Here is a 288,358-nt window from a genome sequence, read left to right as displayed (position 1 = left end):
CAGGTCCAAGTAAGGGTTTTTTCAGACTGTTCTCAGTTCAATTCTTGCCTATCCCCAGCCACTTTTTGTCCTGTTTTGTAGTGATATAATAAGTCAAAAATGGATACAAAAAGGGAGGTCACAATGAGGAAATGGAGGGGAGAAAGGGAATTTGATAGTTTCAGCTGCCTAGTGGTAATAAAAGAAAAGTAGTTTTTTGCTTGCTTCAGTCCCTACCTCTGAGCTAGAGGAGATATGGGCTGGGATCAGAGGAAAGGGGATGGACAGAACACTTTTGTCTTTCTCCAAGCTGTTCAGACTGCTTTGTTTTAGACACCAAATTTGAACAACCACCACCCCCACTCAGCAAGGCAGGAGGCATCATTTGAAGGATTCCCTACTGTCTGGAAGATCAACATTTATAATCATTCTCTAGGGATTCTTTAATCATCCATTTTTGTCCATGTCTTCGGGGCTAGAAATTTGTATCAATGCCAAAAAGAGTTCCTTCATGACCCCTTGACTTTCAACTCCAGGTTCAATCCTATTCCAAGATTGGAAGATTCATCTTAACTAGAGGTGCCTCATTCTCATAGCAATTTGAAGGTCACTGCATTTCTTTTCCAGTTGGTCTATAACAAGATTTGCTAGGCAGTCTCCTGCATCTGCTTTGAGTTGAGGTAAAATGTGAATCACGCATGAAGAAGAGATATAAAAAATACTCCGAGTTTCAAATCCTGTCCTTTATAGACACATAATTTTTCACAATTCTCTTACTTGAATAGTTTCTGTCCCCTTGGAACAATGTTTTTACACACAGTAAAAATGGCAAGTTCTTCTTTACAGGCCCAAGATGACCATGTGCATAAAAATAGCTGTAAGATTATGGGCAAACTGTGGTTTCTCAAAGGCTTTTTGGCCCATTCTTTGGAAAATCTTTGCTATGTCTTTCAACCCCCAATCCCAATAAGAATTCACTTATAATGAGTCTGGGTGAATTATCAAAAAGTGGTCATACCCACTTCAACCATATAGTTAAATTATTATTATACCTAGCATTTGTTTGCTTACTACGTGACAAACACTGTTGTACTTACATGCGTTTTCAAATTTAAAACTGACATTCTATGAGACAGGTACTGTCATCATCTCAATATTATTAATGAGGAAACAAAAGCAGAGATTTAATGACATAGTACAATGCAAAAGCAAAATGTCAACTCAGGCAATGATTCCCAAGAATGCTGTACAATTACTTAATCCAGCCTTTGGGTAAGACTTTCTCCATGAACATGACATGAAGTACTCTGCTGAAGGTTAGTTATAATTAGGGAGAGCTATTCCCAACTATAAGCTATTCATAATCCAAACTCTTCTCATAAAAATGTTTCCTTTCTCATAAGAGAGGCTATATGGAATATATAGTGAGAAAAGGACTAATTTAGACATCAAGCGATCTTAGATCTGGGTTCACCTCAGCTATGTTTATATTGTGACATTGAGCAACTCATGTTCTCTGGACTTCAGGTGCTTCATTTTTATTATGTGCATTTATATATACAATTCTAATTACTCTGAGAATTACATGGCTAACACCCTCCTGCACAAAATCCAGTGGAATCTAATTGGAGTGAGGGAATAAAACCACACTATGAAGATGAGTCTATCTGCAGTCAAAAAAGAGCAGTTTCTTAACCTCCAGCATTATCGCCAAATGTCCCATGGGAATGCGAGGGCACAGTAGCTCACCATCATAAATGGATTCCACATCTCTTCCTCTATTCTCAAAACATAGATGGCATTCCAGGGATATTTTCAGAATCATTGACTGTTAAAAAAAAATTCTGAAAGGGAAAAGGTATGGGATTTATTCTAGGTCTGGGGAGATCTGGCCATTGCACTCTCTTTAGCAATGTAGAGAAAGGACAAGAAATAGAAGGGAAGAAATAAAGGTACTTCCGATTTCAGATTAGATATGGAAGGGAAGTCATGGTTAGGGCTTTGTTTTGACTTTTTCTTAGTCTTTCCCGAGTAGCTAATGTTATGACTATTGTACCTTTGGGTACTGGTAATCAACTTAGTGCCTAATATATATTTTATATATTAAAAAGTGAGGCCTTCAAAACCCATCCTACCTTTAACATTCCTCTTCCATTTATTTTTCTTCCAGAGAAATAAGGTTTTTTCATTCTATCTGCAAATTCTGCTTCCTCACCACTGAGTTCCCCGCAGAAATGATGGTTGTAATTTAGTTAGCTATCTGCAAGTCTGCTCAAATCCAACTTCTTTCATACTCTACGCTATATTCCCCTATTCCTTTGATCTTTCCTTATACATTCAAGTGATGAGAACCTTCATCACTCTAGCACTCTATAGAAGTTATGATTTTGATCCAGAGTACACATGGAAAAGAAATCAGAGTGGGTAAATGGAACATCACCATTAGGAATGCTGGTACTGGGAGAAAGACTGTGGCAAACCCAAGAACTGGTGGCAATAAAAAACCTTTAAAAATTACCTTTATTACTAAAAGACTACCTACAGAATGGGAGAAGATATTCGCAAATGTCTTGTCAGATAAAGGACTAGTATCCAAAATCTATAAAGAACTTACCAAACTCAACACCCAAAAAATAAAACAAACAAAAAACAGTCAAGAGACAGGGAGAAAACTTTGTCTCCAAAGAAAACATACAGATGGCCAACAGACATGTGAAAAAATGCTCAACATCACTCATCATCAGCGAAATACAAATCAAAACCACAAGATACCCCCTCCCACCAGTCAGGATGACTAAAATTAAAAACTCAAGAAACAACAGATGTTGGCGAGGGTGCAGAGAAAGGGGAACCCTCTTACACTATTGGTGGGAATGCAAACTGGTGCAGCCACTCTGGAGAACAGTATGGAGGTTCCTCAAAAAGTTAAAAATAGAACTACCCTATGACCCAGCAGTTGTACTGCTAGGTATTTATCCAAAGGACACAGTGATTCGAAGGGGCACATTCACCCCAATGTTTATAGCAGGAATGTCCACAATAGCCAAAATACGGAAAGAGCCCAGATGTCCATTGACAGATGAATGGATAACATATATATGTATATATGTGTGTGTATATATACACAATGGACTATTACTCAGCCATCAAAAAATTAATTTTGCCATTTGCAACAATGTGGATGGAACTGGAGGGTAGGTATTATGCTGAATGAAATAAGTCAATCAGAGAAAGACAATTATATGGTTTCACTCGTGTAATTTAAGAAACAAAACAGATGAACATAGGGGAAGAAAAGGAAAAATAAGATGAAAACAGAGGGGGAAGCATATCATAAGAGACTACAGGAAACAAACTGAGGGTTTTTGAAGGGGAGGTGGTGGTGGGGGGATGGGGTAATTGGGTGATGGGCATTAAGGAGGGCACATGAAGTAATGAGAACTGGGTGTTGTATGCAACTGATGAATCACTAAATTCTACCTCAGAAACTAATAATACAATGTATGTTAATTAAATTGAATTTAAATATTTTTTAATTACCTTTATCCAAGATATGGAAGCAACCTAAGTACCCATCAATAGACAAATGGTTAAGGAAGATATGGCATTATGTATACAATGGAATATTGTGCAGCAATAAAAAGGGTGAGATCTTGCTCTTTGTGACAACATGGATGGACCTAGAGGATATTATGCAAGTGAAATAAGTCAAACTAAGACAAATACCGTATGAATTCAGTCATGTGGAATCTAAAAAAAAATGAATAAACAAGCAGAACCAGACCTATAGAGAATAAACTGATGGTGGCCATAGGGTGGGGGTAAGGAGGATGGGCAAAATAGGTTAAAGGAAATGGGAGATACAGGCTTCATTATGCAATGAGTATATCAGAGGAGTAGAGAAGTTAATAATATTGTTATAGCATTGTATGGTGACAGATGGTAGCTACACTTGTGAGCATAACATAATGTATAGAGGTTGAATCACTGTTGTACACCTGAAACTAATGTTAACATTGTGGGTCGACTATATTCATATTATTTTTTTTAAGATCACCTTTATTAAGTCAAGGGAAGCAATATAGTTAAGAGATTAAAGGTATGGGACCTGTTCATAGGTTTCCCCATTTACCATTTAACTGTCATGATGCTCCATCATTTGGCTTAATTCCTAAGAATGGTCTCAAGTTCCTTCAATTGGTATTCCTGGCCCCCTTCATATTTTTTTTTAAAGTATGGTGACTAACATAATAAAATTAAATTAAAAAAATAAAAGTTGCACCTATAACTATCAATTTTTATGCCTAATCATTGTGAACAGAATGGCTGACTCAATTCTAGACCCAACTTAAATTATAAAATTTTCAATTTGAAAGGGTAGAAGGTTGGCAATGTCTACTAGTCCCATTAACATTACCTGAGGAAATAATCCCAGAAATAACTGAGAAAAACGTCTCATAACCAAGGGTAATAAAAGAGTAACTGGACAGGAGGCACAAGTTAATCTGTGGGTGTGGCTGTGGCCTAGAACAAAACATGACTAGGAGCACAGTGATCACCTCATCCTTATCCCATAGAAAATACAAAAACTGGAAAATACTACCATATACTTTGACATTTTCTTAATATTCCTGCTGCTCCTTTAAAACTGCCGTATCCGACCTTTCCTCATTAAGCAGAAGACATGGTGCTTTTCACTTCCTCTCCATAAGAGGACTGTAACTGAGAATTTTGAGCACTGATGGTATCACAAACCCAGGAGTAAGCAGAGCAAAATGACAAGGAGACTGGTTAAGTCAGCCCATGAGGGAATTAGAGCTGCCAATGGAGTCAGTCTCATTAGACAGCCAAAAATAACCTCAGCAAGAACTCTTTCCTAACCTCTCCACTTTTCCCCCACCAACTTATCCCTGTCCCACACCCCTAGCCTTGCAGGAAAATGAAAACAAACAGCAAGGACTACCTAGGTCCGTTCCCTTTCAGAAGCAACACACCATGATATGGGTCAATTTTATCACCTGACACCCTACTCATTTATAACATGATTATAATGAGTTCTCCAGGCATCAGTATTATAAGCACATGTACTTAAGTCACTTAGCTCATAATGACTTAAGACTTTCTTCAAAGACAATATGTCAGTTTGTCAAAAAGGAGTATAAACTCTCGCCTATAAGCACTACAAGGAGTCATATGCCTATGAAGTCACCCATCTAATATTTGGGTATTTAGCCATTCAGAATTCTAGGAACACCAAAGATCCATTCCCCTAGTCAGAATTCTTTAATTATAGTGATTTCCTGCCTGAAAACATCTTACTTCCCACATCCTTCAAAAAGTTTCGTTATGCCTTACTCCTCTACCACCCCCATACCTTAATAGTTTTTTGCTTCTTTTTTCTATTGGGTTTGTACTTCTCAGTATCCCTGGCCAAAACAACTGAAGGAATAAAGAAATGAGATCTCAAACCATTTATCCATGGTGGGTGATTAAGGTAGTTAAAAAAAAGAGAGAGAGAGAGGGAGAGAGAGATTACTAGTGTACCTAGTAACACTGAGGTAGAATTCATCACATCAAAATACAAAACTTTCAAAACAGTACATTTTATTTGACATTAGACAACATTCCCCAATCTCTCTCAGTTGTGACATGTAGATGGCTTTAGATTGTTTTTGTGGTCACCCATGCTGAGCAAGATTTTTCAATCTTCAAAACAGTCAAAGCTCAAAGATTCTGCATTTCACATCAGTTCACAAGTCCAAGTGTATCTTCCCATTTACCGGAGCATTTGACATAGATTCCTTTTTAGGTAGAAAGGTAGAGACGAAACCATTTTCTTTAAAAACTGATTTGTCCACAATTTCATTTATGCCATAAAAATCAGATGACACCATGTTCTTATTCTTATCAGTAGCAGTAGTCTTAAGATGCCAGAAACTGTGAAAGGAAGGCTTTTAGTTACTTTCTCCTTTCCAATTTCCAATAATGTAATCCCCAACCCCAACCTGAAAATAAGAGTGTTACAGAATCCAGCTGATACCACATATTAAAAGCCAAACGTTAGTATTTAGTTGATAAACACTTAGTCCAAAATTGTTTCTCAAAAACTACTGTGTCTTCACCTCAACAATGGCCAGTTATTGGAATTGCATTAAACTAAAAAAAGCAATCCCCTAGTTTGATTTGGAGGTAGTAGTGCTCTTAAAACCAATCCAAAACACAAGCAGGCTGCCCTTAAAACTGGTTTGACCTTCTCTTTCACTCTTCCTCCTAATCCCACCCTCTGTGAGTGATTTAAAAATAGAAAAGGTCAAAGCCCAGTTGGGCGCTAGATTGAGGATTTTTTTATTGTTTACCTCCAGTTTTTGCCAATTACTTCCAATTTCTATTATTTAAAAATTTTAAAGATGGTAAAACTAAGCTATTTTTATTCACTGACATAATTCCACTATAAGAGATCCTTTCTTGAACATGTTCTGATGGTGAGATTTCTAAAGATTAAGTTGCAAAGCTGTTGCAAAAGAGAAATCATGTATCTCCCATTATGTTATGTGCCATCTGAAGATTGTTCTTCAAAGAGATCTATTTAGGCAGTATATATTTGTCAGAATGTAAAATGTAAAGAATTAAAAGCAGATAGAACTGATAAATGTGTTTCAAAACCAACTGTGGCTTGAGTATGAGTGTTTCCCCAAGGCTGGTACCAATGAGACTGGGGTTTGGGAATTAGTTGTTTCTCATCCCTCCTTCTGCCTAGCAGTGGTCACAGCCATTTTTTCTGAGGGATGGACCAAGAAAAATAAAGTAATTCTACTATAAGGCAAGTTCTTCACACTTAAAGAACTAGCTCAATAGAAAACCCTGCTTATTGTAGTGGCCAGAGTGGTAGAAGAAACACAGAACAGGAATTAAAACCCACAACATTATTAAGGGACTATGCCATGCCCCTAATCAGAAAACAGGCCAGAAGAAAAGTTTTAAAAGTTCTATAGGAAAGCACTCATTTTTTCGTGTCTCTGAGGTGAACTGGGAACATAGCAAAGAACCTTATACATAATAGGCACTCAAATATACTTGTAGAATGCATAAATGAAGAAATGAACAGTAACCTCTTATATTCTAGTCTCCAAGCTAATAAAAAATCAGTTTCTTTCAGTCATGATGTTTTTTGTTTTCTGTCTAGCAACAAAATACCTTTAAATAGACACTTCCATTTAAGGAAGAATTTCATTCCATTTTTTGTGTTGTTTTGTTTTATTGCATCTCCAAGATAAACTAAGCGCATTTTATACCAGATCTGTTCCAATTTAACATCACCTTCAATATTAGTATGAATGAATAGAAAGCCCTCTCTTATTCCCACTCTACAAAACATGCCAAAGAGAAGGTCGTCACTTGTTCTTAGTGTCTTAATATCCCAGCTGCTCAATAACGTTTTTTCAAGTAATAAAAGAAATGCAGTCTCTTATTAAATTTGTTCTTGTGTTTCCACCATAGACTATTGAGATTAAATTACATTTTGGTCTAGGACTTTTAAATTTCTAATTCTCAGCATTTGAGAACAGTCCTTTATTCAGGGTAAATAAATTTTTACAAAATATGGAAAATATACAAAAATGTAGGGAAAAAATCTGCTCAAGTGGCTTCCTGACTCTAAGCCAGGTCAATGAGCAAATATTTTTAAAACCAGTTATTTTATCTTAATTCTCATCTTAAATCATTCATCTATAATAAAAACAGAATATTAAAGTAACGAATAAAAGGACAAATCTTAAGCGCCCTTGTATCTGTCTTTGGGCTTCAAACTAGGTCAATGAGCAAGTGACATTGGGACCTTCTAGAACTAGGAATAATGTCTTCATTTAATATTAAAAGAACCATGCCTTATTTTTCTATTTTTTTTAATCTCCAAGGCATGTCAATGTGCATTTTCTGGACCAAACCCACTTAGCTACTTTTTCAGCATAATATGTTCCAGAGAACAGGCACTCAAATATTTGCTCAAAACTCAATATTTTCTTATCTTCATCTATAATCTGTATTCTAATGCCCTTTAGACTTGGCCCATTTCACTTCTCTTAGGACCTAGAATGATGTCTTTCATATCAAATGAGTCTAAAAGCAAAGCCATTTGCTTTTTACTCCTGAGTCATTTATTTTTACTCCTTTAATGACTCAAGCCAGACCAGGGTGGATTGAATTCACCTCCACCTTCAGCATTCAGCATTTTAAAGACTGAGAGAACAGTAACACCTTGCTTTTTAAAAATATTTCCCATCTCTTCAGCCAGGCCAGGGAGCAAGTACACCTCTGATTCAGATTTTATCTTTCTACAGAGGCCAGCATTTAGCATACTGCCTGGCACAATTCCATTTTCCCCATGTTTTTATTAAATAAGCTTTGCAGTGCTTAAGTAACTTTTAGTCTGGATCTCCCACCTATTTGCTTATTTCCTCCAATGAACACCCCATAAGGATAAAATCATTTTCGTATCGTAGGGCATGGACAGTTCTGAGCCTCATAGAAAGTAACCAGTAATCATTCATTAAGCCAAGTTATTTCCTTATATCTGTATAGAACAGTAGGCTCTGTAAATTTGCAATCTCTGATAATGAATTTTCGCATCCCCACTTGCTATCTCTGGGGATAAAAGAGCGTAAATAATGTTCACTCAGCAGATATTGTTTTGGCAGTATAAAACTTATAAATTGATTTTATACATTATCTGCTGCTACCCAGGACACAATAAAGATGGTCTAACTTCACATCGCCAATGACTTATGAGATTGGCACATAATAGACAATTATTATCTAGTTTTATATTTACCAGATATTTAATCCTTTATACATTATATTCAGAGTGTTCAATAGTTAATTTTTCCTCAAAAATGTTTCAACTTTTTTCATAGTATAATAATGACTGCGATACAATTTTATAAGCCTAGTACTCAGCACCAAATTAGAAAACAAGTAGTTACACTTACAAGGTGCTTTAGAGTTTCCAAAATACTACATATGTATTGCCTTATTCTCAGCTGTAAGCACAATGAAATGGTAAGTCTGTGTATCTCTTTAGTGCCTATAATAGTGAGTTTACCTAGTGAGCAACTGATGATATTCATTCATTCAACAAGTATTTAAACCCTCAGTTTGTATAACTATTTATACTACCTTCATCACAGTCAAGCACACACTGAGAATTTTGTAGAGAAAATGCCTATCTCACAGAAAGTTTTATTCACACAGAAAATAGATAATGTCCTATATTTATAGAGCACTTTAGAAAGTGCAAGGGCAATCTCAATCATTACATTTTCCTGTCACCTGGGAAAATATACCGGTGATCATTTAATTTGACATGACCAGTAAAGTCTTGATTAAAACAAGCAATATCTGATTCCTTACATCTAAATAGTCTAGGACATAAATCTCCCTCTTATTACATGGGAGCATTATCTTAGATTTCACAGTACCCGAACAGTACCGGGCCCATAAAAGGCAATCAATATTCATCCATTCATAAACATGTAACCCACTGGCTTTTATATAGTGCTTTAGTATATAAAGCACTTTAACATGCACCTCATACTCCGAAATTTTTAATTCCATAATGAGAACACTTCTTTTCCCTTTGACATCTGTAGCACCTACCATGATATCCGGCACATTTTAAGGGCTCATAATAGTTTAATACCCTGTGCTTGCAGTATATTTTATGGTTTCAAAGCAGTTTCCATGTGTTTGCTTCTCTGCTACCTGGAATACTGTATTTTTACCTAAAAATTACCAGAGCAGCAGAAACACGATAGCCACAAATATAGGAGTTAGTCATTTTTCAAACAATTCCTAATATCTGCATAGTATTATATACTTTTGACAAAGTACTTTATTCAGGCTTCTTTTAGAATGTAGATACTATGCAATCAATATTCATTCATCAACTCTGAAACTCATAAATCTTCAAGTGCTTTATACTTTACAAAGCACATTCACATATTTTTCTTCAAGTCACCTGGATGTGATCATAAATAAATATTGCATCCTTAGTACACAGGGACAGGCACACAGAAATATTATTATTCAGCACATAGTCCCTGGTATTTACATCAGGGGTGATAGAAACTATGGCCCCCAGACTAAATCTACTTGGTTCACCAGCTAAGAAAAGTTTTTCCTTTTTAAAGGGTTGTAAAGGAAAAAAATGTGTCAGAGACCATATGGCCCACAAAACCTAAAATATTTACCATCTGACCCTTTATGGAAAGTGTGTGATGACTCCTGATTTACATAATGCTTCACAACTGACAGTGCACTTTAAATGTTAGCTGTGCATGGCTGCCAATATACTATTAATGCGAATGCCTTGTTTTTTCTGTGCTTTACAGTGCTTTCACATATATTCTCAGTTATTTAAATTATCTGCCCTCATGGTAAGGGGGAAAAAATCAAGGAAAGGATTAAACCTGCTAATATTCCCAAGTTCTCTCACCTTTAAGCCTAGAGGTGGGTGTTAAACCCAGGAGCAGTGCTAGCACAATCTACCATATTAGGCCACTACTATAAGCAGGGAGTTCAAACTGTCTTTTTGGAGCCTCACTCTATCCCAGACCCAATCATTCATTTTGTAACCATTACTAGGAATCCCAAACCCCAAGAATCCTGCTCACCCAAGCTCAAAGAAGAAAGGTGTTGCAGGCTGGTGCTTCTCAACAGGATGGCACATCTGGGTATTTCTTGTCTAATTCTTCTCACTGGCCTGGAACATCTCTTCACATTTCCTCTAGATAGCCTGGCACTTTTTTTCCCCCAACAGCCTGATGCTTGCCTTTGCTCATCAGGCTAGAGCTTCTAAGGAAAAGGGAGGACTGAAATACAGTGTTACCTATATGTGTCTCTCAAGGAGCAGAGGTGAAGAGAAATGGAAATTTAAAAAATAAACAATAAATGGCTCAAAACTGTGATAAAATTTGGCTTAAGACTGGCCCAAGCATAATATTGCCAATCTAAAGATAATGTTTCCTAAGGTAATAGCAACATCAAAAAGGGCTCCTCAAAAGAAGTGGGCTTAAATGAAAACATAAGAACTGGAAAGGGAGAACTGAAAACGTCAAGGGTAGGTAGGGTAGCAATAGAAAGAAGCTGGGATTTAGTGTTCTCATCTTGGGATTTCCCTTGGTCTTGGGGCTTCTATTCTTCCTGGATTCTCTGTCATGGGCTTCCAGCTTTCCACCTAATTTAGTCTTGAGACATCTTTCTCTCTTCGGCCTTCTGTCCATTTAGACAGGCAGGAGTCCTGGGTCTTTATGTGTGTCTGGGGCCTTCCATCCTGGATCTTAGGTTTTTATCTCAAGTCTCAGACCTTGTGTCTTAGGTCTCAAGCCTTCCATGGGTCCCCACACTTAGGCCTACAGTCTCCCACTCTGGGTCTTTGGACTTCTATCTAACTCAAGATGTGAACTTTCCATCCAACTCAGTCAGGTCTTCTCTCCAACAAGAGCCACCTTTCTACATCATAGCTGTCAGGGCTTTGTTGGTCTCAAGCCTGAGGATTCCATCTATCTTGAAACACAGGTTTTCCATGTTTGTCTTCAGGTCTCAAGTCTGAAACCACCTGTCTTTTACTTTGGGCCTTCCATCCATTATGGGTCTTCCACCTTCTGTCCATCATAGGCCTCAGATCATCTCACAGGGTGTCCTGGCATAACGAAGAGCTCTGCATGATTTTGATAGCTGGCACTCTGTATCTATTGGGAAGGGGTTAGGAAACCCCTTTGTTACAAACACACACACATGACCACACAGATGCACAAAAATATGCAAGGAGAGAGGACTGCATAAAGTCAAAGGGGGGAACACAGACACATATAGAGCCTGAAATACTCAAAGGTAAGCAGAAGGGGAAAAGCAGAGAAGAAACAAGAGAACGGAGATGAATGCTGAAATGGTAAATCACAAAGAACAGAGATGAATGCTGAAATAGTAAATCACAAAAAACAGAGATGAATGCTGAAATGGAGAATCACAAAGAACAGAGATGAATGCTGAAATGGAAAATCACAAAGAACAAAGAGACACTTAGCAGGGAAAAAAAAGAGAGAAAATGGCCAATAGAGGCAGAACAAATATATAGAAAAGAGAAATGTGAGATAATAAGTAGAAAAAGCAGAAGGGAAGCCAGAATGAGAAAAAGGTGAAACGTCAAACCAACAACAAGGGGAAGGGAAGACGAACAATCAAGAGTTTACAACAGTAAAAGAAGAGGGGTATAGGCAGAACAAGAAATGAACAAAAAGCACACAGCATGTGACACAGAGACAAAAAGGGAAGAACAGTGAAAGAAGAGCCAGTTCTAGGAGAGCAAAGAGAATCAGTAACAACAACAACAACAAAAAACTAAAGACAGACATCTAAGACAAGGCACAGACCACTCTTAGGAACAAAAAACAAAATGAGACAAAGATACAGAGAAGACAGAGAAAAAACTAACAAGAGAATCATGGGATGGCTAAGACACACTTTAGACAGAGAAAGACAACCAAAGAGATTCAAGAAAGAAATAGACAAGCAAAGAAATACACACTTATGAGTGAAAAAGATAAGCAAAGGCAGACATTCAGATGAAGAGGGTAAGAAGTAAAGACAAGATACAGTACGGGGCACAAAAGGCATATGAGAAGCATCACAAAAAGAAGACAACAAAAGAAAAACAAAAAGTACATTAATAATTACAATTAGCTATTATTAGTACCAATACTACTTATATTACTAACAATAATAATTATAATAACCACCACCAACTTAGATGTTTCCTATTTATAAATTTTTACCTTACAAATTTCTTACATAGAACCAAAACATGCCAACTCTGCCTGCCACTAGATGGTATTTGTGGTCACCTGTATTGTGCCAAATGAACTTATAAAACTTCTTGGGTTACCTTTTACTTACCATGGGCCAAACACTGTACTGAACACTTTACATACATCATTTCACTTAACCATCACCTACAAGTCTAACCAAAAACTCTAAATTGACAAAGGCCATACACCTAATGAGTGGCAGAAGATTTAAACACAGAATGTGTACTTTTAATATTCTGCTTCAACCGTTTACAAGGATTTCCAAAAGAGCCAAACAAGATGCCACACATGTATGAATATTATAATAAAGGGCCCTTAGAGAACACCTAGTCAATCACCTCACTTTATATCTTCACTTTTCTCCATCCTTTAAAAAACTAACTTCATTTTCACATGCTTCACAACTATAATGGCAGCTTCATGGACTGGGCTTCCTTTAACACTAAATCTTAACTGCAGATAGTTTCTTTCACAAGAGGAGGTGAGAAAGAGCCACTCTTTCAGGAAAAAAAAAACTTTTTGTTTTAGGCTTCCACAGTTTAGGCCTCTAAGAGTGGCAAAGCATTTATGCAGTGAAGACAAAGAAGAGACAAGGTGAGACTCAATTACTCGGACACAACTGGTACACAGACTGTAACATCTTTGAATTGCTTCAGTGAACCCAGTTAGTAATACAGGTTACTGGTTATCCTCGGATCTCACCTTGGGCACCCCCTCCATGTTAGACCATCATGCCTCATCCCATACAAACCTACAACAAACAGCTATGAGCTCTAAAGTGAACCTCACAGGATTACAACACCAACAACTTACTTCATTCTGCTGTTCTAAAATGGTAGCATGCCAGGCATATTGATCTTCCTTTGGTATGTTCCACTTTCTTGCATTCTGCACTGCTTTTGGGAGACAATGATTTGGCAGATAAGGGAACAATCAGGAGCTATAAAAAATGAGAGGGAAACCATGTAAATGCCATATAAAAGTATTGACTGAATACTGTACAAGAGTTATGGGAAGATTCAAATTAATGAGCTATAGAAACTATCTCTACAAAGCTTAGAAACATAAAGTTGAAGGCTTTAAGTCCTTAGATAAAACTAATACAAGTTCTTTGTTCAAAAAAACAGGAAACTATGGCAATCATAGGAAAATGTCTTGCCTAATAACACTTAGTGAGTCACTGGAAACACCATCAATCACAGTCTTAGTCTTTTGGTTGAATAGTCTGTACAAAATCTGTATAATTAGGGTTTACTACTTACTGAATGGTTACCTCCATCTCCCAACCTGCACCCCCCCAATCAGCTTCTCTTATCACCAACACAGAGTATGCAAGGTCCTGGTTCTTACCTGACAACGGAAACTTTGTGCCATTTCTGGTCAGGTTCCATTAATCAGTAAGTATACAACTCCTATTTATCTTCTCAAACAGCTTGTTTTGTGTTTTATCCCAAAGACATCCTAAGCCATCTTGAAGTATGTAAATGATTGTCAAAATTCCCCCAACAGGGCCTCAAGAAAGACTCTGGAGACCAGAGGGTCCAAAATGGTGATCTGCCCATGATCAAGGTCACAGATGTGGCAGTTGTTGCCCATGTTCTCCTAAAAGAAAGAATAATTTAGCTGTAAGTTTCTACCACACACTAGTCCCACCCTAAACATCCTAACTCACACAGCCTGCTACTCTCTTCACATCATTTTCACCCATATCACACACAGTTAGTTAGGAAGCTATTTTTACCAAACCAGACACAGTCGATAATGATGGAAACAATCTCATGGAAAGCTATGTGCAGCATAAAACAAGGTCAAAATTAATAGCTATTAGTTATGCTTTTAGAGACGACTTACACATCTTTGATGGGTGGTGGTTGTTTTGAGACTTCATCTTCCTCCCTGGGCCCAGGGAAGAATCTTGGTAGAACCTCCTGGCCTAGGGTTGTTGCCCAGTGGTAGTGAGCTTTTCCCCTGGAGGATCCTCATGCCCCATCTCCACCTAGGGATCGTCAAAGGGAACGGGTCACTAACACTATAGAGCAACAAGCCTATTCTTCTGAGGAAGATCTGGAGAAGAGATCAAAGAAAAGTAAGTTACTGAAATGCAGAACACTGGGAAAGTCTGTCCCAATTAGCAACTAGTAGTTAAATTAAACAATGTCTACCCTTTGCTTCAGATGGATTGAGGGGTGAAGATTTAGTGCTCTATATCCTAGCTATGAGCCTAGGAACACGCAAATTCTTCTGTTCATTCCAGCTCCATTCCCTGCACCTCCCCTCATCTCCAAGAGCAATTTAGAGCTGATTACCAAAATTCCCATACTGTGCTTTATTCTTCAGTCTCCACTGCTGAGCATTTCTCTAGAGTGTATTATTAATACCCTGGTATTCTCATCATAAAATAGTGGAGTTCAAGAAATCAAGGAGTTGAAAATAGAAGTAAAGTTTTCTCAACCAAGTGAGCCAATCAAGTCACTTAGAAAAGCTCCCATGTGATCTGACCCTATGGGTCAAGAATTCTTCTTCACGGGGCGCCTGGGTGGCTCAGTCGTTAAGCGTCTGCCTTCGGCTCAGGTCATGATCCCAGGGTCCTGGAATCGAGCCCCACATCAGGCTCCCTGCTTGGAGGGAAGCCTGCTTCTCCCTCTCCCACTCCCCCTGCTTGTGTTCCCTCTCTCACTGTGTCTCTCTCTGTCAAACAAATAAAATCTTTAAAAAAAATAAAAATAAAAGAATTCTTCACATTGCCTCAGGCTTCTTTTGAAAAGCAGTATTTTAAGAACTGAGCGATCTACCTCAATCAGAGGGCCTTTCATTCTATTTTTATAGCATTCCCCTCTTTTAAAACTTGTATGTCAAGCAGTAAGTTGCTGGAGCATTGCCAAGGTAAACAAAACTGTTTTCTACTCATTCCACATGGTACATTTCTTGAACGGCTTATATAAATGGGGCACCACCAGAGTCCCAGGATATTCAGAGAAGTCAAGAATGGTTACAGGCATATAAAATACCAGTTATTATAACAGTTAAGTAAATCTATGCAAAAGGAAAAACAAGATACAGAAAGCTAGGAAACCAGTAAATAGCTTACACAGATCCTTGGGTCTTTGTTTTTCTACTTTTCAACAATTTTATGATTCTTCAAATTAAAAAAAACCCTCAAGGTGTTTTTGTTTTTTTGAGAGAGAGCACAAACAGAGGGAGGTGGGGGGTGGGGTGGGAATGGACAGAGGGAGAGGAGAGAGATAATCTTAAGCAAGCTCCACGCCCAGTGTGGAGCCCAACACAGGGCTCCATCATTCTCATGACCCTGAGATCATGATATGAGCCAAAACCAAGAGTCTGAGGCTTAACCGACTGAGCCACCCAGGTACCCCAACCCTCAACTTTTTAAAACAAGGAAATGACAGTGACAATAGAATTGGGCCTGCCAAATCAAGGCTTTGACACATATTGAGTTGGTACTTTGCATCAGCGAATCCGCAACACTTAACTACCAGTCTGCTAAAGGTGGAAATAATTTCAAAGGCTGCTAATCAGATATAGGTTTGTTCGATCTTTCCTGCTAAGTAGCTTTGAGATGTGAATGGAAGTAATTTATTGTTTTGCGTCTCTCATTCTTTGTTTATGAAATGGGGATCAAGTATGCTTGTCCTTACAGACCTCACTGGAGCCTAACTCAGAGGGATAAATGAAATGATAGGCCAAACTGATCTGTAATGTTAAAATATATATGTATATGCAAAAAAAAACCCACTGTAGGAATTGATATAAACTGGCTCATATTCTGTTTTAAAAAGTAGAGCTGCAGGAAGTTAAAGTCCATAAAGCCAAAGACAGAATTCCCACAATGATGAGCTCCCAAACTACCTTTTTTTTTTCCAGGTGGCTTGATAGCCATCATTTTAAAGATTATTTGGAGCTTATCCAGATTCTCAAAAAGAAAGATCTGCTGAATGTGAAGCTGCTTATACCTACTTGCAGTCCTCAGGCTTCACATGCCCTGAATGTCCTTGAGAAGAAAGACAGGGCTCAGGAGGATACCAGAACTGCTGAGAAACCCTCAAAAACAAACAAACAAACAAAAAACCAGGAAGCATTAACCTGAAGCATTAGATATAGGCATGTCCTGTCTCTCCTCTTTAGCCTATTTGGTGTCCCTAAGGTCTTATAAGAGCAAACACTGGCAGTATCACAGAAGGATTAGGCAAGTGCAGAAAAATAAAAGAAAAACATGGGTCAAACCCATATTTTTATATGGGTTTATATACCCACCTTAAGGGCTAACCAAATTTGTGGCCTAAAGGTCATCTTTTTGCTGAAAATACAAGATACAAGGTAGCAGACCAACTGCTACTACTACCTTAAAGTACAACTGCCTTGATCTTTTTTACTAATTCACTAGTCACCTTTACAATAGGGTAGGAGCTCGCTGAAGCAGGTCTAAGCCAGGTTTGCAATCCTGAAAGCAACTTTGTATGGTGTGGAAAGCAGCAGGTATGGTTTCCAGATTCCTCATCAGGAATTCCCTTATTATAAGGACCTTTATATCAACATCAAACAAGTTCTCACAGTAGTGTATGAAAGGTCAGTTATTCAACTCTACTCTCTAGATAAGATGTCCAGTGAAACCAGTGTTCTATGATGTTCTCAATATGAGCAGAACAGGCTTCAAAATCTCTTGGCAACATCTTTCCCCATCTTTATCTAATTTAAGATTAGATACTTTATCTCCAAATATGGGCTTCCAAGTTAAACATAGCAGTTCATATATATTTATACATATTTATTCTGCTCCTTCCTGAAACCCCATTAATGACAGTAAATGGACATTCCATGTACAAGCAAATTTACCCAAAGAATTTTTAAATTAATGGATTGAAGTACAAATTCATTTATATACACCTTAGCTAAGATACCTAAAAGGAAATGACTATTCCAGTCTCCCCAGATCTTCTGAGCCACTCTGAACCCCATTTACTGAGTATGGCTGCTTTAGATCAAAGCCTTCTAGTTTTGTTTGTTGTTATAGTGATGAAATATTCAAGAAGATTCCCTCTCCCTTAAAGGGAAATTAAAGCCAGAGAAAGTGGTCACATTTTGGAACTGGTACAGAACCATATATTAGGGCTCCATATTCACTGACAAGAATTTTGAGATTCCTGATCTGTCATCTCATAGCTCAACAAAATGTCGAAATACTTTAGACATAAAAACCAAGTGGCATACCTGGCCATCTGGTTCAAGTACTCCAACACTAGCCAAGTCACACTAGCTAAAAAAGGGTATTAATGATCATGTAATCAGACATTTTCATTCTCTACATAAAGAAACTGGAAGCCCTGAAGATGAGACTCCATCAATGTTATACAACTAGTAAGTAGGTGGCCAAGTGGTACTTAAATCCATGTCGTCTCTCAATTCAGGTCTTTTGCCTCTGGGATATGGGCAAGGACACTCAGGGGTATAGGAGGTTTCTATAAATTTTTTTAACATTTTTATATTTCACCATGAAAACAGTCTAGATCATCTAGATGACTACCTTATAATGGAGAATTCCAGTGCCAGATTGGTGGCAAGTGGTACTACTTTTGTTGCCTAGATCTTAAAGAACAGAGGAAAACAATATATAAATGAGGTTTGCGCCAAATGAAAAAAAAATAGCATTGGTATGTGCTATAACAAGATCTTGCAGCAGCTTGAAAAGGATAATTTGGTTAAGAGCATTAACAAAGCACATGAAAGAGGAGACATGCCATGCTGCAAAGAAGCAATGTGATAATAGTACCATTTACCCATTTTAGTAGCCATTTATTTACTATTATTTTGCACGTTTGCTGTGTTTTACAGTTGTACTGTAGACCTAAGCAGAAAGACTTTATTCTTATTTTGTTCATACCCTTAGCTTAAAAATTATTTCCATGAACTCAAAGGGACGTAAGAATTTTTTTAAGGGATTAATCAAAATTACAAAAAAATGTTTACTCAAATTACAGCAAAATGGTAATTGTAGAATCTAAGAGGGGATCATGTTGGTGTTCACTGAACAAATTTATCAACTTTTCTGAAAATATTCATAATAAATTTTGGAGGGAAAAAAAGGAAAACTTTGAGACAACTCCCTACTGTCAAACTTGTTATACAGATTTCAGAAAGTATCTCAAATATTTGACATAAAATACTAAAATTATGCCCAATACAAATTTGATTATTTTGTTACTCTATGCAATACCTGTAACATTAATCAGAACACTTTAAAATTAGCATACATTAGCTTGAATAAAATCAAATAAAATTAAACTGTTGAAAATCACATTTGGATTACATATTGCCAAGAAATAAATCTACTCTTTTGAGTCTTATTATAGGTACTTTGGACGACTAGCTGGGGATCACTAAATGGATTTCCCCTACCTCACATAGGAACACGTCTTTCTCCTCCCTCCCACCTCCAGTGTTCTCAAGATACGGTAATTATCAGTAAAAAAAAAAAAAAACTGAGAAAATAAATGCAAACCAAGGAACAGATTACCTAACTGTATTAGAGTAATTTAATCTGAAAATGAGGTGCAAATTTAGAAACTGGGTCGATCTTAGTTCTTAAGAAAGGTTTGTTTCTGTAACCTATTATAAGTTTCAAAACTAAAAGAAACATCAGGAACTTTTAGTCATTTTTAGTTTCAGGAACTTTTAATCAACCTATAGCTAAACTTTCCCCAAACTCAACCACAGAGACAACTGTCAATGTTCTCACCTACCCTAACATGAACGTAAAAAAAAATGTCTCCCAACCAAGCCAGGTTGTTGGGAGTGGGAAGTAACAGATAAGCAACAGATACTATTAATGATTTCTGGGGTAACAGATCAGAATTGGAAACATTTGTATAAACCCATGTTTAGCTTAAAATAGATACAGATTATTACATATACAAATATTAATAAATACATGCATATGAGTTAATATGCATGTGTATATCTCCTCATTCTTATCAACTCAGAAGGTGTTGAAGCAATGACACCCCAGTAGCAATGAGCACACATAACAGCCACATCTTGATTTCTTTTTTTTTCCAGAAATGTTTCTCTTTTTTTATTATGTTCAGTTAGCCACATAATTAGTTTTTGATGTCGTGTTCAATGATTCATTAGTTAAGTATAACACCCAGTGCTCATCACATCTTGATTTCTAATACTGTTCTCCAGTAAGAAGAATCAGGATTCCTTGAAGACACGGTAGATCCTAGGACTGGGATAAGAAATATACAAATGAGCCCAGAGCATCTTGGTAATGCCAGAAAAAAAGAAAGTGCTCAAACAAAAAACAGAAACCCACAAGGATGGGGTTATGGCCAACGAGCCAACTGAAAGAACTCCCAAAGGCCAAAACTAAAATCTGAACAAAAATAAGTAGTAATGAATTATCATCAGAATATAAATATTCATGAAACCCTATTGATATAAATTAATTCTCAAATAAATTCATAATTTAGGAAGACCAGACACATTTCCTGTGCAGAAGAAATCTAACTTATGTAGACACTCAACCATCAAAGAGGTGGAGGATAACTCCCCATTCTTTAAGCACATCTGGCCTCCCTTCAAATACAGTATGGGAATGGGAAAAAAATAACTTTAAATGTTAAGTGGAAAAACTTGGCAAACAGTACCTTAGCCAAGTAATAACAGTCAACATCAGTAGTGGTATGTCACATTGATAGTATGTACTCGAGAAAGAAGAGTGGCAGTGTACTGCTATGATCTTCTTCCCAAAAACTCAAGCCCAGTCTAGTCATGAGAAGAACATCAGACAAATCCCAATAGAGGGACATGCTACAGAATACTTGATCATTAGTCCTCAAAATTGTTAAGGCCATCAAAAACAAGGAAAGTCTGAGAAACTGTCATAACTAAGAGCCTAAGGAAGACATGACTACTAGCTGCAAGGTGGTATCCTGGATGGGATCCTGGAACATAAAAAGAGCATTAGAGAAAAACTGAGGAAATTATTTACTAAATAAAGTATGGACTTTAGTTATTAATAATGTATCAATATTGGTTCACTAATTGTGACAAATGTATCATAGTACTATCAAATGTTAATAATAAGGTAAAATGGATATGGGGTATATAGGAACTCTCTCTGTACTATCTTCAAAACCATTCTGTAATATTCTAAAATAAGTTTTTTTTTCTTTTAAATCTGCCAACTAGATGCTGAAGGCTTACAAGTTGCAGTTTTTTGTTTTTTGTTTTTTTTTAAAGCAAGCATATGGCCTTTCTCTTCACTACATCTGTGTCTCTGGGGTAAATAGCAAGTACTGCAATTGCTGGGTCATAGGGTAGCTCTATTTTTAATTTTTTGAGGAACCTCCACACTGTTTTCCAAAGTGGCTATACCATCTTGCATTCCCACCAACAGTGTAAGAGGGTTCCCCTTTCTCCACAACTTCTACAACATTTGTTTCTTGCCTAGCAATGTCCACAATAGCCAAACTGTGGAAAGAGCCAAGATGCCCTTCAACAGACAAATGGATAAAGAAGATGTGGTTCATATATACAGTGGAATATTACTCAGCCATCAGAAAGGATGAATACCCAACTTTCACATCAACATGGATGGGACTGGAGGAGATTATGCTAAGTGAAATAAGTCAAGCAGAGAAAGTCAATTATCACATGGTTTCACTTATTTGTGGAACATAAGGAATATCATGGAGGACATTAGGAGAAGGAAGGGAAAAATGAAGGGGGGGAATCGGAGGGGGAGCCAAACCATGAGAGCCGATGGACTCTGAGAAACAGAGGGTTTTAGAGGGGTGGGGGTGAGGGGATGGGTTAGCATGGTGATGGGTATTAAGAAGGACATGTATTGCATGGAGCACTGGATGTTATATGCAAACAATGAATCATGGAACACTACATCAAAATGAATGATGTACTGTATGGTGACTAACACAACACAATAAAATAAAATTTAAGAAAAAGCAAGCAAAATGGAACCTGAGAACTGGTAATTCTGTTTTCCAGATTTTGCTACAGTACGTAACATCATTGTTGGCAAATCTGGCCTAAAGACTTGCTTTTTCTTTTCTGTTTATAGGGATTTAATTGTAGTCAGTTTTTAGGTTGAGACATATGAGGCCCAAATATCAAGAATCTATAATATCAAAAAGTTATTAAAATTAGCAACTTAAACTCTTGTTCTTGTTCATCACAGACCATATGGAAGGACCTACTCAATCCATTATATAAAATGAAGGCAGCAGTTATAGCAGTTTTCAGTCAAGGGAGACATGTAAGGCTAGAAAACTCTAATGATCATAAGAGTAACTGCATACCAATTACATTATACAACGGCAAGCATACTAACAAACATAAAATACAGTATGCCAAAGTTTTCAAAGCTATTGATTAAAGTAACCTAGATATTTTATAATTAGATCCAGTAATGTAAAAATACAGTATGCCAAAAGTTTTCAGAGCTATGGATAAGGTAACTTAGACATCTTATAATGAAACCCCATAATGTACACTGATGTCCCAGCCATATCCCTATTTTGAAACTGTTAGAAGCATTCAATTACATATTTTATGCAACAAGAAGGTACAGGGTCTATTGCATAGCTTCTAATATTTCTAGGGAAACTAGAAGAATAGCATTCCAGATGGTGAAACAAAGTAATTCTTTAAGTCTACCCATCATGTAAGAAATCTAGCACGAGTCAAATTTAAATTTTGCTTCAACCTCTCACCCTAACATGAAGAAATCAAAAGCTCATTTCCAACATAGTCATCAAAATAGTAAAGGAAAGAGTTCTTTATCAAACTCATTTGTACAGGGTGCACAAGGAACCTAACATTCAATGTCTCAGTGCTCTAATTTGGAAAGGTCAAGGAAAATTAAGTAAAGTCTAAATCACCAATAAAAATAGCCAACTCAATGCCATCAATACAATGATATGTAACTGTGCACAGCCACTGAAGTTTAACTTGATAAATTCAGTGGATCAGCTAAGTCTCAAATACTTGACATCCAACTTGAGTTGGATTTTGAGGGACACCAGTGTTAAGTGCTATTTGTCTATAGCCAAAACTATAGTGAGAAAATAGAGTTTTCATCCAATCCAATCTGTAAGACTCGAGGCAGAAGACATTAGCTCTGTTTAATCATACACATCAGTAGTCTTCACCATCCAAATTTATAAGGTTAGGGGGAACAGTTAGCTCAGTTCAGCTATCAGTTTTCTTTCTTTAACCTGGTAAAAAATTCTCCCAGGATGCTTTCACAAATAAGAATATCTTAGCAGCCACATTTCAACTTTTAAAATTCTTTACTTAAGTCAAAAACTCCCATGCAGGTATACATTGTAGCAGCCACCACAGATCAACTTTTAAAATTCTTAAGTCAAAAACTCCCATGCAGGTATACATTTGCTAACCAGGGCCCAGATATCCTGGAAAATTATCAATGCTTAATCATAGCAGCCCTAGGTCTTACGATTTTCTACAATTTAGGGAGGTTGTTAGAGAAACGTGTAGATAAGTTACAGAAAGATAGGTAGAAAAAGTAAAGGGGGATATGGGAAAAGATGCACAAAACCAGGGTCAGAAAACTTCCTCCAATCCTGTATATTAAGGTTCTATAAGGAAGAAAGTCGGAAAAGAAAATATAATAACCACTTAGGGAAATGCAAAAAGAAAAAAAAGAAAAAAGAAGAAGAAAAGAAAAAGAAACTTAAATGCCTTCAATTTTCCAAATGACAAAATGTCATTTTCAGGAATTGAGATACTCAATTCAAGTCTCTGTCTTAATTCATCAGCCATCCCTAGACACTGAAGTTGAGATGGATGGTGATTTGATCCAAGGTTAGAGTCAGAACCAAAGGTTAGGTGTTCTTATTCCCAGTTCAGAACTTTTTCATAATTTTGCCAGCATCTCATTCCTTCTGCCCCCAAACCCATGAAAAAAATAGTGACTCATTCTAGGGGAACCTGCGTGACACAGTCAGTTAAGCGTCCAACTCAGTTTCAGCTCAGGTGGTGATCTCATGGTGGTGGGATTGAGCCCCACATCAGGCTCTATGCTCAGAGTGGAGTCTGTCTGAGTTTCTCCTTCTCCCTCTGCCCCTCCCCACCCTCACATTCTCTCTCTCTCTCTCTGGAATAAATAAATCTTTTTAAAAAAGTGATTCACTCTATTCAAGAAATTATGTGCTTCATGAAAATGCATTTGCAAAAAGCAAGAAATACTGGTGTAGGGTCTGTAGACCCTCAGCTTACATATCCCCTGAGTAAACTGACCAGGGTGCTCCCTAGTCACACTTTTCATTTTCCCCTTGCCACTTTGCTCAGTAAGTATGTTTCTTCCACTCTTCTTCCTCTGTGCCCCACAGAACTTCCCAACATTTTTTATGGTACACATCAAATTGCCCAATACCATAATGATTTGTTCATTTTGGGATCCTCCGTATCAAGAATCACGTCTTTGGTTTTATAACAGTGTGACCCAATAAAGTTTGTGGAGTTAACACAAGGATTATCTCAATTTTGAAGATGCCCACATTTGCAGAGAATCCCATTTTACAAATGCTAAAGACTTTATTTCAAGCAATGAATTGAAATACAACTCCAAGATTCACCTTTGGATGCTGTCTAGTGCAGGCTTCAATCCACTTAAAGTTGATCCATTCTTCCTCTTGACTGGGGGTACAGAACCAGCTCAGAATTCATCCCTTTAAAACAAATTCCAATAAAGTTATACTTGTATATTAATATAGAATAATTTGATTAGTAACAATAGAAGATCTCATAATCATAGACCAGTGTTTCTCAAATTGGGGTGATAAGAACCCTGGGGGTTTGTGGATATATCTTCATGGATCCCTAAATCCTACATAAATTATATAAAACATTGTATATCTTTAATAAAGGTATCTTAAAACTGGAAAACGTTTACATTTCAAATAACTTTAAGTCAGTGTTCCTCAAAACATTTTGTTCCTTTAAAAGGCATTTTATCCTGACAAATTACTTCAGCTTGAGAGACAATGGCATAGACCACATTTCCAAGAAGGCTCAGGACCATTTGTATATTATACTACCCCCAATCAGTCAGACTGGGGGATGTCTTCAGGCACTGGTGGGAAACAAGCCATGAGGAAATATGAATTAAAATGGGCAGTAAGCAATGCCACTCAAAATGGTTCTTCTTGCTCCTGCCAGGATACACGGATGTGCACCAAAAAGTCTCAAATATGATGTTAATATTTTTTTCAGCTGGACCTCTGTGTTTGTTTTACATCAGGGAGACTAAGCTTTTTAGCTTACCAATGTATCTGTAGAAAAAGATGAAGGGGAAAGGATATAATTAACTTCCTAAGGTGGGCAATGTCATAGTTTTCTTATAAAACTTACACTTCTCCATTGCCTTCTTGCCAAACAGGTTCCACAAATATCTCAAACAAAAAAGGCATCACTACTCTCATGTTTTGTGGCAGAGATAGAATAAAAAGGCACAAAAAGCCAATATATCATATTTCTACCCCCAATCCCTGAACCTTGAAAAGCTCAAGCTTATAATGAGATTTAACAATGAACAATTTCCCAGCCTTGGCATATAGCCAAACACAATAGCTAGGCCTTATCTCTTTAATCACTTTTCATACTTCCAAAAGAGGTAAAAACCAAATTACATTAAAATAAACCAACTGGACTACACATATGGCTGCAATATTAAATTACGTCCTGGACCAAAGAGAAAAAGTAAACCCACTTCCCTCTTTAAGTTTATCCGACTAACTTCAAACCCTAGTGGGCTCCCTTTTTAAAATTCTGTAACTTATAATTCACACAACGCAGCACTTGATTACCATTTCCTAAAGGTATTTCAAGTGTGCTTATATTAGCTCCTCGGCAATATATCACAGGAATGAGGTTATAGAGGACCACATCATTTCTACCCCTCACTTCGGTGTAACCCAGCATAGGGCAGGGTATACAGTATTTCTGTCGGTTAACTCATATGGTGATATGTATATATAATTGCAGATGAGGTAGGAACAGGGAAGGAGACCTACAGGACCCTCTGACTTTTCTACAGGTAGCATTTAAGAGAATGAAAATAGAACAGGGAAAAGATTACTTAATAACTACAAAGTAGTACTTACAGTATTCTAAAGAGCCAGAGACTCTTCTTACAGCTGTCCAAGGAGCTAGTGGTACATACTGCACCCTGAGCTGGGCCGATCTTTTGGCATCCTTGTTAGAGGAATAGTATCCTTTTTCAGTGAATACAAAGAACTGCTGTTGTGATGACTAGTTATTTGCTTCAGCAGTTCCATATTAGATACTTCTCTGCCACACCCTGCACACTAGAGGCTAGGATATTATTCATTTTACCAAGAAGCTATCTCACTGTTGAAATTTATGTCCAGAAGAATGACTAGATCTTGGCTTATTTTTCCTTTAATATAAAACAGGGAAATTGGTCCCATCATTTCTAAGTCCTCACTTCAGTGTAGTGCTTCAGGCTACTTTAAATTAGCAGAATTAAACAGGGTGCATTTTATTTATGTAATAGATTAATCAGGTAAAGTGAACTATGGTTTTCAAAAGTGCCTCAGCATATGTTCTCTCAGTTCATTCCTTTACAGCAATCTTCTTGAAATAAGTGTGGTTGATGATCCAGATGAAGAAATTTAAGTAAGATCAGAAAGTTTAGGTAGTTTTTCTAAAAGTGAATGGCGGTAAAGCCCGAATAAAGAATGGTTTTAAAATGGTGGTAGAGCCCAAAGATTTGTGTCTGAAGAGTTCTGCTCTAGAACTCTTGGGAATACTAAAATAGCAAGATTCACAGTGGTCTATCCACAGACCCACCACCCAGAGTAAAATGAGAGACACTGGTCATCAGGTACATAGTATAAATGGGTTTTTGGACTTCAAAAATTAAATGACCAGGTTTACAATTCCATCTTGCAAACAGCATTTTTTTATTGTATCCTGGCAACCGGCACTATACACTAGCAATATACAAGAGAGGAAGAGAGATTCTTGGCCAGGCAATCTGCTCTGGAAGGAAGAATGCACAGATGGTGCTAACCTTTCTTCCTGGGGAGACAATTTTCAACTGATAATTATATTGAAAATCCGTAACAAAGGGCAGCAAGCCAGCTTTCTAGGCCTGACCTGCCTTGAGCATTTTGTTCATAAAGCTGTTAACAAAGGTGGGTAGGGACGGTTCCTGTCCCAGAATGTGACAACTGGAATTGGATCATTAACAAATGCAGAAAAAGGAGTGAAGGCCCATCCACTTAATTCAGGTCTGCTTTTGGTAGTCAATACTGCACACTTGACATCAAAGTGGTAGGAAAATCTTGGGCTGATGAGCTGAAAAATGGGACAATCATTACTGTGTCAATAACACAGAAGGGACTTTGGGTAGTCAGCAATGCAATGCAAAGTTGGAGGGGTCCATGTCTGATGGGTGGGACTAAGGAAAGTACAACTGAGGCATTACAGCAATATAAAGTGGGTAAGGCAATGACATCAGGGATTGTTAATGTTTTAAGTCCAAGAGAAAGGGTCTTGCCCAGTCAACATTCCCCAGCAATAATGCAAAAGGGGGGGAGGGCCAATCTTATTTAATGGCTGAATACATGAACACCTGAAACTGTGACAAAGGTCCATAGGAAGGGTCCAAGGGTGAGCATGGGGTGGGAAGAGGGAGGATAAGGGGAAGACCATGACTACTTGGAATTTTATAGATAGGAGCAATACAAAAGGAGAGGGAGTATGGGTCGCTATTTGATAGACAAGTTCACAGCGTACCACAATGTTTATACTTAAATTATGTCACGCAAAATCGGGGCTGGGAATGTTTGCCTAACAAGGCCAGGGAGGAAAAACTCATTGCTAATTGCCATTGTGCCCATTAACAGTCCCAGGAGAAGTTTTGTGTGGTCAGCACAAAGTATAGTAGTATAGTAATATCGTAATAGTAATTACTATAGTAATGCAAAGGGGGTTTAAGGGAATGTTATCCTAAATCTAACAGAAGGGAACATAGATAATTGCCCATTGACAAGAAAGGGACCTTAGTCAGTACCCCTGATGTATACAAAGGGAGTACATAGGTCCCATCATTGCTAGTGGGCATATTAATTGTCCAAGAGCTGAGGTCATGATAGCAGTCCTCAGCAGCAATCCAAAGGCAATGGGAGGGGCATAAAGCACCCTTTCACACTGCACAAATCCACAAACAAATACAAGTTATGTATATTAATAATCTCAGGAAGAGCTCATTTATGGTTAACATGCCCCTGATGCAAAGGGAGTTTGAGGGGATGCAATCCTAGTCCAATAGAAAAGATGGACAATTGCAATTATACACATTAAAGTCCAAAAGAAAGGGCATTAGGTAAATAGCATCTCCTTACTCCAAAGCAAAGAGGGTACAGGGGTTCTAGCATAAGGCATGCTTAGCAAACTGCATTTATACACATGAGCTTTCCAAGTGAAAGAGTTTTAAATAGTGGATACTACCTGCTAAACATGCTAAGAAGTAGGTAGGGTCCTTATTGAGTACATAAAACAGGAAAAAATGCAATTGCACGTACTAACAGTCCAAAAGAGGGCCTTAGTTCATCAGCACACTCTGCTGTATTGCAAAGGGAAGGTGAGGGTATAGGACCTTAGTCTACTGAAGACAACAATTTCAATTATGAATGTTAGCACTTTGCTACAAGGACCTTTGGGAGAAAACAGTATCCCCTGCAGCAATGCAAAGGAGATATGATAGTTTTGGAAGTGACAGCGTTGTGGAAAACTACAATTCTGCACATCAACTATCCAAATGTAAATGTCTTAGCAGTGGGCACCACCTACTGGAAGGCTTAGAAGTAGGGGTGGGTGGTGTCTCCTTATCTAGCGCCTAAGAACCCAGACAAATGCAATTATGCACATTAACAGGACAAGTTAGAGGTCAGCAACCTTGGTATACTGCAATGACATACAACAGGGTAGGATGAACTAAGCTGTAATTATGTACACTAATGCCTAAGGGATATGGTATGGTTAATTAAAACCATGTACCTTGTACAAATATAAGGATCTTGAAGTGACAGGCACTCCCGGCTAAAAGGTAAAGGGAGTGGGGAGAGGGGTGTCCTTAATTCAGTGTACAGAAACATGTACAAATGCAATTATGCATAACCACAAGCCATGAATAAAGGCCTTAGTGATCAGTACCCCTGCTATACTACAAAAGGGGTCTGAGAGGGTAGTACCTTATTCAAATGGGATGAGCCATGTGCAATTATGCACATTAATATCCATGGTGCATGGCTGTGGTCAATTACAATTGTGTTCCTTGACTGCTCAAGTGTAACAGCCTTGTAGAGGGGGCACTCCCTGCATAACAGATAATAGACAGAGGGAGTGGGGAGAGGTGTTCTTCTCTAGTACACAGGAACCCAGACAAATACAATCATGCATCTTAACAGGGCAAGAAATGGGACCTTATGGGTCAGAATTCCCTGCAGTACTTCAAAGGCAGTGTGAAGGGTAAGAATCCTAATTTAATTGTCATTATACACATTAACAGTTTAAGAGGCCTTAAATTGACAGTATCCCATGCAGTAAAGTTTAGAGATTCTGAAAAGAGTCAGGGACCCAAGTTAACTCAAAGGACAGTGGACAACTGAAACTACACACATCCATGGTCCCAAGAGAAAGGCTTTAATGTGGTCAATCACCTCTGTTTCAGTAAGTGCAAAGTCCTGAACTTTAGCACAGTTGTGGAAAACTGAGTGTGTACAAAACAACAAGGTTGTGCACATTAAACTGCAATAGTGTGTAAAATCTTGAGTAGTAGGCACCTCCTGCTGGAATATAAATAATATGGGGAGGATGCTTACCTGGTATACAGGTATAAGAGCAAACGTTAAATATGCACAAACAGTCCAAGAGAGTGAATCTTGGCTAGTCAGAAGCCCCTGCAATAATGTAAATTGGGCAAGGAAATGAGATCTTACTCTAACATAAGGGAGCATGGATTGCTCTAATTATGCACATTTAAACTGCACAGGAGAAGCAATCATAGTTGGTCAGCACCCCTGACACAGAGAAGGTGTTACAGGGATGGGATCCCAGTGCAATTTGGCACATTAACTGTCCAACAGAAAGGCTGGAGGTCAGTACCCCAATATAATACTAAGAAGTAAGAATATTAGCTTATCAAGAGGGCACATGCACATTAAGAGTCCCAACAAAAGAACTCTGAGATACTAGCATCCCCTGATGTAATATAAAAAATGCGGGAAATTAGTTTAAAGAGAAGGACCATAATCATTGGAATTTTGCACACAAATAGTCCAGGAAAAAAGTAACTGAGGTAATTAATTCCAAGAGAGTACAGAGGACTTAAATGAAAGACACAGTGTGGTCAATTACCATGGTTCACTTTATCCTAGTACAAAGGTCTTAAATAAAGTACATCCACTGCTGAATACATGGGAAATTAGTGAAATCTTATCTACTGCAGAGAAAAAGGAACAAATACAATTATGCACATTAACAATGCAATAAAAGGGGGGGGCCTTGGTTTCCAGCAAACCCCTACTGTAACGTTAACAGGGTGTGAGTGAATGGGATACACCTTAATAGTCCCAAGTACCTTCTGAGGTAATGTAAAAGGAGTGAGAGGGCATGGGACCCTAGACTAACAAGAGGGACCACAATTGCATTTAAGCACATTCACAGTCCCAAGTACCCTCTCTATAATGCAAAGACAGTAGGAGGGCATGGGAAATACACTGACAAAGGGGACCACGGCTAAAATTAAGCACTTTATCCTCCCCAAATACACTCCCAGATAATGTAAAGGAAGTTGGTGGGCATGGGATCCTACAAGACAGAAGGTACCATAGCTGTGAGCATTTGACAGGCCCAAATACTCTCTGCTGTAATGCAGAGAGTTGGAGGTGTAGAATCCTAAACTAACAGAAAGGAACACGGCTGCAATTAAGCACCTTTCAGTACGAAATCTGCTCCCAGGTAATATAAAGGGAGGCGGTGGTCATGACTAGCAAAATGGACCACAACTGTACTTAAGCACATTAACAGTCCCAAGTACCATCTGCTGTAATACAGCAAAGGGAGTTAGAGGGCATCGGATCCTAGACGTACAGAGGGCACCGCAGGTGCAAATGAGCACTTTAACGGTCCCCAAAGTCCTCCCAGGTAAAGGGAATAGAAGCGGATGGGATCCTAAACCAACAAAAGTGACTACACTTTAAGTGTTAAGTACTTTAACAGCCCCAAGTACCCACTGCTATAATGCAAAAGAGTAGGGAGGCATGGGAAACTAGACACACAAAAGGGACCACAGCTCCAACTGAGCATTTAAACAATCCCAAATACATCCTCAGGTAATGCAAAGTGAGTTGGAGGACATAGGAACCTAGGTTAACAAAAGGGATGAGGACTGCAATTAAACCCATTAAAAGTCCCAAATATCCTCTGCTGTAATGGACAGAAAGTTAGAGGGCATGGGATGCTAGACTAACAGAAGGGACCACAGCTGCAAATAAGCACATTACAGTCCCAAATCTGTTCCTAGGTAATGCAAAGGGAGTTGGAAGGACTGGAAACTAGACTAATAGAAGGGACAACAACTGTAATTAAGCTCATTAACATTCCCATATCTGTTCCCAGTACTGTAAAGGGAGAAGGGAAGGAGATCCTAGACTAATGGATGGGACCACACCTGCAATTAAGTACTTTAACAGTCCCAAATACCATCTGTTGTAATGCAAAGAGAATAGGAGGGCATGGGAAATTATACTAACAAAAAATGCTTGATTTAGTTGTGTGGTGCCTTCTAACAGTCCCAAAAATCCCCCCAGGTAATGTAAACAGAGTAGGAGATGAGATCCCAGGAATTACAGAAGGGTACAATAGCAGCAATTAACAAGCGCAAGGACCCTCTGTTGTAATGTAAATTGAAGAGGAGGCCATGGGAAACTATACTAATAGAAGAGACAACAGCTGCAATTAAGAAATTTAACAGTTCCAAATACACTCCCAGGTAACACAAAGGCAGTTGGAGGGCTTGGGATACTAGACTAACAGAAGGGACCACAGCCACAGTTAAGACTATTAACAATCCAATGCCCTCTGCTGTAATACAAAGGGAGTTGGCGAACACTGGGATCCTGTAACAACAGAAGGGACCACAGGTGCGATTAAGAACTTTTTAGTCCCAAATACTACCAGGTAATACAAAGGTGTAGGAGGAGATGGGATCCTAGACTACAAGGGACCACAGCTAAAATTAAACATATTAATAGTCCCAAGAAGTCCTTGCTGTGTGCAGAAGGAGTTGGAACACATAGGACCCCAGACTAACAAACGGGACCACAGCTGCAAACAAGCACATTAATAGTCCCAAATCCACTTCCAGGTAATACAAAGTGAATAGGAAGGGATGGGACCCTAGATTAAGGAAAGGGACCATAGCTGCAACTAAGCACTTCAACAGTGCCAAAGACAATCCCAGGGAATACAAAGGGAGTTAAAGGATGTGAGATCCTAGACTAATAGAAGGGACCATAGCTGCAATTAAACACCTTAAAGGTCTCAAGTACCCTCTGCTGTAATGCAAAGGAAGTAGGAGGGCATGGGAAACTAGACTAACAGAAGGGACTGTAACTGCAGTTATGCACAAGAACAGTCCCAAATGCCCTGCCATGTAATGTAAAGGGTGTAGAAGGGGAATGGGAACCTAGACTTGACAGAAGGCACCACAGCTACATTCAAACACCTTAAAGGTGCCAAGTACCTTCTGCTATAATGCATAGGGAGTTGGAGAGGATAGAATCCGACATTAACATAAGGGACAAGGCTTCATTTAAGCATATAAGAGACTTCATATACATTATGTATAATGCAAAAGGAGTTAGGTGGGGACAGGATTTAAGCACAATAACAGTCTCATGTAAACTCTGTAATGCAAACTGAGTAGGAGGGAATGGGATCCTAGACAAACTAAAGGGACTCTGGTGGCAGTTAAGCACATTTACAGTCCCAAGTATCCTCTGCAGAAAGGCAAAGGAAGTAGGAGCGGATGGGATCCGAGACTAACAGAAGGCACCATAGCGGCCTTTGAGGACCTTAAAGATCCCAACTACCCTCTGCTGTAATGCACAGGGAGTTGAAGAGGATGGAATCCTACACTAACATAAGGGACAGAGCTGCATTTAAGCACATTAACAGTCCCATGTACACTCCATGATAATGCAAAGAGAGTAAGTAGGGATGGGATCCTGGTCTGTAAGAAGGGACCATAGCTACATTAGAGCACATTAACAGTCCCTCACACCCTCGGTGGTAATGCAAACCCTGTAGGAGGGCACGGGATCCCAGACAAACAGAAGGGACTATAGCAGCAATTAGGCACATCAACAGTCCCAAGTACTCTCTGTAGTAATGCAAAATAGGAGAGGATGGAAACAAACAGAAAGGGACACAAATGCATTTAAGCACCTTAAAGGTCTCAAGTACCCTCTATGTAATGCAAAGGAAGTGAGGTGGAGATGGGATCCTAGATTAAGAGAAGGCACCATAGCTGCCTTTGAGGACCTTGAAGATCACAACTACCCCCTCTGCTGTTCATGCATAGGGAGTTAGAGAGGATGGAATCCCTACAATAACATATGGGCTGTAGCTGCATTTAAGCAACATTAACAGTCCCATGTAGCCTCCATGATGCAAAGGGAATAGGTGGGGATGGAATCCTCGTCTAACAGAAGGGACCATAAGTACATTTAAGCACATTAACAGTTCCTCGCACCATCGGTAGTAATGCAAATGCGGCAGGAGGAGATGGGATCCTAGACAAACAGAAAGGGCTATAGCAGCAAGTAGGCACATTAACAGTCCCAAGTATCCTCTGCAGTAATGCAAGGTAAGAGAGGATAGAAACAAACAGAAGGGGACACAACTGCATTTAAGCACCTTAAAGGTCTCAAGTACCCTCTGCTGTAATGCAAAGGGAGTTAGGTGGGGATGGGATCCTAGACCATCAGAAGGCACCACAGCTGTGTTTAAGAACATTAAAGGTCCCAACTACCCTCTGCTGTAATGCACAGGGAGTTAGAGAGAATGGAATCCTACATTAACATAAGGGATCATAGTTGCACTTAAGCACATTAACAGTCCCAAGTACCCTCTGCAATTATGCAAATGCAATTAGGTGGGGATGGCATCCTAGGTTAACAGAAGAGACTTTAGCTGCCTTTAAGCACATTAACAGTCCCTTGTACTTTTTGTGGTATTGCAAACCCTGTAGGAGGGGACAGGATCCTAGACAAACAGAAGGGACTGTAGTGGCAATTCGACACATTAACAGTCCCTTGTACTTACTGTGGTAATGGAAACCCAGTAAGAGGATAGGATCCTAGATTAACAGAAGAGACAGTAGCTGCATTTAAAACACTTAACTGTCCCTTGTACCTTCTGGAGCAATGCAAACGGTTTGGGAGGGGATGGGATCATAGACAACAGAAGGGACTTTAGTGGCAATTAGGCACATTAACAGTCCCAACTATCCTCTGCAGAAATGCAAAGGAAGTAGGAGGGGATGGGATCCTAGACTAACAGAAGGCACCATAGCTGCCTCTGAGGACCTTAAAGATCCTTAAAGATCTGCTGTAACGCATCGGGAGTTGAAGAGGATGGAATCCTACACTAACATAAGGGACCATGGCTTCATTTAAGCACATTAACAGTCCCACGTATGCTCCATGATAATGCAAAGGAAGTAGGTAGGGATGGGATCCTGGTCTAAAAGAAGGGACCATAGCTGCATTACAGCACATTAACAGTCCCAAGCACCCTCTGCAATAATGCAGACAGAGTTAGGTGGGGACCAGGTCCTAGGTTAACAGAAGAGATCTTAGCTGCGTTTAAGCACATTAACAATCCCTTGTACCCTCTGTGGTAATGCAAATGGTGTGGAATGGGATGCGATCTTAGACTAACAGAAGGGATTGTAGCAGCGATTAGGCATGCTAACAGTCCCAAGTATCCTCTACAGTAATGCAAAGTAGGAGAGGATAGGAACATAAACTAACAGAAGGGGCCACAGTTGCATTTAACCACCTTGAAGGTCAAAACTACCCTCTGCTGTAATACACAAGGAGTTGGCCAGGATGGAATCCTACACCAACTTAAGGGTCTGTGGATGCATTTAAGCACATTAACAGTCCCATGTACCCTCCATGATAATGTAAAGGGAGTATGTGGGAACGGGTTCCTACTCTAACAGAAGGGACCACTGCTACGATAAGTTCATTAGCAGTCTCAAGTACCCTCTGCAATAATGCAAAGAGAATTAGGTGGGAATGGGAACCTAAGTTAACAGAAAAGACAGTAGCTGCATTTAAGCACCTTAACAGTCCCTTATACCCTCTTTGGTGATGTAAACCATGCAGGAGAGGATAAGAATCTAGACAAACAGAAGGAACTATAGTGGCAATTAGGCACATTAACAGTCCCAAGTAGCCTCTGCAGTAATGCGAAGGAAGTAGGAGGAGCTGGAAACAGAAACAGAATGGGCCATACCTGCACTTAAGGACCTTAAAGGTCTCAAGTACCCTCTGCAGAAATGAAAGAAAGTAGGAGTGCATGGGAAACTAGATTAACAGAAGGGACTATAGCTGGAACTATAGTTAAGGAACTATAATTAAGTTCATTAACAGTCCCAAACACCATCTGCTGTAATGCAAAGGAAGTGGGAAGGCATAGGATCCTAGACTAACAGAAGGGACTATAACTGCAGTTACGCACAAGAACAGTCCCAAATGCCCTGCCATGTAATGTAAAGGGGAATGGGATCCTAGACTTGACAGAAGGCACCACAGCTACATTCAAGTACCTTAAAGGTGCCAAGTATCCTCTGCTATAATGCACAGGGAGTTGGAGAGGATGGAATCCTACATTAACATAAGAGACAGAGCTGCATTTAAGCACATTAACAGTCCCGTGTACACTGTGTGCTAATGCAAAGCTAATAGAAGGTGGAGGGGATCTAGACTACTGGAAGGGACCACAGCTAAAATTAAACATATTAATAGTCCCAAGAAGTCCTTGCTGTGTGCAGAAGGAATTGGAACACATGGGACCCCAGACTAACAAAAGGGACCACAGCTGCAAACAAGCACATTAATAGTCCCAAATCCACTTCCAGGTAATACAAAGTGAGTAAGAAGGGATGGGACCCCAGACTAAGGAAAGGGACCATAGCTGCAACTAAGCACTTTAACAGTGCCAAAGACAATCCCAGGGAATACAAAGGGAATTAAAGGATGAGATCCTAGACTAACAGAAGGGACCATAGCTGCAATTAAACACCTTAAAGGTCTCAAGTACCCTCTGCTGTAATGCAAAGGAAGTAGGAGGGCATGGGAAACTAGACTAACAGAAGGGATTGTAACTGCAGTTATGCACAAGAACAGTCCCAAATGCCCTGCCATGAAAAGGGTGTAGAAGGGGAATGGGATCCTAGACTGACAGAAGGCACCACAGCTACATTCAAGCACCTTAAAGGTGCCAAGTACCCTCTGCTATAATGCATAGGGAGTTGGAGAGGATGGAATCCTACATTAATATAAGGGACAGAACTGCATTTAGCACATTAACAGTCCCATGCATTGTTGTGCTAATGCAAAGCGAATAGAAAGGGATGGAATCCTAGACTAACATAAGGGATTGTAACTGCAATTAAGCACATTTACAGTCCCAAGTAGCCTCTGCAGTAATGCAAAGGAAATAGGAGGGGATAGGAACATAAACTAACAGAAAGGGCCATGGCTGCATATAAGCACCCTAAAGGGCCCAAGTACCCTGTGCAGTAATGCATAGGGAGTTAGAAAGAATGGAATCTTACAGTGACGTAAGGAACCATAGCTGCCTTAGAGAACATTAACAGTCCCAAGTACCCTTTGCAATAATGCAAAGGAAGTTAGACAAGGACTGGATCCTAGGTTAAGAGAAGAAACCATAGCTGCCTTTAAGCACATTAGTAGTCCCTTGTAACTTCTGTGGTAATGCAAACCCTGTAGGAGGGGATCGGATCCCAGAAAAACAGAAGGGACTATAGTGGCAAGGAGGCACATTAATAGTCCCAAGTATCCTCCGCAGTAATGCAAAGTAAGAGGGGATGGGAACAGAAAGGGCCATAACTGCATTTAAGCACCTTAAAGGTCTCAAGTACCCTCTGCTGTAATGCAAAGGAAGTGGGAGTGCAAGGGAAACTAGATTAACTGAAGGAACTATAACCACAATTAAACTCATTAATAGTCCCATTGTACCCTTCATGATAATGCAAAGGGAGTAGGTAGGGATAGGATCCAGCCGAAGGGACCATAACTGCAATTATGCACATCAACAGTCCCAAGTACCCTCTGCATTTAAATGGGGAAAAAGGGATTCTAGGTTAACAGAGATCATAGCTGCCATTTAAGCACCTTAGCAGTCCCTTGTACTCTGTGTAATGCAAATTCAGTAAGAGAGAGGGGACTGGGATCCTAGGCAAACTGAAAGGACTCTGGCAGCAATTACCCACATTACAGTCCCAAGTATCCTCTGCAGAAATGCAAAAGAAGTAGGAGGGGATGGGATCCTAGACTAAAATAAGGCACCATAGCTGCCTTTGAGGACCTTAAAGATCCCAACTACCCTCTGCTGTAATGCACAGGGAGTTGAAGAGGTTGGAATCCTACACTAACATAAGGGACAGAGCTGCATTTAAGCACATTAACAGTCCCATGTACACTTTATGCTAATGCAAAATGAGTAGAAAGGGATAGGATCCTAGACTAACAGAAGGGATTATAGCTGCAATTATGAACATTAACATTTCCAAGTAGTCAGTGCAGTGATGAAATAGGAGGGGATGAGAACATAGACTAACAGAAGGGACCATAACTGCCTTAGGCCCCTTAAAGGGCCCAAGCAGCCTCTGCAGTAATGCAAAGGGAGTTAGGTGGAAATGGGATTCTAGGTTAACCACAGGAAACATCAGAGATCGCCATTTTGCACATGAACAATTTTAGGATAAGAGCCTTAGGTAATTAGCACCTTTTAGATGTAAAGATGGTGCACAGTTCCTAATACAAAAGGCTCAGTCTAATCAATTAATATTGTACACACAAAGTATCCTAAGTGTATAGTTCTTTAGTAAAGGTCCCCTGCTACAATACAAAGGGAGTGCATGTGGCTAGTTCACAGAACACGTGCCAATGCAATTATGAAAATTATCAATTCAAGAGGATCCTTGAGTGATCAGCCCACATTATAGCATGCAAATGGGATACAGTGGCCCTTTCAAATGGACAGGACTCTGCACAACTGCAACTGTGCAAATTAACTGTCCAAGAACTGAGTTCTTGAGTAACCTGCACTCCCTAGCAATATCCCAAAGAGGTTAGGATGGGGTGGGATTTCATTTTTCATTGCACAGCACCATGGATATATGCAATTATGCACACCAACTGTTTAAAAGAAGTGACCTCAGGTAATCAGAACTCCTCATAAGTAATGGCATAAAGATAAGGTTATATCCTAAACTAACTGGTAGGGCCATGGGCAATGAGGATTTTATATATTAATGCAAGGTAGTAAGCAGTCTGCACTACCTAGGAGTAATGAAAAGAGCATGGGTGGGTCTTGTCTTTTAGACAGGACCATGAACAATAATGATTGTACTCATTAATATCCTAAAGTTAAAGGACTTTGAGGATGAGCACCTCTGCTATAATGCAAAGAAGTTGCAAAGGATTTGTGTAATGAACAGGGGTGTGGACAATTGGGATTATACTCATTACTCATTCAAGGAATATGATCCCAGGTAGTCAGCACTTCCTAGTAGCAATGCAAAGGGGATGGAGGGTCATTGATTACTGGGCAAGACAATGTACAATTACAATTTGGTACTTTAATCCCAGAAGCAGGACAAAAATGGTAGGGTGCCTTTGTTTAATGAACAAGGCTGATACAATTGGGACTGAGCATGTTAACTGTTTAAAGACTCATGTTTTCTGCACCCACTCCTGAATTCAGCACAAGGGCTTTGGACTGGGATCTAATCCAATGGGCAGGTTTACGGACAATTAAAATTTCACTCAGTGTAGAGTTTAGGTGATCATCAGCACAATTTATGAACACTGCCCAGAAAACTGGGACTGTGACTACTGCAGCAATGACAGGAGGAATGGTTTCTCCTTCCTGAAGGGCAGGGGAGAGATGATGAATAACCAAAATTATGAACAATAGGTGTCTGATATGAAGCTCTCAAATAACATGTTCTAACATTAACACAAAGGTACGTGGACTGTTTGTTCTAACATGGGACAATGGACAAATGGGATTGTGAACATTAATTGAAAATGACTCAGGTAGTCAACTCAGAAAATTAGCTATGCTAGAGAGGCAGATAGGGTATTCCAGTCTTATGGACCAGCAATGGACAACTTATTTTTAGCACCAAATCAATGCAAATTGGGAATGACTTTAAGGGTGATGGCTGGGGCTGGGCCTGGGGCTGGGCCTGGGGCTGGGCCTGGGGCTGGGGCTGGGGCTGGGGCTGGGCCTGGGGCTGGGGCTGGGGCTGGGCCTGGGCCTGGGCCTGGGCCTGGGGCTGGGACTGGGGCTGGGGATGGACCTGGGGCTGGGGCTGGGGCCGGGGCTGGGGCTGGGGCTGGGGCTGGGCGGCTGGGGCCGGGGCTGGGGCTGGGGCTGGGGCTGGGGCTGGGGCAGGGCTGGACACAGGGCAGGGGAAGGGCTGGTGCCAGATGGTCAGGGGGGCGGTTGCTGGGAGGAGGGCTGGGGAGGAACTGGGGGCTGTGGAGACAAGGAACCACAGAAAATTGAAACTGTGGGCATTAACTTTCAACAATGTTTCACTAGAGGAACAAGTCCACAGCAAGTCAAGTTTCCTGATAGGTGTTATTGATTAGTGCAGCATTCAGGATGGAGACAAAGCAAGGCCTGGACCAGAGTGGACCTTCAAGTATTCCTTATTACATTTAATCATAAAGTTAAAATTTTAATTATTTCTGTGTTATGACTTCAAAAATCCAAAAGGAAGTAGTTTATTAAGTCAATTTCAAAGTAAAAAAGTAGCAAAAAGTTTTTAAATGCCGATTTGACTTTGAATATCTAAAGCCAAAAAAAATAGTTTAAGCAATTTGTAAAAAAGAAACTGAAAATTTTAAGGAATTTTAAGGAACCCAAAAATGAAAACTCATTTAATGTAATTGAATTCTACAAATAAGCTCCTACATTCCCAGAATAGTCACTTAAAGCTTAAAACTAAAACTAGCAAACCACATAATCAAACTATGTAAGACTGACATCCAAGAAATAAATATAAATCAAAATCCGACCCCAGCATTAGCCACGGGGTAGGTGTTCCTCTTGAGGAAGGCAGGGATTCCTCTTCTGCCACCTGTTGGCCAACGATCATCTGTGATCCATTCTGGTTCTTGCCAGGACTCACCACCATGTTCACACCTGGCAGGCATGGAGCACTGCCCCTGGCCACACTGCAGAAGAGCAAAGGCCCGGGGTGGGGAGGTAGACTAGCCATAGGCCATGGCACCAATGCAGGGAAATGGGGGTTAGGTTCAGCCCAGAGCCAAATATCCAACACTGCAAGAGGCAGTGCTGGAGGAGAGGGAGCAAATCAGAGGGGAGGGAGCAAGTGAGAGGGGAGGGAAGTGGTAAAGGCAAGTGTCCTTGGAAAGACCTTGGGTACCACCCACTGGGAGGAGAAGACGTACAAACATGGCTCCTCTGCTTCCTCCTGACTGGCTGAATAAAGACGGCAGTGAGGTGCTATGCTAACTCACACAGTCTAATTCCATCCTCCAGTAATTGGCTATGCCCAATTCTACCACCCTTTCTGATTGGGTGGGTCATGCGGCAATCCAACATTGTCCATCCCACCTTTCTCTCATTTTTCGCTGCAAACACGACAACGCCCGCCATCTTTAACAATGCGGCAGGCCCACCTGGTGCAAAGCCCGCCAAGAATGTACCGGGCAAAAATCCCCGCCACGACGTCCACGTGACAAACTGCCATGATATCCAAATGACAAGGTCTGCCATATTGTCCCTGCGGCAAAACCTGTCAGGAAATGCATACGGCAAAGAAAAACGCCCGCCATGTTTTACACTGCGGCAAGTACACCAGCCGCCATCTTTTACTATGTAACAGAATATTTGCACCGCCATGCTGTGCACTAGAACAAAGACACCACCATGATGTGGCCTTCCCGCCACATGAACACTGCGGCAAAATTGGGTCCGCCATTTTGGACACTCTAACAAAGCAGAGAGCCATGCTGAGCAATGCCGCAAACCCAAAATCGCCATTTTGAACCCTGTGCCTAAGTCTTCTCCCTATCATTTTCGACCAGCCTCTTGTAACATGACACAAGACCATCCTGTTTTTCTACCTCATGATACCACAGTTCATGCAAAGCTCCTAACAAGCTCCAAATCAGCTCATTCAAAACACTTAGCTAATGCAACGCATATAACTGCCTTTGCCTGTCCTGCTATCCATCTTAGCTCCCTAATTTATAGTTGGCACAAACAACCAGCCCCCAGCCGACCGGCTAAAGTGGCCGCCATCTTTCCTCCCCAACCTAACTAACCCCTTAGCCTAACTGCAAAGTCATCTCCCAGCCAAAGCCGTAGGTCCACTCACACAACACCAAACGATTAGCAGCATAAATTTGTAGACATTCCAGATAGCACAACCAACACTTCCATCCATAAAAGGCCCCGATGGGCAATGAGAAAAAAAAAAATCTAAACAGGTATCCACAGCCCCGATGGGCAAGGAAAAAAAAAATTAAAGCAGGTATCCGAGGCCCCGATGGGCAAGGGAAAAAAAAAAAAATAAAAGCAGGTATCCGAGGCCCCGATGGGCCAAAAAGTAAATTTTTTTTAAAGCAGGTATCCATTGCCCCGATGGGCCAGGGGGTTGGGGAGAGAGAGGGGGACACAGCAGGTATCCGAGGCCCCGATGGGCTAAGGGGAAAAAAAAAATAAAAGCAGGTATCCGCGGCCCCGATGGGCAAATTAAAAAAAAAAAAAAGGCAGGTATCCACAGCCCCGTTGGGCAAAAATAATAATAATGATGATGATGATAATAATAATGAAACCCGGTATCCGCAGCCCCGATGGGCAAAATATAGAATAGAGAAGGAAAAAGAAAACTAAACCACGAAAAAAGATACATCAACCAAAAATCATTCCAATGAAAAATTCCTTTAAAATTGAAAATTGCCTAAAAATATCCCAAATACCTGAAAAATAGGGAGGAGGTGTCAAGAAAACACTCGAAGAAAGTTCAGGATTATCAAAATATTTTATGGAATTTTGGTGAATTTTCTTAAAGAAATACGCCATAAGACGTGGTTGGGGCTGGAAAACGTTCCAGAAAGAACCACACGGGCAAAGATATCCACTCTTAACGAGCTTCCAACCCGGGAAGGGAAGAAATATGGCGGCAGCAGCAAATTGCAGTGCTTTAAGAAGTGAGGGGGAGGGGACCTGAGGGCGGAGGGAGTAGAAGAGGAGTGGCCTAGAAGATTGAAAGCCAGACATCTTTGTGGTTTAACTGGTTCAAAATTTAACCAGTAACAAGAAAAAGGGAGATTTCAAGAAAACAGCAACATGTTAGAAAGAACACTAGACTGGAAGTAGGCTTCATTTCTTGACCACAAGTTCAATGGGTTTTCAATGGGTTCTTATCTATAAAATAGGGACGTTGAGTAAATCAAATTAGATAACTGAGGCTAAAATTCTCCACAAACAGCATAGCAAGTGAAAGGGTTTTAATTTAATTTGGTTTTGAAATGGGAAGAAGGGGGAGGTAAAGCTTTGATATGTTGATAAAGAATCCCAATACCTCTTTCAGCCAGAATGTATAACTCCCCTACCAAACGTTTGAACCAAGGAAGCTAGGAAGGGCACTACATTAAGGTTAGAACCCTCTCCAAGGGACTTTCCCTTCCATTATCTAATGAGATAGTGCCCGTTTATTCCTATGTTTTATAGATAATGAAGCAGTTACATGATATGCATGAGGTCACACGGCATGATTTTGAGTCAGTGTATTTTCTAATCCAGCACTCTAACCTTTGTATGGCCCCTGGTCATAGAGACTAGAAGTGCTTTTTTTTTTTAATTAATTAATTTATTTATTTTTATTTTATTATGTTATGTTAATCACCATACATTACATCATTAGTTTTTGATGTAGTGTGATTCATTGTTTGCATATAACATCCAGTGCTCCATTCAGTACGTGCCCTCCTTAATACCCATCACCGGGCTAACCCATCCTCCCACCCCACTCCCCTCTAAAACCCTCAGTTTGTTTCTCAGAGTCCATAGTCTCTCATGGTTCGTCTCCCCCTCTTCATTTTTCCCTTCCTGCTATCTTCTTCTTTTTTTTCTTTAACATATAATGTATTATTTGTTTCAGAGGTACAGGTCTGTGATTCAACAGTCTTACACAATTCACACTGCTCACCGTAACACATACCCTCCCCAATGTCTATCACCCAGCCACCCCATCCCTCCCACCAAGTCAAATGGTGAGCAAGAGAAAGGAAGGAACAGAAGGTAATTCACAGAATGTCATTTTGGCTCCTAAATAATCAAGAAGCTGTACTGTTTGTGACCTGTTTGCAATTTTAAACCGTGAATCCTTAATCTTTAGTATTTTCCTGTTTTCCTCCATGAATCTGATGACCCCCAACATTGAACCAATCATAAGGGCACAGCAGTGAAGTTCACTCAATGGCAGTAGCTGATAGGCAAAATCTCATATAAAAGCCAAAGTTGCCCCCAGGAACCTGGCTCTTTCAGTGAGAAGCATTTAATCTCATAAACTGTCCTGTGTTGTTAATCAAAGAAACAATGGAGAACCAGAGGGAGACAATGAAAACTAAGTATCAAAATGACTCCTAGAAAGTCAGAGGATACATTGCCCTCCCACTGGCTGAACTAGAAAGTGTAACTATTAACCCAAATACTATCAGGTAAGCTTGCCCTCCAGTCTCCAGAAAATAATAAAGTATGTAAAATTTTTTTCCTTAAAGGATACACTCCATCTTCTAAGTGCTCTTGGTTCAGACACAAAAAAATTATCTGACTTGTCATTCCAAATGAGGGAAATTGTGTTGTACAAGTGGTACCCTTGGGAAGACAATGCTTAACACAAAGAGAATCTAGTAACAGGATTTCAGTCTGAAAGATAATTTTCCATGGGAACCTTCCTGAACACCCCAAAATTAATTATAGAGCAAAAGCCTACAAACAAGACCTACTATGCTTCCCAGATTTGGGGCAGGAAATGGGATTATAATTCTGAATGTCTTTAAGATCTCACCCTAATTTAAGTTTTCACAAGTTTCTAGTGAAAGAAATAGGGGGAAAGGAGTCTTATTGTATAGGTTGGTAAATTGAGATTGAGGGATATTGATTTTTTTTTTTTTTTGGCATTTGGTTTAAAAGCTAGTGACAGCATGAGGATCCCAGAGTAGAGGTCAATGGATTTATAGCTTTGGTTGCACTTTAGTGAAATAATTCTGTTGATAACATTGCCTTGTATATTAGATCTCTCTAGAGAGAATTGTGGAATTTGTGTGGAGTTCTAAATCACCGTAATGATCATGGTGTATTTCAAAAATAACGACCATACCTGTAAAAGTCAGTCTCTACAACCACTTTGATATCACTCAGTTATCAGAGAAAAACAATGATTATATGAGTACTAGTCCCTTAACACCTGGGCTGTCAGCCTGGACTCACCGGTAGGACTTAAAAAGCAAGCCAACTACCATCAGCAGCAACACTATCAGGTCACCTGAACCAATCTTAAACTCCTTTTCTATAGGACATGAACTAATAGTATCACCAAGAATCCGAACCCCCCCCCCATAGAATTTAATGTGTTTCAGCTTATTGTGTCTTTAGCATAGGTTACCAATCATTAGGGTAACTAGGCCTGCCTAATACGGCTCTGTCCAATAGAATTTTCTACAATTGTGGTAATGTTCTATACTTTTTAGACCTTGGGTTAAAGAAATTTTTGTTAAACAAGACTCAGATCATCAACTACAAAAGATTGATAAATCTGATTTTTTGAAATTAAAACGTTTTGTTTCACAAAAACACCTTAAAAGGTAAAAGACAAGCTATAAACTGGTTGTCCTGGAGTTCTGCAGCCAGGCTCTGGTTCCTGGAGAGAAGCCAAGCTAGCAGATTACTCCCATTGGCTCTCACAGTAATTTCTTTCATGGGATTGGGTGAGATTAGACCACCAAAATTGTGACGACATGCTGATTCTGGATGACTCTCACTCCCGTCAGACACAGGACATTTTCAGGCTCTAGACTACTAAGATCCACAGCCCACACAGGCTAAAAGAACTGCAGAAACAAGAAATAGATATTCTTCTGATACAAAAGTTTCCAAAGAATCATTGCACTGGAAGTTATAACAGTGTTGCTACCTTTTCTTATAATGGGAAGTATAAAGTTAGCCAGGTATGGTGCATTTGACAGTAAAGAACTTGAAGAAATGGTTTCTGGACCTGAAAAGGAAGAGGTGGTACATGGTCATTATGAAGAATCTTCACATAAACTGTTGAATAAAAAAAAATCTGTAACTACCTCTTTCTACCCATTATTCTAAATCTTCATTGCTAAATTACTACACCTCACATGGGCCCATGAATTTTATAATATATGTTGACTTACTTGCATAGAAAGGTCTCCTCCAAATTTTTGCCTAAGATCGTGCATGCTTTGGAGAAATCCTGTTCTCTCCTGTCATTTATCACCTTTGGGCTTTAATTATTCCTCCCCCACCCCCACCTTCAGACCTCAGTCCTTTACTTCACATTCTTCCCTTTGCCTTTACTACTACTTGGCTTTTTTCTGTGCCCATACCCTAGCTGTGTCCACATCTTCTACTTTGGGCCCCCAAATGCATGGAATACAACAGGAATTATATGGGGGGAAGGAATCAAGACCTCTTTCTAACCAGTTACTCTACTTCTAGGCTTGTCATTTTGTTAACCCCTATTTCCTCTCCCCTGCTCAACCAGTTCAAAAAAAGGCAAGAACTACCTGACATAGCCAGCAGATGGCAGCATGAAATTATCAAAGAAACACTGAGCCAGACGGCAGAAAAGGAGCCAAGGTCTTTTAGTAACCCCAACTAAGGTCTGAGTTGAAGGGGGAAACATCTTATTCATATAAGTTCAGTAGCAGAAGAAAGAGTGAAAGAAAAATACTCACATCCCTCTAATTTGAACAGTCCCCCTGAGTGAGAGTTTGTGCTTGGCTTCAATGCAGTGCCACTTAAAGAGGACTTTCATAAAGCATTCAGAGTCAGATTAGCAGACTGGTGGGGGCCCTGAAAGCCATCATTAGTGAAAAACAGAAAGAAACTAGGACATATTATGGACATGAGTATACTTGGAGAAGAGCTCTTTACAATTCGCAAGGAATGTCTACAGTGGGGGAAAAATGATGAGCTTTGTTGTGTGTAGCGTTATATAAGTAAGAATATCTGAATACTCTGAGCTGTCCAAAGATGGAACAAACTACCCCCAAAACTGGTGAGATGCCAATCTCTGAAGGTAGGAAAGCCAATTATGGATTTCGTGGGTATGCTATGAGGAGAATCATCAGACAGAAAAGTTGGGTCCCGTGCCCTGTAAGGATCTTCGAACTAGCTCAAGATCCTATATATAGGATCTTACATTTTCTATTTTTGTAAGGTTGTAATAAGTGGTTACTATTATCACATGATAAGTGATCACTATGTTCACATAGTAATAAGTGATTCTTATGATCAACTGAAGGCCAAAAATTTAGATAACCTAGATGAAATGGACAAATTCCAAGAAACACACAAACTACCAAATTTGCCTCAAGAAGAAATAATAAATCTAAACAAATCTATAACCAAGTAAGGAGATTGAATCAGTAACAAGAAACCTCCCAACAAAGAAAAATCCCCCAGGACCAGAGGGCTTCCCTGGGAAATCTACCAGAAGTTTGAGGAAAAGTTAATACCAATCATTCTCAAACTTTTCCAAAAAAACGAGAGTAGGAAGACCCTCCCAACTCATTCTATGACACCAAAGCCAGATGAAGACACCACAAAAAAAAGAAAGCTACAGACCAATATTCTTTATGTAGAAATTCTCAGCAAAATATTAACAAATCAAATCCAGCACCATTTAAAACGTTTATACACCATGACCACCTGGAATTTAACCCAGGAATGAAAGAGTATTTCAACATCTGAATATCATGATCATCTTTCTTATTTTTTTTTAGATTTTATTTATTTATTTGTCAGAGAGAGAGCATGCACAAGCAGGGGGAGCAGCAGGCAGAGGGAGAAGCAGTCTCCTCGCTGAGCAAGAAGCCCAATGCAGGACTTAATCCCAGGACCCTGAGCCAAAGGCAGATGCTTAACCAAGCCACCTAGATGTCCCTGAATATCATGATCATCTTAATTGATATAGAAAAAGCATTTGATAAAATCCAACATTTTATCATCATAAAAACAGTCACAAGCTATAAATAGAAGGGAACTTCCTAAACATGGTATAAGGCATTTGTTTTTGTTTTTTTAACTTAAAAAATAAACCCACAGCTAATATCACACTCAATGGTAGAATTCTGAATTTTTTTTCTCTAAAACCAAGAACAAGACAAGAATGCCCACTTTCACCACTGCTTTCAACATTGTCCTAGAAGATCTATCCCAAGCAATTAGGCAAGAAAAAGATATAAAAGACATCCAAATTGGAAAAGTAGAAGTAAAACTATTTCTATTCATAGATGACATGATGATATATATATGTACAATCTTAAAGCAATCAAAAATATTATTAGTGCTAATAAATCAGCAACATGAGCAATGATACAGGATACCAAATCAGTTGTATTTCTATACATTAGCAATGAACAATTTGAAAAGGAAATTAAGAATATTATGCACAGTAGCCAAAAGATGGAAACAACCTAAATGTCCATCAACAAAATGTGGTATAGCCATACAATGGGATATTATTGAACAATAAAAAGAACAAAGTACTGAGATATGCTACAAGGTAGATGAACCTCAAAAACATTATGCTAATTCAAAGAAGGCACACACAAAATGGCCACATATCACAAGATTCTATTTATACAAAATATTCAGATAATGCAAATCCATAGAGTCAGAAAGGAGATTCATGGTTGCCAGGAGCTGGAGGGAGTGAGGGGAATGGGGAGCTGCTTAATGGAAGAGGTTTCCTTTAAGGTCACGAAAATGTTCTGGAACTAAATATTGGACATGGTTGCACAATATTCATATGTACTAAATGTCACTGAATTGTACATTTTAAAATGGTTCAAATGGTAAATTTTATGATATGTGTATTTTATAACAATTTAAAAAAGAAAATGTTGGCAAAAATGGGGGAGGTCATCGACATTTGAATAGTTTGATTATGCTGATAGAAGTCCAGCAGCTTCCAGCCATTCCAGCTACCCCAGCTAAGGTGCAAAACCAGTGACCAAAACTATCTTGGGTTTTGGTCAAGCTCCTGGTTGAAAGAAGCTGCATGAGTGACTCCAGACAATGCCACATTAATCAGAACTGCCCAGATGAACCTAGTCAATCCACAGAATCATGAGAAATAATGAATTGTTGATGTTTTAAGCCAAAAAAAAAAAAATAGAAACATAATGTAGCCACAGGTGATTTGAGGGCACATCAAAGTTTACTCCTTCAGAAAGGATGAAATAGGAAGAAACTGTAGCTCACCCCTTTTTTTTTTAAAGATTTTATTTGTTTGACAGAGAGAGACACAGCGAGAGCAGGAGGAGTGGGAGAGGGAGAAGCAGGCTTCCCGCTGAGCAGGAAGCCCAATGTGGGACTTGATCCCAGGACCCTGGGATCATGACCTGAGACGAAAGCAGATGTTTAATGACTGAGCCACCCAGGTGCCCCTGTAGCTCACCTCTTAAAAAGGGATTCAACAGATAAGCATAACCCTGAATAAAATAATCCACCAGAAATTGACCCGGTCCCAATTCTGAGTAGCATAGCAATCAGTAGTAAAAGAGGAATGGCCATACTTGCCACTCAGAGTCATATAGTTTCTTCCTTATCACCTCTCAGATTAATTCTATTCAAATTGTGATATCTGACAGTTTCACATAGCTATTTTTTTTTATATATCTACCAATCTAATAGGCTAATAGACTAGGTCAGCGGTTCTCAAAGAGTGGTAGGTCCGGCAAACCAGCAGCATCAGAACTATTTCAAGTTGTGTTGGGTTCCTTTCTCTGCAATGATAATAACTACCACCATTGATTGCACACGTATTCCATGCAAAAGTTTTAAATATATTATTCCACTTGATGCTTACAAAAGGCATTATAAGTAGTCTTCATCATACAGATGCAGAAATCAATCTCAGAGATGTGAGGTGATCTGCCCAGGATCACACAAACTAGAAATGGAAAGTACTGACATTTAAACCTGATCTGTCTTAATGCCAGAGTCCATGATAGAAGCACTACTTCACATCGTCTCTAAAAACCTATCCTATCCCATGGGTGCCAACCACACCAAACTGCCACATGAGGCCCTACTGTGGATTCTTAAAGTCAGGAAAGAAAAAAAGACAAAGTAAGATCTTAAATTCAGAGCTCCCAACTCCACCTTTTTAAAACATAATTCTTTTTTTTTCTTTTCCATTTCTTTTTTTGTTATTATTATGTTATGTTAATCGTCATACATTACATCATTAGTTTTTGATGTAGTGTTCCATGATTCATTGTTTGTTTATAACACCCAGTGCTCCATTCAGTACGTGCCCTCTTTAATACCCATCACCAGGCTAACCCATGCCCCCATCCCCCTCCCCTCTAGAACCCTCAGTTTGTTTCTCAGAGTCCATAGTCTCTCATAGTTCGTCTCCCCCTCCATTTCCCCCCTTCATTCTTCCCCTCCTGCTATCTTCTTCTTCTTCTTCTTCTTCTTCTTCTTCTTCTTCTTCTTCTTCTTCTTCTTCTTCTTCTTCTTCTTCTTCTTTTCTTAACATATAATGTATTATTTGTTTCAGAGGTACAGGTCTGTGATTCAACAGTCTTACACAATTCACAGTGCTCACCATAGCACATACCCTCCCCATAAAACATAATTCTATCTTACCTTGTCTAAGAATGCTTCCTTGGAGGCCCAAACCAAAATTAATTTCTGATTTTCCCACACTTTTACAAAGTTTGTAACATGTGACACAATCATCCTAGCTTAACCCCCTGGTCTTTTGAGATTTAGTGTTGTATGCTCTGTATGCCAACTCAGTGTAACAGAAAACAAGTGTTACATAAAGTTGTTTCAAAAATAGCTTTCATTGGGGTGCCTGGGTGGCTCGGTTGGTTAATCGGCTGACTTGATTTCAGCTCAGGTCATGATCTCAAGGTCCTGGGATCGAACCTGGCTTCAGGGTCCAGGTTCAGTGGGGAGTCTGCTTGAGGATTCTCTCTCTCCTTCTCCTTCTTATCCTCCCTCAGCTCGTGCACTCACTTACTCTCTCACTCTCTCTCTCTCAAAAAATAAATAAATCTTTAAAAAATGGCTTTCATTTTCAACAAATGGTATTAGAAAAACTGGACAGTTACATGCAAAGGAATGAAACTGGACCACTTTCTTACACCATGCACAAAAATAAACTCACAATGGGTTAAGACCTAAATGTGTGACCTGAAACCATAAAAATCCTAGACCAAGGGTGCCTGGGTGACTCAGTTAAGTGTTTGACTCTTGATTTTGGCTCAGGTCATGATCTCAGGGTAGTGAGATATAGCCCTGCATCAGGCTTTGTGCTGGGTGTGGAGCCTGCTTAAGATTCTGTCTCTCTCCTTCTCCCTCTGCCCTACCCCACCCCCCACTCGTGCACCTGCTCTTTCTCTTAAAAAAATAAATAATAATTTTTTAAATTAAAAAATTAGAAAATAATTAATTTTTTAATTTTATTATGTTATGTTAGTCACCATACAATACATCATTAGTTCTTGATGTAGTGATCCACGATCTATTGTTTTCGTATAACACCCAGTGCTCCATGCAGTACGTGCCCTCCTTAATACCCATCACCGGGCTATCCAATCTCCCCCCTCTTCTCTAAAACCCTGTTTGTTTCTCAGATTCCATAGTCTCTCATGGTTCATCTCTCCCTCCGATTCCCCCTTCATTTTTCCCTCCCTTCTCCTAATGTCCTCCATGCTGTTCCTTATGTTCCACAAATAAGTGAAACCATCTGATAATTGACTTTCTCTGCTTGACTTATTTCACTTAGCATAATCTCCTCCAGTCCCATCCATGTTGATGTAAAAGTTGGGTATTCATCCTTTCTGATGGCTGAGTCATATTCCATTGTATATATGGACCACATCTTCTTTATCCATTCATCTGTTGTAGGGCATCTTGGCTCTTTCCACAGTTTGGCTATTGCGGACATTGCTGCTATGAACATTAGGGTGCATATGGCCCTTTTTTTCACTACATCTGTGTCTTTGGGGTAAATACCCAGGAGTGCAATTGCTGGGTCATAGGGTAGCTCTATTTTTAAATTTTTGAGGAACATCCACAAAAAATCCTAGAGGACAGCACAGGCAGTAACCTCTTTGACATTGGCCATAGCAACATTTTTCTATATATGTCTCCTGGGGCAAGGGAAATAAAAGCAAAAATAAACTTTTGGGACTACACCAAAACAAAAAATTTCTGCACAATAAAGGAATCAATCAATAAAGCTAAAAGGAAATTTATTGAGTGGGAGAAAATATTTGCAAATAACATATCTGATAAGGGGTTAGTATCCAAAATATATAAAAAACTGATACAACTCCAACACCCAGAAAAAAAGGGAACTCTTGCACACTGTTGGTGGGAATGTAAATTGGTACAGCCATATGGAAAACAGTATGGAGGGTCCTTTAAAAATTAAAAATAGAGGGGCACCTGGGTGGCTCAGTCGGTTAAGCATCTGCCCTCGGCTCGGGTCATAATCCCAGGGTCCTGGGATTGAGCTCCGCACTGGGCTCCCTGCTCAGTGGAGAGCCTGCTTCTCCCTCCCGTCTGCCCCTACCCCCCCACTCATGCTCTCTGTCTCTCTCTCTGTTAAATAAATAAATAAAATACTTTTAAAAATTAAAAATAGAATTACCATACAATCCTGCAATCACATTTCTGGGTATATATATTTCTGCTTCTCCCTCCCGTCTGCCCCTACCCCCCCACTCATGCTCTCTGTCTCTCTCTCTGTTAAATAAATAAATAAAATACTTTTAAAAATTAAAAATAGAATTACCATACAATCCTGCAATCACATTTCTGGGTATATATACAATAAAATTACCATACAATCCTGCAATCACATTTCTGGGTATATATACACACTATTTCTCAAAGAGATTATCTGCACTCCCATGTTCACTGTAGCATTATTACACAATAGCCAAGATATAGAAACAACCTAAGTGTCCATCAACAGATGAATGGATAAAGAAAATGTGATTGTATATATCAGTAAACACACACAACACATACATGTACACATACATTACTCAGCCATAAAAAAGAAGGAAATCCTACCATTTGCAACAACATGGATGAACCTGTAGGGCATTATGCTATGTGGAATAAGTCAGAGAAAGACAAATACTGTATGATATCACTTACATGTAGAATCAAAAAAAGTCAAACTCTTTGAAACAGAGAATAGAATGGCAGTTGCCAGGGGCTGGGGTGGGGGAAATGGGGAGATGCTGGTCTTAGGGTAGAAACTTTCAGTTATAAGATGAATATGTTCTGAGGATCTAAGGTACAGCATGGTGATTATGTCACTATAATGGACTGGGGCTCCTCTCTCCTACCTCCTAGGACTTCAGATTTTGGAGTTCCCCATCCATTTCAAATCCTGTCTTTAAATAAACACATTTCTAGGATTGACCCCTAGTCACAGAATACCCTAAGTCCCTGAATGCTAGCTCAGATCTAGACCTAGTAGGCAAACCCAAAGAACACTTCCAATGCAGTTTCACTTAAATCTTTTGTACTCCAAAATGTTTTTTTCTAATTAGTCAAGTGGCTTTAAGCATAAATTCCCCAGAAACATGACAAACTTATACTCTCCCATGCAGAAATTCTTTTCCATTTTCTTTTTTTTTTTTTAGATTTGTTTATTTATTTATTTGAGAGAGGAGGTGAGGGGCAGAGGGAGAGAATCTTCAAGCAGACTCCCCACTGAACACAGAGCCTGATGTGGGACTCCATCTCAGGATTCATGAGATCATGACTTGAGCCAAAACCAAGAGTTGGAAGCTTAACCAACTGAGCCACCCAGGCGCCCCTCCATTTTCAAAATAAGCAAAACCAAAACCATTTGCAAGCCTTAAAAGCACCTTCCTTGACAAGTTACTTCCTGCTTCACCTTTTTTGCTGCTCTTTAGCATCATTCATTAAACATACCATTAGTTGCAAGAATAGCCCTTCTGCTTAGAATTGAGTGGAAATAAGAGTTAAATGAGTTTGGGGCGCCTGGGTGGCTCAGTCAGTTGAACGTCCTGCTCTTGGTTTTGGCTCAGGTTGTGATCTCAGGGTCGTGAGATCAAGCTCCAGTTCAGACTCTGCACTCAGGGTGGAGTCGGCTGGGGATTAACTTTCTCCCTCTCCCTGACCCCTCCTCCTGCTCCCGTTTTCTCTCTCCCTCCCTCTCTCTCTCTCAAATAAGTAAGTAAGTAAGTAAATAAATAAATAAATAAATGAAATCTTTTAAAAAAGAGTTAAATGAGTTTCTCATGTCGAATTTTTTATTTTGAGATTATTATAGATTGATTGGCATGCAGTTGTGAGACATAATACAAAGACCATGTGCCATTTACTCAGTTCACCCAGTGGTAACATCTTGCAAAACTTGGTAAAATATTACAACCAGAAAATGATGCTGACATAGTCAAAATACAAAACATTTCCATCCCCTGAAGAATGGCTGCTGTTGTCCTTTTCTGTTCATAGCCACCTTCTTGTCCTACCCCCTCCACACACATCCTGAGCCCTGGCAACCACTAATCTGTTTTCCATTTCTATAATTTTGTCATTTCGATAATGTTATATAAATGGAATCATACGGTATATAACTTTTGGGGGTTGGTTCTTTTGCTCAGCATAATTCAGTGGAAATTCATCCAAGTTGTCATATGTATCAATAGTTCATTCTTATTATTGCTTAATAGCATTCCATGCTATGGATGTATCACAGTTTGTTTAGCCATTCACCTGCAGAAATACATCTGAATTGTTTACAATTTTTGGCTATTAAGAATAAGGATGTTATAAACATTCATTTACAGGGTTTTACGTAACCACGAGTTTTCATTTCTCTGGGATAAATGCCCAAGAATGGATTTGTTAGGTCATATGGTAGTGCATGTTTAGTTTATAAGCTGCCAAAGTGTTTTCCAGAGTAATTTACCGTTTTACATTCCAACTGCAATAAATAAGTGATCCAATTTCCCTGGCCTTTCACAAGCATCTGCTATAGTCACTAGTTTTTATTTTAAGCATGTTGGTAGGTGTATAGTGATATTTCGTTGTAATTGTATTTCACAACTGGCTAATAATGTTGAACATCTTTACATAGACTTTTATTTGCCATCTGTACAGGCACCACAGTGAAATGTCTTTTCATATTTTTGCTCACTATCTAATTAAATATTTGGGAGTTTTGTTTATTTATACTGTTGAGTTGTGAGGGTTCTTTATATATTCTAGATACTAGTTCTTTGTGAGATATGTGGTTTGCAAATATTTTCTCCTGATCTGTAGCTTGTCTTCTTTATAGGGCCTTTTGCTGAGCAAAAGTTTTAAAATTTGATGCAGCATAATTTATCAGTATTTCCTTTTATGGATCATACTTTTGATGTCAAATACATGAACTCTTTGGCTCATCCTAAAGTCCAAAGATTTTCCCCTATGTTTTTCTAAAAGTGATATAGTTTTGCATTTTACAAGTAATTTTGTGATCCATTTTGAGTTAATTTTTATAAAAGATATGAGACTCAGGCAAGGGTTCGTTTTGCTTATTTATATTCAATTGTTCCACCATCATGTGTTTAAAAGTTTATCCTTGGGATGCCTGGGTGTCACAGTTGGATGACTCTTGGTTTCAGCTCAGATCATGATCTCAGGGTCGTGAGATCAAGCCCCACATCAGGCTCCATGCTCAGTGTGGAGTCAGCTTGAAAATCACCCTCTCTCTCCCTCTGCCCCCTCCCACTTGTGCTCTCTCCCTCTCAAATAAATAAATAAATCTTAAAAAAAATTTTTTTAAAAAGGTTATCCTCACTCCATTGAATTGCTTTTGCAACTTCAACAAAAACCGGTTGTACGTATTTGTGTGTGTCTATTTCTGGGTTCTGTATTCTCTTCCACTGATCTATGTAGCTGTCTCTCTTGCTAATACCATGTTGTTCTGATTACTCTAGATAGATAGTAGGTATGTATCAGGTAGAATAATTACTTGTAGACTATTTTTTCTCAAGATTGTTTTAGATATTCTAGTCCTCTGTGAAACATGTGGTTTGCTTCTGTCCTCCCATATGAATTTTAGAATAATCTTTCTATGTCTACAAAATGTGCTATGACGTTGATAGGAATGTTATTAAACCCATAGATAAGTTAGAGAAACTTGACATATTTACTATGTTGAATTTTCCAATTCATGGTCATGGTAAGTCTTTCCAATTATTTAGGTCTTCTTTGCTTTTTTTCATCAATACTTTGTAATATTCAGCATACAGATCCTGCAAATGTTTAAGTTTATACCTAAATATTATTTATTTTCTTCTAGTGCTTATAAATGCTATAGTGTTTTAAATTTAGTTGCTACATATTTATTGTCAGTATATGGAAATTCAGTTGATATTTGTATGTTGATTCTGTAGACTGATGCATTGTTGAACGCTTTAATTCTATGAGATTTTTTTAAAGATTTTATTTATTTATTCATGAGAGACAGAGGAGGAGGGGGGGGAGAGAGAGAGAGAGAAGCAGAGGGAGAAGCAGGCTCCCAAGGAGAAGGGAGCCCGATGCGGGACTCGATCCCAGGACCCTGGGATCATGACCTGAGCCGAAGGCAGATGCTTAACCATCTGAGCCACCCAGGTGCCCATCTATGAGGTTTTTTTGTAGATTCCTCGGGATTTTCACATAGATAATTATGTCCTCTGGAAAAAGAGACAGTTTTATTTCTTTCTTTCCAATTAGAAAGCCTTTTATTTCTTTTTCTGGTCCTACTGCAGTGGCTTGAATTTCCAGTAATATATCAAATAAGAATGATAAGAGTAAACATCGTTTCCTTTCTCCCATTCTTAGGAACCATTACCATTATACCATTAAGTATAATATCATCTATAAGTGTTTTTGTAGATGATTTTATCAAGTTGAGAAAGTTCCCCTCTATTCCTCATTTCCTGAAAACTTTTATTGGAAATTGGTGATGAACTTTATTCTGAAGACATTGGAAAAGTATAGAAGAGGTTTTTTTTAATCAACAGATTTCAGTGCTTGGGGTGAATAATCTGGCATTTCGGGCAAGATAGGCTGATTATATCCAATAATGGGTCAATACCCAAAATATATAAAGAACTTACACAACTCAAAACCAAAAAAACAAATAATCCAACTAAAAATGGGAAGAAGACATGAACAGACATTTCTGCAAAGAAGACATACAGATGGGGCCAACAGACACATGAAAAGATGCTCAGCATCACTCACCATCAGGGACATGTAAATCAAAACCACAATGCAATATGACCTCACACCTGTCAGAACAGCTAAAATCAAAAATACAAGAAACAACAACTGTTGGAAGGATGTGGAGAAAAAGGAACCCTCATGCACTGTTGGTGGGAATGCAAACTGGTGCCACCACTGTGGAAAACAGCATAGAGGTTTCTCAAAAAATTAAAAATAGAATTACTATATGACCCAGTAATTCCACTACTGGGTGTTTACCCAAAGAAAACAAAAACACTAATTTGAAAAGATATATGCACCCCTGTGTTTATTGTAGCATTATTTACAATAGCCAATTTATGGAAGCAACTCAAGGGTCCATTGATAGATGAATGGGAAAAGAAGATGTGATAAACACACACACACACACACACACACACACACACACACACACACACCCTCACAGGAATATTACTTAGCCATGAAAAAATGAAATCTTGCCTTTTGCAACAACATGGATGGATCTAGAGGTTATAATGCTAAGTGAAATAAGTCAGAGAAAGACAAATGCCATATGATTTCACTCATATGTGGAATTTAAGAAACAAAACAAATGGACAAAGAAAAAAAAGACTCTCTTAAATATAGAGATCAAACTAGTCGTTGCCAGGGGAGAAGTGGGCGGGGGTGAAATAGGTGAAGGGGATTAACAGTATAGTTTTCATGATGAGCACTGAATAATGTATGGAACTGTTAAATCACTATATTGTTCACTTGAAACTATTATAACACTATATATTAATTATCTGGAATTTTTTATTTAAATGCAATTAGCTAGCATAGAGTACATCATTAGTTTCAGATGTAATGTTCAATAATTCAACAGTTGCATATAACACCCTATAGTGGAATTTTAAAAAAATAAGTAAATAAATATATGCTATATATTTTTAAAAGATGGACTGATTGGAAGTAGACAAGGTAGGAAGCTGCTAACTGTTCTTGTGGTCATCCTCTCCTTTCTAGTCTTACTCTTAATATCTTTATTCAGATCATAGATTAATGAAGAGGTCTCAGGAAGTTAAAATCTGGCAGAGAGGAGACAGTAATAAGCACCCCTAGAAAGGGAAGTAGCCATTTCTAAACCTGCTTACAAGATAAAGTACAAGCTCCTTTGTCCATGAAAGGCATTCATGACTGAATCTTAGAAGCTTATCTCCTAATTCAGTAGCAGCAATTTGAGATAACAGATTAGACACTTGGTGGAAATGACCATGAGCATATTAGAACCTCAAGTTACTCACAGCTCAGCTGGAAAGACAGTCTACAAAATTAACTATAATGTTATGCAAAAAAGAAATAAATGCTTCCCTTTTTTAGGGGGGGGGAATCCCTCCCCTCCCTCATGCCATTTTGTGCTCTGGCATACTGTCCAACCCAGCCAATGTCCCACGTTCCAGAGCCTTTCAGGCATTTCTTCAGCCCAACTCCTCTATTAAATTGTACCCACCCTTTCTGCACCATTTCCTCAAGCCAAATCAGAGAATTTGAATAGAGCTAAGATTTTGATGACTAATCATGAGTTAATAAGTTTGCCTACCACTCTTAGATAAAATATTTGCGTTTTGTAACTTTTTTTTAAATTAAGCTCTAACCCAACATGGGGCTTGAACTCATGATCCTGAGATCAAGAGTCGCATACTCTACTGACTGAGCCAGGCAGGCGCCCCCAAAATATTTGCATTTTGGCAAAACCTGATTGAGGTGGAATTCCAGATATAGGTGTTGTATATGTGGCTTCCTATTCTTCCTATATTTGGGCTGACCCTGTGATACAGGATGTTGTATGCCACAACCACCTGGCTCTGGGAATCATGTTGAAGTCAGATAACTCTTCATTGACTTGCTATAACCAGTAGAGGGATTGATTGGATCACAGAAGGGACCAAACCTAGACTGTTAACTTGATGTTTGATTTACGTACGCAGACACTTTCATTTCTGGGCTTCCCTGTGGTGCTCCCTGCCCATTGAGCCACACAAGCAGCAATGTTCTGGACTTATCCCTCTCTTCAGAGTTTCAGGAAAGATTTTTCTGACATTATCTTTATACGATAATGGAATGGAAGGCTTTGTCCTCTACAAAATGGATTTAAGGCAGGCACCAGGGCTTTCTGCGCTGCTCTGTCCCACTCCTATACTCCCATTGTAGACAGGCTCAACCTCCATCACAACTCTGGTCTCCAAGTACCCAGTATACAATGTCAAAACTGGAAGGTATTTTAATGATTACTGAATAAACTTTTTCATTTCACAGATGGGGAAACCGAAGCCAAGACGGAAGCAATGGCCTTCCCAGGGTCATGCAGCAAATTCTAGCAAAGCCAGAACAGCGGTTTTCCTATTTCCCCTTATACTATCTTCTTTGCTGCTTGCATTTCTGTGTGGTACTGAGAAAGTTCATGTTTCTTTTGCTTCTAACCCCCAGCCTTCATTCTAGTTTTCAGGACCCTAGGCTCCAATGCATTTATTAACTAGCCCCAGATCAGATGCCCTCTTCTATGCAAATACTCTTCTTCCTTACCCTCTACTTACCCTTATATATTCCACTCACTGAGCTCATGCCGAAGACTACAGTTTCTGTCACCTACCTGAGCTGGACAAAGTTTTATGGTAATGACCCTAGGAGCTTTAGAGCCTGTCCAAGCAAGGACCAACACCATGAATAAGACAGGCCTTGGGGCTCTGAGTTGCCAGCTTATGCTCTTGACGCCTTTTTCACTTATCTCCCACTTTTCACATATATGTGCTTTCTACTTCAGCCAAACTTCACATCTTTCTATTTCAATGCTTTTACATGAAATGTGCTCATTTGAATATAAAGTCCAATTCAAGTCTTACTTCTCCTTGTAGTATTCTCTGACGATCACATCATGAGTAATTGTTTCCTTCTCTTGACTCTTCTAGCATTTTAAAAATTATTTCTAGTTGGGACACTTGCGTGGTTCAGTCAGTTGAGCAGCCAACTCTTGATTTTGGTTCAGTTCATGATCTCAGGGTCCTGGTATCAAGCCCTGCCTTGGGCTCTGTGCTCAGCAGGGAGTCTGCTTCAGGATTCTCTCTCCCTCTGCCCCTCCACTCCTCAAATGAATAAATAAAATTTAAAAAAATTTTTAAATAGCATTATTTCTAGGATGCTTACAGTGATGTGTCTTTGAAAGCAGGAGCCATGGCTTGTTCATATTTGAATATATCATTGGCTCCAGTTCCAGTGACTGGCACAAAGCAGGAAGTCTTTACCAAAGAAATGGTTCCCAATCTTGGGCTCCTGTGGCCACTGTCTGCAGTTATTCTGTGTGGTCATGTCTGTACTGAAACCGCTGCTGCTGAGGGGCCTGACAGGCCTAGCCTGGAGGCTCCTGGTACTGTGTGCCTAGATCCATTCCTAGCCACCATGGGAGCAGCTCAGGACCATGGATGTTGTCATTGGGCTCACTTCTTGATTCCTGTGTTTCCTCCTGCCATCGGGCTGGGTCCTGTCACATCTGGAAAGCTACAAGAAGTGGGAGTGAAGGGTGTTGTCCTGTCCCTCACCCTGTAATCTGATCACTTCTGGCCTGTCCTGATCATGTCTGCTGCATTCTTGGCTGGCCTTCCCTGGATCATGGCCTTCAATTATAGTGACCTTTTCTGCAATCATGACCTCTTGATTTCTCCATGGTGACATCCTGGGACTACATATATTGGTTTATAAGGCCCTGCTTGGTAGGATCCTCCTTGTGACAATAAAGTCAATTCAAACCTTGAAAAAAATAAACAAATGGACCCTATTCAGCATCTTTCCCTTCTTATTTATTATCAGTAATGAAAATTGTATGAGTTTCCATAAAAATAGCATTTCAGTCAAACTGACAGACTCACTAAGATAGTGGTAAAGCTATAATGTATTTTATTGAAAAACAAGATATATTTGCCATTTAATGGTTCCTCTTCTTGAATCCACTTATTTGGGAAAATATCAAAATTCAAGAGCCAAATACTACCCTTCATAAATGCACACATATACACACGTTTACAGAAATTTAGCTGTTATCAGGCTAAAGAATGATTGCAATATTCTGCCTTGTGTCTAGCTTTCCTCTTCATTTTATCATGCCTATCCCAGAGAACTTAAACTGGGAGGAGTGATAGGCAGGAGAAAAACAGCTAAGAAACAGAAGCAAGAAAACACAACAGGGCTTTGGGGGGAATGGGGAAAATATGACTTCAGAACCACCCGACCATGATGCTGAGTTGTTTACCAGTTTTGGAAAGGAGACCCTTGGGATCATCTTGAGGAAAGGAAGAGATGAAATCAAATGAAATCTAAGAAGTAAGGTCATACCTTTGACTTAAGAAATAAATGAATAATTTGGAAAAGAGAAAAGAAGACCTAAAGAGCAGCCACAAGTGGGGTGTTCCCTAAAGTACTGAGCAATAGTGACAATTTCAGGGGACCCAATTCTACCCTTTCCCAGCTAAAGGAAGATGTAGTCTGATGGAAAGGCATCAGGAGATAATGAAGGGATGGATCCTCTCAGAGGGTTTCTGCTTCCATAAGAAATAACCAATAAGAGCAGAAAACCATAAACTTAGAAAGTTCAGTAACAGAGGAAGAGAAAGGAAAATGCTCTAATTCTCAGCTCACCATCTCTGACTTTTCAGGTATGGATAATAAATGCCCTGCTCTTAGAGGTCAGGGCCTGTGTGTATGTTGGTGGACTTGGTGTGAGAAAGGAGCCTCCTCCTGTGTTTTTCCCCATTGCCTCCATTGCTGCTCTTCACACTGTTAGTGCTGCCACCTCCCACTGACCCAAGTGTTGTTGTTGGCCCTGTCAGCCAGGCTAAATATGCCTGTGGTGAACCTCCTGACATAGCTTCTGGAAAGCATCAAACATACTCTCTGCCAGAGAGCTTGGAGTAAATACTATCCAGGTCACTGGGAAGCTACAAATCCCTTCTGGGATTCCACAGCATGTCACCCCTGTTGGCTGCCAGCCAATGTTGGGATGTTGGGGCTCAGGTTGATCAAGTGACTATTCTGAAACAGGGGGCACATGAGGTCATAGCTCTCATAGTCAGTGACAGAGTAGACACAGACAAACCCATCAGCCCAGGAGAGGGAACAATTGATTTGCTCAGGGAAAATGACAACATTACTGTTCTCCTGCATATATAAAATAACATGAAGGAAAGAAGTAAAATGAAATATGGTTGGGCTCCAGAGAGATGCCCCTGGAGCAGCATGATTCTGGCCTGAAGTTCTTATAGGCAATGTTGTCCAGATGTCTGAGTTGGAATTGTAGAGCTGAAGGTAGGGGTATCCTGGGTAGGAATGTAGGGAGAAGAAAATCTAAGACAAAGCCAAGTTATCCTTACTGCGTTAAGGAAGAAAAATACCTGACAGGTCCATATTGCATGTTCTTGCCTACTCTCCACCTCTAAATTCCTTGGCTGAGGGGGTATAGATATAGTTGCTGGTCTGAACAAACAGTAAACAACTTCCTCTCTAGAAAGTTATGGCTACATTTACAAATGGAATATTTTCCACCACTAATTCTCTGATCAGGTTTATATCATTTTGGAAGTTTTTGAGACAAATCCGAAGTGGAAATCTCTAATCAAAAACTGCAGACTTGGGGCACCTGGGTGGCTCAGTCGGTTGGGCAACTGACTCTTGGTTTTGGCTAGGGTCATGATCTCAGGGTCATGGGTTTAGGCCCTGCATCAGACACTGCACTCAGTGAGGAATCTGCTTGAGATTCTCTCTCTCTCTCCCTCTCCCTTTGCCCCTCCCCCCACTCGCACACACACTCTCTCTCAAATAAATAAATCTTAAAAAAAAAACAAACCCTGCAGACTCATCTAACTCATTTTCTCTTGTTTTACTTCTTGAGAAAATGTCTGAATAAAGATTCATTCCTGAGTGTGCCAGTGAGCACCTGTGAATTCTGGGATGCCAACCTTTAAATTCTATCTTTGTCTCTGTCTGTCTGGTCTGTCTGTCTGTCTCTCTTTCACACACACACACACATGAACACGCATACTTCTGAGCTACAGTGGCTCAAATGTACAGGACTTGCTCTGGGACTAAAACTTTAGAGCTCCTTGCTCCACACCTCCCCTCCTACTCTTAGACATTTACTTCAGCACTTGCTCCTATCATTCTACCCTACTAACTTCCCACACCTGTACCCACACTCACTCCTTATCTTCACTCACTCCTCTTTTCTTTCTTATCTTTTCTCATCCCTTACTTTCCCCCATTTCAAAATCCCAAATCTCTAGCCCTATGTGGGAGCTGACTTGAATAGCAATTTTTCTCTTCATCAGAAAAAGATCAATCTGAGAAGATAGACAAACATATTCCAAACCCATTCACCTTTTCTTCTGTTTTCTCTCCTCCCCATTCTTTCTCCAGATTTCATTTAGAAGTGGCGTTATTTGCAGGGCACCTGGATGGCTCAGTTGGTTAAGCGTCTCCCTTTGGCTCAGGTTGTGATCCCAGGGTTCTGGGATTGAGCCCCTCACTTCTCAGTGGGGACTCTGCTTCTCCCTCTCCCTGCTCATGCTCATTCTCTTGATCTCTCTCTCAAATAAGTAAATAAAATCTTAAAAAAAAAGAAGTGGCATTATTTGCTAAAATCAGGGTTGCGGCATCAAACACTAAGGAACAATCTAGAATTTTTGGCGAAAAGTATGACCTACCCACTCAAGTTAAATGAAGAAATAGCTGGAGAAACAGGAATCAAGGATAGTTGAACACAGACATGCATCTCGACTTTTTTGGTTAATGAGCAATGGGTAAAGCCTTTAATGAGTGAATTAGGAGGTAAGTCTGGAGAGAAGTGGAAGTGAATTGGGATTCAATAGGAATTGTAATTTCATTGTGTGTCTGTGAACAATATACTGAAACTCTTGGAGCTTATTTTGTCTTTTGTAAAGTGAAGTGCACCATTTTTATACTTTGTGGGGCAGGCATAAAGGATAAGCAATGTCAAGGAGGTTTTATTTTTTTTTAAAGATTTTATTTATTTATTTGAGAGAGAGAGAATGAGAGATAGAGAGCACGAGAGGGAAGAGGGTCAGAGGGAGAAGCAGACTCCCTGCTGAGCAGGGAGCCCGACATGGGACTCGATCCCGGGACTCCAGGATCATGACCTGAGCCGAAGGCAGTCGCTTAACCAACTGAGCCACCCAGGCGCCCCTCAAGGAGGTTTTAAACAGGAAATACCTCCTGCTCCCCATCTAAAATCTCTGGCCTTCTTGCTCAGTTCTCAGCCTTAATATTGAGGTATCTGGGCCTCCATAGGTGGCTTTCAACTCACTATCATATTTATTGTAGTTTCAGAACCAATTGTTCTTCCAAGGGCATGTCCATTAAATCCCTTGGGAATCAAGCCATAGGAAGAGTTATATAGGGCAGTCACCCTGTCAGGTTGTGACTGGAAAGCCTCCCTCCTTCCTCATACTGGGCCCTTGGGGCCTTGACAGGCAGATGAGTTTTGCTGGAGCCAGTGTGACATACATACAGGTAAGAAAATGAGGAGACTGGTAAAAACAAGCTCTTACATTGAAAGACATAAATGGGGTATCCTGAACCTGGAGATAGATCTGTTTTCCCACCCATGGAAAGCCAATGGAAATATAAGGTACCTAATCAACAGAACAGAGGTCAAGATTCACTGTTGTTGTCATAGAAAACATAGATAAAGGAATCAGGAGACATTTGCAGTTCTACAACTTGCTGTGTAACTTTGGACAAATCATGTCCATATTCTAGAATTCAGTTTCTTAGATAAGAATTGGGGGAACTGGACACACAATCTCTAAGAGTTTTCAGATATGAAATAGCTGTCTAAGTGGAAAAATGGTCCACATTCCATTCACTAATAGCCAGGAAATGGGTTAGGTTTTAGATGTCAAGTAAATAAATCGGGGTGGGGGTAGATAAGGTGCCTGAGAGAGATGCATGTCTCAGGAAAGGAGAGATGCAAGGATTTAGCTTCACCTGCTTTCTAATTTTTCTGAAGCTCACTTCTCCTTTCCTACCCAGTGCCACCAGCACCCTGCTTTTGGTCTAGTCTTAGGGATGGACACCTGGCTATCCCTTGGAGTTGTAAGGTCTAGGCTGATACTTCTCAAAATAGTATCCAGATAATTGGGATCCCCATGGATCTGTCACAGAAAATTCAGTGGATCTTGGTGCAGTAATCAACCCAGAGTCAAGGTCCAAGGGAGGAAAGCTTCATAAGGGAGAGGGTTGGCTGAGCTTGGCTCAGTGAGTCTACCCCTCACTGCCCTTGGGGATTCAAGTACAGTACCTCTCTTGTCTCTTGGCAATGCTTCTTCTACCAGCTTCTGGCAGCTTGCTATGGTATCAACCTAGAAAACCTGAGAAAAATAACTCTTGGAGCCATTTAATCACTTCCTAGAAAAATGATTGACATAACTCATAAAGTGCCAAGAAAGCAATGCTATGTACAACTTAATTTAAGATTCTTTCCCCATAACCACATACACTATACTTTTATTACACACATATATAAACATTAGACACATATTCACACACGGCAGATAAAGACACATACAGAGGGGGAAATGAGCGCGCGCGCACGTGTGTGTGTGTGTGTGTGTGTGTGTGTGTGTGTGTTCTGTCTTTCCTAGATAGCCGTTTCTGACTAAAAAAAATATACTTTTGCCTTACCTCATTCTTACTCCCTCAGGGGATTTTCTCCTCTGACTTCACATCATTGGATGGATTTTCTAGGGAGGGAGACCCATGGAGATCTGGGGAGATTGCCCTTCCTTTAGAAGGTATGGACTGGAATGCCTCACCTCTTTTGATGTTTTGGCCTCATGTGAAGTACAGGCACAAAGGTTAGAGAGAAAGAAGAGGAATAAAGTAGAGGAATTTCAGGATGGGGAGGGGAAGAGGGTAGAAGAGGAACTAAAGGAAGTTTATAAGAACTTCTCCATGAGGCATCTGTTCCCTGTTTTTTGAGGAGGGTAGTGGTGAGAAAAGCCTCAGGAGCTACACTGGTCAGTATTGGCCTCATATTCTCCAATAAAAGGATCAGTGAGAAAGCTGAGCCCCAGAGCTGTACAACAAGGTAAAGACAGCACTTTATGCTACCCTACCCTGCTCTTGACTTCCCTTTTAGGAGCCCTTGGAGAAAGGTCAATTTCTTGGGTTGAAGGATTGCCTTGTTTGTTGCTGAATAGACCTTTGTTCCATCCTAAGACAGGTAAATCTTGGAGAATGGTGATTTTCCTAAAAAGTTCTTAACCAAGCTCCAGGATAGAACAGAATCAGTAGGGAAAGTTATACATCTCCCCTCCATGGAGAACAGAAGCTTGGAGTTGGAGAGCATTACTGAGTTAGAGCTTTGTTTGCCCCAGGCAGTTGAACTACCTGTAGAGTTTGGAGGGGAGGCAATGCTATTCCATCTCTCTGAGCTATTGCCCCCTGGACCAGGCTCAATTACTTACATTCCCTCTTTCAGCCCTAACCCCCGACCTGTGAGTTTCCTGTGCAAATAAACTACCCACAGGCTCTGGGAACTCACCACCCACTTCAACCTGATTGGTGCCATCCTTCTCAGTAAAATTCCCTTGACTTCCCCCTGCAGAGTCTCCCCATCAGCCAGGCCTTTTAATTGTTCATTGTGTGGTGAGGAGAGGTGACCCCTGAATTCCATTGCCTTTTGTCTCTCTACCCAAAATACACATATTCGCAGGGCAATCCTTACCTGGCTTCCCCCTGGCACAACAATCTTCATGCTTCTTTTGGGTGGGGTAACCAGGTTGGGATACTCTGCAATAGGCACTAGGTGAAAGTTGGTAGAAAACTTAAGAAATGGCTGAGGTGGATATGGGCCACATGACTGCAGAACAAAGGGGTCAAACGCCAAAGATCTCTTAGAGATCTTCCGTACTGCCACCACCATTTCTTTCCTCAAATGTCACTTCTTCATTTTCACCTTCTACATCCAATCCCTCTCCACTGCTTGCAGCAGCAGGTGATCAAGGAGGTATTGATTGGTCTTCTGCAAGAGTAGCCCTCTTCTCTGACTGATGGCAAAGTTGCAAGGAAAAAAAATTTTATCCAGTGAAAGCTGACTCTTCTAAGTCGGAGCCAATCCAAAGTTAAGTTGGGCCGTTCCCAAGACCAGGGAAAGGAGGGAATTCTGGGCATAGGTAACAAAAAACAAACTATCAGTACTCTACCTTCCTCACCCCAAGTTTAAATATAGAATGTCTCAGTTAAAAGGCAATTAGGGATCCAAATCTAAATCCTTTATTTTTATAGTTAAGGAAACTTAAGACATAGACATACCCTCACTTGCTGGGCAGAATATTCAGGTTGGGGTACCTGGAAATAAGCATGAGGTACTTGGGAATAGGCATGTGGAAAGTCAGGGTCAGAGCTGGGGCTAAAAATTCAGGTTTCCAGTTTTCCTATCCAGTATGGTCCTCATTGCCACTGCTGAACTCCACTTTCTTTAAGTTAAAAATTTGCAGAGTTGGGAAGGGATTAGGCTGTGTGTGTGCCAATTGGACAAGAAAGAGACAAGAGAGCAACCAGGTACCTTTCTAGAGTGACCTTTTGGGTAAGTGGACAGGTCTTTTGAGGTTTAGTGTTCAGGTTTACTGTTGCCCCAATTTTTAAATAAAAATGTCATCATATGGAGCATACATTCTCTAGTTGTTCATAGTTTCTACAACTCCCTACTGTCTTCTTTCTGGTATCTTAATTCATTTATATTACTTCTTTGGACCCCAGAAAGTAGTTGGCCAACTAGAGTTATTTAAGGGCAGGGACTAAGTCAGATTCAGTATCTCTTTATCTCCAATAGGAAATGGTAGGGACAAGGCATTAGGAATTCCCATCCATATCCCTCAAGGTGTATCTTTTTGTGACTACCTGTCACAACTTTTAAAGACTACCTTTAACCTTCATTAAAAATTTATTTCATCTGGAGATAAATTGTGTGTGTGCCAGAAAAGAGAATGGAGGAGACAGAGAGTGATCTGTTTATTAAGAACGCTCCATTCTCATGAACCTAGAAGACATTATACTAAATAAAAGAAGCAGGGGCACCTGGATGGCTCAGTTGGTTAAGCGACTGCCTTCGGCTCAGGTCATGATCTCAGGGTCCTGGGATCGAGCCCCGCATCGGTCTCCCTGCTCGGCGGGAAGCCTGCTTCTCCCTTTCCCACTCACCCTGCTTGTGTTCCCTCTCTCGCTGTCTCTCTCTCTGTCAAATAAATAAATAAAATCTTAAAAAATAAATAAATAAATAAAAATAAAAACTGTAGACTTTATAAAAAAAAAAAGAAACCAGACACAGAAGGACAAACATTACATGATACCACTTATATGAGGAATCTAAAATAGTCAATAGAAGCAGAGAGTAGAATGGTAGTTACCAGGGGTTGAAGGGAGGGGGAAATGGGCACAAAGTCTTAGTTATGCAAGATGAATAAATCCTAGATTTACTGTGCAGCATAGTGCACAATACAATAGTTAACAATACTGTATTTTATTTGCTAAGAGGGTAGATCTTATATTAGCTTATCATAAAAAATAATAAATAAGGGGATGGGAGGAAAGTTTCAGAGGTGATGGATATGTTTATGGCATAGACTGTGGTGATGGCTTCATGGGTGTATACTTATCTCCAAGCTTATTATGTTGTATACATTAAATATACACGGCTTTTTGTGTGTCAATCATACCTCAGAAAATAGTTTTTAAGAAGTGGTAAATAAGGTGGTGGGGGGAGGCAACTGACCTCTTTCCTGCTGAAATTCCTGCCTGGGTTTCTTGTTGAGGTGATGGTGCAGTCAAAGGGCATACCTACAATCTGAGCCTCACTACTTAGCACAATAGCAATTTGATATTCTAACTATGTGGTGCTTTAGTACAGCATTTTACCCTTTTTCACATGTGTAAATACTCTCACTTCTCTGAACTCCTATATAACCCTCTAAGTTAGATGGAGCAAGGAAGAAGAAACATGTTCAGAGAGGTTATTTGTCCAAGGTCATGAATATGTGAATAGCCAATAGGCCCCCAGCTCTACTCCTGACTTCAAGTCTTATCCTTTCTTCTATACTAAGTTGATGTTTTTCTGGAAGTGTTTCATTTGTGAGTATGTCTTGTCTTCACAATGAGTCTATGAATTTTTGGAAGGCAGGGGTCATGTATTATTTATCTCTGTATTCCTTGAAGTATCAATCACAGAGGCACTCAATAATTATTTGTGGTTAATTAATTAGCCAGTATATTCACTTTGTCCTGCTTCCAATTACTGGATATCATTTATCTGTAACTTCTAAGTGTCCATGTTTAACCTTTCATTTTAATAAGCCTTTGCTAGTGGTGAAAATACATTTGTAGGGCACTGTACTAGGCCCTGCTCTGGAAATTAAAGCTGTAAGTAAGATAGGGCCTCTGTACTCAATTAACTTAAAGTTTTGTCAAAGGTGCCTAAAGGCAAGAGAAATAGAAGGATATAAATAAGGGAAAGGCCCTGGGACCCTGTCTACTCTCTTTCATTCCAAACATCAGGTTGGGCCCATTTGTGCAAGTTACTATGATAACAAGACAAGTTTTTAGTTTCTATTAAAATTGTTCTCTTTCTAGAAATGAACTTTTTTTAGATCTAAGCTTTGTCTTTCCCGGGGAATGGAAGTGAGGGATTAAGAGAAGACATGGCATCAAGTTGGTGGTATAGCTTCCTCAGGACAACCCAGCCAAACTTACTATAGAGATAGGCTCATTCTTCTGAGAGAAAAATTTGACCCTGTTGTGGTTATTTTATCTAAAATAGCTACCTAGGGGTGCCTGGGTGGCTCAGTTGGTTAAGTGATGCACTCTTGATTTTGGCTCAGGTCATTATCTCAGGGTCGTGAGACTGAGCCCTGCATCAGGCTCCACACTCAGCGGGGAATCTGCTTGAGATTCTCTCTCTCCCTCTCCCTCTGCACTCCCCCCCGCCCCGCACATGCTTGCTCACTCTCTCTTTCTCTAAAAATAAGTAAAGAAATCTTAAAAAATAAAAGGAAATAGCTACCTAGATGGGGTACTTCATAAGCAGTGGATACATTCTCTAAGAGGCCTCAGTGTCCTTTACAAAGTAATTTACCACCACTTTCACTCCTCTCTCCCGACTCTGATGAATGGATTAACCAAGTCTTAACTGAGCATTGAGCCAGGCAATATTATGGCAAATAGAGATTTAAAAATTTAGACTTGTAAGCCCTTGCTGATCTAGAGGAAGGAAAGACCAAAGTGAATAAAAAACAGGCTTCACACAAAGCAGTTGTATTCCAAGGACAAAATGAGGGGGTACTGGGCGCCTGGGTCGCTCAGTTGGTTGAGCCCCTGCCTTTGGCTCAGGTCATGATCCTGGAGTCCCGGGATCGAGTCCCGCATCGGGCTCCCTGCTCAGCGGGGAGTCTGCTTCTCCCTCTGACCCTCCCCCTACTCATGTGCTTTCTCTCTCTCATTCTTTCTCTCAAATAAATAAATAAAATCTTTAAAAAAAATGAGGGGGTACTGATAGTTAATATTATAGTTCGGAGAAGGGAAAGATTGCTGTGGTCACAAAAGTTTTCAAGAAAGTCTTAAAAGATGGGTAAAATTTAGAGTGGTTAATAAGGGAAGTGGGCAAGGGCAACCCAGACAAAAATAAAGATACGCAGAATGAGTATGATGGGATACTATATCAACTGGTTTTAGGTGAAGTAGAGGGAGGTAGTGAGAAATGAGGCTGGGCCAGACATAGGCACACAGGAATGGCTTGATCTCCCTAAAGAGCTTGGACTTTAGTCAGGAAGCAATGGCAGCTGTTTGGTATTTACAGCCTCGAGTATATTGTCACGTGTTCCAGCTTCTCTACCAGATTCTAAGCTACATCAAGATGAGAATGGGATCCTGTATCTTTTTTTAAAAATATTTATTTATTTATTTATTTGACAGAGAGAGACACAGCGAGAGAGGGAACACAAGCAGAGGGAGTGGAAGAGGGAGAAGCAGGCCTCCCGCCGAGCAGGGACCCTGGGATCATGACCTGAGCAGAAGGAGACGCTTAACGACTGAGCCACCCAGGCACCCAGATATCCTGTGTCTTAATACCTCCAGAGTGCTTAGCAGTGTAAATGAAAGGACCAGAGATATGAAGGAGGAGTTGGCAGTTTATTAACTGAATTCCTGATTTTGCTTGTGGCCATATGTTAGGTATGTGAGACAGAAAGAGGTCCCACTATCCACTTGAAAATTCAGGATAAGTGAAAAACAACTGCAAATCTGAGTTGAATGTGAGGGAGAGAGACAGAGAGAGACAGAGAGGTCCTCTGCCTTTGTATGAAATCAAGTCCTCTTCAGGGAATGACGCGTCCTGGAGGAATTCAAGCTTTGCTCTCTAACGGTGATAAGAGAGGTCTTATGACTTCTCGGGCATTTGTAAACTGTTAATGCAAAGTTATTTGTAGGGCAAGTAGCCTTTCTCAAACCTCTAAAATTATATTTTGTACAGTCTCTAACTTACAAATGCTTGATTCACAGTTGACACTTTCATACAGGCATCTACTGTCATCTCTGCTCTTCCCCTTCCTTACTTACTTCCCTCTTCTCCAAGGCCCCTGAGGCAACGGGCAGTTTAGCCATTGAGAAGCAAATAAAGTGAATTTTCAGAAAAATCTGTGGGAGGAAGGGACAAAGCTGAACTTAGGGGACATAAAGAAGGTAGGAGCAGGTTCCCAAATAGGTCTTGACCTCTGCCCCAAAATATCTTTCATCAAATAGCCTGAATTATTCTCATAAATTTGTTATACTGCCTGAAAACAAACTATATGAAATCATGTTTAGATTAATAAGCACCTTCTTTCTATGTATACAAATACCTCAAGGAGAGTTAGAGTGGCTACTAGACTTTTATTTATTAGTATAGCTGTGCCAAATAATGACCCATTGCCTACAGGCTAATAATTAGCTTATTTTGCCCCATGATGCATGAATATTGGGATATTTGGGACTGGGAGTTTGGGTTCTGGTGGAGAGGGTAAGTCACTCTGTGAGGCCTAGCAGACTTTAGTGGTATGATAGGCAGAAATTTAAGATGGCCTCCTAAGATTCTTGGGTTCCTTGTGTACACACACCTTTTATCAGTTATTTGATCAAACACTAATCTAGTGCTGCTGTGAATAGATTTTGCAAATGAAATTAAAGTCCTAAATCACTTGACCATAAAATAGAGAGATTTTGTGGGTAAGCCTGATCTAATCAATGAGATCTTTATTTAAAAAAAATTTTTTTTATATTTCATGTTATTTATTTGAGAGAGACAGAGAGAGAGAGAGTGCGTGCGAGAGTGGGTGGGGGGGCAGAGGGGGAGGGAAAAACAGACTTCCTGCTTCGTAGGACCCTGGGATCATGACCTGAGCCTAAATCAAGAGTTGGATGCTCAGCCAACTGAGCCACCCAGGCGCCCCTTTATAGTTCATTTTTCTTTTATTTTTTTGAATTTGAATATCTATATTCAAGGAATATTAGTATTTTTTATGTTCAGTTAGCCACTGTATAGTACATAATTAGTCCTTGATGCTGTGTTCAATGATTCATTAGTTAAAAGTAGAAAGTTTTCTCCAACTAGTGGCAGAACAGGAAGTCAGAGATTTGAAGTACCAGTAGGATTTGATGCATAAGAAGTTTTTGTTGTTAGTTTGAAAATGGAGGAGGATAAATGGAAAGGAATGTGAGCAGCTTCTTGGAGCTGAGATGAGCAGCTTCTTGGAGCTGAGAGTGGCCCCTGATTGACAGCTTGCAAGAAAATGGGGACCTCAGTTCCGCATATGCAAGGCATTGAATTTTGTTAACTTGATTGAGCTTGGAAGAAGACCCGGAGGCCCAGATGAGAACTGCGGCCCTGGGCAATACCTTTATTTTAACCTTGTGAGACCTGAGTAGAGGATTCAGCTAAGCTATACCAGACCTCTAACCCATGGGAACTGTGAGCTAATAAACAGCTGTTATTTTAAGCCACTAGGTTTGTGTTACTTTGTTATGTTAGCAATAGAAACTAGTACCTAGGTGATCTGCTCAGATGAGCCTGGGGGTTTGGCACTCAAGAGTCAGGAGAGAGGAGTTCTATAAAGCAAGGGGCTACAAAAACCAAACTTAACTATTTGAATATTTTGTTGATGGACTGGCTCTCTGCTCAAGAAAGGGAAGGTAACTCTCTTCCTATACTCCATCCCATGAACAGGACCTTCTTCTTCTAAGACCTAAGGCTCAGATCAGTCCTATTATTGCTATGGTTCAGTTCTACAAAAGTTAAATAGATTTTTGCAGTCTGGCCTGAGAACTTAATTACTATGCATGATGTTGTTTCTATGCGAAAATGCATTTTGAGTTCCCAAGAACTTAAAATCAAGCTTTTGGAACAAAACCCATTCATTCTAAAAATGGACTGTACTCATTTTAATAGAATATAAAGCCATAAGCCAAAGGGCTATGTATATACATATATATGTACATATACTTATATATTGTTCAAGGCACCTGAGAGCTGTTATTTGGGAGGGTGAAGGGGAGAGGAGGAGCCAGTCTTTTAGCAAGGCCATATATAGTGAAGCATATCATGGATCTAGATCCTAGTTGCCTGTGTTTCTTTTTCTTTTCAAGATTTTATTTGTTTATTTGACAGAAAGAGAGAGAGAGAGAGAGCGAGAGAGAGCACAGCGGGGGAGTGGCTGGTAGAGGGAGAGGGAGAAGCAGACTCCCCCCTGAGCAAGGAGTTGGACGTGGGACTCTATCCCAGGACAGACCCGAGCCAAAGGCAGATGCTTAACCTTAACCGACTGGGCCACCCAGGCGCCCCGTTGCCTATGTTTCAGTCCTACCTCTGTCACTTGCCAGTTGTGTGACTTTGGGCAAGTTGCTTAATCTCTCAGTGCCCCTTGTTCTCCATTTAAATAATGGGATAATAGTACCAATCTCATAGGGTTTCTGAACAAATAAAAGAGCAGTTATATATAAAGCTCTTAGACTAACACCCAGCATACAACATAAGTGTTGGTTATCACTGTTATAAAGCCTCAGAAACTTTTATTCTTTTTCTTTTCTTTTTTTTTAATTTTTCAGAAACTTTTTTATAGTCTCTTTTGCCTCTTAGTTTCCTTGGACATACCAGTTAATCTAAATCATTTCAGGGGGCCTGGCTGGCTCAGTTGGTAGAGCATGAGACTGTTGATCTTGGGGTTGTGAGTTTGAGTCCCATGTTGGGTATAGGGATTACTTAAAAAAATCTCGGGGGGTGCCTGGGTGGCTCAGTTGGTTAAGCATCTGCCTTTGGCTCAGGTCATGAGCCAAGTCATCCTGCATCGGGATCCCTGCTCAGCGTGGAGTCTGCTTCTCCCTCTCCCTCCACCACTCCCCCTGCTTCTGCTCTCTCTCTCAAATAAATAAAATCTATTTTTAAAATCTTGGGAAAAAATCTAAATCTGTTCTTCTCTTAAGCTTTAGTTATTTTAGCATCCGGGAATTTATAGTCTTGGAATATCAAGACCATCTTTAATCCATTCCACCCAGAGATTCTCTAGGCTAGGATGTTCTTTTTATCTAGATCAAATTCTATCTACCTTAATAGAAGCCTGACCTTTCTGTGTGGTTACCAAGAAAGAGAATTCTTGTTTGTTTGTTTAAGTGGAAGAGTATAAAAGTGAGGAGAGTAAACCTGGAGATGACTTTTAAGACCTCAGTCTTTAGGGTATGCCTAGAATATAAGTTTAAATTGTGAAAGTGATCTGATTGGGAAAGCCTGAGATGTGAGTGAGGGTATTATGACTAAATTTAGAATTTTGCTTTTCACTCTATGGTCGAAGCTTTCAAACCTAATTCAAAATGCACAGCCTATTTGTGCCAAAGTCCAACACTGTGATATATCAAAAACAAATAGCCATCCTTGACACAGAAGGATCTAGTTTTAAGAACAGTAAAAGGTAACTTAAAAAGCTTACTGAAGAAGCCACAAGAGGCATTGGGCAGCACATAGCTTTTTCTAAACGTTTTTATTATTATAGAGAAAACATATCAAATAGAAATTAAGAAAATTATAGATGTCCTAATTTCACATTTGAAATGGAGATATAAAAAAATTACATGAAGGTGCCCTCAAAATTTTAATTTTTAACGAGAGAAAAGTTATTGTCTATGAATACTTCTGATTTATAAAGAGAAGCCAATGACTTGGCTCATAAATATTCTGATGACATAAGTCCTATATAAATTTTATCTGAAGTAGTTTTTTTAAAAGATTTTATTTATTTATTTGAGAGAGAGAGAGAGCACATGAGGGGGGAGGGTCAGAGGGAGAAGCAGACTCCCTGCCAAGCAGGGAGCCCGATGCGGGACTCGATCCAGGGACTCCAAGATCATGACCTGAGCTGAAGGCAGTCGCTTAACCAACTGAGCCACCCAGGCACCCTGAAATAGTTTTAAGAAGCATGCAAAATTATAACCACACAAACTATCAATAACTGACTCAAGAAAAAGTAAAACTTTCGAATAGATCTTTAAAAATGAAGAGACAGAATTAGTAATCAACAAAAAGCCCATAAAGAGAAGCTTAGGCCCAAATGACTTAACTGGTTAATTCTACCAAATGTTTAAAGAAGAATTAACAGTTCTTCACAAACTCTTCACAAAAATAGAAGAGGAGGGAACAATTTCCAACTTAATCTCTGAGACCAGAATTACCCTGATATCAAAACCAGAGTCGGGCGCCTGGGTGGCTCAGATGGTTAAGCGTCTGCCTTCGGCTCAGGTCATGATCCCAGGGTCCTGGGATCGAGTCCCGCATCGGGCTCCCTGCTCAGTGGGGAGCTTCCCCCTCTGCTTCTCTCTCTCTGTCTCTCTCTCTCTGTCTCTCATGAATAAATAAATAAAATCTTTAAAAAAAAAACCGGAGAAAGATATCATTAGAAATGAAAACTACTAATATCTCCTATGATTATAAACACAAAAATCTTCAACAAAATACTATCAAACTGAAACTGGGAACATAAAGGGGATTATATGTCATGAAGAAGTGGAATTTATTGCAGAAATACTAGATTGGCTCAACATATAAAAATCAATCACCCTATTAATAGAATAAAGTGCAAAAACCACATGATCATCTCAGTAGATGTAGGAAAAAACTTTAACAAAATCCAAACCCTTTCATGAAAAACAAAACAAAACAAAGTAGGAATAGAGGGGAACTTATACAAACTGAAAAAGGGCATCTTTGGTAGGCTAAATAATGGCTCCTGTCCTAATCCCTAGAAACTGTGAACATGTTACCTCACATAGTAAAATAGACTTCAATGTGATTAAGATCTTGAGATGTGGAGATTATGCTGGATTATTCGGGTGGGCCCAATGTAATCATAAGGTTCCTTATAAGAGGGAGGCAGGGGATCAGAGTCAAAGAGAGAATATGAGAGATTAGGGATGATGCTACACTGTTGAATTTGGAGATGGAGGAAGGGGCACATGAGCCAAGGGATGCATGCAGCCTCTAGACGCAAGAAAATGCAAGGAAACAGATTCTTCCCTAGAACCTCCAGAAGAAACACAGACCTGCTGACACCTTGATTTTAACTAAGTACAACTGATTTCAGATTTCCTATCTCCAGAAATGTTAAGAGAGTAACTTTGTATTACACTCAATCACTAATTTTGCAGTAATTTGTTACAGTGGCAATAGGAAGCCAATACCACACCAATAAAAATCCTTTCTTCTTAGATCAGGAATAAACCAAGGATGTTTTCTTGCACCACTTCTTTTTTTAAAAGATATTATTCATTTGAGAGAGAGACAGGGCACAAGCGGGAGAGAGGCAGAGGGAGAGGGAGAAGCAGACTCCCCGCTGAGCTGGGAACCTGATGTGGGGCTCCATCCCATGACCTGGAGATCATGACCTAAGCCGAAGGCAGACACTTAACCATCTGAGCCACCCAGGCGGCCCCCCCCATTTCTAAGATTTATTTATTTATTTGAGAGAGAGAGCGCCCAAGTGTGAGGGGCAGAGAGAGAAGGAGAGAGAATCCCAAGTGGAATCCATGCTTAGCATGGAGCCTGATGTGGGGCTTGATCTCACGACCCTGAGACCACAACCTGAGCTGAAACCACGACCTGAGCTGAAACCAAGAGTTGGACACTTAACTGACTGTGCCAACCCAAGCACCCCTTCTCTTACCACTTCTATTCAGCCTTGTAGTAGAGGTTCTATCAGGGCAATTAGGAAAGACAAAGAGATAAAATAAATTCAGATTGAGAAAGAAGTAAAACCACTGGATTCTACCCCTGAAACTAATAATATAATATATGTTAAATAAATTGAATTTAAATAAAAAAAGAAAGAAGTAAAACTATATCTACTTTCAAATGACATAATTTTGTATACAGAGATCCTAAGGGATCCATAAAAATACTAGAAGTAGAACTAATAAACCATTTTGATAAGATTGTACAATACAAAACCAATGTACAACAATCATTTGTATTTTCAACATTTGCAATGAACAATCTGAAAATGAAATTAAGAAAACAGTTTTATTTAAAGTGGCATTAAAAACACTTAGGAATACATTTAACAAAAAGTATAAAACTTGTACATAGAAAAATTACAAAATGTCACTGACAAAAATTTAAGAAGACCTGAATATGTGGGAAAACATCCATTCCATGTTCATGGATTGGAAGACTTAATATTGTTAAGATGTTGATACTCTCCCAAATTTTGTACACATTTAACACAGTCCCTATCAAAATTCCAGCTTGATTATTTCAAAAAATTGCCAAGGTGATCCTAAAATTAATATGAAACCACAAAGGACCAGGATAGCTAAAACAATCCAGAAAGAAAGAATAAAGTTGTAGCACTCACTTCAAAATGGAGTAATTCTAAAACTCACTTCAAAGCTACAGTAATCAAGATCTGTGGTAGAGACATAGGTTAGAAATATAAATAAATGAAATAGAATTGAGAGTTCAGAAATAATCTTTCACATTTTATGGTCAGTTTCCTACGAAGAAAGACTAGTCTTTTATTTTTTATTTTTATTTTTTTAAAGATTTTATTTATTTATTTGAGAGAGAGAGAAAGAGAGCACGAGAGGGAAGAGGGTCAGAGGGAGAAGCAGACTCCCTGCCGAGCAGGGAGCCCAATGCGGGACTCGATCCCGGGACTCCAGGATCATGACTTGAGCCAAAGGCAGTCGCTTAACCAACTGAGCCACCCAGGCGCCCAAGACTAGTCTTTTAAACATATGGTGCTGGAACAACTGAATATTTACATGCAAAAGAAAGAAGTTAGATCCCTATTTTCCACAATATACAAAAAATAATTCAAATTAGGTTAAAGATCTAAGTGTAAATGCTAAAACTATAAAAGTCTTAGAAGAAAACTTAGGTGTACATCTTCATGCCTTTAGGTTAGACAATGGTTTCTTAGATATGACATCAAAAGTCCAAGGAACAAAAGAAAAAACAGATAAATTATACTTAATCAAAATTAAAATATTTTGTGCTTTAGATGACATGTCAAGAAATTGAAAAAAATCCATAGAATAAGATAAAAAATTTGCAAATCACATATCTGATAATGAACACATATCCGATAATGAACACATATCCAGGTATATATAACAACTCAATAGTAAAGGACCAATAACCCAATTGAAAAATGGGCAAAGGATTTAAATAGACATTTCACCAAAGAAGATAGGCAAATGGCCAATAAGTACATACAAAGATGCTCTACCTTGTTAGCCATCAGGGAAATGTAAATAAAAAACACAATGAGATGCTACTTCACACCTACTAAGCTAGCTATAATTAAAATGACAAATGTTAGTGAGGATGTGGAGAGACTGGCACCCTGATACTTGCTGGTGGTAATGTAAAATGGTACAGTACCTTGGAAAACAGTTTGCAGTTTTTTCAAAGGGTTCAACGTAGGGCCATCATATTATCCAGCAGTTCTATACCTAGGTATATGCCCAAGGTAACTGAAAACATGTGTACACAAAACTTGTACACAAATGTTCATAGCAGCATTATTATAAGAACCAACAAGTGGAAACCATTCAAACACACATATTGGATAAACAATATGTTGTATATCCATACAATGGGATATTATTTAATCATAAAAGGAATGGAAAAGGAATAAAGTATTGATATATGTTATATCATGCATTAAACTTGAAAATATTATGCTAAACAAAAAAAGCCAGTCACAGAAGGCCACCTACTGTATAATTTATATGAAATTTTCAGAAGGGATAAATCCATAAAGACAGAAAATAAATTAGAATTTGCCAGGGACTTGTTTGTGGTGGGGAGAGGGGATGAGTGATAATGGGTATTGGATTTCTTTTTGGGGTAATGAAAATGTTCTGAAATTAGATAGTGGTGAGGGTTACACAAATCTGTGAGTATACTAACAACTACTGAATCATTCTCTTTGAAATGATGAATTTTATGGTATGGGAATTACATTTCAAAAAAAAAAAAAAGACCTTCAGGACAGTTCAACTTTACACAGAGAAAGCTGTGTGATTTTTTTTTTAAAAGATTTTATTTATTTATTCATGAGAGACAGAGAGACAGAGAGAGAGGCAGAGGGAGAAGCAGGCTCCCAAGGAGCAGGGAGCCCAATGCGGGACTCGATCCCAGGACCCTGGGATCATGACCTGAGCCGAAGGCAGACGCTTAACCATCTGAGCCACCCAGTCGCCCCAAAGCTGTGTGATTTTACATGTCTCATGATACAACCTCATTCTATATCAATTCCTTCAATGGCTCAAAGTACATTTATAGATTTCTTCTCGTTCTTCTCATACCCTACATCACTTAGTACAGTGCCTTGCAAATGTATGATCTTACAAATCATTTTAGGTGTGAAATGTATGCATTATATGTATTAAATGCTTTTTAATCTCCTTGAGTCCCCTAATAAAAAACAGTACTCAACCCTCATGTTTTATTTTTCTCCACTCATCCATAAATTCCCTGGGGCTAAGAATCATGGTAGATCCATCCTCATATTCTTTGCACACTCAAACCTCACTTTTATTCCCACCTTATACATAGTACAGTGTCTGATACAAAGATACTGCTTATAATTCTTCTAAACTCCTTTTATTTCCCCCTCCCCAAACTGAACCTAATCTTGTGGACCAATACTGTGTTTCATTCACATTTGTATTCTCTACCACCCTCTTGTGTAGCCCTATTCTTTTACATGCAAGTTCTTTTTTTTTTAGATTTTATTTATTTATTTACTTGAAAGAGAGTGAGAGCACATGCTTGCGCATGAACTGGGGGAGGGGCAGAGGGGGAGGGAGAGAGAATGAATCTCAAGCAGAATGCTGAGCGCAGAGTCCGACGTGGGGGTCGTGATCTGAGCTGAAACCAAGAGTCCCACACTTAACTGACTGAACCACCCAGGCACCCCTACATGCAAGTTTGTAATGAATGAATAAATTCTGTTATATCTGGTCTCTCATTTGCCACATCAAATTGTACTTTTCCCCAATTCATGTTTCAAATTAATATATTCTAGTCTAACTATGCATGCATCTATTATTTGGACTGTCATTTATAGATTCATTACTCATTTGTTTGTCTTACAAAATAAATGCAAAGGTAAGAGAAACTATTGTACAGAGATTATTGCCTGTGCAATTATGCTTGTAAATTCTCCAACTGAGAGTCTGCTAAATATGGCCGGATGATGGTGAAATCCCAACTTTTCTTTTGCCTATTTGGATTTTATATCCTTGCAGGAGACAGTTTTCTTTTCAAACAATTACAATGAAAGAGGAAAACTGGGCTCTCAGAGAGAATGGAACAGGTACTGACTGGACCAGGAGTCCAGGAAGTCAATAGGATCAGCCTTGAAGAGCAAATATTATAGCCTAGCCACCAAACTCTGTCTCTGGTGTTTTCTGGAGGCATTTTTCTTGGGATCAAAGCAGGTAGACTAGAAGAAATGTGAGTGAGTAGAAGCAGGGGTTTCTACATTTACTGTGACTTAATAGAGCTTTTCTCCCCCTAGGTCCCTGGGTCTAGCACCTCTCAATTTGAAACACCACTCAATAAAACAGTGCGTCAGGTTTTCCCCCCTAAAATTGACTAGCACCTTCAAAAGCCTATTGTTCTACTAATGCTTCCTGCTTTTTATTTATATGTATTTCTTTTAAAATCCAAATTGTCATTTGTTCCAGAAAGAAAAAGTCCTGTGAGTCATCAGAGCAAAACTGAAATAGGTTTCACTCAATGCTCTCCATTTTTCTACTTACCCTTAAATTGATGTAGAGAGATACTGTGTAACTGGCTCAAAATAAATACACTTTGTAGTACAACGAAATCCCCTGCAATACTAAGAATTGATTTTCCCTTTATCCTAGGTTGTTTGCCTGACTCCCTCCTCTCTTGGGATAAGTTATTTCTCAAGAGGTCAGGAGTTCCTTCTGCAATTGACTCCTGGTGTTTGCCCTACCAGTTTCCAAGATGTGCTCACACTTGTCTAAAGCCCAGGCAATGACACACCTCAAGCTTAAACTAAGACCTCATCTCACTACACAGATTACTGACAACACAGATTGGCTCCATGCAATGTTTTACACAAGAATGGCCATAAATCAAGGCCTGGAAGTTTACACAATTCTCTACGATTAACCTCTATTTGAAGGTGACAATTATCAAAACAAAAAAAGCAAAAGTAATGATGCAAAGATATAGAATAAGCATATTCTATGCGGGTTCTTCTACAAAGCTAGAGATAACATTAGAATGGAGAGAGAACCTTTGGAAAGGGATTAGGACCGCTAAATTGTCTTTTCCATACTTAGGCAGCACAAACCTTCCCTTACTAATCTTTCACACCATTCAGGCACAATGCTTCACAAAGAAGTTTCAGCCTCATTTTTCAGACGTGTTTTGGGGGCTCACATCCAGCTAGTGTATTTTTCCTCATGGAGAGGGCCAGAAAAAGATAAACGTTTTGATAAATACAGAGGCTTCTTAAAGGAGTCAGGGCTGATCAGTCAGTAGAGAAAGGAGCTTTAGGCTGGAGAACAGCATCCCAACCCCTTTATGAAGATGCTTAATTACTATTACGGAATTAAACAAGGAAGCAACTTGTTTTGAATCCAGTTTTGTCACTGACTCACTGTATGAATTTAGGCCCAAACCCTTCCTATTTCTGTCTTCAGTTTTCCCACCTTTTCAATCAGTTGGATTAAGTAGACCTTGATCACTAGCAGCACGGGGCTCACTGGAGCAAAAAGAATTAGGTTCTGTCCACTCTTAACTAGAACTTACTAGCTGTTACCATTTACTAGCTGTTGCAGCTTTTGGAAAATTGGTTCACCTCTTCCGGGCCTTAGTTTCCTCATCTATAAAATTGGGAAAATCAGTCCCCAGCTTACCTTATAGTATTACAATAATTTGGCAAAATAACAGAACGACAGTTTTGTCATAAAATGCCGTACACCTGTGAGGTAACTGAAAGTCGAGGAGAACGAGAGATATATACCATGTAGAAAGAAGAAAGGAGTGGAGGCAAAGGTAAAAGAAATTTGGGGTGGAAAAAGAAAAAGAAAAAAACGAAGGAGGAAGAACGAGGCAATTTCGAAGAAGATAAAGGCTGTAAGAGGAAGCGCAATCGCTCTGGAAAACTGGGGGAGGGGCCGCAGGGAAGCTGGGTCACGTTGCCGGCGGAGCCATTTCAGCATTGCAACGGCGGTTGGGCGCGGACCTATTTGGCTGTGACGCCCATTCCAGGCTTTTATCGCCCTATCCCCTAGAGCTCATCTGAGCCCTAAGATGGCGGCGTTCGTACTGAGGGAAAGTACAGCTGGCGTACCAGGTGTGGAAAGCAGCCAATGAACAAATCTGAGGGAAGTACAGAAGCTCGCCAACTTTTGTTTTGTGGTGAGTGCTGAGGTTCACATCAGCTAGAAAAGTGTCCGTTAGTAAGGCTCCCCACTTCGGGATCGCGTGGCCGGCCTGAGTTCGGGGAGGAGCCGGCCTGTTCTTCCTTTTTCTCTCTCGCCTCTCTATAAAATATCGAAGAGTAATTTCTCTTTTTTTAGTCACCTTACCACCACTGATGAAGCTAGACGGTTGCGGATATTAGCTCGTAGGAGGGATTCTGAGCCGTTTTCCTCTCATTTTTTCTCGTTTAAATGGGTTTTTATTGACACCATGCGGGCCCAAAATGAAAGATCTTGTGTCCCCAGGGCGCTTTCAGGAACAGCCTAACCTGTTGGACCTACTTTCTCTTACTTTCTTCGTGCTGTATTTCGCGTGCAAACGTTATAGTTTTGATAAACTAATCAGTCTGTAGCATACTCATAGGCTAGATTAAAAAAAGGTTTTTTAATGCCCTTTATGTTTCAGATGAAGACCTCTGGGCATTGTAATATTAACATTTGTTCCGGAAGCACATTGTTCTGTTCAGAGGTAGGTATGTGCGTCTGTGTACAGGTAATCTTTGGGGGAATTGTTACGTTATTTTTTGGATTATTACCTTGATTTCTCACTGAGTAGGAAAAGAACTAGATTTTCCGTGTTCAAATCTCTTGGTGAAAATAAAAGTTATATTAAGCATAACATGTTTGGGGAAGACAGTAAAAAATTTGCAACTTTTTTATGACGAGTAACTGGAAATCTGTATATCCATCTAAAGAATGTTTGAATAAATTGTGGGACATTGGTGTTATGAAATACTTTGCAGCTGTAGAAACAGATTTACCTCGTTACACACTTTTGATCTAGAGAATGTTAGATTGTTATGTGAGAAAAGTAAGTTGCAGATACCTAGTATGATCCTGTGTCTTTGGTGGGAGGGGTGATGAGGGAATGTAAGATTAACTTTTTTTTTCTGTCTTTTTTGAGGGGATTTCCACATCTGTTATGAAATAAGTACTTAAGATATACAAACATACAAAGAATAACACAATGAGAGATGCAAAAAAAAAAAAATACAGTGAACCTCTGTTTTATCATCCAGACGTAAAAATAATACATTACTATGATAGTTGAAGTTCTCTGCGTACCCATTCCTGGATTCATCTCTTTTCTTCCTTCATCCCCAGAGGTAACCATTATTTTAAACAGTGATTATATTTCCCATGCATTTCTTAAACTTTTGTGACGTGTGAACTACTTCTAAGATGGGTTATTTTTTTAAAATAAATTTTGAAGAGAAATTTTTAAAAGAAAAGTCAATAAAAAAGATGAATTTTTAAGTGCCTGTTACCTGGATTACAGAAACAGGGGCCATTTGAAGATTCTTCTAAGTTGAAGGCAGAATCTAATTAAAAGAAAAAAACAGGAAATAAGTGTTGGTAAGGAAGTAGAGAAATCGGAACCTTGTACATTGCTCTTGGGATATAAAATGGTGCAGCTGCTGTGGGAAATAGTTTGGCAATATCGCTGTAGGTTAAACGTAGAATTACCATGCTTCCTTGGCAATGCTTGTTACTTCCTGTTTTTTTTTTTTTTTTTTAAGAAAATTAACCATTTTAGTAGGTTTGAAGTGGTATGTCATGGATTTGATTTGCGTTTTCCTAAAGACTGATTTGGGGCATGTTTCCATGTACTTGTTAGCCATTTGTATATTTTCTTTGCAGAAATGTCTGTTCAGGTCATTTGTCCATTTTTTAATTTGGGTATTTTTGTTGAGTTTTAAGAATTCTTTATATATTCTGAACTGTTATATATATGGTTTGGAAGTTTTTTCCCCATTCTGTAGGTATTTTTCACTCTTTATGATGTCCTTTGGTTTGGTGTACAATTTTTTTTTTAAATTTGAAGTCCAATTTGTCAATTTTTTTCTTTTGTTGCATGTGCTCTTGGTGTCAAATCTAAGAATTTTTTTCAAATCCAAAGTCATGAAGATTTACCTCTGTGTATTCTAAATGTTTTATGGTTTTAGCTCTTGTATTTATGTCATTGATCCATTTTTGAGTTAATTTTTGTATTTGGTGTGAGGTCCAACTGCATTCTTTTACATGCACATAGCCAGTTGTCCCAGTACCATATGTTCAAGAGACTGTTCATTCCCTGTTGAATGGTCTTGGCATCCTTGTTGAAATCAGCCACAGATATATAGGTTTATTTCACGTCTTTCAAATTTATTCTGTTTGTCTTAGTATCTGTCCTTATGCTAGTACCACACTACTTTGATTACTGTAGATTGTAGTAAGTTTTAAAATTGCAAAATGTCGCTCCAATTTTGTTCTTCTTTTTCAAGGTTGTTTTGGCTTTCTAAGCCCCTTGCAATTGATAGGAATTTTAGGATCAGCTTGTCCATTTATTTAAGTCATACGAAGAAAAAATAAGAGGAGTTACAAACCAAAAACACAATAGTACTGGCTTTTATATTTATCTATGTAGTTATCTCTACCCATGTTCTTTATTTTTTCATACACTTTTGAGTTACTTTCTATTTTCCTTTAATTTTAGCCTGAAGAAGTCCCTTTGGCAGTTCTTGTAGGGTAGGTCTATTAGCAACAAATTCCCTCATATTTTCCTTATCTGCAAATGCCTTAATTTCTCCTTTCAGTTCTTTTGACAGATATATTTAAATATAATTCACACACCATACAGTTACCTGTTTAACTGGGTTAAACCCTAAACTGGTTAGGGTTCAGTGGTTTTTAATCTATGCACAGCCATCACTACAGTCATTTTAGAATATTTTCATCACCCCAAGAAGTCCGTGCATTTTATTAGCCATAACCCCATATCTCCTTGAACCCTATCCGCCCAGCCCTAGGCAACCACTAATCTACTTTTTTTCTCTAAAGATTTTCCAGTTTTGAACATTCTGTATGAATGGAATCATATAATACGTGGTCTGTTGTGATTGGCTTCTTTTACTTAGCATGCTTCAGCGTTCATCCATGTTGTAGCATGTATCAGTACTTCATTCTCTTTGTGGCTGAATAATGTTCCGTATTATGAATATACCACATTTTGTTTATGCATTCATTCATTGATGGACATTTAGGTTGTTTCCACCTTTAGGCTATTAAGAGTAATTCTGCTAAAACATTCATGTACAAATTTCTTTGTAGACATATGTTTTCATTTCTCTGGGTGTATACTTAAGAGTGTTTTTGCTGGGTCTTATGTAGCTATGTTTAATTGTTGCTGAAACAGCCCAACTCTTTTCCAAAGTGGCTGCAACCATTTTACGTTCACAGCAACAGTGTATTAGGGCTCTAACTTGTCTAAATTCTCACCAACACTTGTCATTATCTGACTTCATCCATTCTAGTCATCCTAATGGATGTGAAGTCGTATCTCATTGTAGTCGTCTTTCCCACAAGGTTAGTCCTCAGATGTTGGTCCTCAGGGTGGGGCAATTTGAATATGCCCACAATCACCCTGGGATGGCTGGTTTTGTTAGGGCTGTCTTTCCCTTATCACACCCAGCAGCCAGGATCCCCTTGCTGGGAACTTATTGTTTAATTGTTTTCCATAATGCCCTGGGGCATAAACTACTCAAAGTTAATCCAATCAAAATGTGGGTCCTTTGAAGAAATAGTTTTTGAGATTAGTGTTTGATATTTGTTCTGACCCTAGGTGGGCTCTTCCCAGTTGTTTTAGTCCTTTCTCTCCTGCAAACTAGCTTACCTACAGTTTAGCCTCTGTATCTTGAATCTGCTAATTGGCTTTTGCTACAACCTTGTTTTTTTAGGACTCCTTTAGGCTTGACCTTCTCCATGCTCTTGCAAATGAAGTCAGTCCCTGTGGGAAGAAATTAAGAGCCATCTGTTTTAATGTCTGCTGCTTCCCTCAAACAAAAGCTCTGAGCTGGGTCTCTGGAGGTGGGGTAGGAACAATGGCAAGTTTCTCTCTGAGTGACAGTATTTTGTGGAGGGGAGGGTGTAGCCAGAGGTCATCTGGGTTTGCTTTTCCTCCTAACCCAGGGCTGGGATGATCAGGGTCCTGGTCTTTTCCATGCCCCACACCCAATAAAGTATACATTCCACCAGTGGGGGCTGGAAGGGCTGGAACACCTGCCTCTCAACCACACTTGCTCAGGACTCAACCCTTTTAACAGGCAACTCGGGGCTGGATGAGAAACTCTCTTTCTCCTGGGAAGAAAGCCCTCTGAATGGGACCTGGAGGGGAGGGGTGGAAAGGGAGCCCTGTGTTCTTGGTTGCAGCAATCTGGAGTGGAGGAGATTCCCCTTCCCTGAGCTGAGATGAGAGAGGGAGGGAGGCAGTGGTTTTGGTTCAGATACAGACTCATCTTTCTTAGTGAATTTTTGAAGTTGTTCTTGAATATATGTTTCTTCATTTGCTGTTTGTCCTTAGATCAGTTTCCGGAGGCTTTAAATGGCTTTTTAAAAAAACAGTTTTCATCAGTTTCAGTGGGGAGCAGCAGGTCACTCAAGCTCCTCATACTGTCATGCCATAAGTTGCTCTCTTTCCTTTATTTTTGAAAGACATTTTTTATCAGATATAGATTTGTTGGTTGACAGCTTTTTTCTTTTCAGCACTTTAAATATGTCATTGCACTGCCTTCTGGCCTCCATGATGTCTGATGATGGGTTGCTTCTCTTTTCTTGCTTGTAGGATTCTTTTTGGGGATTTCAGGTTTGATTATACTACATCTCACTGTGGATGTCTTTGAGTTTATTCTCTTTGGGGTTCATTGAATTGTTTTAAGTTTCATAGATTGGCCGCTGTTCACATATTCTTTATGACTCTTTTTTGTTCTGGACCTCTCATTTTGCATATGTTGGTACACTTGATGTTGTCTCTTAGGCTCTTTTCATCTTTCTTCAGTTTTTTCTTTTTCCATTCCTCAGACTAGATAATCGTAATTTACCTATCTTCCTGGTCATTTATTCCTTCTTCAGCCTATTGAAATTTTATGTTGAACCCCTCTAAAATTCAGGGAATTTTTCATTTCAGTTATTGTGCTTTTCAGTTTCAGAATTTGTATTTGGTCCCTTTTTGTAATTTCTGTCTCTTTATTGTTATTTTCTGTTTTTTGATATGCTGTTCTCCTGGTTTCCTTTAGTTTTTATCCCTGGTTTCTGTTAGCTCTTTGGCATATTTATGATAGTTGATTTTTTTTAGAAAGTCTAATGTCTGGGCTTCGTTGGGGACACTTTCTGTTAACTTTTTTCTTTCTGTGAATGGGCCATACTTACTTGTTTGTTTACATGCCTAATAAAGTTTTAATGAAAATCTGTCTTGATAAGTAGGCACCTTGAATTTTATAGTATGGTGGCTCTGGAAATCAGAATATTTCCCCCCTCCCCAGGGTTTGTGTTGTTGCTTCTTGTGGGGTGCAGTCATCCACTTGTTTAATGACAGGCCACTTGTTTAAAGTCTAAACTATTTTTGCAGACTATATTCCTTGTCATATGTGGTCACTAAAGTCTCCATTCCATTATCTTTGTTGTTAGGCAGTGTCCTGATAAGATTTCTTTAAATGACAAAATTTACAGCCCCTTTCTTCTTTAAGCACTGTCCTGATTGTAGTAAGTTTCTGATTAGGTTTAGAGTTCTGAAAAAGTTGATTCTTACATTTTTTTGCCACCTTAATAATTTCAGTGGAGAATTGGATCCTAGGAGCTCCCTATTCCACCATTTTTAGTGTCCTCTCAGCTCATACATTTTGATACTGTGATTTTTATTATAATTCAGTTCACAGTACTTTCTATTAATTTTGCTTGTGAAAAAAAATTTGTGATTTTTTTCTTTGACTCATGGGTAATTTAGAAATGTATCGTTTAATTTCCAAATATTTGTGGAATTCCAAATTTTTCTTTTGGTTTTGTTTTTTTAAAATTTTATTGTGTTGGAGAACATTATCTGTATGATTTGAGTCCTAAAGTTATTCAGAGTATGGTTTGTGGGTCAAATCTGGCCTGTTGTCTGATTTTGTATGACTAGCCAACTATCAGTAGTTTTACATTTTTAAGGGGTTTAAAAATTCACAAGCAGAATTGTATTTCTTAACGCATGAAAATCACGTGAAGTTCAAATTTCAGTGTTCATGAATAGTTTTACTGGTATTCAGTTATACTTAACCTGCATGCCCATTGTCTATGGATTCTTTCATTCTACAACAGCAGAATTGAGTAATTAAGACAGTAACCATGTGGCCTGCAAAGACTAAAATATTTACTAACCAACTCTTCATCAGGTTTTGCTTACCCTTAAACATCCCTGTACCTGTAACTTTACATTATGCTACCACCACCCCCTCATCAGCAATAATTGAGAAAAGATTTTATGCTATAGCATTCCTCTTAAGCATGGAATAAAAATATTCTTTTTACATCTTACCATTTTACCAAGTTGAAAGGCAGAAAACGCACTGAACAAAAATATTGGTGACTGATGTATGAGGAAAACTACAACTATCTTATGCAAATAATTTTTTTGTATTAGACCTTTCTGCACATCTCTTTCTTCCATTCTAATTTCTTTCCAAACTTAAATTTACCAAAAATAATAAATATTAAACCATTTTTTCAAAATAATTTATCTTTACTAATGTACACATACACATTCTGTGTAGTTATAATCAACTTGTCTTAAAAATACCATTTTGTATTTCGTTTTCCCTCTTTAATGATATTTCATACAGTGTTATTTTATATCCATCAAGATGGGCCACAGAGCTGTATTTTCAAATGGGTTTTTAGTATTGAATTTCTTTTTTTTACTTTTTTACTGTTTGATCCCCTTCACCCATCCCTGCCTCCCATTGCCCACCTCCTCCCCAGTCCCCATACCTCTGGCAACCACCAGTGTCTGTATTTGTGAGCTTGGTTTTGTTATTGCTGTTTTAGCTTTCACATACAAGAGGGCTCAATACAGTACTTGTCTTTCTCTGAGTTATTTCATTTAGCATAATGCCCTTGAGGTCCATTCATGTTGTTGGAAATGGCAAAATTTCATTCTTTTTTTTTTTTAGTGGTTGAATAATATTGTATAATATACACCACCCTTTTTTAATCCATTCATCCTCCAGTGGACACTTAGGTTGTTTCTGTATCTTGGCTATTGTAAATAATGCTGCAGTGGAACATGGAAGTACATACATCTCTTGGAGATCCTGATTTATTATTTTTATTTATTTATTTATTTTTTAAAAAGATTTTATTTATTTATTTGAGAGAGAGAATGAGAGACAGAGAGCACGAGAGGGAAGAGGGTCAGAGGGAGAAGCAGACCCCCTGCTGAGCAGGGAGCCCAGTGCGGGACTCGATCCCGGGACTCCAGGATCATGACCTGAGCCGAAGGCAGTCGCTTAACCAACTGAGCCACCCAGGCGCCCCGGAGATCCTGATTTAAATTCTCTTGTATATATACCCAGAAGGGGAATTGCTGGATCATACGGTAGTTCTATTTTTAATTTTTTGAGGAGCCTCCATATTGTTTTCAATAGTGGCTCCCCCAGTTTACATTCCCACCAGTAGTGCACAAGTGTTCCTTTTTCTCCACAGTCTCACAAACACTTGTTACTTCTTGTCTTTTCGATGATAATAATTCTAACAGGTGTGAGGGTGATATCTCATTGTGGTTTTTTATTTGCATTTTCCTGATGATTAGTATTGTTGAGCGTCTTTTCATGTACATGTTGGCTATCTGGACATTTTCTTTGGAAAAATGTCTATTCAGATATTCTGCCCAGTTTTAACATTGGATTGTGTAACTATCTTACGCCAGTAATTTTTGGCTCCCAATATGTTGGAAAAGAGTGGGAAGGTAACAGAAGTTTTACTTTGAAAAGTGAAAAAAGCAGATTAAAAAAATAATGTCAGGCCTGCATAGATGTGGAGAATATGAGGAGAGGAATCTTATCAATTGAAGCTGACTTCAAAATGACATAGATGATAGAATTAATGGTTTAAGGATTTTAAACTTACTATGAATATAGAGGAAAGACTGAAAATGTTAAGTTGAAGTATGAAAGATATAAAAAATTTCAACTTCTGAGAATGAAAAGTATAATTGATTTTAAAATGTTGAGGGAGTTTCCCATCTTTTGTTATTAATTTCTAGTTTAATTATATTATGGTTTGAGGTAATACTTTCTATACTGTCAGTTTTTTTTAAATGTATGTTAGACTTTGCTTTACATGAGTGTTCCTTATGTACTTAAAAAGAATGAATCCTGCTGTTAGACTGAGTGTTTATACCATTGATTTCTATTTCTTTTGTCAGTTTTTGTTGCATGTAGTATGAAGCTCTGTTAGGTGCATATACATTTAGCAGTGCTGTGGCTTCTTGTTGAATTGGTCCTTCTTTGCTCTATAATACGTTTTTGCATTTAATGTATAATATAGCCAGTCCTGTTCTTTGGTCTTTGCATGGTATGTATTTTCTCATTCCTTTACTTTAGTCTGCCTATATCAATATATTTGAAGTCTGTTTCTTGTAGACAGGATATTGTGTCATGGTTTAGGTTTTTTCTTTTTTTTTTTTTTTGGTCATTCTGACAATTTTTGTGTTTGAGTTTTACTGGTTAGGCAATTCATATTTAATGTAAATTTGGTATGTTTGGATTTAGGTTTACTACTTTATTTGTTTTCTCTTTGTTCCTTTTTTGTTCCTCTTTCCCCCCCTTTCTGCCGTCTTTTGGGTTATTTGAATACTTTTTAGTTTTCCATTTATTTTATTATTTTTGACTGTATCTTTTTATGTAGGCTTTTTAAGTATTTGCTTTAGGGGTTACACAGTATGTACTTAAGTTTTCACTGTCTGTTTTACCCTCTAATTTTGGAATGTAGAAACATTAACATCTTTTAGGTCCTTTAACTGTCTCTCTTTTATGCTATAATGTCATGTATTGCATTGGCATACATTGAAAACTATCAGAAGATGTTCATATCTTTTGTTTTCAACCTTGAAACAAATTTAAAGAATTAAGAGACATAAATAATCTGTTGCATTATTCAGATAAATATTTCCATTGCTCTTTATTGATGATTCAGGTTTCCTTCTGGTATTTCCCTTCTACGTGAAGAACTTTTTTGTAGCAGTTCTTACAGGGAAGCTCTCAGGGGCTATATATTCTTAGTTTTCTATAATCTGAGAATGTTTTTATTTTACTTTCATTCCTGCTAGTAGTTTTTCTGGGTAGGTTATTTTAGGCTGACATTTCCTTTCTTTCAACCATTTAAACATGTGTGCCACTTTCTTCTGGCTTCTGTGGTTTCTGATGGGAAATCAGTTACTTGATTCATTATTTCTCTATGTGGTAGTATTTTATTTTTCTCTTACTGCTTATATAATAGTTTCTTTAGCTTCGCTTTTTGGCAGTTTTATTATGATACATCTGGCTGTGGATTTCTCTGTGTTTATCCTTTTTGAAGTTTTCTTAGTTTCTTGAATCTGTAAGTCTTTGTCTGTTGCAAAATTTAGGAGGTTTTCAGGCATTGATTTTCTCAAATATTTTCAGTCTCTCTTCTTTTTTTTTAAGATTTTATTTATTTGAGAGAGAGAGTGAGAGAGAGAGAGCACATGGGGGGGGAGGGTCAGAGGGAGAAGCAGACTCCCTGCTGAGCAGGGAGCCCGATGCGGACTCGATCCTGGGACTCCAGGATCATGACCTGAGCAGAAGGCAGTTGCTTAACCAACTGAGCCACCCAGGCGCCCCCAGTCTCTCTCTTTTCTCTTATCCTTCTGTTATTGTCTCATCATCTGTTATTGTCTCATCGTTCCCTGAGCCTTTGTACATTTATGTTCAATATTTTCTGTTAGTATTGGATAGTTTCTATTTATGTCTTTAAATTCCTTTGCCATCTCCATTGTGCTGTTCAATCTGTTCATTTATTTTTTAACTTTAGTTAACTGTATTTTTAACTTTAAAATTTTCACTTTTTTGATTGCCTGTTGACAAGATTTTCACTTTCAATATTTGTTGCAAGAAAGTTTGTGATTGCTTATCTCAACATTTTTTCAGCATTTTTATTTATTTATTTATTTATTTTTAAAGATTTTATTTATTTGACAGAGAGAGAGGGAACACAAGCAGGGGGAGCGGGAGAGGGAGAAGCAGGCTTCCCACCGAGCAGGGAGCCCAGTGTGGGGCTCGATCCGAGCCGAAGGCAGCCGCTCAACCAACTGAGCCACCCAGGCGCCCCTCAGCATTTTTAGAAATAGTTGTTTTAAGGTCTTTATCAGATAGTTTTAAGAACTGTCATCTTGTTGGCTTTTTTTTTTTTTTTAAGTAGGCTCCATGCCCAGCGTGGAGCCCAGTGTGTGGGTTGAACTCATGACCCTGAGATCAAGAGTTGGACATTTAACTGACCAAGCCACCCAGTAGCCCCTTGTTGGCATTTTTCACGATTTAATTCATGTTATGCAGCATTAATGCTACAGAAGTAATGCTGTGCCATTCTCTGTGCACCATACGTATATGTAGTCAGTGCGTGTTAATACATGTGATGTTAACTTTCATCTCTTGGTTAAATTGTACCAAAGTTTTCTACTGTAAAGTTACTGCTTTTTCCTTTCAACTTTATCTGTATCTTGTGGGGATATACTTTAAGATTATGCAAATGTCATGTTTCTCATCATACTTTTACCCACTGATTTTATCCATCCATGCCTTTTACCTTCCACAGTGATTGTGTTTGTGTTTGTTTCAAGGTTATTTGGGATTTCCATTATTCCTTCTGTGTTTAATAGTTGAAAGTCTGTAAGGAATAGCTGTCCCTTCTCCCTATTTTATTTACTTAATCAAATATTTATTAGTATAGACTCATTGATATTTATTTCATTCTTTTGGTTATAATCTTAATGCTATCATTTTGTTGTAATGGTTCTCAGGTTTAGCCACTGGGCTTTTCTTCAGGTTTGTCCTTTTGATATGCTCCCATGTTTTTTGGGCATTGTACTTCTTTCTCACACCACATTATGTATTAGACACATCTTGTTTTTTTCCCCACCCAACTCTGGAATCAACCATTTTTCTAAGGAATCCCAATTCCTGTTATTGGAGAATGGTTTTTAGAAAACAGTATTTGTGTATTGATTGTGTACTCAGTATTGTGTACACAAAAACACATATGTTTTTGTGGTATCATTATTTTGAGGTCCTCTCAGTCAACAGTTAGGAAATATATGTTTATAGTCCCATATGTAGACATCCTTCTTTCTAGAAGTGTTATTCTGTACATATGTGTATGTGTGGTTGTGTGTATGTAAAACCATGAATTCATATTAATATATGTGATTCCAAATAAAAGCACAGGGTTCATTCTCTTCTAGTCTTCCCATTTTTCTTCACTGTAATTCCTTTTTATGAAAGTTAAAAACTTCATTCTCATTATCCTTGATATGTATACTTTGCTTAATTTTAGAAGTTTTTTGATTGTTTCTATATTTGAAACAGAGTTTTAAAATTACCAAAACATACCCCTCTGAAGAGCAAATTTCCTAACTAGAGTACAGTATTTGTGTACAGTATGTCTTTAGTCTTAATAGTATATAGTCAAAAATACTGTTTCTGAAGTTACTTAAGTCAGTTCTTAATCTGCCCAGTTAAATTTGTTCATGTTACCCATTTGTTTTACAATTCAGTTTGTTAGTTTTTGTATTCCATTTTGGGTTTCCCCCCACGTGTTGGTTATGTTGAAAATATGTATTTATTTTTTGGTTATGTGAAATATTACCATGGTTCCAAGTGTCAGACCTACACAAAAAGGTTTATAAAGAGAAGTGTCACTCCCTTCCTCATGTATTATACATAGGAAGAACATTCCTAACCACCCCCCGTATATAATCAGTCTTGGTAGTTTCTGCTTTATACTCCTTGAATTTCCTTTGCAGAAATGAACTGATGCATGCATATTTTTGCATATCCTATTTTTTTCTTACATGAAAGGTTGTATACTACAGCTATTCTTTTGGAATTTGATTTTTTTTTCCCCATTTACAGTATATCCTGGAAGAAGTCACTCTGTATCAGGTAATAGAGATCTTCCTCATTTTTTTTTTTTTTTTTTGTTTTACTGCTGCATTTTACTTTGTTGTTGGATGCACTATTTTTTTTTTTAAAGATTTATTTATTTGAGAGAGAGAGAATGAGAGATAGAGAGCATGAGAGGGAAGAGGGTCAGAGGGAGAAGCAGACTCCCTGCCGAGCAGGGAGCCCGATGTGGGACTCGATCCCGGGACTCCAGGATCATGACCTGAGCCAAAGGCAGTGGCTTAACCGACTGAGCCACCCAGGCGCCCTGGATGCACTATATTTTAACTAATCTTATGTATATGGGCATTTAAATTCTTTTCAGTGTTTTCCAGTTGCAAACAAGACTAGAGAATAGCTTTGTTTATATGTATTTTTGTATTGTTGAAGATGTATCTCTGGTATAGACTTCTGTAAGAGTTGTTAATTGCTTTTAAAGGCTGTCTTGTTAAGTATTGCCAAATATCCCTCCAAATGATTGTACACTTTGCATTCATACCAGCAATGTGTGAGAGTACCTATATTCTTACAGCCTCACCAATTGAATGTGGTTGTTTTTTTTTTAAGATTTTATTTATTTATTTGACACAGAGAGAGAGAGAGAGAGATCAAGCATAAGCAGGGGAAGCAGCAGGCAGAGGGAGAAGGAGAAGCAGCATCCCCGCTGAGCAAGGAGCCCCATCCCAGGACCCCGGGACCCGGGATCATGACCCGAGCCAAAGGCAGACGCTTAACCTACTGAGCCACCCAGGCACCCCTGAATGTAGTTTTAAACAAATGAAAGATTTTACCAGACATGCTGTGTTTTTTGCATTTAACAATAAACGACGGTCATAAGTGTATACACATGCATACAAAATGCATAGATGCACACCTATGCATATATTTGCAATGGCTTCTTTCTTTTTTCCCCCTATATGTGTTTACCATATTTAAACAAGCCTCTCCTTTTTTATTTAAATATTTTTCTTATTTGAGGGAGAGAGAGAGAGAGCAGGAGCAGAGGGGAGGAGTAGAGGGAGTGGGACAAGCAGACTCCCTGTGAGCCCGGAGCCTGATGTGGCGCTTGATCCCAGCACCCTGGCACCCCCAAGCCTCTCCTAATGAAACTTTTTAGTTTTTTCACTATTACATAAAATGGTGTGAATAACTTCATAGTGGTTGTATTTTTGTGTTATTGTTGGAGTCATATTTAAAATCAGTTTCTTTTATCAGTGTTTTAGTTTTCAGAGTACAGATCTTTTATCTCTTTGGTTAGGTTTATTTGTAGGTACCTTATGGTTTTGGTGCAATTTTAAATGGGACTGATTCCTTGATTTCCCTTTTTGCTGCTTCATTGTTGATGTACAGAAATGGAACAGATTTCTGTTTGTTGATTTTATATTCTGCGACTTTACTGAATTCATCTATCAATTTTTTTGGTGGAGTCTTTTGGGTTTTCTGTATGAAGTATCATGTCATCTGCAAATAGAGACAGTTTGACTTCTTCCTTGCCTATTTGGATGCCTTTTCTTTTTGTTGTCTGATTGCTGTGGCTAGCACTTCCAATGCTGTGTTAAATAACAGTGGTGAGAGTGGACATCCATGTCTTTGTTCCTGACCATAGAGGAAAAGCTCTGTTTTTGGCCATGGAAGATGTGGGTTTTTTGTATATGGCCTTTATTATGTTGAGTTATGTTCCCTCTGTCCCTACTTTCTTGCGGGTTTTTATCATGAATGGATCTTAGTACTTTGTCAAATGCTTTTTCTGCATCTATTGAGAGGATCGTATGGTCTCATTCTTTTTCTTTTATTAATGTAGTGTGTCATGTTGATTTGCGAATATTGAACGACTGTTGTTGCAGCCCCAAAATAAATCCCACTTGATCATGGTGATTCATTCTTTTCATGTACTGTTGGATTTGATTTGCTGGTATTTTGTTGAGAATTTTTGCACCCATGTTCATCAGGAATATTGGCTTGTATTTCTCTTTTTTAGTACAGTCTTTGTCTGGTTTTGGAATCAAGATAATACTGGCCTCATAGGATGAGTTTGGAAGTTTTCCTTCCATTTCTGTTTTTTGGAACAGCTTCACAAGAATAGGAATTAATTCTTTAAACACCTGGTAGAATTCCCTTGTGAAGCCATCCTGCCCTGGACTTTTGTTTGTTGGGAGATTTTTGATTACTGATTCAGTTTCTGTACTGGTTATTGATCTGTTCAAGTTTTCTATTTCTTCCTGTTTCAGTTTTGGTCATTTATATGTTTCTAGGAATTTATCCATTTCTTCCAGGTTGTCCAATTTATTGACATAATTTTTCATAATCTCTTATAATTGGTTTTCTGTGGTGGCGGTTGTTCTTTCTCCTCTTTCACTTGTGATCTTATTTATTTGGGTCCTTTCTCTTTTTTTGGTAAGTCTGGCTAGGGGTTTATCAATTTTATTAATGTTTTCAAAGAAACAGCTCCTGGTTTCATTCATCTGTTCTTTTTGTTTGTTTCAGTATCATTTATTTCTGTTCTAATTTTTATTATTTCCCTTCTTCTGAGGACTGTAGGCTTTCTTTGTTGTTCTTTTTCTAGCTCCTTTAGGTGTAAGATTAGGTTGTGTATTTGAGATTTTTCTTGCTTCTTGAGGTAGGCCTGTATTGCTGTGTATTTCCCTCTTCTGATGGCTTTTGCTGCATCCGAAAGGCTTTGGACCGTTGTGTTTTCATTTTCATTTGTTTCCTTGTATTTTTTAATTTCTTCTTTAATTCCTGGTTGACCAATTTATGGTGTTTAACCTCCATGTATTTGTGGTCTTCCCCAATTTTTTCTTGTGCTTGACTTCAAGTTTCATAGTGTTGTGGTCAGAAAAGATGCATTGTATGATCTCAATCTTTTTGTACTTATTGAGGCCTGATTTGTGACCTAATATGTGATCTATTCTTCAGAATGTCTCATGTGTACTTGAAAAGAATGTGTGTTCTGCTTTGGGATAAAATGTTTTGAATTTATCTGTTAAGTCCATTTGGTCCAGTTTGTCATTCAAAGCCATTGTTTCCTTGTTGATTTTCTGTTTAGATGATCTGTCCGTTGATGTAAGTTGGGTATTAAAGTCCCCTACTCTTTGCTGTCTTTTTATCCATGAGTTCCTTTATGTTGGTTATTAATTGTTGTATATATTTGGCTACTCCCAAGTTGGGGGCAGATACATTTATGATTATTAGATCTTTTTGTATGAATTGTCCCCTTTATTATGATACCGTGTCCTTCTTCATCTCTTGTTATAGTTTTTGGTTTAAAGTCTAGTTTTTCTGGTGTAAGTATTGCTAGTCTGGGTTGCTTTTGACATCCTTTGCATGGTAAGTATTTCTCCATTCCCTCATTTTTCAATCTGCAGGTGTGTTTAGGTCTAAAATGAGTCTCTTGTAGGCAGCATACAGATGGGTCTTGTTTCTTTTATCCATTCTGATACCCTGTGTCTTTTGAATGGAGCATTTAGTCCATTTACATTCAAAGTGATTATTGATAGATGAGAATTTAGTGCCATTTTATTACTTGTTTTGTCATTGTTTCTGGAGATTTTCTCTGTCCCTTTCTAGTCTTTGTCACTTTTGGTCTTTCTTTCCCACCCAGAGAGTCACCTTGAATATTTCCTGCAAGACTGGTTTAATGGTCATGAATTCTTTTAGTTTTTGTCTGGGAAATTTTCTCTTTCTATTCTGAATGATAGCCTTGCTAGATGGAGTATTCCTGGCTGCAGATATTTCCCATTCAGCACTTTGAATATATCATGCAGCACTCTCTCTCTTCTCTCCCTTTTGCAGCACTCTGCTGCTCTATCCCTCAGGTCAGTCATCTGCAGAGGTCCGCCTTGCCTGCAGTGGGCAGTGTTTGGATCTTGGCCAGAATGTGACGAGTATTAACTAGGTGTGCTTTGGTCCGCTTGTTACATGAGACCTGATGCTACTTCCATTAGAACTGAAGCCTTGTAGAACTCTGTGGTCGAGGGGCACCTGGGTGGCTCAGTCACTTGAGTGGTGGCCTTCGGCTCAGGTCTTGATCTCAGGGTCCTGGGATCAAGCTCCACGTCAGGCTCCCTGCTCATTAGGGAGCCTACTTCTTCCCTCTTCCTCTGCCCCTCCCCCCCTCCTTGTGCTCACTCTCGCACTCTCTCTCTCATCTTAAAAAAAAAAAAAAAAACTCTATGGTAGACGTGGTGCATGCAGGGCTTTCTGCTGGTCTTCTGGGGAAGGGGCTGCTGTGCTTTCCCTTATGCACACTTGCTGGAGTCAAGCATTAGCAGCAGAAGTGCACGGGGGCTGGGGAGGAGAGACTTGGTGAAAGCAGGTAAGCAGGTTAGGCAGCCAGGCAGCCAGTGTTGGCGCTGTGCTGTTTATTGAAGTTGGTTTGTGCTGAGAGGCGGTGGAGGGAAATGGCGCCACCCAGTCCTTTTTCCCTTGGAGAGGGAGTCTGTGCTTGCTGCTCTCAGGGAAGCACTCCCAGCAAAGTGAATAATTTCCCCTCGTGTGTCCCATGTTTTATTCAGATCACTGTTTTCATACTGTCTCCAGGTTGCTTGCCTTCCTGGAGCAGTTCATTGCACTTTGGGTTGTATCCCAGCCAAGGCTGCTGACTTTCAGAACTCCAAACTTTAGGGACTAGGTGTGCTGGGGACCTGCGATGGTCTTCTGGGGTAGGGTCTCACTCCACTGGAACTAATGCAGGTTTGATCAAGAAGGGCAGTCACGCAAGAGTGCAGAGGTAAAGCAGGCTAAACAGCCAGTGTCTGATTTATCCACCCTCAGCCCATGTCTCTGTGCCTATGCTGAGGGACGTGGGGGGGGAATGGTGGCCTTGGCTCTTTTGTCCCTTTTGTCCCCGGAGAGGCAAAGTCACCTCTCGCAGATAACGCTCCAGGAAGAGTGAACAGTCTGTCCCCATGTGCCATGGGCAGTCCTCAGATGGTGCCATCTGCCCCGGGTTGCTTGCCGGCCTTCTCTCCAGGAGTAGGGCAGTGTCCCCAGGTCTCTATCCCAGCCAAACCTGTGGACCTGTAAAACTCAAGGCTTTAAGCCCCGCTGGTTATAAAAACTCATGAAAATCAGCCTATCTGGTTTTCCCAGTCAGTGGCTTTGGAGAAGTGTTCTTGTGTGTATCCCTGTGCGTACCACTCTCTCTTGCCTTTCTCCGAGACCAGGGCTCCCTCCCCGCCACAGCACCCACAGTCCCTTTCTCCTCCAAAGCACCTCTCGGCACTTCCCAACTTCCTCGATGTGGTCTCTTCTATCCCTCTAGTTGTACAGTTTGTTCTGACAGTTCTCAGGTTGATTTCTTGGGTATTTAGAATGATTTGGTAGTTATCTAGCTGTGTTTGAGGGATGAGGCAAGCCTAGTGTCCTCCTACTGTGCCGCCATCTTAGCTCTTTTTATTTTTTCCTAGTTTTCATATTTAAAAAATATTGCCAATTTGGTGAAGAATGGCATCCCAGTATTTATTAAATTTGTATTTTTAAAAACTTGGAGTGAGTTTAAAGTTTTTCTCATTTTTAAGTATCATTTTTTTTTAAAGATTTTATTTATTTATTTGACAGAGAGAGACACAGCGAAGAGAGGGAACACAAGCAGGGGGAGTGGGAGAGGGAGGAGCAGGCTTCCCGCCGAGCAGGGAGCCCGCTGCGGGGCTGGATCCCAGGACCCTGGGATCATGACCTGAGCCGAAGGCAGACGCTTAACGACTGAGCCACCCAGGCGCCCCTTAAGTATCATTTTTATAGGCTTTTCTTTTGCAAGTAGTTAATTCCCTTTTTTCCTATATCTGTTAGAGTTTTGATAATTTTTCTGCAATTTTAAAGAATTCTTTATGTTTAATGGAATGTAGCCCTATGTGGAGATAAATTACAAATATTTTTCTTGAGTTTGTTAATTATCTTTCTTCCTTTTTTTTCAACTTAGATGATGTAGGAAAGACATTAGGGTTCGAAGCCGACGGCCAAGAAAGAATTCTTAAGATGTCTTTGGTGCAAAAAAGTGATTTTATTAAAGCATGGGGACAGGACCCGTGAGCAGAAAGAGCTGTAATGGGGTCATGAGGAGTGGCCCATTATATACTTTCAAGTTGGGAGGGGGTTAGGGATAGTGTTAAGTCTCTAAGGAATTTGGAAGCAAGGTTTCCGGGACCTTGAGGGGGCTAGCTATTGTTGGGAAAAGGTCATTTATTACCGTCTAATAAAACCTTAGTCATGAGACCCTTCAGATGTATCTCGGTGGGCCATACGCTTGGGGGATGATAGCCAACACGTAACTTGGGGGTCTAGAGATAAAGGAAGTTTCCAAAGGAATTTTTATACGTTAAAGTAGACTTACAGGATGGGGGTGGTGGTCAGACTAGGATTGCCTTTTGCCCTTAGCAAAGTATTAACATCGAGGCAGTTGAGTCCCTAGAGGAATGTCACTCTGCCTGTTTCAGGGACTTGTCAGTGGGCTGTAGGTAGTAAGGAAATTTAATAAATTTTTCTTCTGCCTTTGTTTCCCACATCAAGATATAATTTATAAATAAATTCAGATTGATAGTACCTTAGTGTATTTGTTCACTTGTTGAAGGACTTTTTGGCTGTCTCCAGGTTTTGGTGGTGAATAAAGCCCCTGAATATTTCACACCAGTTTTGGTATGGGTATGTATTTTTAGTTTTATCTTGGGTAAATACTTAGGAGTAGGATAACTGGGTCATATTGTAAGACTATATCTTACCTTACAAGAGACTGCAAAATAGTTTTCCCAAAAAAGCTTTACTGTTTAACATTCCCACCTGAAATGTATGAATTTCCAGATGTTCGACACCTTCACCAGCACGTCATAATGTTTTTAAAAAGCCATTCTAATAAGTGTTTGGTAGTATTTTGTCATTTTAATGTGTATTTTCCCAGTAATTATGGTCTTGAATATCTCTTCATGTGCTATTTGACATTTATATCTTTCGTGAAATGTCTGCTCAAAATTTTTTTTTCATTTTTAATTGGGTTGCTTGTCTTAACATTGACATAGAATGTTTCTTCATATTTGCTAGGTGTAAGTCCTTTGTCAGATATATGTATTTTCAGTATTTTCTCCCGTTCCCTGGGGTGCTTTTTGGTTTTCTTAAGGATGTCATTAAAAGATCAGAAGATTTTTTGCTTTTTGTTTTTTTAACTTTTGTTTTTGTTTTTAAAGATTTCATCCATTTATTTGTCAGAGAGAAAGAGCACAAGCAGGGGGAGCAGGCTCCTTGCTGAGCAAGGAGCCAAACGTGGGACTTCCTCCCAAGATCCTGGCATCATGACCTGAGCTGAAGGCAGACACTTAACCAACTGAGCCACCCACGTATCCCAAAGACCAGAAGTTTTTTGATGAAATCCATTTCATAAAGTTTTTTTCTTAGATGGTATGTACTTTATTGTTTTTTGTTTGTTTCAAGTTTTTATTTAAATTCTAGTTAGGTAACATATAGCGTAATACTGGTTTCAGGAGTAGAATTTAGTGATTCTTCACTTACATATAACACCCAGTGCTAATCACAAGTGCCCTCCTTAATACCCATCACCCATTTAGCCCATCCCCCACCCACCTCCCCTCCGGGAACTCTCAGTTTGTTCTTTGTAGTCAGGAGTCCCTTATGGTTTGCCTCCCTATCTTTTTTTCTTCCTTCCCCTATGTTCATCTGTTTTGTTGCTTAAATTCCACATATGAGTGAAATCATATGGTATTTGTCTTTTCTGAGTGACTTATTTTGCTTACACTCTGGCTTCTTTACGTCATTGCAAATGGCAAGATTTCATTCTTTTTGATGGCTCAGTAATACTCCGTTGTGTATATTTGCCACATCTTCTTTATCCATCATTTGATGGACATTTGGGCTCTTTTCATAATTTAGCTCTTGTTGATAATGCTGCTCTATAAACATCAGGGTGCATGTAGCCCTTCGAATCAGTATTTTTGTATTCTTTGAGTAAATACCTAGTAGTGCAATTGCTGGATTGTAGGGTAGTTCTATTTTTAACTTTCTGAGGAACTTCCGTACTATTTTCTAGAGTGTCTGCACCAATTTGCATTCCCAACAACAGGGTAAGAGTGTGCCCCTCTCTCCACATCCTTGCAAACACCTGGTATGAGGTGGTATCTCATTGTAGTTTTTATTTCTATTTTCCTGATGGTGAGTCATGTTGAGTGTCTTTTCATGTGTCTGTTGTTCATCTGTATGTCTTCTTTGGAAAAATACCTATCCATGTCTTCTGTCCATTTCTTAACTGGATTATTTGTCTTTTGTGCTTGGGTTTTATAAATTCAAGATTTTGGATATTATGGCATTTATCAGATATGGCATTTGCAAGTATCTTCTCCCATTCTGTAGGTTGCCTTTTAGATACAGCATTTGCAAATATCTTCTCCCATTCCGTAGGTTGCCTTTTAGTTTTGTTGATTGTTTCCTTTGCTGTGTAGAAGCAAAGGAAAGCTTTTTATCTTAATGAGGACCCAGTAGTTAATTTTTGCTTTTTTCCCCCATTTCCAGAGATGTGTCTTGTAAGAAGTTGCTAAGACCAATGTCAAAGAGGTTTCTGCCTGTGTTCTCCTCTAGAATTGTAAATGGTTCCTCGTCTCATGTTTAGGTCTTTCATCCATTTTGAATTTATTTCCACGTATGGTGTTAGAAAGTGTTCCAGTTTCATTCTTCTGCATGTTGCTGTCCAGTTTCCCCACACCATTTGTTGGAAAGTGTGTTTTTCCCAATGGATATTCTTTCCTGCTTTGTTGAAGATTAGTTGACCATGTAGTTGTGGGTCCATGTTTTTAATCTACTGAATATTTTCCTATGCCAAAGTAAAAAAAATAGTCTATGTTTTCTTCTTACTTTATCATTTCACCTCTTACATTTAGGTCTTTTTTTTTTTTTTAAGATTTTATTTATTTGACAGAGAGAGACAGTACGAGAGAGGGAACACAAGCAGGGGGAGTGGGAGAGGGAGAAGCAGGCTTCCCGTGGAGCAGGGAGCCCGATGCGGGGCTGGATCCCAGGACCCTGGGATCATGACCTGAGCCGGAGGCAGATGCTTAATGACTGAGCCACCCAGGCGCCCCATTTACGTCTTTAAATCTATTAATTAATTTAATTAATTTTATTTATAGAATAGTTTTAGACTTATAGAAAAGTTGAGCAGCTTGTACAGAGAGTTCCCATACTACACCCTCCCCATCATACAGTTTGCCCATCTTGCATTAGTGTGGTTCATTTATTACAATAAATGAACTTATAGTCATATTATTGTTAAGGATAGTTTATATTAAGGTTCTCTCTTTGTGTCCTACAATTCTAAGAATTTTGAAAAATGGCATGATGTCATGTATCTAACATTATAGTACTATAGAAAATGGTTTCCCCTGTGCATCATCTGTTCATCTCTTCCTTTCCCCTGCCTCCCTGAAGTCCCTGGCAACCAGTGATCCTTTTACTGTCTCTATAGTTTTTCCTTTTCCATGTTATGTAGTCTGAATTATACAGTATGTAGCCTTTTTAGACTGGCTTCTTTCACTTAGCAGTGTGCTTTTAAGATCCCTCTATGTCTTTTCATGGTTTGATAGCTCATTTCTTTCTTTTTTTTTTTTTTTTTAAAGATTATTTATTTATTTATTTGACAGAGAGAGAGAGAGAGAGAGGGACAGAGAGAGAGGGACAGCGAGAGAGGGAACACAAGCAGGGGGAGTAGGAGAGGGAGAAGCAGGCTTCCTGCCAAGCAGGGAGCCCGATACGAAGGCAGATGTTTAATGACTGAGCCACCCAGGCGCCCCCAGCTCATTTCTTTTTAACAGAGAATAATAATTCAGTGTCTGGATGTTTACTTACCATTCACTTACTGAAGAACATCTTAGTTGCTTCTAATTTTTGACAATTGATACATTATTAAGTAAACCCATATCTTTATAAATCAAGCTGCTATAAACATCTTTGTGCAGGTTGTTGTGTAGACATAAATTTTCAGTTCTAGTACCAGGAAGCATGACTGCTGAATTGTATGGTAAGAGTATGTTTAGTTTTATAATAACTGCCAAACTATCTTCTACAGTGGCTGTGGTATTTTGCATTTTCACTAGCAATGAATGAGTTTCTGTTGCTCTTTGTCCTTGCTGGCATTTGGTATTATCAATTTTGTTTCTGCCTTTTAAAAATATTTTAGCTATTCTGATAGGTGTGTAGTGCTATTTCATTGTTTTAATTTGCAGTTCTCTTAAGACATATGTTGTACATGTTTTCATCTCCTTATTTTCTTTGGGTCACTGTTCAGATGTTTTGCTTATTTTTTTTATTAGGTTTCTTGTTTCCTTATTGTTGAGTTTTAAGAGTTCTTTCTATGGGGTTGCCTGGGTGGCTCAATCAGTTAAGCATCTGCCTTTGGCTCAGGTCATGATCCTGGGGTCCTGGGGTCGAGCCCCGCGTCAGGCACCCTGCTCAGCAAGGAGTCTGCTTCTCCGTCTGCCCCTCCCCCCTGCTCATGTTATCTCTTTCTCAATCGTGCTCTCTCTCTCTCTCAAATAAATAAATACAGTCTTTATAAAAAAGAGTTCTTTGTATATTTTGGGTACACATCCTTTATCTGATAGTGTTTTGCAAAATCTTCTCTTAGTCTCTGGCTTGTCTTTTCATTTTGTTTGTACTGTTTTGTACAAAGCAGTGCGACTTATTTTAGTTAAGTTTAACTTATCAGTTATTTCTTTCGTGGATCATGGTTTTGGTGTTGTATGTAAATTGTACTTAAAGGTAATACTTAAGACAAATATGGTATAATCGGGGGAGGGTCAAGGGTCATAAAGGAGGGGTGGTTTCTACACTTGATTTGAACTAGTAAAACGTTGATAGTAGTAGACTCTTGTAAGTAATGTGTGTGTAGCATGTAAAAGAAAGAAATAGAAAACTAAGAGAACAAAGGAAAAATAGAATGGCAGAGGTTAGCTCTAACATATTGACAGTTACATTAGATTTAAATGGTCTAAATGCAGTTAAGTCACTTAAAGACAAGAGACTGTCACTTAAAAGACAAGAGACAATCAGAGTAGAGTAATAGCCAGGACCCAGTTATATGTTAATAAGAAACTCAAATATGATTATATAAGCAGATTGAAGGTAGAGTTGTAGGCAGAGATATGCCATGCAAAACTCAATCAAAGGAAAGCAGTAGTGACTTTGTATTTTTAGATTTAATTTTAAGTAATCTCTACAGCCAACATGGGGCTTGAAGTTACAACCCCAAGATCAAGAGTCACATGCTCTAGCCGACTGATGCAGTCAGGTGCCCCAGTAGTGACTGTTTTATTATCAGATAAAGTAAAAAAAATACACACACACACACACACACACACAAACATTTTGTAATGATAAAATTCACTTATAAGATATGGCAGTCCTGGGGCGCCTGGGTGGTTCACTTGGTTAAGTGTCTGACTCTTGATTTCGACTCAGGTCACCATCTCAAAGTCATGAGATCGAGCCCCACATCAGGCTTTTCCCTCAGTGCAGAGTTAGCTTAAGATCCTCTCACTCTGCCCCTCCCCCCTCCACTCTCCCACTTGCGCATTCTCTCTCATTCTCTCTCTCAAAAAAAAAGATACGGCAGTTCTAAAGTGTATGTACCAAACAACAGAATTGTAAGACTCAGCAGTCTTTTCACAATTGGCAGAACAATGAGACAAAACTATCAGTATGTGTATAGAAGAACTCAGCAGTGGGGCGCCTGGGTGGGTCAGTTCGTTAAGCATCTGCCTTTGGGTCAGGTCATGATCCCAAAGTCATAGGATCCTCAGCAGGGAGCCTGCTTCTCCTTCTCCCTCTGCCTGCCGCTCCCCTGTTTGTATTCTCTCTCTGTCAAATAAATAAATAAAATCTTAAAAAGTACTGTAAACCAACAAGATTTAATTGACATTTATAGAACATTTCATACAACTGAAGAATATACATTATTATTTTTTAATTAATAGGGTTTATTTTTTAGAGTTTTAAGTTTACAGAAAAATTGAGACAATACAGTTTCTATATATCCTCTCATAACACCCCCAAATAAAACCAGTTTTATTTTATTTTTTTTAAAGATTTTATTTATTTATTTGAGAGAGAGAGAGTGAGAGAGAGAGCACGAGAAGGGGAGGGTCAGAGGGAGAAGCAGACTCCCTGCTGAACAGGGAGCCCGATGTGGGACTCGATCCTGGGACTCCAGGATCATGACCTGAGCTGAAGGCAGTTGCTTAACCAACTGAGCCACCCAGGCACCCAGTTTTCTTTATTATTACTATCTTGCATTCGTATGGTACATTTATTATAATTGAGCCAATACTGATATATTATTTTTTTTTTTTAAAGATTTTATTCATTTATTTGAGAGAGAGAGAGCACATGAGATGGGGGAGGGTCAGAGGGAGAAGCAGACTCCCCGCTGAGCAGGGAGCCCGACGCGGGACTCGATCCCGGGACTCCAGGATCATGACCTGAGCCGAAGGCAGTCGCCCAACCAACTGAGCCACCCAGGCGCCCCAATACTGATATATTATTAACTCTGATCTATAGTTTACATTAGGGTTCACTCTGCATTATATATTATATTTGTTTTTGATAAATTTAAAGTTACATGCATTCACCATTACAGTATCATGCAGAGTAGTTAACACTGCCCTAAAAATCCCCTGTACTCCCACCTTTTCATCCATCCCACCCTTCAAACTCCTGACAGCTACTGATGTTTTTTACTGTCTTCATTGTTGTGCCTTTACCAGAATGTGATACAGTTGGAATCATACATTATGTAGACTTTTCACTTTCTTTCATGTGGCAATATGTATTAAAGTTCCTCTATACCTTCTTGGGTTGATAGCTCATTTCTTTTTGTTGCTGAATAATAAATACATACTATTTTTTAGTGTTTTCTGTGCAATTTAGAAGATTTAGGGGCTCCTGGGAGGCTGTCAGTTAAGCGTCCCTTGGTTTCATCTCAGGTTGTGATCTTGGGTCATAAAATCGAGCCCGCATTGGGCTCCGTGCTCAGCGCGGAGTCTGCTTGAGTTTCTCTCTCCCTCTGCCCCTCACCCCACTCCCATGGGCTCGCTCTGTCAAATTAAAAAAGAGATTTACCACGATAGACCAAACTTTAGCCATGAAACAAATCTCATCAAATTTAAAATAACTGAAATCATACAGAGTATGTTCAGACTATAATAGACTCAAACTAAAAACTGAAAATTAGGAACTCTAACCAGTTGGATATTAAACAACACTCTTAAATAATCTATGGGTCAAAGTTAAAAGTCTCAAGGGGGGGAAATTTTATATATATGCATATATATATATGTATCTGAAAGAACATATAAGCGTAGCTATCAAGATAGGTGAGACAAAGTATTAAAGCATTATATGGAGAAGAATTTATACCACCAAATACTTTTTTTTTTTTTTAATTTTATTTGTCAGAAGAGAGAGAGGAAGAGAGCACAAGCAGGGAGAGCGGCAGGCAGAGGGAGAAGCAGGTCTCCCGTTGATAAGGAGCCTGGTGCAGGACTCAATCCCAGGACCCTGGAATCATGACCTGAGCCGAAGGCAGACACTTAACCTGACTGAGCCAGCCAGACATCCCACCACTAAATATTTTCGTTAGAAATGAGGAAAGGTGTCAATTCCATAATCTACTTCCCACTTCAAGAAACTAAAAAAGACAACAACAACAAAAAGCATAATTAACCCCAGACCAGCTAAAGGAAGGAAATAATAAGGTAAGAAATTAATGAATTTGGGGTGCCTGGGTGGCTCAGTCGGTTAAGCGTCTGCCTTTGGCTCAGGTCATGATATCAGAGTCCCAGGATCGAGCCCTGCATCGGGCTCCTTGCTCAGCAGGGAGTCTGCTTCTCCCTCTCCTGCTCCTCCTGCTTGTGCTTTCTCTGTGTCAAATAAATAAATAAATAAAATCTTTAAAAAATAAAAAAAATTTGTATGAAAAAGCAAAGGCCCTAGAATAGCTAAAACCATCTTGAAAAAGACTGAATTGGTGGAATCATTCTACTTATTATTAATGTCTAGTATATGTTTAGAATAATCAAGACGGTGTTACACTGGTAGAGGGATAGACACATACATGTCAGTATGACAAAATCAAGAACTGAGGAATAGACACAGTTATGCCCACCTGATTTTGACAAAAGCAGAAAAACAGTTCAGTAGGGAAAGAGCCTTTTCAGTAGTGGTGCTTGAACAACTGGACATCCATAGGGGGAAAAAAAGATGACCTGAGTTTCACTCCTTGTACAAAAATGAGCTGAAAACAAATTAAGCAAAATGTAAAACTTAAACTATAAAACTTTTAGAAGAAAACAGGGGAAAGTCTTCAGAATCTTGGGGTAGACAAGGAGTTCATATACTTCAAAAGCATGACCTGTAAAAGGAAAAATTGAAGAATTAAACCTCCTGAAAACTAAAAACTCTTATTCTGCTAAAGACTCTGGTAAAAGCATGTAGAGAGACTACAGAGTGGCAAGAATTTATTTGTAAACTGTGTATCTTGCATGTAAATACTAGTATATTTAGTAATAAATACATTAAAAAACTAGAAACCAGATAGTAAAAAACTAGACTGTTAATCCAGTTAGAACATGGACAAAAGACATGAAGGGATATTTCAAGGAAGAAGATATGCAGATGGCACATTAGAAAAGGAAGAGCTGTTCAACATCATTAGCCATTTTTGAAATACAAATTAAAACCACAAGGAAATATATTTACCTATAAAAATAATAAAATGAAAAATAGTGGTAACATCAAGTATTGGTTAGGATGCAGAGTCTGGACTATGCATGTTTTTGTTGGGAATGTAAAATGATACAGCCATTCTGGAAAAGTTTATGGGTTTCTTATATTAAAAATGCAACTACTTTATAACTCAGCAGTTACACTCTTGAGTGTAAAAAATAAATCCCAGAGAAATGAAAATCTATGTCACACAAAAACCTGTATATGAATGTTCATAGCATCTTATTCATAATAGTAACAATGTAGAAATTCCCAGATGTCTTATTTTTTTAATTTATTTTTAAAATTCTTTTATTTTTTAGATTTTATTTGAGAGCGAGTGAGCATGAGCGGGCAGTGGGGGTAGAGGGGCAGAAGGGGAGGGAGAAGCATACTCCCTGCTAAGCAGGGAGCCCGATGCGAGGCTGGATCCCAGAACCCTGAGATGTTGACCTGAGCCAAAGGCAGATGCTTAACCACCTGAGCCACCCAGGCACCCCTTCCCAGATGTCTTTTAATGGTTGGATGCCTAAACAAATTGTGGTATGTTCATTGCAAGTTGTTAAATTAACATTTTTTTTTAAATATTAGTTTAATCACTTGAGAGAGAGCAGGGGAGGGGTAGAAGGAGAGAATCCCCAAGCAGACTCCCTGCCAAGCACGGAACCACACGTGGGGCACGTGGGGCTCAGTCCCACAACCCATGAGATCATGACCTGAATGGAAACCAAGAGTGGGATGCCTACCTGACTGAGTCATCCAGGTGCCCCAAATTAACATTTGTTAAGTAAAGCCCCTTGAGGTGTTTGATGGTGAGCCTAGGTACTATAGGAGACCACAAGGAAAATTGGAAATAGGAAAGTTCATCACTCACAAGTCCTTGGAGGTAAGTACACTGCACATTTTGAGGAACCACATGAAGAAGTCAAGGCAGGGTGCAGGTAGACAGCAGGTCAGGACCTGGGGCACATGCCTTTGTTGTGGTCTGTAGGTAGTGCTTTGGGGTTTCTGGGCTAAGACTGGATTGGTCAATTCAAACCAAGAAAAGCAAGGTGTTGGTAAGCTTCTCAGTGTTACAATATAAGGGGTGCACAAGGGAAAAGCTCTGGGAGGCAAGGGAGACTATCACAAGGGCCATTGGGGAAGTTGTATCAGGACTTAACATAGTTGTGACTATGCAGGCTGTTATCTAGGGTATGTGTTTGCATGAAGAGCTGATGTCAGTTTAAGGCCTCTTCAGGCCTGTTAGCCAAACAAAATGGATGCCAAGGCAGCAATACCATGGAGAAGCTTAGCTAAATTCTTGATATGCGTAATACCACTTAGGATTAAAAAATGAAGTTGATACAACTTGGGTGAATCCCCAGAGAATTATGCCAAGTGAAAAAAATCCAGTTGCGGAAGATACCATTTATATAGTATTCTGAAAATGACAAAATCATAGAAGTGGAAAATAGAGTAGTGGTGGTGAAGTTTCAAGGATGGGGTTGGGTTGAGGAGGGTGATGGGTTATAAAAGATTGCATGAAATATCTTTGTGTTAATGAGAATGCCCTGGGGGCACCCGGGTGGCTCAATCTGTTAAGCCTCTGCTTTCAGCTCAGGTCATGATTCCTGGATCTGAGCCCTGCATCAGGCTCCCTGCTCAGCAGGGAGTCTGTTTCTCCTCCTCCCTCTGCCCCTCCCCTCCATGTACGCACATGCACGCCCTTGTGCACTCTTTCTCAAATAAATAAAATTAAAAAAAAAAAAAGGTTCTGCATCTTGACTATCAATGACAGTATCCTGGTGGTGATGTAGTATGGTTTTGTAAGCTATTGCTGTTGGAGTAATGTGGGTCAACAGTAAAAGGGTTATCTTTGTATTCTAAGAACTGCATATGAATGTACATTTATCTTAAACTTACAAGTTTAATTAAAAAACTCTGGTCTTGAATTACTGATTTATCAAGACTTTTTTTGTGGACATCAAGTTGTCTGGACAAGGCTTCATTTTAAATGCAGGTACAGTATCATCTTAATGTCTGGAACTCAACTGTTTAGCCAGTTAAAGTGTTTTGTACACAGCTCAAAAGTACAATAAAAGTATTTTGAATAGCTAAAAGAGGTACAGCAGTGTCTGTACTAGAGCTCATATTGAATTCATTTCAGTGAATCTCTCACTTGGAGCCTTTAATATGTAATTCTAATAAATCTGGTTTCCAAGTCCATAGCATGATACATTGATCTTTACTACAAGTGCAGCTCATAACCTGACTGCAGGTAAGGAAGCAAATATATATAAAATAGAGTCATCTGGGATGATACAATGTAGAGGGCATCCAGAAAATGTTAAGTTATAGTTACATCTTCTGTTTTGTTAGTCAGAAATGTATGTTACACATTTTAGGATTCTCTACTAAAGTCAAAAAAAAAAGTTTGCATGTGGTGTAAACCCTCATCTAATTGAGAAAACTAAGCTATTCAGAAGACACAGCTTTAGTAGTTCCTGGGAGGAGTGAGAAACCCTTATTGATTTGGAAATGAAGTGTGGTATTTGTTTTGTTTTTTTGTCCCTTGTTTTCTACAAAACAGGTTAAATAATAGTGAAGTTATTATTGCTTAGATTGGTGTAGATGTCAGTAGTACTGTTGGGAAAGGGCAATAAGCCATAACAGGGTAGTTGGCACATCTAGGGGGACATTAACACCTGAGGTGGTGGCCAACAGTATGATAAAATTTTCAGTGTGTGGGCTTTTCAAGGGAACTGCAAAGTGGAAGATATTTTCAGAATAGTACGAAGTTGTTACTTTACTTTTACTGTGTTGATATCTGCACTGATGGTGTCAAAGCAGCAAAAAATAAATCTGCCTCTGCCTGAGTATGAAGGTAGTGGTACCAAACTGTACCAGTGGTCATTGTATTCTTCACCATGTACTTGTACTAAAAAAAAAAAAAAAAAAAAAATCAATTTTTCTTAAAAAAATATTGAGCAATAAATGTCAATTATATAACTAATTATATTAAATATAGACCCATGAGTACATGTCTTAGTATTGTGTGATAAAAAGGGAAGCAAGCATGAATCACTTCTGCAAACTGAGTTACGGTGATTGCCTTGGAAAATCACCTGTAACATCATAGAAAACTGCTACTCACTTTTTTCACTTAACAACAGTTTACTTAGAAGAATAACTGATAGACAAACTGGTTTTTCATATTTGGGTATTAGGCGTATATTTTTTCTGAGTAAATAAGTGAGCTTATACTTTCAAGGAAACCAACTGATAGTGTTTGTTGCCCATTTAAAATTTTAGCTTTCAAACAAAATTTAGAATTTTTGTGAACTTAATGTCCATCTGTGTGAGCTTTATAGTTTCATCAATACTTAGATTTTTCTGATGACATCAGAGATTTTAATGAATATGATTTTTAAAATATCATCCAATGAAATATGTAACATTTTGAGGTTCTGCATGACTCAGTAGACCAGTATTTTCTAAATGACCCTTGTAGGATGTTCCATAATCACGCATGGGTTAAATATTCATTGAAAGGGCAAGACAGACCAGAGGATTTTAAGATAACAGATATGTTTTTATATTCCTACATTTCAGCTGATCTTTGAGAAACTACCACTTGTTGAGTTTTGGTATAGTACCATTGAAGAATATTCATATTAATATACTTATTTCTTTTTCAACTTCGTATCAGGTAGGACTTTCTTCATATATTTCCACTCAAGCAAAAGATTTCATAATAGCTTGAATGGAGAAGCAGATATGAGGCTCCAGCTGTCTTCTATTAAACCAAGCATTGGGCCACCTGGGTGGCTCAGTCGTTAAGCATCTGTCTTCAGCTCAGGTCATGATCCCAGGGTCCTGGGATTGAGCCCCGCATCAGACTCCCTGCTTGGCTGGAAGCCCGCTTCTCCCTCTCCCACTCCCCCTGCTTGTGTTCCTTCTCTCACTGTGTCTCTCTCTGTCAAATAAATAAATAAAAATCTTAAAAAAAAAATTTAAACCAAGCATTAAGGAGAATTGCAAACATATATATATATATATGACAGTGCTATTCATCACTAGGGTTATTTGGTTTTGAAAGTAGAGTAATTTTGCACAGAAATTTGTTATGTTAAATTCATTATGTATGTGATGTATTAGGTTTAGGGTCAGGATTATAAGTAAATAAAACATCAACCATTTAAGTTAACCAAGTTAATCATTAAATTGACTAATTATTAATAGGTATTTTAAATATTTAGAAGGCTTTTTAGTTTACTTTCTCTTATAGTAAATAAGTCAACTAAAGCTCTTTGTTTTGTCGAAAAGTGTTAAGAGTGTAAACTCTTCTAACAGCTTTAAAACCACTGGTCTAAAGTGCGTGTTGTTTGGGGGTAGGGGACGGCAGATGTATGTCTGATCTGGCCTGGCATTCAGAGGGATGGGATCCAAATTGGTGGGTAGAGCATTTCAGCAGGAAACTTCTAGGTAGTTATGTTACTCAGGCAGACATACTAGCACATTATCATGCCCTGATGGTTGGTTTAGATTGGTGCAGGACCCAAACCAAAAGATTGAGGTACAGGGCAAGACTTCTAACAGGAATGAAGGCTAGTCATAGAATGGGAGGTTAGAGGAAAGCTCCAGTTTGGTGAAAGCATAGGTGATCAGGGCCCACCTTTGTCATATTACATATCAGGTTTCTGTAGTGAAGTAATTTTCAGTCTTCCCAATTGGTAGGGAGTAGAGCGCCAGAATTACTCCTGTAGTCAATGCCCAGCCTCAGAGACTTCAGCTGATTAAGTTGAAATTTTACACTAGATGGCTACTTAGCTGTTTATTTAAGTAATGCTTGGACTTAGGGAATATGCTGTTCCTTCATATTTAGAAGCCTCGCATCCCCATCTTCTTGTGCATCTTTTAAGTGATTCTAAACTTCATGTAAAATGCAGTTTATAAATTAACTAAACAATAGTTTAATGTTACCAGTGAACTAATTGCACACATTCATTATGTAGATGTACTTCTTTTGATTGAAATTTAAAAATAAAAGATCTATCATATAGTAGAGTTGTATAGCTTTTTAAGTTTGTTTAAATAAAAACACAGTTGTCTGATTTCCCTCCTTAATTTTCCATTCTCAGAGCCAACCAAATCATGCTGAAATCTCAATTTTTCTGTTAGATCTGTGTATCCAAATCATACGCTAATGTAGCTTTTTTTTTTTTAAATTTTTAAGTTTTAGCTGTTATCTATTGATTGCCCACCCTGGATGATATTTAACTCTCCTTCACATACCCTTCTTTTTTTTTTTTAATATTTTATTTATTTACTTGAGAGAGAGAGTGAGAGAGAGCATGAGAAGGGGGAGGGTCAGAGGGAGAAGCAGACTCCCTGCTGAGCAGGGAGCCCGATGTGGGACTCAGTCCCCGGACTCCAGTATCGTGACCTGAGCCGAAGGCAGTTGCTTAACCAACTGAGCCACCCAGGTGCCCCAATCCATATACCCTTCTAACTCCCACCCTGAATTCAGCTGTATTATATACATACTCAACTGCTGGTCCTTTCCATTATCTTAATGTATTTGTATCACGATTTTTACTACGTAGTATCTAGGTTTTTTTTTTTTTAAGATTTTATTTATTTATTCATGAGAGACAGAGAGAGAGAGAGAGAGGCAGAGGGAGAAGCAGCCTCCCAAGGAGCAGGGAGCCCGATGCGGGACTCGATCCCAGGACCCTGGGATCACGACCTGAGCCAAAGGCAGACGCTTAACCATCTGAGCCACCCAGGCGCCCAGTATCTAGGTTTTAAATATTTTTTTAGGTTTACTGAAGTGTAATTTGAATAATGTAAAATTCACCCTCCTTAGTTTTACACTTACTGAGTTTTCACGAAGGACTTCACAGTATAACTATCACTGTAGTCAAGATATAAAATTGTTTAATAGCCTGAAAATTTTTCTCATGCTCCTTTATAGTTAGCCCTTTCCCCTCATTCTCTAATAATTCCAGTACTGTTTGTTGAAAATCCTGTGTTTTTTCCCTTGAACTCTTTTTATATCAGTGCCACAAATTAATTGACCATATATACGTGTGGGTCTATTTCTAGATAGGCCATTTTGTTCCACTAATCTCTGTGTCTATCATTTTGCTGATGCTGCAGAATAAGTTTTGAAATAAGTCTTGAAAACAGGTAGTGTGAGTGCTCCAATTGTTTTCTTCCCCTGCCCCCTAAAACTGTTTTGGTCAGTCTAGTTTCTTGGTTTTCCCATAACTGCCCTAAATATCCCCCTGTGCTCTGCCAATTTGTGCTTCTCTCTCCCTTAGCATCAGGCAACCACTGATCTTTTTTACAGTCTTGATGGTTTCGTGTTTTCCAGAATGTCAGATAGTTGTAATCATACATCATGTAGTCTTTTCAAATTGACTTCTTTCACTTAGTAATACACATCTAAGGTTCCTGCTTGTCTTTTCATGGCTTGATAGCTCATTTCTTTTTAGTGCTGAATATTCCATTATCTCAGTGTACCAGTTTAGTCATTCACTTAACAGAGGGATGCCTTGATTGCTTCCTCATTTTGGCAATGAATGAAGCTGCCATAAACATCTGTGTGCAGGTTTTTGTGTGGGTGTAAGTGTTCAACTCCTTTAGGTAAATACCAAGAAGTGTGATTATTGGATCGTATTATTAAGAGTATGTTTAGTCTTGTAAGAAGCTACCAAACTGTCTTACAAAATGACTGTACCATTTTGCATCCCCACTAGCAATGAATGAGAGTTCCTGTGCTCCACAGCCTCTTTAGTATTTGGTATTCTCAGAGGTTCAGATTTTGATCATTGTAATAGGTATAGAGCGGTATCTCATTGTTATTTTAATTTGCATTTCCCTGATGATATATGTTGTGGAGCATCTTATATGATTATTTGTCAGCCCCTATCTTTGGTAAAGTGTGTCTGTTCAGGTGTTTTGCTCATTTTTTAATTGGGTGTTCTTGAGTTTTAAGGGTGTTTGTATATTTTGAATAATCTTTTTTTTTAAGATTTTATTTATTTGAGAGAGAGAGAGGGAGAGCACAGAGGGAGAGGGAGAAGCAGACTCCCTGCTGAGCAGAGAGCCAGTGGGATTCAATCCCAGGACCCTGAGATAATGACATGAGCTGAAGGCAGACACTCAACGGACTGAGCCACCCAGGTGCCCTTGGATAATAGTCTTTTATCAGATAATGTCTTTTACAAATATTTTCTTTCAGTTTGTGTCCTTTTTTTTTTTTGATAGTGTCTTTTAGAGCAGAAGTTTTGAATTTTAATGAAGTCCAGCTTATCAAACATTTTTTTCATAGATCTTGGCATATCTAGAAAGTCTTCACCATACCCAAATTCATCTAGATTTTCCCCTGTGTTCACTTCTGGAATTTCATAGTTTTGCATTTTATATTTAGGTTGTGATCCATTTTGAGTTAATTTTGTGACTATAAGGTCAGTGTCTAGGTTCATTTTATTGCATGTGGATGTCCAGTTAGTTATTCAGTCACCATTTATGGGTAAGACTTTTTTTCTGCTGAATTACCTTTGCTCCTTTGTCAAAGATCAGTTGAGTATGTCCTTGTGAGTCTATTTCTGGGCTTAGGCTCTGTATTCTGTTGATATGTTTGTCTATTCCTTCAGCAATAGCACAGTGTCTTGATTACTGTAGCTTTATAGCAAGTCTTGAAGTCAGATAGTGTCAGTCCTACAACATTGTTCTTCTTCAGTATTGCGTTAGCTATGCTGGGTCTTTTACTTCTCCATATAAAATTTAGAATCAGTTTGTTGATAATCTGTAGAATAATTTGCTGGGATTTTGATTGGGATTACATTGAGTATGTTGAAACAAATTGGGAAGAACTGACATCTTGACAGTACAGATGGTCCCCAATTTACGATGGTTCAACTTAGATTTTTTAACTTTATGATGGTGGAAAAGTGATACACATTTAGTAGAAGTTGTACTTCAAATTTTAAATTTTGATCTTTTCCTGGACTAGCAATATCTAGTATGATACTCTCTTGTGATACTGGGCAGTGACAGTGAGCTGCTAGCCATGAGATCATGAGGATAAACAACCAGTACATTTAAAACCATTCTGTACCCATACAGCCATTTTGTTTTTTTCACTTTCCGAACATTATTCAATAAATTACATGAGGTATTCAGCACTTTATTATAAAATGGGCTTTATGTTAGATGACTTGGCCCAAATGTAGGCTAGTATAAGTGTTCTAAGCATGTTCAGAGGCTAAGCAATAATGTTCAGTAGGTTAGATGTATTAAATGCTTTTTTGACTTATATTTTCAACTTACGGTGAGTTTTTTTGGGGACATAACCTCATCATGAGTCGACAAAGATTAGTATTTAGTCTTCCTATCTGTGAACCTGGAATATGTTTCCATTTTTTAGTTCTTTGATGTCTGTTATCTGGGTTTTGTGGTTTTCCCCATATAGATCTTTCAAATATTTTGTTAGATTTATACCTAAGTATTTCATTTTGGGTAGTGTGAATGTGTGAATGTAACCAGTATTGTTTTTAACTTCAAATTCCACTTATTGCTGGCTTATAGGAAAACTATTGATTTTTGTATATTAACCCTGTATCTTGCAACCTTGGTGTAATTCCTTCTTAGTTCCAGTTTGGGTTTTTTAGTCAATTCTTTAGGATTTTATACATCTATCATGTCATCTGCGAACAAAGACAGTCATATTTTTTTCTTCCCAGTCTGTGTTCCTTTTCTTTTTTTTTTATTTTATTTTATTATGTTATGTTAGTCACCATACAGTACATCATTAGTTTTTAATGTAGTGTTCCATGATTCGTTGTTTGTGTATAACACCCAGTGCTCCATTCAGTATATGCCCTCTTTAATACCCATCACCAGGCTAACCCATCCCCCCACCCCCCCTCCCCTCTAGAACCCTCAGTTTGTTTCTCCGAGTCCATAGTCTCTCATGGTTCATCTCCCCCACCGATTTCCACCCCTTCATTTCTCCCTTCCCACTATCTTCTTTTTTTTTTTTTTTAACATACAATGTGTTACTTGTTTCAGAGGTACAGGTCTGTGATTCAACAGTCTTACACAATTTGCATTGGTTAGGACTTCTAGTACAATTCAAAAAGGAGTAGTGAGAGATAGACATCCTTGCCTTCTTGATCTTTGTGGGAATTCCAGTTTCTCACCATTAAGTATGTTAGCTGTATTTTTTTTTTTTGGTAGAGGCTCTTGATTAAGTTGAGGAAGTTCTGTATTCCTAATTTGCTGAGAGTTTTTATCATGAATGGGTGTTGGGTTTTGTCCAATGCTTTTTCTGCATCTGTTGATATGATCTTGTGATTTTTCTTCTTTAGTTGTTGTGATGGTTTACATTCATCGATTTTCTAATGTTGATTTAGGTTTGCATACTTGAGACAGACCCCACTTTGTCATGGTGTATAATTCTTCTCTTAACGTATTTGGATTCAGTTTGCTAGTTTGTTGGGTATTTGTGCATCTTTGCTAATGAGAGATGTTGATGTGCGGTATTTTTTTCTTACAGTGTTTTTCATTTTGGTGTTAGGGTCATGTTGGCCTCATAGAATGAAGAAGTATTTCCTCTGCTTCTATTTTCTGGAAGAGATTTTAGAGAATTGGTATTATATCTTATTAAATGTTTGGTAGAATTCACCAGTGAACCCATTTGGGTCTGATGCTTTCTGTTTTGGAGGGTTAATTATTGATTCCATTTCTTTGATAGATACAGGCCTAATAAGATTCTCTGTTTCTCCTTGTGAGTTTTGACAGATTGTTAGAAGTGTGTTGTTTAATCTGCAAGTATTTTGGGATTTTCCAGCTATGTTTCTATTATTGATTTCTGGTTTAATTCCATTGTCGTCTTAGAGTGTATATACAGACCACGGGAGGGATGCTGTTATCTTTTTCCCTGGTTCTCTCTGGTAAACTTCTAACTGGTGTTTTTTAGCTTGTTGCTCTCATGTGGTTACCAGTCTCCATTTAACTGCTTACCAACAAAATTTCTGTTGTTTTTGGGAGTACTCTTAGGATTGATTTTTTTCCCCCAGGGTATTCCAAATTAAGTCTGTTCTCTTGGGGATACCTTTTGAGCTCTCTCTGTTACAACCTGTCTCTACCCCTTGGCAAAACCTCTACACTGCTGCTCTGGAGCCCAGAGGAGGGGAAATGGCTTGCTTTTCTCATCATGACACCCCCACTTAGGGAACAGAATTGTTTGGCTAGGATGGTAGCCTCTAGTTTTCCTAAAGGACTATTTCAGCTTCAGGTTAAGTTTTTCCTTTGTGCTGTGTGTCAGAGAATGTCTCTTTTTACATTAGTGTTCCTCTCATCTGCAAAAATATCTTTAAAAAAATCTGTAAAAAGAAGTTGCTGAGATTTTGATTGGGATGGCATTGAGTCTATAGATGAATTGGGGCGATTTGATATCTTACTGAGTTTTCCAGTTCATGGGCATAGTATTTCTCCCTATTTATCTAGATCTGTTTTGATTTATTTCATTAATATTTTGTTGTTTCCACATAGAGTTCTTGCATGTATTTTGTTAGATTTATATGTAAGAACTTTATTTTTGGGGTTGCTATTATAAATTTTATAATTTTTATTTTTTTCATTTTGAATTCCAATTATAGCCATATATAGGAATATGATTGACTTGTCTATTGACCTTATAGTCTGCTACCTTGCTAAACTCACTTTTTCATTAGAGGGTTTTTTTTTTTTTGGTAGATTATTTGAGATTTTTTGGACAATGTTTCCTGCAAATTAATTTTTTCCTTTCTAACATGTGTGCCTTATAATAGTTTTTCTTGCTTTATTGAACTGGTAGGCCTTCCAGTACAGTGTGGAATGGGGTAGAGAGGACCCTGAGATCATGACCTGAGCTGAAATTAAGAGTTGGAGGCTTAGCTGACTGAGCCACCCAGGTACCCTGAATTTTATTGATTTTTGAATGTTGAACTAACCTTATATTTCTTGGTTGAAACCCATATGATTGTGATATATATTTTTTCATATTACTGCATTTTATTTGCTAACATTCTGTGGCAGTTTTTACATCTGTGTTCATTAAAGATACTGATTTGTAATTTTCTTTTCTGGCAATATTTCTCTCTCAATTTGTGAACAGGATAATACTGACTTCATAAATGGGACATGTTCTTTCCTCTTCTTTTTAATGGAATTGATTGTGTAGAATTGGCATTATTTCTTACTTGATTGGTAGAATTTACCAATGAAACTATCTAGGCCTGAAGTTTTCATCTTTTGGTATGTAACTTGCAGTCCAATTTATTTACTAGGTATAGGGCTGTTCAAGTTTTCTTGAGTCAGCTTTGGTGATCTTTCAAATAATTGTTCCATTTCATCTTATTTATCAAATTCATGAGCATATAGTTGTTTGTGGTATTACTTCATTTTCCTATTAATGTCTTTGGCATCATTTGTGACACCGATTCTAAGCTTTATATGGAAAGGCAAACACTGTAACAAGTAACGTAGTGTGGAAGAAGCACAAAGTTGAAGGACTCACGCCATTTGGTTTCAAGACATTATAAAACTACAGTTATGAAGATAGCATGCCACTGGTAAAAGGACAGACATATAGATACAGAATAGAGAACTCAGACTCATGCAAATATTGCAAACTGATCTTTGACAAAGGCAGAAAGAGTGCTCAGTGGTGAAAGGGTAGTCTTTTCAAATAGTGTTGGAATCAATTGTATGTTTAAAAGTGAACTTACTTAGAGACCTTACACTTTTTTTTTTAAGACTTTATTTATTTATTTGACGGAGAGAGACAGTGAGAGCAGGAACACAAGCAGGGGGAGTGGGAGAGGGAGAAGCAGGCTTCCCGCTGAGCAGGGAGCCCGATGTGGGACTCGATCCCAGGACCCTGGGATCATGACCTGAGCCAAAGGCAGACGCTTAACGACTGAGCCACCCAGGCGCCCGAGACCTTACACTTTTAACAAAATTTCTCTCAAAATGGATCATAGACCTTAAATATAAAATGGAAAACTGTAAGACTTCTAAAAGCAAATATAAAAGAATATGTGAAGTTGGGTTGGGTGATGAGTTTTAGATCCAACATCGAAAGTGTAATTCATGAAAGAAGAAATTGATAAGCAGGACTTTATTAAAATTAAAAATGTTTGCTCTGAAAAAACAGTGTCAAGAGAATGAAAAGACAAACCACAGACTAGAAAAAAATTTTGCAAAACCCATATCCAATAAAAGACTTTAATATACAAAGAACTCTTTAAATTCAATAATAAGAAAACAACCCAGTTAGAAATTGGGCAGAAGATTGGGCAAAAGATCTGAACATACACCTCACCAAAGAAGATACAGAGATGGCCAATGAGCAAATGAAAAGATGCTCATTTGCAATTAGAGAAATTCAATTAAAAAAAATGAGAAATCCTCATACCCATATTAGAGTGATTAAAATGTTTAAAAACCTGAAAATACCAATTGCTGGCTAGCAATAGGAAACTCTCATTTCTAGTGTATTTTTTAGTTCATTTTAAAATTGTTTAAGAGATTATAATGTGCATAATAGTTGTATCTTTTTTTTTTTTAAGATTTTATTTATTTGACAGAGAGAGACACAGCGAGAGAGGGAACACAAGCAGGGGGAGTGGGAGAGGGAGAAGCAGGCTTCCCGCCAAACAGGGAGCCTGATGTAGGGCTTGATTCCAGGACCCTGGGACCATGACCTGAGCCAAAGGCAGACGCTTAATGACTAAGCCACCCAGGTGCCCCAATACTTATATCTTTTATGCAGTTCTCTTGAATTATTTTAGAAGAAAAGAGTAAAAATTATATTTATTCTGTCATTTACATTTATTTATGTAGTTAGCTTTTCTGAGCCTGTTTATTTCTTCATATGCGCTTCTTTTTTATTTCTTCATATGGATTTGAATTAAAGTAATCTCTTTTCAGCTTGAAGGAATTTGTTTTTTTCTTCTAAGGCAGGTTGACTAACTGAATTCTTAGTCCTTTTTTGTCAGTCTTAATTTTTCCTCATTACTGAAAGATAGTTTTCTGGAGATAAGCTTCTTCCTTGTCATTTTTTCATTTTTTCTTTTAGCACTTTGGGTATACCAAGTACTGCCTCTGGTCCTCATTGTTTCTCATGAGAAATCACGAGTGAAGATTCTTTGGGTCACTTGTGTGTTTTTTTCTGTTGCTGCTTTTTATAATTTTTGCTGAAAATAACAAAATATTAGTGAAATAAAAGAAGATCTAGATAAATAGGGATTAATACTACATCCCTGAATCAGAAGATTTGGTAAGATATCAAATCTTCCGAATTTCATCTGTAGATTCAGTAGTTGTCACAGTCAAAATCTCAGCAAGGTCTTTTTGTAGATATTGCTAGTTTATTCTAAAATTTATATGAAAATGCAAAGAAACTAGAATAACCAAAACAGTTCTAAAAAAGTAAAAATAAAAAGTTTGAAAGGAGGGGCACCTGGGTGGCTCAGTCGGTTAAGCGTCTGACTTTTGCTCAGGTCATGATCTCAGGGTCCTGGGATGGAGCCCCATGTCAGGCTCCCTGCTCAGCAGGGGGTCTGCTTCTCCCTCTCTCTTGCCCTCTCTGCTCTCCCCCTCTCTCTCAAATAAATAAATAAATAAAATCTTAAAAAAACAGTTTGAAAAGACACAGTATATTTTATTTATAGGCTTACGATAAAAATGGTAGTCAGTAGTATTTGGTATTGGTGAAAGGAGAAAGACAAAGATCAGTGAAACAGAGACAGAAATAGATCCACAGAAATCTAATTATTTTCAACACAGATGCAAAGACCCTTCAATGTTCAGAGGCTAATCTCTTTAACAAAAGCTGCCGAAACAATTGGAGGACCACATGCCAAAAGAAAGTGTGAACACATACTTCACTCATTATACAAATGAATCATAGAGAAATTATATGACATCTAGAAGAAGACACAGGAAAACCTCTACAGTTTTAGAAAGAGCGCTGAAGGCACAATACTAATGCTAATTGATAAATTTATTTCTTAAAGTATGGGCAACTTTTTTTATTCTAACAGTTTCTTTTTAGGGCAGTTTAGGTTCATAGCAAAATTGAGAGGGAGGTAGAGAAATTTCCCATATACTCCCTCCCCCAACACATGCATCACCTCTCCCATTATCTACATCCTCCACCAGAGTGGTACATTTGTTACAACTGATCAACCTTCATTATTTACACATCATCATCTAAGGTCATTAGTTTACATTAGGGCTCACAGTTTGGACAAATGTATAATGATATGTATCCATCACCAAAGTATTACACAGTCTCTGCCCTGAAAATCTCTGTCCTTCACCTATTTATTCCCTTCCTCCTGCCCCCAACTAATGGCAACCACTGATCTTACTGCCTCCGTAGTTCTGTTTTGAATTTTTCCCCCTCTACTTTCTGCTTGCATCTTAGATTGGGTAGTTGCTGTTGACCTATGTTCAAGTTCCCTGATTCTTCATTTGTGTTGAGTCTACTTATAAGCTCCCTTAAAGGCAGGCATATTCATTTCTGTTAAGGTGTTTTCAATTTCTACCATTTTTATTTGATTCTTTTTTATAGTTCCAACTCTTCTGATATTACCTACGTGATGTGGCCTGTTGTCTATGTTTTTTAACATATCCTAGTTATTTTAAATTCTCTGTTAGTTTCTACGTCTCATATCTGAATCTGGTTTTGAAGATTGGATTTTCTTCACACTGTTTTTTGTCCCTTTGTTTTTATCTACATTATAATTTTGCTGGAAGACGTATTATGTAAGACAGTAGATCCTGAAGTATTTTCTTAAGTTTTTATTTTAATTCCATTTAGTTATCATTCAGTGTTATGTTAGTTTCAGGTATTCAATATACTGATTCAATGTTTCCCATACATCACATTCCCATGTGCTCATCACAAGTGCACTCCTTAATCCCCATCACCTCTTTAACCCATCCCCCTACCCACCTCCCCTCTGGTAACCATCAGTTTGTTTTCTATAATTAAGAATCTGTTTCTTGATTTGTCTCTCTTATTTTTCCCTTTGCTTGCTTTGTTTCTTAAATTCTGAGTGAAATCATATGGTTTGAGTGAATGGGTGAAATACGGTTTTTGTCCTTCCTGACTGACTTATTTCACATAGCGTTATACTCTCTAGTTCCATCCATGTTGTTGGAATGGCAAGATTTCATTCTTTTTATGGCTAAATAATATTCCATTGTATGTATATACCACCTCATCTTTATCCATTCATCAATCGATGGACACTTGGGCTGCTTCCATATCTTGGCTGTTGTAAATAAAGCTGCTATAACAAGAGGGGTGCATGTATCCCTTTGAATTAGTGTTTTTATATTCTTGGGGGTAAATACCCAGTAGTACAATAGCTTATTTTTGCTTTCGTTTTCCCTTGCCTCAGGAGATCTCTCTAGAAAGAAATTGGTACAACCAATGTGTCAAAGAAGTTACTGCCTGTGTTCTTATCTAGGAGAGATCTGTCAAATAAATAAATAAAATCTAAAAATAATTTAAAAAATGTATTGTTGAATTTGGTTTGCTAGTATTTTTGTTGAGGATTTTTGCATCCATGTTCATCAGGGGTATGGGCCTGTTACTTCCTTTTTTGTGGTGTCTTTATCTGGTTTTGGTATCTGGGTAATGCTGGCCTCATAAGATGATTTTGGAAGTTTTCCTTCCTTTTGTACTTTTTGGAATAGTTTGAGAAGAATAGGTATTAACTCTTCCTTAAATGTTTTGTAGAATTCACCTGTGAAGCTGTCTGGTCCTGGACTTTTGTTTGTTGGGAGTTTTTAGATTATTGATTTAGTTTCTTTGCTGATTATCTGTTGGTCTGTTCAAATTTTCTATTTCTTCCTGTTTCAGTTTTGGTAGTTTATACGTTTCTAGGAATTTATCCATTTCTTCTGGGTTGTCCAGTTTGTTGGCATATAGTGTTTCATAATACTCTGATTGTTTGTATTTCTGTGGTGTTGGTTGTGATTTCTCTTCTCATTTGTGATTTTATTTATTTGAGTCTTTTCTCTTTTTTTCCTTGATATTTCTGGCTAGAGGTTTATCAATTTTATTGATTTTTTTTTTTCCCCCAAAGAATCAGCTCCTGGTTTCATTGATCTATTCTATTGTGTGTGTTTTTTTTTAAATCTTTATCATTTGTTTCTGCCCTAATCTTTATTATTTCCTTCCTTCTGCTGGTTTTAGTTTTATTGTTCTTTTTCTAGCTCCTTTAAATGCAGGGTTAGGTTGCATGAGATTGTTTTTGCTTCTTGAGGTAGGCCTGTATTGCTATAATCTTCCCTCTTATAACCTCTTACTGCATCCCACAGGTTTTGGATTATTGTGTTTTATTTTAATTTGTTTCTGTGTATTTTTTTATTTCTTCTTTGATTTCCTGGTTGACCCATTTGTTGTTTAGTAGTATGTTATTTAATCTCCATGTATTGTGGTCTTTCCAGATTTTTTTTCTTGTTTTTGATTTCTGTTTTCATAGCATTGTGATCAGAAAATATGGATGGTATGATTTTGATCTTAATGAATTTGTTGAGGTTTTTTTTATTAGTGCGCTAGTAAGTGATCTATTCTGGAAAATGTTCCATGTGTACTTGAAAAGAATGTGTATTCTGATTAGGATGGAATGTTCTGAATATATCTGTTAAATCTTTTTTTTTTTTTTTTGGTGCAAAAAGGTGATTTTATTAAAGCACGGGGACAGAACCCATGGACAGAAAGAGCTGCTGCCTAGATCTCTTAAATCTATCTTCTCCTGTGTGTCATTCAAAGCCATTGGTTCCTTGATGTTGTTTAGATGATCTGTCCATTGATGTAAGTAAAGTGTTAAGTTCCCTACTATGTTCATTATTAACTGTGTTATGTATTTGGATGCTCCTCTGTTGGGTGCATAAATATTTACAATTGTTACATCTTAATTGTTGTATTTTCCCCTTTATGATTATATAGTGTTCCTCTTTGTTTCTTGTTACAGTCTTTTTTCAGAATCTGTTTTGTCCAATATAAGTATTACTACTCTGGCTTTCTTTCATGTCCATTTGCATGATAGATGCTTCTCCATCCTCTCACTTTCAATCTGCAGGTGTCTTTAGGTCAAAAATGAATCTCCTATAGGCATTTTTTACCCATTTTGTCATCCTGTATCTTTTGAGTGGAGCCTTTAATCCATTTACATTCAGCATAATTATTGATAAATATTTATTGCCATTTTATTACTTGTTCTGTGGCTGTTTCTAAAGATTTTCTCTGATGCTTTTTTTGTCTTTCATGTTTTGCTGATTTTCTTTAGTGATATATTTGGATGTCTTTTTCTTTATTCTTTGCCTATATATTAGTGGTTTTAGATATATCATTACCAGTAGGTTTGTATATAACCTCATCTGCAGATAGCAGTCTATATTGTTTATGGTCATTTAAATATGAACCCATTCTTTACTCCTTTCCTCCCCATGTTTTAGGTATATGTTATTATTTTCATATCCTTTTTTATTGGTTAGTTCCTTGACTGATTTTTTACAGACATATTCATTTTTACTGCTTTTGTTATTTCTTACTTTGTACTATCTTTTTCATCTTTCCTTTCCATCAGCGAGTCCTGTTTAATATTTCTTGCAGCGCTGGTTCATTGGTCATGAACTTCTTTAGTTTTTGTCTGTCTAGGAAACTTGATGTCTCCCTCTATTGTGTATGGATGACCTTGCTGGAAAGAATGTTCTTGGCTGTAGATTTTTCCCATTCAGCACTTTTAATATATCATACCACTCCCTTCTGGTTTGCAAATTTCTTTCTTTTCTTTCTTTCTTTTTTTTAAAGATTTTATTTATTTATTTGACAGAGAGAGAGAGACAGCGAGAGAGGGAACACAAGCAGGGGGAGTGGGAGAGGGAGAAGCAGGCTTCCCGCCGAGCAGGGAGCCCGATGCGGGGCTCGATCCCAGGACCCTGGGATGATGACCTGAGCCGAAGGCAGTCGCTTAACCAACTGAGCCACCCAGGCACCCCTGGTTTGCAAATTTCTGTTGAAAAATCTGCTATTTGTATGGGTTTTCCCTTGTAAGTTAATGACTTCTTTTGTCTTGATGCTTTTAAATTTTTTTATCTCTATTTTGCAAATTTAATTATGTTTTGTTACATAATCAGATGTCTTGGTATGGGTCTACTTTTGTTGATTTTGATGGGTGTTCTCTGCCTCCTCAATCTGGATATCTGTTCCCTTCCAGATTAGGGATGTTTTTGGCTATTATTTCTTCAGGTAAATTTTCTGCTCCCTTTTCTTTCTCTTCCTCTTGTGGGACTCTTACAATATGAATGTTGTTAGGTTTAATGGAGTCACTGAGTTCCCTGAGTTCGCATTTTGCATAATTTTTTTCGGTCTTTTGCTCACCTTGATTACTTTCCATTTCTGTCTTCTGGGTCACTAATTCATTCCTCTGATTCTTCCATCCTGCTCTTCATTCCAACAAGTATGTTTCTCATTTCATATCAAGCCCTTTATCACTGCTGTGTTATTCCTTATCTCTGTGTTAAAGGTCTCATTCTTGTCTTCCACTCTTTTCTCAATCCAGTGAATATCCTTGTGATCATTGCTTTAAGTTGTCTGTCATTTTACTAATATCTCTTTCGCTTAGATCTCTGGTTGTGGTCTTGTCCAGTTCTTTCCTTTGGGATAAATTTCTCTGTCTCCTCATTTTGTCTGCTTTTCTGTGTCTGTTTCTCTATGTTAAGAAAGTCATCTGTGTCTTCGGTTCTTGAAAGTAGTGACTGTATGAAGAAGAGGTCCTGGAGTGTCCTGCAGTGGTATGCTGTTCACCAAAACCTGGCACTTCAGGAGAGTGTCCTATGCGTGTTACATATGCCCTGTTGCTGTGTCTGAGTCATTTTTCCTTTTAGTGCAGTTGTCTGCGCCGACTCTCTGTCTGCCTCTTGTGGGCTGTAATTGCTCTTTGTGGTGTTAGTTGGTCCCAGGCAGGCCAGCTTTGAGTGGGCGTGCCCACCAGGGAACTTGGGGGCAGGGTAGTGGTGTTAGCAAAGTTTGTACTGGGCCACTAGTTCTTTGCCGGATCTCCCGAAGCCCTGTGGCAGCTAGGGGCTGAACTCAGTGATTGGGGTGGGGGGGGAGCATGCAGGTGGGTGTGGTGCATGATGGTGGCTGGGGACACATTGGCTGGGCACGGTGTGGTGGATGGGTGTGGCTTGAAACAGCAGCTGTGCACCCTGTGGCTGCACGGGTGGGGTGAACACAGGGATTTAAGAAAATTTGTCCTGAGGCCAGGGCTGAAGCTAGCAGGCTTGGAGTGGGGGACTCTTCAGGAGACCTTTTGGGCAGGGTGCACTGCTAGCAGGTAAGGTAACAAGTGTCTGTGTAGCCCTGCCTCCCACAGATGGCTCCGTGTTTTATGCTGGGGGGCAGGGAAGGAAAATGGCGCTTCCAGCCCCCCTTGTTTTTGAAGTCCCCCAACACACTCTGAAATCAGTATGAACAGATCTGTCTGCTATTTGCCCCTGGTGTTGTGTAAACTGCTGTTTTTATGTTGCCTCCTCACATGGGCTGCTGTCTCTTTAAGGCCAGTGACCCAGCTGTAACTAGCTCTCATGGTTTACCCAGTGCTGAGTCAGCTGACTTGTAAAGCTCCAGGCTCCCAGTCCTACTGGTTTTACAAACTGATGGAATTCAACCCCTTTGGTGTGTATGTCTGTACGCAGGTAGGTAGGTAGGTAGTTTTATTGTAACAAAACAACTTGTACACTTTTAGCATTTAAAACTGAGCATGATCTTTCCAGTGAAACACAAAGAACATTTAAAAATAAAAAGGAGCAAAATTGTAATAAGAAATGTCAGTTCCAAGTAAGATCATATGTATAGGTTCTGCTGATCTCCTGCTGAGTGGCAGGGCTCTAGTCATCATAGGTAGAGAATATAATTTTAAAAATGTCATCTTAAACTGCAAGGATGTCCATTAAACATCACAGTTAAACATACTAAAGGAGAAGCCATGTTGTCAAAGTGCCCATTTAACCCACCCAGGGATCTCAAACCTACCCTTTGCTGATCTTCTGTAATTCCATTTTAAATTTTTCTTTCTTTTTTTAAGTAAGAGAAAGTAGAAAGACACATGTTGGCAAATGCTAACTGTCCATATTCACAGAGAGACAAAGTGTAATCTCTGAGCCCAATATACAGAAAAAGGAGGAAAAAAGTTAGAATTCCGTACACTGCTATACAGGGGCCTAGCATTCTCCAGCTTCCAGCAAAGGTAAGGGAGCAGGTTTTCCTTTTTTTCCCCACAGAGCATGGTCGTGTATGTTTTTGTTGAGACAGGAAGGGGTAAAAATGAATTTGGAAAGGAAAGTGGTAGAGACTCTTTTCCCATTGTATTCTGCTCAAGGTATTCCCCCGCCCCCAACATAAGTTGAAAACCATGTTATAAAGAGAGAGAAAAATGACTTCAAAAAACAGGGTGAGTGAGCACAAGAAGAGGAAAAAAAAGACTGCAACTTGTTCTCAGGGACTGGAGGAAATTTAAAAAATGAAGGTTGGAATCCATCAGTGTTTTTCTTCTTCATCCTCCTGTCCTTCCTTCTCCCCCTCATTCTCTTCACCTTTATCATCATCTACTTCTTTGTCAGTATCTTTTTTTTTTTTTTTAGATTTATTTATTTGAGAGAGAGAGCAAGTGAGCAGGGGGAGAGGGAAAGGGAGAGAAATCCTCAAGCCGACTCCTGGCTGAACTTAGAGCCCAACAAGGGGCTTCATCTCACGACTCCGAGATCTGAGCTGAAACCGAGAGTTGATGCTCAACCGACTGAGTCACCCAGGCGCCCCTTCATCAGTATCTTCCAATCCTTCTTGTTCGTCGTCATCATCATTTTCTCCTTCCCCTTCATCATCCATATTTGGAACCAAGTAGTACTCTAATGGATTTGGCCAAATACCATCTTTGATAACCTCTCCTGACTCATCTGCACCAGCCCATCTGTTTTTTAAAGCCAAACATTATGGCCGGGGGGATTAATCTTTCCTGTGTGAGCTCCCTGGTGTTAGGGCCTATTTCTCTGCCCTCTCTGCATGCATGCAGCTCCCTCCCTCCTGCGGGCAGCCTCTCTATGCCTTTCTGACCTACCTACCCTTTCAGATGCAGCAGCTTCTCCATATTTACTTGTGGAGTCTGTTTTGTCAGTCTTCAGTTTGTTCTACGATTTATTGGCTTGGATGCAGATGATACCGAGTTGTAAATGTGGGATAGGGTGAGCTTAAGGTCCTCCTACTCCACCAGCTTCCCCCTCCTCCTGAAGTAAATACTTTTATTCTTTGAGAAAAGCACGCCTTCCCTTTTTCTAGGCTATTTATGTAGAATTTTGTGTCAACCTACTCAGTATTGGGCTGGATTTAGTGTTTGTTACTATGGTTTCTCTCTGTACCAGAGACTTGGAACCATGTAATGATACTCTGTTGTTGTGTCCCTGTGTGGTTTTTGTCCCTTTGCACTGCTCCTCAGAGAGGGTCTGTCTTCTTCAGCTTTCCTCTGTGTCATCTTCTAATTTCACTCAGTGCTTGCCAGCATGTGTTTGGGGGTAGAAAATGGGAACATTCTCTAATGTTTGGATTGAGACTCAGTCTTAAGCAGACATTGTGAATCTGGGTTTTGGGATACGGTCTTCACAAGTCTTCTTGCACCTTCAGGTATAATGCTATGCCATCTAATCCTCTACTCAGTGCTTCAGAGTATAGGTTTTAATGATCTTGCTTTTAGTTTAGGAACTTTTGTGGGTTTTTTGTTTGGGTGTTTTTGTTTTGTTTTGGTAAGAGAGATGGGAGGAATACATATGGGCAGAATTTCAGCCATACTTGCTGCTCCCCTCCACCAAGTAGCACCAAGGGAATCTTTCTCTGTGATCTTCCCTGTGGCCACCTGTTTGTAAAATCTGCAGGTGGGGGGCGCCTGGGTGGCTCAGATGGTTGGGAGTCTGCCTTCGGCTCGGGTCCTGATCCTGGGGTCATGGGATCGAGCCCCACATTGGGCTCCTGGCTCAGTGGGGAGCCTGCTTCTCCCTCTCCCTCTGCCTCTCCCCCTGCTTATGCTCTTTCTTTCTCTCTCTCTCTGTGTCTCAAATGAATCATTAAAAAAAAATCTTTAAAAAAATCTGCAGGTGGGTACAACGCACTCCCTGTTTTTTTGAAACGCCCCTCCCCCCAAAGGCTTGTCATTCTCATGATAGCCTACACTTGGCCTTTAGCAGGATATTTTAATTTTTAGTTATATCTTCCTACTTTCTTGCCACTTTTTGTGGCATTTGTTCCAATGATCAAATGCTCAGATTCTGTTTTTCTCTGCAGGTACCTACCTTTCTCTAAATTTCTATGTAATTTTTTACTCTATGACTTCACTTCTATGGTTAATAAAGTCACTAATTTGCAGTTGTCAGGCCCGTTTCTTCTCTTAAGGATGTAGTGATGATGTTTCTAGCTTTCTGTCTGAGCTTCATTGTCTTTGTTATTGTTTGTTTCTCTGTTTTTCATTTTTTTCTTTTGCATTGTTTGAATATTTTTAGTATTCCATTTTAATGTTCTTTTAAATTTTTTGGTATGTTCTGTTGTTGTTGCTGTAGGGATTACAATAAACATACCTAGTAATCACCTAACAGTTTATATAGATGTAATGTTTTACCACTTCAAGTAAAACAAAAGCCATACTTTTTTAAATGGTTTTTTTAATAGTTGCCATGTGTTTTACATTTATGTATTTTGAAAGCCCATCAGACTGTGTTATGATTTCTGCTTTTCAGAGTCCTATATAAAGAACCTAAGAGGAGAAAAATGAGCTTTTATATTTCCTCAGTCATTTACCAGTTCTGGTCTTCCTTCATTTCTAAAGATGTTAGCTTCCCCTGGGTATCCATTCACCTTCAGAGTGAAGAACTCTTTTTTTTTTTTTTTTTTTTTAAAGATTTTATTTATTTATTTGAGAGAGAGAATGAGAGATAGAGAGCACGAGAGGGAAGAGGGTCAGAGGGAGAAGCGGACTCCCCGCTGAGCAGGGAGCCCGATGTGGGACTCGATCCCGGGACTCCAGGATCATGACCTGAGCCAAAGGCAGTCGCCCAACCAACTGAGCCACCCAGGCGCCCGAGAGTGAAGAACTCTATTATTTCATCTCAACTCCTTTTAAAATGAATTCTCTTCATTTTCTTTCATCTAAGAATGGGTTCATTTCACCTTCATTCCTGAAGGACTTTTTTGCTGGATAAAATGCTAGAAGTTTTTTCTTCTTTTAGCACTTTTTTTTTTTAAATTTTTTAACTTTTTAAAGATTTATTTAGAGAGAGAGTGCAGGGAGGGGCACAGGCAGAGGGAGAGAGAGAATCTCCAGCAGACTCCCCACTGAGTCTGGAGCCTGACCTGGGACTCCATCTTGCAACCCTGAGACCATGATCTGAGCCGAAATCAAAAGTCAGACACTTAACTGACTGAACCACCAAGGTGCCCCTCTTCTTTTAGCACTCTATAAAGATGTTTTTCTACCATTTCTGTTCCCCGTGGTTTCTGATGAGAAGTTTGCGGTAGTTTGAGTCATTGATAATCTATCTGAACTGTGTTGCTTTTTGTAGCTGCTTTCAAATTTTTTTATTTTCGGTTTTTAGCAGTTTGCTGAAAGTGATATTTCTGGGTGTTTTTCTTTCAGTTTGTCTTGTTTGGATTTGCTGAGGTAGTTCAATATGTGGATTTATCTTTCATCAGTTAGGGAAGTTTTCCAGTAATATTCCTATAAACTTTTTTTTTTTCTCCTCGTACTCTGATGACTTGTATACTAGACATTTTAATATTGCTTCATAAGTTCAGAGACTGTTTTGTTTCAAACTTTTTGTTGTTCTGTTGCTTAGATTGGGTAATTTTTATTGATCTGTCTTCAAATTTATTGACTCTTGTCTCCATTCTGCTATTGAGGTCTCAAGTGAATTTTTTTTTTTAAATTTATTTATTTATTTTAGGGGTGCCTGGGTGGCTCAGTTGGTTAAGCGACTGCCATTGGCTCAGGTTATGATCCCGGGGTCCTGGGATCGAGCCCTGTGTCGGGCTCCTTGCTCAGTGGGAAGCCTGCTTCTCCCTCTCCCTCTGCCTGCCGCACCCCTGCTTGTGCGCTTGTGTTTTCTCTCTTTCTCTCTCTCTGTCTGTCAAATAATCAGTCTTTAAAAAAAATAAAGATTTATTTATTCGAGAAAGAGCTTGAGTGCTCAAGTTGGGGGGAGGGGCAGAGGGAGAGAATCTTCAAGCAGACTCCCTGCTGAGCATGCAGCCAACGTGGGGGCTCAATCCCAGGACCCATGAGATCATGACCTGAGCTGAAACCAAGAGTTCAGATGCTCAGCCAACTCTAAGCCATCCAGTTGCCCCCTCAAGTGAATTTTTTTTTAATCATAGATATTTTATTTTTAGTTAAGAATTTCAATTTGGTTCTTTTTAAGTGTTACTGAGATAAAATATCATATAATAAATGTATTCCTTTTTTTGTACACAGTTCATTTATTCATTTAGTAAATTTGTATAGTGTGCAGCTGTTACCACAATCCAGTTATAAGGCATTGCATTATTTCCAAAATTCCCTCAAGCTCATTTATAGTCAGTCCTATTCCCATCCTCAGTCCTGTGTTACTACTGACCTCTACATAAAATTTAGCCGTTCTTTGATACTTCATATAAATGAAATTTAGAATATTCATGATACTGAATTTGACCTCCTTCACTTACTACAATTTTTTTGAGGTTTATCCTTGTGGTAGCATGTATTTGTATATATATATTTTTTAGAGCTGAATATTACTCAGTATTATAGATATACCACATTTTTGTTTCATAGTTCAGCACTTGACAGAAATTTGACTTATATTCCTTTTATTTCCTTTGGCTATTATTAATAAATGTTGCTATGAAAATTGATGTACCTGTCCTTGTATGATTTCCATTTTTCTTGAATGGAATAGTTGGGTCATAGGGTAAATACTTACTTAGCACTTAAAGAAACTGCCAAATTGTTTTCCAAAGTGGCTATACTATTTTATGTTACCACCTGCAATATATGAGGGTTAACATTTGTCTGCATCTTCATCATTTGTTATTATCTGTCTTTTTGATTATAGCCAGTTTAGTTAGTGTGAAGTGATATTTCGTTATGGCTTTATTTTACATTTCCTTAATTAAGCTCTAATGAGATTGGGCATTTTTTCATTTGCTTATTGCTCATTCATATAATTTTGGTGGAATATCTTTTAAAGCTTTTCTCCATTTCTAATTTTTTCTTACTGCATTATAGGAGTTCTTTATATATACACATAATGTATTTTGAACACAAGTCCCTTATCAAAAATAATGATTTACAAATATTTTCTTAACTATGTAACTTGTCTTTTCATTTTCTATAGTGTCTATCTGAAACACTTTCTTTATTTTGATGAGGTCCAGTTTATCAGTTATTTTCTATATCTACTCTTTCATCAGTTTTATATTATCTTGATTATTGTAGCTTTAAAAGTAAGTTTTAAAATCTGGTAACAAAAGACCTACTACATTGTTTTTCAAAAGTGTTTTGGGTATTCTGTAAGCCTTGCACTTGTGATCAGCTTGCCATTTTTTTCCTTTAAGATTTTATTTATTTGAGAGAGAGAACATGAGTAGGGGGAGGGGCAAAGGGAGAGGGAGAAGCAGACTCTCCTGCTGAGCAGGGAGCCCGATGCGGGGCTTAATCCCAGGATCCTGGGATCATGACCTGAGCTGAAGGCAGATGCCCAACTGACTGAGCCACCCAGGTGCCCCCCATTTTCTTTTTAATACAAAAAAAGCCTGCTGGGATTTCCGTATGGATTTTATTGACTTTATAGATCAGTTTGGTGGGTGTTGTCTGTATAATAATACTGCTTTTTCCAAGCAGTGTTTTGTAGTGTTTAATATGTAAATTGTTTTTTCTTTTGTGAAATTTATCCTTAAATGTTTTATTCTTTTTGATGCTATTCAGAATGGAGTTCTCTTAATTCCATTTTTGGATATTTTATTGCTAGTAAAGAAATACAATTGATTTTAGGACTTTTAATTTTTTTATTTAATTTTTTTATTCGAATATAGTTGACCCACAATGTTACATTAGTTTCAGGTGTACAGCAAAGTGGTTGAACAACTCTAAACATTATGTTGTGCTCACTACCAAGTATAGGTGCCATCTGCCACCATACAATGCTATTACAATGTCATTGACTGTATTCCTTTATTTTTTATTTTTTTATTTTTATTTAATTTTTATTTGAATTCAAGTTAGTTAACATGCAGTGCAGTATTGGTTTCAGGAGTAGAATTCACTGATTCATCACTTAAGTACACCACCCAGTGCTCATCATAACAAGTGCCCTTCTTGATACCCATCACTCATCCAGCCCCTCCCCCATCCACCTCCCTCCATTACTCTTCAGTTTGTTCTCTGTTGTTAAGAGACTCTTAGGGAAAAAAAAAAAAAAAGAGACTCTTAGGGTTTGTTTCCATTTATTTTTCCCCCTCCTATATGTTCATCTGTTTTGTTTCTTAAATTCCACATGAGTAAAATCATATGGTATTTATCTTTCCCTGACTTATTTCGCTTAGCATAATACACTCTAGCTCCATCCACATTGTCGCAAATGGTAACCTTTCATACTTTTTGATGGCTGAATAATATTCCATCGTATATATACATCACATCTTCTCTATCCATTCATCAGCCAGTTGACATCTGGGCTCTTTCCATAGTTTTGCTGTTGTTGATAATGCTGTAAACATCGGGGTGCATGTACCCCTTCGAATCAGTATTTTTGTATCCTTTGGGTAAATACCTAGTAGCGCAATTTCTGGATTGTAGGGTAGTTCTATTTTTTTTCTTAAAGACTTTATTTATTTGAAAGAATGAGTGAGAGAGAGCAGAAGCCCACGGGGAGAGGGAGAGGGAGAAGCAGACTCCCCGCTGAGCAGGGAGCCCGATGTGGGCTTGATCCCAGGACCTTGGGATCATGACCAGAGCTGAAGGCAGAAGCTTAACTGACTGAGCCACCCAGGTGCCTGGGTAGTTCTATTTTTAACTTTTTGAGGAACCTCCATACTGGTTTCCAGAGTGGCCGCACCAGTTTGCTTTCCTGCCAACAGTGCACGAGGGTTCCCGTTTCTCTGAATCCTCACGAACACCTATTGCTTTGTGTGAGCCACTCTGACAGGTGCGAGGTGGTTTGTCATCGTGGTTTTGATTTGTACTTACCTGATGATGAGTAATGTTCAGCATCTTTTCATGTGTCTGTTAGCCATCTGGATGTCTTCTTTGGAAAGGTCCTATTCATGTCTTCTGCCCATTTCTTAACTGGATTATTTGTTTTTTGGGTGTTGAGCTTAAGTTCTTTATGTATTTTGCATATTAACCCTTTATCAGACATGTCATTTGCAAATATCTTCTCCCATTCTGTAGGCTGCCTTTTAGTTTTCTTTATTGTTTCCGTCATTGACTATATTCCCTCTGCTCTGCCTTTTATTCTCATGACTTTTCATTCCATAACTAGAAGCCTGTTACCTCCCACTTCCCTTCACCCATTTTGCCCATCCCCTCATTCCCTATGGCACTCCCCACCCTTATGGCAACCATCAGTTTGTTTTCTATATTTATAGGTCTGATTCTGTTTTTTGTTTATTCATTTGTTTTTCAGATTCCACATATGAGTGAAATCATACGGTATTTGTCTTTCTCAGTCTGACTTATTTTACCTAGCACAATACCCTTTAGGTCCATCCATATTGTTGCAGATGGCAAGATCTCAGTCTTTTTTTTATGGCTGATTAATATTCCATTATATATATATATATATATTTATCCTTTATGCATTCATCTATTGGTGGACACTTGAATTCCTTCCATATCTTGGCTATTGTAAAAATTGCTGCAATAAACATAGGGATGCACACATCTTTTTGAATTAGTGTTTTCATTTTCTTTGGGTAAATACCCAGTAGTGGGATTATTGGATCATATGGTATTTCTATATTCAAATTTTTGGGGAACCTCCATACTATTTTCTTCAGCGGCTGTACCAGTTGACATTCCCACCAGTATACAGGAGGCTTCCTTTTTCTCCACATCCTTTTTTGTCTTTTTGATTTTAGCCATTCTAACAGGTGTTGAGTTTGATAAGTTCTTTATAGATCTTGGATACTAGCCCTTTATCTGATAAGACATTTACAGATATCTTCTCCCATTCTGTAGGTTGTCTTTTGGTTTTGCCACCTGTTTCCTTTGCTGTGCAAAAGCTTTTTATCTTGGTGAAGTCCCAATAGTTCATTTTTGCTTTTGTTTCCCTTGCCTTTGGAGACATGTCTAGCAAGAAGTTACTTTGGCCAAGGTTGAAGAGGTTGCTGCCTGTGTTCTCCTCTAGGATTTTGTTGAATTCCTGTCTCACAGTTAGGTTTGTTTTTTGTTTTTAAAGATTTTATTTATTTGACAGATAGATTGAGAGAGAGCACAAGTAGGCAGAGTGGCAGGCAGAGGGAGAGGGAGAAGCGGGCTCTCCGCTGAACAGGGAGCCGGACATGGGGCTCGATCATAGAACCCCAGGATCATGACCTGAGCCAAAGACACCCGCTTAACTGACTGAGCCACCCAGGCGCCCCTCACAGTTAGGGTTTTCATCCATTTTGAGTTTATTTTTGTATATGGTGTAAGAAAATGGTCTAGTTTCATTCTTCTACATGTGGCTGTCCAATTTTCCCAACACCATTTGTTGAAGAGACTGACAAAGATTATATTTTTAATTAAAGTTTAAAAAAAAATCTCTAAATTAGGGGCACCTGTGTGGCTCAAGTCAGTTAAGTGTCTGCCTTTGGCTCAGGTCATGATCTCAGGGTCCTGAGATCGAGCCCCACACTGGGCTCCCTGCTCAGTGGGAAGTATGCCTCTCCCTCTCCCTCAGCTGCTCCCCCTGCTTGTGCTCCCTTGCTTGCGCGCTCTCTCTCAAATAAATAAAATCTTAAAAAAAAAATCTCTAGGGGCACCTCGATGGCTCAGTCGGTTAAGTGTCTGCCTTCGGCTTGGGTCATGGTCCCAGGGTTCTGGGATTGAGTTCCACGTCAGGCTCCTTGCTTGGTGGGGAGTCTGCTTCTCCCTCTGCCTGTGGCTCCCTCTGCTTGTGCTCACTCTCTCAAATAAATAAATAAAAATCTTAAAAAAAAATCTCTAAATTATTAATTCCCCAAAGAAGTGTAACCCAAAAGTCACACAAACAGAATGTTTAAAACATGTAAAGAAATACAAAATGCAGGAGACAGTCAAAATATCGTAATGTGGTAGACATAAATCCAAACGTATCTATAATTAGAGTAAATGTAAATGATCAAGCAAACCTCAGAGCCTGTCAGATTTGATTTAAAAAATCATAACCCAACTATATGCTATCTACAAGATACCTTCTTTCAATATCCTAACATAGATATGTTAAGGTAAAAGATTAGAACTTGATAATAGCATGTAAACACCAATCAAAAAAAGGTTGGGGGAAGGTTCCAAGATGGTGACACGGGGTAATGCTGAACTCACCTCCTTCACAGACACTAAATCTGTACTTAGATATAGAATAATTCCCCCTGAAAAAGAACTGAGGGGGCGCCTGGGTGGCTCAGTCGTTAAGTGTCTGCCTTTGGCTCGGGTCATGATCCCAGGGTCCTGGGATTGAGCCCCACATCGGGCTCCCTGCTCAGCGGGAGGCCTGCTTCTCCCTCTGCCTGCCGCTCCCCCTGCTTGTGTTCCTGCTTTAGCTGTCTCTCTCTGTCAAATAAATAAATAAAATTAAAAAAAAAAACAACTGAGGGCTTCTGCACAACAAAGGATAGAGACAACATAGAGAATAGTTGAAGAGACACAGTAATGTTGAGAAACCCACCCCTGATGCTTAACAACCGCAGTAGAGAAGTATAGTACTGAGGGACCAGGAGCAGATTTATCTGCCCTGGGCCACAGAAAAACTATATTTGAAAAAGGCAACTAGAATATAAGGGAACTAATCCTCCACCAAATGGTAGGTGGCTTGCTGGAATTCTCTTCAGGGTTGGAAGGGCTGGTGGAGCACTACTGTTTATATTTCCTTCCACTTTGGTAGTGCAGACAGTAGCAGGGTCTGGGCACCCTAAATGGCCTGCTGCCTCAGCAAGCCCCAGCCCCCTAGCCCAGTTTCATTCTTTTACATGTAGCTGTCCAGAATCTGGGCCACTTTCTTAAACCATACACAAAAATAAACTCACAATGGCTTAAAGATCTAAATGTGAGCCCTGGAACCATAAAACTCCTAGAAGAAAACATAGGAAGTAATCTCTTAGACATCAGCATTGCAACATTTTTCTAGATGTCTTCTAAGGCAGGGGAAACAAAAGCAAAAATAAAGTATTGAAACTACACCAAAATAAAAAACTTGGGCACAGCAAAGGAAACCAGCCATGCAATAAAAAGGCAACCTACTAAATGATAGAAAATATTTCAAATGATACATCTGAGAAAGGGTTAATATCCAAAATATATAAAGAACTAAGTACCAACAAAACAGTCCATTATAAAATGGGCAGAGGATCTGAACAGATATTTTTCCAGAGAAGACATACAGATAAATGACACATGAGAATATGTTTGACATCACTAATCATAAGGGAAATGCAAATCAAAACCACAATGAGATACCACCTCACATCAGTCAGAATGGCTAATATAAAAAAGACAAGCGTTGATGAAGATGTGGAAAATAGGGAACCCTTGTGCATTGCTGATTAGAAATAAAGTGGTGCAGCCACTGTGGAAAACAGTATGGAGGCTCCTCAAAAAAATAGAAATACCGTATGATCCCGTAATCCCACCACTGAGTATTTACTAAAGTAAACAGAAACAAAAAGTTATATGCACCCCTGTTTTTATTGTAGCATTATTTACAACAGCCAAGTTATGGAAGCAACCCAAATGTCTCTCAATAGGTGGTGAATTGATAAAGATGTGGTATTTATATACAATGGAATATTAGCTGTAAAGAATGAGATCTTGCCATTTGTGACAACATGGATGGACTTATGGGTTATTATGCTAAGTAAAATAAGTCAGCCAAAGAAAGACAGTTAATATGATTCCATGTATATATGGAATCTAAAAAGGAAAACAAATGAAGAAAAACAAAAAAACCGCAAAGAATCATAAATACAGAGAACAAACTGGTGGTTGCCAGAAGGAAGGGGGTGGGGGGATAGGCGAAATATGCAAAGGGGATTAAAAGGTTACAGACTCCGAGTATAAAATAAAGTCACAGGGATGAAAAAAATATAGCATAGGAAATACAGTCAATGATACTGTAACATGATATGGTGACAGATGCTAACTACATTTATCATGTTGAGCATAGTGTAATGTATGAAATTGTTGAGTAACTGTTTTGTCCACCTCCAACTAATACAACATTGTATGTCAACTACACTTCAATTTAAAAAAAAAATTTAAGTGGCTATATCAGATAAAATTTACTTCAGGATAAAGGGTTATTACTAATGTTAAGGAGAGATGTTATTTCCTGATGATAAATGGACAGAGTGGACAATAATCATAGATGTACATGTACCTAATAAAAGTGATCCTGGATACATGAAGTAAAACTGGTGGGACTGAAGAAAAATACAGACAAATCTGTGGTTACACTGGAGAATCTATATTGCTAACAGTATTTGACAGACTAGAAAAAAATTACCAGCAATCGACCTAATTGGTATGTTAGAATAGTCTACTGAAAACAGTAGAATATATTCTTTTCACGTGCACATAGACCCTAGACAAGATAGACCCTATTTTGGGCTATAAACAGACATTAACAGATTTTAAATAGTTGACATAATGTGAGATATGTTCTGTGACCATAACAGATTTAAACAAGTGATATATATAACGAATATTTGGAGAATCTCTGAATATTCAAAAGCTAAACTACAGATTTCTAAAATCAGTACACAAAAGAAGCCTCACAGGAATGAAAGTCTGACATATCAAACTATTGTGACGCATCTAAAGCAGTACTTTAGTGGGAAACTTACAGCATTTAATGTTTATGTTAGTAAAACTAAAAATGTCTTGAGCCATTAATCTAAGCTTCTACCTTAAGAAAATAGGAAAAGAGAGCAACTAAAACCCAGAGCAAACAAGGAAATGATAAAGAGCAGAGATCAATGAAATTGAAAACAAAAAAACTGAAAAAAATCACTTAAGCCAAAAGCTTCTTCCTTGTAGAGGTAATATTATTTTTATGTTTTATAAAGATTTTATTTATTTGCCAGAGAGAATACAAGCAGGGGGAGCATCAGGCAGAGGGAGAAGCAGGCTAAATAAGGAGCCCCATGCGGGACTCGATCCCAGGACCTATGATCATAACCTGAGCCAAAGGCAGATACTTAAACTGACTGAGCCACCCAGGCATTGCTGACCCCCCCTTTTTTTTTTTAAGTATCAGAAGCTACCAGAACTCACTTCACAGGAAATAAACATGACTATTTTTATCATTCTTAAGAAATTAAATTGAGGTACATATTTCTAACAAAGAAAATTTCCTAACCATAATTGTTTCATTGATGGATGCTTCTAAATATTTAAGGAAGACATAATAGCATTTTTTTTAAAGATTTTTTTATTTATTTGACAGTGAGAGAGAGGGAGCACAAGCAGGGGGATGGGTGATTGAGAAGCAGGCTTCCCGCTGAGCAGGGAGCCTATGCAGGGCTGGAACTGGACCCTGGGATCATGACCTGAGCTGAAGGCAGATGCTTAATGACTGAGCCACCCAGGCACCCAGTAGTACAAGAGAAAGTTATATTCCAACTTCATTTCATGTGGCCAGCATTACCCTGATATCAAAACCACAGAAAGGTATCATAAATAAAGACTGTAGACTAATATTACTCATGAACATAGACATAAAAATTCTCTACTGAGTATTACCAAATTGTATCCAGCAATATATAATAAGGTTAATACACGACGGCATTTGGTCTGGTTCAGAACTGAAAGAGTAATTGAGTATTTGGAAGTCATTTATATAATTCATCATACCAGCAAACTGAAGAGGCAACATATCTCCATAGATGCAAAAAAGAAAAACATTTGACATTATTTAAACCCATTCCTTATAAAAATTGTTAGCAAATTTAGAAAATAAGGCAACTTTATTAATGTGATAAACAGAATCTCAAAAACTGATGATAATGTTATATTAATTATTAAAGATTGTTTTTTCTTTCTCAGAACAGGAAGTGGGCAGGTATTTCAGATTTCACTACTGCTATTCAGCTTAGCACTGGAAGTTCTACCCAGGACCGTAAGGTAGGAAAAAACAATGAAGAGCATGTATTTTGATATACTAGCCATGTATATTTAGAAATCAAAATTTAATTTACAGTATCACCCCCTCCCCCCCAAAAAACCCCATGAGATATGGGTAAGTCTTGTTTTGCAGAATATTGTGGGACTGTAAAAATGACTGCTAGCTGAAACCATGCAAATCAATATTTATTAATGGAAAAATAACAGTTCCATTACCTGAAAAATTTTTTGTCAAAATACAAAAAATTCTCTTACTGTTAATTATAAATGTATAGGGAAATGAGAATACTATTTAAAGTAATTTTCATATTACAATATGAAACATTAGAATCATTTAAAATTAAGAGTACTTTATTTCATTAAAAATTACCAAGTTTTAATAGCGCTTGCTTTCTTCCTGTTAAACTTATGATAAGGAGTATCTTACAGTTTGCTGAATTGGCCCTCTCCCTTTCTGAATTCAGATTTCCTTTCAACATTTCATCTATCTTGCTTTCAATGTCATGTATTTATGAAATTTTCTTTAGTATAAAATTTCTTTTTGCTGATGTCACTCCCTATTGGACATCTTCATTCTTTTCAGCACAATTATTATTCTCATTTATATTGATAAGTTCCTACAGGTGCTTATGTAGAGGTCTCATATTATGATAATGTAATCATTCCCATTGTCAGCCAGTTATGTTATAATTACATTTGCATTAAATTCAGATTTCCCATAAAGTAAGGAAGAGCATCAAAGAAATAAGTGAAGGTGAATAAAAACTTTTTTTTTATTCTTGATCCAACAGGTAAATAGTTTGCTAATATTAACAATAAATTTACATATATGTATATGTTTTTGACATATGCACATATGTATATGCTTACATATACTTACATATAAGTGAAATAAAGCAGTGATACAGGAGTGGAAGGGAGGAATTAGGATTATTTTGTTATTATGAGATACAGTACCCAGGAAATGATATGGTGGTGTTTGAAAACAGACTTAGATTAATTGTAAATGTAAAAGTATATTGCAAACTGTGACAGATGCTAAAAAATAGTTACAAAAGAAGTGTAACTGATATGCTAATAAAGGGGAGAAAACTGAATCGTCTAAAATACTCTGGGGCGCCTGGATGGCTCAGTTGGTTAAGTGACTGCCTTCGGCTCAGGTCATGATCCTGGAGTCCCGAGATTGAGTCCCACATCGGGCTCCCTGCTCAGCGGGGAGTCTGCTTCTCCCTCTGACCCTCTTCCCTCTCGTGCTCTCTATCTCTCATTCTCTCTCTCTCTCAAATAAATAAAATCTTTAAAAAAAAAAAATACTCCTTTAAAACCACAAAAAGCAGAAAATGATTAGAAGACAAAATAGAAACAGAGAAAAAGGGCAACAAATAGAAAAGAGGAACGAATATGGTAGATACTAAAGGAACATTTTCAACTTCAGTTGTCTGATAGTACACAATTTGCCAAAGCAATAAAAATAGACAATCTCATTAGGCCTATATCTATGAAAAAATTGAATCAATAATTAATAACCTTCCAAAACCAAAAGCACCAGTCCCAGGTGGCTTCCTGATAAATTCTTCTGAACTCTAAAGGACAGGAGGATACTGATACTCAACAATCTCAGAGGATAGAAGCTAAGAGAATTTATCCTAACTCATTTATGGGGTTAGCATTACCCTTCTGTGAAAACCAAAGTCATTACAAGAAAACTACAGACCAATATCTTTCATAAACATAGATGCAAAAATCCTCAACAAAATTAGCAAGTCAAGTATAACAATGTATGAAAATGATTACACATGGTAACTAAGTAGAATTTGGAATTGGTATGCAAGGTATTTCAATATTTGAAAATTAATGTAAACCCTCATATCAACAGACTAAAAAAAATGATCATAATAACACATGTAGAAAAGGCATTTAACAAAATCCAGCACCCATTTGTGATAAGAAATCTTGCAGTAAACTAGGATTAGAGGGGAACTACCTCAGCCTGATAAACATGATCTGTCTACAACCAACCTATAGCTAACATCATACTTAATGGTGAGAAACTAGCTTTCTCATTGAAATCAGGTAAAAGGTAAGGATGTTCCCTCTCACCACTTCTTTTCAACATTGTACTGGAAATTCTAGCTAAAGCAATAAGACAAAACATAGAAATTAAAGGAATACAAATTGGGAAGGAAAAATATAACTATCTTTGCAGATGACATGATTATGTAGAAAATCCAAATTCACACACACAAACTGGAACTAAAATGATTTTAGCATGGTTACAGGATACAAGGTTTTTGTCAATCGCTTTTCTATATACCAGCACTAAACAAGTGGAATTTGAAATTAAAAACACAGTGCCATTTACTTTGACATCTCCCAAAATGAAATACTTAAGTATAAATTTAACAAAATATATATCAGATTTATTTGAGGAAAATTTTTAAATTCTGATGATAGAACTCAACTAAATAAATGGAGAGAGATTCATGTTTATGGATAAGGAAGACTCAATATTTTCAAGAGTCTGTTCTTTCCTATTTGATTGATAGACTCAAGGTAATCCTAATCAAAATCCACAGATTTTGCGGATTTTTGTGTATATCCGCAAACTACTTCTAAAGTTTGTATGCAGGGACAAAAGATCCTACATTTCCAACACGTTACTCTAGGAGAAGGACAGAGCTGGACTGATACTACTGTACATCATGACTTATTTTAAAGCTCCAGTAATCAAGAGACTGTGGTATTATCCAAAAATAGACAAATACATCAGTGAAATAGAATAGATAGCCAGAAATAGACCCAAATAAATATTACCAACAGATCTGTGACAAAGAAATAATGGCAATACAATGGAGCAAAAGTAGTCTTTCTAACAGTGCTGGAACAACGATATGCATAGGGAAGAAAAATGAATCTAGGCACAGACCTTAAAACAGTTTTTACAAAAATTAACTCAATGGTTCCCAAGCATTTTATAGTAAATTTAAAATGCAAATCTAAAGTTCTAGAAGATAATATAGGAGAAAACCTAGATGATCTTAGGTATGCCAGTAACTTTTTAGATAAAACAACAAAGGCATGGTCTTTGAAAGAAATAATTGGTAAGCTGGGCTTTATTAAATTAAAAATTTCTACTTTGTGAACTACAATGTCAAGAGAATGAGAAGACAGGCCATAGATTGTGAGACAATATTTGCAGAAGACCTATTTGATAAAGGACTGTTAATCCAGAATATACAAAGAGTTCTTAAAACTCAACAATAAGAAAATAACCCAATTTTTTAAATGGGCCAAAGACCTTAACAGACACCTCACCAAAGAAAATATACAGATATGATGTAAACATAAGAAAAGGGAAATGTAAATTTAAACATCAATGAGATACCTCTACAGACCTATCGAAATGGCCAAATTCTGAAGCACTGACAATATCAAGCACTGTAAGAATGTGGAATATCAGTAACTCCTTCATTGCTGGTAGAGATTCAGAATGGTTCTTAAAAAAGCAAACATACTCTTACCATACAATCCAGCAATCCTGTTCTTTGGTATTTACCCAAAAAGTTGAGAACTTATGTCTACACAGTCTGCACATGAATGGTTATAGCAACTTTATTCATAATTGCCCAGATGGAAGTAACAAAGATGTCCGTTAGTAGGTGAATGGCTGAATAAGCTGTGGTACATCCAGACAAACATTATTCATTGCTAAAACCATGAAATATGAAGGCATGAAAAGACATGGAGGAGCTCTAAGTACGTATTATGAAGTGAAAGAAGCCAATCTGAAAAGGCTGCATAATAGTTCCAACTATATGAGGTGAATACTGTGGAGAAAATTGAAGGATCACTGGTTGTCAGGGGTTAGGGAGGAGTGCGATGAATATGTATAGCACAGAGGATTTGTAAGGCAATGAAAATACTCTATCTTAATGATAGATAATGTTACACATTTTATGTAGCCAAAGAATATACAACACTAAGAGTGAACCATACAGTAATCTGGGGATTTGGGGTGATTATATGGCAGTGTGGGTTTATCAGTTGTTAACAAAGGTACCATTCTGTTGGGATATGTTGATAATGGGGGAGGATATGTATGAGGACAGCATGTATATGAGAAATATCTGTACCTTCCCCTCAATTTTTCTGTGAACCCGCATCAACTCAGAAAAAAAAAATCTTATCTTTAAGAAGTGACAGGAGTAGTCAGTGAACATGATGTGCATTAGTTATTTACATAATTTTTGGAAAGAAGATAACAGGGAATCTTTTTACTTTACCCATTTACTCAGTTTCTACACCATTGTAACTGAAATTTGAGTGGTATTTTCAAACTTTATTTAAGGCATTGTAACAGAAATCTGTGACTATTAGAACTCCACAAAGAGAATACTATCTATAGGAAAGTAAAAATACAGTGAAAGATACACTGTGTATGTGTGCTGAAAAGTACAAAACACTGCCCAAATAACTGGAGCAACAGATTATTCATGAGTTGAAAACTCAATATTGTTTATTCTCCCAAATAGATTTATATGGATTTAATAATATCCTAATTAAGATTAGGTATTTTTCTAGATACTGACAAAATGATTCTAAAATTTATATGGAAAGTCATCATCATTGAAAGAGCCAAAATCTCAAAGTAGAACTGTTGAAGAAAACACAATTCAGGGACTCCTGGGTGGCTCAGTTGGTTAAGTGTCTGCCTTCACCTCAGGTCATGATCCCAGGATTCTGGGATCGAGCCCCACGTTGGGTTCCCTGCTCAGCGGGGAGTCTGCTTATCCTTCTCCCTCTCCCCCTCCCCCCTGCTTGTGCTCTCTCTCTCTCTCTAAAGTGAATAAAATCTTAAAAAAAATTCATAATTTCAAATCCTGTGTACAAATCTATGTCATGACATCAGTGTGTTTTTTGCCTAAGGATAGAGCCATCAATTAATGGAACAGAGAAGACAGTTTACAAGTTGACTTATACAAATATGGTCCATAGATACTTTTTACAGAGGTTTGAAGTTGATTTAATGAAAGAGTTGTCATTGCAACAAATGATGCTGGTACTGACTGGCTATATATAATACAAAGTCAACCTTGACAAAATTAACCTAGAAAAAATTAATGCACATTATAAAAAATTAGCTCAGTGTTGATCATATACTAAATGTAAAAGTAAATAAATCTGTGGTGCTTTTGCAGTAAAATAGAAACTCCATGGGTTAGGAAATGAATTCTTCAATAGGACACCAAAAGCATTCTCCATAAATGAGAAAAATAGGTAAATTTGACTTTATCAAAATGAAAACTATATTCTCAAGGGAAGGTGCTAAGAAAATGAAAAGCCACAGAGTAGGAGAGTATATTTGCAACACATTTATCTGATAAATACCTGTGTAGAATATATGAAATACTTTAAAACTCAACAGCATTAAAAGCTGCAGCCCACATGTTATTTTAAAAAAGATTTATTTTAGAGAGAGAACGTGAGTGGGGGTGGGCAGAGGGAGAGAATCTCAAGCAGACTCCCTGCTGAGCGCAGAGCCAGACTTAGATTCGGGGCTTGATCTCAGGACCCTGAGATCATGACCTGAGCTGAAACCAAGAGTTGGACACTTAACCGACCGAGCCACCCAGGTGCCCCATTAGCCCACTTTTTAAAATACACATAAGTGCAGTAGATGCATATAAGGCACTTGGCAAAATCCAACTCCTGTTTGTGTTAAAAACATTTCACAGACTAGCAATAGAAGGTAATTTGCTCAACCAGTTAATGGCTATTAAGGAATAACCTGCAGTTAAGAAACTTAATGTTAAATGTTCTGAGTACTTTCCTCTTGAGATCAGGAACAAGACACGAATTCTGCTCTCACTACTTTTTTTATACTAGAAATTCTATTTATGGCAAGAAAAACAAATTGCATCTAGATTGGAAAGGAAGAGGAAAAACTATATTCACAGATGAAAAGATCTTTTATGTAGAAAATCCTAGGTAACCCACATAAAATAAGATCTAATAAATGATTTCAGAAAGATTGCAGGTTATAAGAAAACTATGGGAAAATAAGATGTATTTCTGTACAGTAGCAATGAAGAATCTGAAAATCAAACTAAGAAAATTCCATTTACAATAGTATCCAAAAGAATAAGATATTTAGGCATAAATTGAACAAAAGTGTGTAAGACTTACAGTGAAAACCACATTACAAGAAATTCGAGAAGTAAATTGACAGAGATCTTGTTTATGAATTGGAAGAATTAGTAATGTTAAGGTGGTGTCATTGGTTGAATTATGTACCTCTAAAAGATACATGAACTTTCTAACCTCTGTTTCCTATGAATTTGACCTTAGTTGGAAATAGGGGCTTTGCAGATGTCATTAAGTTAATATGAGGTCACACTGGAGTAGGTTGGGGCTTTAATCCAATGTGACTGGTGTCCCTATAAGAATAGGAGAGGACACAGAGATACACAGGGAAAATGGCATGTGATTACAAAGGCAGAGATTGGAGTAATGTTTTTGCAAGATCCAGGAGCACTAAGGGTTGCTAGCTACACCAGAAGCTTAGAGAAATAATGGAATGTTTTCTCCCCTAAAGCCTTCAAGAGAAGCATGGCTATGAATATTTTGATTTCAGACTTCTAGTCTCTAGAACTGTGGAAGAACCAGTTTTTCTTGTTTTAAGCTTTCTAGATGGTAGTTTGTTAGCTCTAGGAAATGAATACCCCCCCCCAAATGCACTACTCCCCAAATTGATCCCGAGATTTAGTGAGTCTCATGTTGGTGTTCCAACTGGCATTTTTGTGGATATTGGCAAGCTGATTCTAAAATTCACATGGAAATACAGATACAGAATAGACAAGCAATCTTGAAAAGACTACAATGGAGAACACTTTAAAATTTAGTACAAAAATCCAGTAATTAAGAATAGTAATATTGTAAGGATAGACATATAGGTTACATAGGCATATGTGGACTTGAAAGTCCACAAATATACTCACATATATATGATTAATTGATTACTGACAAGCGTGTCAAGACAGCGCGGTGGAGAACAATATATTTTTCAACAAATAATATTGGGACAAGTGGATATCCCCGTTCCAAACGAATGAAGTTGGTCCAGAGACTTAACACTGTAAAAATGATGACAGCATGAATCAATTTAAGATCTGAAATTACCAAACTCTTAAAACATTTGTACATCTTCATGACCTTGGATTTGAAATGACATATAGCACAGACAGCCAAAGGCAAAATACATAAAGTTCATCAAAATCAATAACTTTTATGCTTGAAGCAAGACATGTCAAGAAAGTGAAATTATAATAAAAAGAATAAAGTACTGATACTTGGTACAGTATGGATGAATTTGAAAATATTACACAAGTGACAGAAGCCAGACACAAAATGCCATTTATTATGTGATAAGAGAACACACAAGTAGTTTTCAGAGATTAGAAAGAGTGATAAGTGGGTAGTAAAAAAGGGTTAGTTTTATGGTATATGAATTATGTCACAATAAAATGTACAGAAGATAGAAATACATTTTATTAAAGAAAATGCATAAGCAAATAGAAAAATACTTAGCATTCATTTGTCATTAAGGAAATGGCAATTAAATTTACTGTAATATCACTAAACATCTAGAATGGTTGAGTAAGAGAAAACCAACATTTCCAAGTGCTGCTAAATGCATTGCTTATCAAATGGAACATGCACTTTGTACAAGCAGTTTGTCAGTTTCTTACAAAATTAAACCTACATCTATTGTATGGCCAAGCATACAATACAAGCACATTGTATGGCCAAGCAGTTACTTTCGTAGGTATTTATCCAAGTTAAAATAATAACAGAACTGCTTATTAGTGTTGTGTACCATCTCAACATAGTAGTTTTGTTTTTTTTGTCAGCCCAAACTGGGAAGAACTTGAATGACCCTGAAAAGGGTATTGAATGAATAAAATATGCTACATCCATATAATTTAATACTAAGCAATAATGCATAATGAACTATTGATACATGAGCAATATAGTTGAATTTCAAATGGATTTTGGTAGGTGAAAGAATCTATGTTGAAAATGCCTACATAAAGATGATGTTTTGGTAAAAGCCAAGTATAACAACACAGAAGAAATTGATGTTTTCCTGAGGTTAAGTATGAAATGAGTGTAGACAAGTTACTTTGTTGGTTATGGAAGTTTTTGGTTGGTGCTGTTTAGATGAATCCATGCATTTTTAAAATAATAAAAGTATGCAGTGAGGAAAGGGTTTATTTGAGAGGCAGCCAAATGAGGAGGCAGGAGGGCAAGCCTCAAATCCGCCTCCCCAAAGTGGAAGAGAACAAGTTTTTTATAATCATAAGGGTTGAGATTACATATATATTGATGAAATGGTTGGGGAAACTTGTGACTATTCATGAGGAAAGATGGAACATGCTCATTGAGCAAACATATGGAACATACATCCATGTTCACTTTTCACTTTGGTGTGGAGATTTAACATGAGAATGAGGCAGACTTCAAACCCTGACGGTCAGGAGGTTAAGACAAGGAAAAGGAGCTCTGTGCATGCACTCAGAACTGGTACAAACTAGATAGGATCTTGGGCTCGTTATCTTAGGTAAGGAATGTAGGACTTTGCATGTTCATAGGTTGGAACCATATCAGTTGACTTTTGAAAGTCCAGGCTTCTGCAGAGACAGCTAGTGGATTTGTTATTGGGGTCTGAAAAGACACAATGACTATCAGAGGAAAACAGTTCTCTGAAACACAAGTTCTAAATTCTCTGCCTAAATTTTCTGCTAGTTTCAACCTCAGTAACACCTATAGGGCACAGTTTAAGACAGAATCAGCAAAGTTAAAGGGTAAAAAATCAATACATAAAATCAGTTGCATTTTTTTAGCTAATTATAGCCTGAAAAAAATTAAGGAAATAATTTCATGCATACAAAAGAAAATACCTAGGAATAAATTTAACCTGGGAGGTAAAATACATGTTCAGTGAAAACTGCAAAACTTTGCTGGAATAGGGGTGCCTGGGTGGCTCAGTTGGTTGAGCGTCTGACTCTTGATCTCAGCTCAGGTCTTGATCTCATGGTCGTGAGTTTGAGCCCCATATTGGGCTCTGTGGTGGGCGTGGAGCCTACTTAAAAAACAAAAAACAATTTTACTGGAATAAATTAGAGAACATATAAATAAATGGGAAAACATCCTGTGTTCATGCATTGTAATACAATGTTCTTAAGATGTCAGTGTCACCCATAGTAATCCACAGAATCAATGCAATACCTTTCAAAAGCTGAACAGCCTTTTATGCAGAAGTGAAAAAGCTAATCCATAAATTCATACAGAATTGCTAGGGTTTCTGAATACCCAAATCAATCTTGAAAAAGAATAAAGTCAGAGGACTTAAGTTTTTCTTTCAAAGATTAGAATAGAGCTGGAATAGAATTGAGGTTCCAGAAATAAATCCATACATCTATATTCAGTTCATTATTGATGAGGGTCCCAAGATGATTTACAGGAATGAACAGTCCCTTCAGCAAATAGTGTTTGGACAACCTGATGTCAACATGCAAAGAAATGAAGTTGAACCCTTACATTACACCCTCTGCAAAACTCAAAATGCATCAACATTCCAAATACAAGAGCTAAATCTCTAGAACTTTTAGTAGAAAACAGGAATAAATCTTAATGACCTTGGATTTGATGATGGTATCTTAATTGTGATTCCTAAAGCAGAAGCAAAAAGAGACATATTCAATTTTATCAAAATTTAATACTTTAATGCATCAAGAGACATTACCAAGAAAGTAAAAAGACAATATGCAGAAGATGAGAAAATATTTACAAACCATATACTAAATAAGGGTCTTGTATCAAGAATATATTATGTATTTTTTTAAAACCTGCTTACATCTCAACAACAAATTGACAACTCAATTAAAAAATGGGCAACATTTTGGGGCACCTGGGTGGCTCAGTCATTAAGCGTCTGGCTCAGGTCATAATCCTGGGGTCCTGGGATTGAGCCCCACGTTGAACTCTACTCAGTGGGGTGTCTGTTTTCTCCCTCTCTCTCTCTGCCCCTCCCCCTGCTGTGCTCTCTTTCTCTCAAATAAAATCTTTAAAAAAATAAAAATGGGCAACATTTTGAAGGCATTTTTTCAAAGTAAATGGACAAAAAACATGAAAGATTCTTCATATTAGACATAAATGAAGTGCAAATCAGAACCACAATGAGATCATTTCACATCCACTAGTTTGTAATTTAAAAAGCATGAAAAAGAGCGACGGGAAGGCTGGGTAACCCAGATTCAGCCCAGGGAGACCCAAAGAGATTCTAGGCCCATGACATCCTGTCATGAACATTGACACAAGGAACTTTGCCAGTAGGACACATTTGGGCAGTGCTCTGTTCACATCTGGGCTGCACCCGCTCTCATCCTGGCTTCACAGGTACTTAGAAGAACATGTAGTAGAGTTTTTCATCAGACAAATGGAACATGTCACAGAACTTTGCTAAGATGGTTAACTCGACACACAAAGACCAACACCCTGACAAAAAATGTTCCAGCCATGCCAACAAATTACAGAAAGATTTTACTGCTGCATATCCAACGCAATCCTCCATCCCTTTTAAAAGCCAGACTTCAACAATTCCGGAATCAGAGAAAAAGGGATTCAATAGTCAAGCGAAGAGATTTTATTATAAAAAGAGAGAGACGGAGAGAGAGAGGGAACACAAGCAGCAGGAGTGGGAAAGGGAGAAGTAGGCTTCCCGCTGAGCAGGGAGCCCAATGCGGGGCTCGATCCCAGGACCCTGGGATCACGACCTGAGCCGAAGGCGGACGCTTAATGACTGAGCCACCCAGGCACTCCACCACTTGGCTTTTCTGAGCTTCAGTTTCCTCATCTGAAACATAAGGAAGATTTGGGCTATATAGTTTTTAGGTTCTTGAAGCTATAAAAGGAGAAAAAAAATAAAAAAAAATAAAAATCATGAAAAAAGTAAGCGTTGGCAAAAATGTGCATATATCAAAACCTGTCTACATAACTGCTATTTAAAATGGTTCAGCTATTGTAGAATAAAGTGCAAATGTACAAAATAACAAAATTTTGGTATATGCATAAAAGGAAATATTAGTCATGAAAAGTCATGAATTACTGATAGATGCTGTAGTGTAGATGAAGTTACAACACATTACGCTAAGTGAATGAAACTAAACACACAACTTCACATGTTGTATGATTCCATACATATAGATAATTCCTTTGAAAAACAATTTTGATTGGTGGCTGCCAGGACCTGGGAAGAGAGGGAGTGTGGAGAAACTGTTTAATGACTATAGTGTTTTACTTTTGAGTGAGGTAAACATTTTGCAACTAGATTGAGTTAATGTGCTTTAATGCTACTAAGTTGTTTACTTTAAAATTGTTACTTTAATGTTACATAGATTTCACATTAGGAAATTATGTTTTAAAATGTAATATGCCAAAAGAAAATAGCCTAGTACCACATGGTTTCACTGGTAAGTTCTTTCAGATGTTGAAGAATTAACACCTCTCTAACCTCTCTCAGAAAATAGAAATGAGGGAGCACTTTAACTCATTTTGAGACATTTCTGTGATACCAATGTTGGACAAACATAAAGACAAAACCTATAGGTCAGTGTACCTTATGACTATAAATGCCAAAAACCTTAATAAAGTACAAGTAAACTAAATGTAGCAACATGTTAAAAGGATTATGCCCCATGAGCAAAATGGGATTTTTTCCAGAATTGAAAAGGTGGTTCAACATATGTAAATTAATTTTATACAGCACATTAATAGTACAAAGGAAAATAACCACATAATGTGTTTCAGATTAACCGTTAGACAAAATCCACACCCTTTCATGATATACAAAGCTGTACAAACTAGGAATAGAATGGAATTTCCTCAACAGGATTTGAGAGGCATTTATGAAAAAGAGCTAACATACTTAATGGGAAAAGTCTGTTGTACCTTGATTACCACAAATAAAACTAGGATGCCACTGGTAAATAACTTTGTGCTAGAAGTTCTAGCCAGAAAAAGAATAAAATTGGAATGGAAGAAGTACAACTGCGTTCTCAGATGACCTGATCTTACATGTAGAAAGTCCTAAAGAATCTGCATGAAAAAGAGCTTAAAAGAAATTCAGCAGTTTCAGAGCATATGCAAAATAAACAAAAATCAGTTGTATTTTTATACACTGGCAATGTACAATGCAAAAAGGAAAATATGGGAACAATTCCATTTGCAATATTACCATAAAGAATAAAATAGGGTACATTCAAGTAGGTGGGAGGCTTGTAAATTTAAGTCTACAAAACTTTGTTGAAAGAAAATTAAACAAGTGGAAAGATCCTGTGTTCATTTACTGGAAAGCATAATTTAGCATGGTGTAAGCCCTTAGAGTGATACACAGATTTAATACAGTCATCAAAATCTTAACTGTCTCTTTTACAGAAATGGAAAAACTGATCCTAAAATAGATACCTAATTGCAGAGGACCCTGAATAGCCTAAACAATCTTGAAAAACAATTTCAGATTGACACTTAATTTTTTCAAATCTTACAACAAAATTATAGTAATCTGAACAGCGTGGTATTTGTATAAGGATAGATATATAGGCTAAAGGAATAGAACTAGAAGTCCAGAAATACTCCCATACATCTATGGCTAATTGATTTTTAGAAGGTTGCCAAGAGCATTCAATTATGAAAGAATAATGTCTTCAACAGATGGTCCTTCAACAACTGGATAGCAACTTAGAAAACAATGTTGTTGCCTTTACCTTATACCCTTTACAAAAATTAACTCAAAATCAATCAAATGTATGAGCTAATACTATAAAAATATTAATAGAAAATATAGTTAAATTTTCCTGATCTTTAATTTGGTAGTTGATTCTTAGGTATAACCCTGAAAGTAAAATCATGATAAGATAAAATAGATTAAATTGGGTTTTATCAAACTTATAAACCATAGTGTACCATAGAACACTGTCAGGAATGTGAAAAGACAACCCTCAAAATAGAAAATACTTGGAAAATACATATTTGAGAAAGTACTAGCTTGCAGAATATATAAACATTTGCAATTAAAAATCAGAAACAAGGGGTGCCTGGGTGGCTCAGTCGTTAAGCGTCTGCCTTCGGCTCACGTCATGATCCCAGAGTTCTGGGATTGAGCCCCACATCGGGCTCCCCGCTCAGCGGGGAAACCTGCTTCTCCCTCTACTGCTCCCCCTGCTTATGTTCCCTTTCTCACTGTGTCTCTCTCTGTCAAATAAATAAAATCTTTAAAAAAAAAGTCAGAAACAAAATCCAACTTATAAATGCACCAAGAGCTTAAGTAAGACATTTCTCGAAAGTTGATACACCAGCAGCCATTAGTACATGAAAATCTTTAACATTACTTTTTATTTGAGAAATTCAATTTAGAATAAATGAGCTATCACTTCACTCTCAGTACTATGGCTATTACATGAAAAATGAGAAATAGTAAATATTGGCAAGGGTATGGAGAAATCGGAATTTTTGGTCTTTGCTATGGGGAGCTGTCATATGGTGAGGCTGCTGTGGAAAACAGGATGGTGGTTCCTCAGAAATAAAGAGATTACTTGGTATTCATCACAGTAAGTATGTTCTTGCTCCCCTTTATCCATTTTACTCATCCCCTGCCCACCTACCTTCTGGCAAACAGCAGTTCTCTTTGCTTGAGTCCCTTTTTTTTCCTTTGTTCATTTGTTTGGTTTCTTAAATTCCACATATGAGTGAAATCATATAGTATTTGTCTTGTCACTTAGCATTTTACTCTCTAGGTCCATCTGTGTTGTTGCAGATGGCAAGATCTCATTTTTTTTTTATGACTGAGTAATGTGTAAAATTGTTGAATCATCATATTGTACACCTGAAACTAATATAACACTGTGAGTTAATTATACTTCAATAAAATAAATAACCTAACACAGTGCTTGGTACTAAGAAGTAAAAAAAGAACTAAATATAAAATTTCGATGACCCAGCAGTTCCATACCAAGTTATGTCCCTAAGTTAAAGAAATCCATTTTTAAATAAAATTTTTGTATGCAAATGTGTATAGCCACACTATTCATCATAGTTGAAAGGTGGAGACTACTCCAGTATTCATGAGATGATGAAAGTGGTATATCCAGCTTACACTGTTGGTGGGAATGCAAGCTGGTACAGCCACTCTGGAAAACAGTATGGAGGTTTCTCAGGAAGTTAAAAATAGCGCTGCCCTATGACCCAGCAATTGCAGTACTGGGTATTTACCCCAAAGATGCAAATGTAGTGAAAAGAAGAGGCACCTGCACCCCATTGTTCATAGCAGCAGTGTCCACAATAGCCAAACTGTGGAAGGAGCCAAGATGTCCTTCAACAGATGAATGGATAAAGAAGATTTGGTGTTTATATATATATATACACAGTGGAATATTACTCAGCCCTCAAAGTATGAATACCTACATTTACATTGATGTGGATGGAACTGGAGGGTATTATGCTACATGAGATAAGTCGATCAGAGAAAGACAATTATATGGTTCCACTCATGTGGAATATAAGGAATAGTGTGGAGGGCCACAGGGAAAGGGAGGGAAAACTGAATGGGAAGAAATCAGAGAGGGAGACAAACCATGAGAGACTCTGGACTCTGGGAAACAAACAGGGTCACGGAAGGAGAGGTGGGTCGGGGGATGGGGTAACTGGGTGATGGGCATTAAGGAGGGCACGTGTTGTGATGAGCATGGGTGTTATATGCAACTGATGAGTCGTTGAACAGTACATCAAAAACTAATGATGTACTATATGTTTAAATTGGTATATCCAAAAAATGCAATATTACTCAACTTTATAGTTGAATGAATTATGGATACACAGTATAACATGGATATTCCTATTAATCATTATGCTAAGTGAATGAAAACAAACATATAAGGGCCTAATTCATTTTACATGAAATATGAAAGAGGTAAATCCACAGAAACAAAGCAAATTAGTGGTTGTCAAGAAGTATGGGTATGGGGAATGGAGAATGACTGCTTAATAAGTCTTGGGTTTTCTACTGCCTTATTAAAATAGTTGACCATGGTGATGGTTGCACAAGGTTGTGAATGTACTAAAAGCCACTGAATTGTACTATTTAAAATTATTAAAATGGTTACAGCATAGGGAATAGTCAATAGTATTGTAATAGCATTGTATGGTGACAGATGGTAGCTACACTTGTGGTGAGCATAGCATAATGTATAGCATTGACTCACTTTGTTCTACACCTGAAACCAATGTAACATTGTGTGTAAACTAAAAAATTTTTAAGTAAAAAATTTTTTAATAAAATGGTGAATTTTGTGTATGTGGGTGTTAACCTCATTAAAAAATTAAAGGAATTAGTTACCTAAAAAATAAAATAGGTGGAGAGCCAGATTTGGCTTGCATGGTGTAGTTTACTAATCCTTGGTCTGGGTCTATTTAAGGTAATTTGCAATATATTTATTACAACTAATTAAAATGTTATGAGATTAAAGACTATAATAGGTATATCTTAACTTTTTGCAAAATGCTGAGTTTTCTGAATTTCTAAACTCTTGGGATCAATATGAAATTGGCAGTTGATCCCATAGGAGATTGCTGAAGACTTGAGCATTTTCCACATAAAACACAGCTGTAGGGCCTCAAGTTCATTTGGCAACAGAGAAATAACAAAAACTATAAGCAGTACTAATACCCTCTAGAAAGGCTAAAATGAAATGGATTGAGGATGCCAAATATTGGTGAGTATTTTGCTAACAATTATCTTTCATAGAGTAATGGTGGGAGTATGATTGGTGAAAGTCATGTTAGAAGACCTTTTAATGAACATGCACATATCCTGTGATTCCAAAATTTAACTTACATGTATATGACCACAAAGATACGTATATGTTCACCTCAAGACGTGTTAATGTCTATATCATCACTATTCATAATAGCTCTAAACTGGAAAACATGCAAACGTCTATCACCAGAATAGATATATTAATTTTTGTGGTGTTTTCTTTTAGTGGATTATGGCAATGAAAAATAATGAACTGTAACTATACATTATGCATGTATCTCACATTCTTTTCAGCAAAGAAGCCGAATGTATTAACAAAATTCAGGAAAGTGGTTCCTCTGGTTGAAAATATAATTAAAGTAGAATACATGCCACTTTAGTGATACTAGAAATATTTTCTTCATTAAGCTCATCAAATTAGTCTTTAAATATACATATAATTTATACTGTCTTCTGTGTATAAGATTTTGTAATTTTAAAACTACATTAAAATACCAATTACTGAAGATCCTCTCCAGAGTGTACTATATATTCTCCAATCATTTCCAAAAGTGGAATTATTATTTCTTTTTTGATGAACACCTGTGGGGCACTTAAAGTTTATTATGGTTACCATTTTCCTTATTTTTTGATTAAGTTGGTTGCACTATCTGATAGGCAAAAGCTCTTTAACCATTTACATACCTATTCTTTTCTCCTAAATCATTGTTTCATGTGTTCATCCATACATGGATGAACTCTAATGATTTAAATGTGAATCAAATGTGATAATGTGACAGATGTTCTGTGTTTTGTATGAATGTGAAAGTGTACAATAGATACTGAGTGTGGGCACTAGTATTAGTACAAGAAAATTGAAAAATAGTACAAATTGTAAAAGTAACGTAAATTACAGTGAGTCTTGCAAACCACTCACCAGTCATTACTCATTACTGTGCAAGAAAAACATTAGCATAGCATTATATTTGGTCCATATTCACTTCATTTGATATATGTGCAGTCTTCTCTATCTATTGCTTATATAATTATTAGAAATTCCGTAGTATCTGGATTGCTTAGGTTATTTTCTTCCCACTGTGGTGAGATTCTTAAAGTAATCTAGAAATTTGGTTAGATCTACTGTCTTTGTTAATAAGGGAAGAAATTTATTAGCAAGTGCAAGTTAATTTTTTTTTTTTTAAAGATTTTATTTATTTGACAGAGAGACGCGGTGAGAGAGGGAATACAAGCAGGGGAAGTGGGAGAGGGAGAAGCAGGCTTCCCGCAGAGCAGGGAGCCCGATGTGGGGCTCGATCCCAGGACCCTGGGATCACGACCTGAGCCGAAGGTAGACGCTTAACGACTGAGCCACCCAGGCGCCCCAAGTGCAAGTTAATTTTAAGGAATAGGAAAAATGGTAAAATTTGACCATATGATGGAATTCAATAATTAGGAAAAGGAAGCATTGTAGGGTATGCTGCAATAAGTAAGTACTGTGATACATAAATGTTGTTGGACAACAGTAGCTTTAAGAGTGAAATATGAAAGATTTAAAAAGTTGGGGGGAAAAGCAAGCTCTGTCCTTTACTTATTGAGACACCTTAGTGCACCTCTTGGTCTTGGGATTGTGAATTTGAGCCCCAAGTTGGGCATAGAACTTATATTAAAATAAACGAAAGTAATGTAGTCCTTAAAAAAAAAAAGAAAAAGAAGTTCAAAAGACAAGTTTGCTTTACCAAAGAAGGAATTCATTTCTAGTTTGGGAATCTAAAACACCTATCTAATGCCCCCCCCTTAAACTTAAAATGCCAATTTGATTAATTCCTTGGATAAAGATAATAGCTTTGAAAGAATAAAGTATCAAAGAATTGACAATGATAAGAATAAAAACTTGTGAAATTGAGGTGTTTCCATTTTTTAAATGACAGTGTAAGGATTTTTGAATGTACTCTCCAGGGAAACAAATATAACTGGTGAGATGAGCAAAATTTACAACAGTTTAACACCTCTTGAAATTCTAATGGCATACAGCAAATGAAAAACTTTTGAGAATTGTACTAAAACAGAATAAAAACAAGACTCTCTGGCATTTGAACCACCACTCAGTTCTCCCATCTCAATTCAGCAAGACAGTGGGACCACTCCAAGCATTTGCAGTGAGGAATACAGGGATCCCTCTCTTTTAGCTAACAGTTGAGGTCTATTGTCCAGAATGGAGTGATGCTAAAATTCCATATCCCCACAGCTCAGTTTTGTAGATCCTCACTTCCAGGCAATTGTAGCTGATAGGAAGAGGACTTCTGTTCTCCCAATCCAGACACATAGAGCAGAAGCTCTTCCTCAGGCCTGATATGCTCAGAATACTCTTATCCTCACCCCAGGTTGTTTGGACCATTGATACACCATACCAGGTGAGGCAAGTTGAGAACAGGCTAATCCCTATAAATCTGGGCTGTTACTTTAAGCCAAGGTAGTCACTTCGCCCACCCCCCCGCCACGCACAGCTCAGTGCATCTGGATGATAAATGTTGCTGAGTAGAACAGGCAGAACATGAGAACAGAGTTCTGAAGCCCTCCCTGATGAAATTTTATTTAAAAGAGTAGGGGGATGTTCAAGCCTATGGGCAGTCTTAAAAAATGATAATTTGGTGTTAAGTAATTAGCTGGTAGTTTAATGAGAGCAACTTGCTAAACTCCAGATTGTCCCTAGGCTAGGCTAATTTGCCACAGAGAACCAGGTAAAGAGTTAAGAATAGCATTCCTGTTGTCAGAACAAAGACTGGCATCATAAACTGCCCCTGCAAATGGCCCGAGTTTAATTGGATTAGAATATACAGTAAGATATGCCCCCAGAGCATTGTTATAAGTGATAGGAAAATTAACTTACAATTAGTGTAGGTTAGCAGCTCAGTATGTACAAGAATAGAAATTGTGCACTGCCATCCTAGGATAACGACATTTCTGGGGCTGTGCCCTCTGAGGAGCAGTAACATAGGCTCCTATCATATCATGGGAGAAAGAGACCACTAAAAGTCCAGTCAGTCACTTAACATATTAAAAATTTGAACAGTAACTACCAGCCCTGGATTCATCTTGTGGTTAACTAGCCAGTATTGCTACTATATATCATTTATAATGCGTACTTTTGAGCTGAAAAATCTCAAGACCTGCAAAGAAAGAAGAAAATGTCACCATAAAGCAAAAGAGGTTGGCAGCAGAACCCACATTTAAAGGCCTACATATCAGATTTAGCAGGTAAATATTTTAAATCAGCTGTTAAAGATATGTTCAAAGAACTAGAGGAAACCATGCTTTAAAAGGTACAGGTATGAAGATAGTGTTTCATCAAATGGTATCAATAAGTAGGAATTGTAGAAAGAGCCGTAGGGACAATCTGGAGTTGAAAAGTATAGACAAATAGAAAACAAAAATCACTGGAGTGTTTCAACAGTAATATGAATTGTCAGAATAAACAATCAGTGGGCTTGAATACAGATTGACAGACATACAATTTAAAGAATACAGGAAAAAGGAAAGTTTCATAGAAATGTGGGATGCCATTGTGCGTACTAACATGTATGTTATGCCAGTGTTAGAAATAGAGGGGGAAACCTAGAAAATGACATTTGTAGAAGTGATACCTGAAAACTACAATGTTTTATGAAAAATATTAGCCTAAACATCCAAAGGAAATAATATTTTGAGACGAAAACAAAAACAACATGCCAAAAATTATAGGATGCAGCTCCAAGGGAGACAATTATAACAATAAATTCCTACATTAATAAAAAAGAGATCTCAACCTAACTCTATACCTTAAGAAATTAGACAAAGAACAAACTAAGACTGAGTTCAAAGAAGGAAGGACATAATAAAGAGCAGATATAAATAAAATAGAGACTGCAAAGATAATGAAACCAAGAGCTTTTTTAAAAGAACGAATTGGCAAACTGGATAGTCTAACCAAGAAAAAGAGAGGAGAGGACTCAGTAAATTAAAGAGACATTACAACTGATACCACAAAAGTACAAGGATCCTAAGTGGCTACTATGAACAATTATATGCCAACAAATTGTATAACCTAGGAAAAATGTATAAATTACTTCTGGCTTTGGTCTGAGGGCATCACTAGTACAGAACTGTAAATGAGCATAGACAGAAAATCTTAGAGAGCCCTTATCTTTCTGGCCAGCTCACTGGCTATTGGGTACTTGTAAGCTGAAGTATATAGGAAATACTTTTATTCATATTTATTCTCCATCCCCATCTCTCTCCCTTCCTTCTGGCGTCCTTCCTCCTGGATTTTCCCTAAAGACAGCTACAGTTCTGGAATTGCATGATGGTGATGGCAGAGGGACTGAAGTCTGCAGGAGGAAAAGCCATCTTTATTAGAGCAACGTGCAAAAGGGGACCCTTGCGAATAGAAGAGTGCATAGAATTCTGTTAATTCTGTTAATTCTCCATTTTTTGCTCTTCCCAAGGGTGACTCCATTTGTGCAGATCTCATGGCAACAAATGTGGCTTAATATCCAGACAAGGCATGCATCTAGTCTACTTTGGAGTGAGAAAAAGAAGCCCTTTGGAGCTGGAGTAATTTTAGAGATGAGAGAGGTGAAGAAGGGGATCTCCTTATTTTGTATATGAACTGAAGCAGTTTTTTGAGCTCATCTTCAATGTGAACATGTATGAGATAGTCCAAAATAAAACATAGAAATAGCTTTTGGAATTTATAATATGAAGCCCCATCCATGTTACAGACTGAACTCAGAGAATCATATGTGAGGTAGACCCAAATCATCATGGTAAAGACTGAAAACTAGATATTGGAAACAATTCTCATAAAAGGGGAGATCGAAGTTGTGGTCTGAACCTAACTGAATTGATTGCCTTTTTAAAAGGGCATTCACACATACATTGTCCAGGAGATTTTTAAAGAGATCAGATTCTTACAACATAATGTGCAAAATGCCCAACAATCCAAAAATACAAAGAACTAGGGGAAATATGTGACAATGAATAGGTGCCAGACACAGGATATTAGAGATTTTGGAATTATCATAGAGATTTTATTTTTATTTATTTTTTTAAGATTTTATTTGACAGCGAGAGAGGGAACACAAGCAGGGGGAGTGGGAGAGGGAGAAGCAGGCCCCTCGCTGAGCAGGGAGCCCAACGCGGGGCTCGATCCCAGGACCCTGGGATCATGACCTGAGCCGAAGGCAGACGCTTCACCGACTGAGCCACCCAGGCATCCCTATCCTAGAGATTTTAAAGCAGCCGTTATTACTATATTCCATGATATGTCAATACTTTCAAGATGAATTAAAAAATAGAAGTTCTCAGAAAATAAAACTTTAAAAGAACCAGGTGGAATTTATTAAGCTGAAAAATAAAATGTCTAAGTTTTTTTGTAAAAAATGAATGAGTTCAATAGCAGATTTAAGGTGACAGATGATCAGCGAACCTGAAAATTAGAAACTATCAAATTTGAAAAACATTTTGAAAAAAAATTAGGGCTTCAAGAATCTATGTGACAATTTCAAAAGGTTCAACATTTGTGTGGTTGGAGTCCCAAAAAGATAGGAGAAAGAGATAGGCACAGAAAAAAAATTTGAGGAAAGAATTTCTAAAATTCAGTGAAAGACAAATGTACATGTTTGAGAAGACTTGTGACCTTGAAGAGAATAAACCTAAATGTATACCAATACACAATGTAATCAAACTGATGAAAGTGAATGATGAAAAAATCTTGAAAGTTCCTACCAAAAATCACTGTATTACATATAGGATAACTAATTTTGAATGATTGTATTTCTTGTCAGATACTATAGAGTCCAGAAGACAAGACATCTTTAAGGTGCTGAAGGTAAAGAATAAATCCCGAATTCCATAACAAGCAAAAATATCCTTTAAAATGAATTCAAGATAAAGTTACCCTCAGATGAAGGAAAAACTAGAGATTTTTTTCATCATGGAAATGCTCTAAAAGAAATGATAGGGCACCTGGGTGGCTCAGTTGGTTAAGCGTTGGCCTTGGCTCAGGTCATGATCTCAGGGTCCTGGGATCGAGTCCCACATCAGGCTCCCTGCTCAGTGGAGAGTCTGCTTCTCCCTCTGCCCCTCCCGCCCCCACTTTGCACTCGCTTGCTCTCTCACAGAAAATAAAATCTTAAAAAAAAATGATATTCTTCAGGTAATGATACCACAGAGAAACTTGTTACTTCAGGGATAAAGTTTGAGCAACAGTAGTAGTAAATGTCTGGACAAATAGGATAACCTTTTCTACTAATTCCTTTTATGTGTGCATGACTCTTGGAAACAAAATTATAATGTCTGAGGGGGGATTTCAATATATTTATAGGTAAAATACGTGAAAATTATCACATAGGTAAAACACCTATGTAGGTAACTTTAGCAGAGAGCAGGTTTTTTAGTTTTGTTTTTAAAATTTCCAAATAATAATGTTTCTTTCTGGGACAGAGGGAATGTCCAAAACCTCTTAAAACATACAGATTACCCATTTTGGGAGAAGAGTCCAACAAACCTTGTTTGTCAGATGACATTAGTGTTTTTAAGAATGCAGAAAACCTGGCCCTAGGGTTATCTCATTGCTTAAAAATGTTGCAGCTATCCCTCTCTGGGAAACTTTATTTCCTGCTCCCCCACCTGAAACAAAGCATCAAGGAAAGCTGAATCAATGGGGTGCTTAAGTCACTAAGATTCCTTCATCTAGTCCCTGTAAGGCAGTCAGGTCAGTTTCAACTCATTGGCCAGGATTGTTTTGACTATAGAATTGACCTAGGGTCCCAACTTGCAGGCAAAAGCAGAAGCCTCTGCAATCACTAATACATCCTGTGGTACCTGGATTAATCCCTTGGGCCTACTGGAAAAGTCAGTATATGGAGAAGCCAAAATATTCAGGTTTCCTAAACTTGGGATTCCTCACCTGATGCAAAACTATTACCTGTGCATAATCCACCTAGACCACTTCTCATTGCCCTCTTGGAATGTGTTGGGAGGCTTGAAGAACCAGTGTAGACTCCTCTTGAAATTAATGTGAAGATGCTCATGCTTCTTACTGTGTCATGAGTAATAAAATCTTCTGTCACTGATGCATGATTCTTAGCTCTTCTGCCAGAATTCATAAAACTGTAACAAGCTTTTAGCTTGCATGTATGACAAAATCACAGTTAACAGCTTATGACACAGATAGTAATGGGACATATGTGGTTCTAAGATTTGTAGGTTTTATTTTAAGTAGTAATATATTAATGTTTAGTAGACAGGAAAATATCAGGTGTGTGTATTGTAATCCTTAGAGAAACCTCTCAAAAATATGAAGACATACTAAAAAATTTATTAAAGTAGAATACTACAAGATATTCAAATAATCCAAAGGAATAGAAGAAAGAATAAAAATGGAGTTTTAGAAAGTGGAGAGATAAATAATAAAAGAATGGACATATAGCAACCAAATCCATTCATTCTACATGGTCTATAATTTTTGGCTCGAGATTAGTGGAATAAATGCATTATCATATTTGCAAAAAAAAAAAAACCCTGGACTTTATATATAAAAGACATATAAGAAGACTGAAAAAGAAATGAATGGAGGAGTGCCAGCCAGATAGAGCCAGATAGAGCCAGTAGAGCACACAACTCATAATCTCAGGGTCATGAGTTCAAGCCCCACATTGGGTGTGGAGCCTACTTATAACAAATATAAGTAAATAGGAAGAAGAAGAAATGAGTGGACATCAGCAAGAGACAAATGGGACCCAAGGGAAAACTAGGTGCTGAGTTGCCGGGTTTTGTTGTTTTTTTTTTTTTCTTTTTCCTAATATATCTCAGGTTAAGTGTTGGAGAATTTGGCAAATAGGTCTCCAGGCAGAGACCAAAATCAAAACAGAACAAAGCCCTAGGGAAAGGGTTCTCTCTAGACAGTGACAACCCATCAAATAACTTTTAGATAATATTGCCCTACTCCATTCAAACTTCAGGATAAAAATCACTCAATCCACACTGCCATCAGCAAAGGCTGAGTGGAGATCATAGACTTCAGCACTGCCAAGCTATAATGAGCTTCTCATCGCCCCCTCAACCAGTGTCAGGATGGTATCGGAGAAAATCCACTGCACAGCAAAGTCTACTTCACAGTGTTAACATTAATCCCATCACAGCATAAGTAGAGGCCTTGCGGACATCTTGGATTTATATTCACATACAGCAAAATGAAGAGCCCTTCCCTCTCCCTGTTGGTTTTCAGATGCATGTGGTAAGCTGGTACTTTGACCATCCAGCTCTCATTAAGGTCCATCCATCTTGGTACCTGGGGAGGACATATGGTGAGGAGCATTAATAAAATATGCTGTTCTTGGGATGCCTGGGTGTCTCAGTTGGTTAAGCGGCTGCCTTCGGCTCAGGTCATGATCCCAGGGTCCTGGGATCGGGTCCCACATCGGGCTCCTTGCTCAGCGGGGAGCCGGCTTCTCCCTCTGCCTGCCGCTCCCTGTGCTTGTGCTCTCACTCTCTCTCTAGCAAATAAATAAATAAAATCTTTAAAAAAACAAAACAAGATTTTGATATAATTTAAAAAATTAAAAAATGCTGTTCTCTCATACCTACATATGGCCAGCAGCAATGAGCCTTTCCTCACTCAGTTTAAAGAATGCCAAGGGGAGAATCTGTACTTTCACCCCTACCTGGTACTTAGATGGTAGAAACTCCCTCCCTTACCAGAGTTGTCTCAAAGGAGGTCTGTAAAAAGAGAAGATTCAAATTAATTGCAGAGTCTCGAATACCCAGAATGTCTAGTATAGGATTAAAAAATCACCCATTATTAAATAAACTAGGATGACACAGATGTTGGAATTACCTGATGAGAATTTTATTATTTTATTTTTTTAAAGATTTTGTTTATTTGACAGAGAGAGACACAGCGAGAGAGAGAGAACACAAGCAGGGGGAGCAGGAGAGGGAGAAGCAGGCTTCCTGCTGAGCAGGGAGCCCGATGCGGGGCTTGATCCCAGGACCCTGGAATCGACCTGAGCCAAAGGCAGACGCTTAACGACTGAGCCACCCGGGCGCCCCCCTGATGAGAATTTTAAAGCAGTCCTTATGGGAATGATTTAACAAGCAATTACAAACACTTGAAACAAAATAACCAGAAAGTCTCAGGAAAGAGGATATGAAAAAACAAGTGTTTAATTTCACAACTGAAAAATATAATAGGTAACTAAATGGAATGGAGATGGCAGAGAAGACTTACTAGTGAACTTAAAGCAATTGAAATTATTCAGATTGAGCAACAGAGAGCAAACGAAAAAAATGAAGAAAGCCTCAATGGTGTTAGAGACCATAAAAAAAAAAAGTCCACATTGTTGTCATTGGGGTTGTAAAAGGGGGGAAGAAAAAGCGGTAAGTCCAAAATGTGTTTGACAAAATAATGACCAAAGATTCCTCCAATGTTTGAAAGTACATAAACGTATGGATTCACAAAGTTTACTGAACCCTAAACCCTAGAATCCCAAAGAAATCTGTCTGAGGCACATTAATAATGAAAGCTTTGAAAACAAAAGATAATTGTGAAAGTGGCCAGAGGGGGTCAAATACATTACTTGTAGGGAAAAAATGCAAATGACAGATTTGTCATCAGAAACTGTGGAGGCCAGAAAGAGGTTGCATTACAAAACAACTAAGAATATATAACAGTTTTAAATTTTATGCATCAAACAACAGAGCTCCAGAATAGAGAAAGCAATAACAGATACAGAAATAATAAAATTAACAAATAGAATTGATAAGTACAACATTTCTCACAATAGTTAGAAAATAGAGACCTGATCAAAACTATGAATTACCTTGACCTAATTGACATGTGTAGAACAGTCCATTCAGTAATACCAAAGTACTTTCTTTTCAAATGCACATAGGCCATGTAGAAAATCATATTTTGGGTCACAAAACCTCAACATGTTGGAAAGAGTTTTAATCATATATAGTGTTTTTACCACAACAGTATCAAAGTAGAAATACATAACTGAAAGGTAACGGGAAATTATTTTTAAAAAGACTTATTTATTTGAGAGAGAGAGTGCATGCATGCAGGAGCTGGGAGGAGGGGCAGAGGTAGAGGGAGAAAGAAGCCACAAGCAGACTCCCTGCTGAGTGCAGACCCTGACATGGGGCTCTAATCCCAGGACCCTGAAATCATGACCTGAGCTGAAACCATGAGTTGGCCACTTAACCGAATGAGCCATCCACATGCCCAGATAACAGGAAAATTTTTAAACACCTGGAGACTAACCAACATACTTTTAAACAAGCGATTAGTCAAAGATGGTGTCTTAACAGTAATAAAAACATGAAAATTAATTACATTTAAAATATAAAGACACAGCCCAATCAGTGCTGAAATTTATATCACTGAATACTTATAAAACGCAAAAACTTCAAATCAGTAAACAAAACACCTTAAGAAACGGAAAGAAATCGCAAATTAAGTCCAAAGCAAGAAGAATGAAGGAAATGAAAATAAGATCAGAAAATCATTAAAATTAAATGAATTAAATGAAACAATGGAAAAAATTAAAGCTGTTTCATTGAAAAGATTGAAATTCACAAACCTACTAAGATTGGCAAAAAGGTGAAGCCACAAAACCTTAATAACAGAAGTGAAATGAGATAGCAATAAATCATAAAGACCTTAAAGGGATAATAAGGGAAAACTGAGTAATTGTCATCTTTGGATTCGACATGTTAAATAAAATGGACCAATCCCTCAAATGACACAAATTATCATAACTTACAAAAGAAAATGAATACTCAATACCAACTTAGTAAATTACATTTATAATTTAAATACTCCTGGGAAAATAATCTCTAGGCCCAGTTTGTTTTACTGGAAAATTGAACCAAGTATTTAAGGAATTATCACCAATTTGTATGTGATGTCTTCCAGAAAATAGGAAAAACACTTCCTAACTCATTTTGTAAGGCTAGTGTTATTATACAAAAGGCAAAGGCAGTAAAAATATAATTAAACTACAGATTAGTATCATTTAAATATAGTGAAATTCCTTAAGAAATAGGCGATTTGTAAAAGCCTTTACGTATTAAATTAAATCAATAACATTCCCAAAAGAAAACCAGAAGGTCTAGATGGATTCACTGGGGAATTCTATCAGCCGTTTAAGGGAGAAGTTATACCTCAACTTTACAGTCTCAGAAAATAGAAGCTGTAAAAATACTTCCTAACTCATACAATGAAATCATCATTACTATATATTAAAACCAGACAAAGACAGTATAAGGAAACTACAAACCGATATCTCTCATGAATACAGATGCAAAAATTCCCAACAGAATATTAGCATATCAAATTCAACAATGTATAAAAATTTTATGCCACAACCATATGAGATTTATCCTATGTGTGTGAGATGGTTTCAACATTCAAAAATCAGTTCCTATAATCTACCATCACAAGCTAAAAAAAGAAATATATGATCATATCAATAAATGTAGAAAAATCATTTCACAAAATCTAAAACCCATTCATGATAAAAAATAATCCCAGTAAATTAAAAATAGAGCATAACATCCTCAACTTGATCAACAACTTATACAAAAAACCTACAGGCAATATTATATTTAATGATGGTATATGCCAATTTTCTGCTAAGAGCAGAAACAAGGCAAGGATATTTCATCATCACTTCAAAAATATGCTGGGAGTCCAACAATAGTACAAGAAAAGGAAATAATAGTTATACAGTTCGATTAGGAGGCATTTATCTTTGCCAGAGATGACATCATTATGTAGAAATTCCAAAGTATCAACAAAAAATTTATAGAACTAATAAGTGATTATAGCAAGGTTGTATGATACAAAGTTAATATTTTTTTAAAGATTTTATTTATTTGAGAGAGGGAGAGTGAGAGGGAGAAGCAGGCTCCCCGCTGAGCCAAGAGCCCTATGTGGGACTCGATCCCAGGATCCTGAGATCATGACCTGAGCTGAAGGCAGATGCTTAACCAACTGAGCCACTCAGGTGCCCCCAAAGTTAATATTTAAAAGTCAAATGCTTTCCTATATATCAGTAATCAGCAAGTGGAATTTGAAGTTAAAAGTAATACCATTTATGTTAGCGTGTGTGCGCGCGCACACACACACACACACACACACACTGAAATGAAATAATTAGGTCTATATCTAAGAAAGTATGTTACAAACCACTGATGAATGAAATAAAAGAAATAAGTAAATATTTGATGTTCATGGATAGGAAGACTTAATATTGCCAAGTTGTCAGTTCTTCCCAACTTGGTCTATGGATTCAATGCAATCCAAGTAAAAATCTCAGCAGTTATTTTGTGGATTTTGACAAACGAATTCCAAATTTATATGGAAAAACAAAAGACAAAATTACCAACACAAACACTGAAGGAAAAGAGCAAAGTCAGAACTGAAGATACTCATCTTCACCTACTACAAAGCTGCAGCAATTTAGACAGTGTTGTTTTGGCAAAAGAATAGACAAATCAGCGGAATAGCATAGAAAGTCCAGTATAGGCAACTGATCTTTGACAAAGGAGCAAAGGCAATACAATGGAGCAAAGATAGTACTTTCAACAAGTGTTGCTGGAACAGTTGGGACTTACACATGAGAAAAATGAATCTAGACACAGACCTTACACCTTATACAAAATCTAAAAATTGATCGTAGACCTAAATGTAAAATGCAAAATTGTAAGACTCCTAGAAGGTAAAAACCTAGATGATCTTGGATATGGCAATGACTTTTTTTGGAAAACACCAAAGGCACAATCCATGAAAGAGATCATTGAAAAGCTAGATTTCATTAGCATTAAAAACATGTGTTCTGCAAAAGACAATGCCAAGAGAGTAGGAAAACAAGCCAGAAACTGGTAGAAAAAATATTTGCAAGACACTGATAAAAGACACTGAAAACATTTGCAAGCACTGACATCTGAGAAAAGACTATTAGCCAAAATATACAAAGATCTCTGAAAAATCAACAGTAAGAATGCAATCTGATTTTAAAATGAGCCAAAGAATTTAACTTACATCCCACCAAAGAAGATATACAGATGGGAAATATGCACATGAAAGACACTCCACATTATATGTTATCAGGGAAATGCAAATTAAAATGAGAAGATACTACTACACACCTATTAAATTAATCAAAATCCAGAACACAACTCCAAATTCTGGTGAGGGTTTGGAGTAATAGGAGCTCTTATACATTGCTAGTAGGAATACACAGTGGTACAGCCAGCCACTTTAGAAGATACTTCAGCAGCTTCTTACAAAAGTAAAGTGGCTCAGTCGTTAAGCATCTGCCTTCGGCTTGGGTCATGATCCCAGGGTCCTGGGATCGAGCCCCGCATCAGGCTCCCTGCTTGGTGGGAAGCCTGCTTCTCCCTCTCCCACTCCCCCTGCTTGTGTTCCCTCTCCCACTGTGTCTCTCTCTATCAAATAAATAGATAAAATCTTAAAAAAAAAAGTAAACATAATCTTGCCATATGACCCACCAATTGTACTTGTTATTTACCCATTGGATTTGAAATTTTATGTCCACACAAACACCTGCACATGTATATTTGTAGCAGCTGTATTCATAATTGCCCAAACTTAGAAGCAATTAAGATGTCCCTTTAGGAAAGACAACGTAACTAGAATGGCCTAAACAATTTATTAAAAGATTTTTATAGTAAGTGTTATCACTCTACCTGATTTTAAGACATTGAATTGTCACCATTATTGGGTCTGCATGGTTTTGATGAAGGGAAAGAGACATATCAAGTAATAGAGAACCCAGAAATTGACCCACAGAAATATACCTATTTTTGGGCTTTTGACAAATTTCTAAAACCAGTTCAATAGAAGAAAGATGGTATTTTCAATACTAGGTTCTGGGTCAAATATTTATAAATTTTAAAACTAACCTTTGCCTAAACCTCATGTATCTTCTACCCAAATTAATTCAAAATAGATCATAAACTTAAATGTAAATGCAAAACATAAAACATTTAGACCTAACGATAGGAGAAAATATAGGATCTAAGGCTTGGCAAGGTGTTCTTTTTTATTGTTATGTTAATCACCATACATTACATCATTAGTTTTGGATGTAGTGTTCATTCATTGTTTGTGCATAACACCCAGTGCTCCATGCAGAATGTACCCTCTTTAATACCCATCACCAAGCTAACCCGTCCCCCCCACCCCCCTCCCCTCTAGAACCCTCAGTTTTTTTTGAGTCCATCGTCTCTCGTGGTTGGTCTCCCCCTCCGATTTCCCCCCCTTCATTCTTCCCCTCCTGCTATCTTCTTTTTTTTTCTTAACATATATTGCATTATTTGTTTCAGAGGTACAGATCTGTGATTCAACAGTCTTGCACAAGTCACAGCACTCGCCATAGCACATACCCTCCCCAATGTCTATCACCCAGCCACCCCATCCCTCCCACCCCCCCACCACTCCAGCAACCCTCAGTTTGTTTCCTGAGATTAAGGATTCCTCATATCAGTGAGGTCTTATGATACATGTCTTTCTCTGATTGACTTATTTCACTCAGCATAACACCCTCCAGTTCTAACCACGTCGTTGCAAATGGCAAGATCTCATTCCTTTTGATGGCTGCATAATATTCCATTTTGTATATATACCACTTCTTCTTTATCCATTCATCTGTCGGTGGACATCTTGGCTCTTGCCACAGTTTAGCTATTATGGACATTGCTGCTATAAACATTGGGGTGCACGTACCCCTTCGGATCCCTACATTTGTATCTTTGTGGTAAATACCCAGTAGTGCAATTGCTGGATCGTATGGTAGCTCTATTCTCAACTGTTTGAGGAACCTCCATACTGTTTTCCAGAGTGGTTGCACCAACTTGCATTCCCACCAACAGTGTAGGAGGGTTCCCCTTTCTCCACATCCCCGCCAACATCTGTCCTTTCCTGACTTGTTAATTTTAGCCATTCTGACTGGTGTGAGGTGGTATCTCATTGAGGTTTTGATTTGGATTTCCCTGATTGGCAAGGTGTTCTTAATACATGAAAACAAAAGTACAACCCATTAAAGAAAATTAATTGGTAAGTTGGACTACGCTAAACTTATATACTTTTGCTCTGCATAGTTTCCTATGAAGAAAATAGACAATCTGCAGTTTCAGAGAAAATATTCAGAAAACACTAATATGTCATTGGACTTGTGCCTAAAATACATAAATAACCTTTAAACTCAATAAAAATGCAAACCCTATAGTTAGAAATTGGGCAAAAGACATGTAAAAGCATTTTACTGATGAGGCTAGAGAAATGTCACTAAGAACATGGAAAGATACTGAAGATCATTAGCAATTAGGGAAATCCAAACATACCATGATGACATAAAATTACATACTTGTTACAAGAGTTAAAGTATATAACATTGACCATACACAATTCTGAGGAAGATGTGGAGAAACTGGAACTCATACATTCCTGATGGGTATGTCAAATCCACTCTTTAAAAAACACTTTAGAAGTTTCTTTTAAAACTGAACACACAGTACGAATCAATAATTGTAGTCATGGGTTTTTATCTTAGAGTAATGAAAAGTATCTAACCAAAAGCTTGTATTTAAATATTTACAACAGTTTTATTTGGAATAGTCACAAACAGAAATCAATCTACCTTTCCATCAACAGGTGAATGGTTAAAATTTTGTGGTACATCCATACCATGGAATACTACTCAGCAACAAAAAAGAATGAACTGTTGACATAAACAAAAACTTGGATATTTCTCAAGAGTAGTATAGTGAATGAAAAACTAGTTTCAAATGGTCACATATGCATGATTGCTTAACAAAATTATTCAGATGGAAACAGATTATTACTTGTCATCTGTTAGGTATGACAGAGGGTATTGGTGGGTGTGATTATAAAGGAATAGCACAAGGGAAATCTTTGTAATGATGGAATATTTCTGAATTTAGATTGCTATGGTGGCTACACCAATCTACATATGTGATAAAATAGCACGGAATTATGCACACACTTTGTATCAACATTGCTTTTCTGGATTTGATGTTGTACTAGAGTTATGGTAAAGTGTTGTGGGGAAAACTAGATGAGAGGTATGAGTAACTTTCAGTACTATTTTTGCAATATTCTGTGTCTCCATAATTATTTAAATTTGTTAAAAATATAAATCACCCAGAAAAAAATACCCACTTTATTTTTTTAAGATTTTATTTTTTTGTCAGAGTGAGAGAGAGAGCACAAGCAGGGGGAGCAGCAAGCAGAGGGAGAAGCAGGCTCCCCACTGAGCAAGGAGCCTGATGCAGGACTTGAGCCGAAGGCAGACACTTAACTGACTGAGCCACCCAGGTGTCCTAAGAATACCACTTTAAATAGAATAACTAAGTTATATTACAAGTAACAGGAAGAAAAATGATAAATCTTGTGAACATGAATCAAAAGAAGGGTGGAATGAGAAAATTTCCTAAGTTATTCCTAAATTTGGTTGCAACTAACTGCAGGTTTTCAACATACATGAAACAAAAAATGAAAAAAGAAATAGATCCAAAATTATTCTTGGAGAGTTTAGTTATACTCTCATTATTCATTACTTTATTATTATTATTCATTCACTGTCTCATTTTTATTTATTAAAACGGAAAATATGGATGTGGAAGTCTGAACACTATCAATCAACTTGACTTAAATGACATTTATGGAACACTCCATTCCACAACAGTAGCTTGAAATATTCAGCAGTATTCACCATATACCTGACCAAAAGAAAATCTGATCAAATCTAATATAATCACAGAAAGCATTATTTGTGGCAATAATGGAATTAAAGTAGAAATCAATAACAGAAACATGTAATAATTACCACAATATTTGGAATGTAAGCAACAACCTGTCCAAAAGCTGGTTGGTCTAAGAAATTTTGGTGCAAATTAGAAAATGTTTTGTACTGAATAAAAAGGAAATATAATATCAAAACTGGGATGTTTCTAACACAGAACTAAGACATTTTTAACATTGAATGCTTATATTGGAATTAAAGAAAGGTTTTAAATCAATTGAAACTTTCCCTTGAAAAAGCTAGAAAAAACAAATTAAAGTGAAGGCAAGCAACAGTAATGAATAATAAATATGAGAGCAAAAAATCAATAAATTGGAAAGTGGGAAACAATAAAGGGAAATTAACAAAAGCAAAAGTTTTTTAAACCAATACATTTGATACCAGCCAAAATCTTCAAGAAAAAAAGGGACAAGACAAAATTATTCTAATTAGGAGTAAAAGAGGTGACATTACTACTTTAGGGTATCCTAAAGACATTAAAAAATATTAAAACACTATTACAACTCTCCCAAGAACAGAAAATCTAAATAAGTTCGTGTTAATGAAAGAACTTCAATTTATAGTTAAATAACCTTTCAACTTCAAAATTATGGTGGGAGAAGTCAATAACCTAAATTAGTTGAGAGACATTGTTCATGGATTGGAAGACCCAGTGTAGTAAGGGTACCAGTTTTCCCCAAGTTGATCAGTAGAATTAATGATATTCTAAATACAATCCCAGAAGTTAGTACAGTGCCTGCCTACTAAATTTTGTTCAATAAATATTTTTGTATGATTGAGTGATGTTTGAATGACAAAATGAAAATACTTTACAAGTACATTTTACATGTAGAACCCATTTTTAAGTTTGAAGCTCCCCTGTACATCAGTTTTCCATTTGTTGAATTAATATAACAATGGTGAGATCTTAGTTTTTAAAAAATTCAGTGCAAGGTATCATATGGGTATAAAGTATATTTAATTATATTCAGTATGATGACCCAACACCATACAGATTTCATACATATGTTTTAAAATTTTATACATTCTAGTATACATTTTCTTATTTGGTTCACCAGAATTTTTTTTTTTTAATTTCTTCGTGTTCCTATTGTGAATGTATTTTTTTAATGCAGGATGGATGAAGAGTAATATGTAATTGACTACCGTGAAGGTTAATTTTTTTGTGTTTTGGGGAGTTTTGCTAAACTACTCCATAATATTCCTGCCTCAGCATCCATTATTTATGGCCAAGAGTCCTGCAGGAACCTTGAACTGACACTTGCCCTCCCAAGAATGCCTTCCCTAGGTAACAGCCCACAGAGTTACAAATGTAAGTTCCTGATATGACTACCGCAACTGCTCTTGTGATAAGCATGCTCCCCATCTGCCAGAGGCTTCCCCTTCTACGCCTCTTATATAAGACCCCCAAGAAACTTACCAAAACCCTGCTCTTTTTGGTTTGTGTTGTCCAATCTGACCTTAGCCTGAGAACCCCAAAGCACTCTACCTGCAGACCCTAATAAAGGCATGTGCCCCAGGTCCTTCCCTGCTCTCTCTGCCTGCACCCTGCCTTGAACTCCCCTGTGTGGCCTCTTGAGGATGCTATGCACCTCTTCCAGGACCTGTGAATAACGAAGTTCTCTATTTCACTTTCCCTTGCGGTCTTTTGTTGAGCTGTGAATCACCATTTGACAACGTGCAGTTCTTAACAAATGTTAATTTAACAAAGCTACAGCAGGCTTCAACTTGACTGGGCTTAGTGATGCCCAGATAGCTGTTAAAACATTTTTTTTTCTTGGTGTGTCTGTGAGGGTGTATCCAGAAGAGATTAATATTTGATTCAGTAGACTAAATAAAGAATATCTTACACCTATGTGGGTGGGCACCATCCAATCTGTTGAGGGCCTGAATAGCACAAAAAGACAAAGGAATTCTCTCTCCTGCTCTCAGACATTGGAACTCCTCTTTCCCAGGCTTCAGACGCCAAGACTTCTACCAGCACCTCACCCCCCTCCCCTAGACTTTCTTTTTTTTAAGATTTTATTTATTTATTTGACAGAGAGAGAGAGAGAGAGAGCAGCAGAAGGAGAAGCAGACTCCCCGCTGAGCAGGGAGCCTGATGCCGGACTCCATCCCAGGACCCTGAGATCAGAAACTGAGCTGAAGGCAGATGCTTAACCAACTGAGCCACCCAGGCGCCACTTCCCTAGACTTTCAATCTTGACTAAGAGTTAAACCATTGTTTCCCCTGGTTCCCAGAACTTCAGACTCAGACTGAATTATACCACCAGATTTTCCATTTGTCCAGTTTACAGACAGCACATCATAGGACTTCTACATGAACCAAATCCTGTAATAAATCTCCTTTTATACATTTGTATATATGTGTGTGTATTTATGTATATATATACACACATATATGATATATATCTGTATATATATTTGATATATATGTATATATACATATATATTTATCTGATATATATCACAAATAAACACACACACACACACACACATATCAGAAACAGAACACTATTTCTCTGAAGACCCAGGCTAATACAACAACCTTATGTGTGTGTAAAGTGAAGTAGTAAATAACACTTTCAAATTTAAATCTCAGGGCTTAGAATGCTCAAATTAATTTTGGAAGACTAATTTTTAACCGTTAGATTAAAATTCTCATTTCTATTTCTTAATATTGTCAAATGTTAACATTAAAAGTTTAAGAGCAATTATAATTAGAAAAATTTACCAGTAGATGGGGTGTCTGGGTCCCTCAGTCATTTAAGAGTCTGACTCTTGATTTTGGCTCAGGTTATGATCTCAGTGTTGTGAGATTGAGCCCTGCGTTGGGCTCTGTGCTGGGCGTGGAGCCTGCTTAAGATTCTCTCCCTCTCCCTATCCCCCCCCGCCGCTAAAAATGAAAAAGAAAAATTTACCAGTAGAGCAATTACACTTCACTCTGGCAAATTTATTTGAGAACCATTATAACCACTTAGTGTTCTTAAGTTGGGCTATATTAATAATACCTTATCCCCAAAATAAAATATTTTCTAATATATTCAGAAGTGTCTGCCATCAAGATTTTTTTGTAGACTAATAGAAATAAAGTTAATGTTTTGTTGTGTTTTTTTTACTGTAACACTATTAAATGTGCCAATTATTATTGAAGACTAAATTGCAATTGTAGGCATTAATAAAAACATTGGAAAGCAAATAAATTACTTTATAAACAGAGTTCAAAGTACCTGGGTATTTTCTTTTTTTTTTTTTTAAGATTTTATATATTTATTTGACAGAGACAGCAAGAGAGGAAACACAAGCAGGGGGAGTGAGAGAGGGAGACGCAGGCTTCCCGCTGAGCAGGGAGCCTGATGTGGGGCTCTATCCCAGGACCCTGGGATCATGACCTCAGCTGAAGGCAGACGCTTAACGACTGAGTCACCCAGGCGCCCCAGCTGGGTATTTTCTTAAGTCTGGGAAATATGTCTATGTAACAACACCCCTTGGTCCTGTCATTTTTCAGTATAAATTTGTAGCAAACAGACCATAAGGTAACCCCTAGTGATTTCTTATCTACTAATATTCACACCTTTGTTTATTCCCTTCTCCTTGTGTGCACACAGTACCTGTGACTTCTAACCAAATAGCAAATTATAAACGATGGCAAAGTTGATGGAATGTCACTCCCTAGATTAGGTTATGTTACATGGCAAAAATCACTTCTATAATTGCATCATGTTGTATAAGATTGTCTTAGAGTGGAGGAAAAGATTCTCGTTGCTGGTTTGACAATGTAAGCAGTTATGTTAGAGAAGCAAATGGGAATGAGAACTGTGTGTATCATTTCGGATCTGAAGACCATCTCCTGCTAGCAGCCAGCAAAAAGCTTGAAACTTTGGTTACATGGCCACAAGAACATGAATTCTGCCAACAACGTGAATGAACTTGGAAGTATATTCTTTCCTAGTCATTTTTCCAGATGAGAATGCAGTCCGGCTAACACCTTGATTACAGTCTTGTGAGACCCTAAACAGAGGATGCAACTAAGCTGTCACAAAACCTTGGCCCATAGAAAACATGGTGGAATATATGTGTGTTGTTTAAAGCTGTTAAGTTAGTGTTAATTTTTAGGCAAGAATAGAAAACAAATACAGAGCTTAATGTGAATCTTAGCTGGTTCTCTGTAAATAACCTATCTTTCAAAAAAATCATTTCCCAAGGTAAATATTTAATTGTGATTTACCCTATAGGGAACCAAATGAAGAATTCCCATGACATACAATGGGAAGAGGCTATTTTGTCTTGAATGACATTTTCTAAATATTAAACATACCCACAAAGACCTCTATATCATTGAAGATTGTCTTCATATTAAGTGGCATGGGAAGCTGTTGTATAAATAAGCCAAAGATGGCCCCTGTATATTTCCAGTATTTCCTTCACAACAGGCCAGAACAGTTAGCTTAAACGCCCACTAGTGGCAAACTCAATTTTTTACACATTTAAAAATTCGTACAATTTTTACAAATGTATACATTTTATGCAGTTGCTTTAAATGTAGCCCTTATAAGCATATTGTTAGCCCTTTGGGGCTTGCCTGATTTGCATGCTTTGTGAAACTGCCCTTATAAATCTGCTGGCCACAGATAAAGTAAACCCCAGTGCTATAAATGACTCCAAGCCACTTCTGCCCTGTGGAGCTCTCTGACCAAGAGTCCCCATCTTGATGCTGAGTGGTATTACCTAGACAGTAAGACCCCTTTCCTATTCCCTTCTTTCCTTGAAGTTTCTTTGCTTCCTCCTTTTCTGAGTGTGAGACTCTGGAAGTTCCCATGCTGTAAGGAACTAACCCATCCCCTATTCTTCATAGAAATCTATTAAAGTACTACCTGAATAAAGCTCATGGTATGCTACTGCCACCTTGTGGTCACATATTTTTCCTAGATCAGCTCAGAAACTTCCAAACTCACTAGAGAAACTGACCCTCTGCTTATAAATGTTCTCTCCTTCTCTATAGAGATCATTTCAGAAGTATAACACATAGTTGTCAAGAACTATATCTAGAATCCATTTGAATAGGCTTTGACCTGATAATATTTGATTAGCACTGGAAACGATTATCGTCTCTTATATTTTTCAGGACTGCTCTTAAAAAAAGTTTAATCTTTTTGTATAAGAGGGTTCATGAGCTATCTACTGTTCTGTAACAAACATCGCCCAAAATTTAGTGGCTTAAGACAACAAACATTAATTACATAGTTTGTAGGAGTTAGAAATTTGGGTGTAGCTTAGTTGATAGTTCTGGCACAGCATCTCTTGGGCTCTTAGAGATAGGGAGTCTGCTCAGACTGCAGTTATCTTGAAGGTTTGACTGGGTTGTAGGATTAACTTATACGATTGTTCAATCACATTGTTTTGGGTAGAAATACTCCCTTCTATGTGGGCCACACCATGTAGCAGTTGGCTTTCCCAAGAGTGAATAATCCAAGAGAGAGAGAGAGAGAGCAAGAGAGATGCTTTTTGTGACTTAGTCCTTCTGAGTCATGTATCATCACTTCCAGTTTTTTCTATTTATTATGATTGAGTCACTAAATACAACCCACATTTATAGAATGATAGCCTCCACCATTTAAAGAATGAATGCTAGAGAGATTGTAGACTTTTTTTTTTAGAGAGAGAGACACACAGAAAAGTAAGCAGGCTCCACTCCCAGTGTGAGCCTGATGCAGGGCTTGATCTCACAACCTTGAGATCATGACCTCAGCTGAAATCAAGAGTTGGACACTTAACCAACTGAGCCACCCAGGTGCCCCTGTAGACATGTTTTTAGACTATTATAGGAGAGATGTCAGCAATCATGACAGAGTAAAAGACTCATAATCTTGTCCCTCCACAAAATCAATGAACAAATGGACAAAAATTGTCAAAATCAACATTTTTTTGAACTGTGGAAATTAACCAAAGTCTTAAATCAACCTGGACAATGCTTATTCCAAAAACTGTAGTTGATTCTCAACGAGAACAGCAAATTGTGCCATTTTAATTTACCAATAAATCCTTTATCTTGGGGAAGTAATCCCTAATCAGATCCAGGAAACACAGAGAGCCCCTAACAAGATTACCCTAATGAGGTCCATGCACAGATACATAATTAAAATGGCCAAAAGTAATGATAAAGAGAACATTTTAAGAAAAGCAAAAGAAAACAGTTACATACATAGGGCTCTCAGTTGATTTGTCAGAAGAAACTTTGCAGGTCAGAAGAGAGTGGCATGAAATATGCAAAGTACTGAAAGGAAAAAACCCTGCAGCCAAGAATAATGTATCCAGCAAGGTTTATATTCAAAATAGGAGAGAGAAAGAGTTTCCCAGAAAAAAACAAATTTAAAGGAGTTCATCACCACTAAACCAGCCTTACAAGAAACATTAAAGGGCATTCTTTGAGTGGAAAGAAAAGGCCATAACTAGAAGTAGGAAAATTATAAAAGGAAAGAATTTCACAGGTAAATGCAAACTTGTACTAAAGGTAGAAGATAAGTCATTTATAAAGCCACTACAGAGAATAAAGCACAAAAGTAGTAAAATAATTTCTGTCTACAAAAGTCAGTCAAGGGATACACAAAATTAAAAGATGTAAGATATGACATCATATATGTAAACATGGAAAGGAAAATAAAAATTTAGTGCTTCTAAAATGTTTTTGAACTTAAAGAACCATCAACTTAGTATAGACTGCTATACATATAATATGTTAATATGAGCCTAATGGTAACCACAAATCAAAAAACTATAATACACACACAAAAAGAATGGAATCCAAGTATAATACTAAATAAAGGTATCATCCACAGGGGAAGAGAGCAAGAGAAGAAGAAAGGAAGAGAGAACTATAAAAATAATGAGGAAACAATTAACAAAACAGCATAGCTATCAATAATTAATGTAAATGGTCTAAATATGTCAGTTAAAAGACAGAGTAATGGACTAGGTTAAAAAAGACTCTGTAGATGGCGGTAGAGTAGGAGGACCCTAGGCTCATCTTGTCCCATGAACACAACTAGATAACTATCAAATCACTGTAATTACCCCAGAAATCGACCTGAAGACTGATAGAACAAACTGCACAACTAAAAGGAGAGAAGAGGCCACTTTGAAGAAAGTAGGAAGTGTGGAGACTTGGTTTAGGGGAGAAATGGATCATGGGTGCTGTGGAGGGGAGGGAGCTATGGTTGAAGAGAAGGGCAAGAGAGAGTACAACACACATGGGAACATGGAGGAGAACATTTCCCTAAAGCCATTGGCTGGAAAAATGAGAGAGGCTGATTTCCTGAGTTCTTGAAACCAGCAGGTCTTGAGTTTTAAAGGTCAGCAGGCTTGGTTGGGATAGAGCACTGAGGGCACTGCCCTGCTCCTGGAGAGAAGGGAGGCAAACAACCTGGGGGCAGACAGCATGGAAACAGCTATCTGAAGAACACCTGGGGCACACAGGGGTTAGATTATTTGCTCTTCTCCCAGTGCATCCCTGAGAGGCAGTGTTTACAGAGACACCTCTCCAGGGACAAAGGAGCTGGCTAGCACCATTTCTCTCCCCCACTCCTCAGCATAAACACAGAGCCATCTGTGGGAAGCAGGGCAGTGCTGATACTGGCTACTTAACTTGCTTACACCAAGCCCCACATCCCTGCACTCTGATGGGACTGCCTTCCTCGGTCAAGCTTGCCTCAGTCCCAGTGCGGTGGGATCCTTCCCCAGGAGACTCTGCCCACAACGTATCTCCCAACCAGAGAGTTCTGCAGGGCTTCAGTTCTAGTGGAAGTAGTATCAGGTCTCATTTAACAAGCAGGCCAGAGCACACCTAGTTAAAACTTGCTGCATTTAGGCCAAGGACCAAACACTGGCCCACTGCAGGCAAGGAGAGCTTCTGCAGACAACTGGCCTGAAGGATAGAGCAGCCAAAATACAACAGCAGAGTGCACACAGCACACACTAGAGACACTCCCTGAAGCACTAGGCCATGGATACTACATGACCTCTTCATAAAGCCATTACTCTCAGAAGCAGAAAACAAAACTGGCTTTTCTAACACAAAGAAGGCAGACACTTAGACAAAATGCCAAGATGGAGGAATTCATTCCAAATGAAAGAATAAGATAAGGCTATGGCCAGAGATCTAAGTGAAACAAATATAAGTACCATGCCTGATGGAGAGGTTAAAGCATAAGGGTACTCACTGGGCTTGAGAAAGAATGGAAAACATCAGGGAGACCCTTACCACAGAGATAAAAGAGTTAAAAAAAGAATCAGTCAGAAATCAAGAACGTAATAAATGAAATTAGAAACAGACTGGATGCAATGAATAGCAGGCTGGAAGAAGGAGAGGAAGGAGTTAGTGACCAAGGAGTCAAAATAATTGAAATCAATGAAGCAGAACAAAAGAGAGAAATAGTTATGGAACATAATAGACTTAGAGAACTCAGTGACTCCATCAATCATAATAGCATTCATATTATAGGAGTCCTAAAAGAAGAAGAGAGAAAAATGGGGGCAAAAATTTATTTGAGGAAATCATAACTTAAGACTTCCCTAATCTGGGGAAGGAAACAGACATGCAGATTCAGAAGGCACAGAGAACTCTCATTAAAATGAACAAAAGCAGACCAACACCAAGAAATATTATAATTAAATTTGCAAAATACAGCAATAAAGAAAAAAATCTCAAAAGCAGCAATGCAAAAATTACTTTTTAACTTACAAGGGAATACCCTTAAGACTAGCTGGGGATCTTGCAACAGAAACTTGGCAAGCCAGAAGAAAGTGGCATGACATATATTCAATGTGCCGAATGGGAAAAATCTACAGCCAAAAATATTCTATCTGGCAAGGCTATCATTCGGAATAGAAGGAGAAAGAGATTCCCAGGGAAACAAACAATAAAAGAATTCATGACCGCTAAACCAGCCCTGCAAGAAATATTAAAGGAGACTCTGAGTGAGAAAGAAAGACCAAAAGTGACAAAGACAAGAAAGGATCAGAGAAAATCTCCAGAAACAGTGAAATAACAGTTAATATAATGGCACTAACTTCATATCTATCAATAATTACTCTGAATGTAAATGGACTAAATGCTGCAAAGACGTAAGTTGTCAGAATGGATTTTAAAAAAAAAAGCAAGACCCATCCATATGCTGCCAACAAGAGACTCATTTTAGACCTAAAGACACCTTCCGATTAAAAGTGAGGGGGTGGAGAAACATTTACCATGCAAGAGGATGTCAAAAGTAAGCTGGAGTAGTTATACTTATATCAGACAAACTAGACTTTAAAACAAAGACTGTAACAAGAGATAAAGGGCAATATATCATAATAAAGAGGACAATCCAACAAGAAGATCTAACAATTGTAAATATTTATGCAGCCAACATAGGAGACCCAAATATATAGCACAGTTAATAACAAACATGAAGGAACTCATTCATAATAATACCATAATAGTAGGAGACTTTAACACCCTACTAACATCAATGGGCAGATCATCTAAACAGAAAATCAGCCAGGAAACTATGGCTTTGAATGACACACTGGACTAGATGGACTTAACAGATATATTCACAACATTCCATCCTGAAACACCAGAATACATATTCTTTTCAAGTATACATGGACATTCTCCAGAATAGATCATATATTGGGTCAGAAATCAGACCTCAACAAATACAAAAAGATTAAGATCATACCATGCAACTTTTCTGACCAAAATACAACAAAACTTGAAGTCAACCAGAAGAAAAAATTTGGAAAGACCAGAAATACATGGAGGTTAAACAATGTGCTGGTAAACAATGGATGGGTCAACCAGGAAATCAAAGAAGAAATTAAAAAAAAAACAAAAACAAATGGAAACAAATGAAACCGAAAACACGGTGGTACAAAACCTTTGGGATATAGCAAAAGCAGTCCTAAGAGGGAAGTATATAGCAATACAGGCCTACCTCAAGGAGCAAGAAAAATCTCAAATAAGCAACCTAACCCTACACCTAAAGGAGCTAGAAAAAGAACAACAAACGAAGCCTAAAGCCAGCAAGAGGGAAATAATAAAGATTTGAGCAGAGGGGTGCCTGGGTGGCTTGGTCATTAAGCATCTGCCTTTGGCTCAGGTCATGATCCTGGGGTCCTGGGATCGAGCTCTGCATCAGGCTCCCTGCTCCGTGGGAAGCCTGCTTCTCCCTCTCCCACTCCCCCTGCTTGTGTTCCCTCTCTCGCTGTCTCTCTCTCTGTCAAATAAATAAAATCTTAAAAAAAAGATTTGAGCAGAAATAAACGAATAGAAACTAGAGACACAATAGAACAGATCAAAGAAACCAGGAGTTTAGTACATAGAAAAAATTAATAAAACTGATAAACCTCAAAAAAATGATAAACCTGTATGTAGCTAGACTTATCAAAAAGAAAAGAGAAATGACCCAAATAAATAAAATCATAAAGGAGAGAGGAGAAAGAAAAACCAACACCACAGAAATACAAAAATTATAAGAGAATATTATGAAAAAGTATATACCAACAAATTGGAGAACCTGGAAGAAATGGATGAATTCCTAGAAACATATAAAATACCTAAACTGAACGAAGAAGAAACAGAAAACTTGAACAGACTGATAACCAGCAAAGAAATTGAATCAGTAATCAAAAATCTCCCAAAAACAAAAGTCCAGGGCCAGTTAGCTTCAAAAGTGAATTCTACCAAACATTTAAAGAATAGTTAGCACTTATTCTCAAACTATTCCAAAAAATAGAAAAGGAAATAAAACTTCCAAATTCATTCTATAAGGCCAGCATTACCCTGATACCAAAACCATACATACATACTAACTGTATGTTTAACTGGAATTTAAATAAAAACTTCTAAAAAATTTCTACCATCTGTCCTCATACAACACTATCAAAATATCATTGAATATATTCCTTATGCTGTAACTTTTATTCCTGTGTGTGTGTGTGTGTGTGTGTGTATGTGTGTGTATATATATATATATATATACCACATCTTCCACTTGGATTACTCCCATATTTGGGCTATTGTAAATAATGCTGCAATAAACAAAGGGGTGTATATATCTTTTCAAATTAGTGTTTTAATTTAATTTGGGTAAATACCCAGTAGTGGTATTATTGGATCATATGGTATTTCTATTTTTAATTTTTTGAGGAAACTCCATAGTGTTTTCCACTCAGCTGTACCAATTGACATTCCCACTAAGGGTTCCTTTCTCTCCACATCCTTCCCAACACTTGTTATTGCTTGTCTGTTTGATTCTGGCCATTCTGACAGGCATGGGTAATATCTCATTGTGGTTTTGATTTGCATTTCCCTGATGATTAGTGATGTTGAACATCTTTTCATGTGTTTTTGGCCATCTATATGAGGGGAAGACATAACAATTACCTCCTAATAACAGATCCTCAAAATGTATGAAGCAAAAATGAACAGAATTGAAAGGAGAAACAGACATTCTTCAGTAAGAAGTGGGAGGCTTCAAAAGTCTACTTTCTATAATGGATAGACAACCAAAGAGAAGATAAGTAAAGAAAGAGAAGACTCAAACAACTCACTGGACCAAATAAACCTAATAGACATATAAAGTACACTCAACTCAAGAATAAGAGAATAAACATTTTCTCATATGCACATGGAACATTCTCCAGGATAGAGTACATAGTAAACCACAAGTCTCGATGTAAAAAGATGGATATGATACAAAATATATTAACTGACCACAGCAGGATAAAGTTAGAAATCAATAACAGAAGAAACTAGAAAATTCACAAATATATTAAAATTAAACTCTTAATTTTAAACAATCAATCAATGGGTAAAAGAAGGATTCACAAGGGAAATTAGAAAATACCTAAAGACAAGTGTAAATGAAAGCACAATATATCAAAATAATAGGATGCAGACAAAATAGTTCTCACAGGGAAATTTATAGTTGTGAATGTCTACATCCGAAAAGAATAAAGATCAAATCAATAACCTTACTTCAACCCTGAAGGAACCAGAAAAGAAAGAGTGAGCTACCCCAAAGCTAAAGAAAAAAGGAAATAATAAAGATTAAAGTAGTGATAGCAGTGCCTGGGTGGCTCAGTCATTAAGCGTCTGCCTTTGGCTCAGCTCATGATCCTGGGGTCCTGGGGTCGAGCCCTGCATGGGAGCTCCTGCTTCTCCCTCTCCCACTCCCCCTGCTTGTGTTCCCTCTCTTGCTGTGTCTCTCTCTCTCTCTGTCAAAGAAATAAATAAAATCTTAAAAAAAAATTAAAGTAGTGATAAACAAAATAAAGACTAAGCAAACAATAAAGAAAATCAATGAAATCAAAAGATGATTCTTTGAAAAGAAAAACAGAATCACCAAATGGTTAGCTAGACTGAGAAAAAGACGAGAAGATACAAATAACTAAAATGAGAAATGAAAGTGGCAGCATTACTACTGACTTTAACAAAATTAAATGAATTATAAGAAAACAGTATGAAAAATTGTACACCAAATTAGATAACAGAAAAATGGACAAATTCCTTGAAAAGCACAACTTACTCAAACTAACTCAAGAAGAAATAGAAAATCTCAACAGACCCATAACAAGTAGAAAGATTCAATAAGTAATATAACACCCAACAAAATAAAATCCTGAGTTAAATGGCTTCACTGGTGATTTCTACCAAACATTTAAAGAAGATATAATACCAGTACTTTTAGAACTCTTTCAAAAAATTAAAGAGAAGAGGACACTTGTTAGTATATCCCATAAGGCTGGCATTACTCTGATCCAAAGCCAAATAAAAGCACTACAAGAGGGGCTCCTGGGTGGCTCAGTCAGTTGGGCATCTGACTCTTGGTTTCAGCTCAGGTCATGATCTTGGGGTCGTGGGATTGTGGGGCTCGTTGCTCAGCAGGGAGTCTGCTGGAGATCCTCTTCTTTCCTCTCCCTCTGCCCCTCCCCTCCCACTCTCTCTTTCTCTCAAATAAATAAATCTTTAAAAAGACACTACAAGAAAGAAAACTACAAATCAATGTTCTTTATGAATATAGATGCAAAAGTATTCAACAAAATAATAGCAAACCAAATCCAGTAGCATATTAAAAGGATCATTCACCATGACCAAGTGGAATTTATCTCAGCTATGCAAGGGTGTTTCAACATAAGGAAATCAATGTAAGATATCAGATGAATAGAACAAAGAAAGAAATCCTCATGATCATCTTAATTGATTCAGGAATGGCATTTGACAAAATCCAACATGCTTTTGTGATAAACACTTTCAGAAAACTGGGAACAGGGGAAATTTCTCAACATAAGAAAGGGCATTTATGAGAACCCCACAGTTAACATCATATTCAGTGCTGAAACAATGAAAACTATACTCCTAAGGTCACTAGCAAGAAAAGATGCCCACCTTCACCCTTTGCAATTGAATGTTTTACCAGAAGTACTAGTCAGAGCTATTAGAAAAGAAAAATGGAAAGGGCATCAGAATTGGAAATGAAGGAGTAAAATTATCTATATTCATAGATTATATGATCCAATTTTTAGAAAACCCTAAAGAATCCACTAGAAGCTACTAGAACCAGAAAACAAATTCTTTAAAGTTGGAGGGTACAAATCAACATATAAAAATCATTTATATTTCTATATGCCAGCAACAAACATTCCAAAAATGAAGAATGCAGTTCCACTGATAATAATATTTTAAAATATTAGATCTAAGGAGAGTATAGCAGGAGAAGCTGTGGCCTCTGACACTTTCACCAGAACAGCCATGCCAGAACCAAGGGGAGGCCCAAGCTGCCACCCTATTGTTCCTCCTTTCTGCTGATTGCTCCTGCATCCTCGGACTCATTCCAACAGCCTGTTAAAACATGTGAATTACTATGAAGTTCTAGGCATGCAGACACATGCCTCAGCCAAGAATATCAAAAAGGCATATTGAATACTGGCCCTGAAGTGGCATCCAGATAAAAATCCCAAGAATAAAGAAGAAGCAGAGAGAAAATTCAAACAAGTAGCTGAGGCATATAAGGTGTTAACAGATGCTAAAAAATGGGACATCTATGACAAATATGCAAAGAAAGATTAAATTATGGAGGTGGAAATGGAAGTAATTTTTTTAAAGATTTTATTTATTTATTTGACAGAGGGAGAGAGCAGGGAGAGTGTCAAGCAGAGGGAGAGGGAGAAGCAGACTCCCCGCTGAGCAGGGAGCCTGATGCGGGACTTGATCCTGGGACTCCAGGATCATGACCTGAGCCGAAGGCAGTTGCTTAACCAACTGAGCCACCCAGGCGCCCGGAAATGGAAGTAATTTTGACAGTCTGCTTGAGTTTGGCTTCACATTCCATAATCCAGATGACTTTTTTCAGGGAATTTTTTGGTGGAAGACACCTGTTTTCATTTGATTTTCTCAGAAACCCTTTTGAGGACTTTTCTGGGAATCAAAGGAGCCCCTTCACCGTGGGAGCAGGAGGCAAGGCACGGGGTTGGTTTTCTCTGCCTTCAGTGGATTTCCATTTTTTGGAGGTGGGCTTTTTTTCTTCTGATTCAGGATTTACTTCCTTTGGTTTACTAGGTCAGAAATGGGGGGGTGCTCAATTCATTTTTTTCCATGTCATTTGGTGGTAGTGGGATGAGCAACTTCAAATCTATATCAACTTCTACTAAAATGGTTCATGGCAGAGAAATCACTACAAAGAAAATTGTCAAAAATGCTCAGGAAAGAAATTAAAGAGGGCCAGTTAAGTCCTTAACAATAAATGGCAAAGAGCAGCAGCTATGCTTGGGTAACAAGTAATTCAATGCATGCAGTTAACAGAAATGTTAAGCTATAACAAGCATCATTTGAGGATTAACAGGAACATTTTTTGAAGATTTCAGAAGAGTTCAACTCTCAGTATAAGTGCACCTCATCTACAGTTTTTATAAACAGCTCATCAGAGCCCCTATTTGTTATAGACTTTTGAGTTTATTTTGGGACTACATGATAGTAGCATTTTTTATCTTTGAAATTGTTGTAAACTCTGTATGTACTTTGCTTTTTTTTATTAAATGTAATCAAAGGTGGCCCTGACACTTTCATTCACTAACACCCATCAGAGACTTGCTTTTCCATTGTGTTTGAAATGTGAGCTAAGTAGTGTCAGTGTTCTGTGAAGTTAATAGTGCCAGGATGAATCTTCTACAAAAATAATTTCAATTATTTTTAGTATTACTATTAGTAGTGAAAAATATTAATGTATTAATCATAATACATGTCTGGTTTAATGTAAATTGAGGATTTTTCTAGTTGTGTATGAATACTGGCATCTTAGCAAGTTTTAACAATTGTTCAAATATGTAACATTAAGCTTATGTTTAAAAAAGTGTAACTGGTAAACTGGGTCTTTGTCATTTGCTTAAAAAAAGAAATGTGAATGTGTTTGGTGCATACTTTCCTAAGTGAGACGTGTAAAAAGTAAATTAATTAAAAATTAAATAATTAGCAATAAATCTAGCCAAGGAGGCAAATGACTTGTACACTGAGAACTATAAAACATTCCTGAAAGAAATCAAAGAAGACCTAAATAACCACAAAGACATTTTGTATTTATGGATTGGAAGACTTAATATTCTTTTTTTTTTTTGTATTGATTGCTATGTTTACTTTTTTTTTTTTACTTTTTTATTGTTATGTTAATCACCATATATTACATCATTAGTTTTTTGGTGCAGTGTTCCATGATTCATTGTTTGTTCATAACACCCAGTGCTCCATGCAGAACATGCCCTCCTCAATACCCATCACCAGGCTAACCCATCCCCCTCCCCCCTCCCCTCTAGAACCCTCAGTTTGTTTTTCAGAGTCCATCATCTCTCATGGTTCGTCTCCCCCTCTGACATACTCCCCTTTTCTTCCTCTCCTGTTATCTTCTTCTTTTTTTTTTTCTTAAAATATGTTGCGTTATTTGTTTCAGAAGTACAGATCTGTGATTCAAGAGTCTTGCACAATTCACAGTGCTCACCGTAGCACATACCCTCCCCATTGTCTATCACCCAGCCACCCCATCCCTCCCACCCCCAACCACTCCAGTAACACTCAGTTTGTTTCCTGAGATTAAGAATTCCTCATATCAGTGAGGTCATGTGATACATGTCTTTCTCTGATTGACGTATTTCACTCAGCATAACACCCTCCAGTTCCATCCACGTCGTTGCAAATGGCAAGATCTCATTCCTTTTGATGGCTGCATAATATTCCATTGTGTATATATACCACATCTTCTTTATCCATTCATCTGTCGATGGGCATCTTGGCTCTTGCCACATTTTGGCTATGGTGGACATTGCTGCTATAAACATTGGGGTACACGTACCCCTTCGGGTCCCTACATTTGTATCTTTGTGGTAAATACCCAGTAGTGCAATTGCTGGATCGAACGGTAGCTCTAATTTCAACTGTTTGAGGAACCTCCATACTGTTTTCCAGAGTGGTTGCACCAGCTTGCATTCCCACCAACAGTGTAGGAGGGTTCCCCTTTCTCCACATCCCCGCCAACATCTGTCGTTCCCTGACTTGTTAATTTTAGCCATTCTGACGGGTGTGAGGTGGTATCTCATTGAGGTTTTGATTTGGATTTCCCTGATGCCGAGCGATGTTGAGCACTTTTTCATGTGCCTGTTGGCCATTTGGATGTCTTCTTTGGAGAAATGTCTGTTCATGTCTTCTGCCCATTTCTTGATTGGATTATTTGTTCTTTGGGTGTTGAGTTTGATAAGTTCTTTATAGATTTTGGATACTAGCCCTTTATCTGATATGTCGTTTGCAAATATTTTCTCCCATTCTGTCGGTTGTCTTTTGGTTTTGTGGACTGTTTCTTTTGCTGTGCAAAAGCTTTTTATCTTGATGAAATCCCAATAGTTCATTTTTGCCCTGCCTTCCCGTGCCTTTGGCGATGTTTCTAGGAAGAAGTTGCTGCGGCTAAGGTCGAAAAGGTTGCTACCTGTGTTCTCCTTTAGGATTTGGATGGACTCCTGTCTCACGTTTAGGTCTTTCAACCATTTGGAGTCTATTTTTGTGTGTGGTGTAAGGAAATGGTCCAGTTTCATTCTGCATGTGGCTGTCCAATTTTCCCAACACCATTTGTTGAAGAGACTGTCTTTTTGCCATTGGACATTCTTTCCTGCTTTGTCAAAAATAAGTTGACCATAGAGTTGAGGGTCCATTTCTGGGCTCTCGATTCTGTTCCATTGATCTATGTGTCTGTTTTTGTGCCAGTACCATACTGTCTTGATGATGACAGCTTTGTAATAGAGCTGGAAGTCCGGAATTGTGATGCCGCCAGCTTTGCTTTTCTTTTTCAGTATTCCTCTGGCTATTCTGGGTCTCTTCTGGTTCCATACAAATTTTAGGATTATTTGTTCCATTTCTTTGAAAAAAGTGGATGGTATTTTGATGGGGATTGCATTGAATGTGTAGATTGCTCTAGGTAGCATTGACATCTTCACAATGTTGGTTCTCCCAATCCATGAGCATGGAACGTTTTTCCATTTCTTTGTGTCTTCTTCAATTTCTTTCATGAGTATTTTATAGTTTTCTGAGTACAGATCCTTTGCCTCTTTGGTTAGATTTATTCCTAGGTATCTAATGGTTTTGGGTGCAATTGTAAATGGGATCAACTCCTTGATTTGTCTCTCTTCTGTCTTGTTGTTGGTGTATAGGAATGCCACTGATTTCTGTGCATTGATTTTATATCCTGCTACTTTACTGAATTCCTGTATGAGTTCTAGCAGTTTTGGGGTGGAGTCTTTTGGGTTTTCCAGATACAGTATCATATCATCTGCAAAGAGTGAGAGTTTGACTTCCTCTTTGCCGATTTGGATGCCTTTGATTTCTTTTTGTTGTCTGATTGCTGTGGCTAGGACTTCTAATACTATGTTGAATAGCAGTGGTGAGAGTGGACATCCCTGCCGCATTCCTGACCTTAGGGGAAAAGCTCTCAGCCTTTCCCCATTGAGAATGATATTCGTTGTAGGTTTTTCATAGATGGCTTTTATGATATTGAGGTATGTACCCTCTATCCCTATACTCTGAAGAGTTTTGATCAAGAAAGGATGTTGTACTTTGTCAAATGCTTTTTCTGCATCTATTGAGAGGATCATATGATTCTTGCTCTTTCTTTTGTTAATGTATTGTATCACGTTGATTGATTTGCGGATGTTGAACCAGCCTTGCAGCCCAGGAATAAATCCCACTTGGTCATGGTGAATAATCCTTTTAATGTACTGTTGGATCCTATTGGCTAGTATTTTGGTGAGAATTTTTGCATCCATGTTCATCAGGGATATTGGTCTGTAATTCTCCTTTTTGATGGGGTCTTTGTCTGGTTTTGGGATCAAGGTAATGCTGGCCTCATAAAATGAGTTTGGAAGTTTCCCTTCCATTTCTATTTTTTGGAACAGTTTCAGGAGAATAGGTATTAATTCTTCTTGAAATATCTGATAGAATTCCCCTGGGAAGCCATCTGGCCCTGGGCTTTTGTTTCTTGGGAGATTTTTGATGACTGTTTCAATTTCCTTAGTGGTTATAGGTCTGTTCAGGTTTTCTATTTCTTCCTGGTTCAATTTTGGTAGTTGATACATCTCTAGGAATGCACCCATTTCTTCCAGGTTATCTAATTTGCTGGCATATAGTTGCTCATAATATGTTCTTATAATTGTTTGTATTTCTTTGGTGTTGGTTGTGATCTCTCCTCTTTCATTCATGATTTTGTTGATTTGGGTCATTTCTCTTTTCTTTTTGATCAGTCTGGCCAGGGGTTTATCAGTCTTGTTAATTCTTTCAAAGAACCAGCTCCTAGTTTCGTTGATCTGTTCTACTGTTCTTTTGGTTTCTATTTCATTGATTTCTGCTCTGATCTTTATGATTTCTCTTCTCCTGCTGGGTTTAGGCTTTATTTGCTGTTCTTTCTCCAGCTCCTTTAGGTGTAGGGTTAGGTTGTGTATTTGAGACCTTTCTTGTTTCTTGAGAAAGGCTTGTATTGCTATATACTTTCCTCTCAGGACTGCCTTTGCTGTATCCCAAAGATTTTGAACAGTTGTGTTTTCATTTTCATTGGTTTCCATGAATTTTTTTAATTCTTCTTTAATTTCTTGGTTGACCCATTCATTCTTTAGTAGGATGCTCTTTAGCCTCCATGTATTTGAGTTCTTTCCGACTTTCCTCTTGTGGTTGAGTTCTAGTTTCAAAGCATTGTGGTCTGAAAATATGCAGGGAATGATCCCAATCTTTTGGTACCGATTCAGACCTGATTTGTGACCTAGGATGTGATCAATTCTGGAGAATGTTCCATGGGCACTAGAGAAGAATGTGTATTCCGTTGCTTTGGGATGGAATGTTCTGAATATGTCTGTGAAGTCCATTTGGTCCAGTGTGTCATTTAAAGTCTTTATTTCCTTGTTGATCTTTTGCTTAGATGATCTGTCCATTTCAGTCAGGGGGGTGTTAAAGTCCCCCACTATTATTGTATTGTTGTCAATGTGTTTCTTCGCTTTTGTTATTAATTGCCTTATATAATTGGCTGCTCCCATGTTCGGGGCATAGATATTTACAATTGTTAGATCTTCTTGTTGGATAGACCCTTTAAGTAGGATATAGTGTCCTTCCTCATCTCTTATTACAGTCTTTGTTTAAAAATCTAGTTTGTCTGATATAAGGATTGCCACCCCAGCTTTCTTTTGGTGTCCATTAGCATGGTAAATGGTTTTCCACCCCCTCACTTTCAATCTGGGGGTGTCTTTGGGTCTAAAATGAGTCTCTTGCAGACAGCATATTGATGGGTCTTGTTTTTTAATCCAATCTGATAACCTGTGTCTTTTGATTGGGGCATTGAGCCCATTTACATTAAGGGTAACTATTGAAAGGTATGAATTTAGTGCCATTGTATTTCCTGTAAGGTGACTGTTAACTGTCTGTTGTCTGTGTTCGTTTCTGCTCTTTGCTGCTTTTAGGTTCTCTCTTTGCTTAGAGGACCCCTCTCAATATTTCTTGGAGGGCTGGTTTCGTGTTTGCAAATTCCTTTAGTTTTTGTTTGTTCTGGAAGCTTTTTATCTCTCCTTCTATTTTCAGTGATAGCCTAGCTGGATATAGTATTCTTGGCTGCATATTTTTCTCGTTTAGTGCTCTGAAGATATCTTGCCAGTCCTTTCTGGCCTGCCAGGTCTCTGTGGATAGGTCTGTTGCCAATCTAATGTTTCTACCATTGTAGGTTACATATCTCTTCTCCCGAGCTGCTTTCAGGATTTTCTCTTTGTCTCTGAGACTCGTAAGTTTTACTACTAGATGTCGGGGTGTTGACCTATTATTATTGATTTTGAGAGGGGTTCTCTGTGCCTCCTGGATTTTGATGCCTGTTTCCTTCCTCACATTAGGGAAGTTCTCTGCTATTATTTGCTCCAATATACCTTCTGCCCCCCTCTCTCTCTCTTCTTCTTCTGGGATCCCAATTATTCTAATGTTGTTTCGTCTTATCGTATCACTTATTTCTCGAATTCTGCCCTCGTGTTCCTGTAGTTGTTTCTCTTTTTCTCAGCCTCTTTATTTTCCATCATTTGGTCTTCTATATCGCTGATTCTCTCTTCTGCCTCATTTATCCTAGCATTTAGTGCCCCCATTTTTGATTGCACCTCATCAATAGCCTTTTTGATTTCGATTTGGTTAGATTTTAGTTCTTTTATTTCTCCAGAAAGGGTTTCTCTAATAACTTCCACGCTTTTTTCAAGCCCAGCTAGTATCTTTAAAGTCATGATTCTGAACTCTAGGTCGGACATCGTACTAATGTCCGTATTGAGTAGGTCCCTGGCTGACGGTACTACCTCTTGTTCTTTTTGCTGAGGTGATTTCTTTCGTCTTGTCATTTTGTCCAGAGGAGAATAGATGAATGAGAAGACAAAATGCTAACAGGTTTACAACGTCTCCAGGAAATATACTGTATACAAATCAGAAAAGACCTGAAACCAGGGGAAAAGAAAGGGAAAGAAAGAAAAAAGAAAGAGAAAAAGAAGAAAAAAAAAAAAAGAAAAAAAGATAAAAACAAAAACAAAACAATACAAAAAAAGCAGAATATGATCAAATATGATCAGGCTAGTGCATAGATCAGTGCCACACACTAGATTTTGGGCGTATTTTGGTCTGTTAGAAAAAAGTGCCTCCTAAAATTTTAAAGGAAGAAAGACATATATGTACAAAATAAGGGTTGATACAATGAAGGGATGGAAGATGACTCTAAAGATGAACGTTATAAAAGATTTTATAAAAGGACTTGGTAAGATAAGTTGTTTGAAAAAGGAAAGAAGATTTAAGAAAAAAAAGAAAAAAAAAAGGAAAAAGGGAGAGAATGTGATCAGGCAGGAGACTAGAACAAAGCCATACACTAGTGATTTAGGGTATATTTTGATCTGTTAGAAGAAACTGTACCTCAAAATTTTAAAGAGAGAACAACTTATATATATATGCCAAAAATAAGGGTAACTACTATGAAGGGATAAAATATGACTCTAAAAATGAAAAATAAAAAATGTTTTTTTTTCTTTTTAAAAAAAGGGATTGATAAGATGTTGGTTGAAAAGGGGAAAAAGAAAAATAAAAAAAAAACAGTCAAGAAAAATTAACTTTGATGAAATAATGAATCATGGTAAAAAAAAAAAAAAAAGCCATGAATCTATGTGCAGTATTCCCCTAGCGCTGGAGTTCTCCCATTCTCCTTGATCGATCAACTTGGTCTTGGCTTGCTGGCTGTTTGTGCTGATCTTCTGGGGGAGGGGCCTGTTGCTGTGGTTTCCAAATGTCTTTGCCGGAGGTGGAATTGCCCTGCCCTTGTCGGTCCGGGCTAAGGAAGCTGCTCCGGTTTGCTCTCAGGAGCTTTTGTTCCCTGCAAGCTCTCGGTACAGCTTTGGAGGACCAGGGCAGAAATGGTGGCCTCCCAATCTCCGCCCGGAGGAGCTGAGAACTTGGGGCCCCGCTCCTCAGTGTGCCCCCAGAGAAAAGCAGTCACTTCCGTGTCCCCGGTCTCCGGCCACACTCCGTGCTCACCCGGCCTGTGACCGAGCGTTGCTATCTCTGGCACCCGACCCCGCACGGAGTCTCCAAACCCAGCAGATCCCTGCAGTGCGTTCCCGCACCGCTCCTCCCCGGGAAGGAAGGGGAGTCTCCCCGGATCTGCTGCTTGTTGGGTCCCTGCTGGGGGAGCCGTGCCCCGACTGGGCCGCGGATCACAGTTTATGGCAACCCCGAGCTGAGAGCCCACGACTCTGCTCCGTCTCTGCAGCCGGCCTCCCCGCTCTGATATCTGGGAGCTCTGGCGCACTCAGGCACCCCCGGTCTCTCTGTGACCCCAAGGGTCCTGAGACCACACTGTCCCGGGAGGATTCCACCCCCCGCTTAGCCACTGCAGCGACGTCCCTCCGCCGAGCCAACTTCTAAAAGGTCCGATTTTGTGCTCCGCGGCTTTATCACTTGCCAGAAGCGGCCGGCGGAGGCCCCTCCCCCGCCGTCTATCCTCCCGAATATCGCCTCGGATTCACTTCTCCGCACGTCCTACCTTCCAGTAAGTGGTCGCTTCTCTGTTCAGAGAGTTGTTGCTACTCTCCTGTTCGATCTCCTGTTGAGTTCGTAGGTGTTCAGAATGGTTTGATCCCTATTCAGCTGAATTCCTGAGACCAGACGAAATCTAGGTCTCCTACTCCTCCGCCATCTTGCTCCGCCCCGCCTTAATATTCTTAATATGAAAATACTACCCAAGATGATCTACAGATTCAATGTAATCCATATCAAAATTTCAATGACTTTCTTTGTAGAAATAGAAAAACCTATCCTAAAATTCATATAAAACTCAGGAGACCCATGTTAGTGCAAACAATCTTGAAAGAAATGAATAAATTTGGAGGACTTAGAATTCTGAACTTCAAAACTTACTACAAAACTACAGTACGTAAAACAGTATGGTATAGGTATTATGGACAGACATATAGAGCAATGGGATAGGATAAAATCCCAGAAATAAACCTGCACATATATGATTAATTCCTTTTTGACAAAGTTGCCAAGATTCAATGGGGGAAAGACAGTTTTTTCACAAATGTGCTTGAAAAACTGGATATCCACATGTAAAAGAATAAAATTAGATCTTTAACTTACACCATATATGCAAATTAACTCAATGCATCAAAGACCTAAAATTATAAGGTAAAACTATAAAACTCTTAGAAGAAAACCCTGAAGAAAATTCTAATAACATTGGATCTGGTGATTTCATGGATGTGATACCAAATACACAAGAAACAAATGAAAGAATAAATTGGATTTCATGAAAATTAAGAAATTTTGTGCATCAAAGGATGCTATAAAGAAACCAGAAAAAAACCTTTAAGCCATATATCTGATAAGAGATTAGTATCTAGGGTAAATAGAGAACACCTAAAACTCAACAACAAAAAGACAAAGAACCCAATTCAAAATTGGGCAAATGACTTAGACATTTTTCCAAAGAGGATATACAAATTGCCAATAAGCTCATGAGAAGAGGCTTAACATTATATGTCACTAGGGAAATGTAAGTAAAAACCACAGTGAGATGCTATTTCACACCTACAAAGATGTCTATAGTTAAAAAAAGAACAAGTGTTGGCGAGGATATGGAGAATTTGTAACCCTTGTGCATTCATTGCTGGTGGAAATATAAAAAGGTACAGCTGCCATGGAAAACAGTTCGGCAATTTCTCAATAGGTTCAACGTTGAACTACCATATGACATAGCAATTCCACTCCTAGGCATATATCCAAAAGAATTCAAAACACGGACTCAAACAGATATTTGTACAGTGTTCATTACAGCTGTATTCACAATAGCCAAAAGATGGAACCAACCCAGTGCCAACCAACAGAGGAAAAGAATATTATTTGGTCATAAAAAGGAATGAAATTTTGATATGTGATATAACATGGGTGAACCTTGAAAACATTATGCTTAGTGAAATAAGCCAGACACAGATGACAAATACGGTGTCCTTTCAATTTTATGACATACCTAGAATAGGCAAATTCCAAGACTGATAGTAGAATAGAGGTTACCAGAGACTGGAATTGGGGGAAGGGCAAGTCTTTGTTTACTTGGTACAGAGAGTTTTTGTTGGGATGATGAAAAAGTTTTGGGTATTGATTTAGTGGTGATGCTTACAGAACATTGTGGAGTGTATTTAATGCCACTGAATTTTACACTTACAAATGGTTAAAATGATTAAAAAATACATATATTTTACCACAATGAAAAAATGAAGGAGAAATTAAGGCATACTCAGATCTATAAAAACCGAGAGTTTGTCACTACCAGACCTGCCCTTCAACAAATGCTAAAAGGAGTCCTTTAGGCTGATATGAAAGGATACTAGATGATAACTCAACTCCACATAAAGAAATGAAGAACAGCAGGGAAGATAACTAAATAGGTAAATGTAAAAGCCCAAAATTTTGGGCTTATAGCACCTTTTCCCTTATACATGTACATGTATGACATATACATACATCATACGTGATGATTTATAGCAGCATTATTCATAATAGCCAAAAAAGAAAACAACCCAAATGTCCATCAACTCTTGAGTGGATAAATAAAATGTGGTATAACCATACAGTAGAATATTATTCAGCAATTAAAAAAATGAAGTACTGAGACATGCTGCAACATGGATAAACCTTGAAAACATTACACTGAGTGAAAGAAGCCAGATACAAAAGGCCACCTGTGGTATGAAATAATCAGAATAGACAAACACATAGAGATACAAAGTGGATTAATTAATTGCCAGCATATGAGAGGAAAGATGATTGTGGACTGCTAGTAGGTATGGTTCTTTCTTTTGGGGGTTGTCCATTGAAGTATTCTGGAGTTAGATAGTGGTGATGGTTGCAAAACTAGTGAATATACCACAAACCACTGAATTATTTAAAATGGTGAATTTTTTGTCATGTAGTTTATTTGGATTAAAAAACCCTATAGGTGTTTCTATGGCCACAAGTTATTTACAACCCTCCCACATGCAAAATACACTCACCTCCTACAAAGGCCCACAAAAGCCTCCTCTCATTACATCTCATTACACCATTAGCTCAAAGTCCATGATTTCATCATCTAAATCAGATTCGTGTGCAGATGAAGTTTCTCAGGTGTACTTTCTTAAGTAAATCACCTCAAGTATGGTTCCCCTGAATCTGAAGTTGTGTGCATTTCCTTCATTCAACATACAGGGTGAGACTATGAAAAGGAAACCCCAATAGACATTCCTATTCAAATAGGGAGAAAATGTGAGGCACGGAGGAATACATAGAAATTCTGAAATGTAAGCAGGAAAATTTTAGAAGTTTCTTTATTAGGACTCAGTCCCATTCCTGCCCAAGAATAACTTTCCATGGGGGTGCCTGGGTGACTCAGTTGTTAGGCGTCTGCCTTCGGCTCAGGTCATGATCTCAGGGTCCTGGGATTGAGCCCCACATCAGGCTCCCTGCTCTGCTTTTCCCTCTCCCACTCCCTCTGCTTATGTTCCCTCTCTCACTGTGTCTCTCTCTGTCAAATATATAAATAAATAATCTTTTTTTTTTCCCAAAAAGTAATTTTCCATGGTTCTTGGTTCTCCCTCAGGGTTCTTTGTTCCACCCTCTATGTCATCTTTCCTTATATGATAGGTAACCTGTACTTTCAACTGTGTAGCTTTTGCAGTTTGCTCACTGCAAGTAGGTTTTGAGGGTTCAAAGTCCTTTTTCTCTTTTTTTTTGTGGTATTTCTATCCTTATCATTAAAAGTTGGTGATGTGTCTGGAAATACAATTATTTCAAAATAATTTTTGGTCTCCTGTGAATAAACACCACACCCCGAAATCACTTCCATTAAGCCCTTCTTCACCTTGGTCTTCTTTTGGGAGGTTTGTATAATAAAGTCTTTACATTTCTTTTTTTTTTAATTTTTTACATTTTTTTAAATTTTTAAAAATTTAATTTAATTTTATTATGTTATGTTAGTCACCATACAATACATCATTAGTTTTCAAAGGTACAGGTCTTTTACCTCTTTGGTTAGGTTTGTTCCTAGGTATCTTATTATTTTGGGTGCAGTTGTAAATGGGATTGATAATCCTTGATTTCTCTTTCTGTTGCTTCATTATTGGTGAATAGAAATGCAATAGATTTCTGTGCATTGATTTTGTATCCTGCGACTTTGCTGAATTTGTTCTGTTCTAGCAGTTTTTTGGTTGAGTCTTTCAGGTTTTCTATGTATAGTATCATGTCATCTGCAAATAGTGAAAGTTTTCCTTCTTCCTTGCCTATTTGGATGCCTTCTGTTTCTTTGTGTTGTCTGATTGCTGGGGCTAGTACAATGTTGAATAAAAGTGGTGAGGGTGGACATCCCCATCTTGTTCCTGCCTACAGAGGAAAAGGTCTCAATTTTTCCCCATTGAGAATGATATTAGCTGTGGGTTTTTCATATATGGCCATTTTGTTGAGGTTTATTCCCTCTAAAACCTACTTTGTTGAGACTTTTTATCATGAATGAATGTACTTTTTCTGCACCTATTTTTTTTTTATCATGAATGAATGGATATTGTACCTTTTTCTGCACCTATTGAAATGATCATATGGTTCTTATTCTCTCTTCTTTTTGTGATGTATCACGTTGATTGAATTGTGAATATTGAACCACCCTTGCATTCCAGGAATAAATCCCACTTGATTGGGTGAATTTTTAAAAAAATGTATTGTTCCATTTCGTTTTCTAGTATTTTACTGAGAATTTTTGCATCCATGTAGAGGGATATTGGCCTGTAGTTTTCTCTCTCTCTCTCTCTTTTGTGGTGTCTCTTACCTGGTTTTGGTATCAGGGTAATGCTGGCCTTATAGAATGAATTTGGAAGCTTTCCTTCTTTTTCTAGTTTTTGGAATAGTTTGAGAAGAATAGGTATTAACTCTTCTTTAAATGTTTGGTAGAATTTGCCTGTAAAGCCATCTGGTCATGGACTTTTGTTTGTCCAGAGTTTTTAGATTATTGATTTAATTTCTTTGCTGGTTATCAGTCTATTCAGATTTTCTATTTCTTCCTGCTTCAGTTTTGGTAGTTTATATGTTTCTAGGAATTTATCCATTTCTTCTAGGTTTCCAATTTGTTGGTATATAGTTTTTCATAATATTCTCTCTTTCCTTTATTTCTTTAGGCATAGTTTCCTTTAGTTCTTTGAAGTGAATTTCTTTGAACTAATGGTTACTTTTAAGTCTTTGTCTCTTAAATATGTCATCTGCTTTCTTTCACAGGCAGTTTTTCTTACCTACTTCTCTCTCCCCCCTCTCCGCCCCCCCCCCCCCCCGGTTTATGAGTTAGATGTTCTTATTTCCTTGAGTATCTCATTTTTTTAAAAAAAGACACATTCATTCAGCATCATGATCAGACTATTACATTTAGCAATCAATAGCATGGGTGCAAAAAAAAATCTACATTAAAACCCTTTGTTGGAATGCTTTACACTTTCCACAGAACAGAAACTAAAATAACCTGTTATACAATTAGTCACAAATACAGTCCTCGAGTTTTTTGCCCATACACATGAGTATCGTCTAAAACATGTCTTCTTTGTAGCAGCTAGGCCCTGCCACCACTGTGCTTGGCTGAGTTCACAAATCTCTTGTAACCTGTAGCTTCCCTGACACTTCTCTGGCTCTCCTCTCCTGCTAAGCTTTGTTTCCTGGCAGTAATTAAAACCTTCTGCCACTGCCATAGCTACTGCTGCTGCTGGAACCACCATAGCCACCTTGGTTTTGTGGTTTGGCCAAGTATTGGCCTCCACCACCATAGGGGCCAGAGCTTCTGCCTCCAAAATTTCCTCCTTTCATGGGTCCAAAATTTGAGGATTGATTGTTGTAATTGCCAAAATCATTATAGCTTCTGCCACCTCCAAAGTTGCTTCCGTCATTACCAAATCCGTTATAGCCATCCCCACGGCCACCATATCCACCACCACCTCGACTGCCACCAAAGCCACCTCGACCACTGAAGTTCCCTCCACGACCAAAGTTGTCATTCCCACCAAAACCACCTCCACGACCACCACCAAAGCTTCCAGAACCACTTTGATCTCTTTGGCTAGATGAAGCACTAGCCATCTCTTGCTTAGATAGGGCTTTCCTTACTTCACAGTTGTGGCCATTCACAGTATGGTATTTTTGAATGACAATCTTGTCTACAGAGTCATGGTCATCAAATGTTACAAAAGCAAAATCTCTCTTTTTGCCACTGCCTCAGTCAGTCATGATCTCGATCACTTCAATTTTCCCATACTGTCCAAAATAATCTAGATGATATTCATCAGTGTCTTCTTTAATGTCACCAACCAATGTCACCAAAAAGATTTTTATCTTTTTCACAGTTAAGTGGGCACCAGGTCCTTGAGAATCTTCTCTTGAGACAGCTCTCTTTGGTTCCACAACTCCTTCCATCCACCTTGTGTGGCCTTGTATTCATGGCTGCATCCACCTCCTCCACAGTAGCATACGTGACAAACCCAAAGCCTCTGGAGCGCTTGGTGTTTGCATCTCTCATTACCACACAGTCTGTAAGCGTTCCCCATTGCTCAAAATGGCTCCTCAGACTCTCATCGGTTATTTCAAAGCTCAAACCTCTGATGAAGAGCTTCTGCAGCTGTTCAGGCTCTTTGGGAGACTCTGACTTAGACATGACAGTGGTGGGAGGGGAGACTTTAACGATGCTTACTCGGCGGCATCCACGGGTAGAAAGCGAATATCTCCTTATTTTTTGTGAAAACTAGACATCTTAGGTAATATGTTGAATACTGGATCCTAACTTCTAACCCTCTCCAAGACTCATTTTTATTCTTGTTTACTTGGTTGTTGTTGTTTTATGGCTCAGCTGTTTTAGTGAAGTCTATTTCTTTGTGGTGTGAAGCACTTGTATTGTTCTTCACAGGGTGAAGACTTGAGCATGTGCGTAGTCATCTTGGGATCACAGAGAGTGTAGCAGTGCTTTTTGACTCTTTTTCTGACCTCTCTTCTCAGCTGTCTGCTTTATTATACTTCACCTATTAGGCTCCACTAATTACCAACTGACTGTTATGTTTTCAACAGTGCTCTGAAGCATAAATTGCTTAGCAGTCTGATTTAATTAAATTCACATAGGTATAGTTTGAAGCCAATCTTTGTAGTTTATTCCACTCTCAGGAAATAAGAAAAGTGAGCTCCAAGCTATACCCAAGGCAAAAGTTCTTTTTAGCTGTATCTTTCCCTGGTTTCTCCGGCAAAGTAGCCAGCTTATGGTATAACGTCTTGCTCTTAAAGGGGAGAAACTAATTTTTTAAAAAAGATTTTATTTATTTGTTTGTCAGAAAGAGAGTGAGAAAGCGAGAGAGCACAAGCAGGAGGAGTGGCAGGCAGAGGTAGAAGCAGACTCTCCACTAAGCAGGGAGCCCAACTTGGGACTCGATCCCAGGATCCTGGGATCATGACCTGAGAAGGCAGACGCTTAACCAACTGAGCCACCCAGGCATCCCAAAACTAATTGTTTCAAGAGTGCCTCTTAGATTTGAACTTCCTACATTCTCAAATAGTCATTTGCCTTGGGTATAGCTTGGAGCTCACTTTTCTTATGGACTGTCTCTGCCCCTGGAAAACCCTCTGAAAAACTACTATGGGTACTGGGTGAAGTGGTAGTCTCTTGGCTTTTTCTCTCCCTGCATGGACCCTCTGCCCCATGAAAAAGCTGGAGCAAGGATGAGAAGTTAGGGTTCCAGGGTTCTAGTCCTGCCATACCTGGAGTAAAATCTCCATCCTATCAATAGGAACTGGTTGAAGGAAAAGAGCCCTCAGACCCTTGGCTGTACTCACCAGGAATTTGATCTTTACAACTTGGAATTGGAGGGCAGAAGAAATTCTGGCAGCCAGGTGAGATATGGTAAACCTTGACTGGGAGCTATACACAGACCTTATATGCTCCACAAAAATTTACCTAAAATGCATCATAGACCTATATGTAAAATGCAAAACTATAAAAATTCTATAAGATAGAAGAAAATCTATATAACCTTGGTTTGACAGTGGCTTTTTAAGATACAATGCCAAAGGCATAATCCATCAAAGAAAGAAGAGATAAAGTGGACTTTTTTAAAATTAAAAATTTCTGCCCTACAAAAGGCACTGTCAAGAGAATGAGCAGATAAGCCACAGACTGGGAGAAAATATCTTCAAAAGATATACCAGATAAAGGACTGTTATCCAAAATGTACGAAGAACTCTTAAATCTCAACAGTAAGAAAATGAACCTGATTTTAAAATGGGAAAAAATCTGAACAGACATCTTACCATAGAAAATATACATATGGAAAATAAGTGTATGAGAAAATGCTCACCATCATGTCATTAGGGAATTGCAAATTAAAACAACAGTGAGATATCATTACATATCATTCTATGGCTAAAATCCTAAATACCGGCAATACCAGATATTGTCAAGGATTTGGAGCAAGAGGAACTCATTCTGGGGGGAATGTAAAATGGTAGAGTCACTTTGGAAGAAGGTTTGGCAGTTTCTCATAAAGCTAAACATAGACTTAACCATGTCATACAGCAATTGCCCTTCTAGGTATTTATCCAAATGAATGAAAACTTATGCTTACACACAAAAATGTACACATGAATATTTATACTAGCTTTATTAATAGTGGCCCCAAATTGAAAGCAACCAAGATGTCCCATAATAGGTGAATGGTTAAACTGGGATTCATCCATAAAATGGAATGTTATCTAGGGATAAAAAGAAATGAGATATTAAGCCCTGAAGAGACATGGAGGACATTTAAATTTATATTAAGTGAAAGAAGCCAGTCTGTTAGTTTATGAATTAGGATATAGTTTATCATGGTGAACATTCCATGTGAATTCTACTTTTAATGGGTATAGTGTTCTACAAATGTCAGTTATTATAAGTTGATTCTAGTGTTGTTTAGATTTATTCTTATTAACTTTCTAGCTAATTCTTCTGTTAATTCTTCAAAGTATTGAAATCTCCAAATACAATTGTGGATTTGTCTGTGTCTCCTTGCAGTCTGTCAGTTTTTGCTTCAGGTATTGTTATGTTTTCTTGGTAAATTGCCCTCCTTATCACTGTGTAATGCCCCCTCTTTATCCTGAGAATATTCTCCTTCTGAAATCTACTTTTTGATTTAATATAGCCATTCCAACTTTCCTTTGAATAGTGTTTGCATAATATAACTTACCCATACATTTTTATTTAAATTGTGTTTCTGATAGAAAGCGTATAGTTTGGTATTGAGGAAGATTTGAATAACTACTTAAATTATCTTAATGTTTTATGTGACTATACAAGCTATTTTTTATTGTCAGTTTTGTCATTACATTTTTGTAAGAATTTATTTCCTCTAAATTTACAATAATACTAGCATGAATTATTAATACTGTTCCCTAATCTTTGTGTTTTTATGTTCCCTCTTTTTTCATATTATTACTATGTACCTTATATTAATGAATCAGCCAAACATTTGTCTATTTTATTATTTTTTAAAATAATTTATTTGAGAGAGTGAGTGAGAGCAGGAGAGAGGGAGAGAATCTCAGGCAGACTCTGCACTGAGCACAGAACCCAACACGGGGCTTGATCTCATGACCCTGAGATCATGACCAGAGCCAAAACCAAGAGTCAGATGCTTAACCGACTGAGCCACCAGATACCCCTTATTAGTTTTGTAAAAGAAACAATTGTGGGGTTTTATTTTACTTATTTTTCCAATGTTAGGTTTTATTGATCTTCTTTAACGTGTCTTTGTTTTCTATTTCATGAACTGATGCTTTTACCTTTAATACCTCCTTTTCCCTTTTCCTGTTGTTCTTACTATATTCTTAGCCTGGATACTAAGCTCATTAATTTTCACCCCCTTTTCTTTTCTAAGTATTTAAGGCTATAAATTTCCCTTGAAACATGCTTTCACCATGTCTCATAGGTTTTTAATGTATTTTCATTATCGTTAAATTTTAAGATGTCCCTCATGATTTATTTGATCCATAGAAGGAACCCTCATGTGCTGTTGATGGGAAAACAAGCTGGTGCAGCCTTTGTGGAAAACAGTATGGGTGTTCCTCAAAAAATTAAAAATAGAATTACCACATGATCCAGTAATTCCACTACTGGATATAGTTTTTAAAGATTTTATTTATTTATTTCAGAGAGAAAAAGAGTGAGCACACAGACAAGCTGGGGAGATAGGCAGAGGGAGAGGGAGAAGCCGACTCCCAACTGAACAGGGAGCCTGATGTGCTGCTCTATCCCAGGAGCCTGAGATCATGACCTGAGCTGAAGGCAGATGCTTAACTGACTGAGCCACCCAGGCACTCCCCTCCACTACTGGATATTTACCCAAAGAAAATGAAAACACTAATTCAAAAGGGTATGTGCACCCATTTATTGCATTTACAATAGCCAAGCTATGGAAGCAACCCAAGTGCCCATCCAGAGATGAATAGATAAAGAAAATGTGGCATAAATACGCAATGGAATATTGTTCAGCCATGAAGAAGAATGAAATCTTGACATTTGCAACATGGATGGAGCTAGAGTACAAATAATGCTAAGTGAAATAAGCCCATCAGAGAAAGACAAGTACCGTATTTAGAAATGTGCTTTAAATTATGAAATATGTGTAGATGTCTTATTTACCTTTATCAGTGTGGTAAGACAGCCATGAATCCTATAATGCCAATTCTTTAAATTATGAAGTAATCTTTCTGATCTAATGCAGAATCATTTCTTGTGACTATTGCAAATGTGCCTCAGATGAATTATTTCTGTAATTCTTGAAAGCAGAAGTGCATATGTTTCCATTTCCATTTGGTGAGGCTTATGGATTGGGTTGTTTAAATCTTCTGTATACTGTTGATTTGTATATGTGATTTCTCAATAATTGAAAAGGTGTTGAATTATTTCACTCACTTTGTGGATCTGCAATTTCTCCATGGACTTCTATTAATGCTTTGTATATTTTGAGGTATTTCTAAATGTATATGCAATATTACATAACATTTTCATGGAAGTAACATCCCATCAACTTTGCCATACCCTGTTGGTTAGAAGCAAGACACAGATCCTGCCCACTTTTAAGGGAAGGAGATTACACAGTGTAAGGGTCATGATAGATCTTTTAGATCTACCTTTAGAGTCATAGTTTTACAATAAATATTTGTTATGATTAAACACCTCCTGGATCATTTAAGTGGCTTAGAACACTTACACTTCAACTCCATTTATACCCATCCCAACTTACATTGTCATATATTTGACAAGGTAGACTTCATTAAATTAAACACTTTTGCTCTGAGCAAAGTATTGTTAATGGAAAGACAAGCCACAGACTCAGAAAACCCATTTCCAAATAACACACCTGGCAAAGGACTTGTATCAAGAATATATGAGGATTGCACTCACATGTGGAATTTAAGAAACAAAACAAGCAAAGGGGACAAAAATTGAGAGGGAGACAAAGCAAGAAACAGACTCAATTACAGAGAACAATCTGATGGTTACCAGAGGGGAGGGGGGTTGGGGGATGAGTGAAACAGGTGATGGGGATTAAGGAGGGCACTTGTGATGAGCACGGGGTGTTGTATGGAAGTGTTGAATCACTATATTGTACACCTGAAACTGATATAATACTGTGTTAAATGGAATTAAAAAACCTAAAGAATAGGGGTGCCTGCGTGGCACAGTAGGTTGGGCTTGAATTCAACTCTTGGTTTCGGCTTGGGTCATGATCTTGGGGGCATGGCACTGAGCCCTGCATTGGGTTCTGCACGCAGTGCGGATTCTGCTTGGGTTTCTCTCTCCCTCTCCCTCCGACTCTCTCTCCAAAATAAAGAGGTAGATCTTAAAAAAAAAAAAAAAATACATAAGGAAACCTAAACATGGAATAGTAAGGAACAACCCAAGAAAAACGGGAGGCAAAAGATAAGAAGATATTCAGATGCAGGCGCCTGGGTGGCTCAGTTGTTAAGCGCCTGCCTTCAGCTCAGGTCATGATCCCAGCGTCCTGGGATCGAGTCCCACATTGGGCTCCCTCCTTGGCGGGAAGCCTGCTCTCCCTCTCCCACTCCCGCTGCTTGTGTTCCTGCTCTCACTATCTCTCTGTCAAATAAATAAATAAAATCTTTAAAAAAAAGATATTCAGATGCCAAATAAGCATATGAAAAGATGCTGAAACTCATATGCCATTAGGGAACTGCAAGTTAAATCTACAGTGAGATAACACTATATACCTAGTAGAATGACTACAAATTTATTTTTTAATTAAATAATTTTTCTTTTTATTTTTGTTAATCACCATATATTACATCATTAGTTTTTGATGTAGTGTTCCATGATTCATTCTTTGCATATAACACCCAGTGCTCCATTCAATATGTGCCCTCTTTAATACCCATCACCTTTAAAAAATATATATTTCCAAATTCCGGGGAAGATGTGGAGCAACTGGAACTCATGTATTTGTGGTGGAAATGCAAAATGACACAGGAAGTTTGGAAAAGCCTGGTGCTCATTCCCACTCCTAGGCATTTACCCTATAGAAATGAACATTTATGTTCACACAAAACCAGTACTGAAAGTTTATAGCAGCTTTATTCATAACTGCCCAAACTGGAAACATCTCACACGCCCATCAATTAGTGAATGTATAAAATACTGTGGCACAGTCCTAAAATGAAGTACAACAATAAAAAGGGATAAACCAATGATTCTCATAACATGGATGAACCTTTTTTTTTTTTTTAAGGCTGGAGAAATCATTTTTCATTAGCTCAGAGAACCTTGTACATATATCTCTCAGAACAGGATCCCACTGAGGTGAAAGAGAAATGTCACTCTCACTGCAAAGATGATCATGACCTCACATAGTGGTCTCCTTTTTTTTTTTTTATTATGTTATGTTAATCACCATACATTACATCATTAGTTTTTGATGTAGTGTTCCATGATTCATTGTTTGTGTATAACACCCAGTGCTCCATTCAATACATGCCCTCTTTAATACCCATCACCAGGCTAACACATGCCCCCACCCCCTTCCCCTCTAGAATCCTCAGTTTGTTTCTCAGAGTCCATAGTCTCTCATGGTTCGTCTCCCCCTCCGATTCCCCCCCTTCATTTTTCCCTTCCTGCTGTCTTCTTCTTTTTTTTAAACATATAATGTATTACTTGTTTCAGAGGTACAGGTCTGTGATTCAACAGTCTTACACAATTCAGAGCACTCACCATAGCACATACCCTCCCCAATGTCTATCACCCAGCCACCCCATCCCTCCCACCCCACACCACTACAGCAACCCTCAGTTTGTTTCCTGAGATTAAGAATTCCTCATATCAGTGAGATCATATGATACATGTCTTTCTCTGATTGACTTATTTCGCTCCGCGTAATATCTTCCAGTTCCATCTATGTCGTTGCAAATGGCAAGATCTCATTCCTTTTGATGGCTGCATAATATTCCATCATATATACATACCATGTCTTCTTTATCCATTCATCTGCCGATGGACATCTTGGCTCTTTCCATAGTTTGGCTATTGTGGACATTGCTGCTATAAACATCAGGGTGCATGTACCCCTTCGGATCCCTACATTTGTATCTTTGGGGTAAATATCCAGTAGTACAATTGCTGGGTCATATGGTAGCTCTATTTTCAACTTTTTGAGGAACCTCCATACTGTTTTCCAGAGTGGCTGCACCAGCTTGCATTCTTACCAACAGTGTAGGAGGGTTCCCCTTTCTCCGCATCACCGCCAACATCTGTCATTTCCTGACTTGTTAATTTTAGCCATTCTGACTGGTGTGAGGTGGTATCTCACTGAGGTTTTGATTTGGATTTCCCTAATGCTGAGCGATGTTGAGCACTTTTTCATGTGTCTTGTTGGCCATTTGGATGCCTTCTTTGGAAAAATGTCTGTTCATGCCTTCTGCCCATTTCTTGATTGGATCATTTGTTCTTTGGGTGTTGAGTTTGATAAGTTCTTTATAGATTTTGGATACTAGCCCTTTATCTGATATGTCATTTGCAAATATCTTCTCCCATTCTATCGGTTGTCTTTTGGTTTTGTTGACTGTTTCTTTTGCTGTGCAAAAGCTTTTTATTCTGATGAAGTCCCAATAGTTCATTTTTGCCCTTGCTTCCCTTGCCTTTGGCGATGTTTCTAGGAAGAAGTTGCTGTGGCTGAGGTCGAAGAGGTTCCTGCCTGTGTTCTCCTTTAGGATTTTGATGGACTCCTGTCTCACACTGAGGTTTTTCAACCGCTGTGAGTCTATTTTTGTGTGTGGTGTAAGGAAATGGTCCAGTTTCATTCTTCTGCATGTGGCTGTCCAATTTTCCCAACACCATTTGTTGAAGAGACTGTCTTTTTGCCATTGGACATTCTTTCCTGCTTTGTCGAAGATTAGTTGACCATAGAGTTGAGGGTCCATTTCTGGGCTCTCTATTCTGTTCCATTGATCTAAGTGTCTGTTTTTGTGCCAGTACCATACTGTCTTGATGATGACAGCTTTGTAATAGAGCTTGAAGTCCGGAATTGTGATGCCGCCAGCTTTGTTTTTCTTTTTCAACATTCCTCTGGCTATTAGGGGTCTTTTCTGGTTCCATACAAATTTTAGGATTATTTGTTCCATTTCTTTGAAAAAAGTGGATGGTATTTTGGTAGGGATTGCATTAAATGTGTACATTGCTCAAGGTAGCATTGACATCTTCACAATATTTGTTCTTCCAATCCATGAGCATGGAACGTTTTTCCATTTCTTTGTGTCTTCCTCAATTTCTTTCATGAGTATTTTATAGTTTTCTGAATACAGACTCTTTGCCTCTTTGGTTAGATTTATTCCTAGGTATCTTATGGTTTGGGTGCAATTGTAAATGGGATCGACTCCTTAATTTCTCTTTCTTCTGTCTTGTTGGTGTATAGAAATGCCACTGATTTCTGTGCATTGATTTTATATCCTGCCACTTTACTGAATTCCTATAATAGTTCTAGCAGTTTTTGGATGGAGTCTTTGGGTTTTCCACATAAAGTATCATATAATCTACAAAAAGTGAGAGTTTCACTTCTAGAATTGCCGATTCGGATGCCTTCTATTTCTTTTTGTTGTCTGATTGCTGAGGCTAGGACTTCTAGTACTATGTTGAATAGCAGTGGTGATGGTGGACATCCCTGCCATGATCCTGACCTTAGGGGACAAGCTTTTAGTTTTTCCCCATTGAAAATGATATTTGCTGTGGGTTTTTCATAGATGGCTTTTATGATATTGAGGTATGTACCCTTTATCCTTACACTGTGAAGAGTTTTAATCAAGAAAGGATGCTGTACTTTGTCAAATGCTTTTTCTGCATCTATTGAGAGGATCATATGATTCTTGTTCTTTCTTTTATTAATGTATTGTATCACATTGATTGATTTGTGGATGTTGAACCAAACTTGCAGCCCAGGAATAAATCCCATGTTGTCGTGGTGAGTAATCCTTTTAATGTACTGTTGGAGCCTATTGGCTAGTATTTTGGTGAGAATTTTTGCATCCATGTTCATCAAGGATATTGGTCTGTAATTCTCCTTTTTGATGGGGTCTTTGGTTTTGGGATCAAGGTAATGACGACCTCATAAAACGAGTTTGGAAGTTTTCCTTCCATTTCTATTTTTTGGAAGAGTCTCAGAAGAATAGGTATTAATTCTTCTTTAAATGTTTGGTAGAATTCCCCTGGAAAGCCATCTGGCCCTGGGCTCTTGTTTGTTGGGAGATTTTTGATGACTGCTTCAATTTCCTTAGTGGTTATAGGTCTGTTCAGCGTTTCTATTTCTTCCTGGTTCATTTTTGGTAGTTGATACATCTCTAGGAATGCATCCATTTCTTCCAGATTATCTAACTTGCTGGCATATAGTTGCTCATAATATGTTCTTATAGTTGTTTGTATTTCTCTCCTCTTTCACTCATGATTTTATTTATTTGGGTCATTTCTCTTTTCTTTTTGATAAGTCTGGCCAGGGGTTTATCAATCTTATTACTTCTTTCAGAGAACCAGCTCCTAGTTTCGTTGATCTGTTCTACTGTTCTTTTGGTTTCTATTTCATTGATTTCTGCTCTGATCTTTATTATTTCTCTTCTCCTGCTGGGTTTAGGCTTTATTTGCTCTTCTTTCTCCAGCTCCTTTAGGTGTAGGGTTAGGTTGTGTATTTGAGACCTTTCTTGTTCCTTGAGAAAGGCTTATATTGCTATATACTTTCCTCTTAGGACTGCCTTTGCTGCATCCCAAAGATTTTGTACAGTAGTGTTTTCATTTTCATTTGTTTCCTGGTTGACCCATTCATTCTTTAGTAGGATACTCTTTAGCCTCCATGTCTTTGAGTTCTTTCCAACTTTCCTCTTGTGACTGAGTTCTAGCTTCAAAGCACTGTGGTCCAAAAATATTCAGGGAATGATCCCAATCTTTTGGTACTGGTTGAGACCTGATTTCTGACCTAGGATGTGATCTATTCTGGAGAATGTTCCATGGGCATTAGAGAAGAATGTGTATTCTGTTGCTTTGGGATGGAATGTTCTGAATATATTTATGAAGTCCATTTGGTCCCCTGTGTCATTTAAAGTCTTTATTTCCTTGTTGATCTTTTGCTTAGATCTGTCCATTTCAGTGAGGGGGGTGTTAAAGTCCCCCACTATTATTGTATTGTTGTCGATGTGTTTCTTTGCTTTTGTTATTAATTGCCTTATATAATTGGCTGCTCCCATGTTAGGGGCATAGATATTTACAATTGTTAATCTTCTTGTTGAATAGACCCTTTAAGTATGATATAGTGTCCTTCCTCATTTCTCATTATAGTCTTTGGTTTAAAATCTAATTTGTCTGATATAAAGATTGCCATCCCAGCTTTCTTTTGGTGTCCATTAGCATGGTAAATGGTTTTCCACCCCCTCACTTTCAATCTGGGGGTGTCTTTGGGTCTAAAATGAGTCTCTTGCAGACAGCATATCTATGGGTCTTGTTTTCTTATCCAATCTGATACTCTGTGTTTTGATTGGGGCATTTAGCCCATTTACATTCAGGGTAACTATTGCAAGATATGAATTTAGTGCCATTGTATTGCCAGTAAGGTGACTGTTACTGTATATTGTCTGTGTTCCTTTCTGGTCTATGTTACTTTTAGGCTTTCTCTTTGCTTAGAGGACCCCCTTTCAATATTTCTTGTAGGGCTGGTTTCGTGTTTGCAAATTCCTTTAGTTTTTGTGTGTCCTGGAAACTTTTTATCTCTCCTGTCATTTTCAATGACAGCCTAGCTCGATATAGCATTCTTGGCTGCATATTTTCCTAATTTAGTGCTCTGAATATATCATGCCAGTCCTTTCTGGCCTGCCAGGTCTCTGTGGATAGGTCTGTTGCCAATCTAATGTTTCTACCATTGTAGGTTACAGATCTCTTGTCCCGAGCTGCTTTCAGGATTTTCTCATTGTCTCAGACTCGTTAGTTTTATTAGATGTTGGGGTGACCTATTTTTATTAATTTTGAGGGGGTTCTCTTTGCCTCCGGGATTTTGATACCTGTTTCCTTCCCCAAATTAGGGAAGTTTCCTGCTATAATTTATTCCAATATACCTTCTGCCCCTCTCTTTCTTCTTCTTCTGGGATCCCAATTATTCTAATGTTGTTTCATCTTATGGTATCATTTATCTCTCAAATTCTGCCCTCGTGATCCAGTAGTTGTTTATCTTTTTCTCAGCTTATTTTCCATCATTTGGTCATCTATATCACTAATTCTCTCTTCTGCCTCATTTATCCTAGCAGTTAGAGCCTCCATTTTTTATTGCACCTCACTAATAGCCTTTTTGATTTCAACTTGGTTAGATTTTAGTTCCTTTATTTCTCTAGAAAGTGTTTCTCTAATATCTTCTTTGTTTTTTTTCAAGCCCAGCTAGTATCTTTATAATCACCATTCTGAACTCTAGTTCCGACATCTTACTAATGTCTGTATTGATTAGGTGCCTGGCAGTCAGTACTGCCTCTTGTTCTTTTTCTTGAGGTGATTTTTTTCCATCTTGTCATTTTGTCCAGAGGAGAACAGATGGATAGAGAACAAAATGCTAACAGGGTAACAATGACCCCAGAAAAATATACACTAAACAAATCAGAAGAGACCTAAAACCAGGGGAAAAGAAAGGGAAGGAAAGAAGAAAAGAAAAAGATTAAAAAAAATAGAATATGATCAGATATGATCAGGCTGGTGAATAGATCAGTGCCACACACTAGATTTTTGGCGTATTCTGGTCTGTTAGAAGAAACTGCCTCCCAAAATTTTAAAGAAAGAAAAGCTTATATATGTACAAAAATAAGGGTAAATACGATGAAGGGATGGAATATGACTGTAAAGATGAAAATTATAAAAGATTTTATAAAAGGTGATAAATTGAAAAAAGAAAAATTTTAAAAAAAAGGGAAAGAATGTGAACAGGCAGGAGACTAGAACAAAGCCATACACTAGAGATTTAGGGTATATTTTGGTCTGTTAGAAGAAACTGTATCCCAAAATTTTAAAGAGAGAACACTTGTATATGTACCAAAAATAAGGTTAACTACTATGAAGGGATAGAATATGACTCTAAAAATGAAAAATAAACAAGATTTTTAAAAAAGGGGATTGATAATATGGTTGAAAAAGGGAAAATGAAAAATTAAAAAAAATTAAAAAAATGAACTTTGAAAGACTAAAGAACCAGGGGGGAAAAAAGCCATGAATTCTATGTGCTGTATTCCCCTAGTGCTGGAGTTCTGCCGTTCTTATTGATTGGTAAACTTGGCCTTGGGTGGCTGTTCTTGCTGATCTTCTGGGGAAGGGGCCTGTTGCCGTGGTTCCCAAATGTCTTTGCTGGATGCGGAATTGCCCCAACCTTGCTGGGTCTGGGGGTCCGGGCTAAGTAATCTGCTCATGTTTGCTCTCTGGAGCTTTCCTGCAAGCTTTGCGTACAGCTTTGGAGGATGAGAGTGAAAATGGCGGCCTCCCAAGCTCCGCCCCAGAGGAGCTGAGAACTCGGGGCCCCAATCCTCAGTGAGCCCCCAGAGAAAAGTCAATCACTCCCGTCTCCCCGGTCTCCAGCCGCACTCCGTGCTCACCCGGCCTGTGACCGAGCATTTCTATCTCTGGCACCCGACCCCGTGTGGAGTCTCCAAACTCAGCAGATTCCTGTGGTACGCACTCACACCACTCCTCCCGGGGGAGGAAGGGGAGTCTCCCCGGTTCTGGCCCTTGTTGGGTCCCTGCTGGAAGAGCAGGGGCCCAACTGTGCCGCAGATCACAGTTTATGGCAACCCCGACCTGACAGCCTGCGCCTCGGCTCTGTCTCTGCGGTCCACTTCCCCGCTCCGATACCTGGGAGCCCTGCCACACTCAGGCACCCCAGGTCTTTCTGTGACCCTGAGGGTCCTGAGACCACACTGTCCCGCGAGGGTTCCACCCCCGCTTAGCCACTGGAGCGACATCCCTCAGAGGAGCCGACTTTTAAAAGTTCCGATTTTGTGCCCTGCAGCTCTAGCACTTGCCGGTAGTGGCTGATGGAGGCCCCCTGTCCCGCCGTCTATCTTCCCGAATAACGCCTCGGAGTCACTTCTCCCCACGTCCTACCTTCCAGAAAGTGGCCGCCTTTCTGATCAGACAGTTCCTGCTGTTCTTTTTTTCGATCTCCTGTTGAGTTTGTAGGTGTTCAGAATGGTTTGATCCCTATCTAGCTGAATTCCTGGGACCAGACGAAATTCAGGTCTCTTACTCCTCCGCCATCTTGCTCCACCCCCCAACATGGATGATTCTTAAGCGCATTTCACCAAGTGAAAGAAACCAGACCAAAATATCTACATATTGTGTGATTCCAATCATAGGACCTCTTGAAAGGGAAAAACCATAGGGATGGAGAACAAATCAGCAGTTTTCAGGGATTGGGAATGGGGAAAGTGGTTTACAACAAAAAGAACAATTGAAATTATTAGTGATAAAACTGTTTTCTAACGGTACCTAAGTAGTATACATGACTATACTTGTCCAAAACCCATAGAACAGGGGGCCTGGGTGGCTCAGTTGGTTAAGTGTCTACCTTCGGCTCAGGTCATGATCTCAGGGGCCTGGGATCAAGGCCTACATCGGGCTCCCTGCTCAGTGGGGAGCCTGATTCTCCCTGTGCCTGCTGCTCCCCCTGCCCCTCCCCCCATGCGTGCGTATGCACACTCTCAAATAAAATCTTTTTAAAAAACCATAGAACTATAAATCACGACTGACTTTTACTGTATGTAAATTACAAATACAAATCTCTAATAGAACAGATGTATATTTGTACCTATTAAATGAGCAGACATTTACAAAAAGAGAGAAAGGCCATATTCTGATGAATGTGTGGAGAAATATGAACATTTATACACCACTGATGGGAATGTAATTTTTACAACTATACTGAGGACAATTCAACAGTACTTTTCAGATACCCTAATAATGCTCTCATCAAACTCAGTAATTCCCATTCTAGAAATTTAGTGCAAAGAAATAATTAGAAATATACACAACGATTAATGTACAATGAAGTTTATTACACTTTATAGGCAAAATTGGTAATATGCAAATGTCCAGCAGCATGTAATCATCTACCTAAATTTTGTTAGATCCGTATGAAATATTATGTAACAATACTGTGTTTTCAAAGAACGCTAGTAACATGGAAATATGTTATTTTCAAACGAAAAAAAGATGGGAGAACATATACAATATGATATCAATTTTGTTTTTAAATTGTACACCTGAAATGAACAGAACACTATGTTTACTAACTGGAATTAAAATGAAAACTTGAAAAAACTGTGTTACAGACATTCTTTTTTAAAGGGGCAAAAGGAAACACACTCAGATGTTGAGTTGTTTTGTGGGTTATAAGATTATAGGTATTCTTTACTTTTTAATTTATACCTTTGATTTTTCAACAGTGATCATCTGTTACTTTTATCAACAAGAAAAAAAGTATTTTTTAAATTCTGAAACAACAAACAAGCCCAGCCCAATCCAGCCAACTCCATGATCTTTTCTGTTGCCATCTTCACTTCGAAGACTACACTGCTGTCCCCTGGATGCCTGCTGTCCTCTTGTTCCTTCAAGTACTGGACTCATACTGCAGATGAACACCTGTCAAAGCAAGAGAGTGGCAGGATCTCTCCAAGAGCATGAAACCTCGAAGTTAATACTGGCCTAGTCAGCCACAGGCTGATACGATTATCAATCTCCATGACCTACGTAGGGAACAGATGTTTTTAAAAGCTGTAATGCTCATATTACATAATTGGAAGTTCCCCTCTTCTAAATCTCTTCTAGAAAAGAATCTTTATAACTTTTAGATATTCTATCATGCTCTGGGGATTGACAAATAATAGGTCTAAGGGTTGACCTTTCAGTGTACTGTTTCCTTACACCTTGCCAGGTGTTTGGAGTTGCCTGGAACCACTGTGCTCTCCGCCTCTACCCCATCCATCCTATATATAAAAAACTGAGCTATTTGGTACTACTTGTGCTACCTTCTCTGTCCTCGGCCCCTCTAAAACCGTCACTGATCCAGAGAGTTCTAAGCTGAAAACCTCGTTCTAGGTTGTTTCTCAATAGGGGTCAAGAGGAATCTCTACAAAGGCAGCTGTACCTGAGAAGAGGGCTTGGAACAGCGACTCTCAAACAGCAACGGAAGTAGTGCACTGCAACTTAAAAGTCACTGGTTTAAGAAGCAAGCCTCAGGGCCTCCTCCAGGGACATAAAGGACCCTCACTTTTCTCCCCTCTCTTCCTCCATTACTAAGGGCAATAAGGAATTCACTCCTATCTTCACTCAACACACATCCAAGATCTCTCAGGTTTGTTTAACTTCCTTCATGTAGGCTTCTAGGTCCAGTATCTACTAAAATGTCAAATTTTTGTTACTCCATTATAGGATTTCATGGCCTCCTTCCCTCCTATATTCAGAGAAAAACATGGGTGTCACTCCAAACACTCACTGAGGCTTCATTCACAACAAGGCTCCTCCCAGATGATGACTGTTACAGATGGCCTGAGGAAGGGAAAAGAAAAAAAACAGAACAAAACCACACCCACTGAAACCCACCAGGGTCTGGCAGGGAATAAAAGGTGATTAGTGAGAGCAAGATGTGCACTAGAAAAACTCTGAAGAAGAGGCAAGACCCGGGATAAGGTACCAGATGGTGTGACCCAGGGTGTCCTGAGGAATCACTGGGAATATATTTTAAAGGCACAAGACTTTCCACTTGCCCTATTCTGCCCATCCCCAAGAGAGATAAAAGGTAACCTGGACTCCTGATACTGTTCACTATTAACCCCTGAGATAATCTGTTCTTATGCAACATATGCCCTAAGACAAGTCCTGATCTCTGATGGCTAACTCAGAAGGGGGGCTGGGATGGGGCAAGCCCTCCTACTAGTATTTTGTAATCAGCTGAGACCTCAGGAGTAAGTCCTGGGGCTGGGGTCCGCAGGGTTGCTGGCCTTGGCTACAGCTTCTCCAGTAACTGTCATGGTATAAGGAGGAAGTGGGTATCGGGCTGATTAACGTTAGTATTCCCCAACCACAGAGGCAAGTAGGACAAATTCGACCCCAACTCTAGCATTCATGACTCTCTGGGTCTTAAGAGATGGGAGGAAGAAGTGCTAATGAAAGAGAGTGATTCCTAACAGCAGCTACGCAGGCCAGAGAAGTGCCAGTGGAAGGAGAAGGTATGGCTTTGGTTTGCTGTTGTCAGTGGTCTTATCTGAGTCAAGGAGCTGAAGGAAGAAGGAATAATGTGAAGTGCAGGGATAGGGGTTACTTTCAAGTCAGTTGACTGCCTTCCTTCCATGAAGCTGGGGGCCTTTGTTGCTGAAACCCAAACTCCTCCCTGGTGGCCTATATTCCAGCATTGGGGATCCAGCAATTTTTGACTACTGGAAACCTAACACAGCGAGCCTTATACCTTCGAGGGATTTTTTTTTTTTAACTGGGAATGTGGAGTACTCTTTATGGGAAGTGACAGTTCACATATGCACATACAGTATGATTTCTGAACAGAAAAAGTAGCTGAGAGGTCTAAGCATGCAACTGAAAGGAGCAACCTGGGTCTGGAGACTCTCCAGAGGATGATCCCTCCCTCTGCTGAGTCATGCCTTGTGAAGCTGAGATGATGACAGGCTGGAGTCACTCTCTGCTTCTTGCCTTTTCTTCTCCCTCACACGAAGTCTTCTACCAGGTTCTCCTGAGGAATAAATATAAAGCAGCCCCCACAGGAGGGGATGGGCTGTCTGAGGGCCTGGTCACTCTATCACAGTGGCTCTAAACCTTTAGTGAAATACTGAATCATGTGAAGACTATAACCAAAGAAAAATGACTACATGCAATGTCGCAGGGTTCACAGAGACTCTCTTCTCCTAAACTTGACCTTCCGGGTCCCAAGGGACATCTCTCTGTGTCAATTTCCAGTCCTTCCCAACAGCACAGCAGGTATCTACAATATGTCCACTAAACTGGATGGATCCTGACCTCAGAGTGGCTTTTGCAAAGTGGTCTTGTTTTTCACCACCCATCGATGCGAGCTTCTCTCGTCTATCCTTTATCTTAAAAGCTCAATTAGGTAACTGGACTGTCTTGTTCTAGTCAATCCATATGTGCGTTTTTGAAAGTGCTGTGCCTGTTTTATTTTTTTTAATTTTTTTTTTAAGGACAGTACCAGCCCATACTCCTCAACTCAGAGGCTCAGAAGCGAGAGTACATTATGGAACAGCCAACACGAGCTTGTACCATGTAACAGAGTTAGGTCAAGGTCAAGGGAAAGTTTTGATCCTAAGGAAACTTTTTTACGCCACTTCAAGCTGCCCAGTCTGCTGAGATGGCCATGGCATCCCCTCAGTTCTGAGGGCCAGCAGCTCCCCTAGCTGTCCTTGCTTGGGACTGCTGCTCATTCTCTCACACCCGGTATGTGACAGACCCAGATGGGGTAAATGGCAGAGCACAGAGCAAGGTGCCGGGGACAGACCAGGCGCTCAGTAAACGAGGGGATCGTTTCTGCTGGGCGTTCTGCAAACCGACACCGCAGTGCAATGTGCAAATCATAGTTTCTGTAACTTCGAAGACTCCCTGCCACTCTTCTGCGGCTCCTACTACTAACCCACTACATCCTTTCCTCTTTTGCATCTGCACAGCCGCCGTGAGCCAACCTCTAACCATTCCTCAGGCACTGAAGCCTTAATTCTAGCTGGCCCACAGTGCTCGTTCCCAGTCCAGCTTTCGCTATAACCCTGGATCACTTCAGTATGTAGGTAACGGACCATCTGACATCCCAGCTTCACAAGTATCTTGCCCGCTCCGGTTTTGAAATCTCAAGGCTTCAAAATCCACTCTCCGACCACAGGTCCTATTATTCCAAGTTTCCAACTACTCAACATCCATCTTGATCACGCCCAGTCCTCTTTTTAGTCACAGACTTTGAGCTCACTTTGGACCTACACTGCCTTCCACAGAGAGTCTGGATTTTCAAGGTCATTTCTGCATAACCCTTCTCTTGCTAGCTGTCCACTCCTCAATCAAAGGTCAGGCCCAGGCAATCAAATTTACTTGTGACAGTGGCCTAAGACCACTTTACAATTCCCTGAGTTTCAAGCTAGTTTCTCGCTTTAACTGAGTCATATCACATCTCACGTATCATTTAATATAATAGTACCCCACTTTAACATGCCAAAAGGCCCCACTCTAGCCTTTTGGCCTGAATATTCCGTAGACTCTGGTTTGTCTCTGTAATCCTGTCCCTGGTCGGCTTCCTCTCCCCATCAGTCACCTCGACAATTACAAATCTTCAACCCCCTTCTCAGCTCCTCCTCCTAACTCTGAATCCCTGTGTTCCCGCAAGGAGGTAACTCCTTTCAACCAAGGCTATCCCAGCACCCCCATTCTGGAGCCAGAGGTTTCACCCTCCCAGCCTACATCGGTTCCCAGGATCTGATTCCATCTGCTATCGTCTTTCTCTCCCACATCTACAACACCTCCCTTCTCAGTGCTTCCCGCCCCGAAGTCTGCCAATTTTCTCCCACGGTAAAGGGGAAGCTTATATGACTCACTGAAGCGCCCTGATGGAATCGTTTAACTTGTATTCTAGCTGTCACGTCTTCTAACAGAAAGAAGGCTTCTCACGGAACAAGAACAATTAATCATTCGGAAATAAGAAAAGAAATGTGAGCCTGTTGGGTGGTGAACGGAAAGGGGAGGCCTACCTGTCAGTGTAGTAGGTAAGGGGATAGCTGAGGTAAAGCTGAAAGGGGAAACTGTGAATACCAGCCACAGGAGCAAACCCTGGACTGTGAGGATGAAGTTTCTGATCAGTGATCACTGTGGTCCTACCCAAGGAGCAACCAGCAGCAACTGGGGTGGCAGCGGCAGCCATGCAACATCTGCAAGTAGCCAAGACTAAAATGCAGGCATAGAGACAGAGCAGTTCACGGAAAACATAGTACCAAATATGACCCAGATGTGGCCCTTGTGCTGTTACGGCCCCTTCTCCCACCCTCGGCAAACATCACCGATGAGTCGTTAACGCTCTTTCACACTGCCCTGAGAGCTGGCTTCGGAATCCTTTTTATAAAACAGAATCAAGGCAGGTACTCCCAATCGGCTGGAGATAGTACTTGAGATGAAGTGAATATATTTGCTATGCTTGCACTACACAGAAAAGTCCTCAGCAAAAGGGTCAGAAGATAGGAGTAAGCTTCGGGAGAAAGCGTACTGAAGACAGCTTGGACGTTGTAGGCAACTGGCGGGGAAAAGCTGAGCCCATGGAGATCACAGAGCAGGCGCCCAATTAATGTCTGTTGATGATTCAGGTTTTCATTCAACAAACATTTAATGAGGCCTACAATGTGCACGGGATTAGGCACCGAATACAAAGATGAGTAAGGCACTGTCCTTGCCTGTAAGGAATTTAGAGTCTGGTAGACGAGAGCCATAGACCCGGACAATGATAATACAACCTGATAAGTGCTAGGACACTTAGCAGGTTGTATTATATCCATCCGAGTAGGATTTCTTCAGAAGAGCACAACTCCAGGTTGAGGTTGGATCCATGCCGTCCTCCCAGCCACCAGGGCCTGCTGTTGTCTCTGTCACGTGGTGAGCATCCCAAGAACTAACAATGATAGCTATGATTGATAGAGTGCTTATGACACACACTTGACAAATGTCCTCATAGAAACCCTGCAAATTAATTACGATATTAGATGAAGCAACTGAGGTTCAATGAGGTTAAGTAACATGCCTTAGATCACACAGCTAGTAAACAGTTGAGTCAGGTTTCAAGTCCAGTTTTGACCAACTCCAAAGCATTTTTCTACATTTTTAGGATAAGCTTTATTCAGGTGTAACACAACTTTTCAACAGGTTTCTATTTGGAAATAAGAGCAAAGGCAATAGATTAGTGATCAGGGCATGGACAAAATTCATCTGGTTTCCCAAGCCATTTGGCAGAGAAGAAAAAGAAGGCAGAGAACTGACTTCATACTAGCATACCATTGAAAACCTTCACGTCGGTTCATTTTCTTTTCTTCCTCGAACCCCAAGAGTTTCATTGACAATGCAAAATATAAGCACCTCTAGTTAACTATCTTCTTTTAATCCTTCTTTTAATCACAGTCAACATCATTATCAGCAGCAACTATAGTTGATACAGCATTTGACATACTTCTGACTCGTTCTAAGCAATTTACATGAACAATCCCATTAAATCCTTAAAAATCATTGCTATTACCACCCCCCAAACCACTGCAAAAGAAGATTATTACCCCTATTTTACATAAGTGAAAGGAAAGCCCCAGAGAGGTGAAAAACCATGCTTGACACCACACTGGTGAATCTAAAAGCAGATCTGAGCCTAGGCTATTTAGTCCCAAGGCCCAAACTCTTACTGTCCTGCTCTGCTGTCCTACTCGGAGCTTCCTCTCCCACCCCTTCTTCCCCTTAGTGCCCTCTAGGATGGCTACCTACACAGGGTCCACTGAAAATACCTAAGGTCTACTTAACTATAATCTCCTGTTAATCGTTCTAGTCACAGAAATCCATTCTCTGAATCCCCAGGGTCACTACTCTGAGCCCTAGGTGGAGAATCTTCTAAAGGACATGTTCCTCTTGCTTTGAGGAAAGAGGAAATGAATACTGCATCTACAGATTTTTGATTACTGAACATGTTTTACTGGGAGGTGTAACCATAAACACTGTCAAGTCCCTAAGCAAAACAGAACTGAGACAGTAACAACGAGGGCCACCTCTTCCCCGAGTGGGTTTTAGATAAGGAGAGCCTCTGCTCTGACTTTGGGCGACATGTGGTCATGAGGGAGGGCAGCTACTGATGAGAAGGACCAGGAACTAAGTAATCCTATGAGAGGTCTGCAGCTGTTCAGATGTCTGAGAATCAACATTTCCTATACAGCTGCACCCCAAGAGAAACCTGCAAAACACGGTCCAGTCAAGCCCTGGTCCAAAAGAGACCAGGAGCAATGCCCATCTAGAAAACATGAGGGTGATTTCTCATCAAGGCCAGGGGTGGAGGTAGGCGAATGCACATTTGCCCAAGTCTGAGAGCCTTAACTGGCCCCTCTATTAGGTCCGTGTTTGTACAGCCTCTAAGAAGTCAGGTCCTCTTCTCCACTCCCACTCCTTCTGGCCTCAGATCATTTATCATCTTACTTACTACCGTAGCCTTCTCACTAATCTCCCTGTCCGGATTTGAAGATCTTCCAGAACATACTCTATAGTACTGCCAGAGTGACCATCAAATGCATCTCCTACTGAAACACTCAAAATGGAATCCGCATTTCATGGAATACTATATAAGGATCTATCATCAGCCTACATTTCTAACCCAATTTCAGGAACTACTCGTAGTCCCCCCATTTCATCATTCTATCTCCAATGTCCATGCCTTTGCTTAAAAGGTCCTTCCCTGTTTTCTTCCTGGTCAAGCTTTACTTCTTTTAAGAATCCCCTGAAGCATCAGTTCCTCTCCAGCCTCTGGCATCTCCATACTCAATCAAATGATTTCTCTTCCGAACCCCATAGTATCTTGTACGTACCTCCACTGTAGAGCATACCATACTGTTGTAATTATCCGTGTACATGTCAAACTCTCTCACTAGACTGAGAACTCCTGAGGGCAGGGACTGTGTCTAAATTCGTCTCCATATCCCCATCTCCCAGCACCGTGTCGTAGCTCAAAAGGCAGCAGAGAGAAGAAACTGCAGATGCAGGAGAGAGAACAATAAAGCAATATTTTTGACTTGGGGTACAATACAAATATGCTGATTAAGCTGAAGCTATAGAAGAACATTTCAGCTCAGTACTGCACGTGAGTCTTCAAAGAGACAAGGTGACTTAGGAAGGACTTCCCCATCACTAATTGTACTGACCCACTGGATAAATTTAAGGCCATTTGTTGGGTATATCTTAAAAGAACTTGAATTAGGATCAAACTGAAATAAGCAGGCTTGGATATGAGGCTCTTAAGGTCCTTCCATTCCTGAGGTTCTAAATCTGCAACCTAGGCTATATCCAAGGGAGCCATCATGCCGAGCCTATGTCACAGACCCATGAGTGACTTGGCTCCCAGAATCGTGGCAGGGGCCGAGGTTTCACTCCCATCCATACCAGACTGATTGCAAACTAACAATATAACCCATTCCCTCAGGCCCTGCTTTCCCAGGTGTCCCTTGAACCAGGAGCAGGAAATACTTTAAATGCTTTCAGGGTTACCAAGAAGGATCTCATGACCCCGAGTATCTTCCACAACTTGCTCCCTAAAGCCTTAGTTTTCTCCTTGAACCGTTAGTGCCTCTGATCAATGTTTGTTAAAATGCCATTTAATCTAATGTGGTGAGTTGGCATTAATCAAGTGTATACTAAAGGATGGATAAAAGCAACACAACCCTTCTGTCCCCCACAGGAAATCATTTAGCCTGATCTTCCCCTCCCTCCAACACAAATCAATGAATAACCCACAAAATAACACTGATTTTTAATTCTGGTATTCAGTTTCCTTAACTGCGAAATATGGAGATTGTACTGAATGGTCTCCCAAATCCCTCCTACCCCAGAGAAACTCAAAGAGTTTTCAAACCCATGTTTTTCCATTTGTAAAATAAACACATGAAATCTGTTCTTCCAAATTCACCCAATTTCTATAAGGGTCAAATAAAACCATGTTTGTGAAAGGTTTCCAAATGATAAAGTGCTATACAAATTTAAGGAATTACTCTTGTGAATCAAGATATACTAGAGGAGATATATTGTAAATTAAGATATACTGGAGAAGTATGCTCTGCCATTAATTAGATAAGTTACCCTAACAAATTTATTCTCTCTCTCTGGGATGCCTCAGAAAGTTGTGGTGATGATGAAATGGGAACATGTGAAGTAGGCACACAATAATACTCAGTTTCATTTGTCCTCATTGAGATAGTCAGAATCTCAGAAACAAATGTGACCTTTAAGTGCATGTAATCCAACCTCTCATTACAATGCAGGGAGATTCTCGGGGCACCTGGATGGCTCAGTTGTTAAGCATCTGCCTTCGGCTCGGGTCATGATCCCAGGGTTCTGGGATCGAGCCCCGCATCAGGCTCCCTGTTTGGCGGGAAGCCTGCTTCTCCCTCTCCCACTCCCCCTGCTTGTATTTTCTCTCACGCTGTCTCACTCTCTGTCAAATAAATAAATAAAATCTTAAAAAAAAATGCAGGGAGATTCTCAAATTCCATTCCAAGTGGTCACAGAAAAACCATTAGGTATCACTTCCAAGAATACTGTCATCTTTGTGGACAGTTCTTAAATCTGTTTATCCATTAACTAGAACTACCTTCAAAAGCAGCAAAAATCAACTACTCCTGACTCTATCAAAGATCTGAAAACAGATTATCAAACTCTTTATTTTGGACGTGTTGTCTCCCACAATCTAAACAGCCCTAATTCCTATGATGCTTCTCATAGGATCTAAGTTCAAATCCCTCTCAGAATCCTGGATGTTCTCTAGCTCCCTCTTGGAGAGGTGCTCTTAAAATTGAAACAAAACCATCAGGTAGAACAGGACTCTTACCTCTCTGATTCTAAACTTTTGTAGTGAGAACACAACAAGTTAGCCTTATATTGGAGGGCATGAAGGTCTTCAATGGGTACATATCCTGTACACAATGGGCACCGAGTTCCCAGAAGCTTAAGTATAGAGGACGCACTTCTAAATGGGAAAGAAGAATTGATGGGATGCTGGCAGCACTAAAAACAAATGGCTTACTACATAATTTCCCTAGTATTAGAAATCATCTCTGTAATTAATACAAAACAAGGATATGGAACGCTATAAATAAGGCAGACTCCTAGGGCCACGTGGAAGTAATGTTACCATGATATCCAAAAAAATACATTTTGTATGACCTTTTATACTGAAGAATCTAGTCTACGCAGATGACATCTTCTGTACTTTTCGAAACAGCATCTCAGTTCCTAGGACATCTGCCTATTTCCTTCAGAAACTAGGAAAAAATATTGAAGATAATAAGTATAACAGATACACACAATACTTAAGACCTGAATAAAAGGAGAAACATACCACATTCATGTATGAGATTATACAGACGATAGCTCTCCAAAAATCAATCTATGCATTCAGTGCCATTCCAACTGCAATTCCAATGGTATTCATGGTGAGGACTTGACAAGTTGTTTTTAAGGGTCTCCTGGAAGAATAAGTACATGAAAATAAAGACTTTTTTTTTTTAAAAAAGAAAGAAAGAGGGACTCGCTGTACTAATGTTATTAAGAACTAGGCATGTACAGGGAGAGGAAAGATGGCGGAGGAGTAGGGGACCCTATTTCAACTGGTCCCCGGAATTGAGATGGGTATCTTACCAGACCACTCTGAGCACCCATGAAACCAGCCTGAGATGTAAGAAGATCTCGATCTCTACAAACAGAATATCGCAGGCGATTGGTTTCGAGGTACGAAGTGGGGAGCCCTGATTCTGCGGGCACATATCGGAGGATAAACAGCAGCGGGAGGGAGTCTGTCTGTGGGGATCCTACACTGCCATTGAGCGACAGCCTCGCGCACTGGGGACGGGGCACAGACTCGTAGACTGGTAGCGGCGGGGAAAGGACTTTAGGGCAGTCCCCGGGGCAGAAACCCGGAGCGGTGGGGTCACGCGCGCGAACTGGGAGCAGCTGGCGGTTTTAGAAGCACAAACGGCAGAGACGTGCCCGATCTGGAGGCAGGACTGGGAGCGCTTCGGAGGGGCGCACAACCCAGGCGGCTGCAGGTTATAGCAGCACAGACAGAAACGGAGACGGTGTGGCCTGGAGAGCTCACTGAAGAACAGACTGCGATCTCTCTGCTCTGAGGCAGAGGGTTGGAAATGGTCTCCTCTGCTCTGACTCCCGGAAGAGATGCCAAAAGCCACCAGGGAAAGCCACCAGAGAACAAAAGCCCCCAAAACTGATTCCCGCTGAGCCCATCCCCCGCCACAGGGGGGCAGGGCAACTCTACCCAAACAGGGTTACCTGAGTAACAGTGTGGCAGGCCCCTCCCCCAGAAGAGAGGCTGGGAAAACAAGAGGCCAGCAACCCTAAGGTCCCAAGAAAACAGGTGCATCTTGCTTGGGTCCTGGTCAATAATTTGGACTCTATACATTCCCTCAAACACAAAACAGAATGACTAGGAGGAGGAAGCTCCAAATTAGAAAAGACTCAGAGATTATGACTTATGCCTCAGATTTACAAATGGATGCAGATATAACCAAGATGTCCGAGATGGAATTCAGGCTAGCAATTGCGAAGACAATGGCTAGAATGGAGAAATCAATTAATGGCAACATAGAGTCTCTAAGGGCAGAAATGAAAGCTGAATTGGCAGAACTTAAAAATGCTATCAATGAGATCCAGTCCAATCTAGATAATCTAACAGCTAGAGTAAGTGAGGCAGAAGAACGGATAAGCGACCTGGAAGACAATATAATAGATAAAAAGGGAAAAGAGGAGGCCAGGGAGGGGCGCCTGGGTTGCTCAGTTGTTATGCGTCTGCCTTCGGCTCAGGTCATGGTCCCAGGGTCCTGGTATCGAGCCCCGCATCGAGCTCCCTGCTCGGCGGGAAGCCTGCTTCTCCCTCTCCCACTCCCCCTGCTTGTGTTCCCTCTCTCGCTGTGTCTCTCTCTCTCACTGTCAAATAAATAAATAAAATTAAAAAAAAAAAAGAGGAGGCCAGGGAAAAACAACTCAGAATCCATGAAAATAGAATTAGAGAAATAAGTGACACCATGAAGCATTCCAATGTCAGAATAATTGGAATCCTGGAGAGAGTGGAGAGAGAGAGAGAGAGAGGACAAGATGTATTTAAGCAAATCGTAGCTGAGAACTTCCCTAATCTGGAGAATGAAACAAACATTCGCGTCCTAGAGGCAGAGAGGACCCCTCCAAAGATCAAGGAAAATAGGCCAGCACGCCAGCATGTAATAGTAAAAGTTGCAAATCTTAGAACCAAGGAAACCATTAAGGGCAGTTAGGGGGAAGACATTCCTTACTACAAAGGGAGGAACATCAGAATAACATCAGACCTATCCACAGAGACCTGGCAAGCCAGAAAGGCCTGGCAAGACATATTCAAGGTACTAAATGAGAAGAATATGCAGCCAAGAATACGTTATCCGGGAAGGCTGTCATTTAGAATGGATGGAGAGATGCAGAGCTTCCACGACCGGCAGAAACTGAAAGAATATGTGACCACTAAGCCGGCCCTGCAAGAAATATTAAGGGGGTTTCTATAAAAGGAGAAAGACCCCAAGAGACATATACAACAGAAATTTACAGGTACAATCTATAAAAACAACGTCTTCACAGGCAACATGATGACAATTAATTCATATCTTTCAATAATCACTCTCAACGTGAATGGCCTAAATGCTCCCATAAAACGGCACAGGGTTGCAGACTGGATCAAAAGACAGGACCCATCCATATGCTGTCTACAAGAGACTCATTTTGAACCTAAAGATACATCCAGACTGAAAGTGAAGGGATGGAGATCCATCTTCCATGCAAGCGGACCTCAAAAGAAAGCTGGGATAGCAATTCTTATATCAGACAAATTAGATTTTAAAGTCTGTAATTAGAGACACAGAAGGACACTATATCATGCTTAAAGTGTCTATCCAACAAGAAGATCTAACAATTGTAAATATCTATGCTCCCAACATGGGAGCAGCCATCTACATAAGCCAACTGTTAACCAAAATAAAAAGTTATATTGATAATAATACATTAATTGTAGGAGACCTCAATACTCCACTCTCAGCAATAGACAGATCATCTAAGCAGAAAATCAACAAGGAAACAAGAGCTTTGAATGATACACTGGACCTGATGGACCTCATCGATATTTACAGAACACTCCACCCTAAAACAACAGAATACTCATTCTTCTTGAGCGCACATGGAACTTTTTCCAGAACAGACCACATACTGGGTCACAAATCAGGTCTCAACCGATACCAAAAGATTGAGATTATTCCCTGCATATTCTCAGACCACGATGCTTTAAAACTGGAACTCAATCACAAGAAAAAAATTGGCAGAAATTCAAACACTTGGAAGCTAAAGACCACTCTGCTCAAGAATGTTTGGGTCAACCAGGAAATCAAAGAAGAACTTAAACAATTCATGGAAATCAATGAGAATGAAAACACATCAGTCCAAAACCTATGGGATACTGCAAAGGCAGTCCTAAGGGGGAAATACATAGCCATCCAAGCTTCACTCAAAAAAATAGAAAAATCCCGAATTCACCAACTAACTCTACACCTTAAAGAACTAGAGAAAAAGCAACAAACGATGCCTAAGCCACGCATTAGAAGAGAAATAATTAAGATTAGAGCAGAGATCAATGAATTAGAAACCAGAAACACCTGGTTTCTGATCAGATCAGATCAATGAAACTAGAAGCTGGTTCTCTGAAAGAATTAATAAGATCGATAAACCACTGGCCAGACTTATCCAAAAGAAAAGAGAAAGGACCCAAATTAATAAAATTATGAATGAAAGGGGAGAGATCACGACTAACACCAAGGAAATAGAAAACAATTACTGGAAATTATTATCAACAACTATATGCCAATAAACTAAGCAATCTGGATGAAATGGAGGCCTTCCTGGAAACCTATAAAGCTGCCAAGACTGAAACAGGAAGAAACTGACAACCTGAATAGGCCAATAACCAGTAACGAGATTGAAGCAGTGATCAAAAACCTCCCAAAAAACAAGAGTCCGGGGCCTGATGGATTTCCTGGGGAATTCTACCAAACATTCAAAGAAGAAATAATACCTATTCTACTGAAGCTGTTTCAAAAAACAGAAACAGAAGGAAAACTTCCAAACTCATTCTATGAGGCCAGCATTACCTTAATCCCCAAACCAGGCAAAGACTCCATCAAAAAGGAGAATTTCTGACCAACATCCCTGATGAATATGGATTCCAAAATCCTCAACAAAATCCTAGCTAATAGGATCCAACAATACATTAAAAGGATCATGCACCATGACCAAGTGGGATTTATCCCCAGGATGCAAGGGTGGTTCAACATTTGCAAATCAATCAATGTGATAGAACACATTAATAAGAGGAAGGAGAAGAACCATACGGTCCTCTCAATTGACGCAGAAAAAGCATTTGACAAAATACAACATCCTTTCCTGATTAAAACTCTTCAGAGCGTAGGGATAGAGGGAACATTCCTCAAGTTCATAAAAGCCATCTATGAAAAACCCACAGCGAATATCATCCTCAATGGGGAAAAGATGAGAGCCTTTCCCTTAAGATCAGGAACCTGTCAAGGATGCCCACTCTCACCTCTATTGTTCAACATAGTACCAGAAGTCCTAGCAACAGTAATCAGACAACAAAAAGAAATAAAAGGTATTCAAATTGGCAAAGAAGAAGTCAAACTCTCTCTTTTCGCAGAGGACATGATACTTTATGTGGAAAACCCAAAAGACTCCACCCCCAAATTACTAGAACTCATACAGCAATTCAGTAATGTGCCAGGATACAAGATCAATCCACAGAAATCAGTTGCTTTCTTATACACTAACAATGCAACTGTAGAAAGAGAAATTAGAGAAACGATTCCATTTACAATAGCACCAAAAACCGTAAGATACCTCAGAAAAAACACAACCAAAGAGGTAAAGGATCTATACTCTAGGAACTACAGAACCCTCATGAAAGAAATTGAAGAAGACACAAAAAGATGGAAAAATATTCCATGCTCATGGATAGGAAGAATAAACATCATTAAAACGTCTACGCTACCCAGAGCAATCTATACCTTCAATGCCATCCCGATCAAAATTCCAATGACATTTTTCAAAGTGCTGGAACAAACAATCCTGAAATTTGTATAGAATCAGAAAAGACCCCGAATCGCCAAGGAAATGTTGAAAAAGAAAAACAAAGCTGGGGGCATCACGTTGACCGATTTCAAGCTATATTACAGAGCTGTGATCACCAAGACAGCATGGTACTGGCACAAAAACAGACAGAAAGACCAATGGAACAGAATAGAGAACAGAATAATCTTTGACAAAGCAGGAAAAAACATGCAATGGAAAAAAGACAGTCTCTTCAGTAAATGGTGCTGGGAAAATTGGACAGCCAAATGCAGAAGAATGAAACTCGGCCATTCTCTAACACCATTCACAAAGATAAACGCAAAGTGGATGAAAGACCTCAATGTGAGACAGGAAGCCATCAAAATCCCAGAGGAGAACATAGGCAGTAAGCTCTTTGACATCGCCCACAGCAACTTCTTTCAAGATACATCTCCAAAAACTAGTGAAACAAAAGCAAAAATGAACTTTTGGGACTTCATCAAGATCAAAAGCTTCTGCACAGCAAAGGAAACAGTCAACAAAACAAAGAGGCAACCCACAGAATGGGAGAAGATATTTGCAAATGACACTACAGATAAGGGGCTGGTATCCAAGATCTATAAAGAACTTCTCAAACTCAACACCCAAAAAACAAATAATCAAGTCAAAAAGTGGGCAGAAGATATGAACAGACAGTTCTCTGAAGAAGACATACACATGGCTAACAGACACATGAAAAAATGTTCATCATCATTAGCCATCAGGGAAATCCAAATCAAAACCACATTGAGATACCACCTTACACCAGTCAGAATGGCAAAAATGGACAGGGCAAGAAACAACAAATGTTGGAGAGGTTGTGGCGAAAGGGGAACCCTCTTACACTGTTGGTGGGAATGCAAGTTGGTACAGCCACTTTGGAAGACAGTGTGGAGGTTCCTCAAAAATTTAAAAATAGAGCTACCCTATGACCCAGCAATTGCAGTCCTGGGTATTTACCCCAAAGACACAGATGTAGTGAAAAGAAGGGCCATATGCACCCTAATACTCATAGCAGCAATGTCCGCAATAGCCAAACTGTGGACAGAGCCGAGATGCCCTTCAACAGATGAATGGATAAATGAAGATGCGGTCCATATATACAATGGAATATGACTCAGCCATCAGAAAGGATGAATACCCAACTTTTACATCAACGTGGATGGGACTGGAGGAGTTTATGCTACGTGAACTAAGTCAAGCAGAGAAAGTCAATTATCATATGGTTTCACTTAGGACATTAGGAGAAGGAAGGGAACAATGAAGGGGGGGGAAATCGGAGGGAGAGATGAACCATGAGAGACTTTGGACTCTGAGAAATGAACAGGGTTTTAGAGGGGCGGGGGAGGGGGGATTGGTTAGTCCGGTGATGGGTATTAAGGAGGGCACGTACTGCATGGAGCACTGGGTGTTATACAAAAACAATGGATCGTGGATTGCCACATCAAAAACTAATGATGTATTGTACGGTGACTAACATAACAATAAAATTAAAAAAAAAAAACTAGGCACGTACAAAAGGACAGCAACCACACTAATCACAATGTGAGCAGTTTATTTTATATATAATTTTATATGTTAATTATAAAAACATGGAAGTTTATTCATTATATGCTTATATACAATAAATACATAATTATGTAACACATATATCATATATACATGAGGTAGTTCAAACCAGAAATTCTCAATATGAAACACCACAGTAAATAACTATTGGGTCAAAAAAGAAATGTAAATTACGATCAAACACACTTAACAAGCAACAAAACAAGACCACCACTAATGAGATTCAGCCTGTACTACATAAAGCCTTATGTTCTCTTATTTATTATAAAGTAGTGAAAAAGAATTACCTCAGTAAAGATGACAAACACAATGGGAGCCAAACAAAGGTGAGAAGAGGACAGAAAGATTATGTGAATGAATAATGGCCAAAACTTGCCAAATTTGATGAAAAAGTATTAATCTATACATCATGCAAGAAGATCAATGTATGCCAAGAAGGATAAACTCAACGACATTCAAATCAAATCTAGACTCATAATAATCAAATTGTCAAAGTTACTTCAGAATCTTGAAGGCAGCAAGAGAAAAACTCATCATATGTAATGGATCTTAAGTTTTCATAAACCATAGAGAGCAGAAAATAGTGGGATGATTATATTCAAACTACTGAAGGAAAAAAAATGAACGTTGACCGAGAATTCTGTATCCAGCAAAACTATCCTGGAGAAATGAAGGAGAAATTATGACACTCCCAGATACACAAAAATTAAAAGAATTCAGTGCTAACAGACACGCCTTACAAGAGATACAAAAGAGTCCTACAGGCAGAAATGAAAGGACACTAGACAGTAACTCATATATATATGAAAAATAAAAGAGCACAAGTAAAAGTAAATGCATAGATAAATTTAAAAGACAAAAAAATTCAATTTTAATTGTAACATTTTTTGCTCATTTCTGACTTGAAGACAGTAGCATAAAGGAGTAACTAGAGGACTGTGTTAATGTGTTTACATTGCATACAGATGTAATCTGTATAATAATAACAGCACAAAGAGGGGAGGGAACAAAGATACAGTGGAGCAAATTTTGTCCACAATTGAAATTAAGTTGGTATTAACCTGAAAACAATTATTTTAATGTAAGATGTTAATTGAAATACCAGAGCAACCATGAAAAGAATGTTAGAAAATACAGTAAAAGAAACAAAAAGACGTAAGACACATGGAAAACAAATAGGAAAACAATAGACATCAGTCCTACCTTATCAGTATGTTTAATTACATTACACATAAAAAGACACAACCAAATCTGACTCAAGAAGAAAAATCTGAATAGACCTATAAAAATAAATATGATAATTAATCTATAAAAGTCCCCCCAAAAAGAGTCCTTGAACAGATGACTTTAATAGGTGAAACGTTTAAAGAATTAATACCAGTCCCTTGCTTAATGTTCCCAAAAAAATATTAGAGAAGAAAACACTTTCCAACTCATTCTGTGAGGTCCACATTAGCCTGATAACAAAGCCAGACAAAGATAAAATGAGGAAACTATAGAGCAAGCTACCTTTTGAATACAGATTTCCAAAAATGTCCAACGTAACATTAGCAAACCAAATCTAGAAATGAAAATGATCATATACCATGACCAAGTCAGATTTACCTCAGTACAGCAAAGTTGGCTTAATATCTGAAAATCAATGAATCTAATACACTGTATTTACAGAATAAAGAGGAAACCTCATGATCATATCAACAAATGCAGAAAAAGCATTTGACAAATTTGATGACAACCACTCATGATTTAAAAAAATGAAAACCTCAACAAACTAGAATAGAAGGGAATTTTCTACATTTGACAAAGGGCATCTACAAAAACTGTACAGCTATCATTGTAATTAATAGAAAAAAAGTGTATTTCCACTAAGACCAGGAAGCCTGCTCTTGCCAATACTGTACAGGAGGTTTTATCCAGAGTAATTAGGCAGAAAAAAGAAGTAAAAATCAACAAGATTAGAAAGAAGTACAATGATCCGTATTTGTAGGGGATATAATCTTATACATAAAAATCCTAAGGAATCTACCAAAAAACCCATACCCCACCTAATATTAAATTGGTGGGTAAAATCACCAAAACATGCTACATGATAGAAGCCGTCGACATAAAGGCCACATACTGTATGATTCCATTCATATGAATGTCTAGAACAGACCAACCCACAGGGACAAAAAGTTAGATTAGTGGTTTCAGGGATTGCGGAAGAGGAAAATGAGGAATTACTGCTACTGGGTGTGGGGCTTCTTTCTGGGGTGATAAAAATGTTTTATAGTAATACAGAAATAATGACTGCACAATTCTATGAATATACTAAAAGCCACTGAAATGTAAAAGGGTAATTTCAGAGTATATGAATTATATCACAGTAATTATTATTTTTTTAAAAGAAGTTATTTGCCTTATTCAGAGTCACACTGATTAGCAAGGTTGCTAAGATAGGCATTTAATTTTATGACAAAATTGAGAGGACACTTGTTAGCTATAACCCCATTGACAGGCTGCCCCCAAATAGTGCTTACCAGTATCTTGGCCATGAGTGCAGGTAAAGGATTTGTCAAAGTATCAAACTGCCCAGTATGTGTAGGCATAACATGTAAACATGTAAGCAAAGATTAGAGATAAAGGAATACCACATGGAGATTAGCCCTATCATTGAAATATTCTCATCCACTAGGACATGTAAATTTTCCAGTGATACCATGAAGTCACAAGATGATCCCTTTTTTTTTTAAGATTTTATTTATTTGACAGAGAGAGCAAGAGAGCACAAACTGGGGGAACAGCAGAGGGAGAGGGAGAAGCAGGGCCCCCACCAAGCAGGGAGCCTGATGCGGGGCTCAATCCCAGGACCCTGGGATCATGACCTGAACCAAAGGCAGACGCTTAACCATCAGCCACCCAGGCGCCCCTGATGATCCCGTATTTTAACTGGGCTAAATAATGATCCAGTAGTGAAGTAACAGAGGCAAGATTTGACAAAGAAGAGTCACTAAAGAACCTCAAAAACAGAAGGTACCCCTACATGTGACCACAGGTGGTAAAAAGAAAATCTTAGCAGGACCCGATCTACAATACAGAGGAACTGCTGAGTCAACAACTAGACAACATATATTTCCGGCAACAAACAGGAAAAATATGACAACTCACAACCAAACAAGACAGTGGAATACCAAAATTTTCTTAATGTGGAAAAAGTCTAAGACTCAACAAATATATTTGAATCACCTTGGTGACTATGCTTTAGATGAATACTATTCAACAAAATGATGGCTCACCAAGATAAAATTCTGGGTACATTTTTTGATTAAATGAATAATGGCAGTATAACAACTCATGGACCTGTGGTTTCATAATACGGCTAAGAACAGTACTTCCAGAACCACTCAACCCACGGGTGGCAGATCCTAATATCTAATGTTTTGCTAATAGACATTATTCCAGGCAGTCAACTGAAGGAGCAAAGGTAAATAGTTAATACTAAATAGTAACAGCTAAATAGTTAATACTATTAGAATATACCCAATCTACTGAGCAACACTGAACTAAAAGTAAACAACAGTTACACACGTGAAGCACTATAATGTGCTAAGCAACACAGATGCCAACACAAAAGCACGATAATTTGCAGCAAATTCTTTAAGAGCCTCATTGTACTGGCACAGAATGGAGGGATTCTAATGAACTGCAACCGGAAAATACGCTGGTAAGTTGGCATGTAATGTCACCCCTAAAGGGGCAATGCAGAGTGGACCATTAGGAACTTCATAAAGCCAGACTGTTATTTGTAAGCCTCTAGGCAGCATCATCAAATAAAGGGAAGAGGACTGAAGTTATAGTATAGGACATGAGCAACGTGAGTTAATGTGAATACATAAATATGTGAAAGTATAGCTATCCAGGTTTTTTTATATTATCTATCCTAGTGTCTGATCAGAATGCCAAATTTCCCCACAGAAGACTGCCATCTGATAGCAAAAGTCTATGTTATTGCACTACAAAATGCAGTTAATGTCTCAGTATTTAGAAAATGGGTGTCCAACCTGTAATCTTATTGGGCAACATGACTGTACTATTTGCACAGGATGGAAATAGCCCAACTAGGTAATAGGTTTTCTAACTAAAATTAAACACTGCACCTAAAAACAGTGACTGATGTATCACTATGTGTTTACACGTGTATGTATGACTACAGTTCCAAAAATCAAAAGCCCTTAAGATGCAATGTTTTTTTTTTTTAATAAGCAGCAGTTTTTACTAAAATTTTATTTGGTCTAAACTTTGGAACAGAGCTGTGCTCCAGAAATTTCCAAAGGACAAGGTCACAATTACATATAGAAGATTTGCTTCTCATTTGTCCACACAAAAACCAAAACTGGAAATTCATCACAACTATATACATGGCAAGATAATCCTTTGCTGAGTTTAGTTGCTGATTGGGTGTTAAATCCCATCTGAAGAATCAATTCAGCTAGAAAAATAAAAGCAGCACCATGTCTGAGATGTGCATCCTATTTCAGGACAGCAATTCTCCAGTGGAGGCTGTTGGCAATACAACAAAGCAGTGTCTACAAGAGCATGCTTAGGAGGGGCAAATGGATAATTAGAAGAGAGGGATGGCAGTAGCACACTTTCAAGAAAACAAAATATTCCAAAAGCATTTATTAAAAAAAAAAAAAAACCTGCTAAGCTTAGCTGTACTACCAATGTAGGAAAATGGCTGTAAAATCTTAGAGGAACCATAAGAGCTACTGACAGTGATAGACATTTACTAACTAGAAAAATACAATCAAGCCCATCAGTGGATAGTCGAGAACCACAGTGTTTAGAAGAACCCCGGCTGGCTCAGACCAAAAGTGCTAGCACTATACTAAAACAACTTCCTGTTCACTTGCAGGAAGACTGTCCTTAAAGCCAATGGGTGGAGATGCCAATTGTGATCCTATGGTTCCCATAGAGCAGGGGCGCTACAGGTGACAAAATTATATTAGAACCTTTTCAGATAGCAACCATGTTGAAGACAGGAACTCACACTAATTAGGCATTGCAGAATTTCATCACCTAAGAGATTGTTCCGTATTTGTTGATGGCAAACTCCCACCTGGAGTTTTGCTTCCTAGCTCACTTGAGGAGACATCTTATCAATGTTGTCCTGAGGCAATTCTGATTTCTTATTAATATTGAGGTGTGCTGGGAGGCACCTCACAATATGCCAAGGGGTCCTAGAAAGGACCTTTGTATGGATGGGGTCCAGGACAGACTACAGGGAGACCTATGTGTTTCTGATTCACATACTCTACTGCAAAACAGGGAGGGAGCAATGAAGGTAAACTGACCTTAACTTCCAAGGATGAGAGAGCTTCAGGCACAACAGGGGGCTTCTTTTAATCATTAAAACGGCCAAGCAGGGAAGCATGTCCATGAACCCCACCCAAACTGCAAGAACGCAGTAAAAAGTATTTATCCCTCCCTCCTTGCAGGAAGCGTGCCCAGTTTAGAGTTAGCCCATGCATAAAAACTGATGCTTTTCACTTAAAAATGCCCCTTTCTCCTTCTCTCTCTCTCTCTCTCGTAGTCTAAAACTGACAATTCAGAAGCTGGTTTTATTCCCACCTCTGCCAGTATCACTTTTAAAGCTTAAAATAAACCAAATCTTTTTGACAGGTAATTGATGGCGAGATGTGAGCCAGGAAATGGAAAGGAAGCTTTCAGAGCCTTTTTAAAAACCAAGCACAGTAAAAGCACCTCATCCAAAGGGCAGACAACTCAATACAGGAAGGGTCCTGAGTACAGAGTACACTGGGCATTCTGGCTGGCAGTCATCAAAGATTACCTTTATTGGTGTTTACGGGCATCAAAAAACATTTTGCGCTAAGTGTACCACAACCAAAAGGCATCAGGCTCATCCCTCCTCCCGATGAAAGCAGGGCTAGTCTTTGTCCTTTTTACTGTAAGTGTTCTGGATGATTCTTGGGGTCAATGCCCACAACCATCCTGACGAAAAGCCACCTCACTACATTCTTTACCACACGCTCTCGTCCTAACATAAGGTATGGGATTTCTTAAATCTTTTATTTTGGAATCTCATCCAAGACCTCCTAACTCTAGAGTACATCCTGCACTACTGCACTTAGTTAAAAGCCAGTGGGGGAGTGTGCCTGAGTGGCTGAAGTCGGTTAAGCGTCCAACTCTTGATTTCAGCTCAGGTCATGATCTCGGGGTTGTGGGATCGAGCCCCGTGTTGAGCTCTGCACTCAGCGGGGAATCTGCTTGAGATTCTCTCTCTCCCTCTGCCTCTCCCCCTCATGCTTGCTCACTCTCTCTAAAATAAATAAATAAATCTTTTAGAAAAAGGCAATTCTTAAAGAGTTACTGATCTTCCTAGGAACACAGTCATCACCAGACACTGATAAGGACCTCATGTTTTCTTTTTTTTTTAACCACAACTAAAGCATCATTGATAAAGAAGAGAGAGAGCCTATGGAGCAGAGACTTTGGGGCCAAAGTGCCTGACTCTGTGACATTTGGGGGCAATGTTACTGGGTGTTAACTGACCTCAATTACCCCATCTGAAAAAATAAGGGATAATATTAGAATGTACTTCCTGAGCATTGAAACTGAGCTAATGCACATGTACAACAGTGTGTTAATGCTTACTGTGTGTGCTCAGTTGATGTGAACTGTTGTTATCCAAACAATACTCTAAAAAAAGAATACTGCATAAAATGGAATGCTGCCTGAAATAGAACAAACAAATAAGAGACAATGAAGAGATACTGAAATGAGAAAAAAATAGTTGAATTTAGTAGGAAGTGAAAAATTAATTAGAAGGGTAAAATAATCTTATGATCATTAAAAGTGTATCATTTTGTGAAAGAGAAAGGAACAGAGCCAACTCGTTACACAGGGCTGTCTCGGAAAGCAAAGAATAGTGGATAAATAGCAGGGCACAGGATGATTATGCTTGCCAGAGGTGAGAATGAATTAAGTGTGAAGAGATGTAGGGGGTATATGAACAATATCTGCTTCTTGAATGTGGGTCTAATTACTTTACACTCGATTTCATTCACATAGGCTAATCAAGAGATGCAAAACAGACAAAACACAATCGGTCTCTAACAAGATTATAATAAAAGAAATCATCAAGGAGGCATGCACACAAAAATGTTCCCAGAAGTATGTTAACTACATTGTTACATTCAAATTTTATTTAAAAAATTTAAAATAATCGTAATGTTTAAAAAAAGATGTAAATATTATATAAAAAATCATGGCCCAAAGACTTGTATGCATTCATATTTAAAGATAGGAAATGTTCTTCTTAACTCGAGTCATCTAATCACTAAGTTGTTCACCTGAAACTGATGTAACATTGTATTTCAACTGTACTCAAGAAAAGAGTATCTAAAAACATTATTAATATACATAAACATACTAGAAAGAAATGTACCAACAACCTGAGTACTTCTACATATTCTTTTTTTAATTGTGCTATGGTTCTTTTTATTTCAATTTTTTTACAATGAATACCTACGCCTTTTCTAATTTTTTAATACATTTTATAATGGAGGCAAGAAAATAATTCTTTGAGCAATAGGTATAGATTTGAACTTATTCTTCCCTAGAGAAACTGACTAAAGGCCCTCAGAAAGTAAAGAGACTAGGAAGGAAGGAAGGAAAGAAAAGAGATGTTCAGGAAGTGGGTAATAATTCTACATAATGTACTAGCCTACATTAAAAATAATAGCTGAGGCACTTGGGTGGCTCAATTGGTTAAGTGTCTGACTCTTGGTTTCGGCTCCACGCTCAACATGGTGTCTGCTTGTCCCTCTTCCTTTGCCCCCACCCCCCACTCTCTAAAATATTTTTTAAATCACAAAACTATTCACCCAATTAGTGTTACTGTTTACTTTTAACTAAGACAGTGATGCCAAAGGTATCACATCTAGAATAGGAGAACATTTTTGTTAATTTTTGACAGCCTGTGCTAAAAGGAATATGGATGCTTCATAATTCCAGTGGACTGAAGTTTTATCCAGAGACAATTTCAGGATTTTATTGCAAGAGTTAAATAATTTCCTATTGTTCAGTTTACTATGACCAATTTAGACTAATAAAATGTGATAACAATTAACCAAAAGTATGTTCTAGAGCAGTGCTATCCATTAGACAGATGGTGGATAAACAAAATATGTATGTAAATAAATATATGCTAATACATGTATATATAAGCAAAATGTGGCATATACATACAATGGAATATCACTCTGCCATTAAAAAAACCATGAAGTTCTGGCACATGCAATAACATCGATGATGAACCTTGCAGATATGTTAAGTGACATAAGCCATACACAAAAGGACAAATATTGCACTGCTCCAATTATATGAGGTAGCTTGAACTGGCAAATTCAGAGACTGAAAGTAGATTAGAGTTTACCAAGGGCTAGGGAGAGGGGGAATGTGACAAATGTACCATAGTAAAATATAAAATGTTAATGTAAGATGACCTGAGTATGGGGTATATGAGAACTCTTTGTAACTTTCACATAAATTTAAAACTTTTCTAAAAACAAAAAAGTTTATTTAATAGTGAAAAGAATGGGGACATCCACTCAAAAAAATTTTTACTCTATAAATAGGTTACCATACATTTTGATACTCTGTGTGTGCTAAAAATGAGACTTACTCATTACAAACTGAATGAAGTTTGTATTATCCTTGTGAGATCCCTGGTGTGCAAGAAAATTCTGGAAAACCCGTTTTGTGATACAGTCCTAAAATACAGGTTAAGCAGTCCACAATCTTGTATATTTTGAAGAAAATTACTTAAGCAACTATAAAATAGTTAAATAAAAGCACTGTGGCATATATTAAAACATTTTTAGATGGGCAATTTGGAACTTTAATAAACAAAAACTGTTCATATTTTTATCAACTTTTGCAAGGATTCCACCATGTTGTCATACAGAAATAAGGATACATGGATCAAGTTTTCACTACACCATGACTTATGAAAGACAACCAAAAGGTTTACTAGTAAGTAAACTCTTATTATGGTATACATGAATTTTCATTTCAAATAGCCATGTATTCTGATGCACAGCCTATAGTCACATTAAATGCTAAACCAATGATTTTTAGAACGTAAAACTGAATGACTTGTATATGACAAAGGGTCCTGTTTGAGCCATGCAAAGACACATCGCAAGGGAGAGGGCTCTTTATGACTAGGACAGCCATGGAACATCCCATAAAAATTACTTATCACTCAACCAAGAACACAAGCAATGTGCAGCAACTAGGCATGCAAGAAAGCCTAGATCATGAAACATTACCTATACTGTTTCTGATGTAACTCTATTACATGTGTTCTGATTAAAATCACCCTGAATATTAATTTTAACATGTAAATTTTTCTATTATAAAGTCTCTCTCCACACACACACACACACACACACACACACACACACACACCCCATGTGACATCTTTATGGGACATCTGGCAGAAAGAAAATAAAATAGCAGCTGAGAAAAAGGAACAAAACCTTGGGCAGAATTGACACAAAATAGAATGAAAAAACTCAAGATGGAGCCTATTCTAGTAAACTATTGACTTATGTATGTAAGGAAGTCAGGAACCATAATGAATAGACATTGATACAAAAATTATTGTGTAGAACCAAGAAATTTGGAGTCTACGAAATGCTATCACAAATGAATCTAAATGTGGACAGGCAGCAAATGAGCACAGCAAAAAGTGACATTTATAATACTTATAAATCAAAATAATTCCATAACTGCCACAGGAAAAGAGAGTTAATGACAGAAGCCAGTGAGCCCAGATGCAGACCCAAATTATGAGAATTTAATATTTGACAGATATAATTTTAAATGAGTAAGCAAAGGATAGATTTTCAATAAATAGTACTGGACAACTGGCTGTCCCTTTGAAAAAAATCAAATGTGAGATTATATGATGACTGACATCAAAATATGATCCATATGATCCAAATGGATTGGTAATTTTACTTAAATAAAAAAAAAATACTAAAAAGGTCAACTTGTAGAGCTACTCTTGTGATAGTTTTTCCTTTGACCTACAATGTCCTAAATGATAGTCACAGATTTCCTAAAATTGAACCATCCTTGCAGTTGGCATGAATACCACTTGCCTGTGTATTCCTCATGAATTTGCTTGTGGAATTTTTTTTTTAATCATTTATTTGTCATAGAGAGAGAGCAAGAGAGAGCACACAAGCAGGGGGAGCAGCAGGCAGAGGGAGAAGCAGGCTCCCCTCCGAGCAGGGAGCCTGATGCGGGGCTTGATCCCAGGACCGACCTGAGCCGAAGGCAGACGCTTAACGACTGAGCCACCCAGGCGTCCCTGCTTGTGGAATCTTATCACCAAACTTATATTTGGGTTATCTGCTTCTATATCACTATCAGAGGTTGGTCTACAGATTTCTTTCATTTTTTTTCCAGTTTTTATCAGGCGATTTTTCTACAATATGCTGACTTTTTAACCAGACTATTGACTTATGTATGTAGAGACTATCTCTGAGATTAGTAACAATACTTTCTATCTGGAAAGATGGAAGATTGAGGACTAGAAAACCGGGGGTGGGAAGGAAATTTTAACCAAATTAACTTTAGTACAAATTGATTTTTATACTATTTACCATTTACATGTACTATTGTTTTTGAAAAAACATAATCTATGAGAATAAGACTGGAACACTTTCAAAGGGTAATCTACCAACCTAATGAATCAAATTATTAAAACTACATATTCTTTACTCATAAATTATGATATAGAATTACTAGTGCCAAGTACCCAAAAACAACTGTATAAGATATATAAAAATATAAATGTGTAACACATTGTTTGCATTTAGGGGATGATACATATAGTATCATATATATGTGTATTGGTATTATATCCATACCAATGTTTATTCAACATTTAATGAGCATCTACTACGTGCCAGTTTTAAGAGTTGGAATCACAACATTCTAAAAGGACAAAAATCCTGTCTACAGATGCACAAATCCTTGTATACATCAGCAAGAAGTTTATGTATCAGCAACAGCAACCAAACTGCCACTAGGCTGCCAAATCAGCCAGGGGTTATAGGAAAATACACCAAAGTAAGATGGCAGGCTGCCTTATGTAATTCCAACCTAACTAGAGTCAAGTGTTAATGCTTAGTGGACTCCTAAGGTGTATTCTAAAATACACCTTTGACCTCCATGACTCTGGCAGAAATTCATTGGTTTTAAGAGGTTCATACAACTTGTTGAAAGTGGCTAAGTCTATAGCCTACATTATAACAATGTAATTTCAGATCCAGGGTGCAATGCTTATATAATAAGATATAACAATTATTCAATCCCAGTTACTGACATATTGTGTAGTCTCGTAACTAGAAATAATCAATCCCAAAGTATCAAATTACCAATTAAAGATCATTCACTAAAATTACTACAAGATATACTGACCCCTTGGGATCACTGTATTTGGCCTATGTCAGAGGGGCCATTCTGGGTCAAAGAAACGCCCAAGCAGAACTTAAGTCAGACACTTAACACTATGTCAACAGATTTTTAAGTTTCTACAAAATGAAAAATAATCTGGAAATCACTCCAGGCCACCAAAGTACCATGACTCCAAGAGAAAGGAATGGATGACGACCAACAGCTTAACATGAAATAAAAATGGACAAAATTTTATCTAGGGACATTATGAAAAGGGCTACATTTATGAGTGACATGATTCCTTATGCAAAATTACAGTAATTTTAGCAGAACACCCAATGTACAAAATTAGGTCACATGATTCCTTATGCAAAATTACAGTAATTTTAGCAGAACACCCAATGTACAAAATTAGGTCCCTTGGAACCTCTAAGAGTTGCAACTTAAGCCCTAAAAATATTATCCTGTGGAGATATATATATAGGGCTAAGTCCGTTGTGACAATACCAAAAGTCCTTCAGAGAACAAGATATACCAATGTTAGCCTGGTTAGTTATTCCCAAAGTGGGATCCTGCCTTAGGATGCCATTTTGGTGAAAATTCCCCCGAGGTCCAGTGTTTCAAAGTCTTCCTCTCCCTCCTACCTTGGCTTCCTATCTTCTGTACTGTCAGGCAACCTTCCTACATACCCTACACTTCCCCTAGCATACTGAACTCCCTGAGAAAATCTAGAAATTACTATGTGCATAACTCTATGTTCAGTAGCCATGGCATGGGAGGCATTTAATTAATACAAGTTGAACAAAAAGCTAATCAAAAGAACAAATGAGTGAACACTACCACAATTGTTTTTCAAAAACACGTATTAAAACATAGTTTAAAGACCAGTAGGTAAAAGAAATCAACAGGTCAGTGAACACAATACACTTAGAAATTTACACAAATATATAAAAGAGTAAAAATTAAAGGTGTATTTTGTCACTGGAACCTTCCAAACATATTCTGCTACCTTCCCCCACCAAAAAATTATATATAGAAAATTCTTGCCCTTATCCCTGAATGCCCCATTCCCCCAGCACCAAGAGGTAACCACTTTTATATTACCCATGTTTTTTTTTCTAAACATAAAGCATGTATATTTCACTAGTTTCACTTAAAAACATATCACTGCTTCCTCATTCATTTTTACAGTAACCTAGTAGTATTCTGTTGTGTCAATGTATCAGTTTAACTAGTTTCACACTGATGGGCCCCTGGGTGGTTTCCAATCTTTTGCTATTATAAAACACTCTTCAATGTTACATAGGCAATTTGTTTCACATTTTCAGATATGTAGGATAATTTCTAAAGAGGGATCATTAACTCAAAGAAAAAAGGCAACTATAATTTTGATAAATATCTCCAAAGTGCCCTCTATAAGGATCATACACTATTTTGTAGTACAACAAACATTCTATGAATGCCAGTTTTCCCACAGTCCTTCCAACAAAGTTCTCAAATGTTAACTTTCTGTAGTTTTATTTCACATTTCTCTTATAAATGAGCTTCAGCATTCTTTCACAAAGGTTTGGGTGTCATTTGCTTTTCTATGAACTGTCTGTTCATGCCCATTGTTCATTTTGAACTACAGTCTCTTGTTTTTATTTAGAAGCTTTTCATATATTAATGGAGATCAAAACTTAATAATGTGCTGCAGATATTTTTCCAAGTATTTCATTTTTCTTTCAAATTCATTTACAGTGCTTTTTGACATGAAGTATTTTATTTATACAGCTGCATTTATCAATCTTATTTTATGGCTTCTATGTTTGAAGACATAAAAAGATAAAGGTGCATTTATAAACCAGTGAGCAAAGGATGGATTAATTAACAAAAGGAATACTTAAACAATTGAGAGAAAAAAGCAAATCCTTTTCACTTAAAAAAAAGATTAAATATTAGGGGGCACCTGGATGGCTCATTAGTTAAGCACCTGCCTTCAGCTCAGGTCATGGTCCCAGGTGCTGGGATCGAGCCCCACATCGGGCTCCCTGCTCCGCGGGAAGCCTGCTTCCCCCTCTCCCACTCCCCCTGCTTGTTGTTCCCTCTCTTGCTATGTCTCTGTCAAATAAATAAAAATTTTTAAAAAAAGATTAAATATTAGAAGACTTTGGAAGGATAGAAAAAATACATAAGCAAACATAGTCAGTCAGTCTTGGCATTTAGAATTCCTTTCTAAAAATAAATCCAAAGTCAAACACTTATTTAAGTACTTTAAACTTGATTAAATTTTATGTCAAGACATTTACCAATCTTTCATATTAAGAATTTTGCTTTAAAAAAAAAAGAAAAAGAAAAAAAAAAAAGAATTTTGCTTTGGGTTACCTAGGTGGCTCAGTTGGTTTAAGTGGTTGTGTGTGCCTTTGGCTCAGGTCATGATCCCGGGATCTTGGGATCGGGCCCCACGTGATTCCGCAGGGAGCCTGCTTCATCCTCTCCCTCTGCCCCTCCCCCCTGCTTGTGCACGCGACCTAAGCTCTCCCTCTCTCTCTCTCTCAAATAAATATCTTAAAAAAAAAAAAGAATTCTGCTTTCGGTATTACGAAAAGGACTGATACCCTTAATATCCTTAATGTTTTAAGTACTCTTTATAAAGAGAAACATTTTAATGTTGTTTTAGAAGTGATTTCCATTGTAGTAAGCCTGTCTTCCCTTGGATCCTAAGGGAAGTCTCTCTGTCTTCTAAGCCCAACACTAGTACTCCCAACCCCCAGCTGACTAGCCTAAGAAAGAGCCAGTCAGGATGAAAGGCTGACAATTTCTAAGCACTCAAGTTTTAAATATGCATAGCCAAGTAAGAACTAGAACTGGACCTAGTTCATGAGGAAGCAGAAACCATGAGTATTTTGGATACTAACCCTTCATTGGATACGTCATTTGAAAATTATCTTCTCCCATTCAGTAGGCTGTCTTTTAGTTTTGTTTCCTTTGCTCTGCAGAGGCTTTTTATTGTGATTAGTCCCAATCATTTATTTTTGCTTTTGCTTTCCTTGCCCAACGAGACATATCTAGAAAAATGTTGCTATGGCCGATGTTAGAGAAATTACTGCTTGAGCTCTATTCCAGGACTTTTATGGTTTGAGGTCTCACATTTAGGGCCTTAATACATTTTGAGTTCACTTTTGAGTATGGTGTAAGAAAGTGGTCCAGTTTTCCCGGCACCATTTGTTGAAGAGACTTTTTCCCACTCCATATTCTTGCCTCCTTGGCTGAAGGTTAATTGACCATATAATCGTGGGTTTGTTTCTGGGCTTTCTATCCTGTCCCACTGAACTATGTGTCTATTTTTGTGTCAGTACCATACTGTTTTGATTACTACAGCTTGATAGTATAACTTGAAACTCTGGAATTGTGATACCTCCACAGCTTTTTCTTAAGATTTTTTTTTTTTAATTTTAGAGAGAGAGAGAGTACAAGCAGGGGGAACGGCAGGAAGAGGGAGAGGGAGAAGCAGGCTCTCTGCTCAGCAGGGAGCCCGATGCGGGGCTCGATCCCAGGACCCTGGGATCATGACCCGAGCCAAAGGCAGACGCTTAACCGTCTGAGCCACCCAGGCACCCCACAGCTTTTTCTTTTTCAAGATTAAAGCACTTTGGCTATTCAGGGTCTTTTGTGGTCCCATGCAAATTTTAGGATTGTTTGTTCTAGCTCTGTGAGAAATGCTGGTGGCATTTTGATAAGGACTGAATCTGTACATTACTTTGGGCAGTATGGACACTTTAACAATATATGTTCTTCCAATCCATGAGTATGGAGTATCTTTCCATTTGTTTGTGTCGTCTTCAATTACTTTCATCAGTGTTTTATAGTTTTTAGAGTGTAGGTCTTTCACCTCCCTGGTTACGTTTATTCCTAGGTGTTTGTTATTTTGGGTGCAGTTGTAAATGGGACTGTTTTCTTAATTCTTGTTTCTGCTGCTTCATTATTAGTGTATAGAAATGCACCTGATAAAGGGTTAGAATCCAAAATATATAAAGAACTTCTACAACTCAACACACACATACACACAATAATCCAATCAGAAAACGGGCAGAAGACATGAACACACATTTCTCCAAAGACATACAGATGGCCAACAGACATGTGAAAAGATGCTCAACACCACACATCATCAGGGAAATGCAAATCAAAACTACAATGAGATACCACCTCAAACCTGTCAGAATGGCTAAAATCAAAAACACAAGAAACAGTGTTGGCAAACATGTGGGGGAAAAGGAATCCTCATGCACTGCTGGTGGGAATGCAAACTGGTGCAGCTGCTCTGGAAAACAATATGGAGGTTCTTCAAAAAATTAAAAATAGAATTACCCTATGATCCAGTAATTGCACTACTGGGTACTTACCCAAAGAATATGAGAACACTAATTCCAGAGGATATATGTACCCCTAATGTTTACTGCAGCATATTTACAATAGCCAAATTATCGAAACAGCCCGATTGTCCATCTATAGGTGAATAAAGAAGATGCTGTATATATAGACAAAGGAATATTATTCAGCCATAAAAAAGAATGAAAGTTTGCTATCTGCAACAACGTGGATGGAGCTAGAGAGTATACTGCTAAGTAAAATAAGTCAGAGAAAGACGAATACCGTAAGATTTCACTCATATGTGGAATTTAAGAAACAAAAGAAATGAAAAGGGAGGAAAAAAGAGACAGGCAAAAAACAGACTCTTTAAACTATAGAGAACAAACTGATAGTTACCAGAAGGGAGGTGGGTGGGGGATGGATGAAATAAGTGAAGGGGATTAAGCGTACACTTATCTTGATGAGCACTGAGTAATGAATATATAGAGTTGTTGAATCACGATATGGTACACTTGAAACTCATACAACACTATATGTTAATTATCCTGGAATTAAAATAAAAAAAATACAATTAATTAAAAAAAAACCCTACAAGTCAGCAAAAGCTCTAGGGTGAAGAAGGACATAGAAGGAGGGAACAAAAACAATCAGAGGCAAGGTGATGATAGAGCAGAAATGCAGACCAAATATGGCCAATAAAGAAACAGAGAGGGTTTTTCCAGAAGCCTCCATTTCCTGATGGCTTTCTAGTTCTCATCCCAGAGAGGCATAGCCACTCACCAGTTCCTTTGACAGATTTCCACCAAAATCCCTACCTCCCTTACTGCCCACTATCCTCTGTAGCCTTGCAAATCATGATCCCCTCATTGGATCTACCACTTTTGCTCCTCATAACAAAAACCTTACAAAACCAGAGGCAAAATATAAAACTGTGTAATAAATCTGGGTTTTGTCCCCTGTTGGTAGCATAGAGCTCCAAAAAACCACCGAGCGAAAAGGAGTTTTCTTTTGTTATTCATAAGACGCCCCTTTGGACCACACCTGAGTTTATGCTGACGAGATGACTCAAGGTGGGCCCTAGGATAGTTTCCACGGAGAAGGGATGGCCATGCCAGAGAGAGCAAGCATAGGATTAGAAGGCTGAAACTTTCAGCCCCAGCCCCTAGACCTCTAGGGAGAGAAGGGCTGGAGACTGAACTTAATCAAGTGGCCAATGACATAATAAGATCCCCGATAAAACTCTGGACACCCACACCACACAACAGGAGTTTCCTGACTGGTGAACACACTGATGTGCCAAAAAGGCGACGTTACCCGAGTCCAAGGCGAGAGAGCATAGAAGCTCCTTATCTAACCCCCCCCCCCAAGACTTGTCCTGTGTATCTCTTTCATTTGGCTGTTCCTGAGCTGTATCCTTTATACTGAAACTGTAAGTATAGTGCTTTCAGGGAGTTATGGAAATTGTTCTAGCAAATTAACAAACTTGAGATGGTCGTGGGAACCACTGAATTTAGCTAGTTAGTCAGAAATACAGATGGACCTAAGACTTGCTGAAGGGAAGGCAGTTTTCAGGAAGGCTCTGCCCCTTAACTTGTGGGATGTGGCATTAACTTGGGGTAGTTAGCCTCAGAAGGGAACTGAATTGCAGGACAGCCAGGTGGTGTCAGAGTAGTTTGTTAAACTACCAAATTAATTATTCACTTTTTCTCAACATAGTATATTTTCATTAAGAAAAAGAAAATCAAGGAAACCAAAACACCCCTCCCCCAAAATAACAATTACTTACCTAAACCTGCCTCAAAAGATAACTAATGTGAACATTTTGGTGTGCAGACTTCAACATTTTTAAAAAGATTTATTTATTTGAGAGAGCGAGAGAGAGAGAGAAAGAGTGTGGGGGGGAGGGGCTGAGAGATGGGGAGACAAGCAGGCTCAATCCCAGGACCTCGAGATCATGACCTCAGCCAAAACCAAGAGCTGGATGTTTAACCAACTGAGCCACCCACGTGCCCCTCAACATTTTTAACTGTATCAGGAAAATGCATGAAAGAGGTTACAGCAATTCCTTTAATTTCTGATAATGGGCAAAAATATGATTACCTAAATTGACTTATGTCCAGATAGCCAGTTAATCTGTTTTTAAATCTTGTCAAATGGAAAGGCCTGTTTATTTTAAACTAGCTTTCAGTTTTCTAATTAAATTCATGTGAGACGACAGAACAGTAATTTCATTCCCTTAGACTTATTTCTTAAAGCATGGTTCCTTGAATGTCAAGTTCCAAATTAACGTGTGGGGAAGGAATGACACAGGAATTTTAAAAATTAACACACTTTTCACGGTTAACTGTCACCATAGCATGAGAAAAAAAGGAAGCAAAAAAAAAAATAGCTAGCGTATCAAAGATTTTGTGACAAATACTTTACACATAAGCTTAGATCACACTTTGACATACAAGTGTCCCAAACAGACACTCTCCAATTTTTTCACATGCCCCAAACAGAACAGAAATCATGTATTTAAACTCACTCTTACCAAAGTGGCCCACCCTCTCTTCCCTTAAACAGGGTCTGAATGTGATCAATTACAGAATGCTCTAATTTCGACCTTTTATTATACATTCAACCCATGTACACAGAAAAGAGTTAACATAAGCAAGCCTAAGACTACTATCCTCAAAGAGGCCTGCTTTGCAAGGCTGGCCTTGGCTGGCATCTGGGAACTTTACAGGCAAACGGTTCCCTACGCCGGTAGAAAACTTTCCCTAACGGATAAGAGTGGCTCACTGTGCCTAGAAATGCATCTTCCTAGCTAGGCAAATCATTTGGTTTTGTTTTGAGAGGGCATCTTTCTAAAAAACAAACAAACAAACAAACAAAAAACAAAAAGAAGAAGAAAAGAAAAAAAAAGGCGGTACATTTGTTTCCTTAACTTGTTCCCAGCAAGATACTTTTCTTTAGTGATGCAGAAGTTCTTTTTAGATATTAAGCTGTTGGTCTCAGTTGTAATATTTTAATTAGTGACATTACTATCAAGTTCCAGATAAAAAGAGTCATTCTTATTTTTATTTTTTTTAAAGATTTTATTTATTTATTTGACAGAGAGAGAGCACAAGTAGGCAGAGTGGCAGGCAGAGGGAGAGGGAGAAGCAGGCTCTCCGCTGAGCAGGGAGCCGGATGTGGGACTCGATTCCAGGACCCTGGGATCATGACCTGAGCCGAAGGCAGCCGCTTAACCGACTGAGCCACCCAGGTGCCCCGAGCCATTCTTATTTTAAATTTAAAAAAAAGTTCAAGCAATTCTCTCTACTTGGAGGACTTCAAGGAGTGTAAAAATCCTTTGGTGGCCCATTGTAGCTAACTTCCAGCAACCGTGCCTCAGAGATTTATATGCTATCTCTAAACTGTCTAAAGTAATTCTCTAGGTTCAGTTAGAAAATGAGGGAGTTTCTCCTAACAAACTACAGCCGTTGATTTTTATTATCAGATTATCTTCTCTTAATACTTCCAAATGCATACTTACCCTCATCCCTGATGCCAGAAACATGTCCACGCTATCAGTCTTCAGTTAGGTTCTTTTCCATGGGAACAAAGCATACTTCAGGGCCATGACAGAATTCATTGCAGCTTCTGTGACTAAAAATTAGTGGGTAAGGAAAAGATGAGTCAAGTGTAAAAATAAATTACAAGGGCATTCACCACAGCTGACATATAATAAGAAGTAAATAATCTTCAACACGCCAATTTCTTAATTTACAAGATTGTAAACATACCCATCAATGCAACCAGAATACTTGTTTCCACATGAAGAACATTCTTTTCCTGTAGCCAAATTATATCATAAAATTGCTTAACCGGTACAGAATTTGAACAGGTGGCATAATTAGATAAAACAAATGCTCAATAACATTAGACAAAGACAGCCTCACATTCAGGAAATTTACATACCAGAAGTTTAACAGTGGTTTTAGTTGAATGATGGGATTATAGCTTATCTTGACTATATTTTTTTATATCCTGTGTCATCTGAATTGTTTATAAGTACCTCTTCACTTTATAAGCAGGAACAATAGCACTTCCATTTTGAAATAAGCTAGGAAAAATAACCACTTATTAAAATTAATAGAAAACAATCTAATTTTGGCTATATAAGGCATGAAATAACTAAGGAATGACATAAGAAATATTGGAGAGTCACATGATGAAAATTATGATTATCAGGATATAAAAAGAGTTTAATAAATGTTTTTAGAAGGGGAGAAGAAATGTTGCAAACATGTTAATTCTGACCCAATGAACATCCAAATCAAATGCTATTACAATATCTCCAAGTGAATTTTTTAGACAAAGCAGAATTTTACAAAATAATTCTTGTAATAGATTTATTTGCGAGAGAGAGAACGAGAGAGAGCGAGAGCACGCAAGCAGGGGGGAGAGGAAGAGGGAGAGAGAGAATCCTCAAGCAGACTCCCCACTGAGCAAGGAGCCTGACACGGGGCTCGATCCCAGGACCCTGAGATCATGAACTGAGCTGAAACCAAGAGTCAGCCGCTTAACTGACTGAGTCACCCAGGCGCCCCTACAAAATACTTCTTAAATTCAGTTAATAACAACTTAGGGAATAGTAGCTAAGAAAATATTGAGAAAGAATAAATAAGTTTTACTATAAACAAGAAGGGCATAGATTAGGGGTAAGCAAACTAGAGCCAATGGGTCAAATCTGGCTGCCGACAGATTTTGCATTCATTGTCTGTGGTTGTTTCTCCAAGTGAATGGTTGCAGAAGAGACTGTGTGGCCCACAAGCCCAAAGTATGAACTATCTGGGACTTCTACAGAAAATGTTTGGCAACACTTCAATGATGCTGTCATATCCATAGCCTCTTCTCTAAGGGAGTTCATGAAGGCCAAGAGAAGGCAAATTTATGAGCTACTACAATCCATGAGTACCACAAGGATGCAGAAGGTAGAGAAATAAAGGTTGGGGAAGCCAGCTGATCGCAAAAGTAGAATGAAGAGTGAGGAGTTTTAAAAACGCAGGTGCCTGGGGCCACTCGAGGCCAATTAAATCACAATATCTTGCTCTGGTTTATTTTTAAAGTTCCCCAGTTAATTCTAAAGTACAACCGTGACAGAAAACCACTAAGCTAGGGGAAACAGCCAATGTAGAGCAGCTGAGTGATGTCAATGGTGAAGCACAAGAATAATGATCCAAACGTACTGCCGTTAACGTACCTCAGGGCTGCTTGAATCTAGTTAGTTCCCATATTTAATACTGTTCATTTTGAGTCCCACTAAATCCCCATCCTCCACATGTTTACATACAATAAACCCCTACCAACGTGGCAGGCTGAGTGATTCTTCATTTCTTGGGACCAACAGAATCAAATTAGTATAGAAATTAGTATCAGGTATATAGTTGCATGAAACAGACCCTCAGCAGAAAAAGAAACATTTGAAATTGTTAGGGTATGACTGTAGTATGAAAATCACACACAATCCCTGCCACATACCAGGATGAAACGTTTTTTAGAAGTCCAGCTTATACTGTGGCAAAGCCGCTAGTTATCCAATTGCCTTTGTGACTCAGACATGCACCCATTTAGGGTGAAACTCTGAGGCAATCAGTAGTGGCTGGTATTACAGCGACTTCAAAGAAATAAGCAAGTAGGGTTTGACAGTTTCTCTTCTGACAATGATGTACAAATTCTGATATAACCATGAGGTGCTGACACTGGAAAGCATGATTTTGTCTCTATTATGGCTAGGCATGGTTCTCAGTTTACCATTCCAACAGGCATGGAATAACATGGATAGATAATAGATTCACAAATCTGAGAATCATTGGACTAAATGTGGCAGTTCTGGTTCCTCCCAAACATATACCCATTTCCTTCTTTTTTTAAAAAAAAGATTTATTTGCAAGAGAGAGTGCGTGGTGGGGGGAGGCAGAGGGGGAGAGAGGGAATCGCAGGCAGACTCCCTGCTGAGCGCAGAGCCCGACGCGGGGCTCCATCTCATGACCCCGGGATCACGACCTGAGCCGAAACCAAGAGTGGGACACTTAACCGACTGAGCCACCCAGGTGCCCCTGCCCATTTCCTTCTAAAGACCGGTTTATTGTCACAGCTGTAGCACAGCCCTTTAAGATCAAGTTTTGTTTCACATCATCCAGTATTATACCCTCTCCACTGAGTACTGCTGGTGGGATCTATCCATACACTGCCAGCAGCCTAGGAACTGTCTAAGCATGAAAAAGCACTGCACAAATAAAGATAAACTAAGCCAATTAGATGTGCTCAAACTCTTTGAAATTTGAGAAGAAACCATGAGAATGAGTAATTAATGGTGAAATCTGAAGCTAAAAGCGTCACCAAAGACAAGGTAAGGGCAAAGCCAGGCATAGGGAAGATGAATGAGGGAAAATGTAGATAAGACAGGAGAACAGAAAGCTGAATTAAGTCAATGGCACAGTGGAAAAGGTCCACTAAGTCCATGTGCTTAAGTCCCTAGAGCCACCATAGATGAATTCCCATGCCACTCTGTTCTTGAGATTCCTATAAAATCCCTATTTTCCTCACTATGTGTATCTATGTGATAAACACCTGTTTCTTGACCTAAAGCCTGTGTCTTATTTCTTAAAACCAGAAATCCTATGTAATTTAGAAAACAGTATGGAGTTGGGCTACATGAACAGAACTTTGGCAGGAATGTGAACTGTTTAGACCTGGTTATTACCTGGTGGTGGGACAGACAGTAGATACATCCACCACAACCCTGGCTGGAATGTTTTAAGAGCCTCAAACCGTGGCAAAATTATTGTCGCAGGACCACACATCCAGTGAACGTCAGTTGTGATACAATCACAATGACAGACAGACAAAAATTCAAGTGGCCAAGGAAGATCAAAGATAGGTGAGTGCTTCTGAAATCGGAAAGTAAATTTTAAAAGTGGCTTTATGACATTACTTCAGACTACGGCATCTGGCTTGACTTAGTTACCCTCCAACATTTATACTTAAGTACAAGTTGCAAAAGTATAGACAGAGCATCTTTAGAAATGAATATATGAAATGAGGAGCATTATTTACTTAGAGGTCAAGATGTAAAAATGTAATACAAACACATCTGAATTAAACGGTAGCCACACTCATTGTCCCATCTAAGGTAAACTGTCCCAGCCATAGGTAGTTCTGGAGAAAAGGCAGTCCTAGACAGCAATAAATTTTAGAATATCACCTGTCCTGTCATCCAAAGTAGAACGTACCAGGTGTAGAATACACTACCCAAGTGCTGTGTTATTGCATGACTCAGAAAGTGACTACCCAAGCAGGCATGAGCTAAGCCACTGAAATTCTTGCATTGAACAATGAAGTTTGTGAAATGCAAAGAGAGTGAGGCCCACAGCCAAGGGAGTTGAACCGTGAAGGACAGAATTGGGAAACATGAGATACAGCTAAGGACACCAGAGAGATAAGCAAGGTTTAATGATGAGTAATTGAAAATTTATGAGGAGGCAGAATACAAAGCTAGGAGGTAAACTAAAGCTTGAATAGATATGAGGAAGCAGAGACAAAAAAAAGAAAAAAGCAGAGATAAAGAGGAATTAAGACACGATGTATGAAATGGTATCTACAATTAATACTGTACTGAATACTGAAAATGTGCTGGGAGAGTAGATTTCAGGTGCTTTCCTCACACACACAGAAAATTTTAACTAAGTAAGAACTTTGTTTGGTATCTGACTATAGTAATCATTTCACAATGTATATCAAAACATTGTGTTTATATTAACTATGTCCAGTTTGTAGTTTTAAAAAAGATGTTAAAGGTGACATACTAGATGTAGGATACAAACCCCTGTTGCCAACATTCCCAGATCAGTCTTGGAACCACCATTTCTAATCCTCAAAACATTTTCCTCAGAGGGTAAACTGAATTTTATTTTTTAAACTGTCTTTACTCGAATACAGGGTTTTCTGTATTTGAATTCACAGGAGATCCTTGTCTATCTTAGAGGCTGGCCATGCATAGCTGTGGGTGGTCCAGATTGCTTGGATGGCCCAAGAGAAGTCTGTTTCTTGAAAACAAAGGAGCCAACAATACCAGAAATTGCTAACAGGATTCCAGCCACAACTGAAGTTCACCAAGAATGTGAGTTTTCCAGAATTTGTTAGGGAGTCACATTTGGGAAAAAGGAAGTGAGATTCTCCCCCACATATTAGAATAGAATAACAGTCCCTAGTAGTCCATGACAAAACTGCTAATTAGGCATTTAAAGCCATCAAAGATGGTCCTTGTGAGGGATCTGGTAACTACTGAAATAGAGCAACCTCAAAGTTTTCCTGTTCACGGCCAGGTAGTAAATAATTTAGGCTTTGCAGGCCATATGGTTTCTGTCACAACTACTCTATTCTGCCACTGTAGCATAAAGCACGCATAGACAATACATACATCAATGTGGTGCTATGTTCCAATAAATGTGAAATTTGAGTTTTTGTCTATTTCACATGTCACGAAATATTATTCTCCTTTTGATTTTTTCCCAACCATTAAAAAATGTAAACATCTTCACTCACAGGCTGTTAAAAAAAAGAAGTGGTGGGCCACAGTTTATGAACAGACCCTTGGTATACAGAAATGGAAGGATGGTCATGAAACTCTTAAAATTTGAAGGTGTTATATTTAACATACCCAAGGATATTCTGATGACTGTGTAAATTTTCTGTTTAATGGGACTATTCTTGTTTGATTTTTTTTTATACCATCTCAACCACTTTTAAGTTCAGTACTGTTAAGTATAGTCACATTGTTGAGTAACCAATCTCCAGAACTTTTTCATTTTGCAAAACTGAAACTCTATACCCATTGAACAACTCCCCATTACCCCCGCCCACCGCAGCCCGACAACCACCAGATTTTTAGGACATATTATGTGGGTCTAGAGCTGTGGATCCAGACCAGAGGATGCCAGTTTGCTCACAATGTTTCACTCAGTGTCTTAAAATTTCAGAGTACTTACCCTTTGTCAGATCTATTCTTTCCTAATCTATCCCAGTCTAATCTATACAATTCCATTCAAAACTGTGACCTAGTTTTAAACACTACCTAAGGGAAACTGCCAACCCCCAGGTTAAGTTGAATGGGTAGGGCTACACACCCATTTCTCAATACCACACATGAAGAAGGTAACACTACGAATAAGCCAAAATTATGAAGAAGCAGATGCTATGAGGTCATAAAAACATTTATAAACATGCTATGTTGGCCTGTGGAATTTTTTTTTAAATAAACTAACAGGGGCGCCTGAGTGGCTCAGTTGGTTAAGAGTCTGCCTTCGGCTCAGGTCATGATCCCGGGGTCCCTGGGATCGAGCCCTGTGTCAGGCTCCCTGCTCCACGCGGAGCCTGCTTCTCCCTCTGCCTCTGCCTCTCTCCCTCTCATGAATAAATAAATAAAATCTTTAAAAAAGCCAACTAGCAGCTCAAAATCAGGCTCCTTGTAGAGAGCTGAAAATCCTGTCAGTATTGGGCAGGTTTCCCACTGGGTAACAATCAAGAGCCAAGGAATCATGGCCTTGCTCCTTTGTATCAAAAGTGCATGTTCCATGGAACACCAATCCAAAACACTCCCTACTAATCCTCTCAGAAGCATCAGCTGCTCTTACCATCCAATTTGCACTCTTGTTTTTAAGAGTAGAGAAATCTCTTTTCCAAGGTCTCTATCCAAAGTAGATAAACAAAAGAAAAGCTCCCTGCCAAAACCCCTAAGCAGCATCTGAAGAAAAAGGGAGAAAATAAAAATCAGAACCATGTTATGCATTTACCCCATCTGGACCCCACAGGCATTTGCAATTGAAACCCCTGAAATAAAGGATGGAGAAGCCAGTTGTTAATGGATGCATTAGAAGCCGGAAGAAATGAAACAGAGTTAAAAAAAAAAAAAAGCAGAGACAGAGTATAATAATCCTATTAATTGCAGAACACTACAGTGAAGACCCACAAACTGCTGCTATGGGCATATATAACTAAGCTAAGTCAGGCCTAATAAAATTTGTGTTCTCAGTATTAGACGTGGGCTCTTAAAATCATCATAGTAGCAAAGGAAACTGAAACTGAGAGGACACAGAGCAAGCAAACGCGATGCAGAGGTGAGGCCACGAGGGCCACAGGCAAGTAAAACTTAAACGATGAAGGTAAAGCCTGAAGTAAGCAGAACTGATGAGTAAGCTACAAATGTGAGGATTAAAAAAGATAAAACAGGCAAGCCAATATGTAATGGGAGAAATAAGACACAAAAGCTAAGCAGAAAGAGTAGCTCTGTTACATAAATGGCACAATCCTAACATGAAGACCCACAAACTCCTGCTGCAACTTTACTACATTCATTTATTCAGATAGCTTTTTGGTGAAGACTATAGGGTTGTCTTTTTTCCATGTATAATAGGTCATCTGCAAATTGTGACAGTTTAACTTCGTCTTTACCCATTTGGATGCTTTTTATTTCTTTTTCTTGGCTGACTGCTGTGGTGGCTAGGACTTCCAGTACTATACTGAATAAAAGTAGTGAGAGTAGACAAACAACAAAAACACTAAACACTTACAAATATAGAGAACAAAACTGGTGGTTGCCATAGGGGAGGTGGGTGGGGATATGGGTGAAATGTGTGAAGGAGATTAAGAGAACACTCACCATGAGGAGCACTGAGCAATGTACAGAATTGCTGAGTCATTATATTGTATACCCGAAACTAATAACACCGTATGTTTAATTATACTTGAATAAAAGTAAATAAAATAGAATAAAAAACAACTTCCACACCAAATTGGGGAAAAGAGCTACAACCTATGGTAGATTCAAAATCTGTGTGAAAAAAGAAAATCATTTTTGATTTTGATTTTTGAAGTCCCCAGTAAGATGTTTAACTGTTCTTTCTCACTAGGAAACCAAAGAAATAAAAACTAGAAATCAAGGAAGACCACTTTTCACCTTTGCAATTGGCCGATTTTTTAAAAAAACTATATAATAGCATATTGGTGAGGATATGAAAAAACAGGCATTTTCATACATTACTAGAGGGAGTGTACATTTAATTCAACCTTAGTAAACAAATATGGATACGTGCAGAGATTTATCTACAGAGAGGTTCACATCAGTATTATTTGTACGATATTAAAAGAGCAGTAACTGAACAAGAGCCCAAATATTAGATAAGAATTAAAATTTTACATTAATGCAGTGGCATATTATGTGCCATTTTAAAAGAGATGTTATGAAAGTCTATTTAATGGCGTGGAACACGTTTGAGGTCTGCTAAACAGAAAAGATACGGCAACAAGATTTCTTTAATGATCCTAACTTCAACAACTGACAAAGACTGCCACTCCAACTGTTAAACCCAGAAACAAAGTAGTAAAAAAATAAAATAGCGAATAACATTAAAAGTAGCAAATTTAGGAAACCTAATTCAAAATCCTTGAAAAGTAAAAGATTTTCTTCTGGAAATGCAAGGTAGGTTCATTGTTAAGAAAGCCATTAAATATAATACATACAACAAAAGGTCAAAAAAATACTCACTTCCACATCAAAATAATCACTTACTTGGCTGAGATACCTGTTCCTTTGTCCAGATCACATTTTTAGATATTAATTCCTCCTATCCTGAATGAGAAATTTAGGTTTTGACACAGTAAATTATCAAAATCACAGCCTCCTACCTTGACCTTAGGATAGGATAGTGACTATATCTAAAGTAATCTCTGTATTAGACTCACTTATGGGCCTAAGTAGTGTAGAAAACATGCTGGTGAAGAAGGTAAACACTAGAGCTGATAATGTAAGGATAAGAAAAAAAATGAAATAAATATTCCAAGTCATACAAAGAAAAACCTACTGTACCAAAACCAGACAAAGAAGCTACAAAAAAAGAAAACTACAGGCCAATAGCAAACCACATTCAACAGTACACTAAAGGATCATTAACCACAATCAAGTGGCATTTATTCCAGGGATGCAAGGATGGTTCAGTATCTGCAAAATCAATGTGATACACCACCATTAACTAAACAAAGGATAAAAATCCTAAGATCTCTCAATAAATGCAGAAAAAGCACTTGACAAAATTCAACATCCATTAAACACTCTCAATGAAGTGGGTTCAGAGAGAACATATCTCAACATAAATAAAGCCATATATGAAAAACCCACAGCTAACATCATACTCAATGGTGAAAAGCTCAGAGCTTTTCCTCTGAGATTAGAAACAAGACAAGGACGTCCACTCTCTACTTTTATTCAACATAGTACTGAAAGCCCTAGCAACAGAGAAATTGGTTCCATTTCTATACACTAATTGTAGAATAGCAGAAAGAGAAATTAAGAAAACAATCCCATTTACAACTGCATCCAAAATAATAAAAACACCTAGGAATACATGTAACCAGGGAGGTGAAAGACCTATACTCTCAAAACTACGAAATGTTGATTAAAAAAAAATTGAAGATGACACAAACACACAGAAGCATATTCCATGCTCAAGTATTGAAAAAATTAATAGTTCAAATGTCCATGCTAACCAAAGCAATCTACAGATTCAGTGTAATCCCTATTAATAGCAACAGTATTTTTTACAGAACTAGAACAAATAATACTAAAATTCGTATCGGGGGGGGTGCCTGGGTGGCACAATTGGTTAAGTGCCCCGACTCTTGGTTTCAGCTCATGATCTCAGGCTTGTGAGATCTGAGTCCTGGGCTCTGGGCTCAGCACAGTCTGCTTTGGATTCCCTCACTTCCTCTCCCTCTGGCCCTCCCTCCTGCTCCTGTGCTCTCTCTCTCTCTCACAAATAAATACATCTTTAAATAATAAATAAATAAAATAAAGTTTGTATGGAACCACAAAAGACCCCAGATAGCCAAAGCAATCTTGAGAAAGAATAAAGCTGGAGGTATCGCAATCCCAGATTTCAAGATAACACTTCAAAGCTGTAGTGATCTAAACAGGAATAAGTCATGGGGATAAAAGGTACAGCGCAGGGAATACAGTCAATGGTAGCGTAATGGCATTATATGATGACAGATGGCAGCTACACTTGTGGTGAACATAGCATAACATACAGGCTTGTCAAATCACTATGTTGTACACCTGAGACTAATGTAACATTGTGTCAACTGTATCAAAAAAATAAATAAATAAAGGAAAACTATGGCAAGGAAGAGAATCCTCTAAGGGATGGTAATAACATGCCCCATGAAAATGCTATCACTCTACCAAGAACTCGAGGCAACATTTAGATAACTTTTAAGTCTTGTACATAATGCATAGATTACAAGCCACTTTGGAGGGCTGACTAAGCACAGCGTTACTTTTACTGTATCACACGAATTGTGTGTGTGTGTGTGTTTTAGATTTTTATTTATTTGAGAGAGAGAGAGAGACACAGTGAGAGAGGGAACACAAGCAGGGGGAGTGGGAGAGGGAGAAGCAGGCTTCCCGCCGAGCAGGGAGCCTGATGCGGGGCTCGATCCCAGGACCCTGGGATCATGACCTGAGTCGAAGGCAGACGCTTAACGTTCTGAGCCACCAAGGCGCCCCTGTATCACACGAACTATTGAGTAAAAATTACCCTTAATGTTTGCTTTAATGGATCACCTCAAATCCTCTTGTTCTTGTATGTATAATGTAGAGTGGGGATGGCATACTATAGCCCACGGGCTGATTCCAGGCTGCTATCTGTTTTTGTAAATGATGTTTTGTTGGAACACAGTCCTGCCCATTTGTTTCCATATTGTCTACAGCTGCTTCCATGCTACAGAGTGGGGAGATGTATTAAAATTAGGTAAAGTCATAATTAGGAAACATGAGCTCTAACTTTTTGGATACCTAAGAATGGTTAAATTTTAAAATGGTTATCTCTGAAAAGAAGAAAAAGAATGGGGGCACCATATATGATAAATGATTAACTACAATGAGGCATATGAAACACAGTTCTTTCTGTATGTATGGCCCAATCTGTGAATGTGCTTTCTTGGTGAACTTAATCTGAGTGGGAGGAAATCCAGAGGCAAACTGACCACTATGAAATTCCGTACTTTCTAGGATTAGTTAGCTGTAAATTCGAGCCCTACAGAAAAGAAAATGGGAGGGGGGAGGCAAGGATTTGTAGACATAGTACATCTAACCTGTGCCAGGAGTTGACACACTTTCTGTGAAGGGCCAGATGATAACGCTTCAGGCCGTGGACCACAGAGTCCATCACAAATACTCAGCACTACTGCAGCCCAAAAGGCAACCGTGGGCAATAGAGAATAAGCATGATCCTGTGTCCCAACAAAACTGCGGATTTACAAAAACAAGCTGCTGCCATGTGGGCCATAGCTTGCCAAAACTAAGTCTATGCCAACTATCTGGACACCGTTACCTTACCAGCAATAAAATTTACGCCAAGTGTTAACTGATAGGTATCCCTGTTATTTTCCACTCGATACATACACAGAGTAATCTTATCAGTACCATCCGCTAGCAGAATGCAATGTTTATGCTGAATTCCAGCTGGGACACAGTGATCTGCACAGCAAGCTGCTCCAGCCCTTGGTGCACCTACACCTGAGCTAACATTCTGTAAGCAGTGGATTTTCAGTTGTGACTCTGACTCTCGTGATTCCTTTTTGTTGGGGGGTAGAAAAAAACATAACCTCATAGAAATTGTGCAACGCAAACATCATGCAGGATGGTGGGGGGGAATACTGAAAGGTGAAAAGCCAACAAAGATAAGCACACAGTGAATAGCTGGGGGTGGGGTGGGAATAAAGGCTAGTTCACCCAGAGTGGTTATTTCTAGAAACTGAAGGGACCTACACAGCCCTCACACCATCTCTCTCGCACATCTGAATCCCCTTTTGAAAACAAACCCTTCACATGTGCCCCCCGTGTCCCGGAAGAAGACAGTGACAAGGGCCCCATGAGGAGGCAGGAAGTCCCAACAATGAAGAATACGCTCCCCACATCTAGTGCTTCAAGGACAGTAAGGTAGTTCAGATCTTTGGAGTGTGACACATACAGCTCCACCACTGGCTACCTGTGGCATGCTGGGGACACCACCTCTCTGGTCCTCAGCTTTACTGTCTGTAAAGCAGGAACAAATCAGACTTCCCAGGGTTACTGTTAAGTTAAAATGAGATGACAAATACATTCGAACCCCTTGCCTAGAACATAAAAGGCACTTATAATTAACTGATAATCACTGTTATTGTTATATGACCTCAGACAGAAAATCTTCAAAAGTTGTGCATGGGTGCTATTACAGGGGTGATGGCAAGCCTAAAAAGAACGACAAAAGAAAAAAAAAAAGAAAACCACAACAGACCTGCTGTCACAAAAAAAAAGAGCAGATAATGGGAATATGGAAACCCTAGGAAAAGAACTGGGGTTCAGATAGCAAAAGCCAGATTTATATAATCCATTTTGGCCCATATAGAGAAAGAGATAGGAAGACTTGGTTTTTGACAGCATGCTAACATTCATATCCTTATACAAGACCAATGTCATTTTAAAAATAAGCTGTGAAGGGGGACACCTGGGTGGCTTGGTCGGTTAAGCGTCTGCCTTTGTCTCAGGTCCTGATCCTAGGGGCCTGGGACCAAGCCCCGCATCGGGCTCCCGGCTCAGTGGGGAGCCTGCTTCTCCCTCTGCCTGCCACTCCCCTTGCTTGTGCTCTCTCTCCCTCGTTCTAACAAATAAATAAAATCTTAAAAAAATAAGTTGTGAAGGACATGGAATATGGGAACTCCCTTTGTATGAATGGCTATCCCAGGCTTCTCCTTAGGGAAAAGACAATTTTCCTATCATTCAGGTTCCCGGCGCAGGTTAATTATCTAATTCTGTCAGTAGGAATTATCCAAATATTCCAGAGATCATATGGGGAAACTTACGCTATGAAGGCACCATCTCAAGACCATCCTCATGGGAAAAGGTGACCTTTATTACTTTTATGAAAAATGGCAGACACCAAGGAATGATCTGGCATTCTTTAAAAGAGCTTACAGTAGGGGTGGGCCTCTACAGAGATAGCCCAGGGATGGTCATACTATATATGCTGCCCACTTTAACTCTGGACCATGTAAGTGCTCCCTGGAGCCTATCAGGGGCTGTACCCCTTAGGAGCCAAAAATGAATACTAGTCCAGCTGGTTTAAGTGCAATCCAGAAGACCCTGCTGCCTCTGAAATTAGTAACCCAAAGTGCTATATACTTGGCTGCTGCTGAAATAATGAGCCTCTGCTATGAGCTGACTTTTGACAAGATGTATGTAGCTCCACTGTCTAATAAAAACTCCCAACAAATCTGGTTAGAAAGAATAGACCCTCCCCTTATGGGTTACGTATCTGTGACATGTAACTTATGCAACCCTGTTTACTTGGGAACCGCTTCAGTCCTGATCCTTTGCAGGGGTGATCATAGACTGGGTAAGCATGTAATTTACCCCAATTGTTTTGAGGAGGATGTATGACGGAATAAACTGCAGACTTTATAAAGGTACTGGCCCCTGGAAAGGACATTTCTACGAACCTCCCTGACAGGAGTCAGGGCAGTCATCCTTTCCTCCCCTATTTACCTAGTCACTGTGTTAGCTTAATCACTGAGAGGACCCCCTCTTCTGCTACATGTTCACTCGTGTGGAAGAGCTGGCAGACTCTCTCAAACACTTTCCAAAAGACATCCTTCCCAATTCAACCTAGTGAGGGGTTACAAAAAGGAAAAAGATTGCTTTCATCATCTACGACCCCGCCCCCATGCTCAGCTTGCTCGGCCTCCAGTGTACTGAAAGACAGTGGCAAGTATTAGAAGGGAAAATGGGGGTGGGGCGTCTAGGTGGCTCAGGCAATTAAGCATCCGACTCTTAATTTTGGCTCAGGTCATGATCCCAGGGTCGTGGGATCGAGCCCCGCGTCGAGCACCAAGCTCAGTGCGGAGTTGGCTTGAGATTCTCTCTTTCCTTCTCCCTCTGCCCCTCCCCCAACTTGTGCGTGCTCATTTGCTCTCCCTCTCTCTCCCCCAAATAAATAAATAAAATCTTAAAACAAAAAAGGGAGAATGGGAAGTGGGGAAAAAACACAAGGTGTTGCTTAGTCTAACCTACCCATTTTTAACACAATTTTCATACCGTAATGGAAAAACTTCAACATTTATGATACTTTCTGCTTTTACTCGTTCTTTATTCCGTTGTCTACTCTCACAAGAATGAAAGTTCCACAATGGCAGAACTGTTAATATCTAGAATAGTCTCTGGCAACTAGTGAGCAATTAATAACTGTCTAAGGAAGGGAGGAAGTGCCACATCACAACCATCTCTTCTCTACTCCCAACTGGGGGACCCCCACCCAAACCACCAGCGACTTACCAAGGCTTCCCAACTGCCTCACAAGGACATCCATGGCAATGGTGATTCGTTCTGGCTTGCTGATGAACCCACTGGGCAGGAAGCCTCAATATACGTGACAGGTAGGTCTTAGTGTTGCTCTTGACCAATGACAAGGTTTCTGGCTGCCCAGGAATCTGCATTTTTAACAGGCATCCCAGGTGATTTTCTGCATAAAAAATTTTTACACCATGAACATTTCCTTCATTGGGCAAGAACCACCTCAGAGGCTATTATAAAAATTTTTCAGTGTGGAATAAAAAACATTTCTGTCTCACACAGCCTCCTTGGACTCAAATGGGACCTAGAGGAAGCACTGGGTAGAAGACACAGTACTGGCTTACATTAAAATCCACTTCCTACATCAACTAGCTATAATCTTGGGCAAGATAAGCAATTCGCCCATCTGCAAAAATGGGAGAATGAAAAAAATGAAAGGTTAGGCTCATTATTTTCTAGTGCAGTCTGAACATTTTAAGACCTTTTTTATTCATACCATGATGGGGAAACTATCATGTAATCGCCTAATACCTACTAAGACCACCTTCCCTGCCCCTTCCCACCAACTGGGCTAGCCTGCCAAAGCCACTAGCCACTTACCAAGACTTCACACTGATTTGATAACCATGTGCAGGATGTTGATCTAAGCCTCTCCCAATTCTCTAGTAACCTCACTGGGCCAGGCGGGGCTCAATATACCTCTTCACCAGTGGCATGGCTTCTGACCACATCTGGTGTCACCTGTAGGATAGAGAGAAGGAAGAAGAAACAAATATTAAGACAGAATAGCCAAGGTTTGAGATACAGCTTCGATTTACTTTTACCACCTTGGTCAAGTCATCCAGCCCACACCATGGACCTCAGATTTTGCTCTCTTCTTTATCTGGCAGACTGTTGCAATGCCTACAATTATTATTTAGTAAGAATTCGTATATCCATTTTAAATGGGTAACTCGGGTACAGAGACACCAAGTAACTGGCTGTATCAAAGGGTTAGAACTCAGGTATTAACTCATGCTGATCTGCCTAGCTGCCTGCAAGTCTTTCCCTCTTTAGACTTCAATATCCCTACCTCTGAGTGGGGTAAACTTGATTTCTTAGGGGCCCTTTTCTGTCTGGCAGTTATGACCCTCCATTCTGTAATCCTGGCTAAAAAGAGCTCCCTAAAAGTGGATGAAACCTCCCTCTATCTAGTCATTGGATGGCATTTGGTTCACACTAATGAGGAAAAGTATGGGCTCTGGGCCAAGGCCTGTCATTCACAATCTCAACTCCCACCAGGACTCACTTTACCTGTGTGTGAAAGGAATCAAACCTATCTATTGCCTTATCTGCTGCCCAGGTTATCAAAATGATCAAAGGGAGCTAGGCAGGCCAATGGCTACTCCCCTATCTCCCAAGACTCAACCACTAGGAAGGAATGGGACTCTGAGACCTAAGACCCACACAGGATAAGCCAAAGATCCCCAGGGGTCCTTTCTTTCTAAGAAAGCCGCCTACCGCCTCTAAGTTTCCCAGTCCCTAGCTGCTTAGCATGAAAAGCAACCCAGAAATCTGGCAATTCAGCAATGGCCCAAAGCCCAAGCTATTAAAATCATTAGATGCTGGCAGCACCAGTGAATGCAACTAGGTTTCCTATTACCCAGTGAAAGGCAGACAACCCTTGAGCCCCAGGGAAATTCAAGGAGCAGTTTCTCAGGGCTCATTTTTAACTACTGCATTCCCCATCAGCAAAAATGTCTTAGAATGTCTACTAGTAATCTTGAGAGCCTGGCAGAAAGCTCTCCTGCTGCAAGTGGGGAAGGGGAGCAGGAGACTTGATGAGTCTGAGCCATCTCTTTACTAGATAAAGTAAAGCAGCTGTTACTAGAGCACGATCTGCACACCTACAAGCAGCACCTGCCGACAGCAATTCCTGAACTTATTACAGCCCAGAGGGACAAGAAGGGGAGAGAAATTTGTACCGGGCATAATTGGGAAATAAATGGCAAATGTCAGTGTAGACACCTTACTATGAAATGCCTGCACTAAGGAGCCAAGAATAGAGTAGTTGGTAGTTAGTGCCTCTCTCTGAAGACAGAGATCTTATTTCCATTCCCTTCTCCCACTCCACCTAGCTCTCTTCTAAACTAAACTACTCCAGTTTCCAGCCCCCCTGCTGCCCGATTTATTCCACTTGTTTAGGTCAACAAATTTCAAAAGGGAAATACTTTCCGTTTGTCTAACTGTGAAGGTCATAAATACACACCGTGAAAAAAGTTCCAGAAATATATTAAGGATGGAAAGTAAAAAATCCCAGAATCTCAGAAAGTTTAACACTTGGGGTATGTTCTCCTAATTACTTTCATGTACACAAACAAACATGAATTTTTATTTCACAAAAACTGGATGAAAACCATACTATTGCCCTCTAGCTTTTTTTTCAACTAATACACCTGATACATTTTTCCAAGTAAAGTATTCGTCTACAAGACTATTTTTACTTTTAATGCCATGTTGTAATATTACATGAAAACATCAAAATTTATCTACCCAAATGATTATTCATGAAGAGGCAAGGTGTTTTTCCATTTTTTATTGCTATGAACATTGTAAACATTCCCATACCTACATCTTTTAGAATATCCTTAGAATATTTCTTTAGGATTTCTTTAGAATATTTCAGGGTATATCCCTAAAAATGAAACTGTGTGGTCAAAAAGACATACAATTTTTATTCTGCCACATTATATATTGCTAACTGACCCTACAAAGGATTACACTGAAACTGGGTAACCCCACCAACATCAGTATAACATTTTTTTTAATATTTGCCCATGTGATAGGTATTAAATGTAACAATACATTTTTAATGATTCAAACATTTATTACTATGAGAATTACAAAGATGAGTACGATACAGTCTCTGCCCTTGAGTTTAAATGAAGGGAGACAGACACAAACAGGTAACGTTTACCATTATCATGTTCATGACGAAGAGAAATTAAGATTTCAGTTCGTGGTGCTTCCCAAATTGACTCTGCGGCTATTGCTAATAGAAAGGGTCCAAAAGAATATGATTCGACCGTACTCCAAATTAAAAATCCATCTGCTAAAATTCCAAGGAGTTGTGCTAATCCTTAATCACCTAGGGGGCATTCTGATGTGACCCTGTTGTTTTTCCTTCAAGTCTAAGAACCAGGCAGAAGCTGCTCAGAAAACGACCTGTTCCCCTCCCCCCAGGCAGTGAAGTGAATGAAGTGTAGGGCAATATTTGATTGGAAAGATTCACTGAGACTGGACCTGGACTTCCATCTTTTCTTCTGCTACCATTTCCAGTAAACAGTGAACTGTAAACATTTTCTTTCAGGCGTCAAATGGCTTCTCTCCCTGGAATCTCACTTCCAGGCAGATCTGCTTATACATAGTTAGGCTGCAGCAGTATCCATTCCAACTTGGGAAATATAGATAAGAATAAAAAGAAACTATTTTTCAGTACCATGTGGGTCAGATACAGATGAGCTCAAAATGGACACCACCACAAGCATTTAAAAAACCTATCCGACAAAGATGGATAAATATACAATAAAGCAAATATAGCAAAATATTAATTGCAACATCCAGTTGGTAGTTAGATGGGTTTTCAATGTACAGTTCTTCAACTTTTCTATACGTACATTTAAAATTTTTCACAATAAAATGCTGGGGAAAATCCAACAAGCAGCTTGAAAAACAATGCTGTAAGGGCCTTTCCCACCATTTTACTTCTAGAATGAGACTATCCTATATTCTTTCCTTTTTGTTTGTTTGTTTTTTAGATCTAGCTTCCTTGAATTGGACTTGGGAGCTCTCAACTTTTTAATGACACGAAATGAATCACAATACACCCATAGGCAGGTTTCCAAGACAATGTGTGGAAGGTTAGGGAGGGTAAAGGGGAAGGCCCTAAGCTCTTGGAAGTCCAGGCTCCCTAACTGTATGAAGTCTAAGTAAGTATTTCAGAAACCCCATTTCTTTGTGTATTAGCATTCAGACCCCGTAAACATTTGCCTTGGCCTACCTTTCTGCCTTAGCTCACATTAACTTGTTACTTTCCATATTCTCATTGCAAAGAGCTGTGCAGGAAGGGGGGGGCAAGGGATAAGGCACCAAGGTATGATATGGCCACGGTCTTCAGGTTAGGATTTAACAAACGGAATTTCTAGAGATGAAGCTCCAAACTTGATGCTGAAGTACATGGTATAACTGACTAACTGTCGGACCCTGGTAGAGGCCTTATAATCAATCTAGTTTGAAGTGTGTTCTAGCTGGCCCACCTGTAAAATAGGAAAAAGACCTGTTATAAGCAATAATGAATGAGGTAAATAAATGAGTTTCTGAGATGTTAGAAATATCTTTGGTGAATGGAGAGGCACATGAAACCATCACAGTCGAGTAATGATCCAAAGCTGGGCAGGCAATCTTTTTCGGTAAAGGACAGGCTTTATGGGCCTCCAGGTCTCTGATGTAGTCATTCAACACCGCTGTTGCAGGCCGGAAAGGCCGCAGACAAAATAATCAACAAATAACATGTGTTCTAGCAGAACTTTATTTGCAAAACCAAGCAGCCCACGGGCTGCATTTGCCTACCCCTGATCTAGAACGTGCAGCCCTACCTAGGAACACCATTTGAAGGATGACCTGAAGAGAAGTGGAAAGGGGATGAGTCTACAGATAGCTAACACTGGGCAGTGAGGATGAGGCTCCTGATCTGGCAGCTACCACCCAGGTCCCACCAAGGAAGAGAGTGTCAGCAGCTGCAATGGTAGCAACATCTGTAAATACCAAGGACTGAAATCCAAACACAAAAACAGCATTATCTCAGAAAAACTCTTTGGATGCATAACCACAAAGAAATAGCACGTTTCTGACCACATGCATTTTGAATAAACAGTTGACAGTCCAGAGCCTGTGGAGATCACCTTAGCAGGCACACGATAAATGTTTGTTGATGACTCATTCATTTATTCATCCAATAAACATTTACTGAGGCCTACTAATGTGCCAGGCTGGGCTCTGGAGAAGACACTGTCCCTGCCCTCAAGGAGCTTACAGTCTAACTGAGAACATAGGAAGGGAGACAGGCATATACACAGACAATTACAATACAACCTGGTAAGTGCTGCAACACTTATCAGGTTGTATTATAATGGCCGATGTAAAATTTCTTTCCAGGGGGCGCTCCTCCAGGCTGCTGCTGGCTGTAACATCAAGAGAGGGAAGGAACAAATAGTAGAAATCAAAGGTTAAAGGCTTTTAGGCTATTTCAAATACCCACACTCTCCCTAACTCCTGATCAGAGATGGGTTTGGGAACTCCCACGCTTAGGATGGGCAGAGACATCCCGTAAAGGATCTTCTTCAACCACCTCCTCTACAATACAAGCTCTGTTGTTTTGTTTTGCTTATTATACATCTGTCAACCTCCCCCCCCCCCCCCCAATAAGCCTCGTTTAATACCTGCAACTAACAAAATGCTGAAAAATGGGGGCTAACGACTGCCTGGACTAACCCAGTGTAACTGGATAGCAAAAAGCAGTAACAAATCACTTGGCACCTCTAAATCCTACCCTTCACTGAAAAAGTAAAAATTAGAATGTTATTAAATATATGAGATAGTATAGAGCCCATGTATTGGGAATAATTTAGAGAGGTTTACTTAATAAATAAAATTAAACAGATTCTCTGAACCACAAATAACAGACCCAGTTTCAGGAAACCTTCCAAGACACCTCACCCCAAAACCTTTAGGAATATCTATTCTAAATTACCTACATAATCGTAAATAACAAAATAAATAAGAAAAATGAAACAAGGAGGTAATGCACTCTTCCCAACCACTTTTCAACACTGAGTGATAGTAAGAGACTCCCTGAGGAGAGATTACTAGTGTTAACTAATCATTTGGTTCAGATGGTCTTATACAAAGGATGGACTTTTTCCCGTGTCCCATACTGTTCCAATAAGGCCTAGGATTTTAATGGCTCTTCCGTCTCTGCACCAGCAAACTGAGCTGATGACATCAATAGATTGCTGCCATTTACACTGAGATCCCCGTCTTGGGACCCAATGTCTCTGAGGCCACTTTTATATGCTTAACATGCTATTTCCCCCTAAAGTAATCATACTGCTCTTGCCTACACTGTTCCATTCTGCCACTGTCAGCCCACATTCACAAGGCCTTCTCAGGCGTTGCAGTTTGTTCCTCCTAGCATTTTACACCCCCAAAGAGCTTAGTGTTATCTATAAATGTGGACATTACACTATGTCCATATCCTCCTCCAGATCACTCCTAAGTATTCGAAATAAGATCAGTCCCAGAACGGATGGGGAGAGGGCTCTATTGTTTTGTGTCTTGTCTAAGTTGGTTTCTTATTAGGGACAAAATGTTGCCAAGTCTTCTTTCCACACTCATAGCCAGGACGTACCAATGCTATGCAGCACTCAAGAGTGCTCTCTTTTTAAATAAAAAGACATGGCTATCTATTTAAAGGACAGACAAATGTTATCTCAAAATGGCTACCAAGAATCTGACATGTATCCCACGAAGCAGTTGTCCCTGGAATCACAAACATTTCTTAAGACTCAATGGCTACATATACCGGGAGTATATGTGCAACAAATCGCATCTGTCATTTGCAATAAATGACAAGGGATAATAGATCCTTTTACAGCACACATAGTATAGAGCTCTTACAAATACATAACATTCAGACCCAAATCGAATAGTTCACAAAGAGCTAATAATTAACATTTGAGAATCCAGCCTCACCAGGAATCAGAGAAATGGATCGTAAAACAAAGATACCATTCTCTTACATATAAGGTAGCAAAAAAGATTTTTCTAAATACCTAAATAACTGGGAACAGAAAAAATGACAATTTTTTTCAAATGTTACTATAGCAAGTCTTTATAACGTTCAAACTTTTTGATGAACAATTCTAATTCTGGAACTCTATTCTATAAAGAAATAACTCAAAATAGATAAAAACTAAATGAAAATGAAAAGGCATTCATTACATCATTTAAAATACTGAAAATTTAAAAATATTTTCAGGCATCAAGGTATCATGAAACCATTATATGACAATTGCAAGAATGTTTAACGTGGAAAAATGCATGTTATAATGTTAAACTCAAAACACAACTTAAAATAGTACAAATATATGATCAACTGTAGAAAAATGCAGGGAATGAAAAGACGTGAACACATTTATAAGCACTGGGTTATCTCTGGGTGGTGAAATTACAGATCCTTTTTCCGCAAACTTGATGGTTATCCTCAGACAAAGCTACAATGAATATTTACCAAATTTCTAGATTGAGGGAACTATTCAAACTTAAACAACGTTAGAAAAATCACAAAATAGAAGATAAGAGATTTGACCACTTGCTTTCGAATCTCTACTAACCCCAAATTTAAAAACAAAAATTAAAAGGCAAACAATAACTTGGAGTATGTAACACTGCAGAAATTCGAGTAACAGCCTTAATTTGAAGAACACTTTCGAATAGATGATAACAGTAACACTAAACTAAAACTGCAACAGATAAATCAGTATAAGACCTGAACTAACATCACATGAAAGAAAATGAAACTGCTAAGAAATATATGGAGGAAAAAGGAGTCCAAACTCCCCAATAACCAAATTAATGCAAAATTAAAATAATACTGGTTGTTATCCGTAACATATATTTTTCAAAACGAACACGACCCAATGCTTGTGTGAGTAAAAATTGGTACGACCTTTTCAGAATGAAATCTGTCAGTATACGCGGAGTGTTAAAAACACTGACAGAGTGACTGCACTTCAGTGAATCCATCCTAACTAATAGTAAAAGAAATGCATGTATTTTCAGTCTTTTATTATAAGAAAAAAAAAAAACAAGAACCTTTCCTTTACTATTGGACATTTGTATTAACACACCGAAATATTAATAATGGGTAAGAAAAAAAATCTCTACTGCAGCAAAAGACCGCTGTCTCAGAGCATTTGACCAGATCTCAAATCAGGCAAAACAAGAAGGGTGTGTCCAGCCTGCCGCAGTCGGCCATTTTAAACCCTCTGCAGAACAAAAAGCATAGAAGACAAGGGTAGATAAGGATGGCCACCCCCGTAGGCTCCAAATCAACAATTCTTTACTTTTTGTCTTCTACAGCTGTAACCCTGTACAATGCACGGAGTAAAAAGCAGCCAAGAGCAAACAGGTCTCCTTTCTTAAACAGCACAGGTAAATTACAAACAAAATCTGAAATCATAAAAGAAGGGTCTTTTAAATTTTGAACCCTCATTTCAGGGGAATAAAGCATAATGTTCAAGAGCACAGAATTATGGAGCCATACAACCTGGATGAAAATCCAGTTTCAGCCATTCAGATGGATGTAAAGCCTTGGACAAACTACTTAATCTTGTGTCCCCCACATTTCTCATTTGTAAAATATGAATAATGGTACTGCTGTTTCTTAAGATTGTCGAGAGTACTAAATGAGTTAAGGCACACGTAAAAGCACTTAGACCAGTAGCTGGCATATAGTTTTAAGTGCTATAGACGTTTAAATATAATTATTACTATAGCGAAATGGGCTTAGAGAAGGAAAAGGACCAGTATGAGATCATAGCTAGGATGACTGGGCAAGAACGGTTTCTTCTATTTTGAATTCTGTGCCCTTTGTGCTACATATTTAAGTGCTAAACTATTAGTTTTAGCGATTTACAGTAGATCCTCACTGACAGCCCTCTGAGATCCACGACAAGTACAGCTACCTCAAAAAATCTTCCCCCTAGGCTAAAGTTTTACAGAAAAAAATAATTTGGAGGAAAGGTCACCTTCATACCATCATTACCATTTGCCCAAATCCTAGGTTTTAAGTGTAACAAGCACTTGGAAACACAGCCAAATCCTCACACCAATATTCTGCAGTGGGGGACATCAAGAGCTTCTGCCTAACCTAACAGTAGATTCTCACAATATTACAATCACTGTGTTCTGCTACTCTGATGGGATGAGAGAATGTGTCCAGAGCCAAGTACAGTGGCCCAAAGTCTGACAGAGAGCCTTCCAAATGTGTATTACCGGAATGTAGCCTAGCTCCAGTGGTCCCATTTTACCCATTTCCTACACACAGCCAGCTGCCGAAACCTTTTGTACAGTCATCATCGCCTCGGCATTTTCAAACCCATATATATCAATGGGCCAGTGAAAGGCTAAGATTCTGAGTTAATTTCTGGTGGATTTGGCCACAGCCTAGGACATCTCCCGCTCGGCAGATCCCCTCACCCAACCAGAAAGGCAGATTCTACTTCTCTGCAGGGCCCCCTAGCCCAAGACGGCCAAGCAAAGACAACTTACCTCCCCCCTCGCCATTTTGCAATCTTAATTACACCTACGGCGCGCGCCTCCCCTCCCCGTCATTCTGTCTGAAATACGCCTGCGCTCCTCTCTCCTCCTAAAGCCAACCGTCACAATGTCGTCTCAAATACGCATGCGCGCCTTCACTTTCCCTCCCAACTGCGGCTGCCAACTGTGTACTAGAAACTTTGCTTTCTTAGCTACGCTTTCGACACCGCCTCCCCCCCCCCCCGCAACGCCCCAAGCTTACGCGTGCTTACCTCCCATTCTCCCCAACTGGGGGCCCTTTCCCCTCGCATCAGGCCTTCTCAAATATACGTGCGTGATCCCGCGCCTCCCCCAACCTCTCAAATACACATGCGCACCAAGGCCATCCTCTCCAATTCCCTGCCCTCCCTCCTCCGCTTCTTATACACATATGCCTGACGCTATCTGGACGTGTTTCTCGCCATAGCTGTGCCCCACTACTCAAGGAGAGACACTACGAGCATTTCCTAATGGGAGTTACGTGTGATACACTAGGGAAGTGGAAACACTGCAGGTGACCGCAGAGAGCAAATCTAGATGGAATCCGCCCCGGCCCCCAGGGAGGAGCTGGAGTACCCTCAGACTCAGTAGTAAGACCCACCACCCGGAACAAAGGCAAAGAAAGCCCTTATAATTGGATGAGCCTAGTACTAAGGCCCATCCTTTAAATACACCTTCTGCTACGTAAGAGGAACCCCAAATTTCTAAACAGAACGTTATGGAAAACAGCGACGCTCATGTGCCTCAACCCTGATTAGAGTCTGTATCCTTTCACAATGGAAAGTAAACGCTCAACATCCTTTTGTAGGCTTGAGGCCCATGCTGTCCCCCACTTTTTCCTCTCGTGAACCGGGAGAATACACAGACCAAGAATCTCCCCGTCCCGAGCTCCCTCCGCCGCCCTCCATGTTCTTCTCCTACCTCCTGGCTGAACCGAGTGTCGTAGCGTGAATTCTTAGCGCTGGCCGCCGCAAGACAGGGTAGAGGGAGCGGCGGCACAAAGTTCGCGGATCTAGGGTGGCTGCACAGGCCAAGGTAGAACTGGAAAGGCGAAAGAGAACCAGCGGCGCCTGCAGCCACAGCGAGGATGCCAGTTAAAGCACGGCCTCCCCGGGACCGCCGCAGTATGCTTCTGGCGCATGCGCGGAGTACGCCCTCTTCTCTCCACCCCCACCCATTACCGCCTTTCAGGGGTTAACCCTCGGGCCTTCTTCACCTTTTCCCCAGGGCCCAGGGCCCTAGCCCATCCTGCTTCTTCCACCTCTCCTCCCCTTGGTCTCACCGGCCTCCATCACCATCCCTTCTGCAGCCCATCCTTCCTTCGTCAATCCCATTCCTATTCTTAGCTCACCATTTCCTTGCCAAGTCTCCCCGTTGGCTACCTTTATTTGCTCTTTGCGTTCTTTTAGTTGTTGTTAAGTTTTATTGAGATATAATTTTGTGTCATACAATGCACCAACTTAAGGTGTACAAAGCAATGGATTTTAGTATGTTCACAGAGTTGTACAGCCATCACCACGATTTTAGAATTTTTCATTACTCCAAAAACAAACCTCATGCCATTAGATATCTTTGTGTTCTTTACATTTTTGTTTAAACATGTAATGTTTTAACATCGATATTTCTATTTTTATAGCTGTAACAATGTGTCATCTTAACTATTTTTCCATGTTTCTAATTATCATCTTTATTTTTTTAAATAAATGGACAGCGTTCATTTCTTAAGTAGTGTAAAAATGAGGTCTGACCTCAATAATAATTCTTGCAGATGGAGTTACTCTTTCCACTTCTCTTCCTTTTGACAAAACTTCCCTAATCTACAATGGTCCCATCTGAAGAAAAATTTAAAAAGGAGGCACAAGTTGTAAATTTTGAATCCTATAAAATACTTAGAGTCCTGGGCCTACCCATTTGTCTGAACTTCCCAGTTCATAAGCAGTTCCTCAGAAGTGGTAATGGAGAAATTTGGAGACCTCTAGTGTATTCACCCACTTGCGGCTAACATTCTGAGGCTCTATTTCCCTCACCCTACACTCTTAGAGGACATGATGGTTACTTTTATGTGCCAACTTGGCTGGGCCATGATGCCCAGATATGTGGTCGAATATTATTCTGGATGTTTCTGTGAGGGTGTTTTTGGGTGCGATTAACATTTAAATCTGTGGATTTTGAGTAAAGCAGGTTACCTGCTATAATGTGGGTGGCCTCATCCGTCAGTTGAAGGCCTGAGTAGAAGAAAAGACTAACCTTCCCCAAGCAAGAGAGAATTCTGCTAGCAGATAGCCTTTAGACTTGAACTGCAACATCAACTCTTCCCAGATTTTGGACTTCCCAGATAGATACAAATATATAATTATAATTATGAATATGTGATTATAGCCATGTTGGAGATATATATGTGTCATATTGGTATGGTCATAAATATCTATATGTAGATAGATAAAGATATCATGTTGGTTCTGCTTCTCTGAAGAATCCTGAGTAACACAGAGGATTTCTTGAAACCTGTGAATACCCTGAACTGAGGTTGGGGTGCAGGGAGAAAATGCAATCAAGAATACTCTATTAATCCCTTGAATACAGCTTTGCATTGTCAAATTGTACATCAACTAAATCTGACAGAACTGGACTTAACTTTGCAAAAGCTATCGTTACAAGGACATAAAACAACTGAGGAAATAAGTATCCTTGTCTTCTCAGAGTCCAGTAATTTTTCCATGTTAGTACTAGTCTACTTTGGTACAAGAACTTGTCTGTTCTTTGTGATTTTTGAGGAATGAGGTAATGGGAAAGCAGAGACTGGCAAGATGGTACAGTAACAAACTCATATTAATAAAGGCCTTACTTTCATTGCTAACAGTTAATTAGTTTGAATATGTGAACAAGATGGCTAAGAGACCAAGTAATGGGATTGATTTATTTATTGACACCCTGATAAATTACTTGGAGAAAAACCTCTTGCAACAAAATCCAGCCAGGGGACAAAAATTAGATACACTGGGGCCTAGAATCCATCCTGTCTTGTGTATGGGCAATAAAGATATCTGATTATAGAGGAAAGATGTGTTATTTAAGAGGATGTGTATGTTTTTAAGGAGGTCATAACTGTAATTTGGGAGATGTTTGTATCAATCAGGAATCACTGTAAGGGGCAGAAAACCCACCTGTATTTTATTTTTTATTTTTATTTATTTTTATTTATTTTTGAAGATTTTATTTATTTATTTGACAGAGAGACAGCGCACACCAAGCACAAGCAGGGGGAGCGACAGAGGGAGAGGGAGAAGCAGGTTCCCCATCCAGCAGGGAGCCCGATGTGGGGCTTGATCCCAGGACCCTGGAATCATGACCTGAGCTGAAGGCAGACACTTAACCGAATGAGCCACCCGGTGCCCCTCCCATCTGTATTTTAGATGTAAGAAGGAATTTAATATAAAAAATTACATGCCTACAAACTATTTGGAAGGAAAAGAGGAACAGGTTCTAGGTGGAGTCTCAAGGAATAACTCCCAGAAGAATACAGAACTGACCAACCAGAGTTCTATTACCACCGCTGCTGCCACCTCAGTCATGTAAGCACATTCCCCAGGCCCCATCCTAGGCCCCTGCCTCCCCTAGAGCCACCACCCTTCAAAAAACCATCTAACAGAGAACATGGCTGAGACTTAAAATTCCCAAGGGAAAAAACGGGTCAGGTGACAGCTTTGCTCCTGAGCCTGCCCTCTCCCTACAAAATATGCATTTCTGGCAGCTGAACATGGAGGAATAATATGAGACCTTGTGGTAGGGACCTGTCCTCTGGCAGGGGGCTGGAGGATCCTTTCGAAATAGGGTTTGGGCTTCTGAGGGAGGGCAGTTCTTGGATGGGTGGGATGGGGAAAAAGGATCAGGTTTGAAATCCCCTTCCAATCCAAAATAACCCCATCTGGCTTGAGGGACCCTGGAGTGAGTCTATGCATAGGCATCATTAAAGGTAGGGGTCCTGGTCTGGTGGGGTTATCTAGATGGGGGTTCCAAGCTGGTGTAAGCCATCTTCAATGTGTCTGTGTGCTCAAATCTGAGCCCCAGAGCCCCAGAACTGAACTTGGGGGTCTTGGGTGGGTCAGGGGCTCAGATCAGAGATTCTCAGCCTAGAGGCCCTTTAGGAAATCCAGAATGTGGGCTTGAGGGTTTAAGTACTCCCAGAAGTGGGATTACAGTGTTGTCACTGGGTCTGTGGGCTCCAGTCTAAGATCGTGAGTGTGAACCCTGGGGCCCAGGATAATGGGGTCCCCATTAGAATTGGGAGCATGGATCATGGTTCTGGCATGGTTCTGGCAGCCCCACCCAGGGCAGAATTTACAGAGTACCTCTCAAAACAAACAAAAACAAAAGTAAAACCTAACTAGTATCGCTAGTACCTATGAGGCTACAACTGCATCCATGAACTCAAGAGTACACCAAAGCCAAAGTGAAAAACCACAGCTGCTGCTGTCACCACCATAACTGATTATTGGCAGACAATGCTGATGAATGAACATCCAAATGTTATTTGTGTGGCAAGGCTGCACAATTCACTTGTCAGGAACAGGTAAAATGTAACTGGAAGATGTCACATTTGCCTTCCAAATCTTGAAGAGTTGATTCTAATTGATAGACCCTATTTTACCTCCAGAACTATGGCTGCAAGTGAGTATAGAAAGTGGACTTTTTGACTTTCCAGCTTCTCAAACAAGAAGGATAATTAAATGAGGATTGAATAAGGCGGTCCAGAGTACCCAGCTCAGTGGTACATACAGTAAAGGGAGTATTCAGTTGGGAAACCTGGGATGTAGTCTTAGCTCTGTCATGGTCTTAATTTGATCTTGGGAAGATTCCTTCCTCTCTTGGGCCTAGCAGAGTTTATCTAGTAGTTATTGAAGAGAAAGATTTTAAGCAAGAGAGTGATGTGGTCCACTTTGCATTTTAGAAGATCACTTGGTCAAGAGATGATGTAGACCTGCTTTAGAGTAGTTGTGGGTTGGAGAGAAGTGTGACACCTTGGAGAAATATTTAAAAGATTAAAGCATTTTGTAATGATAAAAAGGATGATTCGTCAAGAAACTGTAACAACTAAAAACATATATGCACCTAACAAAAGATCCCCAAAATGCATGGGGAAAAAACAGACAAAATTAAATAGTTAAATGAATAATCTAACAATAATAGTTGGAGATTTAATATTCTCAATAATGGGTACTACAAGTAGACAGAAAATCAGCAATGATATAGAAAACTGGAACAATACTATCAACCAAATTGATCTAATTGACATCTAGAGAATGCTCCAACCAATAGAAGCAGAATAAACATTCTTCTCAAGCACTCAAGAAACATTTTTCCAAGACAGAGCATATGCTAGGCTAAAAAACAAGCTTCAATAAATGTAAAATGATTGCAATTATACAAAGTATGTTCTCCAATCATAATGGAATGAAATAATAAATCAATAACAGGAGGAAATTTGGGGAATTCACAAAAATGTGGAAATTAAATATTGCACTCCTGAATAACCAGTGTCAAAGAAGTAATCACAAGGAAAATTAATAAACACCTTGAGATAAATGGAAAAGAAAGCACAACATACCGAAATTTATGGGATGCTGCTCAGAGGGAGTAGCAGTGGAGTATAGGAGTAGTGCTCAGAGGGAAATATATAGCTGTAAATACCTATACAAAAACAAGAGAGATCTCAAATCAATAACCTAATCCTCCACCTTAAGAAACTGAACAAAGAAGAGCAAACTAAGCTTAAAGCAAGCAGAAGGAAGGAATAAAGATTAGAGTGAAAATAAGTGAAATAAAGAGTAAAAAAAAAAAAAAAACTAGAGAAAATCGACAAAGCCAAAAGTGGCTTTTTGAAAGATCATGAAAATTGAAAAAACCTTTAGCTGGACTGACCAAGAAAAAGAGAGAAAAGACTCAAATTTCTAAAATCAGGAGTGAAAGAGAATGCATCACTACTGACTTTACAGAAATAAGAGAAGTATAAAGAGATATTATGAACAACTGTATGCCAATAAATTAGGTAACCTAGATGAATGAGGCAAATTCCCAGAAAGACAAACTGCCAAAGCTGCCTCAGAAAGAAATAGAAAATCTGAATAGACCTACAACAAGTAAAGAAACTAAATTAACAATTTACAAACTTCCCACAAGAAAAGCCCAGGCTGAGATGGCTTAAATAGTGAAAATTTCCAAACATTTAAAAGAGAAATAGTATCAATTCTTTATAAACTATTCTGAAGAGTAGAAGAGGTAGGAAGACCTCAAAAATCATTCTTTGAGATCAGTGATGCAAAAACACTCAACAAAATACTAGCATACCAAATCCGGCAGCATAAAAAAGGATTATACACCTTGATGGAGTAGTATTTATCTGAGGAATGTAGGATTAGATGAACATATAAAAATCAATGTAATATACCATATTAATAGAATAAAGGACAAAAACCACATAATCAACTCAATAGCCACAGAAGAATTTGACAAGATCCAATGAACATTTATGATTTAAAAAAATGCTTAATAAACTAGGAATGGGAAAGAACTTCCTCAATCTGATAAAGGGCATGTACCAAAAGCCCACAGCTAACATCATACTTAATGGTGAGACTGAATGCTTTCCCCTTAAGGTCAGGAACAAGACAATGCTGTTCATTTTCACAACTTCTATTCAACTGGTGGTTCTAGCAAATGCAAAAAGTCAAGGCAAACTCAAGAGATGCAGAAAAAGCATTTGACAAAATTCAATACCCCTTCATGATGAGAACATTCAACAAAGTAGAACTTCCTCACCTCATAAAGAATATGTATAAAAAAACCCATAGCTAACATCATACTTAATGATCTTAAAGACAAAGCTTTCCCCCTAAGATCAGGAACAAGACAAGGATGTCCACTTTCACTACTTCTATTCAACATTGTACTGAAAGTTCTATTCAGGGCAATTAGGCAAGAAAATTAAATAAAAGGCATCCAGATTGGAAAGGAAGAATTCAAACTATCTCCATAATTTGATGTAATCTTGTCTATAGAATCTTAAGGAATCCACTAAAAAAACTACTGGGACTATAAATCAGTTCAATTTAGCAAGGTTGCAGGATAAAAGATCAGTATACATAAATAATTGTATTTTTATATACTAACAATGAACAACCCAAAAATGAAATTAGGAAAATAATTCCATTTAAAATAGCATCAAAAGAATGAAATACTTAGAAAAAAATTAACAAAAGATGTGTGAGACTTATACACTGAAAACTACAAAACATTGTTGAGTGAAAATAAAAATCTAAATAAATGGAACAGCATCCTGTGCTCATGTATTGGATTACTTAATATTGTTAAGATAATATCTCTAAATCTATCTACAGGTTCCACAATATGTATCAAAATATTAGTTGTCTCTTTTGCAGAAATTGACAAATTGATACTAAAATTCATATGGAAATGCAAGAAACTCAGAATAGTCAAAATATTTTGGAAAAGAAGGGAAAAGTTGGAGGCCTCTTACCAATTTCAAAACAAAATACCAGACTACAGTAAGGAAAACTGTATGGTACTGGTATAAAAGTAGCTGTATAGATATATGAAATAGAATTGAGGTAAGTATATGAGAAACTAAGGAAATGAAGAATGACAATAACTAACTCCAGGCGACAAAAAGCTGTGCAGGCAGTGAAAACTGATCAGAGTATTCATGGCTCAGCCATATGTGGCATTTACATGGTTATAATTATGTAAATGTTGGATAGCGACCCAACCAATATTAGGAGAAGGGTGAAGCAGGGGCAGGGAGGCGGGTTGGGGTGGAGAATTTGAAATGTGTAAATGTATGAGGTGGCCCCAAAGATGGTATAGGTAAGGGAGGGCTAAACATTCATTCTCTGAAATGGAAAATCACAGATCAATTAAAACATCCCAAACTGAAACATCAAGAACTCATAAGCATGATTTATAGTTATGACTCTTTATTTTTTTATTTTTTTTAAGATTTTATTTATTTGACAGAGAGAGACAAAGTGAGAGAGGGAACACAAGCAGGGGGAGTGCAGGAGGGAGAAGCAGGCCTCCTGTGGAGCAGGGAGCCCGATGCAGGGCTCGATCCCAGGACCCTGGGATCATGACTTGAGCCGAAGGCAGACGCTTAACGCCTGAGCCACCCAGGCGCCCCTAGTTATAACTCTTTAAATCAGTGTGTTTTAAACTGTGAGTTGAAATCATTTAATGTATTTGAGAGATCAATTTAATAGGCCACCACCAGCATTTATTACAACATGAATAGAAAACGTCATAGCCAAATTATGGAAAGAGCCCAGATGTCCATCAACTGATGAATGGATAAAGAAGAGGTGGTCTATAAAAATATTCCAATATATAAATATTCCACATGCAGAAGATGTGTGTGTGTGTGTGTGTGTGTGTGTATACACAAATATTCCAGACTGGAATATTACTCAGCCATAAAGAAGAATGAAATCCTGCCATTTGCAATGATGTGGATGGAGATAGAAAGTCTTATGCTAAGCGAAATTGGTCAGTCAGAGAAAGACAAATACCATATGATTTCACTCATATGTAAAATTTAAGAAACAAAACAGATGAACATAGGTGGGAAAAAGAGGCAAACCAGGAAAAAGACTCTTAACTATACAGAACAAGCTGAGAGTTACTGGAGGGGAGGTGGGCCAAGGGGACAGGTTAAACAGGTGATGAGTATTAAGGAGGGCGCTTGCGGTGATGAGCACTGGGTGTTGCATGTAAGTGATGAGTCACTAAATTCTACACCTGAAACTAATACTACACTGTCTGTTAACTAACCGGAAGTTAATAAAAACTTGAAAAAGAAAAGAATAAAACTAGGGTCTTTGCCTGAAGGGGGAACAAAAAGAGTTGCAGGGACTCACAAATTCATCACCTATCTTCAAAATTTCATGTTGTCTTCCTGTATATCAAACTGAATTACATTTCCAGGATCTCCAGTCTCAAGAAAAACAGGAAAGAATGTATTCCCTTATAGAAATCATTTGCCCAATTCACAGCGCTAAGAAATCATTTGCCCTCCTGGGGTCCCCAGGTGACTCAGTCGGTTAAGCATCTGTCTTCAGCTCAGGTCTAGATCTCAGGGTCTTGGGATCGAGCCCTGCTTCGGGCTCCCTGCTCAGCAGGGAGTCTGCTTCTCCCTCTACTCCCCACTCATGCTCTCTCTCGCTATCTCTGTCTCTCTTTCTCAAATAAATAAATAAAATCTAAGAAAAAAGAAATCATTTGCCCTCCTCATTCAAAATTTATGCCATAGTGTCTAGTGTACAGTACATCTCAAATGAACATTAATTTTCTCTTTCCCCTTGTCTTCCCCAACAGTCCTAGGCTAGAAAATAGAGCTGGTGGTATAATGAATCTAAGGTATACAGATATACACATATAAATTTCATAGTTACTTCATCATTTTATGTTCCCTTTTGCCATATGCACCTTTTAAACATTCCAGTGTGTAGCTTACATTATTATATGATCCTAATTTTTAGGTGGGCTCTATTTTAAATTTATTGGAAGTTTCTAAATTAAAGAAATTAATGGATAGAGAACTTGTTAGATTTTCTAGTTGTATCAGTTATGGTAGGTTGTGTTTTATAAGAAATTTGTCCATTTTATTAGGTTATCAAATTTATTGGCATAAATAAATTATTCTTTTAATATCTAAAATAAAACATCAAAGTGCATTGCACACATTAAAGGTAAATTTTTTTTCTTAAATGTGTTTGAGTTATAACACATACACATGTATCCTCTATTGTGATGTAAAATGCATATCTTACTTCATGCCTCCATTAAAGCTGTTTGAAAATCAGTACTTTAAACTATCGGCATGTATTACTTTAATAAAAGTATAAGCCTAAAGGGAAATATACATGTGATAATTAATAAGGTTAATTTAATATATATCAAATTTTGAACCACAGAGATTGTTTGCCTTTTGAAACCATTTATGCAGCATCATTTAATTGTTTAGGAATAAAACTCATTTCATTATTGTATATATGGCAACTGCTCATGCTCTTTGGCTCTAAACTTTTATTAATTTTTGAAAATAGTTTTCTTTGTCATTGCATTTATGGAACCAGTTGCACATTCCAATCAAGTCATATTGAAAATAAAGACCAACGGCTACATATATTATTCTTATGTCTGTGTTTTACCAAGTATGTTTGTATTGCCTGCCTGAAAAAAAATCATACGCTAAACGTATAGTTAACTAGTAACAAAGAAAAATATTTATTGTGAGTTTTTAAAATTACCAATAACCAGGGTGGCTGGGTGGCTCAGATGATTAAGCATCTGCCTTCAGCTCAGGTCATGATCCCAAGGTCCTGGGATCGAGCCCCAAATCAGGCTCCCTGCTCAGTGGGGAGCCTGCTTTTCCCTCTCCCTCTACTGTTCCCCCTGCTTGTGCTCTCTTGCTTTCTCTGTCAAATAAATAAAATTTAAAAATAAAATAAAATAAAATTACCAATAACCTAAACTCATTTCAAAAGTTGTAAAGTACAGAGAAGGAAAATAAGGAGAAAAAAATTGTATTCAATCATATAAACCCAAAATAGCTATGGTTGATATTTCAGTGTCTAGTATTCCATACTTGTGTATCTATATAAATGAACATGTCCATAAATCTTTATGCAGTTTATATAAGATATAAACAATTTGGAAAACAACAGAGAGGAAATGTACCCAATATTTAAATTGCGGTTTTGTAATTTATTTTCCAAGTGATAATGTGTTCTTT

General features: G+C 38.6%; 2 long non-coding RNA genes, 1 other non-coding gene and 2 pseudogenes across 20 annotated transcripts; 4 read left to right on the top strand and 1 right to left on the bottom strand.

Moving 5' to 3' along the window:
• The first annotated feature begins 60,099 nt into the window (after window positions 1-60,099).
• LOC114203230 (cytochrome c oxidase subunit 8A, mitochondrial pseudogene) lies at window positions 60,100-60,309 on the top strand (annotated as a pseudogene).
• Window positions 60,310-73,999: 13,690 nt separating this feature from the next.
• On the top strand, window positions 74,000-74,072 carry TRNAN-GUU (transfer RNA asparagine (anticodon GUU)). Its single transcript has one exon. It is a non-coding gene; the product is annotated as a tRNA-Asn (tRNA).
• An 8,576-nt stretch (window positions 74,073-82,648) lies between these two features.
• On the top strand, window positions 82,649-219,405 carry LOC114203229 (uncharacterized). Of its 13 annotated transcripts, none has more exons than XR_015769446.1 (8): window positions 82,649-82,776; window positions 83,245-83,307; window positions 83,858-83,944; window positions 101,980-102,190; window positions 120,411-120,507; window positions 126,296-126,431; window positions 142,918-142,995; window positions 218,834-219,405. It is a non-coding gene; the product is annotated as an uncharacterized LOC114203229 (long non-coding RNA). The 13 variants fall into 13 exon arrangements; XR_015769449.1 differs by having other exon boundaries at window positions 83,743-83,944; window positions 102,002-102,190; XR_015769453.1 differs by having other exon boundaries at window positions 83,743-83,944; window positions 142,923-142,995.
• LOC114207512 (dnaJ homolog subfamily B member 6 pseudogene) lies at window positions 190,059-190,752 on the top strand (annotated as a pseudogene).
• On the bottom strand, window positions 218,423-278,671 carry LOC114207513 (uncharacterized). 6 transcript variants are annotated; one of them, XR_003608862.2, is made up of 9 exons: window positions 278,476-278,671; window positions 268,759-268,899; window positions 268,141-268,327; window positions 254,694-254,838; window positions 254,269-254,381; window positions 228,508-228,634; window positions 228,333-228,430; window positions 227,998-228,135; window positions 218,423-226,147 (listed from the first exon to the last, which is right to left on the bottom strand). It is a non-coding gene; the product is annotated as an uncharacterized LOC114207513 (long non-coding RNA). The 6 variants fall into 6 exon arrangements; XR_003608864.2 differs by lacking the exon at window positions 227,998-228,135; XR_003608861.2 differs by lacking the exons at window positions 227,998-228,135; window positions 228,333-228,430.
• Window positions 278,672-288,358: the final 9,687 nt, after the last annotated feature.

Source organism: Eumetopias jubatus, unplaced genomic scaffold (genome assembly GCF_037043125.1).
Source record: "Eumetopias jubatus isolate StellerSeaLion01/CBP00866 unplaced genomic scaffold, mEumJub1_p1.0 scaffold_11, whole genome shotgun sequence".
NCBI classification, from domain to species: domain Eukaryota; kingdom Metazoa; phylum Chordata; class Mammalia; order Carnivora; family Otariidae; genus Eumetopias; species Eumetopias jubatus.
Note: the sequence above shows the minus strand (reverse complement) of the source record. Positions and strands in the feature narration are given on the sequence as shown.